This window comes from Phodopus roborovskii, unplaced genomic scaffold (genome assembly GCF_943737965.1).
Source record: "Phodopus roborovskii unplaced genomic scaffold, PHOROB, whole genome shotgun sequence".
NCBI lineage: Eukaryota > Metazoa > Chordata > Mammalia > Rodentia > Cricetidae > Phodopus > Phodopus roborovskii.
In genome coordinates, this window is record NW_026126549.1 from 15,000,761 (window position 1) to 15,289,118 (window position 288,358).

General features: G+C 41.8%; 2 protein-coding genes across 8 annotated transcripts; both read right to left on the reverse strand.

The window, feature by feature from the left end:
- Positions 1 to 105,552: 105,552 nt before the first annotated feature.
- Positions 105,553 to 242,987, reverse strand: Znf608 (zinc finger protein 608). Of its 7 annotated transcripts, none has more exons than XM_051201066.1 (10): positions 242,921 to 242,987; positions 205,829 to 206,927; positions 166,872 to 167,127; positions 116,964 to 117,051; positions 114,016 to 116,470; positions 112,101 to 112,518; positions 111,356 to 111,528; positions 108,647 to 108,800; positions 106,327 to 106,408; positions 105,553 to 105,621 (listed from the first exon to the last, which is right to left on the reverse strand). In XM_051201066.1, exons 2-10 carry the CDS (start codon positions 206,738 to 206,740, stop codon positions 105,615 to 105,617), a joined length of 4,545 nt encoding a protein of 1,514 aa, XP_051057023.1. In that variant the 5' UTR covers positions 206,741 to 206,927; positions 242,921 to 242,987; the 3' UTR covers positions 105,553 to 105,614. The 7 variants fall into 7 exon arrangements, with proteins under 7 accessions (XP_051057023.1, XP_051057022.1, XP_051057024.1 ...); XM_051201065.1 differs by lacking the exon at positions 242,921 to 242,987 and adding an exon at positions 210,376 to 210,676; XM_051201067.1 differs by lacking the exon at positions 242,921 to 242,987 and adding an exon at positions 207,998 to 208,324 and having other exon boundaries at positions 205,829 to 206,826.
- LOC127234223 (activator of 90 kDa heat shock protein ATPase homolog 1-like) lies at positions 232,660 to 233,964 on the reverse strand. The gene is given in 3 exon segments (XM_051201071.1): positions 232,660 to 233,436; positions 233,438 to 233,797; positions 233,799 to 233,964. Coding segments are annotated over 3 exon segments (981 nt in total). The 5' UTR covers positions 233,876 to 233,964; the 3' UTR covers positions 232,660 to 232,892.
- Positions 242,988 to 288,358: the final 45,371 nt, after the last annotated feature.

Sequence of the window (288,358 nt, forward strand, 5' to 3'; positions counted from 1 at the left end):
GGGTGCCTTATTGTACGTTGTTTCCACACAGTCGACTTGGCCTCATTTCCAAGGATACGGTTTGCCCGTTTTTATTTTTTTATTTTGTTTTTTGTTTTGTTTTGGTTTGGTTTGGTTTGGTTTTTGGTTTTTTTTTTTTTTTCCCCCTTCCAAAAATGAGCTGTGCACATTCCCAGAGTCATTTCAGCTATCTATCCTAAGATGGTCTTCATAACCAATCAGACACAAGGGGATCGTCACGTATTCATCGGGGCCCATAGAAATGGCTCCGCTTCAACTGGACTTAGGGTCAGGGAGTTCAAACCCACTATTGCTCTCTCAAGGTAAAACAACAGGTTGTCTGGCCTAGGGGGTGGTCACTGTGTGTCCTACCTAAACAGCAAAATACTTAACTGGGGAGGTAGTTACTTGATGTTCTGGATATTGAGGTTTTTACACTTCCTCGTTCTTTGTTCTTTGGGAAGAAATTCTTTTGCCTTCTCTCCCAATTTTGATGGGTGAATAAGACTATACACAATAAAAATGGGTGGTTCAGTATTCACTGGATGCTCTCCTAGCTCTATCACTTGTTTCCTGTCCTATGCCTTCCCTCAATTCACACTCCCCCTGTCAGGTACAGACCTGGCAAGTCTGCTGGACCTGACAGAAGCCCCCAACATGGGCTACAACAGGTACTCAATTTTCTTGGTGGTGAAGTACCTCCTGGTCAGGAACATAGTGCAGTTTAACCAGGAAACCCATCCTCTCCAGATGGGTTTACACCTGTATTTCTCTCTATTGTATCCTGAGGGTGTGACCTTGGGATATCAGTACTTTCATTTGAGACACGTGGCTCCTAGTTTTGCAACAACTGAAACCACTGTGTGTTGTGGTCAATTGAAGAAGGCGGCTCTTTGAAGGCTGTATTTTAAGGAAAAAAAACCTTTGTTTGGCTTATTTACTGTGATTAAAGGACTGTTACATTTTCCTCATAAACCAGGCCATTTTGAGAAGTGGTGGTTTCTTTACAGCTTCAGAAAGTGGCCCACCGTTGTATCAACATAGTTTCCGTATTGGTTCGGTAATAAAATAATGTTCAGTAAATGAAAGCCCTTGGCATTGGTTTGGATTGCTCTTCTGAACTTTTCATACAAAACACTTCTGTTCTATTAGTATAATCCTATTTGGCTTGCTTCTCTTGGTCAAAGAAAGAGGGGAGGAACTGTTATGAGAGAGCCAGGAACAAAGGATTTCCCACCACTCCTTGGGCCTTTGATCCCTGCCTGGTCATAACAGGCCTCAGACAACAGCCAATAACTTCCGGCTTCAAAGGAGGAGAAATAGGCTTAAAGTGAATGTGCCTCCCAGTGATGGCAAGAGGCTTGTGGCTGCTAGTCTGAACCCCCTGCAAAACCACCTCCTGCCCTCTGTGATGGCTACAATTACCATTTTACCTACGGAGACATCCCCACTACTGTTTTATAGCCAGTGAATTTGCCTGCTGGAGTCTAACACAGGCATGGTGTTGAACTTTACCACTTCACACTGTGTGTGTGTTAAGATAAAGAATGTGTGACACTGAGAACCTTTTGTTCCCTTGAGGAGGGGAGGGAATGCCAATAGATTTTCAAACAATGCACCATAGCAAGGTTTTCATACATGAGTCTTATTGCTGATGGAGTAATTGTTTCACTCAGAAAACTAAGAATCTGATGCTGGCAATGATCTTCACAAACAAGGAAAATAGTCATAATTTGGGGGAAACTTTCTAGCTCAGCAACTCTATCAATGTTCAACTAAGCTCAGGAGCGGGAACTATCAGTGCTGTCAAGATTAGCTTTGGAACCTCCGGAAACCCTAAATTTTTGTTTTGTTTTCTAGATTTTTTTTAAAAAAAACTTTTGATTTAAATTTGAAATAATCTTGGTTTACATGTCAATCCCAGTTCCCTCTCTCTCCTATCCTCCCCTGTTCCCCCCACCAACCCCCTATCCCATCCCCTTCCTGCTCCTCAGGAAGGGTGAGGTCTTCCATGGGGAATCTTCAAAGTCTGTCACATCATTTGGAGCAGGGCCTAGACCCTCCCCCATGTGTCTAGGCTGAGAGAGTATCCCTCTATGTGGAATGGGCTCCCAAAATCCATGTGTAAACTAGGAATAAATACTGATCCATTACCAGAGGCCCCATAGACTGCCCAGTCCTCCCAACTAACACCACATTCAGGGAATCTGGGTCAGTCCTATGCTGGATTCTCAGCTATCATACTGGGGTGCATGAGCTCCCCCTTGTACAGGTCAGCAGCTTCTGTGGAAACCCTAAATTTTTTTAAACCAGACTTTTCCCAGGTTTTGTAGGTATCCCTTCTCTCCTTTCCATAGCCTTCCTGGACTCTGCTTCCTCTCTCTTTGGCTCTTTCTCCACCCACTCCATCTACTGCATCTCAACTGTGAGGACTGAAGCAAGACACAGCGTGCCAGGGTACCAGCAGGAAGAAAACACTTGCTTGAGAAGTTAGACAGAGCGGTACAATCTCCACTGAACATGAAAGGTGAGTTGCTTCTCACAGGCAGTGCTCTGTCTTCCCCAGCATCCTTTTTCCTTTTTCATGAGTCCTTTCCACTCACACCCTGTCTTTCCTCAACCTCTGACCAATGTAGTCAGAACCATCCTTGTTGGAAAGTGCATGGCCTGAATCTACTTAGAAAGATCTGTCCTTCATCTCAGAACGCTGCTAAGTTCTCGCACATATTTTAGACATCAAATAACTGAGACAGCAGACCATGAACTGCCTGCCCTGCCTTGATTTCATGTAGCATTCACTGTCCAGGGCAAGAATATATTCATGTAAGGGAGTTTCTTTGAGTACCTGCTCTATCCTCAACATAATGCTAAGCCCTGCACTGTAGCAAATCTTTTTTAATGAATAAAATTTACTCAAGCAAGAAAAGATGACACATGACACAAGTATCTGTATGACAATGCAGAGTGTGATGAGTGTCGTGAAAGATATATAAACTAATTTTGTAATTCAAAAGAAGAGACAGATGACTTTTCTCCCAGGGAATTGCTTCAAGGATTCGCTTATTGTGCCAGCCTAGAGGAGATGCCAATCTCCATCACATTAGCATCTGTGGTCCTGGAGTCGTCTGTCTGCTTTTCCCACTTGTTGCCTCTGTATTGTTCATTCACATTTGCAGATGCTTGCATCTTGACATTCGAACTAGATTATAGGCTCAAAGTGGCCTGGATCTTGTCATTTGCATTCCATCGCTCCATGGCTTCCTACATAATACTCACACAATCAATAGTTGATGTTATCCAACAAATGTTATTTAAGCCCTCTCAATTTCCACACTCTGTGGTGTACTCAGGACAGTTACAAAATTAAATATAATAGTAATAGCTAGTGTCCTCATAAGTGAAGTTCACAGTTCAGTACTTTCCTCAACACAATGTGTGACACACTAATACACCACACCTTGAGAGTCAAAACAGTGGCAACCAACTTCTGTAGAGCAGGTATTTGCAGAGTAATGTCCCTATGTAAAGATGGAAGTCCAAGGAGAGTTTATAGAGCAGTGGCCATTTGCCAGATGGACAGACAGAAGTATACCTGATGCAAGAAGACACGTCCACAGACCTAACAGAGCAAGGAGTAAGAAAGAGAAGTTGGGGTAGGAAATGTCTTTATTGGTCACACTAATATCTTGTCATAATGTATATCCATGTAAGAATGATATGTATTTGATTCATAAACCATCATTGCAGTATCTCCAGGAACATCTATATTTTAACATATAACATTTATTAAATCAGTTGGCTTCAAAATAGTAACAACTGACCCACCAGGAGGTGGCAGCATACACTTTTAATCTCAGCACTCGAGAGGCAGAGACAGGCAGATCTCTGAATTCAAGGCCAGCCTGGTCTATTGAGCAAACTCCAGGGTACCCTCCAAAGCTACAGAGAAACTTTGTCCCAAAAGACTGAGAGAGAGAGAGAGAGAAAGAGAGAGGGGAGGAGGGATGGATGGGAGGAGAGAGGGAGAGAGAGAAAGAGAGAGAACAGTAGTTTCTTGGTCCTTTCGGCTGGGTACTGTAGTTTTTCGGTTTTTGTTTGCTTTTTGCTTTTACTCTTTGCTCTCTGGGGGGCCTGCCACCCAGCTCCCAAATAGATACATGCAAACTTATTCTTATGTATGAGTACCTGGCTTGTTTCTAGCCAGCTTCACTAACTTAAATTATCCCATCTACCTTTTAGCTCTGGCTTTCACCTTTATTCTTACCTCTTTCTTTACTTCTTCCGCCATGGCTAGCTGTGGTGCTGGGTGGTCCATCCCTGATGTCCTCCTCTCCTCCTTTTCTTATTCCTCTTTCTTTTCTCTATTTATTCTCTCTGCCTGGCAGCCCACCTATCCCTCTCCCATCTAGCTATTTGCCATTCAGCTCTTTATTAAACCAATCAGGTGTTTTAGGCAGGCAAAGTAACACAGCTTCACAGAATTAAACAAATGCAACATAAAAGAATGCAACACATCTTTGTATCATTAAACAAATATTCCACAGCATAAAAGAATGTAACACATCTGAAAATAATATTCCATAGCAGGGTACCTCAACATGAGGAATAGTCCCACAGTGTCTGTCTCATATTAGAGAGGTAAAGAATCTAGCAGTTACTTAGGCAAGAAGGTTAGATGCCTCAATACACAAAGCCTGGCCATAAAGAACTAGAGGGTTCCTGGAAAGCCACTGGTCCTCAATCACTGACAACAGCTGGAAAGGTTGGTTCTGTGCAGCAAAATATTCCACAGCATCCACAGCAGGGTGTATTTACTTGGTGGTGAGTGGGTAAGCAAAGGGCAAATAACCTTCCTTCTGTCATGCCTTTTTTTTTTTTTTAATCTGGGGTATACTGGAAGCTGCCACCCACGTTTGGGATGGGTCTTACTCCATCTATTAAGACAGTAAAGACAACTCCTCAATTGAGACTTCTTATTTTGTGGACATTGACACAACCAGCCATCACAATCCTTAAGCATATCGATAACTTCCTCTTTGGCATATGATTGTGAACTGGAACTAAACTTTCTTTATATTATGGTTTGGGATAATGGCTTTCCCTTTCCTTCTGCCTCATAGGACCTCTTGTATTTGTGTCTCCCTCAACAAGCATCTTAATAAGTTACTCGATCCTGGGGCTATGACTGCTTCAGACTGTAAAGAAGAAAGAACGTTGGCACATACACAGGTCATTGCTCATCAGACACGCAAAGACTGCTTATTAGGGAAACATTCCAAGAATGGTTCCTTTAAAGCAACCTTGACAATTAGCACTAGAACTTGAAACTGGTAAGTCAGAGATCTTTCCAGCAAGAGCTCTAGCCAATGGCCACTTCCATGGAGCTTCTCTGAGATTTTCCAGAATTCCAAGAGGAAGCAAGCAAACGGAAGAGATTTGAACCTTGTCCAGAGTTAGACTTCATTGTCACTCACCACTGCTGCCCTATGGCTACCTTCCCTACAAAATTGATGGTAACTTTTCCATCTTTATCCATCTACATACTTTTCTTCAGGGTGACAGAAAACTGTATGCCATTGGGCTGATGAACCTCCCTCTTTTATTAGGAGTTCTAAAGGAACAACTTGGCCAGCAATTTTGATTTCCGGTTGAGTGTGATCCTGTTGAGTATCCAATTGAAACATTAAGAGACAAGAAATAAAAGTGGACCTCCCAGCTCATAAAATTAAGAAACAAATTATGTAGGAGTCCAGTCAAGGGGAGGAACAGCAACTCATTTCCAAGGACTCCCTTAGGTACTCAAAGGATATTGATGATGTTAGCAGGAAGTAAAAATAAATAAATGAATGAATGAATGAATGAATGAATGCAGTATGTGTCAGGGCAGGGCAGGGGTCAGATGTTCATAGCATAGATTTCTATTTGTCTTTTATCCCAGTAATGGTGCTTCCCAAGTTCCTACAAAGCAAAGGGTTTTCTCTGGAGTAGTAGTAACTATGTTTTTACAAGTTTTAGAATAATCCAACTTGATTCTATCCTGCAAGTTAGGAACTCGATTCTAACATGCAAGCTAGGAAGTATGTGGTCCTAATTACCGTTCTGTCCTCTTTACCTCTCTTGGAATCTGTGCCGGGCTGTGGGCACAAGACACAGTGCAGGCTGTCTTTGCTAGCTAAATCTGACTTCTTTGTGCTATCATGACTTCAAAGGCAGTCAGTGTTATCACTAAAACCTACAAAAGCCTCCACTATTCCACACTTCTGCCCTTTCCTGAAGGGGCCCTCTGCATGACAACCGACCCCCATTCTACCTAGCACTCCTCACAGCAACTCAACACCTTTCTCAACAACTGTGAATATTAATTTCCTACCTTCTTCTCTCCCTCTTCCTCTGCCTCCCCCACCCCCTTCCTCCTCATATGCCTTGATCTGGATCTTGGTCTTGATCTCTCTAAAACGTGAACAGGGAAACTTTAAGGGGAAAAAAATATTAGCCAGTAAATTAAAATTATATTCAAAAGAGCCAAATCGAACACTATGTAACACCTGAGAAAATGTTGGTGTTGAGGACAATAATTATAATGGCTTCCAGATCTTTGGAAAACCCTCAGAAGTGTGGCCATCTGGCATTTCACAGTGTTTAGGCATTTATTGCTCTGCCCTAAGAGATTATACTTTGCTATGGTTGAACCAAGAAAAAAGCATACACAGATTTCTAAAGAAATAAAGATGCATGTCTGTGGTATATCCTGCCTCCTGCATCCTTACTGATGTCCTTGGTCCTGCTGATCACGGCAAAGAGACATGTGGGGTCCATGGTCCTGTCGCCTCCAGCAATTGTGATGATGTCTGTGGTCCATGTTACCACTGAAGGCCAGACAGATGACCTTGGTCTGTGCTGCTGCCTGAAGCCATATTGATGTCTGAGGGCTGTGCTGCCATGGTGAGAGGGTGTCACATTGATGTTGGTGACCTATGCTACTGGCAAGAACCATAATGGTGTTTATGGTCTTACTGCAGCCATGGACCGTGTTGATGTCCGTGGTCTGTGCTGCTGCTAGAGGCCATGTGGATGTCGGTGGTCCATCCTGCAGCCAGAGGCCACATGGATGTCTGTGGTCTGTGCTACCACCTCAAACCATGTTGAGGCCTCTGGGCTTTGCTACCACCTGGTGCCACGTTGGTGTCCATGGCTAGTGTTGCCTCTAGAGGTAATGTTGATGCTTGTGGCCTGTGCTGCCACCAAGGTTATGATGGTACCCATGGGTCATGCAGCAGATGTCCGAGGTCTGTACTGTCACCAGAGACAATGCTGAGGTTCATGGCACTTGCTGATGCAGGATGCCACGTGGATGTCCACAGTCTGTGCTTTTGACAGAAGCCATGTGGAAGTCCATGATCTATGCTTCCACTGACTGTAAAAGGCTAGGGAGCTAGTTTTGCAGTGGTATTGATGACTGTACACTCACAGTATGAAACAGAGACATAGAAGGCTTCTGTGACAAACCTGACCCCCCCACCTCACCCCACTGCACTCCCAAAAAAGTAGCAGCCTTGACAGAAGGCTATTGAAGAGAACTCTTGAAAAATGTGATAAGAATGCTAACGTTTAGCTCTCCACATCTGATGATTTCTGACAGTGATGAGGGTGGAGAAGGACTCAGTTTTCTCTAAGGGGCTGACTACTGGGAATCTGACCATGTTCCAGTAAGTAATGGGCAAGAAAAATTGCACTTGGTTCTTTGTTATTGCTTGTTTGTTTTATTTTGGGGGTTTGTTTGTATTTTTGTTTTTTCTTCTTTTTCTTTGTGGAAGGGGAGAATCCCAGTGGGGATTCTGGGAGGACTGGGAAGTGAGTATGATCAGGGTGCATTATGTAAAATTCCCAAATAATAACTAAAAAATACTATGTTAAATGAGAAATGAAGATTGTATGAAGACATCTTTTAAAGTGTGTGTGTGTGTGTGTGTGTGTGTGTGTAAATACAGAGGTGCCTGTGAGGCCAAAGGAAGGCAGCAGAGCCAAGAGCTGGGGTTACAGACATTTGTCGTTTGTAGACTGCTTGGCATGGATGCTGAGAACCAAATTCCAGTCCTTTGCAAGGGCAGCAGACATGCTAACCACTGAGAAATCTCTGCAGTTCATTCAAGAAAACCCACCATAAGAGGTAGAAAGGGAATTTCAAGGGGGGTGTCCTTAGGCTCCTTTGGCCACACCCTTTGAGTCTGGGGAAAACATCCTTTTAGAAGCCTATGCAGCCTTGGGTTTTAACTGATGGCTTCTCAGTGTTCCCTCCTCCTCTTCCTCACAGCTCAGTTAATGCCACCAACATCCCTGCCACCTAATCCTGTAAATTCAAGTCATACTTGTCCCCTTGACTCCATAACTGTTATCATCTCAATTCAACCAATCACAAATTTATATCCAATCACCTCTAAAATATTCCTTGACTCTTCATCTCCCTTTGCCTTATACATATCTTAGACCATAGTCATCCCAACTCTAAAACCTGATTTTTTTTTTTTTTAAACATATGCTTCTGTTACCTGCTCCCAGACTGACACCCATTGATGTCATCTCATCAGGCACCATTAGGATATGTCTTCTATATTTCAGATAACTTCTTTTTTTGTGTCAACTATAACTCTGGTCAATGGTTGGCTTCCCAACCTTGCTTTCTTGTCTTTGCTATTCATTCCTGCATACCTCAGACTACTCCCTCTACAAATAGACACTGATTCTACTATATTGAACACTCAGGTCTTTATATAAGCCACATTCTTCCTAGTCCCTACCACTGGAATACCCTTCCCTTTCTTTCTGTCAAGGTACTTCCTCTAGGAAGCTTTGGGCTCTCACATTTGGGGTTGCTATAAATACTCACTGCCTACCAGTTGGAACATTTACTTGTAATAGATGTGGGGCTGGGACCAGACGACAAAGGGAAACTTGGGGCTATTCCATGGCTTCGTTCTCTTTTCTCCCATCACAGGTCAATCATGGACTGACATGGGTCTAGCATTTATGAGAACACCCAAGCTCTGTCCACGGTCTTTCTTTTAAACTTCTGTATCTAGCCAATCCACAGCATTAATGTTACATGCTCTGGAAAGCTATATCTACAATAAAGCCAATTCATGTCTAAGAGACTTCTGAAACTGTGAATGCAGGATATTCTGTGATGAACATGTGGAGACGGCTGGAAGCAGTGTGCTTTAGACAGGAGTTACCCTGCTAGTCTCAAGACTTCTTACATAATGACCAGATGGTCTCTCTAGTACATTTCTAGCTGGAGGCAGCTGGCCTGACTCAGGGGGAAGTACCACCCTTGCCATGATTTTAATCTCCAAATGAAATGTGCCTGTCACATAGCTCTTAGCACAGCATGTAGTAGCTATTCAATAAATATTGGCTAAATAAATTAAATGCATTACAAATTTAGGCAGACAAAGCAGGGATTCTAGTAGGACTGATGAAAATATGTTAAGTTCAGAAAACATTTATTGATCCCTCATGAGGGAGGCACTAATAGAAGACTCAAATGAGTTGTGACCCTGCTCTTAACTGGTTACAACAACAAACATGATAGTCTTTACATCTACAACTATAGAAGCTCACGGTGAGAGATGATTATGGACATCCATTCCTTTTTTGAAAGAATATTTAAGCTCTTTAAAAGTATTATGCATACAAGTGTATATTACATATATTAATGTAGGTGCCCTCAGAGGAAGAAATAAAAAAGGATGTCAAATACCCTAGGACTGGAGTTTTAGGTAGTCATGAGCCCTGTGTGGGCACTGAACATTGAACTTGGGTTCTCTAAGAGGATAGTATGTGCTCTTAACTGCTCAGTCATCTCCCCAGTTCTTGACATCTATATGTTAAAGGAAAACATTTGCACAGAGATCAGGAGAGAGTTAAAATATCTTCATAGGTGAGGATGTTTGGTACATAATTTAACCATGGTAGTTTATTTATCCACATCGGACTTTCTATAGATTCAGAAGCATTTGTTTTAGTAGCTCTTCCTGTCTCTCTCTGTGCCTGGTCAGTGTGCAATGTAAAGACTTTGTTTCTTTATCCTGTTCATCATCAGCATGAAAAGCCTTCTGAAATAATTCTACCTTCCTGGGCAAAGCAGTGTCCAGTAAATGGTAATTGTGTAAACTGAAGTACTGCAGGGAGAGGCTAGCAACTGATTGTGTATTGTGTTCCAACACAATGCTTATTGCTATTCTTTGTACAAAACATTTGATTGGCACAGACTGCAGAACACAAAGCATGTGGGCTTGCTGGCAACTGTTTACAGAGGAGTGATGCATTTGTTCCTGCAGTCACAATTGCACATCCCTAGAATTGCAGTTTCACCATGTTTTTTAATCTTCTTTGGTAAGCATGTCCCTTGGCCTTGAGGTCCTCCCTAGCTGGCTCCATTTGATTACAATTGTTTGTCTTTGTTAGGGACTTCACCTGTAGTTGAGTTTATTCAAGAGAAAGTGAGGTGAGTGTTTTAATCCAGCATGCTCTTGTTTCGATTCAGAGGTCACATCTATACCAGTCTTTTTCTTTTAGGCTACCAACCAGCTCCCAAATCATGACGCAGAGACTTATTATTAGTTATGAATGCTCTGCCTTATCTTGGCTCTTGTTTTAATCTGTTTCTCTTCATCTGTTTTGCCTTGGGGCTTTTTACCTTTCTGTATATCTTGCTTTCTTGCTGTCTTTATGATTGGCTGGCTGGCAATTGCCTGGCTTCTGGTCCTAGATGAGTCTCCCTCTTTCTCTTCTGCTTCTTCTCTTCCCTTTTCTCTTTTGAGCTTAGATTTCTCCTCCTAGTTATTCTCTCAACCTGCCAGCCCCGCTTATCCTTGTTCTGCCGAGTTACTGGCAATTCGCCTTTTTATTAGGCCAATCAGGTGCCTTACACCGGCAAGGTGAAACAGCAGCACATCTTTTCATAATTAAACAAATGAAGCATAAACAAATGTAGCATACATTAAAATAATATTCCACAGTACAAACAAAGGTAACACATCTTTACACAGGCAAGTACTCTAGAACATACATCCTGTCGATTGAGTGCATGTCTAAAGCTTTGATTTTGTGATTTGAGTAAACGGTTAGACTTGGATTCTTTAATGCAAGCCCATATTAAAGATATTACTAGGCTAGCAGCCAAAAACATAAGTCTTCCTTTATCTTCCCCCATTTCTAGTTTAGCAGACATCAGAAACCTTCCAAATGACTTAAATTAGTGGTTCTTAACCTTCCTGATGCTGTGAACCTTTAATAAAGTTCCTCATGGTGTGGTGACCCCCCCAACCATAAAATTTTTTTGTTACTACTTCATAACTGTAATTTTGATACAATTTATAATGTAAGTATCAGATATGCAGGATATGCTATCCCCCCCACAAAGGGATTACAACCCACAGGTTGAGAAGCAGTGGTTTAATTTGTCATATTACTAAAAATAAATGAACAACTCTATGAGGTTTGTAAATCTTTTACTCTATAGAGACTTGAACAGTTATCAGGAAACTTCCAAAAGGTCATGGGATTTGCTGCTCATGTTTTTTTGTTTGTTTGTTTGTTTGTTTGTTTTGTTTTGTTTTTTAACTAGAGTTTTTGTTTGTTTGTTTGTTTGTTTTAATCTTTTCTTTGTTGGGACGTCAAAGTCCCATCCTCCTTACTCTTCTAGCTTTCCATTGTTTCTTTCAAGAAGCTAGGCTCACTGCATTTGTTGACCCAAGGGAGCAGTTGCTGAAGCAAAAGGCAAAGCTAAGGAAGTCTCTGAGACAGGACAGTCTGCTGACTGATTTTAAAGATGATGTGTTCATTCACATATCTGGAAGCTTGAGAGCAAAATCCAGTGACCCTACTAGTCAGGGCTTTTGATAAGGGCAACCCATCCTGGCAGGAATGTGTACACATCTTCAGCTAAGGAGCCTAGATAGCACCTTGCTGATGTTCTAAATCTTTTCTTGCTAGACCCCACCTCCTAAAACCCTTACAACACCTTCCCAAAACACAACCATGGATACCTAAGCATTACTCATGCCCATTGGCCTCAGGCCTGTGACCTCTAGAAAAGGGTCAGCTCTGGAGACAGTCCAGTTACCATCTGTGAGCAAAATACCTGCTTGTTCCAAGAAGTAATGACATTTTCTTCTTATGTTCCCACAAAGGCAATGTGTCCCATGGAGGAGTATGGAAGAGCACATTGCTGGGACAATGACATCATTGTGGCCCCAAATTCAACCAATCCTGATAATCTAACAATATTTTCAATAAATTCCAATGCTCTTGAAACTTCAAATGACTCAGACATAAATTCCTCATAGGAAGCATCAATTAACTTGATACACTGGGGAAGAAGAAACCTCATACGAGATTCCATTATATTGGCCTGTGGTTATGTCTGTGGAAATTTTCTTGATTGCTAATTGATATAGGTGGACCCATTACACTGATACCATCCTGAGGCAGGAAGGCCTGGCCTGTGTAAAAAAGCTAGCTGAATGGAAGCATGGAAGCAAGTCTGTAAGCAGCCCCTCCTCCATGGTTCTGTTTCAGTTCTTGCCTCAGGGTTCCTGCCCTGAGCTCCTGCCCTGCTTCTCTTGATAATGGACTATAACCTATTAGCCAAATAACTGTTTCCTCTGCAGAGTTGGTTTTGGTCAGTGCTCTATCAAGCAACAGAGAAACCAGCTAGGATATCTGGCAATATGAAAGATTAAGTAAGGTCTTACAACTTTATGGGGATCCAACTGGGTTCAAATCTCCTCAAGCCCTACCACCTCCATCATTAGCCCATGAGCCTGAGTTTAGTAAAACACACTTTTAGAAAAGAAATAACAAGGAAGACAGAAATACAGGTGATGATTTCAATTCAGTTCAACCAAGTTTCAGAAACTAGCAAATGTTCAAGGAGTTATCAAGACCAACTAGTAAGCCATCTTGTCTTCTTGGTAGCCAACCTCTGCTGTCCCATTTTGGGACTCTATATGTGTGGCTATACATCCCTGTGGGTAGGTCTCTGAATGGTTTTCTCATATGGCCAACAACTAACTTTGACTGTCTGGATTTGGAGACGCTCAAGTGGCAGTCCTGAGTCAGCTAATTTTGAGGTACTGAATTGAGCTCAGAAACCACATTCCTCCAAGGCCACAAATCAGCCTATTGGAGAGCTCAGCAGTAACAGGACAGGTTCAGTGCTTCTGACATCACTGTGCGCCTTATGTTTATTCTGAGACTTAATAGAGAGTGACAGGGTATCATTCTAGATGCTATACAGACATTTCTGTCATAACTTCATGGATATACACTTGTATTCTGATGAAGTTCTTGCCAGTAATAAAAGAACTTTGGAACTGTAAACTCACCCCCGCCCCCCCCAAAAAAAACAAGCAAAAACAAAAAACAAAACCAAAAATCAAAACAAAGAACCCTTTCTTTTCTTAAGTAGACTTTGTCATATATTTTCACATAATAAATAAGTAACTAAAATATCACCTCTTCTTAACACTGAAGAAGTCATTGCAATAGTAGCCTCTGTTTTCCTCTTGGGTTCTTTGTGTATAACTAAATATTTCGCCTTAATTGTGATAAAACTTGCTCTTAATTACTTCAAAGCATACTGACAGCTCCCCATTAATGAATGGTAAGGCTGGTATAGTCACGTTAAATAAAGCATTCATTCTAGCAGGAGGGGCTGCAAGGCTGCAGTTGCTCTGGTCTATGACAGAGGAGGCCATTAGAATGCCACTTTTCTCCTGGCATAATGGATTTCTACTACTGGCTAGAAATAGAACCCTGCACATTAAGCACAGTAAGAAATAGCAAAAGGAATATTTAAGAACATTAACATCCGGCCAGGCTTTCTGTGAGCTGAGTCTGGCACCACTGAACTGACTGATTACACTGAAGCAAATGCCCTGCTGAACAAGACAATAGGGTGTGTTATCTCTCTGTGGGTCCTGTTAGGATGTATGTCAAGACGCTTTAATGAGAACTAGAATGAGAGGTTTACTAAGTGAACAACCAGAGATGCAGCTCAAACCCATCAAAACAAGATGAAAAATGAACATACCTAGAGGGTTCTTTTCTCATAAAAAAGAAAGAAAACATGGAGAAGACAGAGAATCATCTGGATTCTAACAGTGCACCTAAAACACTAATGGTAAGGTACGATGAGGACATTCACATTCACATTATGTAATGCTGTCCCTTTCTCTCACAAACCCATGTTCAGGACCCCCACAGTATACAACCCACAATCCTAATTACTATTCTCAGCCCACAGGTGAACTCACCCCCTTAGAATTGTTGGTGTAGGTCCTAGCTCAGCACCAAGGAGAGCTCCTAGCCATCTGTGGCCTTGTCCTTTCTGAGGACTGGAGGAAATCAAGTTCACAAGCTTCTTCTCTCCGCTCTTGGAAGTGTGTGCTGCAGGTGGAATTCAACCATCCATGTTGCTCCGGTTTCTGGTAAACCTGGTCTACCTTACTAAGCCAGGCCCTGCTCCAGAATTTGTTCCAGAGTCAAAGGTGGAGAATTTAGTGTCTCGCTAAAAATGGGGTTAATAGTGTCCCACCGATGTCCTCTTTATAATTCTGTGGGGTGTGTGTGTGTTTGTAAAATATGTATGTATGAAATCAATTCTCCATTCAAGAATACCATGTTGTAGAGACAAAAACTATTAAATCTCCAAAAATTCTAAAATTGAGATATTACTAAATATTCATCAAGTGGAGTTTTCCTCAGTTGAACCATGAACACTGAATTTCAAACAAAAGCCAGTTCACCTTAGCCTTGATCTTAATTGTATTTGTTTTTGTCCATTTTCACTCTCCCTCCCTGACATCTGACTTCCCGAAAAGAAAGGGGGGACTAGAAATAACAAAATAACAATAAGAGCATAAGGGGGGGGGGAATGAGCTATGACTCGTGAAGCCTTTTTTTTTTTTTTTTTTTTTTTTTTTTTTGTTCTTTCTTCTTTTATTACAAAAGAATAATCTGGAACAGGGAATACTTTTGTGCGGTGTGCGGTAAACCAGATGATCCTCTAAGACGTCTGCACATTGTGTATTATTGATTTTTTTTCCTAAGTCATTTCAGAGATACAATCTTGAGCCGAGTGACCATCGATAGTAAATGATTTCCAGCCAGACACTCAATCGTCATGCCTGCTTCTCTTAAAGGTTTAGCACTTCTGCTGAAAATACATACAGAGATTTGGAAGCAGTAGTGGGGTGATAGAAAACCTAAACTCCAGGGGACTTTTACTTATTATAATAAATGCTATACCTTATATTATAGAGGTAAGAAAGGAAAGGAAACTATATTTCCTACTATGTCTTTTATGTTTTTTATTCTATTCTTCAAAAATTACATTAAGTAACTAAATCTGTTTCTTCCTCAGCCCTAAACCTAGAGGGACAATATTAAATCATTTAGGATCAGATTTCTCATATCAAGGAGTACATAAGACAAATGGCAATGTCTCACATAGTAGCAATGCCACCTCCAAAGAGCAGTAACATCATGTTAGATGGACAATAGGATCAATGGAACAGTTCTTTCTGTTCCTAGTGAGTTCCCCTGAAGCTCCAACTCAGCCCGTACTCAACATTATAGACCTCTTGAGCTTTACAAAACACCTAGAATTTGACTACCAAATTCAAAGTCTCTGATGAGTGTGTATGTGTTCAACTGTGTGCATGTTTGTGGCTGTGCCTGTATATGAATGGTGTGTGTGTGTGTGTGTGTGTGTGTGTGTGTGTGTGTGTGTGTAGACCAGAGGTTGAAGACAAGATCTCTCACTGAATTAGGTAGGAGCTTACTGATCATCGAGGCTGGTGCCCAGTGAGCTCCAGCAATCCTCTCATCTCTGTCTCCCTGGTGCTGAGATTACAGATGCACACAACTACACCTGGCTTTTTTTTTTTTTTTTTTTTCACGTGAGTTCTGGGGATGGGACCCAAGGTCAGCATGCTGCTGCAGCAAGTGCTTTACTTATTGAATCATTCCCTGTCCCCTCCCCCAAATCCAAGATTCTACACAGCTCTTAGGAACACAGCACTAAGAGTTCAAACTAATTGAGATTCAATTCATAATTTCCCAGCCACACATATTGTCTTTGGAATGCCTGAGGGCCAGAATGACTCTGGTTGGGCTAATACAAGCTCTTGGAAAATTAGAGTGCCAATGAACTATGCTGGTATAGCTAATGAAAGTGAGCAGTTAACTGAGATAAAAAGAGAGATGCCATGTGGGGATAACTTCAGGCTCTCCCAAGATTGTTTGTGCAAAGAGTAGCATTTGAGTGCTTTATTGATGCTGCAAAAGTTTGGCAGGAAAGGGAAGGAGCTGAGCAAGACACACCTTCAGTGTTTGAGAAGCCCACAGTGTTTAGCTTTATCACCTGTGTAGAGAGAATTTCCACAGGTTCACGGCTCATAAATTTGGCCAGCCAGGTGGCAGGGTTTTATCTTTGTTTACGGAAAGACAAGTCTTCTCACCAAGTAGATATTCATTAGATTTGCGTGTTCCAAACAACCCCATCGCCTGATATCCAGCTGATCAGTTTAAATTACCACTAACTTCACTATAATTGCGCCTCTAATTATAATGAGGCTGAAAGACTTGGGAAATTATCATGGCTTTATCAGCTGATGAGAGTTTTAACCTCCCAAGTCTTAATGATGGGAATCTGCCCACCCACCCCACCCCAAAAAAGACTTCTTGAAAATAAGAGGAGGTAGAGACAATGAAATGAGGTAAGTTTCTAAACCCAAACATGGGTTTGTTTGGAAGGACTATTTCTTATCTCAAATATAAGAGAGTCAAGAAGAGGCTGGACAATTTATTGTAAGATAGGTGGCTTACAGACTGACAAAGTACTTGCCTGTGATAACAGGTATGTAGAGGGCTGCTCGGAGATGAATCAATACACTACCTTCTGCTCAGACTGGTGGCAATTGTCATATAATAGCCTGTCATGGGCCTCCATTCCATACTGTTTTCTCACCTTTGGACTATAGTCCCCAAGTTTTAGTTGTAAACAGTAAAATCTTTTTCCAGTGTTCTCACTCCTGTCTCCAGCTTCTTCTTAAAACTGAATCTGCTTCCAGTAGTCCTGGAGCAAAGAACTCAGAATCCAAAGAGAGAAAACTCAGAATACAGCCTGGAAGGCGCCTTTGAGCTGAACTTCAATCAACAAGGGCCACAGGTGGTAAACCACCTACCTAGGAAGCAGCATCTACTCACAGCCCCATAACTCCCTTTGGTCTCCATCACCCTACCCAGACTGCATCGATTCCTCATCTCTGCTTAGGTCAACACCTAAGGCTGAAGGCGGGCTCTGGTCATCAAACAGTATGTTTCCCAGAGTTTAGGCTAGATGTTTCTTTTAAATTGCCCAAGGGACCCCAGGAAAAAAAAAAAAAAAAAAAAAAAAAGCTACACCACTGAGGTCCTTCATCTTGTTCAATGTGAACCAGGATCAGAACTTTCAATCCACTGGGTAACACCCCTGTTTATTCCTTTGTATGTCATTTGGAACCATTAATCACTCAAACAGCTATTGCTTCTCATAGGAGATGTGAGGGAAATGATAGTGTTTTATGTGAGTAATTAATCCTGTGGCAGATGTGGAGTTTCCAAGACTACGACCATTAGTGAATTGACAGTCTTCCCAACACACACTCCAATACTGGTTAGTAATGATTTTAATATGCTAATACTATGTGCTTCATAAACAAGAGACATTTCGGCCTTAAATTTTATGTAAGTGCTATTATTTGCTTGTTTTTTTTTTTATTTTTATTTTTGTAGAGAAAACTGATGGTAGGTTCTGTATATTCTTATGCTGCTGTAAACAGTGCCTGGTTAACGTACTGGCTGGAAGGACACCATTCCTCAGTTCTGCTTCTTCTTATAGTAGTCAATATTTTGTAACGTGAATGCAATATTCAGATGAAACAAATTGCCATTTAAGGAAGAGGTTCCCCCACCAATAATGTGGGTTTTAGTCTTAAAAAATACAAAAGAAAAGAAAAAGAAATAGAGGTACAGAAAGAAATGAAAAAATATTGACTGCAATTACTTAAAAGATTTCCCCAAACATGCAAAGCTGCTCTATGACCCACACTGGCTGGTATTTGTTAGCGCTATTCCAGAGTGACCTGCCATTCTTAGCTTAGCTGTTTATAAAGCATTGACACCTTCTAGTCAAAAACTTGCTCTTTCTTTTCTCTGTTTTAGTTTTCTCTCCTTTCTCCCTGGCCTAGCTTATGTTGGGTAATAATCCCCAGATAGTCCAAGTACCTTCTGTCTGCCTTTCTTCTTGTCACATTTTCTCTTTAAATATGTTTTAGTATAATAATAAATTGCCATCCACGGTAAGCATGCTTCATCATAATTTCGCTTCATCCTGAATTTGTAAGACAGCCCCAGCACTGACAGGCAGTCTGTAAAGCTAATAGCAACATCAGCCTTGCAGCAGGAGCTGTTCAAGGTCAAACTCTCAGCTGCAGAGGATAAAAAGCTGCCTCTTGGAGAGTATTGTTTCTTATTTGTTACTTATTGTTTGGTGTTTAACTTGTTAAGAAGAAGGGGTTGTATCTACTAGAAAGGCAGTGTAATAAACATTTTTTTTTAATTCCTTAACACAACAAATTGGGTGATATTTTCTTGTGAGTGCTTGTTGGGGCAAGGTTAGGGGAGAGAACTACCAAAACCCAAGGGACTTTAGCAAGAGTGGGCTTCTGTTTACTATCCCTACAAATGGCCTCTCCTTTACTCCCATTTATCCCTAAAGGAGGATGTGTGCTTAGCTTGTTTTATTCGGGTAGCTTTTCTACATTTCATGAGCAAAATGGTCTTTCAGGAATACCACCGAGGCCAGCCACATAGACTCGATGACCAGAGTTCAGGCACAACACAGACCTGATGGTAAAGAGATGTCAAGGGCCAAACATTTTTCCAGAAGGTGTGTTTTCTGCAGGTACCTAGAAGCCAACCCCACCCTAGCATTTCCTTTGTCTTCTGGCTCAGGAGAAGGGTATTAACATTTGATCAGTGTCCATGAGAACAGCCATGTCCCCAGTACTCTCTTTATTTAATGCTCAGAGCAACCTTAAGAGACCAGAGCTGTTTTCTCCATTACAAATGAGCCACAGCGTGGGTAATTAAGTTACGGCAGACCCAGAGATTCAAATCCAGTTTTGTCTGGCTCCAAATTCAGCTTTCATTATTTCCTCTTCTCATCTTCCCAATACCAATCATATTCCCTGGAAATTATTACTGAAAGGAAAGTAGGGTACAATTACCTCTGCTTTGGAGAAAGCCAAAATTTAGCTAACAATTTTTAAATGTATTCCTTATATTATCTGAAGACATTTTCCCCTTACAGGATGTTTGCTAAAATGAAACAACAAAAATCTAGATTTTTCACAATAACTCTCACTGAAATTGAAAAATACAAGAATAAATAAAACCTGCAGCTGACTTGAACACAGCAAGATGGCTCAGCCAGTAAAGGCACTTACCATGAAATCTAGAGACATGAGTTTTAGTCCCATCTGCTTAGCGGATGGAGGAAACTGATTCCAGCAAGTTGTCTTTTGACCTTTACACATGTAGCATGGTATGAGTACAACCACACCCACGATAAATAAATGAATAAAAGCAATAAAAAGTTAAAAAGAAAACTGCAGCTGATGAAAAAGTTTGGATACCTAGTCTCTTCTTTTTAATAAAACTTCTTTTGAACAAAGTCAGACATCAGTTTCATGACACAGTGGAATGCCTTACCCATACAGTTTTAATATTACGTTCAATTCACCAATTTTAGTGCCCATTAACTCTACCTCAAAGATTAACTAGAGGTATGCTTCAAAGACTGAATATTGCTACGTGTCACACATCTAAAGAAATAAGCTACCAATTGGTGAGTGGGAATTAACTTAGATCAGTGGTTCTCAGCCTCACTAATACTGGAGTCCTTTAATATAGTTCCTCATGTTGTGGTGACCTCAGACCATTACTTCATAACTATAATTTTGCTACTATTATGAATCATACTGTAAACATCTAGTATGCAGGATATCTGATGTGCAACTCCTGTAAAAGGGTCTTTCAACAGACACTCAAAGTGGTCAAGACCCACAGGTTGAGATACACTGCCTTAGACACTACACAATTAGTATATGCCTTCATAGCTTTCCCCCATCTCACTGTTCTTCTGAGCACTGCATGACAATTAGTGAGGCCTGTAACAGGCATAATCACCCCCCTAGACTGTGTCTGTGGAGTCTTATGTCCATTCTCTGTTTCCAAAACTCATATCTCATGCCAGCTGTGGTGGTGCACTCCTTTAATCCCAGCACTTGGAAGGCTGAGGCAGGTGGATCCCTGTGAGTTCAAGGCCAACCATGTCTACAGGGCAAGTTTCAGGACAACTAGGACTGTTACACAGAGAAAATCTGTCTCAATGACCCAAAAAACAAAACAAAACAAACAAATAAGAGAAGAAAACTCATATTTTTTCAGTCTATTGCTTCACTTATTCAACAAACCATTATCTCACTCCTGCAATGTGCCAGAGCCATACGCAAAGGACAGGGATGAAGAAGGTGAGAAGGGTGGGCAGATGGCTGAGCAAGTGCAGGGACTGCCCTTGATGCACCAGGACCTGTGAGGTAGGTTCCAAAATTGCATGTCAAAAACAAAACAAAAACTGCCAAGCTTAGTGCCTGGCATGTGCCTGTACTCAGTGATGGGGAGGCTGAGACAGGACGGTTACAGCCAAAGCAGCCTACTTACCAAAGTTCAGACCAAGGAGAGACACTGTCTCCAAAACAATAAGGTGGATGTCACATGCACATCCTCCACACATCCCACACACAGGCATCACAACACACACACACACACACACACACACACACACACACACACACACCATGGCTCACACCTCTAATTCCAGAATTCTAAAGTCTAAGACAGAAAGGTGGATTATTAGTCCGAGCTCAGAGTCAGTCTGGACAGAGTGAGACCCCGTCTCACAAAATAAAACGAACAGAAAGAAGTTGACAGTGTACTTACTTTTTGCAGCTTACATTCAATATCAGCAAGACATAGAATCATTTTCCTTTAGGCTTTGGTGGCTCATATAGTCTCCAATGCAACTGCCTGATGACTTTTCACATGGTAAATCAAAAGCAGCCACAGAAAGTAAGTTAATGAGCAAGCTGCTTTATAATAAACACTTTTATTACAGAAACATACAGTGGAACACACTTGGCTGCAGCCCATAGTTTTCAGATCCTGTCTCTACTAGATGTTGTTATAGGTCTTGCTTTTTATTATGTACATTGTCCAAGGAAACCATATATATATATGCATATATGTAGTGTGTATACATATACATATGTTTTGAGGGAAAGGATTTCTCTGTATTGCCCTGGCTATTCTTGAACTAGCTCTGTAGACCAGGCTGGCCTTGAACTCATAGAGACCTACCTGCCTCTGCCTCCCAAGTGCTGCAATTAAGGCACACATCATTACTTCCTGGCTGAAACCTAATATATTTTTGGTTAAACTATCTCTTTTAATGCAATTGTAGACTCACAGGAAGTTAGTAGAAATAATAGAGGAAAAATCTGTGCATCTTCCTATGAAATGATAATATGTTCAAAACTAGAGCGAAGTGTCACAAGTGACATGTACCCAACCTGTCAGCACAGGAGTCCTGCACACTGCCCTTGTGTTGACACACCCACTTCTCTCACAACCTCCACACCCCTCTCAGCCTCTGGGAACTGTTAGTGTCCATGAGAAGTCCCCCAAAAGACCACCGATCACAAAGCAATCAGTAAAAGAATTTTTTATACCACATGCATGTGGGGTTACACAGCCTTACAAAATGGTGACAAACTCGAGAGGGGTGTATAAGCTCCTTTTAAGCGCAGCTCCAGGAATTTTTTAAAGCAGTGTGACTATTCTACTTAAAATTGGCTTAAGCAAGTAGCAATCATATTAATACATTTCTAATTGGTCAGGGATAGCAGGGGTAGGCTAAGGCTATAATTTTTCCATTCTTGGACAAGTCTAGGCATGTCCCAGGCTTTGTTCTTATTTGGTTATGGGGGGGGGTGGCATTAGCTCAAACCTCATACCTGCAAGAACTGAGGCCTTCTTCTTAACTGAGTTATTAGGGGCCTGTCATGATATTTGGCCTGCCTGGCCTTCTCAGTAACCTGTTCTCCATTCCAATTATTTCTTCCTCACCTTAGTAGCTTCAAGAGCAAGTATAACATTCTTTTTTGGATTATAATTGCTATTAAGACAGCACAGAAAGTCACATCTTACTCTGCAGTTAGATTTTTTTTAATCTAGAAAGGTTAAAAAATTGTAACATACTTCAAACTGCTTTGGAGATGCACACACTAAGTCACCGTGAATAAGCTGAGCCAGCAGTGCCTTCCATGGTAGACCAGATGGCTTTGTCTCTGCCCCAGCATTCACAGCAGGCACCAACTGATATTTAAGTTACATATCTTGAATAACCACTGTAACTGAATCCAATACTTAGAGAAAATAAGCATATGAAACCTGGCACAGTGGTGCATGACCCAGGTCTTGGGAGCTGAGAGAAGAGGAGCCGAAGTTTAAGGCATGTCTGGGATGCAGAGCAGGTCTTACACAAAGATCCTGTCTTTAAAAAGTGTGTTGCTGGGGTAGTGGGTAGGGGGTGGGGGTGGAGGTGGGGGATGGGAGCAGAGCAACAGCATCAACAACAAAGCTACCAAAACAAAAAGCAAAACAAAACAAAACAAACAAACAAACAAAAAACAGTAGTTTCATCTTCCTGTTCCCAGGAACTGCCACATTTGATCACCCATTGAAATGAATGTGCTTTTCTGTCCCCCGGTGTCTTTTTTTCATGGTTTAATGCAAACTGCATATTGCTTACTAGTACATATGGAATTCCTTTGCTCGTCATTGGAGCATTTACAGCACACTTCACGGTTTGGGTTGAGCTCAGCTAACTCACTAAAAATAACCAAGCTGCTGCCTGCTTCTGGGTGGGTTCTCTCTATCCAGTTTGCCTTCAGCCAGCTGGCATCTGACAACTATATCTGTTATCAGAAAAAAATAAAAATAAAAATACTCTTCCTTTCTTTCTTCCTTTCAGCTGACATTATCCCACATTGGTATTGTAAGTTTTGGCACAGTGCATGAAGAATCTTATCTAAAACGGGCTTTTCTGTGTACATGAAGAAGACAAATAGGCTTGATGTTTTTCTCCCCTTTTAATCTGTCCCACAGTATAGAATGCAAACATATATATAGAAAGAACTGATTCCAATCCTAAGAATTTTGTTTTCTTTTGATTTGATTTGATTAATGTCAAACAAATCTATAAAGAGAGGAGACAAGAGAAAAAGGCACACACGTACACCTATAATAGGAAATGTCCCACACAAAGGGTAGTGACTTCAGAACCTCGCTTTACCATTGCTTCCTAGGAAATATTAGAAATACCCAGGTGTCTCCTACCTTTTTTCATCTGCATGCTTTATAAATAATTTCCTAGTACGAGTAGAGGTATGTGACAGAAAAGCAGTGTGAGCTGTCCAGAATGTTCCCTCAGATTTCTGCAGTAAGCTGTGCCCTTCATATCAGTCCCTTAACTTCAGTCACTTCTACCCAGCTCCACACCCTTGGACTATTAAGAAATTGAAGCTTATATTCCATTCAGGAGCCTGATCTCCAGAGTCCAGCTATGGGGGTGAGTAGCCTGCCCTGCTCCCTGTCTTCCTCCCTCTGCCCCTCTGTCCCTCTGTCCCTCTGTCCCTTCTTCCCTCCTTTCCTCCCTCCCTGGATCCTAGCTTTTATATACTGTATGGTCTTAGCTCCATTTTAACACATATACCTGTTTGACTTTTAAGATAATTTCTATGATATCTCCTTCAATTCTCCCAGCAGATCCCAAGCTCTCATGAGCATCATTCTGGAATAGCATGTGTCACAGACCCTGGTGCATAGAAGGCGCTCAAAAAGTCCATGTGAGAATAAAGGTCTTGAGAAATATACTTATGGCTGGGAGTGAAGAAAGTCTGAGATGTCGACTTTTGGCAATACACAGGACTAGATGCTTACCAATCAGGGTGAGCAGCCACAGCAACTTTTTAATACCGGGTGAGGAATGTAGGAAAGGGGAATTCTGGTAAGGGAGAGAAATAATAGGAAAGAAGCCAAGCTGAAGCCAAATTGAGAGAACAATAGCAATGTTGAATCTGAGGGTATAAGAGTGGAGTGTGCCTCAATGGTACAGCCCTTATCTGGTATGTATAAATCCAAATCCCAGGATCCCATCCATGGCATCCCTAAAACTACTCCCAGGGGTAAATTCCAGCTTTGGTGCAGGGCTCTGGTGGCTAAATCTTGTGACTGATGCTGCAATATGGAGAACCCAGTCTGGAAAATGCACACTAGCTAGCCTGGATCCTAAGAGCTAACTCTTGAGTCTTGAGTCAGTAGCCATTGTCCCCAATATCAGAGAGAAGCAAGTTCAAGGAATGGCCACTCAGTATCACCAAGTTCCTGGAGATTCAGCTGAACCCAGGTGGCAGTTACAACATTGAGAAGCCACCAAGCATGCAAGAAACATTCTCGCATTCCACAGAAACATAAACCTGTACATTCAGGAGCATGATGATTTCAATATGGGGCCCTAAAACCTGTGGTTGCACTCAGGTGTGGTGCAAATCTGTAATCCCAGGATGTGGGAGGTGGAGCTCAGTGCCCCGGTGTTGGGTTTCCAGAAATAGGTGAGAACAGAAAAGCAAAACAAAAAAATCAGAATTCTTCTATTTTATTACTTCATCATTCTTAACACAATCTACATGGTAGACCAGGCCATGTCCCATCACAGCCCACTCCAGCCAACATGAAGGAAAAAGGGACAGAGAAAGAGCCACGTTCCATGGCATTGTACAGATGACTCCAGTCTTGACTTCATTTGTCAGAACATTGTCATAAGGCAACCCAGTGTCTGTCACTAGCAAACCATTCCAATTGGGCTGGGAAAGTGGCTCTGAGAGCAACCCTCACCAGCAAGCCTGACAGCCTGACAGCCTGACAGTGGAAGATTGACCCCTGGGACCCATACATGGAAGTTGTTTTCTGACCTCTACACCTGCATGCACACATGCTGGTACAGACACACACACAAATAAGAAATTAATTAAATAAAGGTATATCAATTAAAAATCAAAGATTACTTCTGAGCATGTGTCTCTGTGTGTGCACACTCACCGGTGCACGTTGTGTGTATCTGTATGTGTGTGTGTAGTATAATATATGTGTGCATATATTATAGTTAGGATACATCATAGTTAGGATTTCTGTTGCTGTGAAGAGACACCACAATCACGGCAACTCTTATAAAGGAAAACACTTAATTGAGGTGGCTCACTTACAGCTTCAGATATTTAGTCCATTATCATCATGGAGGAGAGCATGATGGAGTACAAGCAGATTTGGTACTGGCTACATCTTGATCAGAAGGCAACAGGAAGTCAACTGTGACACTGGGAGTAGCTTGAGCATAGGAGACCTCAGAACCTACCCCCAGAGTCACATACTTCCTCCAACAAGGCCATACCTACTCCAGCAAAGCCACACCTCCTAATACTGCCACTCCCTATAAGCTTATAGGGACAGTTACATTCAAACTACCACTATACATGAAGACCAGAAGTTGACATCTGGCAACCTCCCCCCATTATCTTTTTTCTCAAAGGTTTTCTCACTGAACCTGATACTCATTGACTGGGCAGCTTGACTGGGCAGTGAGCTCTAAGACCTATCTGTCTCTATTGATCCACCTGTCTTTGCCCCTAACTCTGTCACCAGAGTTACAGATGAGCACAGCCATACCTGATGTTTTAAAAGTGGGTGGTGGGGACCTGAGCTCAGGTCCTCGGGTTTGTGCAGCAGGGATTTACCAACCAAGTCATCTTCCCAGCCCCAGGGATTGCTTCTTAAAAGGAAAGAGACAGAAGTGGGTCAAAGGTTTCCCTGTAAGTTTGGCTTCCTGCTACATTTTAAGGAGAGATTCAAAGCAAACATGGCAAAATCTAGCACCAGTTTAGTCTTTGTGGTGATCAAAAAAAATATATATATATTTTTAAAGAACTATATGCCCATTAAGCATGACCTTCCCTTCTATTTCCCTTACTAGCCTCTGACAAACACTAATGGACTTATCTCTCTTTAAGTTTGCCTGTCCTGGGCATTTGCTATAGGTGTAATCATACATCACATTTTATTTTTAGCATGGACAATACAGAGAAGCAATATGGAAGAAAAAACACCAGCCATCGTTCACCTTCAGCTTCGTACATACATTTGAAAATATCAGCACTGGAAAAAAAAACATGTATTTCATTTATTTTCTTTTGGCCCTTCTTGAGACAGAATCTTGTTGTACAGGCCAGGGAGGTCTTGAATTATCTATATTCTTTCTGCCTCAATTTCCCAAATGCATATGCATGGCATCACATTCAGCTCATAGCTGAACATTTAATATTTATGCATTTTTTATTTTCTTTTCAATTTACTACACCATAAGTATTTCCCGTAAGTTTTTACAATTCTTCTGAAAGAATATTTAATAATATTTTAAAATGTAATGCTGGCAGGTAATCTACTACAGAGATAAATTGCAGTTTAGCCCTCTATTGTTCAACATAACAACTTGGAGATACTTTAAGTGAGTTTCATATTGTGGGCTCTAATTGTACATGACTTACATTCTATTACTTTGTCTCAAGATAGTCAAGACAGAAGGAATCACTTGCTATTCCACAGTTTCAGTCATGATTCTTCAAGAAAGCAATTTCTGCTGTGCTAAAATAATCTCCCATGAAACTGATTTCATATGAGTCTTAGATTACAAGAGGAGCCTTCAGACAGAGAGGCACAAGCAGAGACTCTGGCCCTTGAAAATACACACACACACACACACACACACACACACACACACTGCTCCTGTTCCCAGCTCTATGGGTCAGAGTGTTTATATTTCAGTTACCTATCCCATGTGTTGGGGTCCATAAAGATGGCTCTACTCCATCTTGAGTAAAGGCTATAGAGTTCAAAACTGTCCTTAGTAAATCATAAGACCTAAAGGTCAAAGGTGTGGCTCAGTAGGATGTTTATCTTGGCCTTGTGTCTTATCTAAATAACAACAGACTTGGTCTGAGATATGGTTACTCTTGACCCTCAAGACCAAATAATGAGAAATTGCAAGTAAGGTGTGGTTACGGAATCCGTGGAGAATTGAGGAAGAAATTCGGTTAGCTCCTTATACATGATACCATGTCCCCCTTTTCAGTTAAGGTATTTTAGAGTGATGAAAAATAAATTCTCGGAATTCAGTATTGACTGAATTGCCCTCCTGATTGTATCCTGTGTCCCTGTTTTTTCCTTTAATGTCTTTAGCTAGCCTTTTCTTTAGCCACACTTCCCCTCTCGGAGGGAGAGTCAGCTGACTCCAAAGGCAGCCCCCAAAAAGACAGTTTCCCACACCTACGACACCACTGCCACATGTGAGAGTGACTGGAAAAGACTGTGTTGCACATTTGATAGATCTCACCATACTGTCTAGCTTTTGTCAAATTGGGACAGGCTAGGGTCTTCTAAGAAGAAGGAGCTTCAGTTGAGGAAAATGCCTCTGTCAGATTGAAAGGTAGGAAAGACTGTGGGTCATTTTCTTGATTATCGATTACCATTGGGAAGGTGGTTCTGAGCTAAATAGAAACCGCAAGCTGAACAAACCATGGGGAGCAAGAAAGTAGAAGCATTCCTTCCAGTCTCTGTTTCAGTTCATACCTCTAGCTTCCTGCCCTGACTGCCCTCAGTGATAAACTAGAAGCTGTGAGGTTAAATAAACCCTCTTCTTCTTAAGTTGCTTTTAGCAGGGTCTATCACAGCAACAAAAAGCAAACTAAGATTGTTACCAAGATGCTAATTTCTTTCAGGTGCTATGTTCATCTTATGGATGAAAAGAATTTTTATATTTGTTATGGTTCCCTCCTATCTCATACACTTAACGACTTTCTATTTAAAGGGGGAAAATCAAATTTTACCTTCCTTTGGCCCTTTCGTGAGTCATATTTTGTCACACATGTATCCAAACATATTAGAAACTTGTTTCATACTACCACCATGTATTGAAAGACAGTTCAACCTTATGAAAAAGGTAGCCATCTCCCTTCATGCTAGCTAGCTGTGAACACGGCTAACTACAGCCAGCTATAATACCAACCTACCAAGCAAGATGCATTCACTGATGCAATAGTGGCATGGCTATTATAGGGGTATCCAACCTCTCTCTGCATTAAAGGCCCATTCCACAAGAGGGGATTCATGTCTAATACTATAAACCTGTTTTTTTTTTTTTTTTAAAAAAAGGGGGGGGGGGCTAAAAGGGCTAAGGAGGGTTTAAGTACCAGGACAAAGTTACTACTGTTTTTGTAAGTTTGAGAGGTTATTAAATTGCCTTCTAAATACTTATGTCAGCCTTATTTGGAGAAGCCTCTTTGAAGTGAACAGCAGCCAGTGCAGAAACTAATGGATGATCAAGGTGCTAAGAATAAGTGACTATCAAGTGCCCTAAATAGGACATTTATACCCACTCTTCTAAGGCTCAGGAAGCCCAGTGGAAGAGGGGACAAAAGAGCCTCATAATAGGGACAAAGGCCAGACACACCGCTATATATTAGTCAGGCTGCTCTAGAAGCACAGAAGCAATGGAATGGACATATATACTAATGTATACACACACATATATACATATATGTGATATATATATACATGTATATATATATATATGAATTTATCAAGTCAGCTTATGTGAAAACAGCAACAACACCTGAGATGCCACAAACCAGTATTTTCTCAGTGGTGCTTGAAGTTCAATGTCTCAGTAGTAGGAGTGGTCCCACAGTAACTAAGAGCCTGACAACCTGATAGTTACTCAGTCTCCAAGGCTGGGTACCTCAACAGTTCCTCAAATCTGGAACATTCTTAGATAACACTGGTCTTTAGTTTACAACTGAAGCCTGCTTCTGCTGTGGGTGATTGAATCAGCTTCAACAGCAGCCACAGTGATTCGGGTCACCTAGAGTCTGAATAGGTCATCCCTCATCATTTAACACTAACAGCACACTTCTTCATGTGAGGTTCCCTACTCAGGTGATTCTAATTTGTGACAAGTTGCTATTAAAGCCAGCCATAATGCCCTTCGATCACGCACTTGCAGCAGCACCAGGTGCTTACACTGGGCCTGCACCAAGACTTTCAACAGTCAGTCATCCATAGGGAAAGGGCTCCTGAGAACCATCCTTCTCTGTGGAGTTGTTGGCAAAGGATGGATGCTGGTGGGGACAGAAGAAGTCATTGTCCTTAATGTGTGGCTGTTAGTGAGCCCATCAGCATCTAGTGAATTTCACACCTACGGTCATGTGAAATGCCCCTGCTAATAAACCTAGTGGATGGCAAAACAAATCCACATGAATGTGGAAATGGACTTCATAAGGAGGTGTTGTGATTGGTGGGGTAGGAGAGAGATAAGAGAATAATCAGAGTGAATTAAATGTATTTCTGGATTTGCCAAATAATAAATTTTACTACTTTTGGAAAAAAGAAAAGATAAGGGTCATTTAACACAGCTTCTCAAAGAACTTATTTGAGGAAAAGCTTTCCAAAGAACTCCAAATTGATTGGGTCATTCGTTCAACAAATATTCACTAAATACACATAGGCTCCATTTCCGATGCTCTAGAAACTGAGACTAAGCATGGATGGATAACTAAGTGGACAACTGAGACATTATGACTGTTGCAATTTAGAAAAGTGAGAGAAAGTTGCCAGGCGTCTGAGGTTGGGTGGAGGGTTTTTTATTGGGGAAAAGTGAATGGGAAAGTAGGAAGGGGAGAGGGGAGCAGCAGAAGAGAAAAGAGAGAGACAGGGATAGAGGAGGAGAGACAGAGACAAGCAGAGAGAGGGAGGTGGGCAGGGTCCTTTTAAAAGACAACATAGTGAATGTGCAGCTGAGGGCATATCCTGTCAGAACCTCAAGGTCAGACCAATGCAGATGCATGAATACTAACAATGACAGCTATGGAATGTGACAAAATGAGCTTGCAACTGTGTGTGATATGTATAGCATAAAGATCTCTTTCCTTTGATCTATGGATGCAAGGTTGTTCAGATCCACTTAGATAAGCACTCAAGGCTTAAAGGTGCTGCAAGATTGCGGGGGGGGGGGGTACCCTTTTCAGAGCCTCCTCCTTGAAGCTCTTGACTCAGCTCTTCACCATTCTTTTGCATCTCATCCTTACCTTTGCTCAGGTGGGCTGTAAGTACATGTTTCTCATCTCATTCTTATTTTTGGTTGTGAGCCTAGCCTTTAATGGCTGAGCCATCTCTCCAGCCCTTATCTCATTCTTAGATGAAGCACCTTCATTCAGCAAGCCAGACTTTCAGACTTGTGTCTGCCTGGATCTCCACAATGCTGTCATCACTATACCACAGTGCAGTGGCTCCTAGGCAGATTCTATACGGAAAAGCACACAGAACAAATTGGATAAACTCCAATAGCGCTTGAATTATCGTTAGCCAGCTTTTCAAAAATGGACATGGTAAATGAAACCCACAGTAAAGAACCAATAAATATTTGTTCAGTGGAAGAAAGAATAAATCAATTATGGAGCTTCTAGCGTCCGCTTAGCAGACTGCTGAGCACAGAGCCTTCAATACATTTATTTCCCTAGTGGTGTGAAATTATGAATGTGGCAATACAATTTTTTAAAACTAGATACTCCTTTTCTAGCGATGTAGGTTGATGATCTGTATAAAATATAAATTCACTTAGCCCGGCAGCACCTTTCCAGAATGTGTAGTTAGGTCTAGCCCTCAATTCTGAGGTAGTAGTTATGACACTTTGTTTAACAGGTTTCCCACTCCAGTCCAACTGTCTCTGTAGGCTCACATAGGCTAGAACCCACCCAGTGATGACCAGTCTCTGAAAAATAAAGGCCCTTCCATGTGTCATCTGATGATGTTTCTCTTTAGGGGGAGGTGCAGCACATAAGAGGGTACCCAGAAGGTCAGATAATATTTCCCACGTGGCTTCCATACAAGAATTTACAGTGACATGTTTTGTTTCTCTTCACACAGCCTGGAGAGAGTTCTCCAAAAATCTCCTATGCTAAGGTCCTAACCCACTGCTTCAAAATGAAACTATCAGAGGATAAGATCATAAAGAAGATATTTACAATAAGGTGAAGTCGGTAGGATAGGCTCTGATCCAGTAAGGCTGATGCCTTGATAAGAAATGAAAATCTGAACACAAACATATACACACTAAGAAAAACTGTAAAGACACAGGAACACACAGATGGACATCAAGGAACTAAGAAGGGAGCCCTCACCAGAAACCAGCCCTGCTACTAACAGGATGTCATACTCCCCACCCACCCACCCACCCACCAGCCTCCAGAACTTCGAGAAAATAAGGAAGACAGTCAGTGGCACTTTGTAATGGTAGCTCTTCATTTCTAGGGACAATTCCATAGGCACATTGTGTAACTTGCTTTATCACCACTATTATAATAAGGAACAATTGGAGTCCTGCCCGTGGGCTGAAAAGATAAACTAGTAACCTGGAATTCTATCTGACAAATCACCCCTTCTCTGTGTGGCACAGTATGGAAGACCATCTCTCCCCTACCAACTCTTATTCTATAACACCGTGTTACTGTCTTTGTCAATCCTAGCATAAGTTATGACCTATAATTAGGTTGTTCACTGTCTGTGAACAACTAACAGGGATATGAGCTGCATGAGGGCAGAGGTCATCTCTAACTTGTCCATGTCTTTATCCCAAATGGCCAACACTATGCTGTTCCCAGAGTACCCCATGGTCAGTCAACCAATTCACTTTCTTCTTTTCATTTCCTTGAGTAAGGTTTAAAAAAAAACTCTATATTTTTATACAACAATGTAAAAATAGGTTATTTTCTCTTTGTTTATAAGTCACTGTGTGTTCTTAACACTCCAGTGACATCCCAGGACTTTGCCTCTTAGAAGAACCATGAAGTAAAAGCAGATATCTGGGGCTCCCTGTGCACTGGCCTGCCTGCGGGCCTTAGCTCACAGTATTTATGATGCAGGAGACTGGGTAGGGGAGGGGAGTAGGGCATGAGACTCAGCAGAATGATCCAGCATTTAAAGGACTGTTCCAATGAAGCATGGGTTATAAATAATAGCACATTGCTGGGGTGGTGGTGCATACCTTTAATTCCAGCACTTGGGAGGCAGAGGCAGGTGGATCTCTGAGAGTTTGAAGCCAGCCTGGTCTACAGAGCATGTACCAGGACAGGCTCCAAAGCTACACAGAGAAACCCTGTTTCAAAAACAAAAATAACATAGCAACTGTGCAGGTTAATTTATAACTTGCTCTCTGGCTTCTGTGCTAATAAACCATCCAAAGCCTCCTTCTCTTGATTTTGATGCCACGAGTAACTAACCTTGGAGAGTAATGACTATCCTCATTGTCAACTCAAAGAGAATTAGAGTCAGCTTAAAGACAATACTATGAGCATGGCCAGAAGAACCTCTTCAGAGATATTGAAGGGGGAAGAAGACCCACTCTGAAGGTAGGTGGTACTAACCCATGAAATTGGATTATAGACCAAATAAAAAGATGAAAACATGGTGGCAGAAGCAATGGGCCCAGATGACTCTCAGTCCTGGCACCATGGCATTCTGCTATGATAGACCACACCCTTGTGAAGAAGAGCCCTTCCCTTCTTCACATCACTTTTTATGTGGTATTTGTTTGCAGCAGCAAGAAAAGTGGCTAACACAGAAGACTTGTGTGAGAGATGGGCTGCTGCTGTGGTAATCTGACAGGGTACTTTCCAGGCATTTGGAACTAGATGGCAGAACAGATGTGGATTTCATAATGCACATGTGGAAAACTAGAATGCTAAGAGAAATGCAGGCAGGAGGTTTCAGAGGGGAACAAGAACTCTATCAGCGATGGAACTGGAGATGATTCTTGTTACATTCTGAGAATCTGTTTGCATTCAACATGCGTTCTCACTCTTTGAGTGAGACTAAATTCAAAAGTACACACCAATCCTTTGGGTGAGGAAATTTCAAGATAGGACAGCACTGGGGCTGTGTCATGGTTACTACTCACTGCTCTTACCCAGATCTACTGTAAGAAAGGACAGCAGAGGGAACAAACAGGAAGCCATGTACAGTTTGGACCGCTGACATGGGTCGGTAAATAAGGGCACTTAGCACCAAACCTGATGACTTGAGCTCAGTATCTGGGACCAGCATGGTAGAAGGAGAGAACTGACTTCCATAAGTTGTTTTCTGACTTCCACACATGTGTCAAGGCACTACCCCACAACACACACAAATAAATAAGTGAATAAATAAATGCAAAAAATGCTATGAGTTTGTGGTAGAAACAAGCATGAAAAAGTCTGAAGCATGGCAAGGCCGGTGTGGAGAAAAATGGTGCAATAATTAAAGAGATTATTATGGCCAATCTTAGTTGTCAATGTGGCCATATCTGTAATCAACTAAAAGTCATGCAGATGGGCATATCTGTGAGAGATATTTCTTGGATCATTGAGGTGGGAAGACATCATAAGTCTGGCTCACACTTTCTGTTGGCAGCCCCCATCAAAGGACATGGAAGAAGGAAGCTTTTGCTTTTTGCCTGCTTGCCCTCACTCTCACTGGCAACATCATCGTCCTATTACTAGGGTGTTCATTCACTGGCACATAACCTACTTCTTCGGGATTAATATATACACTGAAGACAGCAGCTCTCTATTACTTGGTGGGGTTGAGAAACACCTCCAAGAGCCTCTAAGAAGTTTAGTTGACAGAATACCCATCTGGAGTGGGTGATACCATTCTATGGGCTGGGATGATGAAATAACTAAGCAAGCCAGGAACCAACATTCCCTTCTCTTCTCTTCCTGACTGAGATGCAATGTGACAAGGTGCTTGCCACTCTGGCTGTTGTGATTCATGCCCCTACTCCAATGAACTCTACCAATACACCATGGACCAAAGTAAACACCTCCTGCCTCCTAAGTTGCTTTGCTCAAATATTTTACCACAACAAGAAAAGGAGCTAGCAACCCTCCCAATGGAATTTTTACCTTTGTAGTGTGAAGATTGCTCCTACATTTTGTTTGTTTGTTTGTTTTTAGCTTACCAAACAACAGGAACTCTACTGAATGAACTGGACAGCATGGATAGATAAATAAGTAGATGAACAACACTGACCTTTGTCCCCTTTCTATGCTTCTTGTCTCTCCCCCTCATCACCAATAGCCTTCCCTACAGACAATGTTCCACTGACATCAAGATGATCAGAGAAAAAACTGGCCAGGAGCCAGACCAGGGATGGAGACTGGAGTGTGAGGTAGGGATTGGTGGGAACAGTGAATGTGTTGCTGTCAGTTTTTTGTAAAACTTTGACCCCAGCTTTCACGATAAAGCCTCAATATCAAAACAAAACAAAACAAAACAAAACAAAAAAAAAAAAACAAAAACAAAAACAAAAAACCCTACTACATATTGTTTTAATTATGGGAATTATGGGAGGGGCTTATTATTTATTATAGTGCATCCATAGACTTGAGAGGGCAACTTTAGAGTTGGTTCTCTCCTTTCACCACATAGGTTCCAGAGGTGAAACTCAGGCCATCACACTTGGCACCAAGTACCCTAGTTCTCTGGATCATGGAGTTAGCCCATGGGCAGCAGAATGTCTTTACTGACAGACAGCCATGAGATCTGTTCTGGGACCCTGAACAATCACAGAAGTCACATATGATGTGGCCAGTGAGCATGGTCCAGGAGAAAGGCTTAAATGAAGGAAGGTTCATAAGGATAAATGTAAGGGAGACTTTGCTTCGGTGCACAGTTGTTCATGAAGAGAAATAACACACAAAAAAGAAGCTCAAATGTCCTTTAAATCAAAATAATTCCAGGGTCTGAGGAGATGCCTGCTTCTCAGGCATAAGGATATGAGTTCAATCCCCACCAGGCAAGTGAAAAGTCAGGTATGTATAGCAGTGTAAGTTTGTGAACCCAGTCCTGGTGAAATGAAGAAGATGTATATCCCCCCCGAGGTTTCCTGGCCAGCCAGCCTAGCCTAATGGCCAAGCCCCCAGTCCCAGTGAGACCCTATCTCAAAACTCAAGGCAGACAGATCATAAGGAACACTAGTTTGAGGTTGACCTCTGGCCTTGCAGGTGTGCATACGCACACAGGCACGCACGCACACGCGTACACACACACACCTGCACATGTACACACATAAAGAAGAAGAGGTAAAGCCTAACTTGACTAGTATTTCATTGTCCTTTGGGACATCTCATTGTCCTTCAATATTTTCATTTTAAACAGCATAATTGACGGCTGATCACTTAAACCTCAGCTCTCTCAGCCATACTATAATCTAAATGATGCTCTGCATAGTGTTGTTTGGGTCTGGAACTAGTTTCAATGTGTGTGGGGGAGGTGCTGACTCTAACACCAGACAGGACACGAACTCCAATGTAGGGATCTACTGCCTGTGGAGAGGGGCCAGTGTCTACATCCTGGGAATCAACACTGCCCAGTAAGGTTGTGAAGCTGCCTCATTGACCCCTAACCCTTTGTACAGTATTGGACAGTTGACAAAGCACCTTGTGTACTTAAGTCTACAGCATCTTCACAATTCAATAAGAAACAAACATTAGCCCTATTTTTCAGCAGAAGAAACTGGAGACTCAGCAAATTGAAGCGATTTCTCGAGGCCATACGGCTGGAAAGACATGACTTCTACTCTCCGAACCCTTCGCATCACACCTCAAATTCAGTTTATGCCTCCAATTCCAAAAAGGACCAAGTTGTCCTTTTTTCTGCTCTCCGCATCCTGGCGCCACCACCAACCCAACCCTGCTTGCCCCTTCCAAGCCAGTGAAAGCTCAGGTAACAAACAGCTAGCGACAGCAAAAATCACCCGATGCTCACTGGAGCCCTGACAACATCGACAAAGTCCTTGGCAAGGCCCTTCTACTTTTGTGATCAATGGTACTGCAGCCAGGAACAAGCCACCCTGGCTTGGGGCTGCTTTCTGCCATGAAAATGTACACACAGAGTACATGTTCGTTTATATTCTGAGCACACAAGATGAAATCACTCTGCATCGTGTCCATTTTTGTGCTGTTAAGGCAGACAGTTGCTTTGCAAGCAAAACAGTAGACTTTTATTTGCCAGTGACATTCCACCAAGTGCTTATAATTCAGCGTTAGCTTATCAGCCATCCGATCTCCCACTCTGGGGAATGTGTCAGCCATCAAATGCAGCAGTGGGGGAGGCACCCTGCATCTTAATGGCATTCATTTCATCAGCCTTACTTTCTTAAGGGCATCTAATCAATGAGGACAAGTCGTAGGCAGATTTTTAAATAAATGTGTCACTTTAGGTTAATCCACAGCACAGTTGAACGTATTTGTTTATGCAACTCCCAAATATGTCTGTCTGTTGCTCAGCAAAATTGAAAAAAAAAATCTGTATATCAAAACATATTACAAGTAGTTTTAAACAGCTTTATTTGATGTGCTTGAGTAGAGCTGGCCAGGAGCTTCAGGTACAAGGGTGTTGAATGTCAAAGCTACGCTCCAGTGAAATGCCAGCCTCCCTTAATGACAAAGCCTTCTATTCATCCTTTCTTCTTTGCTTTCTCTAACCAGGTGAACAATGTGCTTTTAAAAATGTGTCTGAGGTGACAATGAGGCGTGCCAAAGATGGTAAGCTCAGAGCTACAGGAATCTTCTGCCCTTTGGTTACAGGGCGATGTAGAAAAAGAAAATTAAAAATGAACAGGGACAGTACTGCTGGGGGCCTGTATCACTTTGCATTGATAATACCACAAATACTGGCTTCTGTTTGCTCTCTCTGCTTTTTACATCCTTAATGTGGCCCAGGCAAACAGCAAAGCTGTAATTGTGTAAACACAGGGCCCATGGCAAATAGAATCTCCACCCACCCATCCGTTATCAGCTATCGGAACTGTCAAAATATGATTGTCACATCTACTGGAAGTGTATTTGCCAGGTTGGGATGTGAAGGTGGGGGTGTTATTTTAGATTGATTCTCTTAATGCTTTCCCTAAGTGTACCCCTGTGTGGGCTGCTGGAGCCTTTCAGTTCTTTGAACAAAGCTTGAACTGTGCTGACGTTTGTCCCCAGGCAGTTGTGTCCATTTGGAGAAGGACCTCTGCTGAGGCTTTTGTGGAAAACACTTAAATAATCTCTTTCTTCCTTTTCTCTTCTGAAGCAGAGAATGTTTACCAAATAAGACTGAGACTGTATGATCCTTTCAAGACTGCAGCTAACGAAAGTTATTAATATTCTGTGGGCTTCAGTGCATGGATCTATTTAATGGTTCAAAAAAATCATTCAGATCCAAGGCACAGCCTTCACTGTAGCTTTTTATAGATAGAAAAGGATACCCAGATTCACCCCCCCATCGTGCCTGCGTGTGTGTGTGTGTGTGTGTGTGTGTGTGTGTGTGTGTGTGTGTATGTATTACAGGACAGACTGAGGCTTGATAAGAGCTTAACATATTATGTTCCTTTTCCCTCTGTCCCTTTCTGGACAGCCATAGAAGAAGCCAGCTCTCCTGGCCTTGGGAGAGGGCTGTGCTATGCTGGTATGCATGAATGAGCTCTATAAAGTAGCCATGCTTTCTATTTTGATTCATTTGACTAGAACATTTAAACAATGTCTAATTTCTCTTAAGGTATAGGAAGTACTATGCAGATTCTCAGAATGTCACCTCTGGTTCCTCAGGGTTCCAGGGAGATAGTTTTTCTAAGACAATGCCACTCCCAGACACACCTTTGAACATACACAATAGTCACCCTACAAAAGAGATGAGTCAGGGTGGTGTTCATTCACCAGCTTGCAACCCAGTGCAGGTTTCTTCCAATGAATGGTGAGACAAATTAAACCCCCCCTATGCACTCTGGTGGGCATGTATAATTAGCTTTCAGATGCTGTGCTGTATTTGCTTATCACATGGAGCCTTTGAATATTCAAGGTCAACCCCTCCAGTCCCCTGTAACAGTCATCTGAAGTGTGTCACTCTCACGTTACATAAATCAAACCATTTGGTAAACCATGTTGTAACCTTTTCCAACGTCTCTATGTGTTAGCTTTAACGTCATTATAAGCCATTGTGATGGAAATGGACTCTCTGTAGCCGGTGATAATGAAAATAGCCACTTTCCACAGGTTCTGCATGCAATTATCCAGGCTTTCCTCAGACTCCAGAGAAATCTACACTAATTGCTTTGGGACTTTTCCTACATTTCCATAAATTCTTTGTTAATTTTTCATGAGTAACTGTTATTGCAGTTGCCCTTAAAACTCCCATTGTATTCAATAATGTAAAGAAGTCATTACAGAAACAGAAGTGATTTGCTAGTGTCCAGGCCAGAACGCAATTCCCTTTGATTCTTGTATATTCCCAAGTAAGGTGGTTCTCTCTCTCTCTCTCTCTCTCTCTCTCTCTCTCTCTCTCTCTCTCTCTCTCTATCTCTCTCTCTCTGTGTGTGTGTGTGTGTGTGTGTGTGTGTTTCTTTCTCTCTGATACAAAGCTCTTCATCTGTGTTTACTCAAAGCCAATCTAAAAGCAGTTCTGTGTGGTGCCTACCTCGTCATTACAGGATAGGAATTAAGTTTGCTTTATCTGACTGCCTGCCCTGGAATTGCTTTCATAGCTACTCAGCAACCCAAAGACAAAGCACTCTGTTTTAAGTGATAGAGGAGCTGCTGAATGAGCCCTGTTTCTCGGGGAATGCTCTGAAATTACCTTAGATGTTGCATTTGATTTATTGATTGCTTCAAGCCAGACTCACAATTTCTGTAGCTTCAATAAAGCACAACCCTCGGACATACTGAAGGACCCCCCCCCCAACCCCGGCTGCCCCGGATTTGTACCTTTTTTTCTCTGTGTTTTGGTCTGGCTTTCTCCTGTGAAGACTCTTGGATAAAAGAACATGCCACTCAGAGGACACAGCCTTTCTCCTCCTCTCCAGCAGCACTGAATGCAGACCTATCCTGGTGCTTAGGGTGTTCAAAAGTGCACACAGGGGAAGGGAACACAGGTGTTAGCCTTACTTTGTCCAGAATCAGCAAGTGGGGCTAGAGCCACATCACTTTGAGTGTGTCTGGGGTCAGAAGCTAATTAGGGTCAGGCCCTGTACGTGGCAGAAAGCCCCACAATTAACAAGCTGAACACCTACTAAGGAAACTTTTGTAATTTAAAGGTATAATGCTTGTGTTTTATTGCTTGGAGTTCAAGATATAGTTCAAGTAACGTGGGAGATGGGTATAAATTCATCACCTGCACTGAAGATCTGGGATCTTCAGTGGGAGAGGATACCGTCATCAAAAGACATGCAGAAGGGATAAAAAAACAAACAAACAAACAAAAAAAAAAAAAACCAGCTACCTTATCTTACCATTTTCTGGGGCTTCTAAAGGCCTTGCTACAGCTTATGGGAAGAAAGTGAACATAGGTGGGGCGGGGCGGTGTGTGTGTGTGTGTATGTGTGTGTATGTGTATGTGTGTGTGTGGTTAACAGGCCAAACATGGCATGCTGACTTCTGATTTGACAGGTTTGACTTTGGCTGGTATTAAAAAAAAAATGCATAGGCATTCCCTGCTGTTTGTACTCTGTTTGGGGGACATTATAAGAAGTAGCTTTATTGTAATTAGGGGAAAGTACAGAGTAGCTAGACTCCACCCTTCATGTGGGCACATAAATGGTTGGTGGTCAGTGAGACACAGGCCTTCCCACAGGAAACATGGAAGGAACTCACTTTCCATGATGGGACAGAAAGGAACTCTGCTTCATGAGCTCTGTGTTCTCCAGGGAAACTTTTAGCATGCCCAGTGGGAAAACTGCTCATCTGCAAACAGACTCATGTAACAGAGAAACTGAAATTGTCTAAAGTCATTCAAGCTCTCTTAAGGGAATCAGAATAATCCAACAATTTTTTTTTTTTCAAACAAGAATTAAATCCACCACCTTCCAAAGTCATAAAAGCAAAGTTCTTGAAGATAACATCTTCAGAGTGTTTTCCTAAGGTACAACAACCAGTAGGCAGTTTTCCCAGGGGCAACTGGCAGGCAACTTAGCAAACATGCTCTAAGTGAAATGAAAACAAAACAAAGTTGGGCAGTTTGAGTTCTCTTGGTTTAGGGTCTGAGTAGTTGCCTTGTTCTTTGTGTTTGACAGAGACTATCAAGTCACTACTGGAGCTAAAGGTATTCCAGCTTCTTCCATGTGCAAACCACCTGTGGCTTTACCCACACCCTTCCTCCAAAGTGACAGTGCAGGCTATAGTCCTTTCAGTCACTGTCCAAGCTCGTTTTCCTCCTTTCTTCCGGAGATGACTGTTCTTGACTGGGAACAAGTCCACCAGTCATACTGTGTGCAACAATGACAATAGTTACACCATTTAGAAAGGTGAAATGAAGGAGCTCTGAAGGCCCTGTTCTTTGTACTTGAAAAAGTCAAAGCTGAATGAACTTGAAAAGCTGGGTGTTGAATTGCAAGAAGGTTCTTTTCTTATTTTTCTTACCAATGAAACCCACACAGAACAATTTCTTACCTACCTAACCCTGCCACCAGTGTGATTCAGGAAGCATCACTCTCATACAAGCAAAGAGACAGTTCTGGCGTCTGGGATAAACCTGACAAGCAGCCGATCTGAGAACCCAGCCTTCATCTCCACGGAGTGTCATTTCTTCTGTGTAGCATCCAAGAGGCAGTCCCTCTCTGGCAGTAGTTCTCAACTTTCCTATAGCTGGGTCCTCATGTTGTGGTGACCCCAATCATAAAATTATCCCATTGCCACTTCACATCTGCAAGCTTGCTACTGTTTGAATTGTAATGTAAATATCTGATATGTGACCTCTGTGAAAGAGTTGGTTGTTCAGCAGTCCAAGGGGGTCTCCACCCACAGGTTGGGAACTGCTGTTCGGTGTGCTTGTCACCTAATTGTTAAAACTGAAGATAGAGACTGGATCCCAAGGTGGCAGTTCACAGACTCTTTGCTGGTGTCTGGGAGCTGGTGTCTGGTTCCTTGTTATCTTTTACTTTGCCTGACAGCTGTATGTGAGGATGTGACTGAACTGAGATGGATGACCTGGACACTTAGACCAACGAGTCTGACCAGTTCATCCAGCCCCCTCCCCCCATGTCTTACACCAGTCTCTGCCATAGGTCTTTTTTAAAGGCCCCAGTGTAGCATCTTGAAGCTATTGCATTCATAGGGACCCTTCCTGCCGCACTGGAACACTGCCTTCCACGGCCCTCCTCTCTCTCCTTAAGCTCCTTAACCTCCCTAAAATTACCCTCCATGTTCCTTGAATTTCCCTCTCTGCATTGGCAAGACAAAGCACCCTACAACCAGTGGCTACAACCAGTGGCTTGGGGAAGTCCTGGTGACCTTTAAATTTTCCAAGACCCCTAGCTCCAGAGCTAAGACCAACTAGAGTAAGAGATATGACCAGTTGAAACACACTCCAATTTTTCTTTTATCACTATAGACTTGAACCAGCATTTTCCCCTGGGTTCTGGTCTCCTGCAGAATTAGGTATAAAGTTCTTCCACAGTATAGCACAAGATCGCTGATTTTCATTGTGTGTTCTGTACACTCGAGTACTTTGATAAACACTGACTTAGCCTATTGGACTTGGGCCTAGGCATTCGTGTGCTAAGAGAATGCCAAATAAATGTATACCAAGATAGAAGAATAGAAGAAAATTCAAAAACATGAAATCCTAATCTTTCACTAGCAGACTGGCCAGTATTAGAACATTTTCTAAAACTAGGTTGTTTCCCAACACAATAATGCAGTGAGGACTCAAACACTTGGTTGATTTACATCAACATTAGAACAATTTTATATCAGAGTGTGTATCATAATATACACTCCTTCCACAGCTAAAAATCCTGCAAGTACACAGAAATAATTACAGAAGTATTATTTGAAGTAGAAACAAAATGGGAGTTTCCTTAGGTGGGCTGTGTTTGAATCCAGAGTGTCTTCCAAAAACACAGTTGTGGAAGGCTTCAGTTTGAAGGTATTGGAGGGGGGGCAGTGGGAAGCTTTAGGTAATTGAGGGCAAGTCTTGGAAGGAGATTGTAGGATGTTGTGTTCTCTTTTCTGTCTCTGTCTCTCTTTTTCCCTCTTCCTTTCCTTCTCTCTCTCCTCTCAACATAGCCACGAGGCTAATAGCTCCTCTATGTATTTCTCCCAGCGTGCATTGCCTTGCCCATGCCAAGTGATCATAGTCTGAAACCTGGGCCAACATAAACCTCTTTGTTATAGGTTAGTTGGCTAGAGGATTTTATTACAGTAACACAAAGCCAATACAATCTCTTTACTGTTTGAATGGTTTGATATCAGCGCTGGAATACCATCTTATGAATAAGATATAGCTCAACTGTTTAAGAACAATAATAGCTGGGTGTATTGGAGGTAGGGGGACCATGAGATCAAGACCCTCCTCAGCTACCATAGAAAGTTTTAGGTAAGCATGGGTACAAGAGACACTGTCTCTTGGGAGGTGGAAGCAGGTGGATCTTTATGAGTTTCAGACCATCCTTGTCTACAGAGTGAGTTCCAGGACAGCCAGTGTTACACAGAGAAATCCTGTCTTAAAAAACTAGAAAAAGAAAGAATCATCTAAACCTCTCAATTCTTTATTTCACCTTTTGCAAGGCATGCAAAATATGACTTATTTCCTAAGACTACTGGTGGGGGTCAGGGCATTAATAAATGTGAAATATGCAATGTATCACCTGGCATCAAGTAGGTCTCTAATAATTATGATAGATACCCCATCCTCTGACTCCTGCTGATGCTGGCTTTAATTATTCGCCATCTTTGAGTGCACAGAGCCTAGAGACTGAAAACAGAGAGGAAACCTAACCTAGTGGGATGACAGCACTTAGAGAAAAGATTGGGAGATCAATGCAACATTGAGAACCGGACGACCCTGGAGTCTCAGGTTAGCTATGCATTTCATGCTTGCCACAGTGGACAGTGACTCAGGTTTACTTGGTACAGTGAATTACCCCCCATCTTGGGCAGGTATGGGGTGGGAGATGGGGAAGTGGGTGTGGGTAGGGGGTGGGGTGGGTGGGTGGGTGGGTGTGTGGCCCCACTCTGGAAAATCGAGATAGCTGTTCACCCTATAATTGATCATTGGCAGGATATTCACCTCTCCACTCTCGGGGGCGGGGTGTTGGTGGTGGACTCGACCATCTTCACCTGAGCTAACCCGGCCCTTTTCTTTTTTCAAACCCTGGTACTTTCCCAAAGCAGGCAGTAGCCAGAGAAGGCAGCCTTTCCCAGCAAGGCCTACTGGGGGAAGCTTTTCAGAAACCAGCACATAATTTGCACGTCAAAGCCATTTGAAAGAGCGGTCCTGCCCCGACTGGTCCCTCCCAGGGACAAATGGAAAGGTCTGTGTGTGCTTGTGAATGCACGTCATTCTCTTTGCTTTGCTGTGCTATCTGTCACCTCGGATGGTGAGGGTTAGACAAACAGTTCCTTGATCTGTTTAAAGGAACACTGGCCCTGCCCAAACAAGGCCGGCTTGGATTTTCTCAACCCAGGGATAACGATAAAGAGATTGGACTTCGGCCTGTGCGTCCCAATCCGGGGCCTATTGAGGGATTGAAAGAGAATGCACTTTTCCTTAAAAGTGGCCACCAAATGAAAGGGGGGAAAGGCTTTGTTTAGGTCTGGGCTTGTTTTCCAGCTCCTCACAAGCCTGGCTTTCATGGACTCCAACTGTGCAGGTCAGTCGCAGCAAAGTACCTCCCTCAGTGACTCCCTCCACAGCTGCCCTTCCAGCCAGCTTTGCGGGCTAATGTGGGCCCAGCATTCTCCCTTCTCAAACATCAGTCCTTTTTCAGAACAAACAATCGGGTTTTTGAAATCCTCCGAGAAGCCAGCATCCCATGCTCCAGGGTGGGGGAGAGTGAAGAGATTCGGCCGCATAAATTTTAAGCAGTAACCCCCACCATCCCCACCTACCCCCCACTCCACCCCACCCCCAGCCCAGCCCTCGCTATCAAGAGTACTTCCCAGGGAAGCGGTGTCCCAATACCGCTTGTAGGTTTCTAAAGCAGTCCTAAAACCTGGGTGGCCCTGCACACCAAGCCCCAGCAGGATGGCAGCGAAGTGTCCCTTGCCTCCCCCGAGATCTTTATGGCTCTATTCTTTTCTGTGTTCACCAGGAATTTTCAGAGCTGCTGTGTAAAGACAAGGACGGTTCTTTACTTAGAGATACTGTGTTCCGATAAGCAGCTAGCCTGTCATTATTTAGCAGCCCAGGCGCTATAGTGAGGACAGGGGCCTGTTGTTTTTATTAAAGGGGTTGTCAGGATAGATAATTCACACATCATTAGCTGCTTCATTAGGAAGACAGTAGCCCCGAGGATCCTAAACTTGTGGACATTTAAAGACAAAGCAAGAGAAGCATCTCCCCACACTACCTCCATCAGTGGGAGTGTCTCAAAACTGCTATCTTTTGGGGGGTGGGGGGCAGCATTGGAAAGCTTTTCCCTGACTCTGGAGCCTAAATGTGTAAAACATATTCACTTAAAACTGATTTGATTTAAGTTAAAAGCATTACTTTGCAATGAGCTGCGCAATCCCACATCATCCATCAAAACCAAGCCATCAGGAGGGGCAATGTGGAGTCATTTAAGCATTTCATATGCCTGAGTCTTGTGTGTGTGTGTGTGTGTGTGTGTGTGTGTGTGTGTGTGTGTGTGTAATAAAAAAAAAAAGAAAGAAAGAAAAAGAAAGACCATGAAATACACAGAAGGGAAAACATTAAAAAAACAAAATGTGTTCATGGATCATGACATTGGAATTGCTCTGGTGTGGATTTGACTAAGCATCCTTTATACAAACAGGAGAGTCAAATCCTGTTTTCCTTCATAATGCGTGTCTTCTCAGTAATTCTGCAGATCTTGAAATGCAATATGGGGGCTCTAGTTTCCTAATGGAATCATATGGTTGATCCATTTTTCTCAAACTATATGTGCCATATGGAGCTGGCCCCAGGCATGCTGGCCTCAAGCTGAGAAAAGCTGAAGATTCGGCACCTCTTTTAGATCAACCTGCCTATGTACAGGCCACAGTTTTCAAGTTCAACTCTGATGATTTTTTCACACGCTTTCCAACTGGGTTTATGAGTACAGTACTGCCTGTGAAGGTTTTAGTTTAGGTTATAGACTCTGGATTCTGAAATCAAGATGAGGTGCAAGTGCTTGAGAGAGACTGTTCCTTTGTTTTGCTTGTTCATTGTATTTACCTGAGCAAGACTTTACCTTTTTGTTAATTTCCAAAAGATCCTTATGTTGGCAACGTAATCCCCAAATTCATGTTAACAATTTGGAGGTGAACTGGATTAAATGATGGGGCCCCAATGATGATGTTAGCGGCTTTGTAGGAAGAAAGGTAGCACTAGCAAGTACTGACTAGTACAAGCTAGTATACTCAGTCTTGCCATGGAATCCCCTTTGATGTGTTAGGATTCAGTAAGAAGCCCTTAGCTGTAGATGGGCTTTCTTGTCAGACTTTCTTTGGGTCGCCAGCTCCCCAAACATGACAATGACATGGAGACTTCTTATTAATTATGAAAGCTGGGCCTTAGCTTAGGCTTGTTCCCAACTAGCTCTTATAATCTAAATTAAATTACTTCTACTAATTCATGTTTTGTCCACATGGCCTTTTACCTCTCCTCCACTCTTATGTCGTACTCCTTTCATGGCTCACTGTCTCCTCACATGCCCCATATTCCTCCAGAGTTCCTCTCGCTCCCTGGAAACTGTGCCTAGCTACTGGCCATTCAGCTCTTTTATTATACCAATCAGGACCCTTTGGCAGGCAAGCTAAAACAGTGATACCCCTTTACCCAAGTTGCTCAAATACCCTGCAACACTCAGCAGATGCCAGCAACGTGTCCTTGAACTTTCCAGCCTCCACAGCCATGAGCAGAATAAACTTCAGGTTGTCACAAGTCCCCCAATCCATGGTTATCATTTAAAGCAACAGAAAGCAGACGTCTGAACCCACTGTCTTCTTTTTCAGAGGTACACTAGAGAACTGGAGAAATAAGCCACGCTACAATGGAGGTGGTTGGTCAGGAGAAAGACCCCTTGCTTTTGCATTCTAGATAACATTTGAACGTACAGCCTCCTAATGAAAAAGTCAAGTACAAATTATAGGTCCTGGGGGAGGCAGGGATACCACAGCTTGATTTGGAGGAAACCTCCCAGCACTTGAAATCACACATATTAGCAATTGTCAGAACAATGATTCTCTGCGTGTGGTGCCCAGACCTGGCTACACCAGTCTCAGCAGATAATTTGTTAGAATTTGGCCAGGAGCATCCCCAATCTGCTACTTTAGGAATTCTGAGATTGGAGCCCAGAGTCATGATTTTAGAAAGCTCTCCAAGTCACTTACATTACACATCAAAATTTGAGAGTCCCAGACCTAGTCTGGTCACCTAGAAACAGAGTCTGAGGTCAGACTCTCTTATGAAAGTGTTCTGAGGTCTGGAAAGATGCCTCCGTGCTTAAGAACACTTACTGCTCTTGCAGAGAACCTAGATTAGGTTCCCAGCACCCATGTGCCAGGCTCCCAACCATCTGTAACCAGTTCCAGAGGAACCCGATATCTCTTCTGATCTCAGGTTTGTGCATGCACATACCCAGGCACACACCTACACATAAAACTAAATAAATAGGTAGTTTAATAATATAATGATAATATAATAATAAGCACATGCTGTATTCTCAGCACACAGAAGGCTAACAGGACAGGGAGTTCAAGGTCAGCCTGGGCTATAAAGCAAGATCTTGTCAAAGAAAAGAAGGGGGCTATGGAAGAAAGGAGAAAGAGAGAGACAGAAGCAGGCAGGAAAGAAAAGGAAAAAGAGAGTGATCAACTAAAGACATGTTCTCCTTAGAAACCTGTGAGGTGCAAAGTCTCAGAGAAAAGGGAGTGGCCTAAGATTGGCTGTGGCCTTCCTCAAAGGCAGAGGGCTCTCATGGGTACAACAGAGAGCTGTCACCCCTTGGGCAAAGGAGACCAACTGGAAGGTTTCGGGCCTTAAAGGACGTAAAGGGGGATACCAAGATAGAATTATTAGAAGAGTTATTAACACCACAGACAGACAGACTGACTGACAGACAGCAGCACAGCAGTGGCTCTGAGGAGAGTTCAGGCCCCCTCGGCAGAGTGAGGAGGAGTGTCCTGTTTTTATAGATTTTAGAGGAGGTTCCATGCTAAGGTTGGCCCATGGTTCATAGTATACGCTCATAATCAGGCTGTAGCTGTTGTCTAGGCTGCACAGCTGGGTGGGGAGTCTCTCAACTTGAGATGGGCAGGGGTTCATTTAGTTCATGTGTATTTGTCATAGGATGTGTGTCCTTGACAGTCCCTGCTAGTTTGTTTGGAGTCTGTTAGCCTGTGGATCTCATGTATAATCAGTTAGCACAGCTGCAGGTGGGCCAGGCATGAGCAGCATCTAGTTTGGGACCTAACACCAATCTTTTGACTGTAAGTTATGGCTCTTAGTCACCAACAGTGGGGAGGAAGGAAACCTCTCTTTAGCTGAGAGCAGGTCTCTGGAGAAGAGGAAGCTGTTTGTCATTAACAGCTCCTCGTGTCCCAGTAGCTTGGGGGTGGGCATGTTGCTGTGGCTTGACTGTGTGCTCCAAAATTCATGTGATGGAACCTTAATCCTCATTGCAATAGTCTTGGAGGCATGTGGGACTAAGGGAAGAGTTTCGGCTCAAGAGGGCTCTGCCCTCAGGAATGAACAGAAACCAGTTATAAATGGACTTGAGGGTAGGAGTGTGAACTCTTATACCCTACCCCTGCCCTTTCTTAACATTCCATTTTCCACAAATGGTCCTTGATTGATGCTGACACATTAATGTTGGCCTCCTCAGCTCCAAGAACTATAAAAACTCAACTCCTTGTCTTGATACATTATCTATTGTGTAGTATGTTCTTGAACCCAAACCAGATAGGTTAAGTCAGGAAATATTAAGAAAAGGTGAATATTGATGTTACCAAAATATTCAGTAAGCCTGAGAAACATCCATGCCCTGTTGCTGTCACAGCAGATCAAGGGGGAGAATCCCTATGCATTCTGAGAACCTGAGACTGACAGATCATGGGCCTGCCCCTTTAAGCTGCTGGTCAGATCTCACAGCCTGGAGAAACCAGACTTGCATACCCTACTCTGCAGCTCTCACTGAGACAGAGTCAATAAGCCATACTCTGATAATGACTGCACAACCCTTAATTTAGGGTCTTGCCCAATACCTGGCTCCTCCATAGATGTTGGCTCCTACACTGTCCCAGACTAAATCACATGGAATGGAATGCCCCACTTCCCCCTCAAAGGCTATGCAAGCCAGGTGTCCCCTGCATCCTGTTCTCATGATAGTTCTGTTTCTTACTCTTACTATAAGCTATAATTTGTTTTTTTGAGACAGGCTTCTCCATGTACCCCTGGCTGTCCTGGAACACCCCACACACCCCCACCTGCCCAACTTCCCCACCCCTACCCCCTAGACCCCCACCCTCCAACCCACCCCTGCCATGTTGACCAGGCTGACCTCGAATTCAGAGATCCACTTACCTCTGCCACCCAAGTTCTGGAATTAAAGGTGTATACCACCACATCTGGCTTCAGCTATCCTTTTAAAAATTCTGTTCTGGATTTTAAAGGGAAGCTTAATTTTTCCCATTGAGGTCCCACCATATGGTCTCGGATATGAGGTACTGTCCCTTTTTAATGTTTTCCTTTGCCAAGCCCAAAGTAGTCACTAAAACCCTACCCTACCTCGATCATCTTCTGATAATATTAACTATAGAATAAAGTTAGTTTGAGAGCATGAGATCACCAATGTCCGCAGGGAACTGGAGAAGAGACCTGTCCCATCTCACATGGGCTTTAATTGCCCTGTACCTGTTTCTCCTTTCTTAAACAGGGTATCCTGTTTTCCTTGGGGGTGCTTATCCCTTCCTGTTTTACATGGGTGTTAGTCAAGATGGCAATTACCAAGTCTGTATTCAGGTAGATAAGGGTGGGGCACACTCTTCTTCCTGGAGTTGATGGGCTGGTTGCATTGAAATTAAGATCTTTATCTGAGTGGTATAATTGTGGCCAGAGGACCTTTAAGAAGTGAATGAGTCTTGAGTTTTATCAGTCTCTTCTACCAAGGAATCCAAAGGCCTCTAGACAAGACCAGGAAGAAATACTCCTTTATGGCCTTTCAACCTCATATTCATCCAATAAATTCTTAAAACAAACAATAACAACAACAACAACAAAAAAGCAAAACAATGACACCCCCCTCCTTTTTTTTTTTTGGTATTGCTGCTTTCAACAAATGAATCCTGCCTGCCTGACAGACAGGTCCTATGTTTCTTGATATGGTAACCCATGTTTTTAAATCTGGCATGAAATCCTGTTTGCATTATTAGCAGCACAAGCCATTTTAAAACCTGGTGCTGTGAAGCAGGTATTTTACTGTGCTCTGGGTCAGAGTGTGGCAAGGTGATGTCTCTCTTCTCCAAAATGTTCGACACCAAAACTCAGAAGACTGAGGTACCTGAGGATAGAGGGAAGAGTGTCACTCAACAGCTAGGCCTGGATCATCTTGAGATAGCTTTTCTTTTGCATATGGTGACAAGTCTTGGGTGATCCACCTATGGCCTTTCCGAGTGACCTGGGTTTCCTATAAATGGTAGCCCTATAATATTTAAACGTCTGTAATGGCTCAGGGCTCCCAATAAAAAACTGTCCCAGCCAATCAAACAGAAAGTGATTGCCACTTATAACTTTGTCTCTGAAGTCACAAAACTTAATTATCAGTTCACCCTGTTGTATGAAAATCTAGTCCAGATTCAAGAAAGGGTAAAGATGTTGCCTCTTTAGAGCAAGAAAGGCGGCTTGGTGGGTAAAGCCAAGCATGTTGCATAAGCATGAGGACTGAGTTTAAATACCCAGTACCCACCCAAAAAGCTGGAAGTAGGAGCTTGTTCCTGAAATCTCAATATCAGGGGCAAGGAAAGGAGGATTGCAGAGATCCAGCCAATGAGTGAGCTCCAGGTTCGTGAGAGATGCTGTCTCAAACAATGAGGTAGAGAGCAATAGTTGAAAGAGTTGCATCACAGAATTTGTTGACATGTTTTAAAATAAAAATAATAAAGCCCACGAAGTAAGTACACATAAATCACTAAGTATCTGGTTGAAAAAAAAGTGTATATGTGAACTCTTTCACACGCTTTTGCCCTTGGGACCCTAGAAGTTTTGCTTATAGTCCTGTTCAATATGGTCTGGACATGACTCCTCCCTTATGTAACTTTTGTTTCCACTCTGTTATACTATCCTCATAATTATCACTTATAAGCTTTTTCAGGTGTCAGATTACAATGTGTTCAGAGAGACCTTGTTTAACTTAATAACGGTCTCAAAGTGCAAGGCAATGAAGTGCCAAAGAGCAAACCAAGAAGTGCTTCCTTCAAGCATTGCCTCATATCATCACAAAGGGAAGAGCACACTGCAATAAGACCTTCAGGGAGAGGCCACACCCACATCACTTTGATTATAATAGCATTTTATAATTTCTGTTTTTGTTGTTTGAGACAGGATCTCTCTGTGTAGCTCTGCTGTCCTGAAACTTGCTCTGTAGACCAAGCTGACCTTGAGCTAACAGAGATTCATCTACCTCTGCCTCTCTAGTGCTGAGATTGAAGGCTTGCTTGCACCACCACCTTCCAGTATGATTTTTGTATTTCATTGTTAATGTGTTTTTAAAAGTGTAAACCCATCTCATTTGTTGCTGTTTTACTTTATACGAATGAATGTTTTGTCCGTATATATTCCTGTGCATCATATGCATGTGTGATACCTGAGAAAGCTAGAATAGGGTATTAGGTCCTCTAGAACTAGAGTTCCAGAGGGTTGTGAACCACCATATGGGTGCTAGGAACTAAACCCTGGCACTCTGAAAGACCAGTCAGTGCTCTTAACCACTGAGCCATCGGTGCAGCCCCAGTGTTAGGATATATACGTATGTACATAAGTGTATACACATACACACACACACACACACAAACACACATACACACACACACACAGTCATCCAGTGGGTCTAGGAAATATCCACACATACACAGACACAAGTGGAGAATCATTTCAGAAGCTTCCAGACTCCAGTCTGAGTCCTCAAGGCCACTTACATGTTTCTCATTATTACTGTATGGAGTCAACTTCCCCTGCATACATAACTCACATACAGTTTGAGTTTTCTAGACTGTCTACCCATCTTTTTAACATGCCCAGCTCTTGCTTTTTGCTGCCTTCCCTGTCTTTACACTTGGACTTAGTTGTTTTAAGGAAAAAGAAAGCTACAAGAACAAGCTTTGGTCACATTTCCTTAGCTTTTGCTTTACTGTTGTTAGACATTCAAGTCTAGATGTGGAGGAATCAGGAAAACTGCATAGGACGCTTTACAGGACCGCACACCGTGTTAAACAAAGTGCATGCTGTCTTATTGTACACTTTGATATTAACCTAAGAGTGCCAGGCAGAATTTAATTGATTGATGCTATGCCAAAGATCCATTTGAAATGTGCTAAGCTCATTTGTTTTACTTCTGCTGACCATGGGAACAGCATGTTTGTTAGCATTAAGTCAGTCTCTGGATAAATCCGCTGTCAGCCATGATGCTGCACAGGTCTTTTGACATGAGATAGGAAAATTCCTATCAACAATTTTTAATGGAAATAAATCTCAATTTAAATTTTAAGCCTACCCTGTCAGCCCTTACAAGCATTTGTAAGTATCTGAAGTAGCTCTCTCTCACTACTTAATCATTTTGTTGGTCAATGTAATCATAATCTTCAGGGGAACTATTGCTGAGAGACAGATTAGTAGGGGGTCTCTGGTGTGGGAGAAAACCTTTTATTGACAATGAAATACAGATAACTACTTCACTTTGATGTCTTTGTGTATAGGTCACAAATTATAATAGAGCCTTGGAGTAATTCATCAGGATATGCAAGCTACAAAAATCACAACTCATGAAAAATTATCATTAGGCATCATTTACAAACAATCACTGTGTTTCTTCTGAATCACCTCAGGACTCTATTTTATTTTACTGAATTGGCCCTTCATCTTTCACTGATCCGTTTATGTTCTGCAAGGCCTGATGAGAGGGGTTTACTCAAATCTCCACATTTTCTTCTACAGGATGATTGCAACAGTTGCTCATCAGAAGTACCAGGGTATTCTTTTATTTGCCACTCAGAGAGACTTATAGGAAGAGATTAGCCTTTTCCTTGACTTTCTATGCTTCCTTCCCCAGTCACCATCCCTAAACACACACACACACACACACACACACACACACACACACACACACACACACCCATGCACAAACACACACACGCACACACTGAATCCAGGCCTCTGCACTCAGTCTTGACTCAGAAGCAACATTCCTGACGAGATTTAAGTCTCATGCCATCAATTATGTTGCTCTTCACTCTTGGGGGCGGGGGGGGGGGGGGCGGCAGCAGGAAGCAAACAAAGCCTGGACCATCTCTCATATGACAGGAAAAGGGCCTTTCTTACTCTATGTAGCAGCTAGCAGCTCTCAGCTTAATTGCTGTGCTTTGATGCTTGCATTGGATAGATAGGCTGATTTTGAAGTGCCTTGAAGATACTCAGCAACTGCACAAAAACAGTTGGTTATAAAAAAAAAAATCAAGAATGCTATTTGAAACCATAAATAATAATAGCATGCCTCTACCTGAGACATATTGGTACATTTCAATATTGATGTGTAGATTCTGATGCTTCAAAGATATTTTCTTTTCAGTGGGTTTTTTTTTTTTTTTTTTTTTAGAATACTTTAACTATATGACTTTATTAGCCTTTGAATGGGACTGTGGGAACCATTTAGTAGAAACTAGGAGTGCCTCTGTCTTTGCCCATGCATTAGTAGTACTTTTTTACTAGAGAACCCTTGGCATATTGGAATTGGAGCAGTACTCTGTACTTGTATGCCACTCAGATTATTTATCCCAGTGCTATACACAATGTAGCTGTTGCAAAGGTCTCAGATAATAGAAGTGAGTTCTGATTCTGCTCAGGCTATATGCTTTTGAGCCTTGTCCTGATGCTTGGCCTGTCTTCCTTATGGAGATATTTTCCAACGTTTTAAAACTTTGTGGTTACTTTAGTGGTAGAACATTTTCAGTGCTTTACAAACAGAATAATTTTAATGATTTGGGGAAATGACCACCAAGTAATGTTCAATGATGTAATGGTTTTTTGTTTGGTTTGGGTTTTTGTTTGTTTGCTTGTTTTGGTTTTGATTTTTCAAGACAGAGTTTCTCTGTATAACCTTGGCTGTCCTGGAAGTCACTCTGTAGACCAGGCTGGCTCGAACTCACAGAAATCCTCCTGCCTCTGCATCCAGAGTGCTGGGATTAAAGGTGTGAGCCACCACTGCCCCGTTCAATGATGTGATGTTATAGACTGATTTCATGGATAAGGTTTTTGATTTGTAAGCCATCTGGCTTTCCAGCCCATTGTTACTTCCCAAGTCAAAACCCAGAGAAGGGGATAGGGAAATTGCTGAAAGTGCTTTCCACAGAAGTGTGAGGACCTGAGTTCAAACCCTCAGAAAGCACATGAAGTTGAGCACAGTAATGTGCATCTGCAATCCCAGTGTTTCTGTTGTGAGATGAGGCCAGGGGAAGCTAACTGACCAGCTAACCTAGTATAACAACAAGAGACTTTGTCTCAAATAAGGCTCAAGACAAGGGCCATGACCAGATGTTGTCCTCTGGCCTTTTTTTAAGTATATATGGTGCAGGTATTTCAATGTGTGTATTTTCATTTTCTTAATAGTGTATTTTACAGAGAGGAAATAACATTTATGAAGTCCCAGTTTATCACTTTTTCTTTACATGTTATGTTTGTGGTGTCCATATCCAAGAATTCTTTGCCTCATACAAAGTTACAAAACTATCTTTGTTTGCTCTAGAAATTGTATGGTTTCATGTTTTACCTTTGGATCTATTATCCTTTTTTACTGAGGTTTTGTAATTTGAATGTAAAATAATAATAATTAAAAAACTAGAACAAAGTTGCTAACTGATGGAAGACTTGACAGCTCTGTGTCTTATGGCTTCACAAGGAAAGAGACCTGGGTGTGACAGAGAACCTGTGACCACAGAAAAGCTGGAAATGTAAATTTGGGTTCCTAATTTTCCATTCTGCTTCCCTTGAGCCTATCACTTCTTTCCCAAAGTTTATGTATATCCATGAGATTGCCTTGCCTTTTGGGATCCTTAATAATTCCTTACCCTGGGTTAGCCTTGGGGAATTTCTGAACTTTGCCAACAAGAGAATTTTGACATAAACAACTACACCACATAAGTAAGAACTCTGTCTCTGTCTCTGTCTCTGTCTCTGTCTCTCTCTCTCTGTGTGTGTGTGTGTGTGTGTGTGTGTGTATGTATGTGTGTGTAGATAAGACAATGCATCATATAGAGAAAAACCTGATTTTTTATGCTGTGTCTTTGAATGGTGTGCCTGTCACCTCTTGAGTGTTCTGCCGGATACGGCATTAAATCTGGTCCTATCAATGATGCTGATTCTCTGAGACTGGCTGGAGGCACATCTGTCAGACAACTTTACTCCACTTCTCTGTGGAACACGCAGCTGGTTGAAGGCATGGGGAAGAAGGAAGATGGAGCCAGACCCTTAGGCACTTGACCCAAGTGCAAAAGAGCCTCACCATTTAAGTGCTGCCTGGCCACAGTGACATTTATGTGCAGCTGGTGACACTGGCCACTTGGCCTCTAGCTTAGACAAACCTAATGTCCTAGGCCTCTTTTAGGTACTACACACATCCTAGTGAGTCCCAGCTTAAGCCATAAGGTCTACCTACCTATTTTAGCACAGAGGCACCCTGATTCTACTCCAGCACCACAAGTTAAGCTACCTGTGAGAAGACTAAAATTTCAAGACCAAAAATAAATAAATAAATAAATAAATAAATAAATAAATAAAATAAAAACCTATGTATAATAATATATTACTGTATTAAGTCCTGTAAGAACCAAAAAAAGCTTGGACCTTCATTTAAAAATACAAAATCCCAAATGTTAAAGTACCAGAAAATCAAAATACCAAAGTTTAAACCAAAAAAAAAGTAAATAGTAATAATAATAACACTATGCTGAAAAAGCATTTTAAATTCTTTTCAAATTTTATTTTAAATTTTATAATAAATTACTGTAAACTAAATAACACATTCTTTAATTTTTATCTTTTCTTCAAGTAATCTACATAAAATGTGGCAATATGCTTTATAAAATAATTTCTGAAATAAAATAAGCAATGAGAACAAACATACATATTTTCTCAAGCACAAACCCTCAAATATTCAAGTCATACTTGTATCCATGGTTATAAGAAGGTAATGGACGTTTATAAAGAAACAAGTCAAAAAACTAAAAGCATGAAGGAAATAAAGCTCTATGGCCAGTGTGCTTATTAGCTTTCTGTTGATGAGGAAAAATAACTGAAATAATCAAAAACAAGGAAGAAGCCCTGCTTTTGAGGGCTTCTCCAGCTGCCCAGATTTGCTCCGAGGCCTCAGGCCAAAACCAATTTTGGCTCCTTCCAGCTGCCATCATGATTATCTACCCAGCCTTCAGCAGCTGCATTCTCAGTGAGTTGTCCCCCCATATCTCCAAGATCCAGACCACAGACTGACTGTGCCTGGAGGTAGAGGGTAAGATGGTCATCGGGATAGAGGGTAACACTGATGACTCAGTCACTGATGGAAATGCTTGGGCTGAAGGCCAAAGGAGTCAGAGCCAAACGCACAGTGAGCACCCATGTTGATACTGTTGGTTGTTATCACTTACAGAAAACCAGTTTCATTAAAAAGGCATATAGAAGGTACTTCAATGATTACATTAAAACACTCAGAGGAAATTCAAAGAACCAAGGCCAGAAAGAGCAAAGCCCTTTGTGACAGGGGCCGTCGAACAAGTAAAGCACATTCTTGCTGATTTCAGTAACTGCCAGGGAGAATGTGAATCCAGATGGCCTGGTCTCTCTCCTGGACCACTGTGATGATTGTGTGACTCAAAACATGATTTTCGTTAAAGTATGGTTGAGAAGTGGAGACGTGTTAACAAACTGAGCAATTACTTTGCATCTGTCACCTGCCACCATAACTGGCTGCTGCTTGTCATTCATAGAACATTCATAGAACATAAGTGATATTGATGTCCCCAAAAGCTCTTTTATTTATCTATTCTTCATTTGGATCAGAGGCCTCCTTGCTGTCTTAGTTTGTGTGTGTGTGTGTGTGTGTGTGTGTGTGTGTGTGTGTGTGTGAGTTGGAGTATGGTGTATGTGTGCGTGGCTGTGTGCCTGGTCACTGAAAGGTCAAAGGCTGGCCTACTCTATCACTTATTCCTTTGATACAGGGTCTCTCCATGAAATTGGAGTTAGGTTGGCAGGCAGCCATTTTACAGCCATAACAACTGGGCTTCCAGGTAGAGCTTTTTACATGGGATCTGGGGATTCTAACTCAGATCCTTATGCTTGCAACATCAAACAGTCTAACCATTTAACTGCCCCCACCCCCTAGCTCCTGTACAGTGTTTGGGGGGGGAAACATGTCATTTGTATTGTCTAAAATTAAAGTGAATTTAAACTCAGAGGAAGAAGGAAGAAGAAGGGAGGTGGGTAAAGAAGAAGGAATTGCGAGGAGGAAAGAGGGGAGAAGAGGAGGGAGGTGGCAGAGAAAGAGGAAGTTGAGAGTTTGGTTTCCAATTTCAGTTTGTGATAGTGTGTCTCTCCAGCTCTGGGCCTATGGCAACTCCACACATCACAGCAAAGGCATGTGATGGAGCAACACACCCTAGTAAATGACAGCCAGGAAGCAAAATAGAGGAACAAGAAGGGCCCACTGTCCCTCCTTCAAATGCATGCTTCCAACGGTGTAACCTACCACTACCCCCACTTTCACCACATCTCAATAGTATCAAAATCTAGGGCTCACACCACCAACACATACACTTTCAAGGACTCTCCCAGCTGGATATTGCGTGTTTCAGCTTGGGGACTGCAGCCATCTGTAGGCGTGCCTTTCAGTGAGTGACCAGTGAGAACTGGAATAACTCCTCTTCATGCAGTTGTCTGAAGAGCTAAGACCTGGAGTGATTTTGCCTTTCATCACCTCAGCTGTCCAAAAAGGAATGTAATCTCTTCACTTAGTAAGGCACATTTGACTAAGAATGTCATACTCACACATAATCACCCAACACTTAAACACAGAATCAACGGTGCTAATGCACTTTTAAAGAGAAACCTTCCCAAGAAAATGCATAAATGAGTCACGGAGCTAAGAAAGTCCATACTACTGGGAATAGTGGCCCAATGAAGTTACATTCAGCGTCTAGGGTGTTTCTGCACATCTTGTCTACATGTCAGTGTAAGGAGGGTGCCAAGTATCTAGAACAAGAAGACTGACCTGACAAAGCCATTTCTCATTACAATGTGAAACTTCAAAAGATGTTAGTCAGGTTTATAGAGACCACCTCTGGAAGATACAGGTCAATATCAGTGTCTTCTTCAACTGCCCTCCATCTTGTTTTGTGTAGGGCAGAATTTCTCACCTAACTCGGGGCTTAGTCAGCTAAACTGGATGTCCAGGGAGCCCCAGGATCCTCTTGTCTCTGCCTCCTTAGTACTAGGAGAGCGAGTACCCAGTTCTAATGTGAGCAACTAGAGTCTGAAGATGCATACCTATGTATGTACAGCAAGTAGTTTACATCTTTCAGTATTAGGATCTGCAGTAGAAAGAAGGAAAACTCTGTAGAGACAGGCTGCGGGACTTCGTGTGAATATATTAGACTACGTGCTCACCTTCTTGGTTCCTGTCTGATGGCTAGAGGCAGCCACTCTCACAGACTTCCCGCAGCCCCCAGATAAACATCAGAAGGGACAGGTAAACCAGACCTCTGCGTCCTTACCCTCACTTTACTCACTCAGGTCAAGCATGGTATGCTTCTTCGTAATTCCCCTCCTCTCTTCTTCCTCCAAACCTCTGCAGTTAGAAGACAGTCATCATCCTCCTGTCTGACCCTTTCATTAGAAAGTGTTTATGGCTGAGTTCTTAGAAAAACAAATCACATTAAACAATCATGGACTATTACCCTATCTGTACCACTATAGGACACTTTTAACTCCATCTATTATAGTCTTGATTTCTAAGGTTTATTTTATTTATTTATTTTTATTTTATCTGTGTGTGGGGAGCAGGGTGGGGCCCCCAAGAGGCCAGAAAAGAACACTGGATTTCCTGGAGCTGGTTTTAGAGGCAGGTATGAGACCCAGGTGCTGGGAACGGAACTCCAGTACTGGGGAAGAATGTCACACCCTCTTGCTCTTAACCACTGAGCCATCTCTCTAGCTCATTGTGATTCTTATCACAAGCTTGAGTAACTGTTAATATACTCCTGCCTGTCTTCTGCCAGGCGGGATTGCAAACTTCCTAAGGGGACTGAGTGTGTGTCTGGGTGTGTATGTGTGTGTGTGTGTGTGTGTGTGTGTGTGTGTGTATGTGTGTGTGTAAGTCTGCCTCGGTACACAGTCACACACATGCAAGATGTTCATTGAATATATGAATGAAGTTTGGATTTTGACCCCTGCCCCCAGACCTGAAAAGGGCAATCATTCTTACCTATGAGAAATTACTAAATGAATTCTGGATAAACAACATTTGCTGAAACAAGGGAACCTATTAGGTAGAAATGCTCCTATGGGCTAACACATGGGAGATAGCAGCAGAAGGGGGAAGGCCGGAAGGAACATGTGAGAGGAAAACTAGAGTTGGGCATTGTAAGCACAGAACAACCATTTCATTTTAAAGTCACGGCTAAGATCCAAACGCAAGACACTCTATGCCTGAGCACCCACCTATCCCAAAGGTGACATAATAAGGATGTCAAGAGGTACTAAGCGCGCAGAGTAGAGGCAGAGCTGAATAGAAGGTTCTGATGGATTAAGTGAGGCCCCCTTGTTTTCTAAGACAGGTGATGGACAGATGCACCCGGAGGAAGACTGCTGTCCCGCACTCCAGGCTGAGAAGAACAGCACTATGTCCTCTTGACTTGCTTCACATGGCTCCCAAATGACCTGCACAGTTTGATCTTCGGGGCAGATGAAAGGTGTGTGTGTGTGTGTGTGTGTGTGTGTGTGTGTGTGTGTGTCTTGCCTCCCAAATCTGAAAGGGGGAGAATACTCCTTAAGATGACTGAAAATGAAGGCCACATTCCACGGTGTAGCCGTTCTTTCTGAGGGGTTGAATCAGCAATCCATATTTTACAGTCCAGTGTTTTGATTTCTATTTTGAGATTTTTGTTCCATCTGGAAGGCAAACATCATGGTCCAGCTTGGAGAGCAGCTTCGTACAGACAAGTAGAACCAAGCAATGAGCCACTATAGGTGTGCCACCTGGTTCCATTCACAAAGGGTCTTCACTCAGCTGGTGTTAGTCTCAAGCCAAAGATGAAGTTTAACTCATGAGGTACACCTCATTTTGTTAGCCAATATAATATCTAACTTCCAAAAACTATCTGTGGGAAAAAGAGAAAAAACCAAAAACCAAAAAAAAACCCCACTGTGTATGAATGAAATTACCAAACACAAGATAAAAATGATCTTTAGACCCCTGGCATCCCTCTGCTGATCCGTCCTGCCCTCATTCTGGATTCTGTCTTTTATTCTCCTGTATCACAACATTTCCAAAGAATTCTTAGTCTTGGTTTTGTTATTTGTAAAATGGCCTCTGGGTTAGATAGTTTTATGTCAACATGATACAAGCTAGAGTTATCTGAAAGGGACCCTCAATTGAGAAAATGCCTACATTATATCCAGCTGTAAGGCATTTTCTAAATTAGTGATTGATGGGGAAAGGCTCAGTCCATTGTGGGTAGTCCTATCCCTAGGCTGATGGTCCTGGGTTCTTTAAGAAGGTATGTTGAACAAGCCATCCAGAGCACTCCTCCGTGGATTCTGCATCAGTTCCTGCCCTGCTTGAGTTCCTGTCCTGACTTTGCCACAGCCTGGATTTGGGGTCATTCAGAGATGCAATAGTCTGACCATGAGTAAATTTTAATAAATAAAAGGCTTTATTAAATACTGGCCAGGTCCATGGAGACTGGCCAAATTACATTGCTCAGGGGCTTATAAAGGCAAAACCCACAAGTTTCGTACTTCCTGCCTCCAACCAATCAAGGGCAAGCATACATGCTAAAGTACCTCCCTTCTGTGCCCCTCCTGCCTACATGTGATCAAGCACACAAGAACAACCAAGCTTGTTCTAACTACACATGGCTTTTTATCTTCCATTAACAACCGTCCCCAGCATTCCAAGAAGTTATCTGTCCGTGGGCTTACAGGTTAAAGGCATTTTTTGTTTATAGATCTCTAAGCACAGTAATTTAACCTGAAAACATAACTTTAGCCACCACAGACCTGGCTTTCCCAAACCTGACTCAGCATACTCAGGCTTATTACTGCTATTTATCTTTGAGTTATGTATAAAATAGAGATCACAGCCCCAATTTGGCAATCTTAAATGTTAGCAGAAACTCATCTAAATTCCTTTCGTTAGGTATTCACAGGGACAGCCAACCAGGGAAATTACATGACGTTTTGCCAAGAATGTGTGCAAGAAATAACTATGCAGACATTCCTTTGTTATCTATTAATATCAGTTGCCTGGCACTCTATCAGCAAAGGGAAAATAAGTGACCCTGATCTTTCAATTTATACATTCTGAAAGAGATAAGACGAAACAATAGATCCTATTTGGGAAGAAGCAGGCTGTTATTTTTGTGGTAAATAAAACAGGCTTTGAGTAAAGTCCTGTTATCATCAGATAAATACCAGGAAAGATTGGCGGCTGAGATTAGCATTCTACTTGAGTTGGTAGGAAACAAGAACAGCAGATGGAACCTGGGAAGCTGTTGTGAATGTCAGAGAGCAGGAGCCAGGGGCTGGGCTTGCAACACAGAAGTGAATGAAGAGGATTGGAGCTATCCAGGCTGCTGGTCTTCAAGACAAATCAAGGATGTAGGAGCCTCATCTCTGCCACAAGTCATCCCAATGACTACACAATAAATTACAAGATGTATTTTATGTAATTAATATGTACAGATGGATCACAATTGGTAAACACATGGCTTTTAAAGCCAATTATTCTCACTTCATGTTAGTGAGGAACTCTGCTGAGTTTCAATAAAGGAGAGGAATAGCATCCATGGAATACAATCCTGTTCAGTTTTCCAAAGATCTGGGAACCAACCCCAGCAACACTGAGAGAGCAGACAGGAAAGGCAGATGTCACTAGCTACTATGACATTTTGAATCTTTTATTTTCAATAAAAACTGCATTATTGAGTTTCAGAAAGAACATTCACATCGGCTGCTAATAGGTTAGGAAGAAAGGGTTAGATATGTTCAAAGTATGACAAGACAAGTCTTTCTTTGTTAGCAATAAACTGCAATAGATTTTTTTTTTAATTTTTATTACTTATTTATTTATTTATTGCAATAGTCTCACTCTGAGTAGCCCTGGCTGGCATGGAACTGGCTATGTAGACCAGGTTGGCCTACAACTCAGAGATTCTCTTGCCTCTGCCTTCAAAGTGCTGGGATTAGAGGCTTGGGCCAACACTAACAGCAAAGAATATTATAAAATTCAGCTTGATCACACTCCACCCTCATGCACATTATGAAATAAAGTATAGGTTGACAGTAGTCAATACAAAAGAGAGGGAAACAGCAGGGCAGTGGTGATACACACCTTCAATCCCAGCACTAGGGAGGCAGAGACAGGCAGATCTCAGTGAGTCTGACACCAGCCTGGTCTACAGAGATATTTCCAGGACAGCTAGGGCTATTACACAGAAAAATTCTGTCTTAAAAAAAAAAAATCTGAAGATATAACAAGAATTCCAGGGTACTTAGTTTAATATTGTATATTGACGCTCTTTCTCTATAAAATACAATAGTTTCACATGCCAGAATCTCAGACTGCCAAGATGTGAAGAAACAAACACCACTTCCTGAAGACATTATTTATTTTCATAAAGGTAACAATAAAATAATAGTATATTAATATTCATAACAAGTATGCAACTGGGTGGCAGATACAGACATCTGTGCATGGCCACAACTACAGCTAAGTAAACAGCTGTTGTTCTTTGTTTGTAGACGCATATGAAGTGATGTTGATGGGTTCACATGTCATAACTGGAAATTACCTTGAATACCATGTTGCCATGTGGTCTGAGATGAAGATTTGTGAATGCTCATGAGGGGAAAAGGAGATGGCTCCATGGATAAGAGTGAGTATTGCTCTTCCCGAGGACCTAGATTCAGTTCCCAGCACCCATCTCAGGTGGCACAGAACTGCCTGTAACCCAGCTTCAGAGAATCTGATGGCTACCCTCTGCAGGCACCTGCACTCAGGTACCATACATTTACATACACATAAATAGATAAGAATTAATTAACTAAAAAACACTGTTGGGCAGTGGTGACAGATACCTTTAATCCCAGCACTCAGGAGGCAGAAGCAGGCAGATCTCTGAGTTCTAGGCCAGCATGTCTACACAGAGAAACTATGTCTCAAAAATAAAACAAAACAAAAAATGTCAAATAGACATGGGACCAAACATTTAGCTAGCATTATGTGTTGTCAAAATTGTACACATGTATAAGGTTTTTTCAGGGCAAAATAGGGACAAGCTGATAAACATTTCCTGGTACAAAGTATAGACTGGATAAAGGACAGCAATTGTGCCATTGTCCTGAACAACAATTTCAGTACCCTAGAGTGGTCATGAGAGGGTTGGCCAATGCTAAACAGCAAGCAGGGAGTTGGGGTTTGGGTGAAGGCTTCCTGAATGTTCCCCCAGAGCTATTTCCACTAAGCCACAACGATCACTTCTGTTTGGCGCAGTTTGTAAGATGACATTTCACAAAATTGATGAATGTGGCCTGTCCTGCTCAGCTTCACCTCAACTGTGAAGTAACGCTGTGGGCCCTGCGTGCAATGTGAGAGGAAATTCCATTGGAATGGGGTCTTTGGGGCAGTTGGGGAAATTCCTCTTGTGCTCCATTAGTTTAATTATGACATAGTTCATGACTCTGAGAAATGGCCAACCTGGGAATACTTGTCCGTAGAGGCATGTGGGCCATTGGCTGCGGCTCTCCATCCCATTTCTCAGTCAGGTGTCAGAGAGAGCAAAGACATAAGCACGCAAGCAAGTTCTGTTTAGAATACCTCCAAAAGCCAGCCAAGTGGCAAATGCGGACATCTGTGCTAGACTGTGGCTGTCCTGTTCCTGTTTTTTCAGTCTAATCTGTCGAGATAACCATTTCCCCATTCTCTTAAACAAACACAGACTTCCTTGTTTAAACACTCTAACAGTTCCAACCGAACACACAGCTTTTAATCATTCGGTGTTAAGTACACTCGCGAGAGCCGGAGAAAAGAATCAAAACATCTTAAATATAAACTAGCTGATTATGTTCCTTTGCGAATCTCAGGAAAGAGAGAAACCTGCAATTCCAGATAAAAGGAATGCAGGAGTATAGGAAACTATTTTAAAATAACAAAGGAATCAGAAACTTGGAAACACAAATGCAAGCTCAATTCACCTATGAGCGAGAAAGACGCAGAGCGAAAGAGAGAGATCATGTTTTAGTTTCTTATTCAGTAAAAGCGTCAAGTTTCGAAAATGTAAGTCCCTGTGTTCAGGCTGTTTTGCATAAGCTTCTAGAAGCTGTAGTGAGCTCAAGAGCTCCCCTGTTCTTAGGAAAGCTATTTAAAATCAGGACAAGGTTTGTTCCCAGTCAACGCCCTCCTGAAAGCCCTTTAGCAGAAACCTGTCACCATCTTGCACAGTCTTTCTCACTCATGAGGTGTTCTGGGTCATTTCCTAATATTTGAGAATGGAAGTGTGAAGAGTTGGGGAGGGGACCTTCCCAGTGGAATAAGCAAGAACATTGACAGTACTGACAGGCCCCACACCTTCCTTCTTGCTACTCTCAAGTTCACTGGCAAAATAGCTAAACACAGCCTCAGATGGGAAGTTAAAACCTACAGAATGATAAATAATTCAACTCCACGTTGTCCATGCTTGACTTTGAGACTTAACCAGCTTTGAGTCACATCCAGGATTCTTCCTGAGGTTTTTGTTTTGTTTTATTTTGAGACAACGTTTCTCTGCGTAGCCCTGGCTGTCTTGGAACTCAAGCTCTAGACAACACTGACCTTGAACTCACAGAGATCCACTTGCCTCTGCCTCCCAGGTGCGGGGATAAAAAGTGGGCACCAACACTGCCGAGCTGAGACTTAGTTTCTTCATCTGTGACATAAGATAAAAAGTCTCTTCCCAAATTCTTTGGAAGATGGAAGGACATTGTATTTACACTGGTGAGTGCTTTACAAAATAAGCACTTACCGAATAGGCTGTCATTAACGCCTGTCATAATGGAATGCATTCCAGCTGATACAAAATTTAGGTTAATAGAGTTTATATATAACATGAATTACCAGCTTCATGCAATTAGAGATTAATTTAATGTTGCAATACAAAACCTGTTTCAGAGATATGACACCCAAAGTGTCAGTCACATGTAAAAGTGCCTATGGAAGAAAAAAAAAAGTAGCTAAAATGTTCAGTTTCTCAGTCATCTGAACACAGGTGGTTTACACTTGGGCTCAGGTGGGACCAGGACTCTGAGCTTTGGCACCTGTCCACTTTGTGGGAGATTGTGTGACAAGACAGTCTACCTGGCTAGAGAACAGTCATAGATTGGAACTGGCTGTCCCTATCAGGAAAAAAAAAAAAGTCAAGGTTGAGAGTCAGCAAGGATCAAGAAGAACTACACTAGTGGCCAAGTCCCAGCACTGGGAACACCAGAGGCCTGTGATGAAAGGACATGGGAACCTGTCCAAGAGCACTGAATTCGGACAGACCAGAAGCCAGTCATGGACAGTAAATAAGATTATTTATTGCTTTATGGCCACCTACACCACATACCCGAATTGAAGCAGACCACATGGATCTTCATTGTTTTGTGAGTTGAATTTTCAGTCCTGATTGCATCTTCTGTGGATCTAAAGGCACGTGAATGTCCCAAAGTGCACATCAGGTCTCCTGCTACTGCAGACCTCTCATGGCTTTCGCTTGAGATTTTATTTCTGGATTCTGACAGCTACTACCAAAGAGTAAATGATGAAACTATTCTCAAGCTCAAACCATGTGCTTTAGGTAAATATTTATTAAAAAGCTACTGTACAGAAGACACATTGCTAGGCAGAGGGAAAAACTACAATTAAGTTTTCTTTGGCTCTTTTTCTTGTGTGGTTGTTTTGTCTTATTCTGACTTGCTTAGTTTTTTGTTTGTTTTGTTTTGTTGTGGTTTGGTTTGCTTTTTTTGGTCTTATCATATTTTACTTTATTTTGTTATTGTTCCTTAAATGCCTGTTCCGTTTTCTAAGAAGAAACAGAAAAAGTGTGAAACCAAATGGGATGCAGTTGTGGAGATACTGGGAAGGGTAGGGGAGAGGGGAAACTGTAATCAGAATATGTTGGTTAAAAAAAAAAATCTATTGTCAATAAAAGGTTAAAAAATGCATCCTATATTTTGACCTAAATGCAAAACTGTAAAACAATGAATGGATTTGAAATTCTTTCTCCTCAACGCTCAGAAGAAGGGATCCCAGGGAGCATGTATGTGCCTATTGTTTCCCACCCAACCAGTTAGGGTTTGTCCTTCTGCTCTGCACTCATGCACACTTCTGAGCTGTTAGGATGCTTTCAACTGTCATTTCTGGCTTATGGGCAAGTCTATGGGGGGACTTCCTTGATTGTGTTAATTTGTGTAGGAAGGACTGATGGCAAGGGTGTAATAATTTCACTAGACCCAAGATAGATGACAAATAGGTGTTTACTGGGGAACCACAGAAGGGTTTCTCGGTTGTTCCTACCAGATCGGCTGACCCAAGAGCAAAGACCCCAGCATGCAAGCAAGTGAGACCAGCTTCCTTCTTTGCGATTCAGTCCTTGAAGTCACCTCCAAAGGGGTATGACCACCGTTACAGGCAAGACTGCAACAAAGGACCAATCTAACAATGGATGGAGGGCATCATCTCTTGGACTTTGTAAGTAGAGAAAGCTAGCTGAACACTAAGCACACATGTGCATGCAGGCATCTTCTGCTCTACAGTGTGGCTGTACCTTGACCAATGGCTTCAACTTCCTGTCACTTCAACTTCCCTGTAGAATAGACTACAACCTGGACTTGTAAACTAAAATAAACCTTTTCTTTTCCAAAACATAATGATAATAATAATAATAATGTTAATAAATGCAACCCCTGCCTCTCCCCCTAAATAAGGGTTTCCTGGCCAGCAATATGAGTCCATGGTTAAAGGCAATTGCCATTAAGCTGACAACTTGAGTTGCATTGCCACGACCCCTGTGGCCAAAGAAGAGACCCAGATGACCCAAACATAACATATGCATGATGACACTTATATACACATGCACGTGTGTTTACCTGGGCACACACACACAATCAAACAGGCCTACACTTAGGCATAGGAAATAAACAAATGTAATTTCTTTTTAAATTCCAACTTTATGGAGTTGATGGGCTCACAGGTATTGTCAGTTAGAAGACAAGGAATGCTTAAAAGGGAGCAAAACATCTGCCTCCTGGTGTGGATAACTGTAAACACCTTGAAATACAAGTGAGATTTTCACAAAACAAGGCGGGTAGCTGGGGTTGGGGGAAGGGGAGGCTGGGTAAGAACAGTGGGTGTTATTTAGAGAACAGCCAGTATCGTTGCTTGGCTGGTGTACAGGCAGCTTGCTGAGAGAGATAAAGATGAAAGGAAGTTTGGAGCCTGGGAAGGAAGGACTTGTAATGTCACAATAGAGAATTCAGTTGATTTAGTAGGTAATGGGGTCTAGTGAGGTTTTTGAGCAGGGGATGATATAATCAGTCAAGTTGAAGTCTGACACTTGCTTCCACACTTGAGTAACTTTTCTATAAAAATATGACTTTATCAAAATATCTTTATGAATAAAATAATGCACACTATAAAATATGAATAAGCAGTAGGGACACAATAGAGACTAAGAGAGTAAATGGGGTAATGTTTAGGCACAATATGTCATCCATTTTGCCTCGGCAGAGAAAGGTGTTGCTGTTCTCTCCAAATAATCATTCCAGACTGCTTGCTGCTGCCAAACTTCTCTTTCCAGAGCATGGAACAGATGCTTGTTATTCATCTGCTTCTTGCTTAGGCTGCAACATGGTGTTGATTTGATGGATATGACCTGCCCTGCTCCAAGAAGAAACTTTAATGTCCCTTCATAATTTCTATGTATAGATTGGCATGACCTACTTTATAGTAAGCAAATTAGCGAGTGTAATAAGAAATAAATATTCACAGGCAAGACATTTAAAAAAAAAACAGAAGTAGGAGGTGTGTGAAGACAGCTCAGAGCATTGTTCAATACCCAGCACCCACATGGTGGCTCACAAACTCTCTGTAGCTCCAGTTCCAGGGAAACTGACACCCACTTCCGGCCTCCAAAGGTGCCAGGCACAAAAGTGGTGTAAGACATATACTCAAGCAAAACAGCCATACACATTTTTAAAAAAATTAATTAAAAACAAAGCAGAAGGAAGTGATGTGAATTAATAAAAGTCAAATATTATGTACGGATATTCACATACTATATAATAATTATAGAAGCAATTACAATAATGATAGAATTGCATTATACTTACGAAAAAAAGGAATCAGAAACTTGAAACTTTTTAAACAGAAGGAGTCTTAGATATTGAATATTTCATGAACCATTATACGCCTTGTTTTAAAACTCTGAAGACTGGGTAGGAAATATAGCAAGTGGTCTATGTGGTGAATATATCATTGTTTGTAAATGATCAAGCCATTGGAAAAGGCTGAAGGGCAGTAGATTTAAAACAAGCAAACATACAACAACACCAGCTGTCTCACGAGCAGGGCTTCCCTCTATTTTATTTCCAAAAGCTATTATGTCATTATTAAAGAGTAAAGAGAAGAAAAAAAGGGGGGGGGGACAAATCTCTAATAATACAGCATGGAAGAAAGACTCAAATAGCCCTGAGTGGTTTTTTTCTAAACAGATGCCACAGGAGTTCAGAGCGCTGTGGAGTTCCCCAGAAGCCCTTAAGCTGCCAAAGTGTCTAGTGAAACATGAATATCACAATTTTGTCCTCTTTGGTTCTGAAGAGGAGAGTGAAATGGAAGCTGGATGTATGTACGACATGTGGTTGAGTTGTAGAATTAGCATGAGACTCAGCCTCATGCCTATTCTCCAAAACTACATGGAGTATGCATGGCTCCCTCCTTCCTCTGAGAATGAGAAACAAGAAATAAGCAATGAAATGCTGGCAATAAAGCCAGCTGCCAGTTGATGTCAGCTCCACTGATTTAGACACAGTGCTATCTCTCTCTCTCTCTTTAAGTAAGCCAGTGAAAATAAAATGCTGTCCTCACAATGAGGCCATTAGCTGAAACAATGATAAAGACCTTAAATGTCTTATCATTAGGGAGTTCTTGGCTTCAGACGGATATAGCATTATCTCTAGATTTCTAAGAGTAATCTTTTCTACACAATTCCTAATAAGTCTGCAGCATGTACTGAGACTAAAAGAAAAAGAAAATAAATCACTACTACATACAATCTAGAAATTAAATTATTAGTTCACGATTATTTAAATATTGCTCAATAATTAATGTCGAGCTTAGGCTAAAAGAGTTTTAAAGTGAAGGTCTGATACCAAGGCAATTGTGCCACTAAATGAAAAATTCTGCTTTGGGGACTTAATTATTTACGTGAGACTTTTATCATTAATTTAAACTTGACCTTTGGAGAGGATACCATTCATATCGTATAAGACAGAAACAAATATTCTTCTCTGAACCCATTTTGTGTGTAATGTCTTTCACCATTGTTGGAGGGGCAGACCTGGATCTATAGCCAGGAGTTCTTTTCTGTGTGTGGTACAAACATCTTTCACACAGCCTCTCAGGACTATTGTGAGGAAGATGTAGGGAAAGTGGACGAAGTCTTGGCAGAATTTCACACTTCACTCCAAGAAGAGGCAAAGGTTAAGAATGAGGAAAATTAAGCAGACAAGCATGTGTGGCTGGGAGAAAGGCTTTCTATTCTGCAGAGGCTGAGTCCCTCGACACCAGCACAAGAAAGGCCAGTGAATGAGATCACGTCAGCTTCCTCTGCTTGCACAGTAATGCTGGCCATCTTCCCTTCGGAAAGACAAGTCATCCGTGCAGCAGAGTTCAGAGCCGCATTGTCAAATGTTTCCGAACTCCTGGTGACAACATACTGACACAGGTCCAAGGGACAGGCCCTCGAAGGCTTTTCCAGGCCTGGCCTCAGAGTCCTGTGAGAATTCTTCAGAGCTAGTTCTGCATGCCAATGAAATCCAAGCCTCTGATTATGCAACAGACCACAAAGTTCTGAAAACAAGTGCTAAAGGAGTGAGCCAGCATTCTGAAGAGGAAGCCTGTCTTCTAGAATCTGGGAATGGTGTTGAGTGAGTCTGAGACTTACTGATGAAGTTTTTTACTTTTGAAAATGCTCAGGGGATGATTCTGGGTGTCTTTGCTCCTTATACACATACAGGTAAAATCATCTCAGAAATGAACTCTAAGTCAGAAGGAAGGGTTTTGTGGTTGTTTTAATGTTAATCCATTGCTTCGTACCCTCAATTCCCTTTATAATTCTAGATATATTATTTCTGTTCTCCCAAAATGACTCTTGTCAGTTATGACATCAGTTCCCAGGGTGGGATGAAAGACTCGATATCACATTTCATATCTTATACAAGAATGAAATTCCCGTAGCTCACCCTGCATGTTACCCAACTGTTTATAGGCCAACTGACCTCTATTTTGCTGAACAATTTAGCAGTAAATCAGATATTGCTATGGAAATTGCACATTAAAATAAGATGTGTACAAATGTCTTCATTTAAGTTTTTGGCATATATGAATTTTTAAAGTTTTTGTTAAAAAAAAAAAAGAAGTCGAAAACCCTGTGGCTTCCTTCCTTCTTTCCCTCCTTCCTTCCTTCCTTCCTTCCTTCCTTTCTTCCTCTTCTTTAGTGACAGCTGACCAGTAGCTATGCTGCCAAGATATGAGTGGCTGCAGAGTGACTAGTATTGTTCCAACATCATTCCCTCCCCTACTTCAATGGAGGGTTCCAGGAAGTCAATTATCTTAACCGTCTGAGGTATTCCTGAAGGCTTCCAGAAACAAAGATATTTGTCCCAGCTCATTTGACAGCACAGCAGATACTGTTAAATAACCCCCAAGTAACCAAACCTGTAGATTAGGTGCTGTTTTCCCAAATCCTGGCTCTCAGCCACCACACACAGATGGCTCATCTCTTCACTAACTAACTCCTTTCTAAACAGAATAACTCAATGGTTTTGGGGCATCATGATTCTACTTCATACTTACTAAGTTACATTTGCTCCTAAACTTACATATATATATATATATATATATATATATGTATATATGTATATGTATATGTATATGTATATGTATATGTATATGTATATATATATATGACGTCTTTATTATGGTTAATTGCACCATACATTTAGTGTTTAAAATAGACAAGAGTGACAAAAGAAACAGAATTGTATTTTCTTTGAGTTTTTTTTTTTTTGATATCATAGATAGGTGTAGGTGAGGAAATTTATAAATGATTGCTAGGATAGCATACACTTTCTTTTTCTCAAGCAGATTAATAAATTTTTGAGTACTTGCTCCATCTCCTCTTTCCACCCCCATCACCACTGACCCGTTTAGAAGAAATCCAAACCAAAGAAACCATGCACTTGAGAAACTCAAGCCAAAGTGATGATGCAAAAACAAACAACAACAACAAAAACAATCAATGAACCAAAGGAGTGAGATTAATGTATATTTCTGTGCTTTCAAGTTAAAAGAAATTATTTAGGCAACCCTAGTGGGTCTTTTTTTCTTTCTTCTTATTTTTCCTCCAGATTACCATCATTGTACCTAGTCCTGGGTTATATAATGCCATTAACACACACTTCACTCCCCTCCTCCATGTTGTTAGTCTTCCTTTACCCCCTAACTGGTTTCCTTTCTACTGCCTGTTGTGCCTACATTTTTTTATTTTGTTTATCTCTATAAAATGTAGGAACCGTGCGATATTGGTTTTCTGAGACTGACATAATGGGATTGATATGAACATCTCCCGTTGCATCACTTTTGTTGCAATTACTGCATTCTTCTTCATATCTAATAAAAGACATTCCCTCGCATCATGTCTGCACTTTCCTTATCTATTCCTCTGTCATTTGGGCCAGGTTGGGCCCATAATCTAGCTGTTGTGAATAGTGCTACAGTGAACATTGATATACAAGTGTCTCTGTGATATGTTCATTCCAGGGCCTTTGATAGATACCGAGGAGTGGCTTAGCTGGGTCACATGGTAGATCTATTTTTATTTATTTATTTTTGACACATTTCCATAGTGTTTGCATTAGTTCTCACCTACCACTATCAGGTGCAGCCTTCTGTTTTCTTCATACTCTCAGCAGCATTCACTGTTACTTATCGTCTTATAACATCTGCCCTTTAATTTGCGTTTCTCTGGTAGCTGGTGGGACTGATTTTTTTTTTTCATATGTTTATTGGTCAGTTGTATTTCATTTGTGGAGAACTGTCAGTTCATTTCATCAGCCCACATACTGATTGCAGTTTTTGACTTCTTGTGCTTTAGTATCCTGAGTTCTTTATATATCCTAGATATGAATCCTCTAACAGATATATTACTGTTATATTATTTTCCTACATTTTATAGGTTGCCTCTTCAAATAATTAATTACTGACTATGCTGTACAGAGCCTCATAATTTCATAAATTCCCATTCGTCAGTTTTGGCATCATTTCCTGAGCAACTGGAATCTCATTCAGAAAGTGCCTGCTTATGTCTATGTCTTGCAGTATTTTCCCTCTAGTGGATTTAAAGTCTTATGTCTTGTGTTAAGGAACTTTGATGTGTTTGGAGTTGACTTTTCTACAGGAGAGACAGATATCCAATCTTGTTTCTGCATGTTGACATCCAGCTTCCCCAGTGTCATTTGTTAAAGATGCTGTCTTTTCTCCAAAGTATGCTTTTGGTATCTTTGTTAAAAGCCAAATGATCAACACTTCCCATTCATATCTGACTCATTTGTTCATGTTAGAACGTTTCTCCTCCAACATGTAGAGTGTTGGAGAATGAAAGAAATTGGTATCACACATAATTGTGAGAAGCCATTCAGTGAAAACCGGAAAGAATGTGGAGAATTGGGGCTGGGATGAAGGTCAGTTGGAATAGTGTTTACCTACCCTGTATGAAGCTCCAGTTTGATCCCCAACACCACATTACTATTGCATCCACATCATCCCAGCACTGAAGAGCAGAAATGACAAATTCCTGCGGGTTCAAAAGGAGTTAAGAACACTCGGAGGAGCCGGAGGATATGTTGGAGGTAGCAACTTGAAAGAACATACAAAATCCAGGAGACAAAAGCTGGTGGTGCCAGGTAGTGGTGGCATGTGCCTTTAATCCCAGTACTCAGGAGGCAGATGCAGGCAGATCTCTCAGTTTGAGGCCATCCTGGTCTACAGAGTGAATCCCAGGACAGCCAGGTCTACACAGTGAAACCTTGTCTTAAACAAACAAACAAATAAAGAAAAAAAAAATGACATCTCCTAGTTGTAATCCAGATCATGACAGAATGAAGGAGGAGGATCACCATGAGCTGAAGGCCAGCATGGACCACAGTGTATCTCAAAATACAAGCAAGATGTTTAGATAGAAATATTCTAATGTTGTAAAAACAAATAAACAAAACAGACATATAAGTCTGACATGTGGGAGGGAGTTCAATGAAAATACAGGTTGCAAATACCACAGATGATAGCAGTCCAGAGGTGTGAAGAAATGTAAAGGAAACCAAGACAGAAGTGGCTTAGGGGACAGATCTGTGATAGAGAGGGAAAGTTTGTGAAGAGTCACTAAGGAGATAAGGTTCAAAAAGCAAAGAGGAGAATTAAAATTCAACTTGATTTTAGAAACCAAGGGAGCAGAGAATTGAGAAAGTGACAGATGGTCAGGGACATGGTCTTCAGGTAAGTATCATTTAATCTGTCAGTCACCAGGGTCTCAGTGGAAGGATGAGAGAACACAACAGAGTTCCAAAAGCAGAAGATTTAGTGTGGAGTAAGGAACAAAAGGCAAGGACAATAGAAAGTTCATTAACTTTAATGATAAACAGTAGGGAAGACAACATTACATAGTTGGAGGTAAAGGAGTAAACATCTAAGATTGTTGAGGATAATGAATGGGGGGGAAAACCATTTCAGACGGAGTTGACAATGGAACTCAAAAGGAGTGGCTGGGGACCAGTGAAGCACTGGTTGCTCTTTCACAGGACCTTGTCCCAATCCTCAGCACACACATAATGGTGCACAGCTACCTGTGATTATTGTCCCAGGGAAGCATATGCCTTTTTTTGGCCTTTGTGAGCATCAATCATGCAAATGGTACACAGATATACATGTAGACAAAACACCCATACACCTATTTTTGCCCAGGTGGTCTGTTATTAGAGAAAGTGGAGATTATAATTACCTACTAATAGTTTGATATTAATCTCTGTCTTTAATTACAGTAGTACATTTCTTAGGAAATTAGGTGTGCCAGAGTTTGGTGCATATATGTTTAGAATGGTAATGTCTTCTTGGTTAACTGTTCGTTTGATTAGAAGGAAGTGTCCTTCTTTATCTCTTCTGAGTATCTTCAGTTTGAAGTCTATTTCCCCCCCCCCCAGATACCATGATAGAGACATCTGCTTGCTTCCCAGTCATATTTGACTTTTGTGCTTCCTTTTAGTCTAAGCTGTTGCCTGTCTTTAAAGCTGTGCTTCTTATAGACAACAGATAGATGGGTTTTGTTTCTTTATCCATTCAGCCATCTTGTGTCTTTTGACTGGAAAATTAAGGCCATTAATATCTAAAGTTATTATTGAAAGTTATTGATTAATCATTGTGTTCTGTATCCTTGGTGGTGATGGTGGTCTCTGTGGGACTTTTTGTTTTAGTAATAATAGCTTCATATTTCTTTCTCCAGTCTCTTGGTGATTTTCTTTCCTCTCTTCAGCCTCAAATACTACTTCCTATATTTTCTTTAGCTGTGGTTTGTTGAATATAATTTTTTTAGATAGTTGATATCATGGAAAGCTTTTCTTTCTTCACCTTGTTGTGTGTTCTAGATTATATTAACCATCATAGTATTTTAGGAGTTGGAATGCATTGCTCCAGGCTCCTTTGGCTTTCAAAGTTTCCATTTTGAAGTCAGCTGTTATTCTGATGGGTTCCTTTTGTATGTGATTCTTTTTTTTCTCTTGCAGCTTTCAATACCCTTTCTTTGTTCTGTATACTTAGTGTTTTAACTATGATGTGTGTGCTGTGGGAATTTTCTTTTCTGGTCTTGTCCATTTAATATGCTGTGTGCTTTGTGCACCTGTATGAACATATTTTTCCTTAGTGTGAGGAATTTTCTTCTATGATCATGTTGAAGGTCTGGCTATGCCATTGATCTGGGATTCATCTCTCTTATCTATTTTTACATTTTGAAGGTTTGTTCTTTTCATGGTGTTGCACATTTCCTCTATGTTCCTTTTCTGTGTTTTAAACCTTTTTTCATGATCTTTTATTTCATCTAAATGCTCTACTCTATTTTTGAGTCCTGGTAGTTTGTCTTCTGCTCGGTTTATTCTACTTGTGAAACTTTCTTTTAAGCTTTCTAGTTGGGCCTTTTTTTTTTTTTCCTTTATTTAATTTTCATTTCTGTTTGAGTCTTCTCCAATGTTTTTTTCTCTTTAGTGAATTTCATTTTCAAGCCTGATTTTCTTTATCATATCCATAGGCCTTGTGTTTCTGTGTTCTTGGCATCACTTGGGTAGAATCTATTATGTTCTCTCTTTAGCTTCACTGAGCTGTTCCTTTAAATTCCTTGAATTATTTGATGAAGTTTGTGATTTTCTGTCAAATTCTGTGTTCCAGGGTCCAAATAGGTAATTCTCATCAGTAGACATTTCTATAGGACAGGTGGTTTGGGATGAGATATTGTCTGGATCTTTCATATTGTCTGTATTTTTGTGATAAGATCTAGGCATGTGAACTCCTTTTTTCAGTTCTATGTCTGACAGAGCAAGTTGGGGCAGAAGAGTGGATGTATGGGTCTGGTTGGGCCTACAGGTTGAATAAACCTTAAGTGGAATGAAGTCAAGTAGACACAGAGACTGGGCAGGTATATACAATGTTCCAAGCTTAGAGTTTGTGGGGGTGGGGGTGGTGGAAGAAGAAAAGAACCTTAGCTATACCCTAAGGAAGAATGTGTAGGATTTGGCTGAGTGAAAAGATTGGATGTGGCTTGTGAGAGGCCTGTAGGTTGGGAGCAGGTATAGAGGATCCCAGAAGAAACCTAGAGATTGATGACAGCACAAGCAGGGGTGATCAGACTAAACCAGGGTACTGAATATGGGATCTAGTCTAGGTCAATGGAGCTGGGGAGGGTAATTGGAGGAGAGGATCCCATGGATGCACACAGCTAGCTCCTAGGGAAGGAATGTGTATGATATGGACAAAAAAGCACACACACGCGCGCGCACACACACACACACACACACATGAGAGAGACAGAGAGAGACAGAGAGACAGAGACAGAGAGACAGAGACAGAGAGAGCACTTAAAAGAGGGCAAGGATCTCAAGTTCAGCCTTGGCTGTTAAATAACAAATTTAAAGCTAGCCTGAGGTGCATGAGACAGTCTCAAAGGAATCAAAACCACAAAACCAAGTAAACAAAATGAAAAAGCAAAAAAGCTTTCTATCACTGTTACAAAATACATAAACTCAATCAGCTTCAAAAACTGAAGAGCTCATTTTGTTCCACAGTTTCTATCCATCACCATGACTCTCCAATTTTGAGCCTGTGGTGAGCCATGTATTATGGATCAGGAAAGGGCTCCTCTTATAACATCTTGGAAACAAAGACAGGAAGAACCTATGTTCTGATAGTTGCTTCAAGAACACATCACCAATGACATAACTTCCTCCTATAAGATTCTGACTCTTGAAGTGTCTGCCCTTCCTCAATAGCACAATGTGCTGGAGAACACATGAGTCTTTGTGGGACATTCCAGATATAAATTATAGCGTCCCTCCCTTTATTGAAAACAAGAGAAAGGAAAGAAAGAGGGAAGAGAAAAGAGATGATTAAAGTTTCCTTGTCTGCTAGTTCCATTTTGTCAGTTATATCTTACAGAAGGTCAAGTTGGTGTTTAGTGAATAAACATCATGGTGTGATATTAGTTGAGGTAAGGGTTGAGGTTTCCACCAACACAGGGTATATACAAAAAGTATTTATCAAATGGGCAAGCCATTATTAAGTCATGCAATGATATTACAAACACTCCATACCTTTCAAACACAAGAAAAATACCTTTTGTTATTTGTTTTTCAATTTAGATAAACATTAAACAATCGTGTTACAGGTGGGCCCAGAAAAAGATTATGTTCGAGTTGGGGGGGGGGGGTTGGCCTCTGGAAGTTTGGTCAGGTAGCATAGTCATCTGGAGTCCCACTTTTCATGAGACAAACACATTGCTGAGTAGCATACATAGTAGCATAATTGTTTTGCCAAATAATTTGTTCCACGTTTTTACATGAGCCTGAGTTCAACACACACATTTTCTGTAGGTGTGGTTGGTGTTTCTCAATGAAATTTTGCCAATGAAGTTTTGTGTTTTCTTTTGAAAAGTAAGGCCTTGTATTAACAATAATAATTTCTTCTCTCCCTGCAATAGAAGTTCCCCTGATGTGTCTCTTGAACCAGGTGCAGCCAGATAAAAGGGTGCTAGGTTTGACCGCTAGCCAGGTAGACTCACATGTGCTCTGTAGAAAGCCTGCAAAGCCAAGGCATTTGGAGATAAACATGGATAGACTAGAGATTGCTAGTTTATTTCTGTCTTAGGTAGAAACAAGGACTGAATTTCCAGGAGCTTGGAAACAGATAAACACCACATCCAGTGCTCATGAACAAGGCCCTCACTAACGTTTTGGGGAGAGGGAAAGAGAGTATGTTGTGAGTTTGAAGCATGCTGGGCAGAGGGTTCTCCCAAGGTCTTGCTTTCCCAAGAAATCTCTCCCATGAGGCTGCCCAAGTCCCACATAGGCTTATTTTCCTCTTGCTGATGAGGACACTATAGTGAGTCACCTCCCTTTATGAGTCACCTTTAAGGAGAGGAAAGCTCCAGAGAAGAAATTATCATTAGAACATTATAAATTAGTGGCTCAAATTAGCCTGTTGGCTAGAGCTTTAGATTGAGAACAATTAAGGACAGAAAACAAGAGGACCAAAACATCTCCACCCTCAATGAACCAAGAGCCATCCTGGGTGGCAAGCTCCCCAAGGTGGAGGATCCCTGAGTCATCAACAGGTCTAGAAGTACTCACATGGGACTTACCTGTCAAGAGACTCAGTGGCTCATAGATTGGACCCATTCCTGAAGAAACATTTACCAAGGTCATCCGACTAGAGTTTACCAGACTGCTCCACAAATAAAACTCTAGTCTAAGGACCCCACCCACACACCACACATTCACCACAGTGGTTGGCTCTCCTCAAAGTAAGAGGAGACTGCCAGGTGGGCATTTACAATGGATTGCTTAGACCTTTTCTGACATCCAGTCTGGGATGCTGAAATAATACTGCTATAAACACACAAGGCCGAGCTTAGGATTTCCAGGGTTGTGATTAGCTAAGAATGAGAGTAAACATTTTGATATATTTTTTAATTAATGGTATTATTTCAGTTCAATTTCCATTTGTTTCTTGACTGAATGCAAGTGCAAAGAAATCAGAAGCTTGCAGATATATTCATTTATCCAGGTGAGGGAACCTATCCCTTTCATGATCTGCTTAATATTTTTGTTTTTTTTTATTAATTGAAGAGTATATTAAAAGACAAACAAACAAACAGAAAGTGAAATACAGGGAATGGCTATTGCATTCTTCAAACTTTATTTTCTTACTTAATTTTCTTCAACACCAGTTGATTTCATTATTCACATTTTTAGATGAGATAATGGATGTCATTGAGGTTAACTAACTCATCCAGTGACACAGAATTCAGAATCAAACAAGATTTGTTTTATATAGAGAATATATTGTCTCATCCTTTGAGGTACAAAATAGACACCACATATCACCTTGCATTTGATGCTGAAAGTTAAATGTAGCTCTATAATCCAAGAATAGTTCCAGCCCAAGTAGGATTCTTACTAAATATCTCTTATCAAATAAAGAAGTTTGGGGGCCAGTTTCATTCACAAAATAAAGGTCAACAGATTAAAATTTGGTAAACTGTTCTAGAAGTTTAAGTGCTAGATTGTAAAATTAAGTTTTGCTTGTTTTGTAAGTTAAAACAAAGACTCAAAGGTAAAATTGGGACAAAGTCCTTATTAAACACTTACTCCCATGTGTTTCTAGAATGGCCATCCATGAGCACCTGACTAGGATATTTAAAATGAAAATGACCTGGAATAGAAACTATTATTGTTTCTATCACCATTGCAAATTTTTTTATACTCTGGTGTTTAATTTAAATGTTTACTAAACTGATAATTAGATTCCCTTGAAATATAGTGTCAGACTTGCTAGCAGTTATATGATCGTTATTTTTTTTTTTAATCTATTCTCTGGTACAGAACAAACTAGCAAGTAGGTCATGGGTTTCCTTAAATTAGAGTGAAAGAGAAAAAAAAAAATAAGTAGGTTGCATCCCATATTACTTGAAAATAGTTTTAAGTGACATTGGAAAAAATAGATATCAAGAACAACTTAATTATTTTATTTCCTCTGTTTTGTTTTATTTTGCTTGTTTACATCCACTTTATGAGAGGCATCTCGTCATTTAAAAAAAAAATGGAGGGAGTATTGCAGTGATAGACTGAGTCCTCAGATATATATAGGTGTGATCTGAACCACACTTCTGAGCCAGAGGAAAAGAGACCTTCAGTCAGTGCCCAGAGGAAGCTATAGTAGAGGTTGTGACACTCCAGACTATAGGGGTTAAGGACAAGGGACCTCTCGCTGATGGCAGTAATGTGGATGGAGTTTGCAATTTTGTATTGGAATCCTTGTGGGAGGGGCATTGTCATTTTTAACCACTAGAGAAAAGGAGATGAGATCACAGTTAACACAGACTAAGGTCTGAAAGCCAAGTCCAGGGACCCCAGACATGTGTCTCTTCCCATAAGAAGCAAAGGAAGATAAATCAGGAAGTATACGACCTTTGACCACTTCTCAAGCAGATATTACAAACCAGTTCATGGGTCAAAGTACCCCAGGACTTTGGAGAACCCTGCAAGAATTCCTAATAATAGCCATGGCTCCTTCTGACTCTCTACTCATCTATGAATAAGCTAATATACCCTCCATTTTTAGAATCATAAAACGACAAAGCTCAGAATCTAACCATTTCCCATGAACTTGGTAAATAACTGGCCCAGAAGAGAAAGTAGGTTTTATCCACCAGCTGTTGATCCTTCTTGGACATTAACTATTCTTTTCTGCAAAGATGGTTTCCAGGTATAACCCAGGATGGAGAGACTCATGCCAGATACTTCCAAATTCTGAACACACTTCAAAGTGACTGCTGTTGTTCTCTAACCATTTTTGAGTTAGTATCTTGGGAAATTCTTTTCCACGCTTACATATCTGATTTTATAATAGACATCAATAGGGAAATGGGATTTGTTTTTGCAGATATTCACTTTATAGCCAAATTTACTAGTGTGCATTTCATAAAGTGAGAAATGAATTTATGTATGTTGATATCTATCATCTCTACATGTGCCTACATCTCTGGGGCTTTCTTCCTGCAGCATCTGACATGAGCAAATTGACTGAGAGGAGAAAGTGGTTAATTCAGCAAATTCACTAGACTGTGTAAGGGAAAGCACACTGTAACTGCATGGCCATCTTGTAGACCCTAACACATAGAGTGTATGGTGCCATCCCTTCCCTACTCCCTATGTAAGATGTAAAGCAAATTAATGGAGTAAATATTATTCTCAGTATGCTGCTGTCATCCTTACTTTATAAAACCCAAGACAAAGCTTTAGGAAGGTTATTTGATTTTCCTGTGGTCTCAAAGTTAGGACGTATACTAGGAATACCAAGTCAAATATTTATACCCCTTACCCCAACCTCCTGTATTTCCTTTATCCATGAGATAGTATTGCCAGACTTGTTCCACCTAACAACGTACTGAGCATTCTTCTTTTTCTTGCCTACATGCAGTCCTACTTTCCTCTCTGCCTATTTAATTTCAGTATTGCCTTCTCCCCCCACCTGAACCAAAGAAGATTCATCAGTTCCAATTTCTCAGAGGCTGGCTTTTCACAAATTGTTCCTAAAGTTTGTGATTGGAAATAAAAGTTCTTACCAAGCTTGCTTTCAGGTTAGAGCAAATCTTTAAGCCAAACTACAGACTTAAAAATCACATGCTTGGTGTGTGGGGTGGGGTGGGGGGTGGGGTAGGGGGTAGAAATGAGGCAGTCTAGATGCCCAGATGGGCTCTCTAAGTAGAATTGGCACCACCATCACTTAAGAGTCAGGAAGGAGACCCAAAATACAGGAGTCTCTCTGAGCTTCAGATTATTCACTTTCCTAACTAATCAATAATTGTTATAATTAAAATTGATAGCTGCAAATAACATGACAGAAGGGTGCTGCCAGAATACTGATTGTGTCTTTGGCTTGGAAAGATAGGCAGCAGAGTGGAACACTTATTTTCCAATTTGCTTTTAGCTGTGTGCAAATTGCTTTCGCTGTATCCAGCTGATTTAGACCTTGCCTGGAGGTGCACTAGATTAATTGGGAGCCACACATTCATTGCTTACAGAATGGACTCTGTAATTGGTGAAATTTGTTAGTGCCAGTTATAAAATAACCATATAGTTCTACTTTTAGCTGTCCTTTCATTACTCTTTCCATAAGAGAGGCCACAGGAGGCAATTAGAAGGACTCTGATGATTAAGATGGGCTTTTCCACAAGGACTCAGAGGAACGTGTCTACAGTCGATATTTTATCCAAGCGAGCAGTGGTGTGAATATGATATTGATTTTGTTCAAATGTTGAAAAAGTACTCGAGTACATACAGGAATTTTTCTGTCTTTGCTGTGACTGAGAGTTACATAAAGAGAATCCACTTTGTTAGAATGGTGACCAAGTTTTTAAAAAATGATTTTGTTCTTTCTCAGCCTCATATAGAACAAGTACTCTTTCTTACTGTGAATGGAAGCAATAAGAACAATCCTGAGGCTACAGTTGGGTGCCTGCAGTTTGTAGTTTTTCTTCTGCTCTCTTCTGTACAGCCTACTGAGGACATCGGGTGAAACTAAATGGACATTTAAGTTATTTTTGCCAGGAAGGATCCCCCATACCCACCCAAAGCAATAACTGGAAGGCCAACAATAAAACATAACTTATAATGGCAAGTGAGCAAAATAAAGGCTCTCTCTCTTTTCTGATAAGAGTCTCAAAAGGTGTTTTATAGCAAGGCATGGTGGCTCACACTGGAAATCCCACCACCCGAGAGAGACTGAGGCAGAAGTCTAGACCACAGAGTGAAATTTTTTCTCAAAAACAAACAAGAAATAAAATGATGACAAAACAGCAAGTATCCTGTAAGACACACAAGCATGCAAAGAAATAATTGCATCCTTGTATCCTCTTGGTGTGATGCAGCGCACGCCAGAATGTGCCTCCGCTGATCTCTGTTCCACAATCAACACACATGTACACAGAACAAAGACCTGGAGAGATCCCACCACTCAAATGCTTAAGCAACATTTAAGCAAACAAAAGGTGTAGGGAAGGGACTGTTGTTCCAGTCACTGGAAAACAACAGGAAGAACCTGTGTTTGTTAGATAACATGGTGGCTCAAGCATAGGTCTTGCCTGGACTCCTCTATTTCTTTCTTCTGCTTATTCTTCTCATATCCCCCAATAAAACCTTCACTTATGGAAGTGCTAATTAACCCACGTTCCTATTAGGTCTGTCCAACAACTGTCTGAGAAGACAGAGCTTCTTTCCCAATGTTCCAGCAAATTCTAGACTTAACTATCAGAGACCGTCTGTGAGTAACTTACATACTCCTGAGCCAGCCTCTGAGGTCAGGAGTGCAGTGTATTTCCTAGCCACATCTGTGTCTGTGCCCCTTCAGGAACACATATAGAGCCCTTCTCTATCTGATCTGTGCCCCTTCCCCCATAGGAAGACTGTGAAGGAGGGAAGTCTTCATAGAAATACTGGGGTAGATACCAAATGGAGAAATAGGTGCTGGGCAGAGACAACAGCAAATGACTGTCACATGAAAGCTATGTAGTAAAAAATTAGTCAATCTTTTAAAACTTTTATATGGTAACTTTGGGATCCAATTAAACCTAAAGATCATTTCTTCTAGAAAAGTGCCCATGTGATTACAGCATGGAAAAGGCTGCCTACTGCTTCAGAAGGGTCCACACATCCCTAGAGTTCAATCACTATCATGGAGAACAGACCATCATGTGGGACTGTGGAAATGACTCAGTAGGCAAAAGTGCTGAGTGCAAGCAAGAGGACAAGTGTTCAAATCTCAGGCACCCCAGAACTGAGGGGCTCAATATAGGCAGATCCCAGAGGCTCCCTGGCTAGTTGAAACAGCAAGCTCCAGGTTCAATAACAGATCCTGGCTTAAAATATGAAATGGAGAAATACAGGAAGAGATCTGAAGTTGCTCTATGGGGCATGCACACGCTCACCCAAACCTACTCTAAAAGCAAAAATTATAGGTTTAATTTTCATTCCATCTTTCCCCCCTTCTCAATAATTTGTTTTTTCTCGAATGGGGTCAAGTTGAGGTTTAGTAGATATATTTTAATATAAACTTTAGCATGAGGATTTAGAGAGAGGTATCCAGAAGAAAGTAAGACACGCCCACCTGAGAGCATGGGATGCTTCTCAAAGAAGCATCATCTCTGCAAGTAATTCTGAGGATGGGACCATCTTCTCATGTGGTTCTTTTTCATCACTGAGCTTTACAAGTGCAAACTGTGCCAGTTCCTATTTTGCTCAAATGATAGATGGTCCAGAACCAACTTTCCTAGCAGAGAACTAAACAAAGGCCACACAAGTGATGCCCATTCTTTATTTGGCAGGAGAAAATGAGTATTCTGAACCACAGCTTTGTGCAGAGTGTAATTTAAGTGCTCAGATTGACGATAGAGTCAGCAAATATCAAATTTGCTTTGATCTTCTAACTTTATATAGGAACATATGTGATCGCCAAGGAGGAAAATTGATGCATCCTAAAGCAACCTCTTTTATGGTTAGGATCAGAGGGCATGCTTACACATTAAAGGGACTGCTTGAGAATAAGTATTTCAGAACATTTACCTTGGAAATGTTCATTTGAATGTATTTAAATTAAAATTATTCTTGTGATTTGAAAAAAAAAAAGTTAGCTGTGTAAAAAGATAAAAATACTTTTAAAACTCAGCTAGCAAGATATCTCTGAGGGTGAGGTATTTCTGCATGTGAGGGTGCTTGCCACCAACCTTGGTTACCTAAGTTTGAGCCCTAGAATACACAGTGGTGTGTGTGTGTGTGTGTGTGTGTGTGTGTGTGTGTGTGTGTGTGTGTAAATAAGTAAATGCTAACACTTTCATAAGAGATATCAAGGGCAGTCAGTGGTGGCACACACCTTTAATCCCAGCCCTTGGGAGGCAGAGGCAGCTAGATCTCTGTGAGTCTGTGAGTTCAAAGCCAGGACAGCCAGAGCTACACACAGAGAAACCCTATCTTCAGAAACTGAGAGAGAGAGAGAAAGAGAGAGAGAGAGAGAGAAAGAAATAGAGAGAGAGAAGGAAGGAAGAAGGGAGAGGGAAAAAAGCCTGGATATTAACAAAAGATAAGATCAAAGTCATGAATTTATGCATAATACAACTTCTCATGCACATATAGAGAAATATTTTGCTGTGAACCATATATTTTCAATAAAAGTCAGAAAAAGAAGGAGGGAGACATTTCTTCTATTTCAGTTCAGTCATACATGACTTCTGCAATGAAAACTAGCTGTATAATTGAACAAGGATTTATGGAACAGACAAAAGGACAATCTGGTTTGAAGCATCACTTGTCTTTTTATCACCAGCCAGGAGATAAAATATCAACAACCAGCCTGTACTATGAAAAAAATTCATAAACTTATATATTGAGTTATATAATAATATCACTAAAATATCACCAATAGCAGGACTATGAAAACATTCATAAAATTTATATATTAAGAATTGCTGAGCACCAGTGTCTACTCCGGAAGGAGGCTCAGCATGGACCCAGATCCGATCGGTGCTATTCCTGTGTCTGGGGAAAATATGTCTGTCCCCTACCACAGAAGCAGTTTTCAGAAAACTGAGGCAAACATTTAAGAAAATCGGAGGAGGCTGGGCAGTGTGGCTACAGCCACGTCTACAGTGGGGGTATCGCGGAATCATCAATGGCAGGGCTGCAGAGTCAAGCAGCCTGGCAGGTTTCCAAAGACATTGCCATGTCTGATTATATACCATGCCCTGATGAAAGCAACCTGAGAGATCGGAGTAGCAAAGCTAAGCAGGTTAAAAACTGCAACGATACAATGGGAACTGGGAGCCACGGAAACAATTCCGAAGACTCTGTTCCTGTGATGACTTCAACTTTGACCTGTTGTAGCTGTACCTCGGATGCTGAGGAAGACACGCTGCCCGATGGTCCTGTGGACCACCACCCAGGTACTCGGAAATGCCTCCTAGGCAGCACTGGAAGGATCTTTGTGTGACTTACTAAGCCTAGGATTTTACCTTGCCTACTTTCCGTTCCCAGTCAAAGGTGGTGATGACTCTCAGTCCTAAATTCTTTCAGGTGAATTACTGTTTATCTTAAAAATGATGGAAATTAGGTGTGTATGCAGGAGAATAGAAATGTTTGAGTCAGATAGCTTGAGGCAGATAAACATTCTTGGACTAATTGAACCACTCACTTTGCCCTAATTACATAATAGTGTAATAAGCAAATATGGAACAAAATAGAACATGATAAAGAATGACCTGTGAACTGGGGTCAGTCTCTGAGCCCCGCAAAGTCTGGATGGTTTGTTTGCTCTACCCGGAGCAGGCCTGGCCAGCACCCAGTGGTGCTCCAGGCATATACCCTTTAAGTTCTCTGTCCTGGGCTTTACAGTCACAACAACCCTGTCCACATCTGCCCTCAGCTTCGTCCAAGATGACTCTTAGCTCAGGCACACTCAGGGTATATGTTTGCATATTTAAAAGATAGGAGAGGCAGGATGTGGTAGTGCATACCTTCAGTCCAAGCACTGGAGAGGGAGAGACAGGAGGATTAGAGTCCCAGAAGAGCCTGGGCTACTTAGGAAGAATCTACCTTAAAAAAAAAAATAAAAAATCAAGCCAGGTGTTGGTGGCACACACCTTTAATCCCAGCAGAGGCAGGTGGATCTCTGTGAGTTTGAGGCCAGACTGGTCTACAGAGCTAGTTCCAGGACAGGTTCCAAAGCAACACAGAGAAACCCTGCCTCGAAAAAAAAAAACCAAAACAAAACAAACAACAAAAAACCAAACCAAACAAACAAAAATAAAATGTAGGAGTAAAAGGGAGGAACAACCAATTGAAGAAAATACTTTTGCTCTTCATTTTTTTCCCCTCCAATTTTGTCAGTTTATTTACAGTTTAGATACATCAACTCTAAAAATGTTGATTTCTAGATAGGATACTTGCTTGTAGTCTATCTGTGATTAGTAGAGGAATGTTTGCTTGCATGTCCATGCAGCACAATTGTAATAATTGGCTTTGGAGCAAAAACTAAGTAGAGCCACACAATGGAATGCTGGCTTGCTCCCCACTTTCTGATATACTCGAGGCCCATGTTCCCAGGGATGTCACTGCCCTCGGTAAGATGAGCCTTCCCACATCCATCATTAATCAAGAAAACACCCAGCAGACATGCTCACAGGTCAGTCTGTTTGAAGGAGGCAGTTCCCAGCTGAGGTTCTCCCTTTAAGCCAGGTGACTTTAGTTTGTATCAAGCAGACAAAAACCAAACCAGCACAGAACAAGGTGCTTCAAATGATCAGTAATCAAGTTTTCTGAGGTGAGACGTTATGAGCATGTTTTCCCCCCAGACTGGTCCCTCAGTAGTGCCAGCCCCAAATAACACACAGAGATATAAAGCTGTTGTCCTGTTACTAGCATTTCTTATTGGCTAGCTCTGTCTTAAATATTAACCCATTTCTATCAATCTAACTATTTCTGTGTGGTCTTATCTTACCAGAGGGAGGGTCTGGAGTTCTGCTTTCTCAGTCCTACATCTTGAATCTCCTCCTACCTCTCCCTGAATCCTCCTTGTCTCCTAGTCCCACCTATCTTGGTTTCCTATTGGCCAACAGGGCTTTATTCATTAACTAATAAGAGAAACATCTCCCATCAGTGAGATGTGTCAGCATATGCTGGGCTGGGCTGGATCATGACTCAGTCATACAGGTCTTGCCTAGCCTGTGGGAGAGTGGGACATTCCTGAGCTACATTCTCCCCCAACACATATACCCAGATGTATCAAGTTGCCAGGGAAAATTAAGTCGAACAATCTACACTAAAGTGTATTCTAACATTTTTTGGAGATTAAAGAATAAATAATAATCTGCATTGTAAGAAAAAAAACAATCAAGTCATTTAAAATAAGATTATTTTTAGAGTATGGAAGATGTTTTTATTGTACTTTAAATGTAATTAAGTAAAATCAAAGAGCTATAAGAAAGCATGAGTGCTGTATTTGTTTTTTAATTTATTCTGTTTGGTTTAGCTTTGTGAAACTATAGCTCTGGCTGGACGTGAGCTCGATATATAAAGCAGGCTGGATTCAAACTCACATAAATTCACTTGCCTCTACCTCCTGAATGCTAGAAATGAATGCATGTGAGCCACTACACCTGGGAGGGCCTGAATTTGGATTCCAGCAATGGTGTAAAAAACTAGGTATGTCAGGCATGGTGTTGCATACCTAGGCACATCCCTATCAGTTTGAGGCCACCCTAGTCTACATAATAAGTTTCAAGAGAGCCAAGGCTACATAGAGAGACTGTCTCAATTAGACAAGACAGAAAAAGCTAGGTATGACCACATATTTGTAATCCACAGTGCCCAAGGAGTCAGTGACAGGAGAGTCACTGGAACTTGCTGGCCACCAGCCTACCAAAAAAACATTTTGATTTCCAGGTTCAATGGGGGAGCCTGTCCTATGGTAATAAGGCACTGATGGATGGAAAAAGACACCTGATCACCTCATTCTTCCTAAGTGGGCACATAGGAATGGGAACATGCAACACACACAGACACACATACACAGACAGACAGACAGACACACACACACTATACCTACACACACACACACACACACACATATATATATGTATATGTATATATATTGCAAAATTAAACAAAATTTGTAATAAGATAGAAAATAGAAGAATATAAAAAGTTCTTTACACTGACAAAGCAAGTAGGTAGTAAAAGTGTAATTGGCACACTATAAAGATGACAAAGAAAATATGACATTAAACTTGGAGGAAGGAACATACACAGGGAAGGAAGATCATATACAGTAATTTATCACTGAAAACAGCATGGGACAGAGAAGACCAGCAGCCTTTCTGTTAAGTGACCTTTGTTTGAAACAGACTTTGTTTGAGCAATTCTCTGTTTTTCTTTTGTAGTGCTGGGTGTTGAGCCAGGGCCTTGTATGTGCTAATCATTCATTCTACCAATTAATTGAAGCCCCTCTTGAGGTAGTATATCTTTAACACATGTGCTAATCATTCATTCTACCAATTAATTGAAGCCCCTCTTGAGGTAGTATATCTTTAACACAAGCAAAAGAATCATGTAAAGTGTGTATATAAAAATACAAAGTGTTTGTACACTTTGCATTTGTAGACTTTGCAGCTACCAGAGGAACTGTGTTTATGAAAACAAGTAAAAATCACAACAAAAGAATAAACAGAATAGAAACAAACTGTCTTCCAGAGCCACCAACAAAAATGAATTAAGTTTTATTCATGGAAGCAATTTTCAGATTGGAGTTCTAAGAAACTTATCTCTCTAACCTTCATAAAAGCAACGTTCAGGCAGAAATGGACAAAGATACTCCAGGCCAATGCAAAATATCAAAAATACCACCTAGCTTCCATTACCATGAAAAAAAAAAAAAATGGATGAGTGTCTAAGATGGGAAATGGAGTGTTTTCTGCAAGAGCTTTTTGGAGGGTGCTTCTGGGTCTTGTTCTAGTCACTTCCTGTAGGCCTGAGGAAACAAGGCAGGGAGAAGAAACAAAGCCTGTGTACCACTGTGGACACTATCAAACTCTTCCATGTCTTGCTAAACAACTGAGTCTTGTATCTTTTCTGCCCTAAGAGCATCTGAATTACCCTTTCCCATCATACCTCATGATGCTGATGAGCACACTGGGTCCTCATCCTCAATTTAAGCAAGGCTTGCTCTCCAACATTTCAAAGTTATATAAGACATATCTTAAAAGAACTGGACTTAGATGTCTCCACTGCACTGTTTTTTTTTTTTTTTTTTTTTTTTTTTTTTTTTAATTGTGAGATATGAAGTACCATATGAAGGTACTTACTCTGTTATCAATGAGGGTATTTGTTCCTTTGTGTCTCCTCCAATACTTGATTAGTTTTGTTTTGAGTCATTTACTCATAAAGTTTGTAAAATAATGCACATCATGTTATCCCCAAAATAAAACATCATCCATTAATGGGAAGGAACAAACTGTGTAAAGTGTATTTTAAATTAATATCACTGTTAAAAGTTCTTGAGCTGATAAACATTCTTCCTTTCATTGAAGTCATGCTAAATTAATTAAGTGAAGATTAATTAGGCAGAGAGTGATTTCAAGAGAAAGAGGATGAAATTTACAACATGCCATATACTATTGGTGGAGAAAAAAAATGTGAGTTTATTTTTAAAATGATTCATGTCTATCAAATTAAAAGAACCAACTGGTTCACAGATATATTCAGTAACAACTAAAGTTTCTTCCTTCTCTGGGCACTTTCTCTGCTTTTCTACTCATCATAAATAGTTATTATGCATAATTCAAGACAGTAACCTTCTAGGTTTTTCTATCAATACAAATGTACTGCACCCACACATTTGTTTATAAATTCAAATATGTATACCTATACCCTATACCAGAAGAATCAATTATTAGCAATATTTGTGAATTCATGGAGACTCCTTTTTTGTTTTCAATATAACTTACTATGGTTGTGCATGGATAGGTCCCACTGATAAATATTTGAGTAGCTTTCTACTGTTTAAAATGAGTATTTTTGTACAATGTCTTTATGCAGTGAGAATGGTTGTTCAAAAAGAAATTACTATGTAAAGTTATATATTTTCTAAAGATGTGTTTGTTTTTATGTATGTATGTTTATCTGTCTGTGTGTGGGTATGTGCATATGAGTGCAGGTGCCCAAAGAAGCCAGAAGAGGGCATTAGGGTTCCTGGACCTGGAGTTATAAGCACTTGTGAGCCATCTGACATGGCTGAACTCAGTACTCTGCAAAAGCAGTGCATGCTATTGACAGATGAGATATTTTTCTAGCCACACTTACATTTTGTGACATGGCACAAAAACGTGCCTCTAAAATACTTCTCACTAACAATGTAAGGATTTTTCTCCCACATGGTCGCCAACACTCAGCCTTTGTCATATTGCTGTATGAGCAATAACCTATTGTCCTTTCTGTCTACTCTCTGACTACCACTGTCATTCATATTTTCTTCAGTTATTATAGTTTCTTTTCTCATTGTTAATTTTCATACTTTCAGCCTGTGGGCTACTTGGTTTAGTGCCTTTATTCTTTTTAGACAGTCCTATAGCCTTGGCTAGCCTAGAACTTGTTATGCAGTCTAGGCTGGTCTGGAACTCACAGAGATCCATCTGCCTCTGCTTCCAGAGTGCTGGGATTAAAGCCATGAGCTAGTTTAAAACTTTTAACAAATAACTTGAGTAAGAATTTGGTTCTTTGCCTAAGAAATATTTACCTTACAAATATTTCCTGAATTTATTTTTGTTTGTTTGTTTACTATTTGACTTTCTTTATATTATTTCCCAAATGCAACTTAAATTTCTTTTAACAATGTGATTAAATCATCCATTTTTTAAAAATGGCCATTGAACCTTATGTCCTGCATGAAAGTACCACTCCAATGGAAATATAAATAAGCACACCAATGTTTGCTTCTATTACTTTGATATTTCACTTAAAGCTTGGTCCATCTGGAATTCATTTTGTTGTAGAAAATTAAATGGGATTCTAGACTAGTTTACTTTGGTATAGCTCCCCAGTGTGTGAAGATATGCTTAAAGGAAAAACATAACAAATTTGCTGGTCCAAAGTTTTTTTTAATGATTATAAAAACATTGTGTTTATTCTCTCTCTCTCTCTTTCTCTGTGTGTGTGTGTATGTGTGTGTGTTTATAGTGTGTGCCATGTCACATATGTGGAGGCAGAGGACAACTTGGGGATTCACTCCTTGTGCTATGTGCTTCCCAGGGATCAAGCTCAGCAAGAGCTGTAACCCAGTGAGCCATTTTGATGGCCCCACAAAAGCATTTTGAAATGACTTCAGAGGAGTGGAAACAAGCTTCCAGACCTGTTCCGTTTCATAAATGAAACTGTAATACTTTTGCAAAGTAGAAAATATTTCAGTATATGTGCTAGCTCACTGGTATTGAGGGTACATATAGTTAAAGAATTTGTTTGCATGCTATTCAAAAATCTACCACAATGGGCCCAAAGACACCTACAAAGAATAACAAGACATAGGGATGGTCAAGTTAAATGCAAAGACTCTTGATCTTTATCCCTTGATCTTAAAGGTATTAATTTATCTCCTATACTTCCCATTTCCCCATTAAAATTTCCAGGCTGGGTGTCTCTGAGATTGATGGATTGATGGATGTCTTTGTCCACACAGTGCCTAGCCCTGTCCTTCCCATTCTGGGAAGGCTGCCTTATCTCACAGTTGTTTGTTGTTGTTTCTTTTACCAGCATGGCAAAATCACAGTGGCCGGTAGGGTATCCATGCTCCCAGGCCAGGCCAGGCCACATTCTAGTCACCTCCCACATGACACAACTCTAAAGCCGGTGGCCCTGTCCTGGATCCTACTTCCTGCCTCTCCTCAGCTCTTTCACAGGTGTAAAGACTCATCTACAGCAGGCAGGGCATGCAGAGCAAACATGAAGTCCTTCTAAGAAATTTTGAGGTCCTAGTTAATACATGGCTCTCCCATCCACCTCTCCACCCAATTCTTGGAATCAGACAATGGATGTTTCTGTGAAAGGCAACAAAAACAAGTGAGATTGATGGATGTATATTAAGTGTGCTAATTAAATTATTCACCTGAGAAATATGTCAGAGGAACTGAGTAGGTAGAGCATAGGTGTATAAACTTAAATAGAAAAGGAATAGAAAAAGAAGTCCAAGTCAACACTAAATATTTATGATACACTAAATATACATGAAATGCTTGAAAGACTGAATATTCATTATAACCTAAATATATATGAGTGCATAAAATACTCAATATTTTCAAGGTTTTACTTTAACCACTCAATGGTGACAGGTACACACACACACACACACACACACACACACACACACACACACACGCCTGCCTTCTACCCTGGAGATGTAAATAAACTCAAACTGCTCATTGGTCCTACCCTCCAGCCCTTGGCCAGAGAGCTCAGTAGAGTAAGGGGATGCTGACTGAAGGCTCTTGAACCATCCTCACCCTCCACTCTGGCCCTAGTAACTACACCATCAGTAAGAATGACTGCACTGCACAAAAGTGCACCGTGTATTACCCTGGTGTTCTGCCGAACTGGTGAAGCGAGTTAATCCTCTCCATTTCTCTGCACTATGTGTTGGCCAAAATCACTTCAGCATACTGGGTAACCCCTGCATTTGATCTATGAGTTCTCTGATTACGGGATGGCTTGCCTGGCTGGATGCATGAGAGGCATCAGCAAGTGAGCTCTGTACCACACAGCATCCCATCCATCTCTATCTTCTGCCTGGAGCCCAGCCACTCCGATCTCCTTGCTTTCTTTGAAACACTTCAAACACATTCTTCCCTCAGGGTCTCTGTACTTACTCTTTCCTCCACTAGAGATGTTTTCTCCTGGAATCTTCATGTGTTTTCTCCTCTTCCCTTCCTCCCTAAAGTGCTCTGTAAAATTACATGGTGTTGTGAAGATTATTTATTTATGACTTATATGTGCCTGTGTGTATGCACCTGTGTGAATTTATGTACCCCACATATGGGCAACAGCCCATAAAGGCCAGAAGAGAGCATGGTCCCCTGCAAATCGAGTTACAAGCAGATGTGGGCTGCCATGTAGATGATTGGAAAATGAGCCTGTATCTTCTGCAAGAGCAATAAGAATTCTTAATTGATGAACATCCCAGGAACAACAGCTTCCAGGCCAATGGTATGGAAACAACCTTGAAGTTCTTTGAACTTTTCCACTGAAGTTTATATTGGAACCCCATTCTTTAGACATGACTGGTAACTCAACTCAATACCCAGTCTTCCTCCTCTAATTACTAACTTACTACTGGTCATGTGATTGATTACTCTGTTGACTAATCTCTAATCTGAGGTTCAATTCCTTAGCATGAATCTAGGTATGGTTAGAAGTATGGTTCTTTACAAATGACAAATGGAGTCAGGATGTTGAGAGGGCTTATTCTCAAAGCTAGAGTTGAGAGGGTTTACTTATCCTCACTCATCTGACTGCACTCGTGGTGTGTGTACCCAACAAAGAAAAGGAGAAAAACCATAAAAACTCTATGAACAGTTATAGACTGTATCAGATCATGGGAAATGACAGACCAGTAAAGTAGGGCAAAGAGGGCTGGAAGTGCTTAAGGGGAACAGAGACATTTCTAGTTTGGATCTGTAATTTCCAAAACTACATAGTTGGCTCTTTTCCCTACACCACTCCCCTTCCTGTCACAGGGCTCGTAAAGCCCTTGGAATGTCCTAAATCACAGGCATGCCGAATGTGCTGGGTTACATAATGCTGCCAACATTTCCCATGCCTGTTCCAGCCACGTTTGGTTATTTCAATGACAGAAACCCATTACACCTGGCAGGGGATTTTGGAGTGAGCACAGAAAGCTGGGCCAGTGAGATGATAGCCCGAGTGAGCCAAAGTGAGCTTCAGTGCTACCCCAGGGCTCTTCCAACTGCAGAAGCAGAGAAACTGAAAGCAGTAGGAAGGACAATGCCTCCAGAGAATTGGAAGTGTGTGAACGAGCCACACTCCAAGATTTAAGGGTTTTGAAACACCATAACTGGCCTGCCAGTTTTCTTCTTGCCCTTCAATACTGTGAGATACTCTCACAGCCTTTTAGTAACTCTAATTTGTAAATAAGCCAGTTTGAATGGGGTTCTGCTTCTGGCTATAAATGCTGTTTGGCCAAAGGACTTAGATTGTAGTGCTATAGGTTTGATCCAAAGAAGCCCAAACTAGGAACTATCTAGCAGCCTAGTGCTGATTCTTGTCCTTCACTGTGTCCCTTCACCAGGCAGGCTCATCCCATCCTGTGGGACTCATCAGACCCCAGCAGGCTCTGGTCCTGCCCTCTTTGAACTTCAGCACACGTTCTGCACCTGATCACATGAGAACCCCTCAGCCTTTGGGATTGATCTATTTTGCTTGTGTCCCTAAGGATCTGCTACTTACCTGCAGACTTGACTAAGGTGTGGAGGCACTGGTGAGCCAAAAATAAGCAAGAAGCCCTGCCAAGCATGCAGAAGGAACAGCAGAGCCCATGCAACTGTTCCCATTGAGTCGAGTGATATTTCCTACTCTGCCTTCCAGGAGAATGCCATATTCATATTTGCTATTGATGCATCCATGCCCATCCCTGCAAGATACAAAGTCAACCTTCTAATGTAGCTTCCCATTTTCCAAAACGCCCTGCTCACCAGAGTTAGAAGACTGTCCCTGGCTCCGTAGGTTACCAACATATTGCTGCAGTGGGAAGACTGGAGCTGAAACCATCCTGGTTCCTGGGGGAAGTGTGACTGTGTGGCATGTACTTATCTTTGAGCCTAAGCCTCATTGAGAAGGAAACAAGAATGTCCAGCAGACTTCATCTGAGGTGTAAGAATCAGCCTCCATGACTTTCTATTTCTGGACACATCTGGCACTCCCCAGTGGCCAGTACCAACTGATTGCACCGTTACCTAGTAATACTCCAACAAAGCTATTGCCCAAATTCATCTTTTAGTTACACACCCTATTTCATTGTCTCCCTCTTCTCCCAGGATCTCCTGTAACCCACACTGACCTTGAACTATTTTGTGTCATAGGAGGATGACTCTGATCCCCTGTGTCTACCTCTTCAGGGCTATGGCTAGAGGCATGCACTGCCACACTCAGTTTATATGGTGCTAGGGACCAAACTTAGGGTCTTATGCACACTAGGTAAGCCCTCTACCCACTAAGCTGCATCTCCAGATACTTAGCTGACAGCTGTGTGTTTTATCAAAGAAAGAGTTGTACGGGTTTGAGAATATCCAGTGTACAGGTATTTGGCAATTTCTGAAGCTCCAGAGTTAAGTTTCCACCAGAGTTCCAGTAGATACTTGTTCACACAATAGGTCTTCAGGTTTGGCTTTGCCTGACTCTCTAGAAGTATTCAGATTCTGCCAGAGGAGAGGGTTGTGTATTGCTGTGTATGAAAGTCAATAGGGTAATGTCTAGACTTTCTGTGTTCCATGGAAGACAGGAAACATGTCCTGGATGGAATCTGTCTCATGACGTCATCCATTTCCAAAGTTCCAATTAGGTCTTTGTCAACTTGACACAAGCTAAGAGTAATTTAAGAAGAGGAAACCTCAGTTGAGGAAATGCCTCCATCTGATTGGCCTGTGGGAAAACCTATGGGGCATTTCTTTGATTACTGCTTGCTGTGGGAAGGCCCAGCACACAGTGGATAGTACAGGACCGTCCCTGGGCAGGTGATCCTAGGGTATACACACAAAAGCAAACTGAGCAAGCAGAGCAAGCCAGTGAGCAGTGTTCCTCCATGCCCTCTGCTTCAGATCCAGTCTCCAGGTTCTTACCTTGAGTTCTTGCCTTGGCTTCCCTCAATGAACTGTACATATAAGCCAAATAAACTCTTCCCTCTCCTGTTACTTTTGATTGGGGTCATCATCATAGCACAGAAAGCAAGCTAGGCCATCCTTCTTAAAAAAAAAAAAATGTTTCTCTCACCCAAAGATTCTGAGTTCTAGGTGTGGTAGGTGAGCCCTAGACTATCTGCCCAGGCTAGAGAAACTCAACAAGTGATTGCTTAGTCCTCCTTCCTATTGTAAGAGTGTTAGTCCATTGTGTAGGAAGTCCAGACAAAATTAGGGAAGGGCAGGAAACTGGCTACTCCTTAGTCTTCTTTTCTACCTGAGAGACTTCATTCTGTGGCCACTCGTGGCCACAGTGTGAAGGTAGAGATGACAGATCCCCTTTGTAACTAGATCCCCCTAGGACTTCCTCCTGATAGTTCCTCCATCAACAGTGTCATTGCTTTCTGAGATCCAGGCAAGGATCTTCCTTGACCTAAGGCCTGAAGTTGCTCCAAGCCTATAGAAGACTCCAAGTCTAAAACTCTTCCTCTCCAGGAATCTTCCTTGTTCCTGATACAGTAAGGTTCTCTTCCTGCCAGTGACTAATCTGTCCTCACTCTGCCCATTTTTGGTGTGCTAAAACACATGTGTTCCCTAACATCCATCCAAACTCCTCCCCTCCTGTCTTTATTTCTGTAGGTTCCTTTTTACTCTCTGGAGAAGGAATGACCCTCTTCCTTCCTATAGACTATAGTTCTGAGGCAACTTTATATGCAGAAGTTAGGGCTATGTGTAGATTCATGTGTGTGTATGTGTGTGTGTGTGTGTGTGTGTTTATATGTGTGTGTGTTTGAGAGAGAGACAGACAGACAGACAGGTGTTAGGAAGTGGTGGTGGGGACTAGGCTAGCATCTATGTTCTCACAAATAGAGTCCTAAGTGTCATGAAATAAAATGAAATATAAATGTGACAGGTCTGTGAATTACCCCTTCCTTTTCATTAGGGAACTCAGCTCCTGCATCTTGAAGGAAGATCTGCCACAACTGTGGCTCTCTGTGAGTCCCACTTGAGCTCTCTCAACTAACTGCTACCTGCCCCATTCCCCAAAGAGTCATAGCTGTGAGAGCAAGTCTTTAGGGAAATCAACTAATCCCTTTGGCCTCCAAGTAAGATGTAGGTAAAGCAATAAAGCAATGGCTACTATCTTCTCTCATCCTAATGCATCCTTAGTTATGGGTTACAGTTCAACCATCCACAAAGTATCCAGGATAGAGTCACATCATACTTAGCCTGCAGAGATCTTAGCAATCATTCTCATCAGTGATAGTCTAGGGAGTGATCAAGAAAGGTTTATTCTTCCTTTCTAAGAGACAGAAAGACAGACAGGAAGATAGAACATTCTCCCTAGAATGTTATCTCTGAGTATGTGCTCCAAAACTACCTTAAGCATAGATTAAGCAGGGTATTTCAGAGGAGTAGATATTGAAATTTATAAAAAGGTGGTGGGAGAGAAAAAGATACCATGGGACAGACCTCCCTTGGAGGGTATTTTTATTAGGGCAAAGGTAATGGTAAAAGGAAGGGAGAGCAGGCCTCTGGAGATAGGAGCAGTGGAAAAGAGAGAGGCAGAGAATGGGGGAGTGGAGAGACAGGCAGAGAAGCAGGGAGAGAGACAGAGGGAGAGAGAGAGAGAGAGAGAGAGAGAGAGAGAGAGAGAGAGAGAGAGAGGAGACAGATGCTAGTTGAGCAGGACCTTTTTAAAAGGGAACATAGTAAATGTGCAGAGGTGGTGCTCTTAGTGGCTGCAGCTGAGGAGGTATCCTGTCAGAACCCCAAGGGCAGGCCAGTACAGATGCCTGAATACTAGCAGTAGAGCCAGTTGTATGAAGAACATGTTGGAGCTCCTCAAGTTTTGGCCTCATACTTGGGGATAGAAAAGCTCTCCTTATAGGAGAAGAAATGTTGTTACAGTGTCAGTTACATGAAAGAATCCAACCATCTAGTCAACTTGTTAGAACAAAGCTCCATTTCCATGATCATGCTGAATGTCATCCCTGTCACACGAGTGGCCTCAGCTATTCTCTCTGTGAAGAGTTGTGGGAGAACTTTTTGTTTCTGACCTACTGTCTGTAGTGATTGAATAGGGACAGGATGACTCTAGTCCCTGACCCTATTAATAGGAAGAATTTAAAAAAGAAATCAATTAGCACATTGTGGCTCCAGAAAATTGCATTTAAAACAGAGACTTTCCATTGACTGAGAAAGGAGCTATAGAGACTTAGTTGTTCAAGGGGTAGTGAACAAGAGGGCCGGAACTTAGATGTCCAGGACCCATGGAAATGGCATGGTGACTTGCTTTACAAGTCCAGCCTTTGGGATAGGGGAGGATTTCTAGAACCAGTCATCCAGACAGCTAATCTGTGAGCTCTGATGTTGATTGCAAGAACTCAGAGAGTACATGCACATCAGCTGTCACATGTATATAGACCCACATGCTTGCAGACATGCAGGAAGAGAGAGAGAGAGAAGGGGGAAGAGGAGGAGAAAAGTCTTAGGTCGGTTTTTGTTGATTTTTTTTTTTTTTTGAGGCTTTTGTCCTAATAAAGCAGTTCTTATTCAAGGTTAGGAAATTTCAGTTTAAACATTTACATTGTACAAATCAATGCTTCACGTTGCTTACTTCCCTTGGTGCATACTGAATGTACTGGAGGAAAGATCTAGTTACAGGAAATAAGTTTAAAGTTGTGGTTTAAACATCCTCCTTTCCTAACTTACTCACAAGTCCTCTGGGACCCGAAGAATGTCATCATTTGGAAATAATTAAGTACAAAGCTGAACTCTTTTGTCAGCACATAGCAATGACCTGTGATGGACCCTGTGGCAGCCTACTAGAATCAAACCTTTCAGCTTTTTCCTCTTGGTCAGAATTGGCATTCTAGCCTTTTAGTTATCTGTTGGACATCATGGAGCACCAGACATCACGAAAATGATGGGGACAAGCACTCATCTCCCAATAGCAACTACAGCAATGCTCTGAGCACTCCCCTGTCCCCAAACTCCTGAGGAGGCCTGGGCCTGAGCTTAGAGTTTAACAGGGGTCAAGGCTTGGCTCTGATATAGGCTTTGCCACGTTTTCTCATGACTGGAGGAACAGACTGAGCTTCATTCACCAGACTCTCTGAAAGAAAAGCATTAGCAAAGGCGAGCTGATTTGACCGTAATTCTCCAGGGGTTTATGACATGTTTTCTGAAGCAGTAGATTGAAGATGTTAGGAACTCCAGCAAGAACCTGGGCAAGTGATCGTTGTGTTGTGGTTTGCATGTATCCAGAAGTTTAGTCCCCAACAAAGTAGTGCTAGGAGGTGAACCTTAAGTGGGCTGTGCCCTAGATGATGTGGTTAATGGCCATGGGGTGGGATTCTTCAAGTATGGATTAGGGACATGAAGATGAGTCTGTTCTCTTTCCTCTCCCTCACCATGTAACAATTTACCACCATGTAACAATGCAGTAAGAAGGTTCCCACCATGGAGGACTTCTCCAGACTCAGTAAGTATAGGCTGAGTAATCTTGTTTAGAAACTAGTTATGGCATTATATCAGCAACATAAAACAGATTAAGGCACTTTGCTGAGTTTCACTTTAATCTAAAATGGAAACATTTCACAATATAAAATGCTTATGAGGTTTAAACAAGCAGTTGTATCTGCAACGCTTAGAATAGTATTCTGTGCATACATACTAAACACTGTAGGTATTATAATGTCACCTACCAGTTATGACATTCTATAAGACATAGCAGTATCTAGCCAAAGGCAGAAGAGAGGGCCCAGACCCTACTCCAAATGACTTGACAGATTTTGATGATCCCTCCTAGAAGGCATCACCCCTTCCTGCGTAGTGGGGGTGGGGTGGGAGAGGGAGTCAGGGGGCTTGGGAGGGAGGAAGAGGAGGAAGAAGAAACTGGGATCAATGTGTAAAATAAGGAAAAATTATATATATATATAATGTATATTATATATATATATATATATATATTTTTTTTTTTTTAAAAAGACATAGCAGTATTACCTAGGCAAAAGGAAAATTTTGCATGGCATTGTGATAGACACAGTAATGGTGCATCAGTGTCTGAGCCCTGGAATATCTGGGCATGCTAGATAACATGGTAAAGGGGAATTGAACTTGAAGATAGGAGCCAGAAAGATGACTCAATCAGTAACGGCACTTGCTGTCAAGACAGACAACTTGAGTCTGATCCTGGAGATCCATGATGGAAGGAGAAAACTGACTCCCAAAAGTTGTCCTCAAGCCTCTACACATGCACTGTGACATAATTCTGATTCCTTCGCTTTTCTGACTAAACGATTAACCAGGGGCAGTAGTGGCAGGGTTGAGAGTGGGGTGGGGGTGTTCTTGAAAGCTATAGGGTAGAGAGACCATCTGTTCTTCTGGAGCAGTCTCTTGCAGAGGTGGTATGACAGGCTCCATGCTGTGTGTCAAGTTTGGTCTGTTCCCAGGGCCTGGCTACAGGGCTACACCTCAGTTAGGTGGACAGTGTTGCTGGGACCATGTCCACTCAGGTGACAATTAATGCACCACCTTACATACTATCCCATGTGAAAAAGACTTGATCCATAGTCAGAGCGGACCCTCCTCCTGGGCCTGGAATCTGTGTAAGCATGGGTGGTATCCATGCCTCTTGTGTTCAGAAAAATCTGGAAGACCTCTGCTTCCCAGATTTCTCAGTGTGTGTCTAAGAGGTTGGGGGGAGCAATTAACAAAGCATATACTGTGTCTGAAAATCTCTCAAAGATTATTTTTGTAGATGGAATGAATGTCTCCACGGGTAGGAAATTCAAGTTCAAATCGAGCAAAAACACTTAATTGCCCATTTTCCCAACTTAGCAAACTTCATGCTAAGAGACAATATAATGGAAGGCCAATACAAATAATACTGCAGATTGATGGGTTGCAAACTGAATTTAGCCTCAGGCATGTTTTTAAAATCACACTGATTTTCCACCTGTGAAAAGCAATACTAATGGTTGTGCAAAAGTTTAGACCAGGGTCTTCCAGATGGCTCAGTGAGTATAACTACTAGCCACCAAGCCTGACAACCAGAGTTCAGACCCTGGGATCCACATAGCGAAGGAGAAAACCAACTCTCATGCAAGTTATTCTCTGATCTGCACACATGTATTGTGCTCTGTGTGCTCGTGTATCTGAAAGCAATAAATACATAATCTCCACACATGTACTATAGGGGTATGTAATATGTGCACATAATGAACAAATAAAATGCCACATGCTTTAAACAATAATCAGAACCATCCAGTTCTGTTAAACACAATCTGTATCAAACCTGTACAATCTGGGCTGCACAGCAAACTTCTCTCACAAAAACAAGTATGGTAGATTTGACCCAACTTCGTCCACTAGTGAATCGACAATATTATGTTTGTATGGTGTTATCTGGAGCCATTGAGTTTTATTTTTTGTGTGCACGCACATTCCTACATACTGGTGTGTGTGTGTGGGTGTGCATGTGCCACAGTACATGTGAGTTATTGAGAGAACCGCCTCAGGTGTTGGTCCACACCTGGACTTGGAAAGGTTTTTTTCTTATTTGAAGCAGCTGTGTATATGAGGCTAGCTGGCCTGTGAACTTCTGTGCGTTCTCCTATCTGTTTCTGACCTTGCAGTTAAGAGTTCTAGGAGTACAAGTGCCACCAAGTGCTTGGCTTTTTGTGGGCTTCAAACTCAGGCCCTCACAGTTGTGAGCCAAACACATTACTCACTGGGCCATCCCCCCCCCCCCCCCCCCCCCAGTTTTCTTCTTTTCTAAAGTAACAAAGGACAAAGAACTTGGGAATCTACTGTGCAGCTGGGACTGGACAGGAATTCTAGACTCCCTGTGCCAGGTGGTGATGACAGCTTGGTGGGGAGGTTGTTTGCATATCATCCTGGGTAGGTGTGGTACATCCCAGAGCACCCAGGCCAGTTTCCCAAAGAAAGCACTACCTAGTCCAAAAAATATCAGCAGTGCTGGGGCTAAGAACCATTCCAGGGTTCACATATAAGATTTGTTTACAGAAATAAAAGAGAATTCATGGTGGGGGCCTGGCTAATGGTCAGCTTTCGGGGCTTTGCTTCATTTTCTCTCTCCCAAGTTAACTGAAAGAAACCAGCATTTATGACTCAGAGGGCTGCAGGAAGAGGGAATAAAATGACTGCGGTGAGTGACAAAAACAATCATAAATGGCTCTGCCTGTCTTGTTTCTTTTTCAGAGTCAGAGAGAGACTGGACTGACCAGTAATTATCATTAAACGGCTGTTTCATCCTGTCTCAATCAGCTCTATTCATTCAGGTCATTCATGGAGCCTTGGGCTGCAACCATGTGAAGTCAGGGTCAGAGCCAGTGTGAATGGAAAAGGCCAGCCTTTTCACTCTGCATGTGTTAATGACCTGGGCTGAACATCAATGGCAAGCTTCCATGAAAAAGCCATCTGAGAATCTAACCTAGAAATAAATGCTTCTATATAGAGCCTATTGCCTTGTTTTTAATATTCAGTATTCAATGGGACCGCAGCTGTAAACAGCTCTTCTTTCCCATTTCTCCATGAAGTTAATTTGCACTCTGCCAGCACTGCGGGCTTTTTGCATATGTTCAGGACAAGCTGATATGAGCTGGCCTGGAATGAATAATGTTTAGTAAAATCAATAAACCCTATTATTAGTCACTAAGGGGACTGATTTTATGTCTATAAAAGTAAAACAATTAGAAGCATATTAATGGCAGATTCATCATAGTAATATAATGGAGCCAACTATGCTTGTCTTTGGGGAATCTTTAATTTACCATTCGGTGTTAAATACAGACTCGGGCAGAGAAATGGCACACACAGTGTCAAGGAGCTCTGGCCTTTGGCAATTCATGACTTGAGTAAAGACACCAATGGTAACTATAAGTGGGGGGGCAAACAAAAATTTCATTTTGTGATCACTGTAAACCAGTCATGAATAACATTCCAGTAAAAGCAGAGGAAGGCTATTGAAATGGCCTTGTGCTTTGGGTCATGCATCTCTCCATATTTATCAGCATCTCTTCATATTTCCATTCACTGCAAAAGCAGACTTAAGCATAGTCTAATGTACTTATTCATAATCTATTTAGCCACCTAAGTAGGAGTGATCAGAAGCCTGATAAGTGTACGTGCAGGATGATACAGCTGGAAGAAGACTGGCTACTTGCATATGATTTGAAAAATGCACGGCACTGAGAACTGTGAAATCTTCAGAAACACACATTATCTCCCAGCCCTCAACAGGAACATGTTGCTATAGTTGGGAAGGTGAAAGCCGACCTGAATTTTGTTCTGATGTTTTGGCAGTTACAAGGTTGGTCAGGAACTGGAGTCACAGGAAAGCCACCAACAGACTAGAAAGCAACTGTTTGAACAGAGGAAACATGCATGCTTTTAACTACAGAAGACAGCACCAAGTCTTTAAGGAATAAAAAGATCTGGTGGCTTGATGACAAGACAAGAACTAGGTAAATTAGACCCGGGAGCAAATGACACACCAGGTACCTTTGCCATAGCAGAGGAAGTATTGCTCTGCAGTGACAAAGATCATTTTGTGAAGGTCAGGCTAAATAAACACACCCAGATAAGGTCTGTCCATTCAAACACGTCTCAGTGAACCAACTGGTAAAACTATTATTAGCAATCAGAGGCAAGTCAGACACTAATGACCGCAAATGAGCCAAGCCAAACTCAACGGCTGGGGTATGTACCTCAGTAACAGGGAGCTTGCCTAGTGTGCATGGTGTCCTGGGTTTGAGCCCCAGCACCAGAAAAAAAAAAAAAAATATCCAACCAGTCTGAGACAAAGTAAACTAGCAATGGCAGACTTCTGCAGTAGTCCTTCCATTTCCCTGTAGGCCTTTTCCCCCACGGGTTTCCATGAACCTCCTGACCATCAATTTAGTGACATCTTCCCAGACTAATCAGCCTTACAAACTTCCACACATACACAGCATCCTTCACTTTTTTTCATAGCATTTATCAGACAACCTACTGTGTGCATATAATTTACCGTATGTTTGCACTGTTCACTGTTTTGTTCATTGTAATCTATCCTAGCTTAGGATGGTGTACCCGGCTCAATGGCTGGAAAGGAGAGGTGCAGACCTTTTCCTCAAACCCTCATAGTCACTCTAGTGACAACTGGTTGATCTTTTATATGTTTGATCTACGGTTCACATGTTACAAGACTTACATGTTTAAGCTGAGCATGGGTGGTAGATGTCTTTAATAGGAGCATTTGGGAGGAAGCAGAGATAAGACATGCCTTTAATCCCAGTACTCAGAAGGCAGAGGCAAGTAGATGGATCTCTGGACAGCCAGGGCCTCACAGGCAAACCCTGTCTCCAAAAAAAAAAAAAAAAAAAAAAAAAAAAAAAAAAAAAAAAAAGGGGGGGAGGGGGAGAACAAAAACAAAAAACCAAGAAAGTTTTATATGGTTAGCACACTACTCCACCAGTGTCTACCAATTAGGGGTGCTTTGTGACTATGTCTAGACTACATGCCCTGTATTTAGGCACATATTTATAGAACTGAATGAAGTGTTTGGTTGTTATATGTATGAAGAGTTGGTGTCTGTGTGTTGTTGCCTTATGAATTCATAGTATGAAGAGCTTCTCTAAATGACTCACTCCCAGCCAAGGAGAAGTAACATCAGACACACAAGAAACCATTGTTTTTAAAAAAAACAAAACAAAACCTTTTAATTCTGATTGCCAAATTATTTAAGGCAGGTATAAAAAGGAAAGCATTCAATATACATTTTACATAAAATAAACTAGATTACAGCATAAAACAAGTAACCAGGCAATGGCGTTAAAGTCCTTCTCCTCTAAAACTGGATAATTGTAAACATTAAAGAAAAGAAAATGAAAAAAAAAAAAAAAAAAAAAAAAAAAAGACTGCAGGGCTATTCAAGTAATAGAGCGGTCACAGATGTCTCTGGTATGCAGGCTATTGGGTTATCTGCCATTCAAGATTATCAAAAAATGACACCTCATTATTCACAGATGCTCATTATTTCCCCATCTTAATTTTTTACATTATATATACAACACAGCTTTTGTGGTTCTGGCAACCCCATGCCTTCCAAAAGTATTTATTTCCACAATAAACAAGTACAAACAGTGACTACAGGAACATTTTACACTGATGAGTCTTTAACAGGAGCCACCAATTCGACATCTAAATTGTACCAAGTGTCATCATCACAGTTCGCCTTTCTGAGGGACTTCATGGGAGAGAGATGAAGGATATGCAAGGTTCAGGCACACTGATACAGAACATTATTTATTTACAATTTAAAAGGAAGGGAAAGTAAGCAGCCTATTGCGGCTAACACTTTCAACATGACAAATACTTTTTTTTTTTTTTTTTTTTTTTTAAATTTCCTTTACTGAGTGGTTTGCAACTTGGCAGCAGACCCTGTGTGTGCGAGCCTGGTTACTGTTACAAAAAAGTAAAGAATATATATATATATATATATGTATATATATATATGTATATATACAGATATGTATACGTGTATATATATATATATATATAAAACAGAAGTTTAATTACAGCAACATTTGTTACTCTGTGATAAAATCTGTAATTTACAAAATGAAATGACTGGTTTTTGCCTGCCATTAAGGCATTTCAAATTAACACCATGGAACTGATGTCTGATAAAGCGCTTCCCCATGTGATCCAGTCACATGACACCGGACACTTCCGATCCTGTCATTCTCTGCAAAAGAAGAGAGTATCTTAGCATCGCATTCTCTCAACATTCGACAGGAGGAACCTAAAGACACTGAAAGGCTCTGTTAGTTCTGCTTCATTTGTGGACTTCCCAGGGAAATAAAGGCATACAACGTATGGAACTACATTTTGAGGGAGTGTTAATCTTAATATTGACAATCCTCTTTTAAATTTATTTTTCCTCCTTAGGACAGCTTGTAGGGTAACTTAAAACATCAGGGCACAAAAGTCAGCATTATAATAACTCATTTCTCCACTTGCAACTTTTTTTTTTTTTTTTAAGTATAGTAAAAATGAAAGAATTTGGGTCCTGGTATTTTATTGTATAATGCTGAGACTAGGACCGAGGGCCTTGGGCGTGCTAGTCAAGAACTAAGCCACTGAGCTACACTAGCCTGTGAATACTGTTAAAAAAGTTGAAGGGATGACATTTTCTTAACCTAAGGACATTACCCTCATTTTAAGATTAAAAAATCAGTCATTTCCTTACTGATGTACATCATATTTGTAGAATGAGGCTCATGGAATCTAAGTCCCATGTGAAGCATACTGCCATAATATGTTCATTCATTAACAATAAAATCAAACACAAGGCATCAAAATTTTCATTTTCAAACCCTATCTTTGTCTTCCTTGCAACCATCAGCCCACATCTGCTGGAAGGCTAATTTCAGGTGTTGAGAATATTTACCTTCTCTGTGCAGGAAACATTCCTGATGCAGATGCCTGTGCAGCCACCTGCTGAGAGGCAACGAGGGCAGCAGAGGTCAAGCCTAATGGGAAAAAAAAACACAGGGTTTCCATGGGAAAAGGCAGGTGTAGACACAGGCCCAGTGGTAAAGGGCACAAAACCAGTAGCAGTGATTTGTCCTTTCCTAAACATTCATGTAAAATGTTTCACATGCCTAGGGCAGATTACAAACTGCTCAATGTAGCCAGCATCTATTCCTTTACTGAATAATTGGTGGTTTTCTTAATAGGTATTCAAAGAACACAGCCTTCCATCTTACTGGCTCTGCATGGCGCTAAGCAATTTGCATGTATTCCTGAATAGGAAGCTCACCAACTAACAATAGGAAGCAGAAGCCAGAGAATTATAGAAACAACATGCTATTTTGTTTAGAAAACTTTTATAATGACTTCTTTCGCTGTAATATTTTCCCCAGTGACTTAAACATGATGTAACCCATAAAGTACATGGGATAAATTCAGATAATGAAATCAGAAAAACCACACTTTCTGAGTCTATAGCAGCTTAAATAAATAGTCCTAATCTATTAAGACAAAGGAAGCAGAGACCCGGACAACTTCAAATAAAGAAGTATGTGAGTCCCATAGAAAATGGTCCAAGGGAAATAGACATGGCAGTGCATGCCAGTAATTCCCAAGGCAGAGTTCAAGGCCAGCCTCAGATCTTTCTGGACTAATGCCATACAAGAAGGAAAAGGGGCAGGGCAGAGGCTGGAAAGATGGCTCAGCTGTTAAGAGGCCCTCTTCCAGAGGACCCAGGGTTCAATTCCCAACACCCACATGGCGGCTCACAACTGTCTATAACTCCAAAATCTGACACTCTATCCCAGACCCACATGCAGACAAAACACCAATAATAACGTATAATTAAAAAGAAAAGAAAGGGGGAAATGCTATACAAGAAACAAACAAAAAAATCCAGAGGAAAACACAATAAAGCAAACAAGAAGATTTTTTTTTTCTCCTTCCATGGTTTTTATTTGGATATGTTTTGTTTTTCCAGGGATAATTTGAGACATTAAAGCAACATACAAAAATGACAAGATTCTTATTCTTCTCACATAGACCCCTCTACATCTGTGATATGTTAGAGATAGAATTCTTTTCCCTCTCACACTTGGTGATGTAGGAAATTGCTTTATCTGTCAGTCAGTCATATGCTCTATCTGTGCACTTTCTTTTTGTTTTTTAAGTGGGATGTTTTATTGGGGGTGGAAGTGGAGAAAGGGAGGGGAGAGGGGAGAGAGAAGAGAGAGAGAAACAGAGGGCACTTTCTTTTAACACCAAGTAACAAACGAATACTGAAGCTCAATTCCTGTACGTTCTCTGCATTTGGAAGCATTTTTCCAACGTCATCTTGCTAAGCACCTTGGCCTTTGCCATTGCTAAATTGTCCCCTACCCAGCAAAGATCCCATGTTGAGACCCAGGTTCCCAATTTGATTGCATTTGGACTCAAGAGCTTAGGCAGAAGTAATTAAAATTAAGTCCTAGGGGCAACATACTGATTTGATAGGCTTAAATGTTCTTGTAGAGGCGGATCCCAGAAGCCTTGCTCCCCTGCCTTGCGCCATGAAGAAAGAGTGGGAAGTCCCTCCCCCACTCTAAGAAAGGCCTCACCAGAAATGGTACCAGACACAACTGGCACCAGGCTCTCCAGGTACAAGTTCCAGAACTGTGACAAAATAGCGAGAGCTACCAATGCCTTATGAGGTGACAGAGATAGAACTGGTAAGACTTGATCACCTCATGTGTCCCTGAATGTGCTATCTCTCTCTCATGTTTAGCAAAACATGTCCCATCAGTGAAAGGCTTTAAAGTGCTCTTCAATGGGGTTATGGAATGTTAGTCCTGGCCATGCTGGTTACTTGTGTGGGGGAAAAGGCAATTTAAAAGAACTGGAGATATCAGAATAAATGATTTCACCAAAGCCACCTACCATGGCTCTGTTTTCTCTACACTTTCCCAGAAATAGCTATTTGATTCTCTGATTGTTTTATTTGTTGCACCAGATGTTGGCTGCCACCCTCAGTTGGTGAGATAACATCTCCCAGTGACAATTATTAAGTGGGAGCCACTTCAAGTCTCAGTAGAATACAGCCTTAGGTGTGTCTCTCAGGAATACTGAGAAATAAGTGCTAGGAATAGTCCCCACTGGCTAGTGTTATTCAAAATTCAATTATTTTCATTTTGAATTAGAGACGGGAAGACATAGCAACTGTCAACCAAAGCACAATGGCACCGATGAGATGAGCTGCTGACCTTGAAAAGGGTCGTATTGACCAGGGATGAGAGGGTAGCCCATGCCAACGTGGGTGTGGTGATGAGTGTGCAGGTGGCGCTGGCTGAAGGGGGAATGGCGATCCCGGTCCCGCTCGGTCTCCCGATCCCGCTCCGTGGAAGCTTTCTCCACAGGCTAGAAAGAGAAATGCCTTCCTTTAATTCAAGGACAAACATCAGAAGTACCAAATCCCCTTTCCCCAACAGCCTTGAGAAGATACAGGGACTGGAAACCCTGTACCAGTGGAAGATAACGTCAAAGGATGTGCATTTGTCTTAATAGAACTAAGCTCACAGGAGAGAACCTACCAAAGTGAGCTAAACGGCACCAAGGTTTTCTGCAAATACTTCCTAAAAATGATTTCAAGATTCACTATTCAAAATTGTCATTTAGAATCCATTTGGTGGATGAGTTTTTGATATTTATTTTTAAAGGTTACATTTTCTAATTTTACTTGTATTTGTACTTTGTGGAGGGAATTTATCTGATAATTTTGAAAAGATTTTTTTTTTAAAAAAAAAGCTATAATGCCGTACACCTTTAGTTCCACAACTCTTAGAGGCAGAGGCAGGTGGATAGCTGTGAGTTTGAGGCCAGCCCGGTCTACAAAGTGGGTTTTCAGGACTACACAGAGGAAACGTGTGAACTTGTGTGGAAAGAAAAAAAAAGTATCCATTGTGTTCCTACAAAAATGCACACCCAAACTCAAATTCACACAATACTTGTTCACACAGCACACATATTTTAATCACTTCATACTTCTTTCTGACTGTATTCATGAGCTCCACCTGCATGATTTAGCTGGCCTGGATCAAAAATATTATGAAGGAAATTGGAATACTAAAAATATTAAGACTTGTTTAGTCACCATGATTCCCTAAACAGCGCAATATAAAAACTCTTATATATAGTGCTTTCCTTTTATTAGATACTTGGAGGTGATTGGGGAATAACGGAAAATACAAGAATGGATGTAGGTTTATGTCAAATACTGTGTCATTGTTTTACAAAGAGGAATGGGGTATCTTTAGATTTGATACTTTCCAAGAGGCTCAGGAACGAATTCCCTGCACATTTGGGGGTGGGCAGACTTGACAGGAAACCACTGTCCTACCCACAGATTCTGAGATGTCATCAGAAATTGCAGGTCTTCCCCTTCAGAAAAGGTTAAGGGTTGTGTGTCAAATGCATTTCTCCCTTTAGACTCTAGCAACCCTTTCCTGTTCTGGGCTCTCTCACTAGAACAAACTCTGTGTATGTACTGAACAGAGGAATTACAAAAAAGGGATCATGCATGGATCATCTTTTTTTTAATTTCTCTGTAATGCTTGTGTGTTTAACTTGTAAACACTCTATTTAATCATTTCACCTTTCTTTTTTTCCTAACTGGGAACCATCACTTTTCTTTGCTCTCTTTAAAGGACCAGCAGTTGGCATTTTGCTGGGAGAGCCTCTCACACAAAGACATTTTTTTGTATTACTTCTGTGGAATGACAGGGACAGGATAATGCCATCAAGGCCAACAGGCAGCAGATGTAGCCTTATTCCCCAGCCAAGTGACTAAGGCTTGCATATGAGCCCCACTTTGCACAAGGCTCAAATGAATGTCTGTAGACAATTAATTGTCATTGTGTGTCACGTACCCTCTGTATTGTTCCACAGGAACAGAATTCTGACTGTGAATATGGACCATGGGAATACCCAGGTTGACAGAAGGATCTGAAACTTCAGTTCTACTGTGGTTAGGTTACCACAGGGGACAAGGGTGATGTCTGTCTGGCCACCTTTATTTATGTACATACTTATATACACGAGGAGCTAGACTGCCTAGATTAGGTTTCTTTTCCCATCAACCACTGTCACATAATTGTGGGCTACATTTGCTACTGTCTGAATAGGAAACAAGTCTTTGAATTTGTAGAAGAAAACTTTGATTTTTGAAAGTTGTTTCTGAGGAAAATATTTGTTTGTTTTTAATTTGTATCTTTGTTATTGTTTGTTTTTCAGGCTAGAGATGTCACCTCGGTGCATGATAGGTAAGTGCTCTACCATTGATCTACAATCCCAATCTTTTTGCGGGGCCAGGGGTGGGGGCGGGGGTGGGATTCAAGACAGGGTCTCTCTGTGTTACAGCCCTAGCTGTCCTGGAACTAGCTGCGTAGATCCACCTGCCTCTGCCTCCTGAGTGCTGGGATTAAAGACATGTGTTACCACCACCTGGCTGCAACCCCCATCCTTAAGAAAACATTTTGCAAAAGCTCATTTTGTCTAATAGGTCAACAGTGACCTCTGAACCATTTCGTAACAAGAACAGTATAAAATAGTCCTCTGGCACTTCCTTTGCTAATGTTTTAACAACAAACATTTTCCACAAGAAGTCACTATAAACTTAAATACCCCCCCCCACACACACACACACTCACACACTTCCTCCTGGGTAAGCAAAGAACACCATACTTTTGCAACAGAAAAGCTCTCTACTCCCACAAAGGCTCCAATGACATTTTCCCCCTCGTGTGTGACCACATCTTATATTTCAACATTCCAATTCTTTATGTATCGGAATAGCACAGCATTCTGAAATCCCAGCTGGGTTCCTAGACCATTTCTTTTTCAAGACTCTTCCGTTGCTTGTCCTCCCTTCCCCCTTCCAAACATGGCCTTTTAACTACCAACAAAAGGAGGCTTACAGCAGGGGACTTGCTGCAGTACTGGTTGGCATGATGTTGGAGCAGGTCCAGGGCTTTGGCTTCACTGGCTGTTTTTGTGTTGATGCTGGGGCTGGTATTGACTTTCTCTGCCTCCTCTCTCCCAGACATCTTCCCATAAACAGGATAATGAAATCCCGGAGAGAGGTAGGCCCCTGCAGATAAACAACAAATGTCACATCATGTTACAGGCTACATCTTAAAAACAAAACTCAGCTGGATTTCGCGAATTTTTGGTTACTGAGTCAGACATCTTAAAATAAGGGGTTACATTAAGAACGGGCTACATCATTGTTTATCTGTGTCTAGGTTCCCCGATTTTCTTCACTGGTTAATTCATCCTGATGAACGGAGGATATAAACAGAATTGAGCTTACAGCTACTTCATCCATTTATGTGTCCGCTTAAGTGAAAGAAACAGTAACTATAATGATTATGACAGTAAGTGCTTAGAATATTTCCACAGGCAATAAAGTATCTGTCTGTCTAAACGTCTACAGTAAGCCATCAGGAACTATGGAAGCTAGAGCCTGAGGACGCTTGACATTTCATTACAAAATATAAAAATCTCACATTAAATCAGTTTCATCTTTGGGACTTTAAGTAGCATTAAAAACAAGCAAAACAAATGTCATTCCCGAAGCTTCTAATTTATCTTCAGTTGTTAATAGCTATCATTTGAACACAGCCTCTTCCCTCCAGTGTAGTTAGAACCCACAACACGTACCAGGGTAACTGTGCATTAAGACAGGAGAAACAGCCCGGTATGCAGGGTGGCTGGGGTCATACATCTGTGGGTAAGGATAAGCATGCAAGTACTGTATGTACGACTGATGCTGACTCATGGGTGAGGACACAGCCACTCTTGTCCCCCGAGAGTCCTTCCAGTTCACCGGTGTCTTCCGGTCATCATTCTTCAGCTTGCTTTCCTCCACTGACTGAGAATCAGGGCGCTTGGCCTCTTTGGGCTCCTCTTTGATATTTGTTAATGACACAGGAAGGCTGGGCACACCACTCTCTTTGTTAGGTGTCTTCCTTGGACTGTCCTCTTTTAATTTCTTTTCTCTGTCAAGTTCTTCTGGCTTTTGCTGATCTAGATACTTGGGCTGGTATACATAATGATGCCATGTCCTTGAATCTGGATCCTGGTTTTAAAATAAAGATCTAACTTAAGATTTCATTGTCTACAAAGTAAAACCATTAATTTATATCACAGCACTGCTTACTGTTATTTCATACTGGGTTAACATGTCCTTTTCCTCCTACTCTGATACAGTAATAATGCCTGGGGTAGGCTTTATCATCAATCCTTGTACCACAGGCTAAACCCAATGCTTTTAAAGTTCAGCCCACATTAAGGTCACATGACAGCTAGGTTGAAGAACTGGGACTTTAAATAATACCCTCAGATATATTTAATTCAATCTTCACTTTCCTTTTACTATCTCACATAGGTAAAGGGGATTTCAAAAACTCTACCTCAAGCTGATAGTAGAAAATTTAGTAAGTACTACAGCTCCAAACATCAATTAGAAGGAAAAACGGAAAACTCTTGGTATCTTAGCACATTTTCTTCATTGACTACAGCTGATGCTTGCTACGCTGGCTGGCTTCTCCTTAATATGCTAACATTTTAAAACCAAAAATATCAAATCAGTGGCATATATTATGGTTTATTTATTAGAAGACAAACCCAATGATAAGCCCTCCCAAATTGCCGTATTCTATTGCAACCCTGGGAAATAAGAACCTGATTTAGCTATGGAGGGCAGGGAACTAAAGATCTAAACTGCCTTGATGACTCTGCACATTCATGGTGTAAACCACCTCGGGGTTCAAGTATTGAATGAGAATATGAAGTTGGTCCTGGGTCCCAACTTTGGCCGGAAATGTACATAGCAGTAAGAACTCTTGCTCTGACTCACTAGGGGACAAGCACAGGGAGCTAAGTTGAGGCATTGGTGCTGGGGAATACCAGAATTAGTGCTCACAGGACAGCAGTGAGTCAGGGAGACAAAACTGCATGTCTACAGTTTCATGCTGACTGTACTTCACGTAGTCTCAGGCTGGCTCAAGGGACTGCTGAGAACCCACAGCACAAGAGTTCTACTTTGGGTTCTAAACGGAACATAAAATAGAAATCTCAGCATCAGAGACACCTTGTGGGAGATATCTGGCGCACAAACTTCACTAAACAATGTATGAAACGTGGGAACTCAGTGACCTGGGTTTAAAAATCTTAGACAACATTGGCAGGAATTTGGTAAATAAAAAAGAACGAGGATTTTAGAGGGGGTGTATGAAATCTCAGGGTTCTAGAGACTTCTGAGGCCCTCCAGTGAAGTGCCTTCACCTTAAGCTCATGAAGAAACCAAGAATCCCCATCAGTTAGACTTAGGAAACCTACTCAGGGCACATGCCCAGAGCCCCTTTACACACTAGACAGATAAAACAGTAGGTAAGGTGCATATTAGAGTTGTACAGGAACTCCCAAGGATCTTTAAGTATATTTTGCAAGAGAAGAGGAAAAATCCCTATTGATGGTTTCCTCCCAAGGTAAGAAGTCTAGCAAGATCAAGCCCAGGACATGTGCACAACTCCGACTGCTCCCTGTCTGTTGGGGCCACACTCCACAATCTTACTTGTTTAAATCTCGAGGTTGGGTCTACACCTGTCTGCTTCATAGAGTCCATGACAGACTTCATTTCTACAGCCTCCTTAATAAGCTGGTGGTTTTCCATCTGCTTAGTTTTGAAGCTGTCGGCCTGAAGCTGCTGCTGGTGACTGGACAGAAGCTGTGATTTACCTGTGTCCTCAGTTTTATTAGGCACTGATGGCCCTAGTTTAGAATGGTTTTTGTTAGGCTCAGGAGTAGAGGGAGCTTTTGAGATAGTGGCCGATGGCACATTTTTCTGTTTATTGTCTTCCTTGCCCAGGTCTTTCAAGGGGAGCTCAGCCTTTCTTTCACAGTCTCCTCTCCCGCTCTGGGCCATTTTCTGCTCTGCCAGCCTCTGATCCTCATAGTACTTCTCATACTGCTGTCTGTAGGCAGGGCTGGTGGCCATCAGCGATTTCTGGTCCATATAGAGTCCATAGGCATACTGGCCATAATAAAGTGACTGAGCCAGGGCAGGGTGTCTTTGTGTGATGACTGACTGGTGCTGAGGCTGTAGGGATGGAGAATTGTGGTCTACTTTCTTAGAATCTAACTGCTCTGCCTTGTCTTTCTTCTCTGCATCTTCCTCCGACTCCTTCTTGATCTTCATGCCCTGCGTGCTCCCACCATTCCCAGCTGTGGGGGCACCAACCTGTCCAGGGTGCATGTAGCTTGGAGAATAATAAGGCTCGTAGCCATGGTAATAGGGAGAATGGGACTCTTTCAGCTGAGATGACTGTGCTGAAGTTGAAGAATGACCTTTCACGACACCGTCTTTATTAGAAATGATATCTGATGGGGAACTGGCCTTTGACCTCATGCCCTCTGACCTGCTGTCCGAACCACCATCATCAGCAGCATCCGATATGTCTGAATAGGCTGGGCTGTTGGTCTTGGCCGCTGAGCTCTCAGCCCCATTCTGTGTCAACACATGCAGGGGGACCACAGGCGCCTGCCCGTTCACCAGGGTGCTGCATTCCATCCGAGAGGCGCTCCCAATGGAAGGGCTGGGGGCATTGTCTGTGAATGTGTAAACCTTATCGGCCTCGGCTTTGATGCTGGCCATGCGGCTCTCCTGAGACTCTGACAATCCATTTGCCAGCCCTTCACTCTTACTGAGATGGTCCTTTAAAAAATGCCCCGACAAATCTTTGCCAGCCACCTTGGCATCCTCCAGCTTCCCCAGTTTAGCATCCATTTTGGGACCCGCAGTCTCTTTCCCTTCTTTGTCCTTTAGCTTCCGCTTCTCCTTTTTCTTTTTGTCTTTGAGTGACACCAGAGCTGGGTTCACGGTGATGGGCTCCCCCATAATTGTGGGCTTTGGTTGGATAGGTTTCAATGGAGGGCTCTTTGGTGTAGCCTGGACCACAGTGGTCGTGAGGGAGGGCAGTCCAGGTATGGTCCCAGTGGTGGTGGATGTGAAGGCTGCAGTCGGTATAGCAATCAGCTGTGGGGGCGTAGGGGCTGGGGCAGGAGCGATGGGCCGGGCACTTTTCAGTTTAGAGAGGTTTTTGTCCATTTTGCAATTGTTTGTTTTTTTGCCCTTTTCTTTATCCCCCAGACTTTTCTTGTCGATCAGTCCCTCGGCTTCCAGCTTGGGCATTTCGGCAGCTAAACTGCTATCTGCCGCTGAACAACTGTCTAAGGTGGCTGTCATGTTGGAGATGACTGGAAGGTTGTTGAGTTCATTGTTAAGGCCTTTCTTTTTGCCAGAATTCTTCCCAGTTTTCGAACCTATAATAGAACCGGGGCCATTGCTCATGAGCTCTCTCTTTCCCTTGGGTGTCCCAGGGGGGTTCCCAGCTCCGGGGGATGAAGGCGCCTTCACCTGGTCATATGCTGACACACTTGTGCTTGGTTCACTGCATTCGAGGGCCACATTACTCAAAGCTTCCTCGCAGTCCGAGATCTTGTCCTCACTATCAGGCTCGAACTCTAGCTTGTTTTCTGGGTCTAAGTGTGCGTGTGCCTGGTGGTACCTCAGGCCATTTATGTGCTTGTATTTTTTGTTGCAGTTTGGGTGGGGGCAATCGATTAACACTGGAGAGGAGCAGCCTTGGTCCAAAAATGTAGTCTCTGGTTTCCCTTGAGGGGTGGTGGGGGTGCTTCTGGAATTGGTGCGGACCCGTTTCCCGGGTTTACTGTCCTCAGAGCTGGAGTTCAGATCCAGCTCCATCGGGGGCTTGTTCTTCCTTTTGTTGGTTGAAGAAGGGCTGGCTTTGATGTCCTCTGCAGCACAGTTTGGGGGTGTCCTTCGTCCACTGGCGTTGAGGCTGCCACGCCTCCCTTTCCCATTGGCCCCTCCTCTGTTCTTGCTCTGTAGTCCTCTGGACTCTGTGAAGCTGACCTCGGAGCCGGGGGCTGCTGCAGCAGACCTTGCTCTCTTCCCTCTACCCCGGCCCCCTCGCATCTCCAGGTCACTCGTGGGTGATTCACAAAACCTAGGGAAGCAAGTAATGGGGGTCATAACGAGATTTTCCAAAAGAGCCAGGTGAGATCACAGGGACACAAGGGAGTACAGAGCAACCGCCACCTTGGGGGCTGGAGGGCAGGGTGCAGCCAAGGGAAGGCCGTTCTATTTTAGCATGGGTACATCGGCTCAAGGGCGGGCTACCAAATGGTTTCCACTCACCCACAGAGAATCACAGGAGAGCAGCTCAAAGAGCCAGCTTTTCAATCAGTTCAAATTCCCGTTTTGAAAAAGAGAAGAAGAAAACAAAGGAGGCGAGGGGGAGGGAGAGGACAAGAGAGATCTGATAGGAAAGAAAGCTGGCATCTGCACGGTACTGGCTAAGGCCTAAATGGCTCACTTCTCCTTTGCCTGGTTTCAATTACAGGAAGAGTTTTATATCTTATTCATTTCCTTCTTTAGTTTCTTTGCAGAAATGGGAAAGGGGAAAGCAGAGGAAGGAGCAAGAAAGAAAAGGTACCCACCTGGGAGGGGCCCAGTCATGCTTGGTGCAGTCTAGTAGGGTCCCCACATATGTTTTGTTTCTCCACGTGACATTGACCACTAGGACACCTGTAGGGGAGAGGGGGTCAGAGGGGAGCACATTTAACACCTATTACTTTATTTCCACTTCATTTATTGCTATTACATTTACCAGCAAAGCTCTATTCTCACACGGCTTTCAAAAGCTGTGGTTTGCATTCTTCCCCTTTCTGGTTTCAGTGACCTCAAGTTAAAACCCACAGGAAGAGTGAGTGTGTGTGTGTGTGTGTGTGTGTGTGTTGGCGCACACGTGTGCATGCATTCACGAATGTGGTGCAAAAGGGTGAGAGTGTGTGAGAGTGTGATCAAGATATTGCTGACAGAAGGAAATGGTTTTTGCCATGTCCTGCTGTAAAACAGTAACATTCACCTCTTAATTTTTCTATTATTACACATAATTGCTTTCGTTTGGCAGGCAGCCAATGTAAACCAAGCCCGAGTTACCAGTGCTTAAGCCAAAGGATGACTGAAAGGAATCTGGTTTCCAATTCAACACTATAAAACAATGGTAGCTTTTTTTTTTTTTTAAAGAAAAGGGAGGGGGGACATTTGCAGATATGTAAAAATAGGCAGGGTGGAAAAGGCAGGGCCTTAGGGCAGCTGTGATTTTTTTTCCCCCTTCTTGACCTTCCCCTTGTTGACTGTGAGACAGCAGCAATCGAGCTCAGAATGGGCTCTGTTTCGCTGTTCAGTCGTGTCTCAGAGGCTCTTAAAATAGCTCTCTTAAGAAAATAAGTGTGCACAACACATTTGCTCTTGGGGTTATCGTCAGTCAACCTGTAAGCTTTGCTACAGAGGATTAGAAGAGAACACTCAAAACCAGCACACGTGTTTCCTTCTAGCCATCCTGCTTTGCCTCCACAGCTCTGTAGACATGTTAAATTCAGCACTGCATCTGTGAATTACTGAGCTTAAGTGCGCTTGGGATGCCTGATATCACCCAGGAACAACACAAAGCACCCTGCTTGTTTCTCTGGGGGGACAAGTGGTACTTTAAAAAAGAAAAGAAAAAAAAAATCACATCCTTAAAGCATATTGGAAAAGATGTACCCAAGAGGAAGGCAAGTAAATGCAACACTTAAACGGGTCTTTGTTTCTTTTAGTGCCTGCTTCCCCACCCTCAGGGACCATTCCTCCAAGTCTTAACTGGGTGACTTGCTCACTCCTACTAGCTACCATTTTGGGAACCTCACAAAGCAAAACTCTTTTTTACTAGGGAACCCTTAAATAGCATCCGAATGCTTGGGATTGGAGAACTGGGTAAGGGAGATTTTTCTCTCAAAAGTCCCAAAAGGAGATTTTAAATTTGTTTCCCATATGGTCGGGGCTGCTATTAGTTACGTGACAGCTGAATTTACTCACTAGAAATTCCGCCTACTATTGTAGCAGCCATCCAGCTGGGGAAGAAAAGCTAAAAAAGAATCGCAAGCATTGCATCAAATCATGCTTGATTCCTTTTGATTCTCCCGTTTGGGGCAGGGGTAGTTCTTAAGCATTGAGTATGAAAAATCCCATTGTGATGAGAATCAATAGTAATTAGGCATTCGGTCAAAAATTGCACAAGACAGAACAATCCGAAAGGATTCTTTCTGAGCACACATCCCTTCAGGAAAGAGGGGTGGGGCGTGGAGGAGAGGGGCAAACTGAGCTGGCTTTCTCATCATCTGCTCTCTGGGGCACTGTGTGTGGTGTCACAGACCTCTGCAGCTGCTTAAAATTCTTTAGCATGTCAGCTATATTTACAGTGCAGGAATGTATCTGTATTGCCAGAAGGTTACTGCATTTTAGCTTCAGAGGCAATAGGCTGAAATCACTGCGTTCCAGAGTCCCTGATGTAGCACAAATGTATAATTAAAATTGCTTGAAAGGAAACATGAAAGAAACAACAAACCCTCCATTCTTGCAGTAATAAAATTAAAAACAGGAAAAGTCTGCACAGACACTTAACATTTGTCTGCAGTGAAAGGCTTTTGTTACTGCTTCTCCCCTAAGGGTTTCGCATTTCCAGCGAACGCAGGACGCCCATTGGCCAGTGCCTGCTGAGAACGCTCGCGTCTGATTGGCTGGCCCGATGCAGCTGGCCCGAGCACAAGCAGACAAGGAGAATGGCCGGGCCTTAGGAAGGATGCTCTCTGCCGCGGAGAGCTGAAGCGTCGCTAGGGCCCCTACCAAGGCTCTGATAGTTGGAAGCAGCCCCCCACCCCAGCTCACTACCACCGTCATTACTACCACAGGGGTGCATACAGCCAACAGGCCAGCCTGCCCTGTACCCTGTGGCCTCAAGCCAGGCGAGGGTAATGCTCAAAAAAAAAAAAAAAAAAAAAAAAAAAAAAGGAAGGGACCCAACACAAGCCATCAATCAGTGGTTATCTTGGGCCACAGGTTGAAACGGTCACAAAGACCGAACTGCAGTTGCAACTTCCACACGGGGGGGGGGGAAGCAGTTCACAACTGCTACTGCTTAGAAGCCACGTGGATGGACTATGTTGTTGTCTGCACTGGGAGGAGTAAAATTCTGTGAAGAAAAGCCCACTTTCAACTCCAGAGAAGCTAAATAAGTCACCCTAATTTTTCTAGAAGCCCTCTGAACTTAAAGTGCTCAAAACAAATGCTCCACTTCCAGGGAGATTTTTTTTGTTTTGTTTTATTTTATTTTAATTCTTTTTTTTTTTTCAGTCTCCACGAGCAGTGCTAATTAGATTCATGGGCCTGTGGCGGTCTGTCTTTACTTGTGCAGTTCCTTAGTAGTTAAATCTGCTTGGAATTCACAGTGAATACAGATACTCAGTTGAGGTTCTGGGTTGGAGGAGAGGATAAGGAATCTTCCCCTGGGAACTGCAATGTGCTGGTTTTTGGTGTGTGTGTGTGTGTGTGTGTGTGTGTGTGTGTGTGTGTGTGTGTGGTCCACACTTAGAAAACATGCCATTGTAAAGAGCTCTGAAATGTGAAAATTGCTGTGAATGGCACAGGCATTTCTTTCCAGCAGAGGCAGGTGAATCTCTGTGAGCTGGAGGACAGCCTGGACTACAGAGTGAATGTCTCAATCAACAAGTCAACTCTACAATTTATTTCATTATTTTGATGAAATTATAATTTCAAGCATTTTATAACCCAAGGCCACATTAAGTGAGTGATGTAAATCAGATGGCAGTTAGTCCTCAGAAAGTACATATTTGAATTTTGTTAACTCCAGGCATAAAGTTAAGTTTCTCTCTAAATAAATTAGACATATACATACATTAGTTCCCTGAAGGTTTGTCTTTGCTAGCACACTTATTCTCCTGAATGCCTTGCCTGTGGGTTTGGAGCTAGGGCTCTCTCTCAAGCCCTTTTTATGTTTATAAGAACAAGGATCTCACTGGGTTTATTGGCCTTCCCTTTCCACTAAGGCTATCTGAAAAATATCTGGGTATATTACTGTTAATCCTAAGCAAATAGAAAAAAAAAAATGTACAAGGATGGATCAGGATGCTCACCCATATGATTTCCTTCTTCACATTGTTGACAGTTTGTCCCAGACACTGGAATACACACACACACACACACACACACACACACACACACACACACACACACCAGGGCAGGAGGGGCTTCATGAAGATTCATGCTCTCTTTTCTACTCTGGCTCATCAAGCAATGGCTATGTCCATTATGCCTTTTAAGGACCTCTTTGGTGCTATTGGATCATACTTTGGAAGAAATTCTGTTCAACACAGGCTCTACAGTCTTACAATCAGGACAGACATGCATCACAATCTGGGAGTAGAAGCATAGTTTTGCATATTACCTGTGCTTAGTGGGCTCTTTGTTAGTCTAGATCATTCTCATTAGATTAGAACCTGGGAGTGATGCTCTTGGTTCCTGCTCTGTTCTTACAACCTGCTCAGAAAGACGTCTTAGACCAGCAAGCTCTCATACCAGTAATACTAAACCTGACCTCCTATCACTGGATGAGTGATTACAGTCTACTAAAGGAGAACATGAAAGGGCATAGTCTGTATGAGCTGCTAGGACATTCTTCCAGCCTGCTCACCTTTCTGTTGCCTGCAATAGAAAAGACTGAAGTGACCTTGAAGGCTACAAGCTCAAGGTGGCAAAGTCTCCCTCATGTGGGAACTCAAGGCACAGGAAGCTTTCCACTCACTAGGAATGCTCAGTCCTTCGGTGAGAAACTCATGTTGTGTTTTAACATGGCTGAGGATGTGTGCCGTACCCTGATAGCACAGTTCTTTGCCTCCACACATGTTCACACTGAGCTGGTCTCTTCCAGCACCCTTGTCTGCACACAGCCCTAAGAAGCACTGCACCTCAAGTGCAAGTTCACCAAACACTTTGTTACCTGCAGGACTCTTAACAGAGCCGGCACCTTTTGTGGAGGTCTCCATGTTGTCATATTTTTTTTTTCAGTAAGTATAATCTCCCACCTACTAGTTTATAGGAGACAGACTTTCTCCGTGGAGAGATTCTACTCCAAAGAGGTTAGACACATGGCTTATGAGTTACTATTTCTTGTATCTGTGCAGCTGCTTCCTCAGGAACTGGGCAAATGCTGATTGCCCAGTGGCTCTGCATAAATTTGTTTATATTACAGTTTAACGACTGTCTGAGTCTTAAAAGAGCCTCTTCCTTGGGACCAAGGGCATTGCCAAGCATTGCAAGTGCTGGATTTGGAATCACATGGTTTTTCTGAACTCTTCTTGGGGCTGCCACATCTGGACAAACTTGGCGTGCACTCGGGCAGAAAACACAAACCTCATTCTAACAACACCAAATCATAACCCGCTTCTGCTGCAACCTCCCCTCTGCTATGGTTACACATCCTTTCCTTTATTATTACTATTATTTTCTAGAGAAACAACAATGATAAGAGAAATGTCACTATTTCAGATGCCTTGTTACCCTACCTTGTCCCAGCTTATCAGCATTCTTTTGTACAGAATCCCTCTCCAAACAGTTCCTTGGTTTTCTGATGAGTGCCATCCTGGTGGTGGTTTGTTGTTGTTGTCACCCCACCCCACCCCCGCCGCCAAAGCAGAAGCTGATAGAGTGGGTTCTGGCTTTAGACCGCTTTTCTTAGGACAATGTTTATGATTATTCGAGAAATCTTAAAATTTACAACTAAGTTTGTCCATAAAATACCTGCTAGCCAAAGAGCAAAATGGGCTTTTCTATTATCTACACCAAGGATGCATGGTGCAACAAAGTCAATGTTGTCACATGACCATGAAACATTTTTTTTTTTTTTAAAGGGAGCCCTACTGCTGGGCTGAATGTTTGAAGAGTCATTTTAACCACATCCTGTAATCAAACCATCTGGAACACAGTTCTGCGATTAGTCACCCTGAACATTGGGCTTTATCTGAGCAAATAATGTATGGCAAAGGAGCTCATGAGATAGGGCAGGGCTGACAAAAGGAAGTATAATGAAATACTTTATGCCCTAGTGTACTGCCACCCCAGTCGTAAACCCAGAGACACCCTATTCAGGCGTTAATGTACTACCTTGGGAAAGCAGAGGGTGTTCAAGGATTAAAGGACAAAAGGGCTAGAGTCCGCTGGTCTAGGCGGATCTCTGTTGGTGGCTGGAATACGTTGGCATCACTGTACCTTTGTTAATTATAACCTCTATATGACAGTCCAGCATTCCATTTTGATGCTATTTCCAGGGCATTTGAAGCAGGGTTCATTGATGGCAGAGTAGTTAAGGCTGTTTGCCAGGAGTTATGTGGACATCTAGACATTTGTTTGAGCTCCTATAAACACCACCATATGTAAGAAAAAAAGAAACCTCAATCAATACCGAAAAGCAAAGCCTCAGACTCACTCTAATCTACTTTTAAAAGACCAAGTAGCCCCCACCTTCTACTCCCTGTTGTAAAAATATTTGAGTATCTATATACAATCTGTGTAGTTCTTTTTCTTTTAATCTGGAAGGATTTCCCTCTTGCAAATATACATAATAAGTCTTTAACACACACACACACACACACACACACACACACACACACACACACACACACACGGTGCCAGAGAAACCTTGTTTCCCCATGGGCCTTATGGTTTAATACACAAAAGAACACAGCACCCACTTCCATCTCTGTCACCTCCCCGGCAGCCTTTGTTCTGGGGCCTGATGAGCTGTATTGATTTGGGAAAATCATTGAGCTTCTTGGAAAACTCGACTCTCACTTATTCACTGCCATCTATTTCTTTCCCAGGAAGACAGGTGGTCAATATCCAGCTGGCTGGCCAGCTAAAGGAAGCCCTTGCTAGTTTTCTTTGCCTTGCTTCCCTAGTAACGATATCCTCTCTCATGTCCACCAATTACAATGGCCTGTTTAAGAAGTCTACTGGTGAAGACCAAGGAGCAGAAATGAGGCTTCTGTCAGGGTCACCAGAAACACTGAAAAGCGGCATTGGCTGCCTGTGAAGACAGGGACAGAATGTCCTCTGGCTGAAAATCACCCACGTAGAAGTATAAATGAACATCACAACGGCTCAAGAACACACCATCTGAGAAACAGCAGGCCAACGGTAGGTGTGATGGCACATGACTGCAATCCCAGTACCCAGGATGACATAGTAGCAAGAAAGTCAAGCGTTCAAGATCAGCCTAAAATACATACTGTGTTCAAGGCCGGCCTGTGACACAAGGGAGGTTCTGAAATTGAAATTGTTTCCTAACAGGTCATTACAGATAAATTCCTGCTGATTGCAGAAAGAGATGCTCTACTTCTTTTCAGTAGCCAGGACCTATGTTATCCAGGCATGTTTCCTTCTTACAAAGTGCCATAGGTTTTCTAATATGCCTCAAATGTAATGGAAAGTGCCATGGAGGAAAATGACACATGGAGATCTTCAAAAAGCAGTTTGAAGCATGATCAGCACCAAAAGCATTTGCTTTTATGGTAGAGAGATGGATAACCTAAAGCAGTATGGATGGCTTTAGAGTATACTTTCTCTCCACTCGCAACACTCACATCACCACATTCACTCTTACTGCTAACAAGTTTCTCTGTTTCTGCTAAACTGCCCAGAGCCCCTACTTGGGGGACAAACTGGAAGTCTGAGATGATACTGCTAGAAGAGGACATCTCTTGGGGTAGCATCTACAGGGTGGCAAGCCAGAGACATTTCACTGGCACATGCCAATCCCTGCAGGCCACAGCCCACCAAGGCTCAGTCACCACACAGTGGGAATGAAAGGACAAAGAGACACTGGGGACATGGGGATTCTGAGACAAACATTCGTAGTGATATAAAAGCATAAACAGAACAAGCAAATGCCAGTTTGCTTGTGTACATGTGTACAGTGTATATTGTATAAAGAGGCTTCATATCTGGTGTTTTGAGTGAGCTTTCCAATAAGTAGCCCAATGCCACTCTGACTTCCGGTGCCTAAGTCTGTACTCTGCGGTTTATGTGAAAGCTGAGCTTCCATGATGATTTCCAATGCAGCCTGGTCTTTGAAGCCTCATTGAAGAATGAGAATGGCTTCTCGCCTTCTCACCCCTCCCCCACGGGAAGGCATGAATCCACTCCCCCTCCCACAGACTTTTATTAGTTCATTAGGAGATACTTTTCTTCCTTTAAATAAAGGCATTGAAGAGTGTGGGAAGGGCATTTTATAAATGTTTGTTGAATCAGGTTTACTAAGAGCTCTAGTATTATTACCTCCTAAGAGCCACTCCTTCGCAAGAGTGTTATCATGGGACACAGCTATGTACAAGCGGCCCTGGGAATACAGCCCATGGCCAAGGTGAGACGGACAGAGCCTCCCCTCTATCACTGTCAAGGCCACTGAAGATGGGCAACTGAAAGGATGCAGCCTATCAAACCACAACTCCCAAAGTTCCCTCCACATCATTTGACCCTATTGCATCAACAACTCCTCCTTACCCAAGCTCTCCATGTTGTCATGACTGCAGCTGGGAAGCAGGCAAAGCCAACAGCCAAGGAAGATGGAAATAGATACTCAAGGCCAAAAGGCCCCCTCCAGGTCATTCCCTATTAAAGGAGAGTCCTCGACACTCAAAACTGGGGAGTGCACAGTGACTAAGGGGTCTTGTGACAGACAACTTGCCCATTTTTCTGGATCAAGCACTGGGGACGGTGTGGGGGAAGGGGCTGTGAAGAAAGGTACAGTGATTCTAAAGAATGGACACAGGAAAGGAGAGGTTAGAATGAAAACCTGGGGGGGGCCTCAGGGGAAGATGGAGATGGGGAGGGGAGAAGGAAGAGATCCTTTAGACACCCATCCTTTCTCCTAAATCAGGACCAGGTAATTTGCAGAGTTTTGTGTTTAGACGTTATTGAATTGCTTGTCAAAGTATGCATATCAAAATTCTACGTTATGGGACTGTGTTTTAAAGAAAAAATTTTACCAGCCACGGTCCTAAGTTATAAGGAAACAGTGGGAACCAATTGACAATTATGCTCCACATCAAAAGGCTGCTACTGATCCGTATATCTCGCTGGGACTGAAGAGCTAGGCTTCCTATAAATTAGGATGCTTTATTTAAAGTCAGAGCGCTTATTTGCTTTTGTGCCAGCTCGGGCCCTTTTCATCTGTAGCTCACCAGGCCCAGGAGAGCACAGATTCCTACAGCTCTGCTGCCCACCAGCTGTGTCCTCGGTAAATCATAAGGCCTCTGAAGGAGCCATTCTTTACAAAGGCCAACAACATTTGCTGGAGATGATCACTCAGCTATTATTCCACTCGCCGAAATTTAAAATAGCAATTTACAACAGCAGCTCAACCTAGGAAGCTGCCTCTCTGAACTGCAGGTGTGTGTGTGTGTGTGTGTGTGTGTGAGAGAGAGAGAGAGAGAGAGAGAGAGAGAGAGAGAGTCTGCAAGCATAAGCATACAAAGAGGTTAACTGTTACACAACAAAAAAAGCCACCATCTTGGCCAATCTAGAATGGAAGCAAAGAACAGGATATAGAAAAACTAGACTCCTAGACTCGGTACCCTCTTGTTGAAGGAATGCCACTTGATGGAGGGTTTTGCCCATTCCCATTCCTAGCTGCAGTAGCCATATTCCACAGGCAACACCAGAGTTGCTCACTGTGGTAATGGTGTCACACACTATGGCTCATATTCAGAAAGTAGTGTGGGAAGCTGAAGGAGTGTCTTCCAAGGGTGGCGTGGGATGATGTGCAGTCCATTCTGAAGACTAGGCAGGAAGAAGGGATGTTAACCAGAAGTACCCTGCCCCATTCCCAGCAAATGCAGCAATACAGAACCCCCCCCTCTCAGTCCCCTCCAGAGCTCGCCTGTACTTTCCTGAGCCCCAGTTTCATACTCTATTAATAAGACTCCGCACAACCACTGTCATGTCACCACTGCATCTTTTAAGCTCTCCCTTCACTCAGCCCACAGGCGATAGAATGGGAGGCAATGTTAAAACAGAAGGGTTCCCCACTAAGAAAGCAGGTCCTCCTGCATTCCTTCCAGTTGAAGCAACTTTAGAGGCAGGCTTCTGTGCCCATTAGCCTATATATATATACTCCTAGTGTCAGAGTAGGCCACAGATGTGACTTATCTATGTTTCAGAATCATAAGGCTGCAAATTCCAACCTTGAGACCCTTTTATTGCTTCTAGATACACACTGCTAATCTCAGCCAATAGGGATTTATCGCTCCTCACAAACACAGTCATTGTTTAAAGCTAATGTTTCCTCATCTGGCTCTCAACTACAACTTGAAATCCCAGAAGCCACTCCTCTCGACTATTTTTAAGGTAAAGAAAGTTCATTGCAAGGTCTCAGGAGCACCTCACTTTTTCAAGGTCACAAAAAGGCCAAATTCCCAGTTCAGTGAAGACAGCAAAGAGACCCCAGGACCTGGTTCAGAGGGTGCAGCCCCTTAAAAGCCAACTTTCCAATTCCCATCTGAACAAACCCGTTTTCTCCACAATGGTCTGAGGTCCCTTTGCACCCTCCCCCACCCCACATTCCAACGTTCTTATCTTTCAGGGAGGAAAGTTTTTGTTGTTGTTGTTGTTTTTTCCCAAGGCCCTATGGAGTTACAAGGGTTTCAATTGCCTGCTTAGAGACCAGCTCATTTCTGTAAACAAACCTAATGAAGTGTGACTAACAGTGCTCTCTCCTAGTGTGGGACGAAGGTAAAGGAGCCTTTGTTGGCACTTAATGGAGCAAACTGTCATTTTGCTGGAGGAGGACTGAACTTGGCTGGTTATTGACCGGACAGCCCTGCTCCATGTCGTTCAACGCCTTACTGCCAGTTTCTAGGGGCTGTGTGAATACCATTTTGTATGTACATCGTGATGCACCCTACGCATGTGTGGTCACGCACAACCATCGAGGCTAACTCTAGGTTCTGTTTCTCTGCTAACCAGACAGGACTTTCAGGCATCTGGCCAAAACCAGTTCCCCTCTGATACAAAGCTCTGTCCCAGTCCTGGGTCCTTGGTATTGCCTGACATTTCTCTGTGTGGCCACTACCCTGAGCCTTCAGAACCTGTACCATGAAGACTGCCCAGTGTCACTCAGAACTGTTTCAAAGTCACTCTGATTTTAACTGTGTGGCCATTATTACACTCTAGAAGTGGGGGGGAGGGGGGCTGGTCTATAATACCTGTAAAACTGCTGCCTCTCCCGTCTCCCATTCCACTGATGGATTCTGAAACTCCCAACATCAGACCTCCTTGCCAACTGCTGACTAAAAACTCCACGATGATTTTTTAAATATCTCCTTTCTAATTCCTTTTTGTCTTAAGTGTTATCAAACACACCCAAAGAAGCTGTTGGCAGGAAGATGAGGTTCTTTCTCACTTCTTCAGATGGAGGAAGGGATTCAAGTCAAAACCCACTTTCCTGGCAAATGTAAGCACAAGCACACATTTCTGTGTAAATTATTGACTGCACTTTGGCCTCATCAGAAACATTAGCCCCACAGGCTGATAAGTTGTGACCCCAGGTGGCACATCAAGCCCTCTGAGAAGAGGCAGAGACATTAGTCCTTTGTGCAGAGGACTAGGGCATGGGAGCCAATCAATCAAGCTCTCTGACAGTTTTTACAGCCTTTGGGCATTAGGCTCAAGTCAATCCCCAAGACTCCTATGGCTGGCATTACTCTCCTCCTCTCTGGCCTGATGAAGTTAGGGTTAAGTCCAAGGCATCATCGGCAAGAGAGAAAGGCTATTGTTAGTAACTCAGTCTTTATTGACTCTGACCTGCAGGGCAGCCAACTTGAAGTCTTTTCCAGAAAGTAATGCACTGTTAATTGGTGCTCGTCACTGGGATGTGTTTTATACACCTCTTCACACTGAAAGACCTGACTAAACATTTCAAATGTCTTCCCAGGTTGTCTTGTACTTCTGTCAAGACTGAACACACACACAGACATACTACAGATACACAGACAGACACATGCATGCATACAGACAAGAGGCACAGAGGGGGAGGGGAGAGGGAGGGAGGGAGATCTTATTTCTACCCCACATTGCATACAAACTGTCTGTCTAGGCAGATCTAAGGCTGGAAGCTGGCACAGGAAGCAATAGATAGGGTTTTTTTGTTTTGTTTTGTTTTGTTTTCATAACAAATAGCTGGGGGGGGGGGGGTTAGTACACAGGACAGGAAAATGCCTGGTGGAAGAATGAGGTGCAGGCCTATTATTTCCTTCTGATGTCTTTTGCTTACAATAACTAAAGATGTTTTCAGTAGAAACTGGGGGCTGTATTTATGAGCAGCTAGCAGCAGAGAGATGGCCTTGGGGTGAAGAGAACAAGATGCCACTCGGCTTTGTTTGAAGAATCTCAGCCCTCTAAAGCTGCTGCAGAATTATTGGGCCAAAGGCTTCCTGGCTTTCTTTGAAAGAAAAGGCAAGCAAGCTATTATCTCTTCTGCTCTGGGAGAGGGTGTGAAAGCAAGTGGCTGATGGAAGGTAATCACCAGAGGGCCCTGCCTGGCTGATTTTCTTACTGCACCCTGGCCAGGCCAGGCCTACTTCCTTCTGCATCCTGGCCTGGCCCATCAGACCTGCTAACCACTAAGGCCCTGCCAGGCCCTTTACAGCCCTACCAAACACCTTTTGTTGTTGAAAATGGTAAATGACAGGGCAGAATCCGAGGGGTAAAAAAAAAACATATGTTGGCATTTTGGTAATATATTTGCAAGGGGGTGGCTAACACATTTGAATGGCTAAATCAAGTCTTTGAGAATTTCTTTTGGAGGGGGGCACAAAAGCTGTTGACATTTAGCCAAAGGATTATTATGTTTCTGGTAGTGTATTCCAGGGTATGGGTCAGTACACATGAATTTCCATAGATTTGTTTATTTTTTCCAGCAAGGAAAGGTTTTCCCAGGAATCCACTATGCCCCTCCCATGTTAAAGTCTGTTCTGTGTGTGCACACACTGGTAACCCACATATGCAAAACAGTTAGGAAAAAAAACGTCTGGAGAACAGTGGGTGCTGCTGTTTTTTCTGCTTTCCTGTGGGGCACTCAACTTGACTAAACACTAGAGAAAAATGAGATCAACGAAAACTCCAATTGGTAACAAACCCTTGGCTTTACATAGTAGGTAGCACCTGTAGCTTCACCATGTTTTATAAATCCTTTGTGTGTTTACCCATCATCATAGCAATTGAACTCACAAATACAATGGAACTCCTCCCCCCAACCAGCCCCCGCCAAGGTCAAAACATATTTTGGGAAGAGTTCAAACTGAGAATGGCTGTGTGGCCTGTCTTCACATAAGAAGCTTCCTCAAAAAGTCCTTTTCGGGGCTGTTTGGTTTGGTTTTGTTGTTGTAGGCTAGAAGTAAGTTGCGGGGGGGGGGGGGGGTAAGGCAGATACCAAGTAGCTGCCTTAATAAAGTCAGACAAGTCATCCCTTGGGATCTGGTGACTGCTTTTAGGACAGGCCCCTCCTCCACTGCAGACACTAAAAGCTTTACATACAGGGACACGGTACTTGTATAAAACCATTGTACATCCCCTCACAGGCTTATAATGCCTAAACAAAAGTTATGTAAAGAGTTGTGTTATTTTAGATGATGTGATAGCTAGTATCTTGGTTGTCAACTTGATACACAGCTAAGAAGAGGAAACCTTGGAGAATTACCTCCATCGGTCTGGCCTGTGAACATGTCTGTGGGGGCATTTTCTTGGGACAGCCCACTGTGGGCAGTACCATTTCTAGGCAGGTGGGCCTGAGCTGTGTAAGGCTGGAAGCAAGCCAGTAAGAAATACTCCTTCATTGTCTCTGCTTCAGTTGCTGCCTCCAGGCTCCTGTTTGTGTCACTCTCTGCCCTGTCGTCCCTTGATAATGTAGAAGTATAAGTCAAATAAACCCATTGTACTCTCACGCTGCTTTGGATCTCAGTGTTTATCACAGCAACGGAAGCAAATTCGAACGGGGCTAGTATTTTTTTATGTGTGGTTGGTTGGATCTGATGATTGACAATTCACCAATTGGGCCATCTCCACAGCCTCAAGGCCAGAGTCTTGATTTTTAGACTTCTTTGGGTCTGAGACTGTTAGAAAATAATTCCCTACACATTATAAATTACCAACTCCCAGGCATTCTGTTGTAGCTGCACAAAGTATCCTAAGGCAGACCTAAACATGTCACTAAAGATGGAAACCCAAAGGAAAACGAATGGGAGGTTTTGTTCCTGACATTTGATATAGTTGAACCTGGGGTTCAACTTAAAATTAATAAAGTGACATTATCTTACATATCAGGTGGTTAACATTTGTATCATTGTTGCCAGAAGGAAAGACGGGAAACAAATACAAGGAATGTTGACAGAGAACTTGGCGTGCATGAGTCACAAGAATCAGTATTTTACACAGATCATCTCATTTGCTTTCCGAGAGCTTGTGTGTCAGGTTCCATAATTATTATCTTGCTAATGAGCAAATTAACTCTAAGGATGCTTAACTGATGTCCCCTAGTTAGAAAGTCAGAGACGTGAACAACATCTGATTTCTGTTGTCCTGTTCCCACTGGTATTAGGTCATAGAAACATGGTTTTATAAATAGCACAGTTTCACACAGGAGCTACACAGCATGGATGGAGATCCCCCTCGGGTAAACAGGGATGTCTTTATGATGGCCAGAGGTGTGCCAGAAACACATGTTGCAGGTGCACAAATCATCTTAGAAGCTGTGATGACATGTGCACAGCCCTGAAATCAACAAATACATCAGAGCAGGGCTTTCCTCTGCATCATCCATGCTAGGACCATAGGGTCGATGCTTACAGTGGCATTCCAGGTTCATTTCTTTCCTCATAATGTTGTCTGGAAAATGCATAGAATTTCAACCCCCTTTTAAGCCTATGTTTAACCACCTGGGAGATAATTTAAAACCTAGGTATGTGATTCCACAACTCAAAGTGGACTGGAACTCTAACATCTTACAATGTGGGTTGCCTTTCAAAGGAATCAAAACTCACAGTCCAGAGACCTCTTTCTAAGGACACTCTCACATCTCATTGGTCATTAGGATGTGCCTACCCTGTCCTATTCGTAACTCCTGATGCCACTATTTTATCTGCACCATGGACAGCTTCCAGGTGTGATACCTTCTACTGCCTCACATTTCAAGGTGCCTATTCTGGGACCCAGCTTCCCCCCCCCCCAAAAAAAAAATGAACCCTTTGTTTTTATCTTGGGCCTGGAGCGCTATGGCCCACCTTGTCTGGCCTGATCTTTGGAATTCAAGTTCAAGAGAACTGAATTTCAGAAAGCCTTTGCCCAACCCTCTCAACATCGCTGGGGTATTCCTACCAAAGCTGTTTCCTATGAGACCCAGGATCCAGCAACTCACCAGCCAGCTCCTGCTGGTATTGACTAAGAGTGAGCACTCACTAAACAGATAAAGGGGGGAGGTAGATATTAAAAGGAATGAAGTCATAAAGGATGGAAGCTGCATACCCACAAAGCTCTCAGATGCTGCCCTGGAATGGTATATGTCTCTTCTCAGAGCAGGATCCCACCCCAGGCAACACTTCCCACTTGTCAAACAATCTTATAATTCAGACAGAAATCACTTGGATTTCCATATGCCCCCCCCCAGCAGCTTCTTTTTAATAAAAACTTGTGTGGAATGAACAATCTTGCAAGTTAAAGAAGCCAGAAACTTTCCTCTGGAATTTCAAAAGGCATTAGCTTTTTTCTTTTTTCTTTTCTTTTCTCTCCTTTTTAAATATTCCAAAAGCAATTGAAGAGGTACATTTGTTGTTCCTGTGACGTAGGGGCTCTAAACACAGACCATAACCCGCCCAGGCATGGAAGATCCAGACTGTTGGCCTCTCAGACTACTTGCAATTTAATGAACAGTCATATCTAACAAATCGCATCCCAATAGCCCGCCAGTGGCTATTCTCCCAGACTCGGAGCCCCAAAGAGAGATCTGTCATTGCTTAAATAAATTTTACAGATGTAATAGATAAAGGCAATAAAGAAACCAGAGCTTTACCTAAAACAAAGTTGACAGAGCAGAAAGCTCCCGTCTCCATAATGGGCAAGTGCATTTGTGCCTACTAGGCTGCTTGTGTGGTGTACCAAAGGGAAAGACACAATGAAGGTTAGGAAGCATGAAATGGCAGCCTTCTTTGCCTTTCAGGGAACGTAAATTTTATTTGCTGGATGTAAATATTCAAAAGCCGTGGTTTCCACCTCCATGTGTGATCAGCAGAAATTGATTTCAAGGAGACACAAAATTATTCAGCTTGTTGCTTGGCAATGTGAAGCTCGGAGATCACATGTTCACAAGCATCCATGTCAAACAACTTGGGGGGGGGGTGCTTTCCTATTGTGACCAGCATTGGCACAGATGGCTTTGTGAGCCCGTGGCGAGTGTACCCCTGCCAGACAGAAGTGAACACAGTCATAGCTTGTCTTCAACAAGTGCCTGTGACCTGTACTAGGTACTTCCTTAAGAGTTTCCTTCCGGGGAAACTTAAACCTTATGCTCCAAATAATTCAAACATTATAGTTTCATTTTAAATGCCAGGTGGCCAACTTTTTAGGAATCCTGTCCTGTACCTGGCTCCTGATATAGGGGACAGATATGGGTAAGAATTCTTGTCCACTATAGTAAAGGAACATTAAGTTAGGTTTACTTGTGTGTGTGTGTGTGTGTTTGTGTGTGTGTTTACCAAATCATGCCCTCTGATACTTAATCAGCAAATTAACTGAATTAATCTAATTTTATATGGGCACATATTGAAAAAAATAGAAACAGTATGTAGATAGAAACCTTGACATCCAGGCATGTGTTACACAGGATGGGGCAGAAAACACATAAAATAAGCATTTTTGAAGTGAATCCTGTCCTTCTAAGTCATAAGATCCCAGTGCAGATGCTGATGTAAGTCTGATCTGTGCTGCCCTGTCCTCCTTCTAGAAGATTACAGAAATGCAAATTCCATTTACTTAATAATTCAAACTCAAAACAATGGTGGATTTCAGCTCAACCTTATAAAATCACCTCTTCTTGGATTGTGTTTGGAACCCCAGTCCTCTCATGAAAATGAAGAAATTCATACCTGTGCATTTGGAAGTTATGATAACAGGATAAATTTGAGGATCTTATGTGATTTTTACAAAGCACTTAGCTGTCAACTGTGCCAGCAATCACGGTTTCTTGCAATTTACATTTCACCTTGATCCAGAGAATAGCTACATGGGTACAATCAGAAGAACTAGATCCCAGGCACAAGCACTGTTTCCTGCGTGTCTGCTACTGTGTCTCCCAAACACAGCTTCTTCTTCATCACCTCAGCCAGACACAAACACACATTAGAAACCATTGTTAGTTAGTCACTGTAATGACCTTCAAATTGAGGGAAATCTGAACACAGGGTGTGCTGGCTGGCTAGTGAAATGTGATGGGAATGCCATTCTGAGTATATGTTTCTCTTAACTGGTTGATGAATAAAACACTGCATGGCTGATTGGCCAGGCAGGAAGTATAGGCAGGGCTAGGAGATGAGGAGAATTCTGGGAAATGTAGGCAGACAGAGTTGCCATGTAAGAGCCCAGGAATAGAGGACTCATCAGGAATTCTCCAGTAAGATAGGACTATGTGGAAATACTTAGATTAACAGAAACTGAATAATTATGACAGAGCTAAGCCAGTAAGATTTATTATTAATATATAAGTCTTTGTGTATTTATTTGGGACTGAGAAGGGCTGTGGGACCTGGCGGGACAGAAATGTGTCTAGAATAAACACTATTGTGTACAACATTGGTGTGCACTTTTGTTTGTTTAATTTAATGGAGGACATAAAGTGCTAACTATGTGTCAAGCAATTTTCAAAGAATCTCATAAATATTAATATACTCAATCCTACTAATAATGTAAAAGGGAGCGCCCTCCCAAAATAAATTAACAAACAAACAAAGACCCAAGTAACTTTCAGGCACAAAGCATCTTAGGGATTTTTATTGAGAAGAAAACAAATACCTTAAGAGCCCAGAGAGATGAAATAAATGGTTGATTTTGAATTCCCAAAACTAATAAGAACAGAGCTGAAACCGGGGCACTGAGACAACCAGGGCATCTCCCAAGTTCTTCCCTTCCAGTAGTCCTTTGTCTTGACATGGTTGCATGGGTGTAGACACCCATCTAGAACTCCAAGTGTTTCCTTCTGAACTTGAAGTTTGCTTAGAGTCCAACACACTGAAGAGGCCTGGCCCACAGCTAGAACCCTCGGGAATTGAGCTCTAATGAGGCTAGCACACAGTGACAGGAAATTGCTTTGAAGAACAGGAGACCCAAGAAGGGTTTTCTTGGACAGGGGACATAAATCAGCTGGGAGAGTGCTTTGTCTGGCACACATGAGACCCTAGACTCCATCTCCAGTGGCACATAGGCAGGCAGAGTGGCACACACCTACAGTCTCATTACTTGGGTGGTGGAAGCAGGAAAATCAGGAGTTCAAAGTCATCCTCAGCTATATATCAAGTTTAGAGTCAGACAGGCTATATGAGAAACTCTGTCTCAAAAAAAAAATCTTTTTGGAAAGAAAGGAAGAAAAAGATGGAACAAAGAAATGCACTGGGTAGGACTGAAGTCCTATGGTAAGTGACACAGGAGCCTTCACTTAATAAATCCTTAATTTCTTGACTCAGTTAGGAAGCTAAAACTAAAGGGGGTTATGTCAAATTTATGGCATGTAATATTTAGAAAGGTGAGCCCAGACACTATTCATTGCAGTGGACACACAACAAAATTCAACTTGCTTAAAGTCATGTTTAGAACTCCAAGAAACAAGCAAACAAAAGCAGAGAAAGCAACTCTGGGAGACAGGACTTCATGACCTCAACCACGACAACTCTGAAGTAGACATCTGTGAAACTGTCCTGTCCTTAAAATTTGCATGAGGAAGCAGGGTTTGTCTTACACCAGGAGAGTCTCTCACTCTTGCTTTATTTCATCACAACATCCAGAAAATGGTTACTGGTGGCTGAAAGGTAGGGGTCGCATCCTCTGGGAATGCACTTTTCAAGTGTTCTAAAAATGGAAACACAGATGTTCTTATGGTGACGAGCCAGTATCAGCCTGCAACTACTCTGAAGGCCTGGAAGGGCAGTGTGAAGCTCACCATGGCCAAGCCAAATGGGAGTGTCAGTGCATGTGCACACGATAGGTGTCAAGGCTCTAGCTTTCTCCACATGGTGAGAATCAAGGTTCTAGTTCTATCCTGGGTGGACTACAAGGAATGTGAATCCCTTCTCTTTGATGGTGTATCTGTATTCTAGCTCTATGCATATTGCATAATTTCCTCTAGCTCTCTAGGTTCTAAACAATCCCTTTGGCTGCTTATTGAAGATACAAATGGCTAGCTATACTCTAAAGGATCTAAGGTGGCTGTTAGATTCACCAGGCCAATGGTCTTTAAAGAAAAAATTATATAATAAGATTACCATACCAGACCCAAACATTTTCAGGGGAAAAAAAGGGGGGGGGAGAGCCATGATTTTGATGAGTTTCGTTCCCATACTCTCAGGTTGAGGATGGGAACAGCATTTTGCTATTCCCTTGGGGAAAGTCACTAAGATGTTTTTACAGAAGCGAGAATGTTTAGCTGCCTGAGCCTTTTGGCAGGAGTGGCTGCATGGCAGCTTCACCTGATTTATGGAGAGAATTATTCCATTGTCCACACTGATCTCTTCCGGGAAGAGGCAGAATTCCAATAATGGCTCCTCAAGGAGGAAGACAGAGCACTGCCTACCCTTTCCTTCATGGATAGGGATTTGGAAGTTTTCAAAATATTAATACAACCTCACTTATGAAAACAAAGTTGCAGAAAATCTTACACCGTAGAAGCTCCCCATTCTACTCCCAAACAATTTTGAATGGAATGTATCTATAGCATGCCTGTTTTCTTCAGACCTATTACACAAACACACATGTTCATGTCAGTGCTTGTAGTGTGTGCATGCACACCAGCATATGCACAGACCATAGAAGGGTGTCAAATGTCCTGCTCTGTCACTCTGACCCTATTCCTACAAGGAAGGGTCTCTCACTGAACGTGGAGCTAGGCTGGTAGCCAAGCAAGTCCCAGGGGGCTTCCATTTCAGCCTCACACAGTGCCCGGGTTTCAGATGAACAAGCCCAATGGAAACAGATTTTCCTTTTTCCTATTTAGTGATTGATTGGCTTAGTGTGTGTGTGTGTGTGTGTGTGTGTGTGTGTGTGTGTGTGTGTGTGTGTGTACTCCTGCCCCAGCATATATGTAAAGGTCAGAGGACAACTTGTGGGAGCAGTTTCTCTCCATCTACCATGTTAGTTGTAAGGACTGAACTCAGGTCCTCAGGTTTCATGGCAAAGACCTTTACCTAACTTGAGAGATCTTCCTGGCCTTATGCCCAACTTTCTTAATGTAGTTGTTAAGAATATGACCTCTTTGTACTTGTACAGTAAACATGCTTAGCGACCAAGCCATTACCCAAGACCCAATGTCTAAATACTAACATCTTATTGTACTGTTGCAATTGCATGCTCATTTGACAAAAATCATACAACTGGATGGGTCATGGAGCATGATAAACCAGCCCTGAGATAAAACAAACAGCGCTGCTTGCTTTCCACACTCACACTGGGCACCAGACCTCTGCCGAATGCCAGTGTGGGAAGTGAGTTCACACTGGCCACACCAACTCAGCCTCCTGGGAAATCTGTGAACCAGAGCCCTTTCCAATACATTTGCCAAAGACCATTCCTTTGAAAAGGGTGGAAGAGAATAGAAACTCGCCTTTTCTACTCAGTTCCACCACAAAAATCTCTTGTAAGTGCTACAGAAATAACAACTCAGAAAAGATGCACCATTGGTGCAGCCACATCAGGCGTCCAAGGCCTTTCCAAACCCCTGCTTTCAGTGAACGCTTGCCCAATGCTTTCATAGCTGCTCTTAAACAGAAAACGTTCCAGCCCTCCCCAGCTCCTCTGGAAATTTGGTAACCATAGATTGTGCATCCCGCTGAGGCTTGATATGTAGAGCTGTATTCTACCTGCTATTAAGCTGCTGATAGCAGTGTTTCTGTGGCAATTTATGAGCAATGTCAGCTGAAGGCAGAGAGTATTGTACACACTATATTTTCCCAGCTGGAGATCTCCGTGAATGGAAAGCAAAAACATGAATACACATGCACTGTGGGCTGGAGGGAATAAAAAGGCAAGGGAAAAGTCTGCAGGCTAAAATCAGGTGGGTGGTCTTGATTATAAACCAAGTAGATAATAAAATATTCAAAGGAAGTGCCAGCTAAATAGGCAGGAAATAGATAAATAAAGGGAGGGAAGGCCCACAAAAGGATTTCTCTATTTGTACCTTGCCAACCTAATTCCTAGATGTGCCAAAACTCACCTTCCTGCTTGAGGTTTTAAATATCTTACCATAGCCAAAGGTCACTTGAAACCACAAAAACAAACCCCACTCTCCATCAAATTTCCAAGAGCTACCTCAGCAGGCAGCAATGGCGGCACAGCCAATCCCTACACCTCCGCCCACACTCGTCCTCAAAAGGCAAATTGTTCTTAACCAGAAATATTTTACATGGAGTTTCTTTTGTGGTTAGGAAATGGATGCCTCATATTATCCAAATGCCCACAGGCTTTAGAAAGGAAAAAAAAAAAAAAAAAAAAAAAAAAAAAACAATGAAATACATACAGAAACCATCAGTTCTCAGAACCCAATTCTACAGAGAAAGGCTCAAATCATGAGTCAAGAAACTGACAGGCAAAAGCCCTAGAAAACTATGCTTTCCCTAAAAACTCAACTAAGAAACAGAACAGAAAATATTCCCAGAGATCTGGTTAAATGAGCTTCATTTAGCCTCCAGCTGAACAAAATGTAGAACTGCGTCCGGTAGCTGGTTTCCACTTGTGCTGTGTGTCATACTTATGGGGCTTTGTTTTTTTTTTTAATCATCATCACATGGCCTGATCCCTAAGTAGTAGGACTCTGTGGGCCTGAGTTCCAGGTCAGCTGTAACAAGACATGAGTCTAATGGGTGGGCAGGGCTGAAACCCACCTGCCTCCATTCTTTCTGTGGGAACCACACAAGCAATTAATAATAAATAAATTATTAAAAATCATAAAGAAACAAACAAACAAACAAAAAAAAAAACCACCGGATCTCTGTGTGTTCAAGTCCAGGTGGTCTATAAAGCTAACCAGAGAAACCCTGTCTCAAAAACAAACAAACAAACCACATAAGTGAACCTGTGTTCTCCGTTACTGCAGTAGGCTACATTGACTATGAAAACTATCTTCCAACATGTAAATGAAAAACTCAACACAATGAGTAATAATAAAAAGCAAAAGGTTATTCGCTTTTTTCCATTAGAACATAAACAAACACTTTTAATGAGTAACACTGGAGCAGATCTTCAACCCAAGTATTCATCTGTCTTAAGGAGGTTTCCATTCAGAAAAATTCATCTCACAGTACTAACAAAATAATATGAAAAAAATAAATAAATGAATAAAATAAAAATACCAAGCTAAGGCAATTTATCAAGCTCAGAAACAAACTGGGAGAAAGTAATTACCACTTGAATATAGCAATATGGAATTCTTTGAAGGAATATCCTTTCATGTGAAGTCTTAAATGCCAAGAGGCAAAAATCTCAGAACTTAACATCATCCAGAGGAAGTCCAGCAAAAACAAATGTGTCTCCTGAAACTCTTCTATCTACAAAGAAGCATGAACCCATTTGTAGTCAGTATATGGTCTTAACAGTAAGATTTTTACTAAGTAATTGCAGATTCTCTGAGAACTATCTGGAAGAAAGGGAGACTACACTCATCCTAGAAGAAGTACATAGTCGGAGAGACTGAGCATATGCAATTATGTTTCTGAAGATCACCATCTACTAAAGAATTTTAATATAATGAATCCCAGCATCCCCCAGTTCCCCAGTATCAGATTGTTCATCCGTTCAGATTTAGCATAAAGCTAAGAATGCTTGTTATCGAACTTGTATTCTTCTCTCTCTTTTCCTATCCCTCTCTCCTTCCCTTTTTTGATTTTCAGGACAGAGTTGCTCTGTGTAGTGCTGGCTTGGCTGTCCTGCTATAAACCAGGTTGGCTTTGAACTCTCAGAGATCTGCCTGCCTCTGCCTTCCCAGTGCTGGGATAAAAGGTGTGCACAACCACCTTCTAATCTTGATTTCTTAACACACACCAAGGGAACTAAATATCTTCATAAGTGATTAGAGATTTCCTATAAATGATCAGAAACACAGGACAGCTCCATACACAATAACTTAAGTTGGTGAGTTAAAAATGGATTATATATTATTGTACAGGCACTTTTATAATTAGCCTTCACCAACAAGATATTAACATACTTTTAATTTCTTAGTTGCTTACACAATGTCACATATAAAATAATTCAATAAATGCTATTGAATACTCTTGGGTTTTCACAACTGCTTTTTGTTTGCTTGTTTTGTTCTCTCTCTCTCTCTCACACACTGTGTATCCCCACACAACAGAAGTCATAAAAATGAAATAGAGTAAAACACAAACCAGATAGCTCCAAACTAAGAAGAAAAAAAGACAACAGGAAGAGGAAGGAAGGAGGTGGGAGGAAGGAGAACCCTCAAATATAATGAGTCTTTTCATAGTTCTGACTTTAATTACTTGTGATAGCTGCACTACTTAGAATACAACTAAGAATTTGTCATTCCTATGATCAAATACTTATCTCAAAATAGGCTGTTTATTTCAAGAATTTATGTCGCATGTAGTTTATGATCATTTAACTACAGAAAAAAAAGCAATCAGAATAGTTCCCTGAAATGGCATAATTGACACCTTCTGTTGCTTTTCTGTATTTTCCCCCCTAAATATCAAAGTCTTTAATCTTAACTATTCAAAAGGTAGCACGTGTCTGCAAAGCAGGATTCCAAGTTCAGAAGCAAAGTGAGTAAATTATGCAAGAATTTGCTCATAATCACAATATAGTGAGGTCTTCAGATTTGCATTACAAGCAGAGAGAGAGAGAGAGAGAGAGAGAGAGAGAGAGAGCACTCACCTGGAATTCCTAGTATTTCTCTGGATAGAGAGGAATGTCCAGGAATATGGCTGAAAGCATTATAAATAAATTATAGTGACAGGTGACACCAGGAAAGGGGTCATATCTATGTTTGGCTCTGAAACCTGCATCTGAGTGTTAATGACTCAGAAACTGCTGTTCATTAGGACCACCTTGGGCTCTTTAAAATATTATGATACCCACCCAGTTTCAACCAGTGTGTGAGGAGGAACTCTAAACAACTGCATGTTTTAATCTCTAGGCGATTTGAGAAAACAGACACATCTAAGAAGTGACATCCTAGTCTAGATGAATAGTAGTCAGCTCTGACAGTTCAGCTTCGTAACAAGCAGGAAGTTACAGGGTGACTGTAATAATTTGAAGGAAGAAGGAAGGGAGGGAGGAAGGGAAGGAGGGAGGAAGGAAAGATGGGAGGGAAGGAGGGAGGGAGGAAGGAAGGAAGAGAAAAGATCACTCCATCTTAAACCAAGTGAACAAAAATATCTGGCCCAGAAGTCTGAACCAAACAGAACAGCATACTTACGTTCATAAAATAAGCTGAATGTGAAACCCAGATTGAAAGGAACATAGTAGATTTTAAGGTTTATAGAATACACTTAACAATTTATTAGTTACCCAAACTATTTTCTTTGCAAAGCAGAAGACTGTGCCTTGCCAAATACAATGCATTAAAAAAAAAAAAAAAAAAAAAAAAAATAGTTTCTCCTGTGGTGGAAACTGAGCCCATCTGATCAGGTAAATAACATACCAAGGTCAAAGAACAAGAGAATAGTACAAATACTCCATCAAAAAGTTCGACATGCTATAGAGCTTGGAATACCTTAAGTGTTGGAAAGAACATACAAGTGTTTCTGTCTCTTAGCTAAGGGCATAGAGCATCTAAAAGTGTCCAGGTTCTACATGAAAATGTCTGAGACTCACTTAGAGTGAAGGGTTTGGAAGAAAGCGCCCTCCAAAGCCTCCAAAGGTGCCCTTTTCTTTCTCTTTGAAGAATCCCCTTTTCCCGAAAATGAGGTCTGCAACACTTTCTACCTAAAAGCCTTCAGTGACCTGAAGAGTTAGCGTGCTGTTTGTACACCTTACACATCAGTTTTTCCACTGTTCTCAAAGTTTTACTTTTCATATATTACCATTTAGTGCTTCCTAAATCCTTAACCCATTTTGTAGATAAAACAAGACAGAGGTAGTTTAATGGCTTAGTTACACACCTCTTGTCCCTACCAAGATTCATATCTATGAGACTATAGCCATCATTTATTTAGAAATATCTTCAGTCTATGTGTTACTTAGGTGCCAGTAATTTCCTAAGCTTGTTTGTACACCTTGCTCTCTTGAAGGCTTAGGCAGTATAGTGAAGATGAACTACAGTCATATGCAACAAGACAGTTTCTCACATTAAGGGAACAGTGGCACTTCTAGGCATGATGGCCCAGAAGAAAATTAGTCAACCAGAGGTCTGGGAAGGGATTTGGGGGATGGCAGTCAAGGAATGCTTCAGTGGGGAAATAATATCAGAGCCAAGAGCTGAAAGCTATAAGACAGACAGTCATGAAATGCTAAGGTCCACAGGCAGCAGAACAGAGGGTGCTAAATCCAAGAGATGCCATCAAAATGCCTCTGGTGAAAGCCCACAAAGTCATGAGCAGAATTCTAAAGGGACGCATGAACAAATGCTCTGTGGACCCTTGTAGAGATGAAAGCATTTCTTTTCTTTCCCCCTATTTATCTTTTTCATCTTAAAATTCCACTTGAATCTCCAAGCAAACATTAATGCAACACGTTTTACAGAAACAATGGCTTTTATCTAGATGGTTGCAAAGAGGAGGGAAGCCAAACTCTGGTGCCCTTCCACTGCTGTGTAAATGCACGCCTCTCTTTGAAGTATGTAATAAGCGACTGTTTCATAATTGGTAATACCTGAAATACCTGGTGACGTACCCTCTTAGCCAAACAAACCTTAAGGAAAAACAGCGGCATACTGTTTAAAGGAGATTGGTTTGTTTAAACACGAGCTTGGAAACCAAGCGACAGCATTTGAACCAGCAAAGAACTGGCCACAATCCAAAAGTCCACGGGCACAAGAATAAAGAAATAATAAGGATGTATTCAGGCAGTGATGGGCTCCAGCTTAGCGCTAAGTGAAAAGAGCAAGCCAAGAAAAGACCCTGGTGTAATTCTGAGGAAGAAAAGCTATGCAGTATCTTGTGTAGAGTTTAGAGGTCTGTGGTAAGATATAGGGGAAAACCCACAAATTTTAGAACAGAGATTACATGATTACACAGGGAAAGAGGAAGACAACGTCTGAAGAAGGCTCATCCAGAAGTTTCAGAAATTGGAAAATTCCATTCTTATTCCTATGTGGAAGATAGATATTTGTTTTCATGCTGTTCCTTATACATGATGCATATTTTAAACAATATTTTGCATATATTTGGCAATAATAAAACAAGATTTTAGATTCTTCCCTTAGCAGGAATCCAGATTATGACACAAATGACACGCCTGCTTATTCCATGCATTGAAATCCCTCTATTAAAGCTTATAGATGCCTTTCTTGTATTTATTCTATGTTTTATTGAGCACAGTGTCAAGAAAAGGAAAAGCATTCCCATTCTGTGGAATGAAAAGAAAATGCAGAATCAAATGTGAATGAAAAGATTCAGCTAGGAGAAATTCAAGTGTGTATATCTTTCTTGTTGTTGCTTGTTTTACTTGTTTTTGCTTGTTTTGTTTTATTTGTTTCTTTTTGAGACAGGATCTCACTATGTAGCTCTGGCTGTTCTAGAATTCACTCTGTAGACCAAGCTGGCCTTTAATTCCCAGAGATCCTCCTGCCTCTGCCTCCTAAGTGCTGTAACTAAAGGCATGAACCACTACATCTTTGACAGAGCATTCTGTGGTGTCCTCAGCTAACTGACATATGACACAGAACAGAGTATTCGAGGAACACTGAAACTGCATTCTCTTAGAATGGTGTGTTTACAGAAAACTGAAGATTAATTTTCTCAAGGCTCATAGGCAAAGTACTTCCAAAAAATAATAAGAGAACAATAAAAGCATAATATATCCATGCAAATCAAAATTCACAGAAGAGTGGCAGGCAGCCAACCCAACTATTTCAGGTCTGCTGTCCCATCTGCTTGGCCTGTTAACTGTCGGAAAATACAAGCAAATCGCTTCTTCTGCAACTAATTCACAACAGGGTTCCTAAAAACCAGACTCCATGATACAACATTAATAAGACCAAACAGCTTATTATGATCAATAAAGCAGAGCCTTCCAGCAGTTCAGAGGCAGAAGTTGGCTTAAATGCCTCTTTGGTGGACATGGGGCCCAAGTACTAGCATCCTTGCCTGGCACTGTGGAAGGACCACAGCCAGGAAATCCTGAGACATCAGGAAACAGCTCTCAGCCTTGGTTACTCTCTGCATATGAACCCAAAGGCATTCTCTTCTTGCTAGACTTTATTAGCCCCAATATGTGGTAATTAATTTACTGCAGGCTCTTAATTCATAAATGGATCAAATAAAGCTTCCCAGGACTTTTGGCAGCCATCGCTTACTAAATTATGGTGACAAGAAGTTGGTTCAAATGCTGCTTCTAAGTCAGCCCCTTTAGCCTGTAAAGTTCAATTAAGGAGTTCTTAGCTTATTGTGCATGTTAAACCTTCAAAGAAGGAATTATTCATGCATTTTTCATTGCCAAAAAAAGGAAAGCTAGCAATGAAGCAATTCCTAGAATGTTGATCCAGGCATTACCAAGAAGTTAAAAACCTTTCTCCTCAGTACCTAAAGGCCTGTACGCAATGGAGGAGAAAGCAGAGTAAAGTATAATACAGTAGAACTAATAATGGGAATCTAACTACCAAGGAAGATTCTGGACAAGCAAACACAAACTGTTAAATTTTGTGCTCTGTGTTCCCCTGCTCAATGCCACCAGCAGGTAAATATAGTCGAAGATGGACTTGGGACTTAACTGGCAACCAGGAAAGGCAGATTAACAACATCACAACATCACAAGAGGACCTGCCACTTGAACCTCTAAAAACAAACAAACAAAGTAAAAAAGCAAACCAAAACAGACCAAGGTCTGGCATATTCCAGATTTTCCCTGATCTCATTATGAAGCTGAGGATGACTCTGAAAGCCTGCTACTCTTGCATCTACCTCCCAAGACTGAGATTACCACTATGAACCACCATGCCCAGTTCATGGGTACTCTACCAGTATGTACAGTCATGCCCAGTTCATGTGTGGATTACCATTATGAACCACCATGCCCAGTACAGGGTATTGGGGATTGAACTCAGGGCCTTGAGCATGCTACTCAAGTACCACCAGTTTTAGTCCTTGAACAGCTGGCTGGCCAAGCCTAGCTAAACTCAGCTACCACTCAAGGGCTGTACCTAACTAGCAAGTCAGCTGGAATGTCTATGTTCTGTTTGTTGTCCACTTCTACCAGGCTGGTGACAGCTCTGCTCAGAGCTGGGACCCAAATCTTTCCCCTTAGGTTCTCCCCATCCCAGCAGGTTGGGGCTTGGCTTCCAGTTCTTCCTGTGACCAAGTTGTGGTTGCCCCAAGATATGAAAAAGATGAGTGCACTTCTCCCCCCAAACTCCATTATTCAGAAATGTTCTCTGCAACAAATCCCCATGTCTATCAGTGAAATAAGCATTCGGTCCTGCCATTCTGGAAACACACAGCCTTCCCAGAGCCTGGCAGCACACTTAAATGAAGGAAGAGGAAAAGAATTCCACTGTACACCTGCCTGCCAGGGAGGCCAAGGCTCTAAATCTCCTTGAAGCTGAAAACAAATTAGCAGCTTTGCCTGCGCTGACTTGGCCATGTTAAAAGTGCCTTCTCTTCATTCCAGCATTCCACGCCATGCTTCTCCAAGATAACACTTTTAAGGATATAAAAGCTTTTCCTGCAGCTTACTGACTGTTGACTGACTGAACAGCAAGAATCTGAGCCTGCCATTCTACCCGCCACTCCCCAAATCCAATCACCCATTCCGTGCCAACACAGACTTGAACAGGGTGGAAGAGAGGTATGGGAAGGAAGAACAGATTTCAGCACCACCATCTAGGTTGGTGAATAAAGTCTTGGGATACTATTCATCCATGCAGACAGTATTGGGACGGAGAGCTTCCCATATGTTCTCTGCATTGGTAAAGACGACAGATATCTCTGCCTCAGAGACATCAATGGGATATTCATATCATCATTCATAGTTACTCTGCAGTGGGAAGACTAAACCAAACAGGACTTTTCTAGATAAGTAACAATACTTGAAAATGTAAATAGTTGCATGAGCTGTGGTTAAGAGGGCAACATTGCCCAGAGACGCTCTAAACACATCCCACCCAAGTGTGGTTTTACTAATGAATACAACACGGGAACCTGGTTTTCTTCAGCCTGTCTTTCCCTTGGAGCAAGAAAGTATTTATGAAACCCATCTCAACCACAACCTCTTAGAAGTTCAACAAAGAAGAAAGTAAGACTTTTACAACATATATTGAAGAGAGTTTTGAGGAAATACAAAAAGTATCTATGGCATGAGCAACTCTTCTTGTTCAGTAAAAATAAAAGAGCAGAGCCCTGGCCGAAATAATGACTGGCAAGGATCCATAAGCAGGAAGTCGGGGTAAGGGCTGCAGAAAGCTCATTCCAAAAGCCACCAGACTTGCTTCAGATAACTAATAAACAAACAACAACAAAGCAGTTTGGTAACATTAGAAGTTTCATTTCCTTTTTTAAGTTTCCAAACTCAGAGTCTGTATGAAAATGGAACACAATAAGAAGCCACATGTGTGGGGATAAATCCATAATAACACACCAACTGCAATGCCAGCCCATTGAAGCCTGAGATACCTGGACCCCAAGCTCCAGACCACTCTAGGGTACACAGAAAGGCTTCAGCTTAAAACAAAACCAAACACTGAATAACAATAATCTTGAAAAACTTGATGGATGTATGTAAGGGATAATTGTGGTGGCATATTCCATATCAACTAAAATGATCTCATGGTGGCTATTCTCAGCTAAGGACCTCCAATGTGAAAATAACATTACAGTCAAAATAAATAAATAAACAAAAGTCAAGAGGATTAAGCTGGGGCTGGAGAGATGGCTCAGAGGTTAAGAACACTGGCTTCTTCCAGAGGACCTGAGTTTAATTCCCAGCATCCACCTGGTGGCTTATAACTACACATGGTCTGGTGCCCTCATCTGGCCTGCAGGCATACACAATGGCAGAAGATTGTATAGATAATAAATAAATAAATCTTTAAAAAAAAAGAAGAAGAAGATTAAGCTAAATTTGCATAATGAAGAGAAAGTCTTAGGTTCCCTGAAGTTGATAGCAAGAAAGATGACAGGAGCGTAGATAAAAGCAGTCTAAAATTAAAAGATGATCCACAGCCCAGGGGCACTCTGGAAATGACCCTTCTAGATCCTTTTATCCCATCATCCAGTCCCACCAAGGACAGCGAAAAACCCACAGACATTTAAGGAACACCACCACAATGAAATGAAAAGCCCAAATTAGACACAATCAAAAGGGAAAGGAATTAAAAAGGATGCTGAGAGAAAAATAAGAAAAGAAAGAAAAGTATTTTAGAAGAAGCAAAAAGAGATTTATTCATGAAACTAGAATGAAAGGCTTAAAGGGACAATACTGTGTTGTTGGTTTTTTTTTGTTTGTTTGTTTTGTTTTGTTTTTTTAAGCTTTTAGAAATGAAAGATACATGAGACCAGGTTTGTCAGTGAAAAAACAATGATAAATCTGGGGGAAAGTGCTATAATTAGAAAATACATAAAGACCTATAAAGCAGAGTTTTAAGAAAGAAGGGGAAAAGAGGATCTAGCAGGAGGTTCTAAACGAAAGGTTTAAAAAGAGAGTGGGATGCAAATCATAGTTACCCCATGGCAGTCTGTCTTCACAGTCTCTGAAAGCACCCAATTCCAGGCAAAGGACCAAGCTTAGCACTACAGATTTTAAAAGGACTCAGTGACAAAGGACGTCACAATGCTCTAGAAAAAGGGAAGATGAAGGCTTAGGGGACAAGGCAGGGATCAGATACAAGACCTCAAGTTGGGGTGACGTTACATATCCCCAATACAGCACAGGGGAACTCAGAGCAGTGAGGGCCCCCCTTCAAAGGACTGAGGTCAAGCAACTCCCTGTCAGCTCTTCAGCTGTCATAGCATTAGCTGAGTGTGAGGATGGAAGGAACACATTTGGAGGCCTTCAGGATTTCATAGCTTTCATTTCCCATGAACACTACCAGGAGACAGATTCTCCCACCCCCCACCAGATTAAGGCAGACCAAGAGAAGAGGGCATGCAAAGTAACTGGCGATGGTATCTTTAGCATGCTGTAAAATAGCAACCTGAGATTTGAATAGGCATGAATAATGCTCTTGTAATCAGTCCAGACTGAGCAGGTCAGAAGACTGGGGGAAACTAGTCCAATATGTAAACGGTGTGGGATGCTTGATGCCTTTCAGTGTAATGAGAGGCAATTTAATTCCAGCAGGATAATGCATGGTGAATTAGTGATGGGCTCAGAGAATACTGAGCAAACAACATAAAAGTCAAACATTAACTCTAGGAGAAAGGTAGATGAGAAAGAAAGGTAATCACAGTACACTGCTATGCCATGGATAGTATATTCATAACCACAATAATGTAAACATTTTCAGCAGAAAACTTGTGGTGGCCAGCCTCTGTAATGGCCCCTAAATTTGCTTGACGTGTGTACATCTATCAGGTCTAACAAAAGGATGGATTCCATTTGGAACTTAATATCTATCTATCTACTATTGATCATCTATCTATCTATCTATCTATCTATCTATCTATCTACTATATATCATCTTTCTTTTTCCATCTCCTTCCTTTCTTTCTTCCTTCCTTCCTTCCTTCCTTCCTTTCTCTCTTGATAGAAAAGCAAGCTGCCATGCTGTGAGGGGCTAGGTGGCCTAGTAGCCCACAACAGATAAAAGCTTGCCAATAACCATCTAAGTGAGTTCAAAAGGGAGTCATTCAGGTTCAGCCAAGTCTTCAGCCGTCAGGAGCACTGGCTACAGCTTGACAGAAACCTCAGGAGACACTTTGGTCAGAAGCAACCAGCTAACTTGCTTCCACATTCCTGAACCAGGGAAACTGTGACATAATATATGTTTGTTATTCTAAGGCTCGATGTTTTAGAATAATTTGTCAAACAGCAATAGAGAACTCATAACTCATAATTATATTGGGAGTGTGGGTGGGGTATACAATATATTTGTGTTGGAGGGGAAAAAGAGCTTAGTCATTATGTTTCCAAATAAGAAGTACTGTAAAACATCCAAATCAGAGCAAAATCCAAAAAATATTTATAAAGGAAGGAAGGAAGGAAGGAAGGAAGGAAGGAAGGAAGGAAAATGTCATCTAAGAGTTCAGAGTAAATTAGTTGCTTCTGAAGAACAGAAATTGGGTGAAAGGAAAGCATGGATATGAAACTACTGCTTTTTTCTTTTTAATCGGCTTAAGCAATCTATGGCTAGCCGGGTGGTGGTGGCGCACATCTTTAATCCCAGCACTCAGGAAGCAGATGACTGTGAGTTCAAGACCAGCTTGGTCTACAGAGCTAGTTCTGGGACAGCCTCCAAAGCCACAGAGAAACCTGTCTCAAAACCACCCACGCCAAAAGAAATCAATGGCCTTTGAACTGTGTGTGTGTGTGTGTGTGTATGTGTGTGTGTGTGTGTGTAACTTGGATAGCCGATAGAAAGTAAATGAAGCTGCACTCATGTGTTCACTGTCCTGTTAAGGTAACATATCTCTGCTTCACAGCAGTGCTTGCACAGGTCCCTTAGGCCAGTGAAGCTGTCATGGCCCAGGATGTAGCTTGTTAGGTAAGACCTTCAATGAGCTCTTCCTCAAAGAAAGAGAGCTACAGAATTTACTTCTCCTGCAGGAGACCTAACAGTTTGGCATGTGGTTTGAGTAAATAAGGAGTCCTAGAAATACCAGTTTCTGAAGACACAAATCAAGCCTCCCCATCCAACAGGTCATGGCACTAGGCCAGAGGGCATTTGAGAGTAATGCCATCAGATTCCCTGTAGAACCCTTCAAGTCTGTGATTACTCTGGCATGAGCAGTTAAGATCATTATACTCCTTTGCTACCAGAACAGACGATCGCGCACTCTGGCTCACTCCATTTCACACCGGAGGGAAAACAGGCCCAAGAGAACACAGGTAATGATGAAAATTGAGGCTGTAGCCTAGTGCACGCATTTTCTCTCCCAGTGTTTCTCTCTGTGTATCTCTATCTCTATCTCTGTCCTTTTTCTCTTTTCTGAGTACCTCAGGCAGGCCTTAAACTCAAAATCTTCCTGTCTCAACCTTCCACGTGTTGGGCTTTTACAAGCATGTGCCACCAAACCGAGCACTGGGTTCTTGACACCTAAGCCAGTGCTGTTTTCCAGAGTGCCTTTCATTCGTTATGCCTTATTCATCTTCCCAAGTCTCAAGGCATGTCTGACCCACATCCTGTCATTTGAGTTATAAAAAATGCAGTAGCTGTCAAAGTGAACAGGGGCTCATGTCTACAAAAGCGGGGGGGGGGGGGTGTGCACAACAGTATACATTCAAAGTATTTCACCAGGTTATTATACACACGGGACTAATGTAACAAATGGGGACAGAAGAATGAGACCGGCCCCCAACCTCATCTTCCAATACCACCACCTCTCCCCCATTTTTTTTGGAAGCAGGCTATCATGCTGTAGCTGCCCCCAAAACTCACTACGCAGCCAGGCTGGTGTCAAACTTGTGTCAATCCTCTGCCCTCAGCCACCCAAATGCTGAGGTTATAGATGTGAACCCCCACAACTTGTCTGTGTTCTCCTTTAAAACCAACCTATTATGCTTGCCCTAGGGCTGTGGCAATTCCACCACCTTAGTTTTGGTTTATTGTGGTGGTTCGTTTGTCACTTTAATTTGTTTTCCCTTGGTCTAGCTACCCATGTTTTCTGAAAAGGCATGCATCTAGGAGTAGTCAGGACTGCATTCCTAAGGACTTTTGAGAATTTTACCATAATATCTTGTTTTTCCTAAAAAATGTGCTGGGTGGGGAAACAGTAGAATACTACAGATATTGAAAACAAACATTTCTAAATCAAGCCCGGTAGTGGTGGTGCACACCTTTGATCCCAGCACTCAGGAGGGTAGATGCAGGCAAGTCTGTGAGTTTGAGGCCAGCCTGTTCTACAGAGCTAGTTCCAGGACAGACTTCAAAGCTACAGAGAAACCCTGTCTCGAAAAAAGCAAAACAAACAAACAACAAAGATTTCTAAATCAAAACTGTTATAGATGCTTCCTGAGCTATGGAATCATGCCTCTTTGGGTCTTAACAGGAAAAAAAAAAAAAAACATTTTATATGAAGCATAAAATACTCCTGCTTCGTAGTTTTCACAGAAGATGAAGACCCAGGATGTGCCGCCAGCTTATGGCCACCTTCTAAAGAGCCATATGGCCACATGCAGTGGGAGAATGGCTCTGGCTCCCTGGGAGGGATTTCCATGTGTCCATTTTGCACTCTAATCAATGTGACTGTGCCTACCAATAGGCCAGGCATGCCCGTTACACTTTCATCACTTTTCATTAATGACCAGAAGAAAATACAAGAGAATGACATCCAACACTGAACCATAACAAGTTGGAATGCCAGAATTCATCGTCCAAGAACACAAAATCAGACTCCCTGACAATCTCTTCTGCAAAGTACACCCACAATTTCCTCCCAGTTAGTGGAGAAGACCACCTCCACCTTGCTGGAATATCTACATCCCCCACAGATCAAGTACAACATAAAGAGTGTGGTCAGGAGAGGCAGCCCTAGAGGGGGGCAGTAACTCCTCATCAGCAAACCTGAAACTGAGCTCCCGAGGACCAGGCTCAGCTGCCAGGCTGACTCTTCACAGGAGTGCAGCGTGGTACAGCCCACCTTCACCTGGAACTCTGAAGTAGGTTTAGAGCAGGATACAGAGATCCCGCCCAAGCTATCACTGAAGCCTTGGAACTTTGTGCCTCGCAATTCCCTTTTAGATCCCGTCTTGACTGCACAACAGGGCATAAATTCCCCATACCGATTTATTTTCTTCAGTGTGAGAAAATAAAGATGGTGACTTTAAATCAGCCTCGAAGACTTAACAATTACATCTGATACGTGATATGCTTCATTGAAATTCCATATTTAGAAAACGTGTTGCTTGCAAGAAACTGCAGGCTCAGGAGGACTGGCCCAGCTCATGATATTTATTTCCAGAAGATATTTAATCCACAAGCTAAGCATAAAATGAGATCTCCTGGAAGGTATACCCTTTGGGAATCCTTGAGTAACTGACTTGGGTTTTAAAGCAACCCTCTCCTCCTAAGTCACTAAAGGTTCATGTCAGTCAATATAATTCTTTTTGTTGTTGTTTTTTGTTTTGTTTCTAGAGGCAGGGTTTCTGTGAAACAGTCCTAGTTGTCCTGGAACTCACTCTGTAGACCAGGCTGTCCTCTAACTCATAGAGATCCACCTGCCTCTGTTGGGATTAAAGGTGTGTGGTACCACCACCCAGTCAATATGATTTTAAGTAGCTCATAACATTCTCTTTCTTTGAACATGGATCCTTTATTCTCCAAGTCCCATTAGGTTTATGTGTCCCATCATCAATTCAAAAGTAAATAAAAACAAAAACAAAACAAAACCTTCCCTAGCAGAATGCATTGACTTCCAGTCTTCCTACCAAGCAGGAAGGCTACAAAGAGTTCAGTGTGGCTCTGGTGCCTTGCAGAACAGAAAATTCCAAGTCTGTACTTGAGTACTCAAGCATTTATTGAAAACAAGACACCTCACAGACAGCCATATTGTTGCAGCCACCTTGGTGACAGGTTCACAGTGCTCCAAGCCAACATGACTGATCCTGACTCTGGTTCCACCCAGCTTGTGTATCTACTCCCACACACCTGTTAGGACAAGAAGTCATTTTGTACCTTTACAAGAGAAGTGCTGGTAAGACATGACTAACTCCCCATGCTGTCTGGAGCAGGTCTGCTTTCATATTCTGAAAAATGACCATGTCTCTTCAGGAAGCTAAGGAACATGGAGGAGAGCTGCCTTGGTTGAATTTCGTTTAAAAGTTGTTCTCAAAACTGCTGCTCCAGTAAAACAAGATGTGTTAAATGTTCTCAACGAGCTCTTTTGACCTGAGTGACTTCAAAGGTTGTCTGTCAATGTAGATGCCAAGGGGACATCTACGTGGCAAAACACAGACTTCGATGTCCATGGGTGTCTCTGAGAAGTTGGCAGGGTCCAAGCTTCCTGCCAGCTCAAGAGACCATGTGGTGTCCCCTCTCTGAGGAAAGGAAAAATGAATGGTTGTTTTGATTTTTCTTGTTATGAAGCACATAGCTGAAAACTACATTTGGGGTATTTTGTAAAAATATTTAGTGAATATTAAATTTAAAAAACATTTCTCTCTATAAGCCAAACTGAGTTTCCCAAGTATCAGCCAAAACCTTAACAGACAGGAAAGTGTTTATTTGCTTTTTTGGCAGTTCTTAAAAACTAGTTGCATTCATCCACATGCTCATAACCAGAGAAGACTAATTACTTTAGTTAGGAACTAGAGAGTCTGAAAAAGATGCTGCCAATAGTCACTTTGTGTGGATGTTCTGCTACTCTATAGAACAATTCTTAGAACAACGGTCTTCCCTCCAAGGCTTGGGGACCATCACTGGGGGCTGGAAAAACTTAAGAGCCACAGGTTAGGGAGGATTTGGGCAAAACACAGTCTTCTGGAAATGACAGGGCTACTGTTCTCATGAAATCCAGCAGCTGTGATTTCCTGACCCAGACCTCCAGAAGATCAAGCCAGTCAACAGTCTAGCTAGGAGTGGGGAAGGACACATGAACATCCATGCCTACCTGAAGGGCTATTGACAGGTGAGGGAGAGAAGAATCAACTTTCTTTTAAAGGTATGGCCCCTGGTGAATGATCGAGCTCCAAGGGGTGGCCCATACCCATGAATCTACAGGCAGTACAAGATGGACTCAGTGGGTTTTAAGAAAAAAAAGAGGGCCTGGAGAGATGAAGAGGGAGGAGAAGACATGAAATTGGAAGGGGTGAATCTGGGAGTCGTGAGGGTGGTGGTAAATATGATCAAATGACATTATATGCCTATATGAAATTGGCCAAGAATTAACTAAAACAGTATATATAAAAAGAATGCGCTTTGTTATGGGAACCTTCCACATAAAGGACATGAGGCCAATTAGTTGGCCAGAGCTTTGCACATGTGTGCTAGTTTCCTTGTTGCTGTAACAAAACACCCCAAGGAAGCCACATAAACGAGGATTTGTTTTGACTCAAGGATTCGGGGGGTTTCATTCCATCACAGCAGTGAGAACATGTGGCCCCTGGCAGGAAGCAGGAGGGTAAACCAAAGCTATGGGCAGGCACAGCCTTCAAAGTCCCATGACTAGTGGCTAATATCTACCAGCTATGTCCCCAAGTTTCTGGAAATTACCCAAATGGCAACACCATCTGGGAGCCAGGTACTCAGAGAATGTGCTTGACAGAGGGGCATGGCAGATTCAAACTCAACAGTAAGGACTCCCCAGACCAAAGTGTTTAAGGGTGCAAGCATTGACACCAAGTGTGTCCTGTGTCACTTAGGCTCAGGTGCCACCTTCCTAACAGTCAGAGACTGAAATGCCACAAAAGTGCCTCAGATACTTATTGAGTCAGGAGGCTTAATTATGGAAAGAATAAATATGAACATGCATATGACTGCTCGATTTAGTATTCAGTTATAAAAAAATTACCAAATGAGCAATCAGGGTTTTGCTTACCTCGCTGCACTTTTCATCTGCCCCTCTCTTGAGTCTCCTGAATGGGTGATGTCAGACCCTGCTAGACACTCTGCAATTGTGCCCACGAGTCTAATTCATGCAATTTTCTTTGCTGAGAACAGCTATCTGCTCTATGATATGCCTCCTCCCACATTACAGTTTATTTTCCCTTTGCCGAGAAAATATCAGCCAAGCTTCTTTCTGAACAGGAAGGCTGGAAGGAGGGCATGAGGGTGTGTCCTTTGGTTGACATCACTGTTAAAAGGTGTCCTGATAGTTCCACCTGTCAAGGGAGAAAGCATAGGAGGCAGGCAGAGGCACATGGCAGGGCTTGGATGTGTCAGAGAGAAAGCTATACACTGCTTGAATATGCCAAGTGACAAGCTGTGTATTATAAACAGGTTATGACACTCAAAAGGGGTTTTCTATGAATATCCTGGCCTCACTTCTTCCCGTCTCTGAGGAGACAAAGCTGAACAGAGAGACATTGTGAAGACAAGCCTAAATGGCTGTGACTCAGAGGGACTGGGGATTGGACTAGTATTTCCCTGTTGTGTGTGGGTTGGGGTCTCTTTTAACTTCCTTCGCTTTTCTTGGAGAATAAGACACTACAAATAAGGAGGAAAGTACTCACATCCTTCCATCTAGGATGTGCACCTGGGTTCAGTCTGTTCCAAGAAGACGATAAACTATGTGTACATTACAAATGCTTGCTTTCATAGACTTAGCAATGAGCTTCTTGAAAATGATACCAGCACTGAAATTCCAAATGTACAAAACAAGCAAGCAATCCCCCTTTCACAAAGAAAACCATCCTACGAACTTATGCTCAGTCAAAAAAGCAATGTGAATAAATGCTGAAGAAATGTTAATTAAGCCAATTATATCTGTTCCATAGAATATCCTGCACCCACAAAAAATGCTTCTTAGGGAGGTAGAAAGTGCCTTCCTTTCTGAACTGTAGTCTCACAGTGTAGCATACCCTCCAATACATGATTCTCTTGCTCCAGCCTCTCAAATGCTGAGTTGGTATAGTCATGCTCCAACACACTCAGCTTCCAAGGGGCTCCAATAACAGCAGAAAATCTCACATACTCAAGAGAGTATAAGAGCCAGAGGATTAGGAAGTCTACTGTAAGAGTGTGTTTCCTAGAAAAGGCAAATCTATACCCAAGATACCACAACAATAAGGCTGCCTAAACAAGACCCGAGTAAGGACAACACCTGGCCCTACACCTAAACAATGAACAGGGAGAATTAGTCTTTCATTTTACTTTATTCTACTTTATATTTTAACAGGGTTTCTCTATGTAGCCCTGGTTGTCCTGGAACTCACTCTGTAGACAAGGTTGTCCTCAAACTCAGAGATCCACCTGCCTCTGCATCCTAACTGCTGGGATTAATAACATCATGTGCCACCACCCAGCTAAAAATTAGTCTTTAAAAAAAAAAGTTTAGTTTTTAAAAGAAAATAATAAAGACAATTGATGGGAGATGTCATTCTGTATATGTTTCTCATACTGGTTAATAATAAAGCACTGTTGGCCAATAGGAAAGGAAGATAGGAGGGACTAGGAGACAAGGAGGAAATAGGAAGTAGGAAGGAGGAGTCAAGATGGAGAGTCTGGAGAGAGCTGGACGCCAGCCGCCTCCCCGGTAAGAGAAGGCCATGTGAAAATACATAGATCAACAGAAATGGGTTAATAATTAAGGCAGAGCTAGCCGATAAGAAACTAGTAACTGGCCAACAGGATAATATCAAATACAGAGTCTCTATGTTATTTGGGGCTGGCGCAACAGCAGGACAAGACCAAGCGGCAGGCAGAAAAACCGTACTCGTTACAGACAATGATTAAAGAAACAATTTTATAAACACACACATATATGCATTCATTTTTTGTTTTTGAAGACAGGATTTCTCTTCTCTGTGTTAGCTCTAGCTGTTCTGGAGCTCACTCTGTAGATCAGGCTGGCCTTAAACTCAGAAATCTGCCTGCCTCTGCCTCCTAAGTGCCTAATTGTATGTATTGAGAAGAGAAAAAAAAAGTAGAGAAAGTAGCATTCAACATAACTATGTAGAACTAATGAGTGATGGTGTCAAGATAGAGGACACAAAAGACAGTCATACTACAGATTTCAACAATAAGCAAGTGGAATTTAACACTTGAAACATACGGTTGTCAAGATGGCTCATCGGGTAAAGGTATTTCCACCAAGCCTGGCAACCTGCATTTCATCCCTGAGTGCACACTGGGAAAGAAGAGAACTGACTCCTTACATGTTGTCTTCTGAACTCCACATGCACACCATGTTATGCCTGTGAGCTCACCGAATGTGAGTGCATACACATGCTCACAAAATAAATGTAAGGGACGTTTTAAAGAAGATTAAATTTAAAACACATGCCATTTTCATCGGGGTCACAAAAACATAAAATAATTCTAACTAAACATGCACAATGCCTGCATAAGAGAAACTATGAAATTTGAGCAATCCAATAATTAGATAATGGAAGATATTACAATTATGGAATGACTTTATACTCAAAATGTTAATTCTTCCCATTTCATACATAGATTCAGTGCAATATTAATCCAGACCCCAGGAAGTTATTTAATGGACCCTGACAAACTGATTCCATGTTAACATGGAGAGGCAAAGAGCCCACACCCCCCCCAAAAAAAAATTAGACAATACAAAGCTGAAGGAGAACAAAAACTGGGGGACCACAACTGCATGACCTCAAAGATAACTTAAGAGTACATAAAGTATACACTCTAGACCAGTGCTTCTCAACCTTCGTAATGCTGTCACCCTTTAATACAGCACCTCATGTGTGGTGATTCCAAACCATAAAATTACGTTTGTTGCTACTTCATAGCTATAATTTTGCTAATGTTATGAATTGTAATATCTGTGTTTTCCAATGGTCTTAGGTGACCACTGTGAAAGGATCATTCAACCCCTAAAGGGGTGGCAAACCACCTCCCTATAGCATAGCTATAGTAATCAGGATGATGGTTTTGCCAGAAATGAATAAAGGTATTCTAACATAACAGCACCCAGGCATAAACAAATGTTAACATAGTGAACTGAACTTTGACAAAGGCGCAAAAGCAACAGATTTTGAAAAGTCCTACAACAGATGCATCCAAAATCCATGTAGGCACAAACCTCATACCCTTCACAACAGTTATTTGATATAGACTACAGACCTCAACATAAATGCAAAACTATAAAACTGAAAGATAGCAAGAAGAAAATCTAAATGAACTTAATAAAAAGGAGGAGGGAGGAGAGGGGGGAAAACCCATTGTAATAAGAATAAAGATAAGCGAAGAACTGGGAGAAAGTATTTGCTATCTAAAATGGGCAAAAGAGCTCTTCAAATTCAGTAGCAAGAAAATGAGCCATGTTTCAAATGCCCTAACCATTTTAATAGACACAAACCATCTCAGAAAATATACAAGTGGCAAATAAGCCCAGGGAGTACTGCCTCAACCTCCTCAGAGAAATTCACCTACAACCAGGGACTCGTTCCATTGGTCAAAATTCACAATTTGAGAACAGTAAGTGCTACCGAGTGTAGAGCAACAGGAGCTTTTAGTCACTGCTGGTGAGAATGCAAAAATGTTTCAAACACTTTGCAAAGGCGGTTTTTAAAGAACATATTAAACATTTGGCCAAATCCATAGAAAGTGTATTTAGTATATGAGCTCAACTATTCTTTTGAATGCACAGAAAAATGCTAGCCCTGTGGGAAGCAAAAAGCAAAACAGTTATGTAAAACTAAAAGCTTCCTCATAACAGGGGAGACATTCGTGGGGAGAGCAGGCAGCGGGAGGGGTGGGAGGCAGCAGCTGTGAACCCTACATTGGACCAGCAAAGAAAGAACACTAGCAAAAACCTCAGATGCATCAACTTTCCACAAAATCAAAAGCCTTGAGCGTACAGTCCTCCGAAAATCATGAACAAAAGGCCAACAAGCACGTGAAAAGCTGCTCAAACACTAACCATCCAGAAAATGTAAATCTACCCACTATGAGATGCCACCTGATGCCTGCCGGCATGGCAACCTTATATAGAAATCAAAAGATCATAGTCACACTTTTGGATACTTACCCCCCCACAAGCATTGCAATCAGGACACCGTGGTGGGATTTGCCTTCCCCCTTATTTAACCCCCTTAATGTATCAAGTTGTAGAAATAATGGCCCTTGGGAAGAGTGAATAAAGAAAATGAGGTGTGTGTGTGTGTGTGTGTGTGTGTGTGTGTGTGTGTGTGTGTGTGTGTGTCTGTGAACTATCACTCTGAGAAAGAAGTGAATCCTGCTGTGTGTGACTGCATGGATGAACCCTGAGAACTGATGAGAGCTGAGAAATGATTCTATTCTAAAAACTCTTCTGCCTATAGCTAACAATCTTAAAATGCTAAGAAAGATACGTGACACACTAAGGGTCAAAAAACCTTTTTTGAGGATAATAATGAATGTATAAACTATTGTACTCATTTGCTTGTTTGTGTGTGCATCACATGTGTATAGGGGGATGGGCATTCCATGACTTGAATGTGGAGGTCAGAGAACAACTTTTGGGAGTTTGTTCTGACCTTTCACTATGTGAGTCCTGTGGATGGAACTCTGGTCTTCAAGAGGCAAGTGCCCCCACCCTCTGAATTATGTCACCATCACTGAGTGAATAATGTTGATTATGCTTTCTTTTTGTTCTGATTAGTTAAATAATAGCAAAGTTAGAAGCAGAATTATGTTCTTTAAATCTGATTTTTCAATAGCTTTTTTAAAAAAAATCAACAATAATTTATTTCTAGAGATATTTTTTTTCATTGTCTAAACCAAATACAATTAGAAAAAAATCACATATTGCTGACTGGGAAACTCCACTACTCCAACTTATACAGGTATTTAGCCTGTATCACTTTGTTCCATGAATTTATCCAACAGTCAACAAATATGCATGTTTGGGCTTGTTCTATGCCAAACATGGAGGATCTGACACTGACAGAACAGTGACTCACATCTAAGCAGCTCTCTCAGGATAGTGGGGCTGGAAAGGAACGTGTGTACATATCAGTCCAGCTGAAGTCTGAGAACAACTGCCAAACCAGACTGGAGAACAGCAAAGGAACTCTTCCTTCCCACGTCAAATGAAACACCAGTTACCACACCACATTCCCTCCTTCTTTCCACCCAGCATCTTGGGAAATACACAAGAATGCTAAGGGAAGGAAAGCAGAAATTCAGAAGGCATGGGTGTTGTGACAAATACAGTATCAGAGTCCAGCTGCAGTGAATTCAAACTCAGATTCCCACTCAACAGGCGTGCTACCTGGCACAGCTGACCTGAGTCCCAGGTCTCTATTATAGAGCAGAGATGCAAATGGCAAGCTTGCTTTGCTCTAAATGAAGTAAGTACCCGACAAAGGCCAAAAACACAAAGAAAGTACTTATCATCAACCCTTTGTCTTATCCCAAACCCCACGTTTACCCATGAACCAGCAAAGAATCAAGAACAAAGATAAGAACATCACAGGGGAGGAGTAAAGGCCCAGGTTTCATTTTCAGGTGATGAAAAACCTTTGGAAATTAATTGTAATGATGACTGCCTAACTCTAAATGCAGTGACAAACCAATGGATTATACAGTTTCAGAGGACAGATTGCATGTTATGAGAGTTACATTTCAATAAAGCTATGAAAATTGTTAAAAAAAAAAAATCAATGAAATGCTTCAATCGATGTGTCTAGATGGGTCAGTAGCTAGCTATTCTTTGCAAATAGTGAGATAGTTTCCATCTTGTAATTATTAATGTATCTTCATTTCAAAGTCACTGTTAAGACTCTTGAAATTTCTTTATAAATTCATTCTTGGGGGGGGAGTTTGTCAGTTACAAACACACACACACACACACACACACACACACACACACACACACACTTCTCATCTTTTCTCACATCTAAATCCTAGGAAAAATTTACTTCTGAATGCCTAGAGTGCTATATTCAAATAGAGAAGTTTGTCTTTGACATAAAGCAACAAAAAAGGTTTTTTTAATGTCTCTATAAAGTGAGTTCAAAGCTTCTGCTTCATTACCTTCAACACCTGATGTCATCACCAAAGGACAGATACAGATACAGATAACCAAAAATTAAACACTGGTCTAAAACCATGAAGCTGTTATTCGCATTGGTAAGAGGAAAAGTGACTGTGCAGGCTTTCCAACAAAACACACAGTCCCAGCCCTCATTGAACCCACAGTTCGCACACGTGACTTCATGGAAAAGTGTGCGTGCACCACCTCGCAGGCTTCTATTATCACAAAGCCTTTTGTTTGTTGTTTTTGTTTTTCGAGACAGGATTTCTCTTTGTAGCCCTGGCTGTTCTGGAACTCACTCTGTAGACCAGGCTGGACTTGAATTCACAGAGATCCACCTGCCTCTGCCTCTGGATTAAAGGCATGCACAACCACAAATCTTTTCATAATTTACAGATGTTGGATCCAACACAGTGATTCACACCTGAAAGAAACTTCAGCCACTTCGTAAGCTGAAGCAGGAGGATGCCTTGTTCCTAGGACAACTTAGAAAATCTACCTTAAAAGCAAAACAAGACAACCACCCTGCTCTCAAAATGAGAAGAGTAAGCAAAAATGGTTTGTGTTTTTGACTTGGGTTTCCCTTCCATGTGAATGTGCACTCTGGAAGAGACAACTTCTGCTCTGCTCTCCTTTGCCAACAGCGATGGTGGCTTTCAAGCGACCATCTGCACACTCATTGGCAGCCTCCTTGTAAGTTGGGCAAGAAAAACTATGGGAGAGTTCATGGCCAGGGCATGCAGTGGTATTAATTATAATTAGTAGTTCTTGCAGCCCCTCAAAACCTCTGTGGGGTTCTGTAGAGGGTCAAAGCTAGACCCTTTTTCTCACTAACATAGTAACCATAGTAACTAAATGACTATTTATTTATTTCTGACAAACATATGAACTGATAAACCTCAGCTGGGCACTGGCTCCAGCCGCTGTCCATCTCAACATTTGCTGTGACTGCGTAGTTATCAGTGATAGGAGAGAAATAATGAAGCATGAGAGTCCACAATGTCATTTCCCACCACTATGGATCACAGTCAAATTCATAACAACACAGCTAGGTACCTCAATAAACAGTTTCTCACTCAGCAAAGCACTGCACAGACTCCAGGCTCAAGTCACAGAAAACACGACGTAAGCCTGGATTAGTGTGTAATCACTTCTCAAATTAATCAGAAATGTGGGGGAAAAAAACTATTCTCTTTGAAGTAGTGGGATCAGGAAGTAAACATGGCAGACTGGGAATCATAATGCTATATTTTGGGCTATCCTCAATTATGCAGATCATTTGCTTTTAATGAGTTATCTTGAAATTCTACACTGCACATTTATGACTTTAGAGAGCCAAAGAAGCAGAATTTAGGAAAATCTCCAGTGGTTTTAAAAATGAGTCATTTATTTCTCCAGTTAATTACCTTTTAAAGCAATCATTTCCTAAGTCTTTGTCTTATTTTTCCCCTTCATTTTTTTTAAACTTGGAAACTAAAGGCACTGGTAAAGAAGTCCCTATATGGCATTCTTCCCGAGACTGTGTCATTACAATCACATTTACTGGGCCACTGTCTCCCAGGAAATCCCCCACTGATGATCTAAGCAAGGTTTTTCTGCTTGGTTGTTGGGAGATAGGGTCTCTCTCCCTGGAACCCAAGCTGGCCGCAAGCTCACATTCATTTTGTCTCCTTAGTGCTGGGGCTGCAAGTGAGACCCATCTTGTCCAGGATACATTATCATTATCATTGGTTTCTGGACTATTTCAAGATTAATTCAGCAGAGACTACTACAAAGAAATAAGCCTACTGTGCCTGGCTCATTTGGAACTCAACAGTAAGTGCCTCCCACTGAATTAGGAAGAGTGGTATCAGTGGGTTGTTCCTGATGACTGTCCCTCAGATCCTCCGTGGTTCTTCTGGACGGATGTTCAAGACCCCCACCTGCCCTCACTAGTAGCTGAACAAGTATGTTCCCCTGACATATTTCAGCATCTTGGTAGGTCTTAGCAACCTTCAGCTAAAGGCAAGTGTCCCTGTCCATTGTATGCTTAGGGACTCGAGACTATAAATATATGTAATTCCTTCAAACTTGCAAAGGACCTAGTGTTCTCTCTTCTGCTCTCTCCTCCCCCCCCCCCCATCTACAATCACTTTTGGAATATTAAACCACCAGGGGCAGGTCATCAACCAAACCAGACCAATGCCTACAGGCATGCCAACTCAGACTAACTCAGTACTTAGAGTGGTACCTGGGTATTTGATGGTTCTAAAAGCCATCCTTCTTGAGTGAGTCAATAGCACAGTGCTGAGAACTCGTGCTCTGTTTTTGTGTGGGTGTTCAAGAGGCCATCATTGTCAAATGGCAGTTTTCCTTTCTCTGAGGAGCTTTACTCATTAACCATTAGGACACTAAAGGGAAGGAGAATGACAGTTCTAAGAATGGGCAGAGGGCACATATGAACCAAGTCTTTTCTCTCACATGTGGCCACCCACCCAAAAAAAGGCTCATAAGAAACACAATTGAGGGGATGGGATGGAGAGCTGGTTCATCAGTCAAGAATTCAGTTCCCACCACAGCCTGTGCTCTGTTGCTCACAGCCACCTAAAACTCCAGCACTCGCACTCCAAACCCTCTTCTGGCTTCCTCTGACACCTGCACTCATGTGCATATATTCAGAGATGCACTCGTGTACATATAACTAAAAGTATACAATAAGCGTTGAACCCACCCACTTCAAAAAAATGTAAAGGAAAATACATTCAAGACTCCTAACGCCAAGCTCAACCCGTGTATTTACACACAGTATTGAATTCACCATTTTCCCCCCATTCCTTTTGAAGAGCAAATTTTCAAACAAGCTCTTATACTTTAGGCATGTGTGTGCCAAATGTTATGGGTGAAATGCTATGGAAATTCTTCTGACATCTGTGAGTAATTTCGCACAATTCATCATTGCTGCTAAACACTCACCTTAAAAAAAGAAAGATCAGAGTAGAATAAGCAAACATCCACACATAGTAATAGTAGTAATAGTTTTCCTCTCCTATTAAGCATCTCTGAAGCCGGCTAATTTTTTCCAGAAACAACTATACTATTAAAACTTTATTCCTGAGCACAACTAGGTTTATGAACAACTAGAAATTCACTACGGACAGTAACAAGGAGCAAAGACCACCTAAAGAAAGCCAACTCTAATGAGGGCTTCCTAGAACAAGAGGTAACTAAGTATTTAACCCAATGTCAAATTCCAGTCTCACCCATTCCTCCCCAACCTCCAAGAGGTTGCAAGAGAATTCAATATCCCCAGGAGACTGTAACTATGAATTCTTGAAATTCTAAGGCCTGAAAAGACAGGCATACACAACCTCCCCACATGTGAATGAACTATCAAATTAAATTTGGGAATAACACTACCCGTTATAGTAGCAATAGAGGGATTTGACTCAACTCAGTTATACAGGTTTCTGACAATTTTATAAGTGTAGAGACAAGCAGTTCTTTCTTTAGTGAAACCACATAGAAAAAATTATTGTATCTTTCTTTGCCCTCACCTTTCCTTAAAATTGTCCTTTAAAAAAAAAAAAAAAACTCTGCAAAATAATTGGCTCCAAATGTCTTTGTTTTGTGTCTCTCTTTGTTTTTCTTGAAAAGAAGAAATTAATAGTCAACTGAGTTTAATTTTTAAACTGGTGCCAAGACCTTAAGCACCAAGAAAGAAAGAAAAAAGTAAATACCCCCTTCTTGAAAATGGGCTTTGTATGGAATACATGTCTCGGGACCCAGTCCTTCTTAAAGATTAGTTCTTTAATAACAATAGACATCAGAAATTTAGCTTGCTTAGCAAAAATAATCCTGTGAATGGCTCTGGTTCCTTAAGTCACCATAGTGAACATCCACACATGCCATGTCCTGGCACATGTGAGGTAGCAAGGAGATTGGCCCCGCCCATAGTTGACTATTATGCCTTGCTTCTATGGCTATGAGTTGGTGCAGAGACACCCATCCATGTGGCTGGCTGGAGGCATAGAAAAGCAGTTGATCTGGAGATCACCAGGCATGATGGCACATGTTTCAAATCCCGCAGTCAGAAGGCAGAGTCAGGTGGATCATGAGTTCAGGGCCAACATCCAGCACAGAGTGAAACTTTGCCCCAGAAAAGATTGTTTGTTTGTTTCAAATCAAAAGCTATCTTTCAGAGGCTAGGATGGAAGTAGTATGGCTTTAATTATGTATTCTCAAAGCAATATCGTCAAGCTCTTTAAACACAGGACCAAAGTATCAGAATTCTACCTCAGTTCATGCACTCCTTAGCTTTTAATCACAACCTCTCAACCCCTGTGTTCTAAATAATCCACTTTTATAAGAGGCCAAGGTTAAAAGTCAAAACTAAACAGACATCTAGGCAAAGTGAAAAATAACCCAAACTGTCCCAGAAAGCTTGTGGCTAATTTTATAACAGCTACCACCCAGTGAGATGATACCGCAGGAAGCCTGTCCTGCTCCACACTTACATAAATAAAATCAGGACAAGCAATAAACCCATTAGGAAACAGGAAGACAGCACCTCACTTTAATGAGTGGATTTTCCAGGAAATCTCCATTTCGAGTTTATGGAAGTCAACCCCTTTTTTCTCCAAATCCAGATCTTTCTTTTCTTGTTACTGAAAATCTGTATGTAACTAATGAACTGTGATGCTGTTAATGTCTTGAGGGGTCAATCCAAACCCCTTGTCCACCACTTCTGCTCACTAGGGAGAACCCTAAGGAGGAAACCTGTACTACATACAACATGGGGGGTGGGGGTGTCAGAGACTGGCCCTTGGCCTTGGAAATGGATCCTGAACAAACAGGCAGGATAAGAAAAGTTTCTATCTATCTGCTCTCACATCACTCTCTATGTCCCATATTCTCATAGTATGGTGTTAATCAGCTTTCCAGGGTGGAAAGAAACCCAGACTAAAACTTCAAAGATGGAGGAGATGGGGGTGGGAGTCAAACTGTAGGTATCACTTCTCCTTAAACAAGAACTAAACCTGTAGCTGCTATTTTCATTCCCTTTTACTGTACAATCGCTTATTTTTCTTCATTATTGGCATCAGCTACGATCTGTTTTTTAATTAGTAGGTAAGAAACAGACCATACAAGAATACGAGTAATGTTATAGTGGAATCCAAAGATTCCCCCAATAATCTTTGTTTTTCTCTTGAGACAGCCAGAAATAAAATAGTTCTTTCTCTGCCCGGCAGTAAAGCCCTCCCAGGGGCACACTGAAGCCTCCCTGGCATGTCATCTACCTTCTTCCTTTGATTGTGCATAGTCGTCTTCCCCCTTAACAAGTCCGACTAATGATTCGGTCTCCGCCCGCTCTTGTCACTTTCAGCCTTGTCCCTACTCTCCTGGCAGATGCTCAGACATTTGCAGCTTGCCTCCCTTGAGCAACCTACCTCAAAGGGACAGAGAGGTTGCACACTCTTTGTCTACCCCTCCTCTTGAAACTAGTGTGTTCCCTCCTCCATCTCCCTTGCTCTTCTCACTGTACTTGGAGCAGGCTGCTCTCAGGCTCTGGGAGTTGCTTTCCACTATCTTCTGGCTTGTTAATGATGCATGCCACTTGAAGCACTCCACACACCATGTGCTACGAGACATGGCAACCTGATCTGGACCCGCTATCTGCATGGCTGGTACTCTTGACTTATACTCCCAACGGCGGTGATAGATGGATCCAGTTTCCCCGGGCAGTGTTTCCCCGGTAACTAATGGACTGTACTTGCCAAACGGCTTGCTGAGTTAAGGGGCAGGAAACGTTCTGTCTGAGGACGTAGAAGAGATGACTGGCTCAACCGGGCCTTAAACCTTTGACATTAGCTTCATTAGCTGTGAGTGCCAACCAGCCTCAGCTTGATCATGATGGCCCTGGCTGTGCCCAAGGGCCACGGCTAGATTCAGAAGGTAGGTAGTAGATACATAGAAGACACCACAGAAACAGACAAACTGACTGGCACACCACAAATAAAATGAACTTGAGCTCTGTCTCCTCGATTCCTTTTAGGAGAAAAGTCGCTCCTACCCAGCTTCTCACAGCTCCTCTGCATTAGCCCTCAGTATGGAGAAGCATTTTACTGCTCTTTAAGGTAAAGGCAGCCAGGAACCCAACGATTAAGCATCGCCTTTTAAACCCAGTCAGAGGGCCTACAACCACCTTTCTGGGCTCTCAAACCACAAAACAAATAAATCCCCCTGACAGATGGACAGAGAGAACATCATGGAGAAGAGGGCAGAGGGAGATAAATAAAAATAAATGATATTTACCTTCTTCTGTTTCATGCCACACGATCCCTTCCAAATTGACACTGGTCCCAGGTTCACAGGGCCCAAGACACTCTGGCTCTGTCACTACTCCAACTTCACACGTATTGACACCCACGGACCGAGTCCGCACCAAGAGCTGTTCGACTGGTGCTGCAATATTGGATGAAGATGGGGGAAAGTAGGAGGGCAGAATCTGAGGTGCGAGACTGCTGGCAATCGGCGGCGGTGGTGCCGGCACTGTAAACAGGGGGTCAACCTGAAAGACAGACAGGCTTACTGCAGGGGTGATGCATTCTGGGAGTTCTCTGTAATGCAATCTTCTTACATGGCTTCTAGAACAGATCATCATTCTACATTCCATTTGCAATTACCATAGGCTTTGAGTACTCTTGTGGGTGTCAAACTAGCAGCAGACCAGAAATGAGCATTTTGTGTTTTCAAATCCAAGAAGGTGAAGAGGGGGGTTGCTAGCTTCCCCAGCAAGAAGCAGGCCTTCTAAATTCACCAATGGACCACCTTTCAGCCTCCGGAGATGTGAATGAAAATGCTTTGTAAAATTACCACTATTTCCCACTCAGACAGGAACCTCATTTTCAAAATTATAAATTATCTAAAGGAGAAACTGATAAATACTAATAAAGAACAATATCTGTGTTATTGGACATTTAAATGAAGGAGATGGACTACAATTGTTCCCAGAGAACTTTATAAACCATAATGAATTAAATCACTACTAAAATATATTAACTTACTCTGCTGAATCTATAAAATTTATAACTTGATTATACACAGTGAAGCACGTAAGCTGAATATTAGCCTGTGTTAAGAACCAATTCCTAATTAAGTGTTCTAGTGTGAAGTTTAGCAGAAATTCGTAAGAGGATAAATAAGTGTTCCACACAACCTGAGCCTCCCCACCCACAAAGCCTTCAGCGATGCACTTTACCAAGACGACCCAGGAGCTCACCCGACTGAGCCTTGGTAGTCCCCCACCCTTCAACCCAAAGAAATGGATATTGCAGCCAAGTACAAAGCCTTGAGGTACAAGAATGTTCCCTAACCCCAGAAGGACAGCAAAGGTGTTCTTCCCAAGTTTAGACACCAGACTGTGTTGAAATCAAAGCCTACATGTGTCCTAGACAGATTGCCAGTCATTCATTTGCTTCACTTAACAATACTAGGAGTGCTGTTGAACAGCTTTGATTTGATCTTGGAAACAGGTCATTGGTTGTGGGAAAGATTCAGAGGGACACATCTGTGCACTAGGACTCCAGATTACCTGCGCACTGTGTTGCAGACAGGGCCTCAATTCAAGGGAGAGCATCTTGCGTTCATTATCGGTCGGGCAAACAAACAGTGAATGTTAAGAAGGATTCACAGATGGTTGACCCAGTGAAACTTGATCTTATCTGCTGTGCATATGTCCCTTGCTTCATAAAGTCTCCCTGCAGCCTTTTGGCAACAGATTTAATATTATATGTAAGTCTTTGTTGCTTTAAGGAAAAGAACTAATAAAATAAGTATTTCAATAGAGTCAGATGAGGACCTGGGCTCCTTGAACGGTGGAGGCAGCCTGTCTGTGTGGGCTCCAGGATGAAATGACCAGAAGAGCGGCTACAATTTGCATTCCACCTAAAGTGATGAACTGACATCCTCTTGCATGAGTGATTCTAGATACCAGTGAACAGCCCTTTGCCCCTCTGCATGCTAAAGAAACTTAATTTCCTGCTCACAAAGCTGCCATAAAACTTGTTTTGCACCATACTTTTTATTGTCCTGCCTTCCTGGTCCTGATGGCAGAGACTCAGAAAGAAAAGCCCCCAGCAGAAGCAAGTTCCCAATAAGGTGATGATTTAGACCTGCAGGGAACCGTTGCAGAGTGTGAAGCAAAGTTCCCACTGAATGCTCCTATTTTAAAATGGGGGCTCACAAATGAGAAAGGGGGTGCTGAGGAAGGAAATTAGGTGTGGGGGAGGGAAAAAGAGCTCATCCTAACTTCAGTCTTTATTGCAGCTAAAAACCTGTGGGAGATTAGAATTACCTTCCAAACTTTTAAAAAAAAAAAAAAAAAACTGTGAGATGATGTTAGGTGATATGAAGTTCATGGGACAAATGTAACTGCTTTCTGCAAAGAGCCTCGGGTGGCCTGAGCTCCAGCCCACATTCATGCTGAGAACAAAGACAGCTTGAGTTGACAGCTTATAAGAAACTGGACCAAAATAAAAGAAGTGAGGAGTCAAGAGAGCAAGGATTCAGGTTGGGGAGTTGAGGGCTGAGTGGACAGTGGAAGGGACCTGTCTGGGTGTAGCAAGTGTTCACACTGGGCTTCTGGCTCAAGGCCTGACACAATCTGTGACTTTCCCTCGTCCTTTCACCTCTCTGAGGCCTTTGTTCCTCAACTGGAGAATAGAGTCTTCAGCCCTGTAATACTGCTAACAAATTTTACTACGCCAGTGTCAGCTCAGAATCCCAACTCAACACAACTCCGCTTATACCCAGAGCTATCTGTGACACGCCCTACGGTATTTATGATACTTTTGCAAATTCCAAAGATCAACTGTCCTTCTAAAATTTTAGTTGTAGGGATGCTGCTTCTACTGCTGCTGTTGCTGGGACCAGACCCAGAGCCTGGAGCAGGCTCAATCCATGCTCTAGCACTGAGAGACACTCCCAGCCCAAAGTCCAAATTTCTGAAGAATTTCGGTGTTTTGAAAGCAAAGGCCTCCAAATAAGCTAGTCATGGTTATCCACAAACACAATCCAAATGTAATGACCAAAGCTGAGTTGGTGGTGACCACATGGAAACCCCATCCAACACCTTCTCAAATGAGGAAGTGAGGTCCAGAGACTTTGGCGATAAATACTAACTTGCTCGTAAAATGAGAATAATCTCTGTGAGTTCGAGACCAGCCTGGTCTACAATGTGAGTTCCAACTCAGCCAGGGCTGTTACACAAAGAAACACTGTCTCAAAAAACAAAACCAAAAAAGAAAACTAATAGTAATAATAGTCTAAAACCCTTAACACTTGGTATCTCAAATATTCATATCTTTGACTGGCAAAGTGAAGTATTCTCTCACTTCTCCTATTATCCTCATTTTCCTCCTGGAACTCGAAACTCCTATTTTCAGCAGAACTACATCTTGCCCTACCATGCATTCTCCCCCACTGCCCTATGAGTCCTGCAGAGGTGGGGCACAGAGACCACCCATGTGGCCTACAGCAGACCCTCCTCCCTAGAGGTCACCAAAGAGAAAGAGGGCTTTTGGGGTGGGAATTACAGCCACTCCTGAGTGTTTTACTTGGCAGATGCGCTATTTTTAAAAGCATTCCTCTTATTTACTAATACTTATGAGCTCAGAAAATAACCTGAATGGCCATTGGCTCAAATAATGATTGGAGACCCAGCTTCACGAAGTCCACATTCCTCATCTCTGCCACAGGCAGCCCTGTGTGTCTGAGACTGTCACCGAATGTTCCAGCAAGGAGGCCACCTGGACCAACCCATTCAATGCTAGGGGAACGTGTGTCTCCCCCCATTTTTTTTGGTAGAAGAACAACAAACTAGCAGTTGTGTTTGCCAGCGGAGCAGAGAACATGCTGTAGTGGGGAATTCACAAGCGAATCAGCTATCCCAGGAGACTAAATCAGACTGCAATATTCAGACTATGGCCAGTATTTTCTAATGCTTGGGTGGAAATGTTCCTCTGAAAAGGTTTCAGTTCTCTTGTGTGTATCATGGTGTTATACACAGAGCACATGTACTGTACAGAAAGCAGGGCCTTAAAAGATATTCCAGAGTCAATTTCATATTTGTTGATGCAAGGGCTCCTTAAACAGCCTAGTCTTGGCTTCAATCTGGGGACTCTCCTGCTTCCATCTCCCAAGTGCTGGGATTTCAAGACTTCGCTGCCACACCCAACCTCAGTAGTTATACCCCCCCAAAAAAATCAACTCCAATGTGCCCTGATTTCTCGGGTCACTGATCCACACTGAGGCCATAATTTCTTCAGCCAATGAAGCTGGTTAATGCTGAAGTTGGCAACCATTTCCACAGACCTGCCTGCTAGGAGGCAGCAGCTTCTTTCTGAGCAGGCCAACTGAGGCCAGCAGGATCTAGGGTTTTATTAGCAGGAAGTCGGGGTTCAAGTCCTGGTTCCACCAGTTCATGACCTGTGAGGACCCTGAGCCAATGATCAGAATCTAAGAAATGGGGCTGGTAACGACCATCACTCCCAACGGGTTGCAGGGAATAGTTCATGCAAAGGGAGTGCTCAATGCAAGGTACAGCTCACTGAACACGGACTTAAAGGGTGGGGGAGCCCCCGGTCTGATATTCCAGCTCTCTAAACCGTGCACACAACCTTACACAGCTGCTTTTTATATGCTACTATATTTAACAGAAATCTGTAATCCCCTCCAAATGCATGGCTAAGTGTGGTTAAAGTGTGCTAAAGGCGTAAGAAAAGGGTGCTTAACCCAGAGAAGCTCAGCCTGGGGAAATACAGCCTCTTTCAAACACTGAGACCTGGCAGCAGTCTACTGGCATAATCCACCCCCATTATATAGCTTCATAGCAAAGATGAGGGCACCCCAGAGGTCCTGATGTGCCCTGAATTACTCCAAGATCTCTCTTCTTCTAATCTCCAATTACCCCTCTTTTTTTCACATGGCCTCCCTCCTTCCGCTCACCCCCAAACCCCTCCACACCCACTGAAGAGCTCCTTCTGTCTGCTAACCTCTGGGCAACCTGCTACAAAAAGAATGGCCCCAAGTTCCTGTACCCCAAGGCACCAAGGGAGTCAATCAACACTAATTAAACAATCAGAAATTGATTGGAAAGGCAACTTCAGCTGGAGAGATGCATTCCAGGGAGAAGTGGAAAAGGTTGAACGTTTGTGAGGTGCAGACAAATGGTCTTTAGAGCTGGAATCCTAGCTTGGCCATTCACTACAGAACCTCAGGCGAAGCACTTGATCTCTGTGTAACTCTGTCTTCCTCTGTCTTCACCTAGCTAAGGTGACATAGAGCCGTACAAGCAACCTTAGTTCAGGGCATAGGACAGAGTGACACTCACTAGGCACAAGCTAGTCTTTACCATCAATATTATGGTAACTGCAAATACATCTGAGACCTGAATGAAAGGAAATTGATGGGTCGTTTGGTTCTATGAACCCAAAGGTTAGGCTTCACTACATTCAAAAGCAATTCAAGTGAGGTTATTCTGCATAGCTTCCTAGAGGAAGAAACATACTCCTAATCAGATGGTCCTCATTTAAAACTCACTGGGGGTTATATAGGACTAATAACGAGAATTAAAGATCAGAACAAAAGCACTGGCAGTTTTAGCAAGGGTTCCTTTGTCAACACTCTTGTCTGTCATCTTGATGGGATACTGATGCAACCTAATAGAGGCCAAAATAGGAAAGCAGCCATCTCCAGTTGGGGAAAGGAAAAAGAAAAAAAGAAAGAAAGAAAGAAAGACTCGTAAGTCTAACAGCTGGTGGTGGCAGCCTGTCAAACTGAGGAAAGTTAATGTCAAGAACAGACGCGCCGCAGTCTCTCACTGTTATTTTTGCATGATTATTCCCAGGTGTTGGTGCACGCTGTGCAGTAGCCTGGCTATTTATCACGCCAGAGAGCCTAAGAGTAAAGGGGTGGAGGGGGGGTTGGAGGGGGGAACTGAGAGGGTGGAGGGAGGTGAGGAAGAGAAGGTTATTTACACAGATAGCGGCACTTAGTGTGTGTAATCAGAGGTAGGGGGAGGGAAGGGGATGACGACTCTGCAGAGGTCCTGGCAGTATTTTCTCAGTTCACCTTATTTCAAGGGCTTCCTGAATGCTGAGCCAGGAAGGCTCCAAAGCTGGAGTGATGGTGGTGGCTGCTTCTCATCACCAAGCATATTTGACTGTGTCAGCCAGGGAAGGTACCAGGAAGCCTAAATCTAATACAGAGGGGTCTCCCGGGCACAGCTGAGGGGCACTGCAGCACACACTGTACACCAACAAAGACACATCCACGTGGCTTTGCTGCAGGAGATGGCTAGTGCTGCCAGGAGTAGTAAGAAAGGAAAACCCAGGACGGCAGACAGGGGAGCCTCCTCACAGCAGAGACCACCCCCACCCCCACCTCCATTGGTCCGCATCAGGGCTGAACCCTGACAAGGCAACGTGTCCTGGGTTTCTTCCATCTGCTCTCACAAATCTTCACACGGGTTTTGTCGTTAACCCCTCAATCCTGGGATTCTCAGACTGCCAACCGCCAGAGGCAGGAGGAGTGGTGTTTCATTTTGCACAGAGTCAATGTTTTGATTCTCTGTGCATGCTGGGACATGGGTACTTAGGGCTCACATTTTCTTCATATCTTGGTATTTGGCTCTTTTATTGGATGCTCCAGTCACCTCTTAATTTTAAGAGCATTAGGCAGACGACTGCTCTGCTATAAGTGGAAATCCCAGCTTTTTGAAGGTGATCACTGCTGGCTGATGGCAGCAAATCTGTGCTATGCGTCTGCTTGACGTCACTGATTCATTAGCAGAGTGGGGGCGGCTTAAAAACTCGTTCCTTTGACACTGAACCACCAGCCAAAATTAATCACGCTTCAATGTCCATCCCCGGTGGACAAACCATAAGAGCTCCAGCTTCCGCCATTATTGTTAGTTCGGCCTCTCCTAAACGTGGTACATGTTTCTGAGAGCCAGGACCAAAACAATTTGTGCTTTAGAACATGCAGTGCAAAAAAATAAAAAGGAACAGGGAGAGCAAACTCATGCTATGAGGGACCAGCTCTCTTCTAACCCAGAATCTCCATCACTACCACTTTAAAGGGGCAGAAACAGATCCCAAAGCAGGGGCACCTTATCCAAAGCCCTGCCTGCCTGCATGGTGCTTTGGGCTTGTTTGTATGGCGTTCACACTCTGAGCTACTGTTTAACACACACAGCATAAAGAGATTGGAATTGTTTTCAAACAGACATCATAGGCAGGATTATACTGTGCACTCCCCCTACCCCCCACCCACCCATTTGATCTTCACAACATTGTGAGGAGATGAGAGTAGCCTTGAAGGGTCTCTTAGAATTTGAACCAACCTAGGTCAACCAAAAGTACCCTCTTCTAAATGTAAAACAAAGCATAAGATGGAGAGAAAGGCTCCTTCAAAGGGGGTTTCTGAGCCCTTCGTGTACACAGGAAGCTACACACCTGAAGGACTTTAAAAGCCAGTCTGAAGCTCTTCCCACAAAGACTGTGCTCACTTCAAAAACGCCTCCTCCTTCCCCAGAGAGGAAGAGGACATGACTCAGCAGTTAAGAGCACTTTGTACTTGAGCACCTGACTTCAAATTCCCCAAACCCATGAAAAACTGTTGGGCATGGTTGAGCACACACCTGTAAATCCAGTGGTGGTGGAGTGAGTGGATGCAGAGAAAGACAGCTGGGGCTTTCTGGATATTAATCAAACACAGGTTCTGTAAGACACCTTGTGTCAAGGGAGTGATACAGAGAGTCCCTCAGAGGGTATGCAGAAACACACCTGTATACATACAGGGGCACATAACACACACACACACACACACACACACACACACACACACACACGGTAGGGGATTAGTTCCATGACAGTTGACTTGGTATAGCATATATGAAACCCTGGGCTCGATTCCCAGCATCTAGAGAAATAGCCACCTGAAACCAAAGCCTAACCATGACCATGGCTCTGGTCCCCTGGGGCCAAGAAGACTGTTCCCATTTCCAGCCAAGACAAACAGAATGCTGGACACACAGAATGCCAAACAATCTAGGCTCTCCATGATGCTGCTTGGGGGGAAGGGTGTCATTGTCCATGAGGGATCACCTCAGAAGTGGCCCCGTGTGCAAGTACAAGTAGAAAATATGCCGAAACAACAGCATGACTTTAAACTTCCTCGTCTAGCCTTGGCTGTTTTCTAGGCACCATCCAAGGTATAAGTGTGTACAGACAGTGTAAATTACACCACTCCGCCCAATGCTTTAAATTTTGTTTTGATGCTAAACTAAATCTACTCGCAAAGATGCGCAAGGTATAATTTCACAGGGATCTGGGCCTCAAGAACCATTCCACCACACCATATCAGTTGTCACATCCTTAGCCTCATTTGTGTTCTCTGAAAGACTCCTGCCCTGCTGCTGAGCCACAGACACTTAATCTAGTCTGAAACTGCCACTGACATTTTTCACTGCTCAGAGTGCTTTAAATAGCCGCAGTAAATGGTTGGTGTTGTCATATCTGGTTCAAAGGGCTTCTCTGGTTTCCTCTCATCATATTTCCAAAGATGCTTAAAACACAAAAACAAAACACAGGGAAAGATAGTGGCGATTATAGAAGCTACTAGGAAAGCCTTCCTGGGAAGAATCCTTTTACTATCTACTTGGTATAAAGTCAATTTCTGAGAAAAGTTCCACCCAAATTCCATTTCTAACAATTAAGTTTCATTCCCTTTCCTTTACAAAGGCAGCTCAGAGGTGAAGTCAAACGCTATTCAGCAGGCAGTGAGTGCCTGTGAGAGCCAACACTTTCAACTCAGGTGAACAAGGCAAGTGGTTTTGGTTTTGTTTTTTTTGTTTGTTTGTTTGTTTGTTTGTTTTTGTTTTTTTTTTGTTTTGTTTTTTTTAGTGGCTAGAAGTCACGGATATACATACTGCCTGTAGTTCCAGGGTTCCCAAATTCCTATGAAGTCAGGTTGCAAAAGGGAGAATAAATGGCCAGGTCTCACCTCACCTTGCCAGATGTGAACACAACTTCTCGAAGGCTGAAAAGATGGGGAAGAAAGGACAAGAAAGTCTACTTGGAGAAAATCCTTTTTTTCCTATTCACCACTAAATTCCTTTCTTTCTCTACCCAGGTTAGGTGACCTCTTCCAACTACCCAAGCAGGTTCCTGTAAAAATGTAGGCATTTGCATTATGCAATATGTGCTTTGGTGACAAATGACAAGGGACTGTCTATTGAGTCACATCAGGCCCTCAGGCAGTTTTACCAAAGCATCATGGGCCAAGCACAGAGGGTAACAATTTTGACTTTGTCTGTCTTGGTATCAATACCTACCTATTTTTAAGGACACATTGCAACACATTCATTCCTACCATGCCTCCACCAAAAGGCAGATGTGAGTCTCCTCATTTGATTTTGAGAAATAAGGAAGCAAGAACAAAAAAAGAAGAAGCTACCTGTCCAGGTCAGAAACCAACAGAAAAGGAAAAAAGAAAGGAAGAAAAACAACAACAAACAAACCAGCAGCCATGAATTTCCCAGTAATGTCTGTAAACACCCTCTACCAAGTTCACTATAACATAAATCCTATTATGTATTTGTTATTGGGGATCAGACTCACCAAGGGCTTCAAGCCCCAAAATACAACCCCAAAAAAAAAAAAAAAAAAAAAACCCTTATTCTCACAAAGTAAATTGCAGTTCCCAAGTTCAGAATTATTTTCCCTTCTGAGACCAGGACAGATTTGAAAACCCAATAGGTCTCTCTCTAGAGAGAACATTTTTTTCTAACATTTTTCAAGTGTCCTCCGAGGAACTTTATCCATATGATAATTCATAGAGCAGAGGGAGATTCATCAACTATAGTCCTCAATGTTAATGGCACTTGTGTCACGTTAAAAAAAAAATTCTCTCATTTGTTGTTCAGAACGTCTCACACTATATCCTTACACTGCCCCAGAACTCGCTATGTAGCCTGGGTTAGCTTCAATTTTTCAGCTTCCAAAGGACTGGGATTACAGGCGTGAGCTAATATACTCAGTTTAATAAATAAATAAATGGAAAGTTTGAAAAATCCTTTTCATAAAAATGATACTAAGTCATTTCGCTTCAAATAAAAGCCAACACCTGGGTGTAGGGGCATAGGTCTGTCTTTCCAGGACTTGGGAGGTAGAGGGAGGTGTATCAGGAGATCAAGATCATCCTTAGTTCCATGAAGCCTGAGCTATATGTGAGAACCTGTCTCAGAAAAAAAAAAAGAGAAGGGAGGAATGGAAGAGCTAATGAAATCCAGTGCTAAGGGAAAAGGCTTGTAACAAGAGGTTATTATTTAGCTACCTATGCAAGAGTGAGTTGAAATGTAAGGGCCTAATTTTGTGACAGGAGCACCATGTATTGACCCCTGCCCTCCCCTTTGAAAGAGTTGCTAATGAAAGCTGCCTCACTGTTAGGGAAGTCATCTTCTTATCCAGTATCTTTCTGTCAGGTGCCACTACGTGGCAAGCATTGTTCCAGGAGAGATGAATGTCACTGAAGAGGAGAGATTATGGTCAGGATTCAGATGGTCAGTTAAGCCCAAGGCATTATGGGAGCATCGAGGGGGTGGGGCAGGGAGTGTGCTGAGGTGTATTTATAAGATTATGTAGGACTTGGCCTGGAGAAGAGGCTAAGGTAGATGGAAGTTACCCTGAATGAAGCAGAAGTTAATGGACTAGCAGTTTAGAGAATCAAGCACAGCTAGAAGGAATTCAAGAGTCCAGGCATGAATGAGAACCTAGAAGTTTCTGAGCCTAAAAAATAGCATGGGTGTCTCTCCAGTAGGAGAATGGGAACCTCAATTGGCTCATCTGGTAAAACTTACATTGGATGGGACAGGGCAAGGGTGGGCAGAGAGTAAAAGAAAAATAGAGAGTAGGAATGTGCCTTATGAGGCTATGGCAGAAGGTCGAGGAAGAGACTCAGCCAAGACTTGAGAAGGTGGGAATGAGAAAAGCTCAAATGGACTCTCAAGTGTCCATTTCCGTTAGGAGAGTCAGTCAGTCTCTGGGAAAGGGAACCTGGGCAGAGGGCTATGTGTGGGGAAATATTTGCTGGGCAGGCACAGGGCCCAAAGGCAAATGAGCTAGACTTCAGTAATTAACTGCACGCAGGAAATATGAAGCCAGCTGAAGGGTGAGATGCTCTCAGTGAGACAGGAATGTAAGGAAAGGAAAGAATCAAGGAATCCAGTAAACCCCAAGAGAGTGGAGGAAGAAAGGCAGAAAGCTCAGAATGGTGGTGTGGTCCCAGCCATCAGGAGGTGGAGACTAGATTTAAGAGGAAGCTGGTCTCAGGGTCTGATGTATAATGACACCAGGGACTGGCAGAAAACCTCCCTCTGTCCCTCACCTACCAGAAGAGTGGTGATGCTAGCCTTCTAAAGCATTTTCCATAATTTCACCATAACAGCCACAGGCCACCCTGGTGTGTGGTCCCTTCACCAACTGGGAGCCTTCTGTTTCAATCCAGGCTAAAAAGCATGACTCAGTGTCAGCACCCTTTGTACCATCGGTGACTCACCGTCTTTGAGAAACCCTTAAATGCTCAACATTTTATGTATCACTGGCAGCCAGGAGGGAAGATAATGTGGCCTTCACCTTAAGGAGTCACAGAACCCGTGGGTATCAAGTTATTTCAAGCCCCCCTAGTAGCCCCCCACCCAAGATCCCTAAGGGCACCAAGCTCACAGAGTCTAATTTGTCACAAGACTAACTAACACAGTGAGAGTAGCATGTGACAGACTTCCTGCTCTGGCCTCTGAAAACCAGAAGTTGTTTTCCAACAATGATGTAAAGTGAAAAGCTTTAAAATACCTAAAATGGATCTATAACTAAATATTTCCAGTTACTTTGAATTTGATATATGATAAGATTTTGACAGAGGGTGTTTTTTTTGGGTTTTTTTTTGGGGGGGGTTGTTGTTGTTTTGTTTTGTTTTTCATCCTCTAGAACCTGTAGCTGAACCCTAGCAAGACTAGCCTGATTCTTCTGATGTCATATATAAAATAGCACTTAGAATAGCACCTCCACAACTTTTTCTTTCCTTTTTCAAAAAACCTTATGAATCACAAATGCAAATGAAAACCAGATAGTGTTTACTTTCACACTTAGTATACCTTTTGTTTATAGAGACCTCTCACCCAAAAAAAAAAAAAAAAGGATGAAAGAGATGTTAAACAATGTCACATTCTCCAGACATTCATATTTCAAGAATACTTTTAGATATGTTTTATTTCAGAAGAGAATTTAGATTGTCATGAAAAGTTACAGAGACTCATTGCCAACTAGACAGATAACTCAGTGGTTAAGAGAGCTTGCTGCTTTTATGGAGAACCCTGGTTCAGTTCCTCGGACCCAATGGAGCAGCTCAGAACTGCTTGTAACCCCAGTTCCAGTTCTGGCCTCTACGGCCACTACTTACACAGAGTATACATAAACTCATGCAGAGCTGGGTGTGATGGCGTATGCCTTTAATTCCTGCAATGGGGAAGCAGAGGCAGGCAGATCTCTGTAAATACTAAACCAGCCTTGTTTACATTGAGAGTTTCAGGCCAGCCAGAGCAATATAGTAAGACCAACAACAAAAACATACACATATTTTCGAGCACACACATAAAAGAGAAAAGTAAATCTCAACAGGGGGAAAAAAAAATGAAATTAGGACATTCCAGGGGCTGGGAAGGAAGCTCAGTCAGGAAGTACTACATAAGGACTTGAGTTCATGTCTCTTGTTCTACTTGTTCTATGGAGGTAAAAAGCCCATAATCCTACTGCGGGGAGGCAAACACAGGTGGATACCTGAGACTTGTTAGCCAGCCAGTCTAGCCAAGTAGTTAAGCTCCACATTTAGTTAGAGACCTGTATCTAACTATGAAGTAGAGAATGACTGAGAAAGATACTTGAAATTGACAGCACACACACACTTGAACACTCTTGAGCACACACACACACACACAAATACAGCAGGGGTGGGGTATTAATTCAGGGTCAATTCACCTGACCTCATTCATACCTAACAAATAGTATCTGTTCTAAAATCTAAAATCACATGCAAGCAGGAGAGACAAGGCTACACCTTTCAGAGGGTTATTCCAAATGTCCAGGAATTCTTAACATGTCATATTTTATAGACGTGCCCCTTCAAAGACGACAAGGACTTATTCCATACTCTATTATCAAACTCTTAGCACTCTTGTGGCCACCAAAGTTGCTCTTATCTGCCTTAAAATACATATTTCTATTCACTCTTCCAGTTAGACAAGAAACACCTGCAGTTTTAGCAGTAGACTCAGCTAAATATAAATCAAGCTGACTTGAGTCATTTAAATCATCAGCCAAGAAAAACTGCTATCTTTTAAAATTAAAGAATCCATGCTTATTTTTGCCACAGTGGCAATACACATCATAAAATTCATAGGTTAGATGGAAGGGAAATCTCTTCAAATATTCTCATTTTATTTTTACTATCCTAACTCAGTCTTTCTACATACACATTTTTATAATGAAAACTGCATTCCACACCTCTTAATGCCATTAGAAACCCTACATAGCTGATTTTATATCAAAATTAAATGGAGCATCTATTTAAATAGCCAAAGAACTATCTTCTCAAAGTTAATCATGGATATTCTTTCCAGTGTATTAAAATCTAATAACCTTTACCCAAACAACTTACATTTAAATTGTTTTTGTTTAAATAAAAAATGGAATGACTCTGATCCGTTGATCATGTTGAGATAAGTAGCTGCGATAAGTACCTTTGTTAATCAGCATTAACACTTACCAATAAACATTCTGTCCTTGATGGTAGTGCTAATTTTAATTACAGCATTAAAATTTACTAGAAAAAAAGGAATGCTCATGGCAAGCCATTGTCAGCAGATAAGGAATACATGGCACCCAGGCTTAAAATATTAAAACTGGGCTGGTGAGATGGCTCAGCTATTAAGAATTTGTACTTTCAGGGGATTTGAGTTCAGTTTCCAGAACCACCTGTAATCCCGGGTTTAGAGGATCTAACTCCCTCCTTTAGCACCCATGTGCATAGAGACACAGTCACATAATTCTTATTAAATCTCAAAAAAAAAAAAAAAAAAAAAAAAAAAAAACCCTTAGCACTCTGAGATATGCATAGTTTTGGTTTGGTTTGATCTGGAGTTGTATTTTGAGTGGTGGGGTAGACTGATATTAAGTACAATCTCATGCTTTGAAATAGTTTGGGGTTTTTTGGGTTTTTTTTTTTTTTTTAACATCTCTTAGAACTAATCGAAATGAGCAAATCCTTTTCCCAATATTTGTCACATGATTTTACCTTGAATACACCTACACATTAAAAAACAAAAACAAAAAAAAAAACAAAACACTATTTATTTGGATTGCGGGAGGGGAGTATAAGCCATCGATACGTGTACAATGTGGAGGTCAAAGAAAAACTTTCGAGAGTTCTCCTCTCCTCTCCTGGGGATCAAACTCAGATCTGCAGGCTTGGTGGCAACTGCCTTTACTCAAACAGGCCAACTCACTGGCCCAAAAGCTATGCATTCTGGTAAAGCAATCAACTTCTAATACACCTCAAAACTAGGAAGTTTCTCTTGAAAGTAATATGTTTCAATTCTTTTCAGCAAGGCGTTAGTAGCACACACCTCTAATCCCAACACCAAAAACGCAGACAGACTGAAAATTCAGGGCCAACCAGTTTTCAGGGTAAGTTCCAAGCCAACCAGGGCCATATAAGAAGACATTGTCTCAAAAAACAAGCAAACAAAACTCGGTTCCTTACCCAGATACAGTGCCTCATATTTGTAATCCCAGTGCTCAGGAAACCGAGGCAGAAGAATCACCAATCTGTACCATAAAGTGAGTTCCAGACAGGTCTAAGGTACAGAATTAAACCCTATCTCAAAATCACAATACATCAATTTGAAAATATCAAAATTTTGATTTAACCATTTCTTTGAAAGCTAAAAATGTAGGGTGTTAATTTATGGGTACAAGCCAGGCATGTTAGTACAGGTGTGAGGCAGAAGAGGGGTCTTGATGAGTTTCAGGTCAGCGTGGTCTACATAGGGAGCACCAGGAAAGCTAGGGCTACATAGAGATACATTCTCTCTCTCTCTCTCTCTCTCTCTCTCTCTCTCTCTCTCTCTCTCTCTTTCTCTGTGTGTGTGTGTGTGTGTGTGTGTGTGTGTGTGTGTGTGTGTGATGTTTTAGCAAAAAGGACCTCGATGCTTTGTAACAACTCAGGATGATATGCAAAACTTACAGAAGAGCAACAAGATGACCTATGGTGGAAGTAAGCCCAGCACCACAGGAGTTTGCAGCCAAGTAAACACCCATGACTTAGCAGAAGTTCCCAGACATAGCACACTGTGAAGATTCATCCTGCAACCAGGTTCCCATCTCCAGAGCAGATGGGGAACTTTGGGTGTGTCTATGGCCTTGAGTGGCCCCAGGGAATGGTGAAGGGCAGTAGACAGAAGTTCTGTGACTATTACCTCATCTTGTAAAACCTTGTGGCTTCTTCCTCTTGACCTTCCATAGAAGGAAATCATACCTGACACACCAGCTCTGCACACACTGTGACTGAATGGTTACAGTAACCTCACAGTTCTGGTTGCCCTGCTCAGGTCACATGTCACAATCTGAGCACAGGCCCACATTCTCAGAATTTCCCCTGCTCTTTGTCCTTCACTGTGCCATGAGCCTCTCTCTACTCACCTTGAAGGATGGCAACACTAGTGAAAATTCCATCTGGCACCCAATCTGTACATCCTTCAGGAGAGAACTGGTCATCTTTCACTGCTTAGCGTCCTCCAACTGCCTTGTTAGAGAAACAAAACAAATTCTCTCTCACTTTCGTGAGGGAGTCTAATATTTTGTCAAACAGAAATGAAAAATAAACCTAATCTAAGCTGTCAGAGAATCATGAAATGCCCCCTGGCAGTTCAGGGCGGACTCTTTGAAGAAATGAAACTCCAGTTTATAAGTGTGATTTATAAGCAACACTGATTTAGCTGGTAGATAACATGACTGTCTAATCATTAGTCAGACAACAGCCATGTGAACACATCAATTATGGGCCACTGCCAAAAGCCCTTGAGATCTTGGAGATTAACAGCCAATCCTCTGTTTTACAAGCTCACATCAAAAAGAATATTAATAAGAGGAGGGGCGATGCGAAAGCTTGTCAGAGTAATTCAGCCACTAACAGAGGATTTTTTTTTTCCTTTGCCTTCTCTCTTCTCTGTTGAATTGGGCCCAAGAAGAAGCTGGCATCAGCTACAAAGTGTAATCCTGCCAATTTCTTGGAAAATGTTTTTCACTAACATATGGGAGCTTGTAAGGGTCTGCAAACTGCTATTTGGTGAATAAAGACAAGCAAGACTTCTTCATGTCCCCTTGCAAATGCCAGGATGACACAAATTGAATCGTTATTGAATTATTTTTAAATTAGCATGCACAGTAGAAATAGCCACTGGCTTACCTCAATCAGAATTTCTGTAAAATCTCCTATGTATTCTGTTCCTAATATTTCTTCCATCCACTGAAATTTAATTAAGAGACACTACTAGCACTAACCTACACATTAATGAGTTTCTCCAAATTAACACAGTGCTTTCCATTGTCAAAGAAATCACAATGTGTGCTGAGACTTCAATGTCTTCTCAACAGCTCTCTCAGGGAAACAGGTATAATAAATACACTGATTTTCTGGAATTACAATTAAACCCGTTTTCACTACCCACATAGGTAGGCATTTACAAAAGTGTGTATCAGAGACATAGCATCCATTTTAGTTCTATCAGTGTTTAACTTGCGACCAGTGAGGACGGCGTATTTTTGTAAATGATCAGATTAAAGCAAACAGCTGGCAACTAATTGTTTAGTGGGGTTCCAGCAGACACCCTAATATAGGAACAGAAGCCTAGGCAAAATGTGTGGCCTGGGCTTCCCCACCACTTGCAGATTTGTTTGTGCTTGCATTTGTAAAAGACTCTGTATTTACGAAGTGTTTTCCTATTATTTCATTTGTTGTTCTTCATTTGAAAGTCAGCAGGGGGTGGTGAGGAAACCTTTAGGAAAGGGAAACGAAGCAGGGGGTTCCTGTTACTTCTGCATAGTCGGGCTGTTTGGTCCCCAGTAAGTCACTTAATTCAAGGGCTTGTTGACTAGCAATTTTAAATCAAGGAGTCTGCATTTGAGTTCAAACACTTTGTGGAGGGAAAGCAGCCTGGCAGTCACAGGAGCTCGGGTTTGCACTTCCTCCTTCCTCCTAATCCCCAGAGACAAGACCCAGAGATGCTCAGTTAAAACCCTAACTTGTTAACCTAGAGGCAACTGAGCAGTGGGGAGGTAATTCAGGCAAGGTCTGTGCCACTTTTTCATTACAGCGAACATTCCAAGAAATGTTTACAGTCAGGTATGAGAATTCTCTTCTCCGTCAGTTTTGCTCAAATTATCTTTTTTTTGTTGTTGTTGTGCCTGTAATTTGTATTTTGTTTTTCAAAACAGGGTCCCACTATGTAGTCCAGCCTGGCCTCTGACTTGCAAAGGCTGCTCCTATCTTAGCCTCCCCATAGGTGGGATTACAGGAGTGGGCCACTTCATACAACTAAACACATTAGATGTTAAGAAAGACAAGCAAGCAGTAGAGGCTTTGTAAGAGCCACAACCATTTCTACGCAACAGAGAAGCAGCAGAATTCATTCAGCTACAACAGACATTTAATCATAAACATGCATAAATTTGATCGACTAAATTTATACTAGAAAGTATATTTTTTAAAAAAAATTGTTAAACCAGGTGTAGTGGCATGAGCCTTTAATCCCAGCACTCAGAAGGCAGAAGCTGGAGGTCTACCCTGCATGACCAACCAAAACCACTGTTCTTTCAACAACCATTATGGCTAATGATTGCATAGGAGCAAAAACAATAATGACATATAGAAACAAACTGGGTAATGTTCCAAGTTCTTCCATGAATTTTAGCATAGACAGAAAAGGCTAAATTGATGCTTGATTTCTTAAGATTTCATCACACTTCAAACACAAGGGCTGACTATTTTTATGTGTAAATGTATATACACAGATTTGGTGTAGATTTGGTGTACATATGTGTTCGGATGTGCACACATATAGGGAGGCCTGAAATGGACTTTGGGTGTCTTCGTTAACCACTCTCCACCTTAGTTGAGATATTGTCTCTCACTGGACCCAGAGCCCTTCATTTCTTCTCGACTGGCTGGCCAGTACCACAGAGAATACTGTCTGTACCACCCCAGGCCGGAATTATAGGTGAGTGCTGTCATGGCTGGCTTCTTAAGCAGGTGCTGACATTCTGAATTCAGGTCCTCATTCATACATATCACACTTTTTACCCCCTGAACCATCTCCCCAATCTCCTATCTCCTCCTTTTTATTTCCTTTGCAGATCAGGTTTGCTTTGGTGTAAATTTTTCTACTGACATCTCTTTCTTTTCTTTGAATATTGAGGGTATTTTCTTTTGACTTTTGAAAGAGTGGCTGTCCACTTTAGCCTGGGGCGCTTTGTGGCTAACAAAGAAACCATCAGACATAAAACTTCCAACACACAGGACATCACTGCAATCTGTTATTCTGACACAGTATAAACTTTGCGTACATCATCTTTATTTTTGTTCTTTCAGATCCAACAGACAGGCCTTATTAGACTTGGGAAGCAGATGCAATCCAACCAATTACACAAATAATGGCACTTTTAAAAGAATTGAAAATGCACATACATGCAAGACGGACAAAAACCTAGATCATTTCTAACAGTATCTTTGCCTATGATCTCATAAGAGCAAAAAAAAAAAAAAAAAAACCAGAAAGATCTCATCGGGGGAAGCCACCTTGAAGATCCTCTTCTTCTACCCCATGACTTAGATAAAGGAGCACACAGCTCAACGAGTACGGACAGGGGTGAAAATAAGTAAGAATGTCTTCAGGGGTCCCCAGCTCACAGGGGAAATATGCATGCACAGATCACAGAACAAGATGGAAAACGTATACATAAAAGACTTTCTCATCTGCAGTGCTGAAAACAGAAACTGGGCAGGGGGTTACAGCTCTTGGGGAAATGGAAGGGCACCAGAAATAAGGAAAAGCAGAAACAGAAAACAGGATGCCCAAACAGTGGCTTTTGCCCATCATCATAAAAGATGTCAAAGCACAGCAGACCAGAAGAGGTGACCTGTGCAGGGAAGACTGCAGAGGACACCCACACAACTGAGTGTTTGGACACTCTCTGAACTTCTTTCTCCTCTTGCCACAGTCCAGTGTCTGCACTACACAACCAATGGGGCTGGCAAAGCACAGTGTGGCTCATCTACCTAAGCAGTTCATTTGCGCAGGGAAGTTAATGACCCAGAATTCTAGGAAGCGGGAACAAGTGTGTCCTAGCCTTAAATCTACCTGGGGTAGACCTGCAGGTCAGTGCTTTCAGCTCCAGCTCCTGTTTGGCCATACCTGCAAAACACCTCAATAAAGTTAAGAGACACGCTCTTTTGTTTTAAGTCTGTTTGTTTGTGACAAGGCCTCTCTGTGCTGTCCAGGCTGGTCTCTGACTTGTGATGCTCCTGCCTCAGCTTTCTGAGTGCTGGGATTAACAAGCTGTGTGATAACACCCAACAGGTAGATAGGTGAGACTCCAAGGGAGTGAAGGTATAGGGATGTAAAACAAGTGATCATCACCCATCATTTTTAATTCTGTTGCTTGTGAATGTAATAATCAATTTTAATGTAGTTGTATGTGAGAAAGTGTGTGTTTATGAAGTGTGTGCGCATCTATGTGTTTATAAAATCTGTGTGCATGTGCTGCTGCGTATGAGAGCATATGTGTTTATAAAGTGTATTATATACACACACACACACACACACACATTCTAGGAAACACTTGGGAAAGGATCCTTTCTTCATATTGTCTTAAGGAAGGTTCTAGCTTGCCCTTCCCCATATCCCTCAGGATTGGCAGTGTTCTGAATGGAATCAGTGGGCATAATTCACACAAGATAATGCCTCCGTCCCCTTTTACCACTTAGAAATGAAAAATCAAAAGAACTAGGATAGCTAAGATCACTGAGATCATGACCTGCTAACCCCCTCACACCCCCACCACACCCCTGCCACACACTCACACACATACACCACCCCCACCTCCACCATGGCACCTTGTACTCTCCTCTCCATCATCCAGTTCGAGGCACCCTGGAGACTGTATCTCCTCAGGCACACAACCACTCCCCCCCTCAGGAACTAGTATACCCTGAGATCTTCATTCCATCCACAGGTCAAATAGGTCTTGACAGTACTCAGGTCCTACTCAAGCATAAATACATATAAACTGTCCCTTCTATCAGTTCACTCTTCCCCCCTCCCCCTCTGGGTGTTCCCTTACAACACACACCACCATAAAACAAAAGGGTTTGTCCATAGATTTTTTTTTTTTTTGGCCTCACAGGGCGCAGAATCCTCTTGCTCATCACTACCGTGCTTTGGAGACCCAGACCCAGGCATTCAAAAACTACTTGCTCAGTGGAGACATGGAGAAAAGCATAGATGAAAAAGTAAATTGAGACACGGATATGCATGTACATCTTGAACACAAAATAGTCAAAGATCCATAAACCACAGGAGGAATGAAAAAAATAATTGAATACACAACTGTTGTCTACAACATCTCTATTAAATAAATGTCTAAGTCCCTTAACACTGTAACAACTGGCACAGATGGTAAAAAAATAAAATCTTCCTGGCCAGGGGCGTAGTTCCCCAGCATGCTTAGCATGTACAAGGCCTATGCAGTCACCAGCAAAACTCTGTACATGTTGCTGTTGCTTTAATCGGAAGGGGTTGTTTTGTTTTTTAGCCACAAATTCTATCAACCCTCTGTGTGTGTGAACATACTCCATCTTTCATGCTACAATAGAGGACTTGTTCAACTACAAACATTCAAGGCAGTCCCTAGGTACCCAAGCTCCCTACCCTGACCTTCATGCCTATTAAAGAACATTTATTGCCTTTGCTCTAGTATAATTATATCTCCACCCCACCCCACCCAAATCCACAGGAGCACACAAACACACTATTAAAAGTTTCTTACGTTTTGAAAATGATATATGTTTATTTTTTCTGCCCCTGTTTAAGACAGGGTCTCATGTATCCTAGGCTGTCCTTGAACTTGCTTTACAGCTAAGGAAGGCACTGTGGATCACTCTCGGGGCTTTGTACAAACTGAACTACATCCACAGCTGTAGCCCCTCCTTGGTAAATAACAAATATTTAGATTAATATTTCTGTCCTTATGTTAATCCATTTAAAAAGTATTGATATAATCTGGCTTTTCCCTCCACCATCTATAACATAACCTGTCTGTAGGCAGTGGTGGTGCATGACTTTAAATCCCAGCACTCAGGAGGCAGAGGCAGGTAGATCTGAGTTCGAGGCCAACCTGGTCTGCAGAGTGAGTGACAGGACAGGCTCCAATGCTACACAGAGAAACCCTGTCTTGAAAAGAACCAAATAATAATAATAACCTAAGTCTGTCAATGACGTTTCATGTTTCCCTGCTCCTGTGTTTCAGTAAAGACTACAATTGTTGAGTTTAGCAGCTAGGTTCTGCATCTCATCTTAACCTGAGTTCTTGGCAGCATTTGGCACAGATGATCAGAGCCACCTGGATGGAATTTCTAAACTTGCTTTCCAGAAACACCAGATTGCATGGGGTTTCCTCTTCCACAGCACATGTGCCCCTGGCTCCTCTTAATACTCCATGGCTCAGCTCTGGTCTCTGTCTTTCCTAAGGACACTCAACTCACTCCCTGGGTGATGTCTCACAGCTCACCAACTTCCAAGTCAACTTGTTCAAATTCATCCTAGTCTGTGCCAACCCTAACCATCTAATTGAACAAATGAACGTCACAGGCATAGTTGAGTTCACTGTTGTATGCCCATACTGACAATTCTCAGAGGGTAGAGGCAGGATGTTCAGAGGTTCAAAATCATCCTCAGCTGTTTATTGAAGCCAGTCAGGAATACATGATATCCTGTTTCAAAAACTGAAACAGCGTTTTAAAAGCTACTCTTAACTCTTGATTCCACTGACTCTATTCTCACCCCCAACCAGTTGTTGTCCTTAACTTTCACTATGTCACAACTCCTTACCTTTGGACAACATGATTGCTTTCGACCAAACTCTATAACTAACAAAGACATCTACTGTATCTCATGGAGGCTTCTGAAAAAGTCCTGTAACCAATTTCACTGCACCTCTGGCGATCAGTTCCCCACACTGAACAGCAATCTGAAGGAAGTTTAAAAAAAATACTAAGTAATGTTATTCCCTTGCTTAAAATTTGGAATCTCATTTTATTCTAACTAGAATGGGAACTCCTTAACCATGGCCTACATGGCCCTGCATGACCGGGCTAGGCTCAGGTCCCAATCCAATCTGGACACGGTCTGTGTTGAACACATGCCTTGTGTGTTATCTGAGGGGATTTAACAGCATGTGCAGTCAGCCAAGACAAAGGCTGGGAAGTACATCCAAAAAAACAGTGCTTGCATCCAGTCCAATCAATCCATATTCCAAGCTCAAGCCCCCTCAAGTCAGCATCACTTGCTGAATCTGCTGGTGCAGCTCTTTAGACTCCAACTGCTCTTCTCCCATTCCAAGCGTAGACTTGACAGGGCTCTTTATCCTGCAATACGACTTCAACTTCTAAGGGTGGCTACCTCGGCCTCTGAGATTCAACCTCTCCCATTAGAGCAACTCCCTGCCACTGAAAGCCTTAAAGAAACATTCAGTAGTTCACCAGCGGGACGAATCAACATTTTCCCAGAAACCCTCTTTTCCACTGTGCTGTGGTTGGTTGTTATGTTTTACTCTTTTGGCTCTTTTTTTTTTTTTTTTTTTTTTTTTTTTGGCAGGGGGGGGCCCACCCAACTCCCAAATAATCAATCACATGGAGGCTTATTTTTTCTCATGAATGCCCAGCCTTGGCTTATTTCTTGCCAACTTTTCTTAGCTTAAAATATCCCATCTATCTTTTGCCTCTGGGCTTTTATCTTTATCTACTCTGTATACCTCTCTTTCCTTCTTACTCCATAGCTTGCTGTGTAGCTGGGTGGCTAACCCCTGGAGTTCTCATCTCCTTCTTCTCTAGATCCTCCATCTTCTCTTCCCAGACCTCTCCTCCTGTTTATTCTCTTTGCCTGCCATTTCTGCCTATCCTTTCTCCTGCCTTTTAAATTAAACCAATCAGGTATTTTAGACAGGCACAGTAACATGGCTTCACAGAGTTAAACAAATGCAACACAAAAGAATGCAACACATCCTGGCATCATTAAACAAGTGTTCCACAATTAAACAAATGTAACACATCTTCAACTAATATTCCACAACAATGTGTCTTATAATAGTCCAGAACTTCTAACAGAAAAAAAAAATGCAGCCGTGTGCTCTATCAACCCTAACTCCCATTGCCCAAATCAAGACTTGGGATGAAATAAAATGTACCACTACTTGCAGAAATCCTGTTTCCTTACAACCCACTGTGTCCTTGGGACTCCTGAAGCCTGAACTGTATAAGGTAATCCTCACCCCATCAGTAATGTACACTATTCTTATTTCCATTCCTGGAATTAACGTACCAGGTTCATAAGAAAACTGCAATAATTACTAGAAACCACAGCACCCGCGCACGCGCGCGCACACACACACACACACACACACACACACACACACACACACGAAATTCAAAACATATAAATAAACAGCATAAATACCACTCTCAAGTTGTCTCATAATACACATGAATGAAAGTGTCCATCCTCAGGACAGTACATGCTTACTGGATCTCTTTTTAAATCATACTCTCTACATTAAGTTATAAAAGGTTTTAAAGTTCAGGAGGGGGAAATGTCACATTCTTCTTCAATCTTATCACTTTCATATGTAATGCTATATAAAAATAAATCTCTACCAAAAAGGATAAGGGATGTGGCTCAGTGACAAAGCATTTCCTAGTATGAATGAGGCCCTAGGTTGGGGGGAAGGAAAAAGTAATAAGAAAGAGAGGGGGCCAGAAAAACAAAACAAAACAAAAAAACCCAGAGCTGATTGTAAAATCAGCCTGACTCATAGGAAGAAAAGAGGACTCCTCAAAGGGTGTTACAGAAGACAGCGACCACACCCTCCAGCCTGTCTTCCTACCAGATCATCCCCACATTTGAGCCTCATTATATCCTGGCCTTTATCAGTCTATTCACCATGGAGAGAGAACTAGCTCAAAATCACTATTAGGAGCCATCCAAGGGATTGCTAACAGAGGTCAAAACTCTTGATAAACAGAGGGAGAAAAATCAGACTATGCACAGATAGGAGCCTATCAGAAGATGGAGAAAGATATTTGTGCAGAAATTTAGCCAAGGAGAGCAAAACAAAGATCACTTCCAAGTTGAGGCAGAGAACCTTCAGCTAACCCTGCTCTTCAATGTCATGGGTGTAACAGCCTGGCAGACTTCAACTTACTCCCACACAGGAAGCACTTGCCTGACTCCTCCTATACATACATGTCTTTTCATAACCTGAAAATCACCATGCCAGCATGACCAGCCTCTTTCTTGTCTTCTTTTGTTTTAATCTTCCTTTCATGCAAAACAACACGGGTCTCATTCCTTGGGCTGTTGTAAAGATGCTATCATCAGCTATGAAAGCAATTGGTATATGGTAGGTATAACACATTGATTTAGCTCTCTGAGCACACTCCTTTACACTTCCTGATGTCTGGTACATTTTTATTCCTGTGCAAGAAATGTACCTGTGTTGCTTCCTGACAGACAATTTTCCACAGCCCATGTCCACTTTACTCAAACAAAACAAACATAGTCAATTGCCACACAGACTCCCCTTCTGTCTGGCTATTTCCTGAAGCCATTGGTGCATCATTTCTTTCTCTCCCTATAAATCTAGGTAATACAAAAAGAGTTTGGTATAGAGTCTATTAGCCTACCAACTTCAAACAAAATTTACTGGGGAAAAGAAAGATAATTTGTGAAGTCAAGAATTAGGTCATCCGTACCCTGGCTACAAAGCATGAGAGAGCCAATGTCTATAAAGTCAGTGCCCATCGGTATTAAGAAGTGATGGGACAGAGGAGGTCATGAGTAGCTTTGAAAGTATCCTCACAGACTATTTTACTCATGCTGGCATGACTGTCATATGCAAGAATTGTGAAGAAGAAATGGATGCTCAGGTCAAACTTCCTACATCTCTGGGCTACACAGTGGCAGTGTCTGTGGAACATGCAGACCCAGGCTTCTATGCCAAGTCCTGGGTAAGAGTACAATCAACATTAATGTCTAATGACTTAAAAACCAATGACCTTAACTAAGAGTCCCTAGTGATAAGGAAGTGGGACCTTGTCACCCTTGTGAGGAAACTTGCTCTGAGCTTAGGGAAGGATAAACTAATACTAGGATCAGACTATACTGGAATCACTACTCTTCTACATCCTGACCCTTTGTGCTGCTGTAATCTCTCCTTTAAGCTTTACCCTGCCTGCGTCTACATATATGTGTGTGTTTAAGTCTATATGAGTGTGTGTTTATAAATACAAAGTGTACATATACACTATATTTAGTGATTTATGGTTACTCCCAATTCTTTTTTGTTGTTTACTCGTTTCCCACACTCCCCCAAAGGGTACTCTGAAATCTTTCCAGTTTTTACAATTAAACCTAACCATCTGGATAAAAATCTTCACATTCACTAAATGAGTCACAGATTTTGTGGGTAAGCTGAGAAACTAAATGCTATGCTCAGCGCTAGGATTTAAACCACATCTACCACAGCAAAACACTCTCTCTCCAATAATCTCTCCAATTATGCACGCACATTCAGGCTCAAACAACATGGAGGCAACCATACCTCACTGCACAGAATTATTTATCCAGTTAGTTTCATTCTTTACACCCTAAAACAAGCAACAACAAACTCCAACTGAGGAAGACTCCAGAAACCTTTTAGAATTCACAGAGACAAAAGAGAAATCATCACCTAGTTCTTTACCACCACTTGACTCTCACCTTCTACTGGTGTGTAGTGCCAAGCCACTCACCAGACTAAAAGGCAACTTCAGAGGCTGGGGAAATGGCTTGACAGTTAAAAAAAAAAAAAAAAACCCTATACCTAGAGGATTTATGTTCAGCTTCCAGCACCCATGCCAAGTTGCTCACAACTGCTGTAATTCCAGCTCCAGGGGAGAAGATCCAATGCCTCTGGCCTCCACGGGAAAACACACACACACACACACACACACACACACACCACAATTTTAATAAATAAATCCTTTTATAAAATCTACTTCAAGGAATCTGTATGTTCAATGCTGTGCCATAGAAAGGATGTGGACTAAATGAACAGTTCAAGTATAAAAGCCTGCTGTTTTTAGTGTTTACCACAACTGTCAGACACTCAAGGTGTTTAGACAAATGATCTCGTGTTGTCATCCGATCACTGGTACATAACTGCAGTTAGTAAGAATTCCTGTCACTCTAAGACCAGGCAGGATTAGCCTCTGGAACTAACTGTGGCTACACTAGCTCCGGGCCATGGAAAAGATTGGTTGGTAGCAGGAAATAATGTACGCAATCTTGCAGCAAGCTGACGGATTCACGTGGTAGTCTTTCAGAGCTCACCTTAAGCCTTTAATATAAGCTAAGATAGAAAGTATTAGACTTGGTGTAAGCAGATTTATAAAAATCATTTTCAGAGCATCTCAGAATAACTTCCTCCCCCATACACATTTTATACTGGGAACGAAAAGGATCCATCAAAATAGCGTGTGAAACAGGCTAAATGGGACCAGTAAGGCCAGAAAGGAACTCTCATATTAAGTTATGGGGGCAAAAAGCTCAGCACCCACCTTTGCCCATTCTTTATCCAATCTGTGAATGCAAACTGAATACTTGAGTAGATAGAAGCCCTGAATACTTGAATAGAAGGCCTGGCAAACTGAATACTTAAGTAGAAGGTGGCAACTTGCTGGGAGGTGGTGGCTCATGTCTTAATCCCAGCACTTGGAAGGCAGAGGCAGGTGGATCTCTGTGTGTTCCAGGCCAGCCTGGTCTACAGAGTGAGTTCCAGGACAGTCAGGGCTACACAGATAAGCCCTGTCTCTAAATAAATAAATAAATAAATAAATAAATCACAAGCATCCCTAACTCCCGTTCCGGGTCATTGAATGTCCTCTTCTGGTGCCTCTGGGCACTATGTCTGCATGTGGTGCACAGACGCAATTGCAGCCCAAACCCCCATGCATATAAACGATTAAAGAACTCATGGAGTAGGGAACAAATGGTTTTAATGTTCCAATGGGATGGCTTTGATTGTGGTCAGACAGATCAGAGGCTGTAAAAATATTTGGATCTGGAGTTATCAGAAAGTGTGACAGTTTGTAGACAAAAGAGCAGTTTGAAATAAAGGGTTGCACTCACAAGATTGATGTAAAAACGTAAGTAGTGAATGAGGAAGTGTTTAGACGGACACTTCCGGAAAATAGTAGTTTACTGGAGACATCCCCAAAGCTTTTTATCCAAAAGATTAGAAGGCTGAACCCCAGCTACTAAGAGAACAAAGGCCATTGTTTCTGGTATTCTACTGTACCAAGAAAAGTTCATCTGTCATTTTCTAAAAGAGAATCACTCTAGCATCAGATTCCAGACAACAGCTCTTTGGCCCCTTGATTGCTAAGCCACTTCACTGCCTTCCTGGAGAGTCCCTTTCTATTCAGAACCATGCTGCTACTCAATGAAATAGGGGATATTTCTAACAAATGTCCCAGCAATTCTGGAGAATGTGTTGAGAAAGACCAAGGGCCCTTCATTACCCATCTTCTTGCACAAACCTTTCTTGACTTTCCACCACATCCATCTCCCTGCTTGGACCTCTCCACCACCATCTCAACAAAATAGAAAATGAAACTCAGCAGGGGTCCTCAAACCCTCCTCTCAGCTACAAGAATCTTTGGGTTTTAACATCTTGACCAGGCAAGGAAGCAATAACCACCTACCTGCCTTCCCAGCTCCTACCTCATTTCTTAATAGTTTTAGACATGTTCCTGGCCAACAGTCTTCCCAGTAAATAATTAAATAATTCCTTCTTTTGCCTCCTTTACATTCAAAGAAGGGACCTGGGAAGAACACTTCAGCATGATCACAAAACACAACCCAGTGCGTTCAACCTCTAGTTTACAGCCTTATTTTGTCACCTACTAAGTCCATAGTGAGGAGTAGGTCTTAGTGTGTAAACAAATGGTTTGCTCTGCAATTCAAGCCTTCATCAGTCCTTTTTTGTTGTTGTTGTTCAACAGCTTGGCTGATGCCCAGCCCCAGAAACTTCTAGGTTGGTCCATTATTTTGCTCTCCCAACGGTTAAAAGGGAATAAGCTCATTCCGAGTTTAGAAAACTATGCACCATCAACAAAAGCATGTAATGTTTCCAAGATGCACAGTGGCTTCCAAACACACAATGAGTAGCTGTGTGCAGCAGCACCCCACCCGCAATACAAATGCCAGGCCCCAATTAAGCACCCTGGGGGCCTTCAAAGAAGTTATGCTAAGTTGCAAATACAGCAAGATCCACTTGAAATCCAACTGTCCTGTGTGCTTTTCCTCCCAAGATAGGGAGAAAGACTGGGGCAGATTGACCTCATTAAGGGGTAATTAGTGAATCCCTTAGTGGAAGGGCTACCACAGCCATGCCTATTGTGAGGTTTCGAAGTGCTTTTTACAATAGGAGGTCTCCACAATCTAAGCAGCCCATGTTTTACAATTTTAGGGATTTCAACCTGCCTGTTTTCCTTTTTTTGCTACCAGACATTAAGGGAGAAGAAAAGAAGCCATACAAAAGACTTGCCTATTGCTTTTATGGAGTTTGCATATAATTTAAATAAAGGACTTTTGTAGAAATCATTTGAGTAATTTATATTTCATAGATAATAATTAATTTTTATAAAATCATCTAAGTAATTTATTCCATATATAACTAATAATGTAAAGTAAGACCTGTGTAAAGGCAGTGAAGTAAACATTCCTCCTTCTTGATTACAGAGACTGAAAATTGCACATAGAAAGGAAAGTGGAAAAAAAAATCATTCAACCTGGGGCTTTTACTATTTTATGACAATGACCTTGAAAAGACAATGGGTGCATCCATTTACACGTGAAAGTGTTACTTAGAGACTGAATGCCGGGATCAACATAACCACTTTACCATCAATAAAAACCTTCACACCTCTTTAAAGCCCATTACTGTTGTTGGTATCAATCTGCCAAGATGCTTGAGGACGGAACTCTCCTATAAAATGTGCCAATAAATTATGCTGTTTACATCCTTTAATGGCAGGTGTACCACCTCTCCACCACAGATAAGACACAGGTCCATTGCCATGTGTACTAAAATCCTCCAGTACAGTATTTGGAAACCTCCAAGGGATGTAATGAAATAGCATTCTTAACTTTTCTTTCTTGGCCAAGATTTAAACACTTCCAATATTCACACCAATCAGGTGGACCAACAACTCCAGGTGGACCAACAACTCTGTGAAAACTCATTGAAAAGGAGGAACTAGAGTAATGAACATTGTTGTGTAAAAACTTCTCCCATGGTAGAACCAACCTAAAAGCCAGAACCCAGTCCTTTCTCATAGATGTGCATTTCTTCTGTATGAGGGTTGGGGACACTCCAGCAATGGCAATACAAGGGCACCAACAGCCCCAAGAGGTTGTGCTCGAAGGACTTGAACACAATTTAGGGTACTTCTTAGCAACTACAATGACATCATTAATGCAGTCCTATTTATCAAACCAAGTGATGATCCAATTCTTCTATCTGGGGTTACAGCTTTTGGCCCTAAAATGAAAGAATTTTAAAATGTAGCCTGTAACTGTGTCTGGGCCAAATATAGCTGTGCTATATTTAGTAGTAAATTTGTATTTGTGCTCTATTAAAACACTCCACAAGGGCCCCCTCCTTAGCCAAATATCCTGTTTTGTTTATTTTAGAAATTCTACAATTTTTTTTTGTAACACTTAAACATATGCAATACATTCTGGGAAATCTTAAAAGATGGTTGCAGGAGTAGGAACCCTATCCAAAGGTCTTCTCTTGGTTTACTATATTCCATGAGAGTGGAGAAGTGGGAGATGTGACACCTGGAAGTCATTCCTAATAGTCAGGAACACTTCCTCTTCGAGTAAATCCAAGGGCTAAATAAATAAATAAATAAATAAATAAATGATATTGAAGGGCATTAATTTGTTTCTAGATGTGTGCGTGTAAGTAAAACAGCAATCATGATGTGGAAATTTCAGTCACATTTTACAACTAATTGGAAGCAGATTAGAATTCCGCCTCAGGGGAACGTTGTCAAACTAGAAGCTGGAGTAAATGAAGAAAGAGGTGAAGGCGTCCCGAAGAGCTGACAGATTTACTGCACTCAGGGCCATAAACGGGTCCCTGGCTGCAAGGAGGGCGCGTCCCCGCAGTCCAGGAGCGCGCAGAGCGACCTCTGAAAGCCCAGACCACGCCCCTAGGGAACCAGGCAAGTCAGTATCTGGTCCCCTCTCACACTCAAAATAAAGGGACCTTCACAATGACACCAGGGTGGATGCCCAAGGTCCAAGGGAGAGGGCCTTTCTTTGTGGGTGGGGGAAGGGAGGAAAAGGGGAAGCAGCTTGTGAAGGTTCATAGAGCCATGAAGTAATGGAAACAGCTGCTGGCTTTCGACTTCAGTATCTGGCGTCTGCGGCTCCCTCACGGGAAAGGCTGGGGGAGGATTTGGGCAAGGAATGTAAATGGAGACAATTGCCCAAATGGAACTGGATGCAGTGGGTGGAGGGAGACCAGTTGCTCCCTTCTGACATCATGTTCCTCCCTTTGGGCGGCGGCAGCACACATGGGGGACTTAACTGAGATTGCACCTTCCAGCAGTTGACAGATTTGGTAATGTCAGCGCTTCTCGATCAGTTACCAAGATGTCAGGCAATGCCGTCTGCCTTGTTGACCGGGTGTCCACCATTCATCAGTGCTCTGCCCAACTTCCACACAGCTTCACGCCGAGTTAAAATGGACTACTCTGTTTCTCTCACAAGGATTTTTTTTTTAATCACCACTTACTTTTGAACTAGGTCAAAGGTCAGGTTCTATTTGTTGTTGCCCATTTTTCCCTTTGCTTCCTAGATTCAGTCCTAATTTCATTTCCATCACAAAAGAACTGGAACCTGGGAACACAGAACCAAGTGCCATTCTGCTAATCATGAACCCATAATAAAGCCCAGATTTGATAGCATTATCCATGTACTGTGGTGAGCCACATGCAAATAAACAGTTCTCTGCGAAGAATGAAAAGCCAAGGTTTCAGTCCTTCCAAGTCAAACATTATTGTTTTTAATATGAGCTATTCATAAAGTCAGTGAAGGAGATGACAGGAAATTCAAAAGTAAGCTGGTCTGGCTAAGAACAGTCTGAGAAAGGAAAGGAGGGGGGAGGAGGAGGAATAGTCTCCAAGTTCCCCTCTTATTTTAAGTGAAGAATGAGCTAAACTGTAATACCCAGGAACATAAACGGTGATTTTTTTTCTTTGCTAGCGGAATTCAAAAGTGTGATGAGGCAGTAACTTACCCCTCCAACACAGGTTGCTAAGCTAACAAGGAACAACTTGGACCTGATGTTCAGCCAGCCAGAGGCAGGCAGACTTTCCTACCAAACCAGGATTTTTCTTTCATCAAAAGAGTGAACAGTAACTTCCTGGAGTTTACAAAAGTGTGACCAACTGGAACTTTGTCGTCTGTTGCTAAATGACGCGTATAAAAGAGTCCATTTCTTAAAACATATTACAAACACTTTACTTACACACACACACACACACACACACACACACACACACACAGCCATATGACAGAAACCAGAATCAAGCTCACTGGTAGAAGATCGGTATAACCAAAGACCAGGCTATTATTTCAAACTGTCAAGGGAAGGCAGTAAAATTGCTACCAGGTCTCCTTAAGTTACCCTTCAATAAAAAAGAAGCCATCAGGGAAATAAGAGGAAAAGAAAACACATCAAAACCTTGAAAGTCCCTTTAAGTAAAATTATACGTCTGTGGCACCATGCCATCTGCTCTCTGGTTAACATAATAAACCCATTCTCAACCATAAATATGTGCTTTCTAAAATCATTATAAACAGCACAAAACATGGCCAATATATTTTGTTTACTCCTAAACTGTGAAGCCTACAGTCATATGGCATTATTGGAATATGCCTAAACACACCTTCCCCTACCCCCACCCCAGTACATTTTTCTAAAGGTACTAACTGACACTGAAGAGTTCTAGGAGGAAGAAAGGCGAATAATAATCAGACTATGTTGGGGTGAGACGGGAAAGAAGGAGTGATTTCAAAAAAGTTCACAGTAATGTCCATTCACCACTTCAAATCTACTTGTCCTAACACACTAGCTTGTCAGAACACCCTAACGGCTGCATTCTCCATTACCGTTACATGTAGACTTTAAATGTTCCTTTAACTTGCCTGGGTTTGGGTAAAAACTCCTGAATATCAGATGAGATCCCGAAAGGTAGTTTAAGGCCCCTTGGCCTACCAAACACAAGTATTTGCTTTGTGATTGCTTCAGTTCTTGAAGCAAAATCCATAATCTCTTCTATACTATGTGTTTCTAAGTAAAAGTCAGCAGACCTGTAACATACAGCTTTCAGAACCTGCAGCGCAACAGTTACAAACAGCACAACTGCTGGTCAGCCAGCTAAAGGGGGTTTAACAACCTTTAGTTCCTTGCAATGGCTTTGTTCCAGTTGCCAAAACCTCTAGCTGGAATTAGGAAGTACTTGTAACAGGAAGCAAGCAGGCAGTGGTGAAATTTTAGTGGAGAGACAGAACTGGACACGGAAGGAAGGAGAGGCCTCCTTTCTCTGGAGCAGAATGAAATGCAAAATCAGTGGTGATGTTGTTTTTTAATTTCATTCATTCATTCATTCATTCATGGGTGCCCCTGGAGAGGTCACATGAAAAGGGTCAGAGGACAAATCACAAGAGTCAATTCCCTCCTTCCACAATGTGGATTCCAAGGGAAATACCCAAGTCGTTAGACTTTATGGCAAGTGCCTTCATCCTTTGAACCATCTCAAAATTTTGGGGGTTTTGATTTCTGATTGTTGTTTTTTTGTCTGTTTTGCATTTTAAGAATAAAGCTCACATCATCTTAGACTATCAAAGCAATCTCTATATATGCAATCACATCATTTAGACTCACAGACCTCTATGAAAGACCCCTTACAGGGCTCCAATGTGATCCTTACCTGGTGATCACCTAAAACATTACAGAAGCAAATGTTTCACCTGTTTCCTGTCCCTACCATAGTCAATGACTCAGGCATCAGGCATGTATTACTTGCTGGTAACAATCCTAATAAAGAAGTAATATTCTCACTGTGATGTTGCTGCCAAGGGTAATCCAATGTTTCCTTAGTTCTGGCTTCTACATGACAGGAGAATGCTATCCAGGTAACTTAGAAATAAACTGTTTAGTATTCAAGCAAAACCCTTGATGTTCAGATCACTGGCAAGTTGAGAGCTCCGTAATCAAAACTATGTTGTGCTACAGTAATTACTATGACAAACTTCCCAATGCTTAATATTAAAGAATAGAAGAGCATGATCCCTCCACCTCTTCTACACCTCTAGAGTGTGTTCAACATGGCAATTATCTTCGTTCAAGCTGCAGAGTTTAAATTGCATTGAAACTCAATTATACCCATGACTTTTTTAAACATACACTTCAAAAGGCAGGTTTCATCACACTCAAATCACTGAGCAAAATCTCTTTTCCAGCTTATAAAAAAGAGATTTTTATCCCCCTCCCACGAGATATCTTCAAATACAAAACTGAATTCCCAGAAGCTTTGGAAGCTTTGGATTTTGGATTACTTTTTTTTTTTTTTTTTTTTTTTTTTTTTGCCTGTAATGCAGAAGGAAAGCTGAACAATGTTGAAAGACAAAGGGGGTGCCCACCTGATTTTGAAAACAAATGATTCAACCTGCAGTTCTCCCAAAATTCTTCCATTTATTACAACAGCCCCAACCTTCAAAGAGCACAACAGACTTCTAAACAAAAACACTTTACTTTGCTACTCTTTAAAAAACTGAAAAGGAACTAAAAGTAGCAAATTTATGATTTAAGTGATTGTGGCTAAAATAGCTTTCCAATTATCAAGGGCCTCTTAGACTGAGCAAGTATGCATTATGTGCTAATGACCACAACCAGGGGTTCCTTCTCCACTCCTTTGTCAGAACCCAAGCAGATACTCCCCTGCAGCTTCACCATTAACATGTCTGTTTCCTGTCAGCCCACTCAGAGATAATGTCATTTATCTCAGGAAGGCACAAGCCCAGTCATTAGCTTCAATAAAAGACCTCAAACAAAGGCCGGATAATGTTTTACCCAGGGTTCCCACTAAGCCCAGAACCAAGAATCCTGGCGTCTAAGTCAAGGACTCAAAAGTTAGCCTTAAAGGAGAGGAGTATGTTGCTGCTTATCAAGGATGCTAGAGTATGGCCTATCTATAGTAAACACCAGTCCCTGGCACTATCACCCAAAATTAGATTAATGAAGAGTGATGACCAGGGTTAGCCCTGGGGAGCTCTTCCCCACCCCCACCCCCGTAGCCTCCAGAAAGAAAATTGACAGAATCATTTAGATCTTTGGAGAACTGGCCCCTCGTAGTGAGGGCCTGTAGAAAGTGGTCAATGGCTGAACTTCTGGAAATCCTCCAAATAAAAGTGGAACTGGTTAAAAGAAATGTGGGAACATGTGCTTTCACAATGGTGCTTGTATTACTGCAATTTCAACTCTCTATGAAGTACCAGGTGAACTTTCTTAAATTAAAAAAAAAAAAAAAAAAAAAAAAAAAAGTACAGACTGTCAAAATCGGGGCAAATCTCAGCCAATCATTCAATCCCCGTGTTTCACGCTGGAAACGAAGAACAGATGGTACTTTGCATGTTGTTTGAATCTGGTTATTGAACACCTCTGTGGCTAGGGAGGGTTCTGCTTAGCACTTTCGGCATTCATTTCATTTACTAACTATAAAATGCTGCTTGGAAAAAGAAATAAGTCTTTATAATATTCTAATTAAAGCCATCTTGCACCCAAGCAATTTCACTTGAAGAGCATATTCCCAACCTTAGGACATTTGGACAACCAGCCCTCCCTCTTGCCTTTCTTCCCGTTTATATTGCAGGCTATTTGGCAAGTGATTAAAGTAGCTGAACATCACCTTCTTTAGCTCAGCCTGTGCACACTTCTTCGACATTTTCTTTTTCCTCCAGCAAATCTAACAGATTTCAAATGCTAACCTCAGAATTCAATGATGGGCCTGACCACACAAATACTCCAAGACCCATGTGTTCTCAGATACAGCTGAACAGCCTCTCTGACACTCTCCCAGGGTGTCTATTGGAAAGGGGGGAGAAACAGTGATGACAGAAAGCCACCTTTAGCTAAATCCACGTGTGACTTTCAAAACAGCGCAGTGTCCAACTACAATGAACTCAGTTGTTTCATTAAAGCAAGTGACCTTCCTGCCCTTTCATTGCGCCTTACTTAGATCAAATGCACTCCCTAATTCACAGGACACTCTATTATGGGGGTGGGAGGAACATATCCACAAAAGTCATTAATCAAAATATGTTCTTAAACTGCTCACACTCACTTAGCGAATGTGTCAGGATTCCCTAGTGAAGTGTAAAAAGGCTTCTACAAGGAGAATAAAACAGAATGAGTGATGTCCTGTTATAGACCGGCCCATTTATAAACACCATCTTTAGAAAGATGAGGCCCATGAAAATGAAAAGGGTTTTTGATATTACAGAAGTAGTCCTCCTTGGAACATGTACTGCACAGAACCCTAAGACACAACTATCTGACCTGTGCCTTTCATTTATTTCTGTTTAAGTATTGGTTGTTTTTTAGGACTTTTCCCTGTGTGTTTCCCGATATTTTAGTGATTGAATAACCCCATTGAATGTAACAGTATTCAACAATAACTGTTTAATTCAGCCCAATGGCTCCTTCTCACTAAATCTAAACTGTAAGATGATGGAGGGAGATATGGAAACGTTTCAATGCAGGACCATTATACTTTGAAAAGAAGGTGAAAGACGTGGAGAGTCAGGTTTTAACAACCAAAAGCCAACCAACCCATCAAATCTACTTACTCAGATATGTCACTGGTGGCTTAACCACAAAATGGGCTATAGAAATATAGTGCAAGCATTTTGGAATTATAGCATGTTTTGATTTTTTTTTCATGTTAAGGGAGTGTCAACTTTTACAACATACTTGTGGTTTCCACATAAAGGAACCAGAACACTCACTGATTTAATTAGGTTTCATAAGGTCCAATTCATCATGTTTTACATGACTCTGTATAGTGAAGAAACAGAAGAAAAAGACCAAAAATAGACATTAAGCACACCGTGAAAGTTAACCAATGACAGCAAGTCTTATGAATCTTGTCTAACCTTCCAACCAGGGGGGAAAAAAAAATACTGACAACACACACATTGCCCTTAGGTTTTTAATGTGTTCCCCCTACACACACACAAGAGCCACACATAAGTTAATCATTTTTACCCTAGGGGCACTTGTTCTTCAATAACCTGGTTCTCCAAGCAATGCTGAACTTAAAGCATTTAGAATGTTACCAAAAAAACTTCAGATATGAAGTTTTTGTTTTTTCAAGTCAAGTGGGTCCTACTAAGTTTTTACTTCCTAAACAGGCATTTTTTTTCTGCCATGGAGAAGTATTTCCCAAAGCATTTGACAGAACCATTAGTTAGTGGGATTAGGTTTGCTTTCCTGTGTGGTATTGTCATCTCTGGGAGCCAAGGACGGACATATTACTAAGTCGTTTGGGAGGTAGAGAGGACAGTGCTTAAGGAATTATATTTGAGATCTCAAGTCAACACCTCATCTTGACAAGAGTGGTCAACACTGTGGGATACAGGCCCCTGGGAACCACCCTAAGAGGGTTTCTGAGCCAACTCTAGTGGCTGAGGTTGGTGCAGTTTCCTTTCTGCAAGGCAGTGTTGTCTGGCTTCCCTCCCCCACCTTGGCCCGTACCATGACTTGTTTGCTCTTCACTTATGGAATTCATATGATTCCATTTATATTGCTCTGCCTGAAGATGCATTGCTTGTGTGTGAATAATTTAGCCCTTCCACTCCTCACCCACTTCCCTCTGTGACTGGGAAGGGAAAAAGAACACAAAAACTGGAGATCGGACACCACGGACTAATCTCAGTTGCCATGACAGCAGCCTTTGAGATCCTGAAATGTTCCGATCGCCAGCTAAACAAAATTGTTGAATGTGAACATTTGGCTGGAAGATTAAAAGGCTAAGGGGAATGCAAAAGGGCAGAACCTCCCACATTCCCAGCAGCCAGTGGATCCAATCAAACAGCTCTGACTCCTTAACCACAGCATTGTGAGCACTGGATTAGGGCAATTCATCCAGACAGTTAAAGCAGATTAGAGCTGCAATTTGAAGACTATTGGCAACAAAAGTAAATGCCCCACTGTACTAAGTAATAAGAAGATTTCAAAACGTCTTTTAGCAGAAATCATGTGAAACCACACAGTTAAACTATAAGAAGCAAAACCTGAGCATAATTTTTTAAGTCATTTAAATTCATCAATGTAAAAGGCTATCTAAGAGGATTTAGACGCAAAAAGTAATCAGTGGTCTTTTGCAAGTTTGACTTTGTTGTCTACACCTTTCTCTACCTCCATCACTGTCTACAATCAGAAGTTTATTCCTATGTTATCATTTAAATCTTGAGCACATGAAGTTGAAAATGAAAAGGATCGGAGAACTGTGAACCATTCCATGCAGAAATAATTCCCAGGAGATTCCTAGCATCACTCACAAGTCTGATCAAGACAAAAAAAGGCAAAAAAAAAAAAAAAAAAAAAATTACATCACATCATATAATAAACACATTTAGAAGAAATCACATTGCTACAACCACTTGGTGGAAATACTACATCTGCATGCTACAACTTGTGGGATAAATCTAAAGATTAATTTCATAGAAACACCACTCTCACCTCCCAACCAATGTTCCTGGCAGACACAGACCCATCTGTTGCCAGACATTACCCCCAAAGCAACTGCATCCCAGACAAACAAGACCCAAGCCTCCATGCCTAACCAAGGTAACACTGGGGACTGTTTTTCCAGCAGTGTCTAACCATAGACTTTAAGACAATGACCAAGAGCAGTGCAGGGGTCCAAATGGCCTAAGGCAAGCATTGCTAAGTGCAGCACTCATTTCTAGTATCCCCCTTTGCTGCAGCCACCATGCCCCCTTTGGTTAGAGAGGTACATTTCAGGAACACAAGCCAAGTGTGCTTTCCAGTTCTTACTGAGCTTCCAGCTGCCCAGGCGCACTAAATAAACACCCAGGTGATAGCAGTCTCAACTCTAGCTGCAAATGGGTGAGAGAGCAAAGGGAGAGTCCTCACTGTCACCAAGACCATCATGCTTTGGCTGCACGGTTCTGAAATCAGTAACCAACACTCCAAGCCTGGAGTACACATCCTTTGACAGAACTATTCTGGGGAAAGTAACAGAACAATGAGTGTGCATAATCCTTCACACTCTTTTCCACAGAGGGAACTAGAACCCTGTTCCTAAACACGTTGTTAACAATAACACAGACGACAATTCTCCTTAGGGAAGAAACCAGGACGAAAGTCACGCTAGGACAGCCCCAGGTTTTCTAGTCAAAGCACATGGACAACTTGCTGGCTGCCCTGGGAGCCCTTACAAGGCAAAAGGCACTTAGGACACTCAGAGCCTCCCACCCTATGACCTTTCAAAGCTGGTACCACAAGCTGCAAAAGCAAGAGCCAAACACTACACTCAGGATAGCACTCTTAAAGGATGACAGTCATAGAAATCTCACAGAGAACCCAAAAGCACTAGGAAGTGTAAAGCACCCGGAGGCACATCCCATATCCCCAAACAGATGCACACAGAGTGGGACACACAAGAAGGCGACCTTATCCTACCTTCTCAGTTTTCAGTTTCTTGATTCGCCTGTGGCTCTCCTCCTCCTCCTCCTCCTTCTTGACCAACATAGAGTTTCCCATGAGTGCTGAATCCGCAGCACTTTTGCTAACTTCCCCTGCAGCCGTGACGCTGCCACTCCCAGCGCCCCCACAGTGGAAGGGGCTCGCACCACTTCCATTGCTCTTGGACCCAAAGCCATAGAGGTGACTACCAGAGGGGGCCTGGCCTCCGCTGCCATTCTGGTGGACCTGAAGCAGGTCATGCTTGTCTTTTCGGGACCTTGCAGCATCCTTATCCCGTTTGGCGCCACGGTTGCTGTGGCTTTTCCCTGGCTTCTCCTCCTTGCTTTTCCCACAAGAGCTTGCCCCCGCGGTGGCAGCCGAAGTCCCGGTGCTGGTACCGTTGCTGTTTGGGTTGCCGCCGCCGCCGCCGCCGCCGCTCACACTTTGACCCAGCGCTGAATTCATGCCAGTAGCCTCTCCAGGGCGCCCTTGGACTTCCTGCCTCTTGCCAGTGCTGCTGATCTCGGGAATTCCATACAAGGCAGCAGAAGGCAGAGATTTATTAGCATCCTTAGAAGTTTTAGCCCTTTTCACTTTTGATTTGCTGGTCTCTTTGTGTGAATTCCCCTGGGGAGCGGAGGGCTGAACAGAAGCAAATTTTAGGCCATCAGCTAAGGCTGAGGTAGCACCGGTCCCATTGGAGGCCGGACCTCCACAATCCTTAGTGTTGTTGTTGGTACTGGTGTTGGTGGGATTATTCATCTCAAATTTCTGTCTGTCCTTCTCCAAATCGGCGTCCAAATCAATGATTAAATTTCCAACCCCGATTTCCCAATCATCGCCACTGTCATAAGTATCAACTGTATTTGGATCCACACCTTTTCCTGCAGTCGAAACGTTCACGGACATCCTGAAGATGAGCTCTCTAGATTAAAAATCGGATGAACTTTCCTTGGAAGGTGAGGGGACATTCGTTTAGCTCCGCTGGGCTTTCTCTTAAAGAAAAAAAAAAAATCTTCCAGTCGTCCTCTGCTTTTTTCCTGCCCTGAAAATGTGTCCAGAGATCTCACACCCTTCACTCCAGGTCCACCATCTCCTGTGGAGGGAAAGAAAATCGAATATTTCTTGTCTGGGTGTTACCGGAATAAAAAAACAATACTGGGGAATCAGTAAAGAGTGCAGGGAAGGAAAAAGAGTAAGGGGCTCATTATTGTCTCTGCAGTCCATCACCAGATTTTAAGGAAAACAGCCAGACTTGAACAGTACCCCCTGACAATTAGCATCTTACAGAAGCTGAAACGAAAATCTCTCTCCCTCTCAACAACAGGGTTATAGCCAGTTCTTTAAAAGCATTAAAATATCTCCAAGGATCTGCTTCAAGCACAGAAAGACTTTTGTGGCATTTTTTTTTTTTCAAAAAGTTGAACATTTTTGCCTAGCACATGGGATATTTCAACCCCAGGAAAAGATCCAGGACACTCAGACAAGAAAAACACGGTGTTAAACGTCCCTAAACATGTCTTGGCTCTTGCAATGTAAATAGCCAGGCCTTGAAAGTTCTCTGAGACTCATGTTTAAAATGATGTCACTAAGTTTTCCTTCTTTCTCATTTTAATACTTCTTACAAATTGCCTGGGCAATCTAGGTTTTGTTTCCCATAAGAAACAGGGGAAAAAACAAAAAACAAAACAAAAACCCACTCAACAGTGTCGCCTCACACACACACACACACACACACACACACACACACACACACACATGCCTCCCCTTTCTCCCCCCAACCATACAATTTTTTCTGAAATATATATATATATATACAGACCTAAGAGAATTTCTCTCAGTATAAAGACAGTGTGAGAAGAAAGGTTACATATCTGCCTTTTGAGGAAAAAAGGAAAATTCATTTAGCCAATCCTGCCATACCCCTGGGTCACAGAACTGCTCAGCCTGTAAAATATGGTGCCACTGACTGTAGGGAAACTGATTAAGACATACACTTTAAGTGATCGTGGCCCCAGTGACCACAGATGAGTGTGTGTTTGACAAAGAGCAGTTAAAACAGCTTTTTTTTTTTAAAGGGATCAGCCCCCTTTAAACAGTTGATTGTCAAGAAAATAAATAATAAAAACACACAGAGAAAGACAGAGAGAGAGAGAGAATGCTTACCTTTTAATCCTTTATCATTTTTTTAATTAGGCCCGAAAATCAAAAGGTATTTCTCACTCCAGTCGGCACACAAGCCTGTGCCTCATTTTACTTAAACACCAAATGATCCAAAAAGAAAAAAACCAAGTAACACATCTCAGCCAAAATAATCACTCAGTAACATAATTCCACTTCCCCATCCCCCTTTTGGCAAAAAAGCTCTGGAGTCCTTTTCTCCTTAAAAAAAAAAAAAAAAAAAAAAACGTGTCACTGTGCAGCTGGGAGATGCTTCACATTCACAACCCAAGCACCGAAGGGTGTTTTTCCTCTTAACAAGCATTCAGAATAATAGGGTGTTGAGAGAGTGGGGGGGAGGGGAGGGAAAGGAGGGAGAGAGAGAGACAGAGACAGAGAGAGATTAGAGAAAAAACTTTTCCGAACTTCGGATTCCGCCTTCAGTTGCAGACTTCAGAGTCACCGTGATCAGTAACTAATGATCTCATGTAGCAAACCTACAGGCGTCCTCTAGTAACGAGACAGAATGTGCTAACATCGGGATAAATTAGTGAAAGGGAAGAAAGAATAAGAAGAAAGGACTGAAAATCTGGGCTGGATTCCGCCTGTTAGTCGGGAAGTGGCATTTTTCCGCTCCTCCTGACATTTGATTTCTCCAACTAACTTGCAGAGGGGGTGAAAGGATGAGGGGGAGGAGGAGGAAGGAGAAGGAGGAAGAAAGGGTGGGATGAGAAGCTGGGCTGGAGGAGAAAAAGAAAGGTGTGGAGGAGGAGGGAGCAGACGATGCAGGGAGCTGATAAACCAGTTAGAGCAGCTTTCGCCCAGGGCGGGGGGCGGTGGAGCGGGGAAAATAACGGCGTCTAAAAGGGGCTGTCTTGGAAACCTGAAGGATGTGATGTTTTCCTGTTTTATGTTGTTTTTGAGAAAAAAAGAACCGAGTTCTTAGAATAGTCCCCAAGGAGGGGTTAAAATCCTCCGCCGCGCAAGCCGATCTGTCATGTGGTAATTCGATAATTAGAGTCAAAAGATTTTTTTTTTAAGGCGACCTTTTTCCAGGACAATTTTTCCCTCTCTACACGCAGCAAACAGTGCGTCTCTATTTTTCCCCCCTCCTCTCTCCACCTCTCGCCCACCCCCTCCTGTGTTTAGTCAGATGGCCTCAGAGCTTGGCTTAGTATTTTTAATTAGCTGGCGTTTGGAAGCTAAAAGCAGTAATGAATTGTTGATGGATTGGAAGTGGAGAGTCGCTTTGCTGGAAATGTCGGGGCTGGGAGAGGGGGGATGGGCGCGTTAGCAACACCAACCATCTAAAAGGAGCGATTTTGTTACAGTGCAAGCCTTTCACATCACGTGAGGATCAAGGGCTCAATTGGTTGTCGTGAGAACAAAAATGGTGACAAGCGTATCAAGAAAATACTGATCTGGTCTTTAAAAAAAAAAAAGCTGAAGGTCTCTCCCTTCCCCCCAGCTGCCCCCCCTCCCCCAGCACGCCCTGCAGTGGGCGAAGCTACAAGTTATGAATGTGAAACATTTCTCAGCCATCTAGGATCTCGGAAGTTCGGAAAGAGGGAAATGTAATGGCCACAAGAGCAAAGCAGATGTTTTAAAGAAACACCTTATAAACCTATCCTCAACAGATCTCCAATTTGTCGGCTTTCCCAACAGGGCCAGGGCGCGGACGCATGGGGGAGGGGGCAGGGTACCTCGGAGCTTCTGGGATTTTAGGGACACCCCCCCTTCGTGTATTAAACAAAGAAAAACATTTTCTAGCCCCCAAACCCAGGCTTGTAATAAACACACCATTGTTACTATTTGTGGGTTTGTTTGGGTTGGGTGGGGCTCCCCCCTTCTCTTAATGATGTTTTTTTTTTCTCCCTGCTCTTTTTAAGAAGGTGGAAAATGGTAGTTATAGCCATTACATGTAATGGATGAATATTCCCTAGTTTACTATTAAATTACTGAGCAGGAGGATGTGACAGGAGAGAAATCGGCTTGTTCTACCCGGGTTCCCATTTGCCTGCCTCGGTCTGGGCGGGGGTCTGCTCAGCTCCGGGAGGAAAAAGGGAGGAGGGGGAAGGTGCGTTATAGAACTGACAAGGCGGACCAGGGTGTGTAACTGAATCACTCTTAGTCTCCTTTGGGTTAGAGCCCAAAAGGTAATTTACTCTAAGTTAGCCCAAGTGCCCGGTCAAGCTTAATTTGTCTAAAGAAGTTACAAATGCTTCACCCTCCACTGAATAAAATTCACCCTTCTTGGGTTGTTCTAAATGCAAAGCCAAACCCTGTAACTAGTTCCTCATTTCAATGCATAAAACTCGTACATTCCCCTGCATGAACACCCCACTAAAGTGCTATATAGCGACACACCACGCAACCGTACTTACGGTCTGTATGGGAGCGAGTTGACCTTTTCCTTCTAACTGCATTGAGTGTGTTTGGTTGCAGCCGCTTTATTTTGGAAATTATAATTTCTTCAATTTTTTTTATTATTAAAGATGGACCAGCAAATGTCACAGACCGTCCCGTGTATTTTTTATATAAAAATAAAAAACAGCAAAATAAAGCAAAAAGCAGAACACAGGGATCCCCCCGGTGCACACACACACACCAAGCTTGCTCTGGAACAGTGGAATCAGAGCCGAAACACAACACACGCACAGGGGGAGTGCAGCCAAAGGCGCTCTCAGCCTGTATACCTGAAAGGGACTTTTCTTTGTTCCCAATGCCCTTTCGCATAGAGCCAATCAGAGAGCAGCTTTTATGAAACTGGGCTCTCTCATTGGCTAGCTGCTTTCTCTTGGCTACTGTAGGGGGTTGAGATATACACACGTATAAAACACACACTGAGCGCGGGTGGGGGTGCGATGGGGGGGTGGCGGTGGAGACAAAGCGTTTTATTTTCGAAGCAGATTGGGGTTGCGGAACCTCCCGCAGGACGAAGGGAGGGGGGAAATGGGGAGCCTGTTTCAATTACTACATCATTCACATAAAACACTTATTTATTAAAACACATCTCAAGCAGGCTGCGAAGAGAGGATGTCGGTAAATGCAAGTTTGATTGTGTTATCTTGGGGGAAATAATGTATGTGCTCGCTCGGTGGCAGAGGGAAGCCAGCTGAGCCACCGGCGCAGAGCGGGGACGCCGCTCGGTGGAAACCCACCCGAGCGGTTTCCTGTTGTCCCTTCCATGTCCCAAGGACTCGGCGGCCCAGCTCTGCAGCTTCTGCTTCTTAGCCCTCCCCCGCCACCTTGCTCTTCCTGCAAAATCAATCTCTCTCTCTCTCTCTCTCTCTCTCTCTCTCTCTCTCTCTCTCTCTCTCTCTCTCTCTGTCTGTCTCTCTCTCAGAAAAATCAACGGGAGGGGGGAGCGGTAATGGGGGGGGGGGCAAGTAACTCTTTTGTTTCCAGGCTTCGGTTCTGCAAGCATTAACGTGTGGATCCCGACGACCATTGAGCCAACCTTATGAATGACTCTCCTCTTAAATTAGCAACAAATCTCTCCACCTGATCTTCGGCGACTTGACAAGACAAATAAATATAAAACAAGGCCTCAGCCCAGCCTTATTGAAAAATAAATCGATTTTTGGAAGATAACATATACTAGGCATATTAACCCCTTAAGCAGCCCCTTGTCCCCAGTTTTTAACCATCTGAATTATCTGTCAGAATCCTGTTTCCAAATCTCTGCCACCAGAAACTCTGGCGCGGGCAGAGATTCTGAATGCTCTGTCCACAACCCACAAACATACAAAATGTTCTCACTTTTATGGTGAGACAAATGCAGGCAAGTTAATGGGATTCATTTTCCAGGACAAGAGGCTAATGTGAAATAACAACTCGTTAATATATTTAAGCTAATGTAGTCTTACAAAGTAAGCCTTTAGAACACAGTTTATTTTTAATTTTGTGTTGTTATTCATTTTCAATTATTTTAGGAGCTACAATATGGAGATTTTAAAGTCAGTCTATGAATTCTAAGTAAACCTATTATAGCCCCAAGTTTGAGGGAGTGCTTACTATTCGGATTTTGCACTAGACAATTGGAGTTTTAGATGTACCTTAGCTTAGGCAAATGGGAACACAGAGGAAATTACCTCTGGCAGAAGACGGCTGTGATGTAAATGTTTGGTGGCGACTTTGCAGATCAATAAAAACATTTATGCTACATGTTATAAGTAATGGCTATTGACTAATGTTTGTGTTTTTAATATATTTAGTCCATTAAAAAATGCCAATTTGTTGTTTCACTGCCCTAGATGAACTAGACTAGATGTTGCAAACATTAACAAACAGCAGTCTCTGACCTTTATTGGAGGAAGACAGACAAAGTGATCTATAGGAGTATGTGGCTCGCCCTAACTCCTTTTCACTCGAATTGAAGCTGGACATTAACAAATAATCTGGGGCAAATTAGATGTCTAATGTCCACTCATCCTTCCATTTCAACACTGACATTTGTGTAGTATTTTTGATTGTTTTACATTGTGTTTGGATCCTTGGTAACAGCCTAGCACTATATGGAGAGTCTTAAGTTCTTTTGGAAGTGTGGTTCCTCGAAAGACCAGCTCAGGCTTTTGCACTTCCTGTGTCCCTGGGGGTGTTGTCTCCATTTCAGAGTATGGTTACCCCATATTATATTAGTTTGGAAAAATCAATGCTTATCTCTTAGAACAAAAATACTTCACGTATTTAAACATTACCATTTAGCAACACCAGGGGAGAGCAAGCTCTTTCAAAACATCCCCTTACTAACGAAATCACAGAGTTGGACCACAGGTTTATTAGTAAAACCAGGTCCAAAATTTAACCACCCAGATGTGTAATATAGCCTAGCCCTGACTTCAACATTCAGACCTAAATCTTAAACACCATTGGTCAAGATGAAGGTTTATGCCCAATTTGACTATAGTCTTAATTCAAATTATTTTGACAAATTAAAGCATTTTTCTTTCCATTTTAGCATTCCCACAGCCCTTTATTCTCCACCCCCATCTCTCCCAGCCCCCAAATTCGTCCAGGAAACTTTTGAATAGACTATTATTGTTATACTGGCTTTGTGTGTATTTGTTTTTGTTTGTTTGTTTTGTTTTGTTTTGTTTTGCTTGACAAGGGGTGGGGGACAATCAGAGGCCTCACAGTTAATAGAAAACTGAAAGAAAGATAATTTGCTACCAGCTCTGGGAATTGGAGTAACTCTCCTCCCTTATAAAAGTGGAAAGCTTGGTTCTGTTTACAGATCCGAAAGAAATGATTATTTTTATTTCATTTAATCGTTTTGTGCCTTTCATAAATGAGTACTGTGTTTCCATAATCTCCACCCTTACATTCTGCCCCTCCAACTCTTCCTGTGTTCTCTATTCCCTTCCAAATTCGTGACCTCTTCTTATTACCTACATGTCTTATCAAGTTCAGAGTGCTGCTGTCTTCCTATCACTATCTACTACTTTTACTTGATTACACCAGCAAACTCTTTCTACATGTATGTGCACTTAGTAATTTTACATTTCATTTGGTGTCTACCCAGAGATGTCTGGGGAAAAGAGCAGCCTGCCGAACTGAGGGGTGAGGGAGACATGAGGTTAGCTTGAAGGAGGTAATTAAAGTGGTCATCCTACCTGCAGTAGTAGTCACCATCACCCCTCCGTGGGGCCCCAAATCAGCTCAGCACTACAAGTAACACATAGTTATCAAGGAGGTGGAAAGATCCCGGCAGGAGACTGGGCTTGACTTTTTCCCTTTTACCTGCAAAGTACTCAAAAGGAGGCCAAGGCTTTTAAGTGGCACCACAGCAAATAAATGAGGTGGTTGTAACCCTTTCTTCTGATTGGGGGTATGTTATTAACAGCCAGAAATCAGTTTTACCTCCTTCCTTTTTTTTTTTTTTTTTCCTGAGACAGGGTTTCTCTGTGTAGCTTTGGAACCTATCCTGGCACCCACTCTGTAGCCCAGGCTGGCCTTGAACTCACAAAGATCTGCCTGCCTCTGCCTCCCAAGAGTTGGGATTAAAGGCATGTGCCACCACTGCCAGGCTCTCCTTCCTTTTTTTTTTTTTTTTTTTTTTAAATAAGCATTTCACTAGGAAGCCTAGGCTAGCTTCAAACTTGATATGCTCTGCCTTCCAAGTGGTAGGACCATAGGAATGTGCCATTATGCCCAGCAGACATAATTTCTTAGGTTTTGTTTACCTGGAAACAAGTTGAAGCTTTTCTAAATCTACACACACCACACACTTGAGGCTTCTTGGGAGTTCAGGAGACCAAGAGAATAACTAGAAAATGAAAGCTTAGATTATGAATTCAATGTAGAATGTAGAAATGAGCTCAATTTATAGAAAAGGGAATCTAATTTAGATGTAATGAGAAATGTATTGGCTACCCAACAAGACTACAGGGAAAGATTCTCGTCTGCCTGGAGCCCTTAAGCAGTGGTCTGTCTACCTGAAGGCAGTGGGTAGGCAGGCAACCTGTTCCCTTCTAAAGAATACAGGGTCGATTAATGAAACACCCACACAAACATTAGAAGTTATTCACTCTTTTCACCCACAGATAATTGTTCCTAGTTGTTAAAGAGCCACTAAGGGGGGAGAAAAAGCAGACAAAACAAAACAAAAACCACAACACAACAAAACACACAAACAAACGAAAACGGCTGCCCTTTTTTGAACCTGCATACTAAACTCTACTCAAGTTTCCTTAGACTAATTTCAGCAATGACTATCTCTGGATATTTGTCACCAAAGGAACAAGTGTTCTCTTGGTCAAACATTTGATGTTTTACATTATTCTGAAGTAAACTTGGACCAAAATAAAGTGTCAAGGGAACAAAAAGATCTTGTATACAGAACAATTTCAAATCCTGGGTAGAGAGAGGTGAGAGGTGAAGGTGATGGGTAGAGGGAGGTGAGGGCTTGAAGAGGTGAGGTCTAGAGGGAGGTGAGGGGTAGAGGGAGGTGACGGGTAGAAGAGGTGAGGTCTAGAGAAAGACTTGATGATAATCCCTGATGGAAAAAAACATTTCTAGTAGACATTCTACAAATACAGATATTCTTATGCACCGTCTAACATTTCTACATTAGCTGTTCAGGTGGGTTTATGTCCTGTTCACTCATTTTAGCCTAACATCTCACAAATCAACTCACAATATAGACGGAATCATGCAGTCTTGACAGCTCTTTGTAATATAGCTTAGCTTAAACAACTGGAGATGATAGAAGGCAAATGTTTCAATTGATTTAACATTGCAATGAATTTTAATAGTAGAGAAATAAAAAGCTAGGGGTACAGTTCCATGGTAGAGTGCTTGCCTAGCCTGCTTGAGGGCATGGGTTCAATACCAAGACAGAGAGAGAAAGATGGGGTAGCTTCTCCCTGTATGCTCAAATAACTCCTGTTTTCTTGTGCAGTTCCAATGTCTTAATAGAGAAGAAAAGGCAGAAACCTGAGCCAGCTATGTTTCACTTAGAGAGAAGCTAGCAAAACACCACATTTTTTTTTTTTTTTTTAAAGGAAAACACTCTTATATTGCTTGCATTGAGAGAACAGCAATGCAGGTCAGTGTTAAGTGTCTGAAATCATACCCCAGCTTGGCCCTAGGCACTTTAAGGATGGTGTGGGCTATGTCTGCAAGGGTGCCCTAGCAGGATCTGGGATCAGCTAGCAAAGTTAGGCAATTTCCATCGCATTCAATGAAACCATTTCTAGGATTCTCTTTTATGCCTGTGAAGACTGGGTACATAAAGATCAAAACACAAGCTGTGTTTTTAGAACTACTTATTGGAGATTGCTGTTGCTGGTTTTATTACAATATGTATTTTACAGATTTAGGTAATGGCCCTGATTTTTCAAATCGACCTCTGTTTAGACACGTTTCACTTTGGGCTGTTTCTTGTCTGCAAAATTACAGTCATTTGCACGTTATTACAGTGAGTAGGAGACAGATTGTATTTAGCGCTGGGTGGGGGAAGGGTTATTATGGGAAGTGATCTGCTACGGTCAGCACATAATTTCAGCCTGAAGAAAATTGCTTCTGAATGGCTGGTCTGTTAGCCAGCCAAGGAATGGTCACTGGGAAAGCCTGCAAAAACACTTCTGCTTAATCTGCATTGTGGTGTTAGTCTCATTGCCAGAAAAAGAGAGTCCATGGCGGGTAAATGTTTGTTAAGTAAAATTTAAAAACGTGTAGGTGAAATATTATCACTGCTCTGTGTGAATTTAAAACAACAGAGTAGAACACCAAGTTGAAAAAGGACAAAAGGCTATTGGGTACAGACCTTATATTCCTTGTCCCCTTGTCCCCATGATTTACTGAGACAAATAGTTGTAGGTATAAGCATTCGTGAGAGCATTATGAACCTCACTGTTTAATACAGCTCTAAAATTTTCGGGCATATGTGACTACAGCAGAGGAAAAACAAAACAAAACAGGGCAACTTTGTTATTGAGTGTGGTGTAACACCCTTAACTACAAAAATGTTCAGTATACTTAAAAGGGTTTTCACACTTTGTGAACGCTACCCTCTTCAGATTTCATTAAGTTGACACACATGTAATAAAATAATGGCATTCATCAAAACCAGCAAACCCTATTTATTGATGTAGAATTTTTATGCATCTCCTAAACAGTCTTCACAGTTTGATTAGAAGAAATAAGGAGCCTAACACTGATTTGAAAGAGGACTTCTTCCGTACTGCTCAGCGTTTTGGCCGTCGAAGGCCTCTGCTTGTTGAGAAAAACTGTGCCTCTTCTGTTTTCTAAACAAGCTTGCCTAAAGGACGAATCGCTACAATCATTTGGAGAATATGCAGTAAACAACAGAGAGTTGTTCTGTTATTTTCTCAGGAGAGCGTTTCCCCCCCCACCATCCTCTTGCAGCTCAGCCAGCCTCCAGAATACTAGCCAATCATCGTTATGGAAATGGAGCTCTCAGCCTCCTGATTGGCTGGTTCCTGGGCCTGGGCTGTGCAGCTTAGCTTTCTATAGCTCAACATTCGCTGGCAGGCTAGCCTGTTGGATGGGTCTTTTTCTTATAAAAATATTTTAATCATTCCTTCTTTTTCTTCCTCATCCCCCATTCTCTACCCACATTTTTACACACACACACACACACACACACACACACACACACACACACACACACACACACACACACCCTGTAAAACATAAAGCATCTTATTGGGAAGCTGTTTAAACATGAAATGTTTCTGTGTGAATGTATGCCACATGTGTGCAGGTACCAGAACAGACTTCAGATCTGGATCTGAAGTCACAGGCAATTGTGAGTTGGGAACTGAGAATCAAACTTGGGTCCTATAGAGAGCATCAGATACTCTTAACAACTGAGACATGCTCTCCCCAATAGATTTTAATGTACCTCTCATCTAATGTTTTCTGTTTGTTTAGGTTCTCATTATGTGGTCCTGGTTTCTTAGAGGACTCCCACAAAGGTTAGTAGAACAAATAAACATTTGCTTTAATTTTAAACATTATATATTAAGTTTTGAAATGTTTTAGCGTAAAAATCTTGAATTTAGCTATTCAGTGGTAGTGCATCCCTTTAATCCTAGCATTTGGGAGGCACAGACAGGCTGATCTCTGAGTTTGAGGCCAGCCTGGTCTACAAAGTAAATTACAAGACAGCCAGGGCTACCCAAAGAAACTCTGTCTTCAAAACAACGACAACAAAAACCTAATAACAACAACCAAACAAAAAATGGATTGTAACTCAAGAAAACAGCAACTGGAAACATGTCTGACTTTCATGTTCCAAAAACTCTCATTAATTCCTCATGCACACTAAGGTATTTACTCTTTATGAGGGACCAGCAAGCTAAATACAATTCGAAATTAGATGAAGAAACTGCGATTTAACTCAGGAATCCTGTGTATTTCACTGCTGTATTGGCCTACCAGAAAAGTGTGTACTGACATCATAACCCTTTTAAGTCACACATAGGAACATCAGACGGGTGAATTCTTTTCCTGCATGAAAGAATTTTAAACATTTTTACAGCAAAGATAACTGAAGTGGTAAAGCTTCCACTAAAGATCTACATTATGTCAGGTAGAAAGCATGACAGTGATCAGTAGCATAATGTTTTTGAGAAAATATATTATCTCTGGCCTGAAGACTCAGAAATGTGGACCTATGAATGTGTGTGTGTGTGTGCACGTACATGATTGTATTTCACAGAGAATAACGTAGAGAGATGGCTGTAATAGGTAAAAAGATGAGACTGAAGACCCAAGTTTGACCTTCAGACCCCTTGGAAAAAGCCAGCTAGGATGGCTCACATCTTTAATGGAAACATTGGTTTGTGGTAATAAAAGGCAGGGACTAGAGCATCTATTTGAAATTTCAGGCCTGGCTTATGCAGTATAGCAGCAACATTAACAACAAAAAGAGAGACAGGGGAAGGTGAGAACTGACTCCCCAAAGCTACCCTCTGCTCTTCCCAGGTATGCCTGGCTTGCACATGTCCCAGACCCCTGGCCCAACCCCTCCGCCCACATACACATATAAACACATGCCAAAGAATAAATCATAACCAGCATTTCTCACATAGTGGATGCATGACATTCTCCATATTAAAGTTTGCAGGAAAAAACTGCTACCAGGATTTGGAGGGGAAACACCATTCAAAACTACAATTTTTTTTGGAGGCGAGGCTCCAGACAGGATTTCTCTGTATTGCTTTGGAGCCTGTCCTGGAACTAGCTCTGTAGACCAGGCTAGCCTCAAACTCACAGAGATCTTCCTGCCTCTGTCTCCCTAGTGCTGGGATTAAAGGCATGCACCACCAAAATCTGGCTTCAAAACAACAACATTGCAAACTTTTTCATGTTACCCTGATCTTAAATCATCTCAAATGGCATTATAACACATGCAAGCAAGCAAAAGATTGCATCTGAACCCTAACCCTGTATTGATGCAGGTTTGTGTGTGTGTGTGTAGTTAGTAAAATATACATTTAAGCCCATAAATGGTGGAAATCTGTAATATTTCATGTGTACTTTCAGCATGCATCTCTGAACATTTTATAGCTTTCCTCCACAAAGTACATTTCAATCAAAAAGTAAAAATATCAGCTCCATAGGGGAAATAAAGTCAGTAGAAATTAAGAAATAAAGATTCAGTATTTCATTACAGGTATATTATACTTTAGGATAAGTGGGGGGGGGTTGTAATTTAGATTTCCTCAACATTGCCTTCTTATTCCCCTAAAACATAGCATTATGAGGCCTGCACAGTTCAGATGAAGAATTAAATTATTCAAATAAAATAGCAACACAAAAGACACTTATATATGCAACATTGAACAGAATTTGACTAAAGGAAGAGAAGAAAGAGGTTTAATCTTTTCACAAAGAGGACTAAGAGGCTAACACGAAAAGAGCATTGGAGATAAAATCATGGTAACAGTTACTGTTCTTAACAAATAGGATATCATTTTGTGAAATAATGAGATTATAATACAAGGAGTCGCTGATAAAACTGTTACAGCAGAAAATGGATAAATCATTAAATATAATGAGATTTAAGTACTACTGTGAGAGAAATGATATGTAATTAGAAAAGGGAACAGAATATAAAAAAAAAAAAAAAAAAAAAAAAAAAAGCCCAGTTTCCATCCGTAGTTCCACACTCCTAGGAGTCTGGTAATAAAGAGGAAATTATCTGGGTCTGTTAATAAATTATAGACACCATTTTCAGTAATTACAATAACAATAGTCCTTCTAAATCCAAGCTTATGTCCTATCAACCTTTCTCTTTATTTAACAAACACCTGTGTAACACTCTGTGCCCGGAATTACACTAAACATTCGATAAATATTACCTCATTTTCCATGATTAAGTTTGGGGTATTCAGAAGGTAATTCAGCCAACCTCTGCAGCTATTTATGAGGTCCATGGAAGACACGAAAAGACAGAGGGTGTTGTCTTTGTGTTAGATGATTCAGGTTTCTTGATGAGGGAAGGTGCTTGCTAAATTGAAAAGGAATTGACTTGTGGTAATAAGTACAAAAAGTATGACTTGGGGGGAGAAGAAAGGCATGCTTTATCTAAGGAATCTGTCCTGGCTCTGGGAAGAAGCAGATTAAATGACTGCCATGCTCAAATAGAGATGGAGGAAAGAAAGGCCTGACGAGCACATGAGCACTGCTGCAGAGGGAGGAACGAATTGGGCTTCGGAGTCTTGGACGTCTTGAAGGACAGCAACAGGGTATGGAGTGAAGTCGTATTTCAGATATGACTATTAGGAACTGATACTCAAGTCTCCTTTGGGAGCAATGGAAGCTGCCATCTACTTTCCCAGTGCTTGCTAGTGAGCCCTTGAAACTGTGCTATGTCAACTAAAGGTATGGTTGAATGATGTCACTAGTCCTGCAAAGACGTGTTTCAGTTAGTCCCAGGGTGGTAGCCTACCCTTAATAGTGACTACCAGAAACACCTCAATATCTTGTAATTTGCAGGCTTTTATTGACATATATAAGAAGTATTCTGAAAAGGTCTGAGAAGTTAGTAAATGCATCATATAATACATGCCTGGACAAGTTTCTTAGAAATCAAGTTATTAAAAGATGTTTGGTATAGATTCTTCAGAAGCGTAGCAGGAAAAAAATGAGCAGTGAGCAATCAGAATGCACTGAGATATTGTTTAAGCTGATGAGTGCATTCAACGGGAGAAGAGAATCAGGCTTCAGATGTACCTGGGTGGGTAGAGTATTTGCCCAGCATGCTGGATCTGATTCCCAGCACTGAATGAACTCAGCATGGTGGCATGTGGGCACGTGTCTATAATCCCAGCACTCAGGAGCTGGAGGGAGAAGGATCAGAAGCTTAAGTCATCCTCAGCTACAAAGCCACTTTGAGGTGAGCTTGAGCTACACCCTTCCCTGTCTCAAGACAAACACATAAACAAGTAAAAAAAGAAAAAAAGATAACACATTTTGGTTTTTTTTGGTTTTTTTTTTTTTTTTTTGGATTTAAATCCTACATTTAGAAACTTTAAAATCAGAAGATGCAAAATTCGATTAGACTATTCTACAGCCTAATTAAACTAACCAGAGCAAAAGAGGGGCTTTGTCAATGAAAACCTGAAGAGTGAGGACTCCCTGTAAATGAAAAAAAAAAAAAAATGTTATTAAAGTGTATGTTAAGTCATTAAACAGAACATAAGATCGAAAATGGATCATCAGAGAATACAAATATATAAGTTGGGGCAGAAAATATAAAGCTCTGAGCAGCCCAGTGTAGTGATATACACCAATAACCCTAATACTTGGGAGATAGAGGCAAGAGGACCACTAACATTACAAGGCCAACCTGGTCCATGTAGTATCTATACAGAGTTCCAGCCTAGCCAGGGTTGCATATAAGATATGTCTCAAAATAAAAGAAAAGAAAAAGAAAATATAAGGACTTGAAAAAATAAAAAGAAAAGTAAATTTAATGAAAATAAAAGGAAGGAATTGGGAGTATGTCTAAGGAGCTAACAATCACCAGTTGCACACAATTCGGGGTATGCAAGTGATCTGCAGTCTGAAAAGACTCCATTGGTTTTATTTCAGGGAAGTGTAAAATTAAATGAATTTTAACATTCAGCCTTGTAACCATCACCACAATGTAATTTTAGAACAGTACGATTACCCTAAAAAGAAACTGCACGGCTATTTATAGTGGCATGTGGGTTTCAAATAGTAAAATTAGAAACCACATTTACATGGTATTACATAGTAGTCACATAACAGTTATGATTAGAAAATAATGGGGCTGACAAGATTGCTGAGCAAGCCTGATGACCTGAGTTCAATCCCCAGACCCCACATAAAGGTAGATGAGAATCAACTCCACAGAGTTGTCCTCTGACCCTCATGTGAGTACAATGGGACGGACATAAGGAGTGTGCCACCACCGCCTGGCTGAACATTGCCTTTTTAAAAGGCATTATTCTGACTTAGTGAAAGAGAGCTCAGTTTGGACCACTAGATCCTATACAAAAATCTAGTGATAAACACCTGTAGCCCCAGCTCTGGGGTAGTGGTGAGGAGACCAGTGGATCCCTGCAGCTCATTGGCCAACCTGCTTAGTCAAATAGATGATCTTCACATTCATTGAGAGATGGATCTCAGGAAGGTAGAGGGGACAGTGATTGAGGGGAACAGCAGACACAGAGCTCTGGCCTCCATGCCAATGTGCACACATGTGCACATACACCACATTAACAGTACATACACCATTTATTACAGCACACAGATATTGGTTTTATTTGGTTTGGTTTTGAAAGAGGGTCTCACTTTGTACCTCCGGTTGTCCTGGAACTCCCTCTGCAGAACATACCAGCCTTGAACTCACAGAGATCCTCCTGCCTCTGCCTCCAGAGTGCTGGGAGTGAAGGTGTGCACCACCGTGACTGGCTTCGAAGATGTTCATCACAACTTTGAGCGTGTGTGCTGGTGTGTGTAGGGTGTAGGGTGAGAGCTTTACTCCTGTGCTTCATTATATTTTATAACTTCAGATGTTACATACTCTACTTGCTATTGTGGACATACATTTCTGTCCAACCAGTCCAGAAGCTGTTTAGTCCCAAATAAACATACAGAAACTAATTTTAATTATAAACTGTTTGGCCAATGGCTCAGACTTCTTATTGGCTAGCTCTCTCTTATTTATTAAGCCATTTCTATTACTCTATGTATGTCCATAGTTTTGGCCTCCTGGAGATGCCTGGGCCTCTTTCTTCCTTTGCAGCTACATGGTGTCTCTTCCCTTGACTCACTCTCTACAGTTCCTCTTCCCAGCATTCTCCCAGTCTGGTAGCCCTGCCTATACTTCCTGCCTGGCTACATCCTGCCTGTCTATTGGCCAAAACAGCTGTATTCATCCACCAATAAGAAAAACATATTCACAGTACAGAAGGACATCCCCCATCATGCTATCCCTATGTTCTTGGTTTTTGAACTGATAAATGAAATCCTGCAAATTGTGCAAATTAACTGACTATCATGTTCTATACATTCACACATAATGTGATGTTTTAATTGGGGGAAATGGGTAAATGCATTTGTCACCTGAAAGAGTTATGTCTTTATGATAAAACCTTTCCAAATCTTTTCTTCTAGCTTTTCAAATGTACAGTAGAGCTCCGGAGTTCTCTAATGTTTTTTGTTGTTTGTGGTCTTAGGGTTCAATCTCTCTTAGGCTAAAAAGTGCTTTCCAACTGTTTAGTATCTCTCTTTTTTTTTTTTTTTTTTTTTTCCTCTTTACTTTTTACTAGTCATTGCCTTAATTGCCTTTTATGGTTGGTTCTCCCTCTTTTTTTGTAATTTTTTTTTTTTTTTTTTGAGACAGGGTTTCTCTAAGTAACAGCCCTATCTGAACTGGAAGTCACTCTATAGACCAGGCTGGCTTTGAAGTCATAGGGATCCACCTGCTTCTGTCTCCCCAGTGCTGGGGTTAAAGACCTGTGCCTCCACTGTTCAGATTTCTTTTTTGTAATCTTAAGGATCAAATGAATGTTCTGTGCTCTGCGCTTGTCAGACAAGCACTCTGACCATGAGTTGTGTCCCCAGTCCTTATGGGTAATTGTTTTTGAGTGAATGCAGGCGACCAAAGCGTACAGAAGAACTTATTGAAATCAGTGGAGCTGGAGTTACAGGCAGGTGTAAGCCATCTCACTGGGATTCTGGGCACTGACCTCGGGTCCTCTGGAAGAGCAAAATGTACTTTTAACCCTGGAACCATCACGCCCTTCCACGGTCAATTCTTTTGTTATTGTTTTTGCTTTGCTTTATTTGTTTGTTTGTTTTGTTTTGAGACAGGTGTTGCTCTGGCTGTCCTGGAACCCTGTAGGTCAGGCTGGCCTTGAACTTGGAGATCCACTTGCCTCTGCTTCCTGAGTTCTGGGTTTAAAGGCATGAGCCACCACCACCAGGCTCCATGGTTAATTTACAGTTTCTCTGATGAGTTTCATAGTTTTGAATGTCAGTGGTAAGAGCATACCTCACTGGGAGATTTTCCTGTTCAACATGCTGCCAGTGGAGGTTATTTAGTAGCTGTGAGATAGAGCACCCTTGGAGGGTCCATGGCAACTTCCCTCACAATCTGGCACCTTGCAGAAATGGCACACGTGACCATTCACCATAGCAGCCTCAGGACTTTAGATGTCTGAGAGTGACTTTCATGGCCTTTACGAGCCAATCTTGGAAATTTCATACATCAGTCATTTCTGGTTATTCCTCTTCCTAATTTGTTGGTTCAGAGTGGACTGTTGGAAGATTCCCAGATAGTTGGTTATTAGAGCCAAATGTGTCACTTCAAAAGCTCAATTCAAAGGGAGAAAACAGATTTGTCTCTGTAAGGTTCTATGGGAACATGTCAAACAATTTTAAATGACAAAATTTTAAGCCACCTGGTATTTTTTGTTTTGGTTTTCAAGACAGGATTTCTCTGTAGCTTTGGGGGCTGTCCTGGAACTCACTCTGTAGACCTGCTGGCCTCAAATTCACAGAGATCCACCTGCCTTTGCTTCCTGAGTGCTGGGTGGTGGAGGCATATGCCATTAAGGTCATCTGCTAGTTAAGCAGCATCTCAGTTGCTTCATTTCAGTGAAAAGGTTTGGAGTAAATACAGTCTAAACTTGATTCATCTCTAACCATGAAGGTAGCAGTGGGAAACCAAAATGGAGGGCTCAAGAACTCTCTGTAAGACTCCATACAAGAAATTCATTGTGCACATAGGTGGAAAATAGTTATATTGATAGAGATCTTTTCCTGGTTTACTTATCATCCTAGTTTTGATGCATATGGCTGTGATAAAGACCATGAGCAAAAGCAACTTGAGGTTTGTTTGACTCACACATCCTTATCACATTCCCTCAATGAGGGAAGCCAAGGCAGAACTCAAACAGTACAGGAACCTCAAGACAGTAACTGAAGCGGATGCCATGGAACAAGGCTGTTCACTGACTTGCTCCCCATTTCCTAATTATATTCTTTCTTTCACTATCTTTATTTTACCTTCCTGGAAATCTTTATTTTCTTTTTAAAATTTATGTGTTTTGCCTACATATAAATCTGTATGAGGGTATAGAGTACTCTTGACCAGGAGTTACAGACAGTTTCTAGCTGCCATGTGAGTGCTGGGAATTGAACCTGGGTCCTGAGCCATCTGTCCAGTCTGCTTCCTGGAAATCTTAATTGAATTTTTGTTTTTTAATTGAGGTGCATTGTCTGTGCTTTGTAACCATTTTCTCATACCTCTCATGATTTGTTGTTTGGTTGTTTTTGCCTGTGTTATTTTATTAGGACTGAACGATCAAAATGCCATGGACTGGGTAGGTTATACAACAGAAACTGTCTCTTGGAAGCTGGGAGTGCCAGTCAGCCTGGTGTGTCTGGATGCCCCCTCTCTTGCTCTCCACATACATGCTTTCACTATGAACACACACATCTAGTATGCCTTTTCACATTTTCAGATTTCATCCCGTTTTAAGAGTGACGGAGAGACTGAACAAAGCACATTTTTAGGACCTCATTTAACCACAATGGCCCTGTTCCTGTACATTCACACATTGACATAAGAGGGCTTGTGCATCTGGGTTCAGGGTATGCACAGTCAGGACAGTACACTGCCCTTTCCTCCTGCACTCTAGCAGACCACTGCAATCGGTTTTCTCACTCATTTGATCATAAGCCTATCCATGATGCTGGTTTTTGATGGGGGATATCCTTCTGTCTGCTGTGAATATATGTTTCTCTAATTGGTGATGAACAAAGCTGTTTTGGCCAATGAGCAGGCAGGATTTAGCCAGGCAGGAAATCCAAACAAGGACAGAGACAGGTATGACGCCCAGGCATTCTCCATTGAGATAAGGCCATGTGGACGTACACAGATTACTAGTTATGGGCTAATAATTAAGAGAGAGCTAGACAGCAGAAAACCTGAACAATAGGTCAAATAGTTTATAATTTATATAAGACTCTGTATGTTTATTTGGGACTAACGGGCTGTGTGACTGGGCGGTGCAGAAACTTCCATCCACAGGTTTTCCTATTCACAAAGAACTTCTATTTCAATAATCTTAATATTTATTTTAAAGGCTCTTGCTTGTTTTCATAGCAACCAATCCTTTTGCCTATACAAAATTTCCTCAAATCTTTTGGAGTATTAATTTCTCTTTATTTAACTGCATCCTTTCTCCTTTGGGAGTTAATTCTGGTTCTGAATTCTGACTCTGTCTTCAAATTATTGGTGACATGTTAATCCAGGCTTGATGCCAAAAAAGGGTGTATCCCTAATTTATCCTCTGGCCAAGGTGTCACCTTGCTGTATTTATAGATGCGTGGGTAAGCCCTGTTATGACAACCTTATGAAATATCTCACTTCAGAGATGTCAGTTCAAGAGTTTATACTGGGCTATCTCCAAAACTCTTTGATGATTTGATTCAACATCTCAAAGCACAAGGCAGTGTATTAATTGAGAGCATCAAATAATAGCCTGGATTGCAATAGAAACTTTTATTAGATCACAACTCTATGTGGAAAATGGAGACTATTCCCGGAAAACCAATTTAGTTGTGTCCCTTATGCTTAAGATAAACATTATTAGGTAGGAAAAAAGCAAAACAACAACAAAAAACTACATAACAGTGGCCATGGCTGAGCATGAGAGCAAAGATCATATCAAATATTTGCTTTCTGTGGGTCCTGCAAAGTTTTGTCATCTCTGAACACATAGCTTTGAACTGTTGAAAAATCTAAACTGTGGTTCCTAACCTTCCTAACGTTGCTACCATTTAATGCAGTTCCTCATGCTGTGGTGACTCCCCAACCATAAAATTATCTCATTGCTACTTCATGACTGCAATTTTGCTACTGTCATAAATTGTAATGTAAAAATCTGGTATACAGGATGTTTGATTTTTGACTCCTAAAGGGATCATGACCTACAGGTTGAGAACCTATGATCTAAAAGGAGCTGTCTGCCCTTTCCCTTGTTCTTTATTAATTGATATTAGTTTACCATGAGAGTAGGTATTTCTTCTGATATTTATGTAAAAATGTTCTTTGTGTCAGGTATAAAACTCACCCTCTTGCTTTACACCAACTCAGAAAAGTATTCTTTTTATCTAAGTCGTTATGCCTTTAGATTGTAGCTCTATTTTATATTGGTGGTGGCATAGGCCATGTTGCCATTGCCAAGGAATATAACATTTCTGTCCCTCTATTTCCTTAGGGGCTGTACACTACTATTCACTCACTTAATTGATTTTATTAATTTGTTGTTGTTCTCTATTTGTTTTTGTTTTTGTTTTTTGAGACAGGGTTCTTTTGGGTATAGCCCTGGCTGTCCTGAAACTCGCTCTGCAGACCAGGCTGGCCTCAAACTCACAGAGCCTCTGCCTCCCGAGTGCTGGAATTAAAGGTGTGTGCCATCTCCACCTGGTGAAAATTTATTCTTAAAAATTCTTAATCTGTGTTGGGCATTAAATAGTAATGCTTCTTGAGAGAGTGGGGTTGGAAGGGAGTAAAAGCCTGAATGTGATATGGTTTGGGACACAAAAGACCATTCAGATGATACCAGTTATTATTATAGATATGGCAAGCTTGAATATGAACCTAAACCTCCTTGTTAAATTCATGAGTATGTGTTATCTTTCTAAAATCATGGCCATTCCCTTCAATAGCTTCTGCAATCCAAGTCATTGTAGTCTGAGTTGTTTATAGACTGACATTGTTTTTTTTTTTTCTATAAGTGTTTCATGAATAATATTAGGCTGCTAAGACAGAATAGAAGAAGTTGTTGTTATACTATTGTAATTGTATAGTTATGAAGACTTCAATTCCCAAATCGATGTCTCTGGCTCCTTCCATTCTTTTTCTTCCTCCCCTCATTCCTTTCTTCCTTTGTTACTTTCTTTTTGAAAGACTTAAAAACTTTTATTTTATGGGCAGGGTGGTGGCGGTACATGCCTTTAATTCCAGCACTCCTGAAGTAGAGGCAAGCTGATCTGTGTGATCAAGGCTAACCTAGTCTACAGAGTGAGTTCCAGGATAGCCTATTTCTCTCTCTCTCTCTCTCTCTCTCTCTCTCTCTCTCTCTCTCTCACACACACACACACACACACACACACACACACACACACACACGCACACACGCACACACGCACACACATATCCCTATTTTATGTCTTAGAGTGTTTGCCTACATGAAGTGAACCATGTGGATGCCTGGTTCCTGTGGAGTTCAGAAGACAGCTTCAGATCCCCTGGAACTGGAGTTACAGGCTAGTGTGAGCCATCACATGGGTACTGGGAACCAAAAGCAGGTCCACTGCAAAAAAAGCCGGCTTAACCTTAGAGCCATCTTCCCTGAGCATATGGTTCATTTCTATGAGGTCCTTTTCCTGTTTCTGCAAGTAGAGAAGGGAAAGAGAAGACCAGGGAGAGAAGGTCTCTGGCATCTCTTCATACAGGACACTGTTCTGATAGGACCAAGTTCCAGCCTTATGAATTTATTTAACTTACATTTTCCTCCTTAGGCCCCCTCTCCAGACATAACTAACCTGGGGACTTCAATATGTGAGTTTGGGGAGCTATAAACATTTAACACCAAGCATATTTTCATGTGTACTTGTTTTATTTGATTTTGTTTGTTTTTATGCTGGTCCTAGATCTACAATCCTCTTATAATACCCAGGATGCTAGTATTACAGGTGTGTACCACTATACCTGGGCAACAAGGGCAATAAGCCCTTTCTTGAATGTATGTGCCTTTCAAGACCTCAAGTGCACATTTACACTTTACCCATAACACTTAATGTTACTTTTTACAACATTTACGTTTCTTTCAAAAGAATTAAACTCTGGCTAGACATGTCGAAGACTGCTTGAGCAATCTATAAATAAAATTTGATTTTAGTATTTAGCATGTATTTAGTTTATTTATTGCTTATTGAGCTAGTGCTCAGACTTTCTTAGTGCATTCAAGGTAAGCGCTCTACCACTGGGTTACAGACTCAGCCCGGTTTTACAGATCCACAACTCAAAAGACCTGGAGATAAAACTGCTACAACACATGAGAGGGAAGGAGAGCAATAACACAAGACTGAAAAGGTGATGAAACATTGCAAATCTCTAGGCTTTTGTTGAAAGAGATTAATAGCAACTCCCCATGTTGTAACAGTAAGAAATTTGGCAACGTATGTGTTAGTCAGCAAGAGTGAACATCTGACCTCATGGCTCATTCAAGGTCACGGCTAGAATTCCACGGTTCATATGGTGATCATTTTCTCACCCTTTCCCATAAACAGCAATACTACCTGCTCCTTTACTAAATCCTTGTGCTTGGCTTTGCTCAGGGCTGCTTTTTGCATTGATTCCCACATTAGGGGACAAATCAGAGGAGACAAGCAGAGCATAGCCAAGGTCTTAATCTCTAGTAACATGTGGCATCTATAGCTGCAAACCATGTCTATATACCCCCACTAGCTTTTCATTTGTATGGAAGCATATGTTTGTATGTATTTTGACGTAACGGACTCAAAGACCAGTTCTGTATCAAGGAAGTCATGTAGCCAGTGGGTAGGAGAGTTCTCTTACCACTGTGAAGGTTTGGTGATGGGCATTTCCTGGGGTGAGTCAGCTGCTAAGAATGGGGGCAGGCAACAGGGAAATAACCCTCAACTGAGACTTACAGTTCTGGGTTCCTGTCCTACTTGTTACTAATCAACTGTAGTGCCTAGGGCAAGCCACTTTGGTTTTCTGCTATGCCCTAGTTTTTCTTGTATAAATTGGGACAACAAGCTTGTCCTACTTACCTCATTAGTTGGTTGTGAGGGTCATAGGAGCCAGTGTATCTAAATGTACTTTAAGTCATAAAGCTTTAGAGGTGACAATGCTTCCCCCATCCCCCTCCACAGGAGAGTTACAGCTGACACCTCTATAACCAGGTGCAAGCTAACAAGAAAAGCACACCAGATTTAGTCACTCAGAGCTCTATCTGACATAGAAGCCTTTAGGAGGAAGGCTCAGGGGAAATTGTCTATGCCATGCTTAGGTCTGTTGTGCAGAATGAGAATGGACAAAAAAGGATTGGTCAGGCTGAGTGGGCCAACCTGAAAGGCCTGTCTGTTCAGATTTTTTTGGACTCCTTTTGGTAGAATTTCTTCCTCCTCATTGTGGAGTAAGCTCTTTCCTGGAATGGGGTCTTATCACATACAGTCAAACAAGGGTGATCAAAGTATTTTTTTATGGCCAGCACTTATGGAAAGTTGGAAGTTAGAGTCATGATTTTATGGCTGCTTTGAGGAGAAGGTTCTAGTTTCTAGGAGGTGCTTCAGGGAAAGAGGAGTGGTTAGAAATCTGAAGACAGGAAGGGCTCACAAATACTTTGCTGCCAGGACCTTCACTTGGAGATATTTTTCTGAGTCCTAACAAACCTGCCCACAGAGGCAATGCATTGCCTTTGTTGTTGTTGTTGTTTTATGTTGCCTAGCAGAACTATCAAACCTACAATCAGATGGCATTCCATCTTAACTGCTGTGGACTAATACTGAAAACTGAAATTGCACTTCTGGTATGAATCATTAGAGGAGTCAAGTTATTCTGGATATATGTGTATACATATTCCAGACAGTTAGAAATCGACAGCCATAAAAAAAAATGCTGAGATATAGAACAGCACATATGACACATTGTTTAGATTGTCTAACATTGGAGAAAATAGGGAGATGTGATACCTTGCTACAGAAGAAATCTGACTATCTAACATGCAAGGTATGGAAGTCACACGCTTACTTGTATTACTAGGGTCAAACATTTTTAGTTGGAAATAACTTTAAAGAACTCTCTTTGATTTATTCACTATTCCTCCCTGTCCATTTCCTCCTCCCCCAGCTCTTCTGCTGAGAGCTGAACAAGAGGAATGCTAGAAAAATGCTTCAACACTAAGCCACCCTTTGAGGAGAGTCTAACTCAACTCTTTTCATTTTAAGAAAAGGTGGAACTCCGCTAGCATGTGCTTTGTCCACGACTACCCATTAAAGATAGTGACAAGATTATTCTGATGTTTAGGCAATTCATAATTTTCCAAGTCCAAAATAAGAGACTGAAGGAAGGTGGTAGCTAGATTTAGAATCTGATTCCGAGACTGAACAAGATGCATGATGCTGGTGCAGACATGACATGAAGCTCAGGCACAGCTGTGGTTGAGTGAATCATTCCAATGAAAGAACAGATGTAACATGAATAATAAAAACCCAGAGGCAGATATTGGGGTTCAAGATGAAGATCAGAGAAGCAAAGCAGCCAAGCTACCAGAGAGCTTTTACCTCTACCAAGGCTAGGGCAATCCTGACTTCAAAGTGGCTGGAGACTAATTGACAGTTTGTCCTGAATGCCCTGCTCTAGTGCTCGGGTTAAAGGCCTGAGCTCTGTTTCTCTTTTAGACTGATTCACTCTCCTATAGCCCTGGGTGATCTTGAACTCACAGAGATCCATCTGCCTGTGTCTCCTGAGTCCTGGGAGTAAAGATGTGTACCATGAGTGCCAAGCTTCCATGGCTGAGGCTAGCTTTGCATTTGATCTTCAGTGGCTTTATTAGCTCATAAACAAAGTATCACCATAACCAGGCTTCAACCAAGAAAATTTTGTACAACAAAGCCATCCATGCTAGTTGAAGGGAGACCTTGAGCCAGAGAAATGTAGACAGAACGAATAGATTTCAGAAGTTCAGTCTAGCTAGCTAAGATGGGTTTGTAAATAACAGAAACAACAATGCTTCCAGTAATCTTAGTTTTATTGAGTGATATCTACTAGTCATGTTACTAAGCATCTCACATAATTCTCAGCTTAAAATTTCAAAAAGAAGAAGAAGTAGGAATATTGATCCCATTTTTTGGTAAAGGAGCAAACCAAGGCATTATGCGAGAGCTGGACCTTGTTCTGCAGAAGTTCAAATTCCATCACTGAGGTATGGAGAGACAACTAGAAGATGGGTCTTTCTAACATCAACAGTTGAAGAGCCAAGACTCATTGGTAGGTATACAATGTGGGCTTCCTGAAAACTGTCAATGAGTTTGAATACAATGTTACCCAGAACCTACATGTAAAATTGCCTTTAAGTCATAACTTAGCTTATAGTTAACTTCTCCTGTTGATTTGAGGTTATTTATTTGCATTTTATGTTTCCATTTCATTGCAGACATTAAAAAAAATGGTGGTGGTTGGATCTTGTCAAACAATTACTTCTAGAGGGTTAATGTTTATAAAAAACAATAATTAAGTAATTTGAATAGTAGTTAAATATCTATGAAATTTAGAATAAAATTCTACCGTGTTAACATACATGTTTAAAATCTGCAATTAATTAACTGATTCTTTCAATAAATATTAATTGAGTGCTCATAGTATGTCAGGCTCCATTCTAGATGCCAGAGATATCCAAATCTCTATTTTTAACAGGACTTAAATTCTAATAAAACTGCTATTTAAAGATTAAACAGCTAACAAAATTTAGCAATTTCAGATGGCAACAAATGATATGGAAAAATAAGGAAAGGAGGTGGGGCAGAAGGAATTGATCTCTTTATCTGCTTCCCTTTCTTTAAAATATGTACGAGGGTCTTCTTTTTATAATATAAAATATTCCTCAGAATTAGCTTTCCAATTTTTTTTTTTGCTTTTAAAATTCTGTTTATTTAGTTAGCGTATGTACACATAAAAGAGAAATCACCCTCAGAGCCCACCCAGCAGAAAACATGCACAAACCCAAGGTATATGTGGAAAGGAGGGGCCCCAGCCCCAAGTTAGCAGTGGGATGGTGCAATCCTGTGAATCTCAAGCCCATCATGAGCAGGCTGGACTGAAGTGTCAAACAGGCTGGAACCCCTGCTGCTGGCCCTAAAACAAGCGAGCACCATAGCCAAAGGTCTGTTTGATGCCCTCAAAGTAGTACCGCTGCCAGCCTTGCCGCATCCACTCTTCCTCAGGAGCAGGGATGCCACGGCCTTCCATGCACACCTCTGTCTCTCCGTTCTTGTCAATGAAGGTCAAGGTGATGGCTGCAAAGTGCCCCTCTGGCCATGACTTAAACCTCCACTTCATAGCAATGTGTTTCTCAGGGACCAGATCAGTAAATTCTCCTGTGACGTTGCCATCGACCATGTGAAACTTCCCTCCTTTGTCTGCTTCTAAGGCCGCAGGAGCATGGGTAAAGGCCTGAACCAGCTCCTGGGTGGTAAACACTCTATAGAGCTCCTCTGGGGATGTCAGGAAGGTCTCTCTAAGGGAGATTTTACAAGTGGGGATTTTGACACCAACAGGTTTGGCCTGGCTTTTTGAAGGAGCAGACTTCGCCTTGCACACCTCAGCTTTTAGAGCTGGCTGACCCACTGGGTCTACAGACTCTCCATTCATTGTGGGCAAGATCATGTCCTGAGTGAACTGTCTTGAGGGTGCTGATGTAAATCCCCACTGCTTCTCTTAGAAGTTTCACCCCTTCGTCCTTCATTAAGGCCACGAGATTTGTGTCAGGCTCATTTTTGGCAAGGCTCACACTAATCTCCACTTCATCCACACTGTTTTCATCAGACAAATTGGGGATTTCCACATGTCCTTTGTATTGCACTCCTGACTTAGAGGTACCTGTCCAGTTTAGTTTGATGGTCCACTCATAAAAGAAGATCAGTTTGCCTTTCTGGTTGTTAATGGATGCTTCTCCATCAAGCTTGTTCACTTCCGTCACCTCACACTTTCCCTCCTCATTTTCTACTCGAACCGCCAGGAACAGAGTTTTCAGCTTTTCAGTGCCAGTTGTTGACGTTGGTGGCGTCTGCCTGCTCCTCCACGATCCAGCATGGGTCTCCCTCACCCCACTTGGCCATCAGCTCACTTATCGCACCGCTACCAGCTCCCAAGCAGCCGCAGCCACAGCCTCAGGACTGCTCGGTCCCAGCCGCCCGGCAGCGCCTGGAAACTACTAGAAGCCTCCAATTTTTTTTTTTTTTTTTTTTTATTTAAAAAACTTTATTACAGCCTAGCGGCAGTGGTGGTGCATGCCTTTGGTCGCAGCACTCAGGAAGCAGAGGCAAACAGATCTCTGCATTTAAGCCTGCCTGGTCTACAGAGCTAGTTCCAGGATAGCCAGGTCTATATAGAGAAACTCTGTCTCAAAAAACAAAACAAAACAATAACACTTTATTATAAAAATATAATAAAAATAACTCAAAACATCACATACCAACATCAACCAGACCCAGAGTCTATACAACTCAATGATCATCTACATAGGATGAGCATTTGACACAGAAGCTGTGGATTGTCATACTGAACCCTTTTCTTTCAGTATAGGGTACATTTCCTGCACCTACTCAATAGCAAAGCCAAAAGTCCTAATGACAGAATTAGAACTAGAAAAACACTTAGCTTCAGCTTCGTAGTCTCTTTTGTAATTGGTGTCTGTTACCTACATTCAGTTCTTCCTGTTCTCCTGATATGTAGCTTTTCTTGTTTTTTTTTTCCTTTATGTTATACTGTACTAAGTGTGCATATATATATATATATACATATACATATATATGTGTATATGCATATACACACATATATATGTATGTATTTGCCTAGATTCTCCATATGAGAGAAAACATGCATTTAAGATGCTTTTATTTTTCTTTTGGCACTGTGTAACCTTGTTTAATATTATCCATTCTAAGCCCATCCATTTTCCTGCAAATATTTTAAGTTCACTTTTCTCTAGAGCTGAGTATATGTGTATAAAGATATCAACACCGGGGGGTGGGGGTGGGGAGTGATGGTGGTAGTGCATGTCTTTTATCCGAGAACTCAAGAGGCAGAGGCAGGAGGATATCTGAGTTCAATCAAGTCCAACCTGCTCTACAAAGCAAGTTCCAGGACAGACAGAGCTGTTTTGCAGAGAAACCCTGTCTCGAAAAATCAAAACCAAATAAAGAGTTGTGTTTAAAACAAACTTCCAAATTATGCTTTAATTAAAGGGAATACTAACCTAGAATTTCCTGCTTCATGAGGGCCAACTCTGGAGAAAGCATACGTGGACTCTGTGTGCCTCATGGATGCACAGGGTTAAGGTTCCCTGCACTGTTTGAGGCATCTCCTTTCTGAGTAACTCAAAGCCTGGATCCCAATCCACTGTTAAAGATTGATGAAGTAGCTGACTACTATTGTCTGCTGAGTAAAAGTAAAGGACACATCCAGCCATACTATTAGGCCAAGTTCCTCCTACTGTATCTCCTTGCCCAGCCTAAATACCAGGAGAGGTGCTTAGTCTTAAGGCAACTTGATAGGCCATGCTTTGCTAATATCCATGACAGGCCTGCCCCTTTCTGAATAGAAACAGAAGAGTGGATGGAGGCAGGGACTGAAGCTGGGCTGGAAAATAAATTAATTAATAAGTAAAAATTAAAAGAAAATATTAGGCCAAGTTGAAAAGTCCATATTGGTGTCCTGAAGTTACTACCAGGAAACTCTCAATCTTGGTTGTATCATCTCCATAATGTTCTCATTTCATTTTTACCAGCAATCAATACTAATTATGTATAATACTATAAAATAAATAGAGTACCAGAGATACCCAAGTCTCTATTTTCATGGGACTTATATTCTAATGAAGTTGCAGTATAATGTTTGGGAATATATATATAATGTCAGCATGTGATTACAATAAGCCTTCACTGCAGTTCATACAAGCACTGCTCTGGAAGTGTGCAGACCTTATTTCTGTAACTTCCTACTGTGTCACTGCGGTTAATGCAGAACTCGGTTCAGGATGCTGCTATTGCCATGCACTACATAGGGTACTTGCCTATAACCCCAGCACCCAGGAAGCTGAGGCAGGCAGACATCAAGTCTGAGCCCAGCATGAGATGCATAACAAGACCTTGCCTCAAAGAACATAATGAATTAAAAACTTAAAAGATACTGTTTTATGAAAAAAATATGTAAAAAACACACAGTTTTGGGGTAAGCAATAGGGAACGGGAAAGATTGTGAGGTGGGAATGGAGAGGAAGGCTGACTATGTAGAAAGGTGTAGTGATTACCTCACTATGGGGTCTTCACCACAGATGCATCTTGCCTCTGACAAGGAAGTCCTGCTATCAGATTGACATAGAGATCTGGGTGGCTGTCACGCCCTCTATGGAAGCTATTTACCTCGAACAAAACCAGTAGCAGGAAAGATGGTGGACATTGAAAATCACACTTGGCTTGGTCCAAAATCCATAGGCTTTCATTAGAGAGCTGTCCCCAGTATTCCTCCTTGGAACCAGGGCAAGCAATGCATTTTCTTTCAGTTGATCCGGAATCCCTGTGGGATACTGACTCCATCAAATGCAGATTGACATCTATTTGCAGTGCGAGTAGAAATGGCAGTCTCACTCTGAATTATTTAACATGGCAACATTTTGCACATATAAATCATGTCCGGCTTTATTAGATTAGGCCAATTGAGGAAATATATACACCTGCCTGTCATGTAAAGCTCTGCATCTTGGGGAGCAGACTCCCCGGGGGGACATCCCAGGAAGTAAATTGAATACTGAGTGGCTTACCCAGTGATAGGCCTGAGCTGAAAATTGAAATTCTTGTATGGACATTGAAATTCCCATCAACAATAAAAAACCTAGGTATCTCTCCTGGTTACCAGGGTGCTAGTCACCAGAGAAGTTTAGACTGTCACGACTATGGAGGTTGGTTGGCTTTATGCCTTTATGTTGGAGGCAGGCCCTGTTAATGTGGTAGTATTCCTAAGGTCCTTTTGGGTCTTCAGAAGAAAGACACTGTACAAACAGCAGGCTATTGCTTGCATACATCAACCAAGTTGCTAGCTTACTATGATTCCTCTGCTTTGGAGGGGCATGTCAATAAGGGGTAGGAGATGATGAGGATTTTACAGCGAACTAAAGCACAGAGATTAGCAGGCAATGACTTTTTAATCAGACAAGGCGACCAAGGCGACATAGTGATGTTCAGCTGATAGGCTTAATTTCTAATACAAGAGGCAAGAGGGGGAGGGGGATTGGGGCGGGGCTACATCCAAGCCTGGTCTCACTGTACTCATGAAATCTCAGCGGAGAATCTCTGGGGGGGGGGGAGGGGATTCAGACTGCATCTCAAATAACAGCTCCGTGTTAAAGCCCTTCCCAATTTAAGATGGGGTGGGGCAGGGGAAATCACTTAGTGCCACATATAGGGACAGCGTTGGAAAATGGCATTGTGTCCCACTCTCCCCTACCCCACCCCCACCTCCCCGCCCTAGTTAAAGGGAGAAACTATTCCTCTGAAGGAAAAGGCGCTGTGAGGGGACTCAGCGCCATTACTCTGAGAGCTGAGAGGCACAGAAAGAAAAGGCCACTGGTCTCAGTTTACTGCCACAATGGCCTTTTATGAGAGGGATTAGACACGCCAGGAGCTGGCGCAGCGTTCAGCGGTGCCCCTGACGACAATCTGGAAAAAAGATGATAAAATCACGTTGTCGTAGGGTTAAATCACCAAAGACTTCCTAGATAGGTTTTTTGGAAAGAAGATGATGAAAAAAGAAAGAAATATGGGCCGAAAGCTGATTTTTTTTTTCTTCCTTCCTTCTTTTTTTTTTTTTTTTTCTCCTTGCCTTTCCTCCCCCCAACTCCCTGTGTGCAAGATGTAGCATCCAGAAAACACGTTGAGCGGGTTGAGGCATTAAAAAGATCAGTCTTTGGCTGCTGAATGAAAAGCTGCTGTGCGTGTGACTCACATACTAAACGGAACCTGCCTTCAAAGCCCATTTTACTGCCTAATTATATATACACAAAATGTAGCTGTCTGTTTCAATCAAATCATAGGAAAAGGAATAAAACTCCTCTAAAGATGCAATTTTCATGGTTTGTCATAACCTTAGAAACATTGCTAACGCCAAAGGAGCAGTGCAGCTGCCTGGTCCAGATAAGGCTCCTGTAATTGTTTTTCTTTTAATTATTACTTTATAAAGACATTATACCTCCTTGGAAGGAAAGTCAGGGTCCTCTATGGACCCTCCCCTCCCTTCCCATTTTCACAGGGGGCTTGTGGATATGCATTTCAGCTGGGGCTGGAAGCCATCATAGCTATGGAAATAATATTTAAGTAACCACATAACTACAGGCTTTCCAACAGTTCCAGGGAGGAAACCATTTTGAAATGTATGTTCTAAATTGAGTGGAGCTTTCCAGAACCTAGCTAGAGCAAGGGATTGTAGACAAAGTGCTCAGACCTAAACAGCATCGGCGTCTCAGGTTTCACCTGAGTCCTTTCTGCTAGTAATAACTAATATGCTTATTTTAAAATTATTAATAGCATGGACATTTTCATTCTTGTCAGCTTCACTGAAGAGTGATGTAATAAAACACACAAAAGGCTTTCCCCTCCCCCATCCCTAACATTTTCTATGTAGAATTCTTTTTTTTAACAATATCCCAAAACTGCAAAGTTTAATAAGCCAGTACTAATTTACATGTTTTCATAGATTCAAATCATTAAAATGGAATGATATTTTAATAGCTTAATATATATCTAATTGCAGATTAAAAGCTTCTAACAAGATGGTATTGAACACACCACCACGGGCCACCAAGTGTTAAATTCAGAACACATTGGCTCTATCTAACGTTTCTTAGAGAATCGGGATTCATTGCTGGATGAGTAAACTTATAACAGGCATATTCTTAAAAAGTCACAATGGTAGCTACCATCCCTCCTTTCCCCTTCTCAGTTTTTCTCCATCCACCCCTAGTTCTAGCGCCAGCCCTGGTAAGCTTAGGACCTGCTGACCAAATCCACAGAGAAAAGAACTTGATTTGCTATGTGGGTTAGGCAGATCCTTTTTGTAAAGCTACTCTCAACCACTCTGAGTGCTTCTGGAGAAGAGACACACCAGCAAATTAGGAAGAGGAAGAGTTAAAGGGCCTTAATGCTCTGGGAAGCATTGCTTGAGGCCCAGATTCCAAAATGACACCACCTTAGGAACAAGTGTGCAAGATGTTCCTGCATCGTTTTTCTTACCAGCTGAAAGTGGAGATGGTCCAAATGTCCATCAAATGAAGGGTTAAACAAATTATGCCATGCACATATAATGAAATATTATTCAGCTGTAATAAGGAACAAAGTACTCATAGACACTATAATGTAGATGAACCTTGACACTATTATACTAAATGAAAGAAGTCAGACATAAAGGGTCATATGCTAAATGATTTCGTTTATATGAAGTATGCAGAATAGTTAAACCCAGAGATACTGAAGTGGAATAGCAGTCATTAGTGACTAGGGGAGGAGGGAATTGGGTGTAAATGACTAGTAGGTGTAGGGTTTTATACACCAATGATGAAATGTTTCCAAATCTGGCCTGGTGGTTGGAAAACACTGGAACACGCTAAATACAAAAGAGCTGTTTTTCCTTTAAAACTGTTTTGTTAAGAATGTTTTGCTTCAATGAAACAAAGAGAATCTCAGTCCTCACACATTTACTCACCCCCTCACTCACTTATGCATTTTTTTTTTTTTTCTGTGTCAAAGGGCATCTATTTCCCATCAACTATGAGTCAAGCACCTTGGTAGGCACTGGAGATTTAAACTGAACAAACCTCAGGAAACTTGGATTTTGGCGGAAGAGGGAATGAAACAGATCAAGCGTGGCACTCACACTTACCATTTTTATTTGTTTTTAAAACATTCAGTGTGCAGTGCGAGACCGGCCACCTCCAAATGCGTAGCTCAGGCTGGCTTCCAGCTTTTGACCCTCTTGAGTGTTGTGTTTATGGACATGATTAGACAATACCTATCACAAATGACTTTCATGACTAAGTTGGTGGCAATGAAGTGTCTTACTTGGAGAGGCCAGTGAAGGTCTTTGTGACAAGGTGCTGTCTAAATTCAGTCATGAAAAATAAGAAACCATAATAGGAAGAAAATGACTGGGAGAGTTAACAAATGCAAAGATAAATGCTTACTGTGTTACATGGAAGAGACAGTCCACTGCAATAAACAAAATGCAGAGGCATCAGGGGCACCCGTGAAGGAGGCACAAAGCTCTATGTGGCTTGAGAAACATTGGTTATGACCATAGCCCAGGTCATTTCAAAATTCTCCTGCATAATGGTTACTATTCCCTTCACTCCAGTTTCTATAGCATAACCTGACATTTTGCAAACTGATGAAAGAAGAAAAGCATTTTGAGAAAAAGATTAATAGGATAAGAAAAACCGGGTAAGAGTAAGCCAGAGAAAGAAGTGAGCTTGAAACTTGGCAAGCAGAGGACCACGGAGGAATTTCCTAAGAGCTGATGGAGTGGTGTCAGGATGAACCCAAGAAAGTGGAAAAGGGGACAGTAGAAACTACTCAGAGGAAGTTGGGCCATGAAGGAGGAAAAGTCCAGAGACCAGTTTTTGTTATGGAATAATTTTTTTTGGTACACTTTTTGTGTGTCACACTGGTTTAGACACCATTTTGGGGAATGAGAGGAGGCAGGGAAGAAGAAAGGAGAAGCTAGCCAGATATGGAATGAGTCAGACACACAAAATGGGGTAGAGGTTAAAGCCACATGGTAGAACATAGATGAATAAAAATATGGGTTAATTTAAGCATTTGCCTTTAATTGTAGCCCTCAGGAAGCAGAGGCAGTCAGATCTCTGTGAGTTTCAGGTCAACCTGGTCTACAGATAGAATCCCAGGACAGCCAGAACTGTTACACAGAGAAACCCTGTCTTAAAATAATAATAATAATAATAAAATAAAAAATACAGAAAAACCAAAGTGCTCCTCATCTGTAGGGATCAAATCCAGAGATTGTGTAGTAGACATACACTTTCCCAGTGAGCTACATCCCTTCCTCTGTTTTTATTTGTCAGAATAGTGCTAATCAAGTTGAAAGAAAAGTTAATGTAGTAAATACAAATTCTGATAACATGCTAGGAAAGGGTGGGTGATGAAAGCTGAACAGTGATTTGAGTTGAGTTGTGAATGGTTAGTGCTCCAGAGAGATCTCTAGAGGTCTCTGAGTGGCAGACATTGGTACTAAGACCTCCTGGCCAATATTTTGTCATCTACTTTATAGAAGCCAGGGGGAAGGAAAGTAATTATTAAATTTGACACACTACTAGGAAGGCAAGAAGATATCTTTTTTGATAAAATGTGGATTTAGACAAACTAGGATGAGACTGATAGTATTGAGAAAAATGAACAAGGACAAAAATTATGTATGGTATTAGTGAGGGGACAAAATCAAGATTTGTATTGGGACAAGTTTAGGGGAGAAAATCATAAGCAATGGGACTTTTCAAAAGTTCCATATTAATTGGAAATCTGCTATCAGACCACACCAAGGAAAAGGAAGCAACTGGGGAATATGCTTGTCCTCTAACTGTCATCAAGTCCAGGAGGAGGATTATGCTAAGCCCTGAAGGACTTAGAAGACAACATGGCATGGTGCACCAAGCTGTAGATGCTGGAGTGATAGATCCTAAAACCCTGCATCAGGGGGATTTTGAAATGACTTGAACTGCATTTGATCAGGAGCTCCTCGGACTATCTCTAGCTCTAGATGCTGAAGACAAAATGGAAAGCCAAAGTTTGATAACTCTCTGTCTTGTGACAGAGTGGATGAAAATAGATCCTAAATATGAGAAAACGAGTGAAAGAGATAATTTTGAGTGTTAGTAAGTAAAGGAACAATAAAATAATAAAGAGCAGAGAGGGTTGGTTCAGGCAGCATTTGATAGAGGGCAGAAAACACCTTTTAAAGGGTGGAGCATGGAAATGCCATTGAATAGCAGGGGTGGCTAGAAGGCAACATTTGAAATGTAGGGCAAAGCTCTCTGTGCAGAGGAACAGTCCATGCAAAGGCCTCAAGGCAGGGATGGGCTTGGTGTCTTGAGGCAGAGAAAGAGGACAGAAGCCATGGAAATACAGAGGGTAAGAGAGCTCTGCTGTTAGAGATATGGATAGGAATGAGGTCAGTCAGGCTCTTCCAGCCACACGTAAGAGTCTAGCTTTCATTCTAAGTGAAAAGAGAAACCACTGGAAAATACTAAGAGGGAAATGATAGGATCTGACTTACATTCTTAAAATACTGGGTGGGCTCTTATCTACAGAGTGGATTATGGACCAGATAGAAGGCAAGAGATGGCATGAGGAAATAAGATGGGAGACAAGGTGGGACCAGTCACAATCCAAGGGTGGGTGGATGGTAGCATGGATGCTGGCAGTGCTGGTAAGAACCTTGAAAGACAACATTGTTCCCAACTGTGCTGGGCAGCTTGCAGCTGCTTGAAAATAGAACCTGAAATACCACGTACACTGTAACTGTGGCAAAAGTCATCAGATAAAAGGGAAAAAAGAAGACCAAATTCAGGTAAAAAAACCACAGGGGTTGGCAGGTGTGATAAACAGTTGTCAGTGTGACAAAGATCCTTAAATTTACACAAAAGAAAATGATCCGCTCACACACGTGAACTTGTCTAAACCATTCTTATATCCAATAAACAAAGAAACAAAATTGGAATTTGATCTCACAAAAAGATCTGTATAATAAAACATTTTCCTGGTAAGATGTTACTCTATACATTATGTGAATCTTGACATTTGCTACAGCTGTCTAAATTCCTTCCAGTGTCAACACTCTGGTCACTATCTTAGTCACTGTTCTCTTGCTATGAAAGGACACCACAGAACTCGTATAAAAGAAAGCATTTAAAATGGGTGTTGGTGGTGCATGCCTTTAATCACGACATTTGGGAGGCAGAGACAGGTGGCTCTCTAAATTCACAGCCAGCCTGGTGTACAGAGAGAATTCCAGGACAGCCAGAACTATCCAGAGAAACCTTGTCTCAAAAAAAAAAAAAAAAATAAAAAAGCAAGCAAGCATTTAATTAGGGGCTTACTTACAGTATTAGGTTTTCAGAGGTTAAATCCATTATCATCACAGTGGGGAGCATGTGGCTTGCATGGTACCTGGAACAGTGACTGAGAGCTAAGTTCTGATCCACTGGCAGTGAGTGAGGTTCTGACATTGCCTTTTAAAAACTTAAAGCCCATCCCCCAAGCCCCTGGTGACACACTTCCTCCAACAAGGCCATGCCTCCTAATCCTTCTAATCCTATCAAAGAATTCCACTCTCTGGTGACTAAGCATTCAAATCTATGAGCCTATGGGGAGTATTCTTATTTAAACAACAGTTTCTTTTCCACAAAGGAATCATTCTGAGATGTCAGAGACTTCCAGACAGACACCTCCACAAGATGCCTCATTTCTCTGCCAAATAAGCACCTCTTAAGCTGGTTTCTCTTCCGGCCTACAAAACCATTAAATCTCAGGGGCCAAGTGCTACCTCTAATCCCCCTTTTCTTCACCCACCTGTCAACTCAGTAGCCATGACTTTTGTTCTACTACCTTGGATATTTAATTTTCCCTGTTATCCTTCCCTTTTCTGTACTCTTCTTTATAGCCATATCTGTTACTTTTGATCAACCTATCCTGGCAGTTGGGAGCCAAGGAATACCACAAAGTCACTGTAAACATCTCAGCTTCCAGCCCTGAGCCAGGGAAAGGTTTGCCCAATGTAAGTGTAATAACTCTGCTCTAGCAAAGCAGGGCTTCCCCAGCAAAGTTGTTACAGCTCTGCTCTTATCTGCTCTGAAGAAGTGTTCCAGCCCTGCCCTGTTCCCCCAGAGAAAGTGTTACAGTTCTGCTCTCCCTAAAGTTGTTACAGCTGGGTTCCACTCTGGTGAAAATGTCACACCCCATAACAAACCCCATGCAAGAGATATATTAGGAAGGAAGAATCCAGAAGGGTAGCTGCCTCTAGGGTGAGAAACAGCACCAAACTTAACAGGGTACAGAGCTTCTCTATAGGGTTACTTTTCAGGGGGAGGGTGCTTTCCAGGGTGGGTTAGGACTGGTGAATTTTTCTGGCCCTATTCTGCAGCAAACTTAAGCGTTGGTGGGATTTCATGCTCAGGTGTTGGGTATTGGTGAATTTGGTGCTTGGGGAACTCAGGGATTGGTAGGATCCTGCAGCCCAGTCTGGGCAAGTTTAGAGATTGGTGAGATTTCAAGCCCTGGTCCTGGGGTGGGGATGGGGGGTCAAGTTCCTTGGCCAAGATTTCAGGTCTAGTCAGGGGCAGGGTATTTTTTTCCTTAGCCCTTTTCATCTCATCCTCCTCTTTCTCCTGTGTGCCCTCTTTCTTTCATTGGGGGCACAATTTCTTTGTCTTTTACATCTAGGCTTGACCACCAGAGGTTCTTTGGTCAATGGGACATTACTGAAAGTACAAACTTAAAGCGTTGCAACCTCAGCAAAGTCTTTGTATGGCTCTGACCTCATGCCTGACCTCAACATAACAAGATGCACCTGTGGAGTCAATTCTAAATTGTTGGCCCTCATCATCCCCAGCCATCAAATGGATATTGTTTTAAACTTGCTCAATTTGGGTCTGCTTCTTAATGTAGCAACAAATAAATAATTGTTTGGGTTGGGGAGCTGCTCACATTTCACAGGAACCAAAGGGCTGGAGCTAGGATCCCAACTGAGGTCTCCCGACTCAATCTGATGGTTTCGGCACTGTGATAAAATACTAGAGAAAAAAGCTTCAGAGAAGTTCTTTTGGCTCAGAGTTTTGGCCCATCAGGGTGGGAAGGCAGCCAAAACAGTAGCCCACATCACAGCAGTCTGGAAGTAGCTAGAGTTAACTGGCTCTCTTCATTTTACTGTTTAATCCATGAGGGCCTCTAACCTATGGAATGGTGATGCTACTACATTTAGAGTAGATTAATCCTTAGTGAAAGTCTGTCTTGAAACTCCCTCAAAAGACACACAGGTGTGCTTGACTAATCTCCTTGCTCCTTCTTAACCTCATTCAAGATTAAATATCTCACTGGGATCTACCCCAGTATATCTCACAAAAGACACCCCTGAGCTTAAATAGTGTGTAAGTGAAAAAAAGGTGCTCATACACATACTGAATATCCTAAATCACAAGATGGCTCAAGAGACATCAAAGTATGGTGAGACTGCTTTCTTCTTTAAAGGAGCAATCCCTCTAGGCAATGGCAGAGCACTCCTTTAATCCCAACATTTAGGGAGACAGAGGCAAGCAGATCTCTGTGGGTTTCAGGCCAGCTTGCTCTACAGAGCGAATTCCAGGGATACACAAAGAAGGAGGAGGAGAGCAGTGCCTTTTAAATTTCTTGTGGTGGTTTGAAAGAAAGTGGCCCCCATAGCTCATAGGGAGTAGCACTACTAGAAGGTGGTCTTGCTGAGAAGATGTGGCTTTGTTAGAGGAAGTACATCACTAGTAGGGTAGCCATTGAGATTTCAGAAGCTCAAGCAGGCCTAGTAGCTCAGTCTCTTCCTGCTGCCTGTGGATCAAGATATAGAACTCCCAGCTCCTTCTGCACCATGTCTGCCTGTGTGCTGCCATGCTTCCCACCATGATGATAATGGACTAAGCCTAAGCCAGCCCCAATTAAATGTTTTCATTTATAAGAGCTGCTTTGCTCATGGTGTTTCTTCACAGCAATAGAACCCCGTCTGAGGCAGTCTTCAATCAAACATATGATTTGTTCTATATTTGGAAAAAAGCCCTTGAACTCCTTCTTTTATGTATCTCTAGAAATCAAAACATATCTGTCAACAATCTTTTTTCTACTAAAAAATAGTGTTTTAAAAATGTTTGAAGGCTCCAAGCAAGTACACCAACTCTAATCTGAGGGGTGCCCCATCCCTTTACTGCTGGGGATAATGGACAGATTTTCTTATGGAACTCACATGGTCCTATGCCAGAATGATGAGAAGCCAATTGGCTGAAGTCAGGGTTTATATAACCTGTATGTTAATAGCATCTCAAGGAGTTATACAAAGCATAGCTTGCACAACAAATCATAAAATAAACCTGACTGTGGAGCCTGGAGATGAGGGATGCCTGTTGCCAAGTCAAAATTCAATGTCCAGGTCCCATATAATAGTTGAGAAGTGATTTGTATAGGTTGTCTTCCCATCTATACACATTCTATGGTTTACACAGGCTCGCACACATATGCACACATACACACACACACACACACACACACACACACACACACACACCTTAAAAGTATGTACTGAGTTTAGAATATCACAGTTCAATGAATGCCTGTTGAATAAATGAATTACCACATGAAAGAATGAATTACAATACAAGACAGTAACATACTCATTGGAATGAGTAGACTCCTCATCTGGATCTTACCATACATTTCAGTAGTTCGTTTCTTTCCACCGGACAATAACTAATTCTGAAATTTTTAATACTAATGAATGTCACTTCACCTTTCTACTTGGTCTTTTGAGGTCTGAAGAAAATCTAGCCATTGCAAAGATCCAAGAGCAAAAACAATCTCCTTCTCCTCAGCATCAATAAGAGACACACTTCTCAACACTGAATAATTTTGGGTGAGTTGTGGTTAAACTATAAACACTAACTTTGTGTATAGTTTTACAACTCAATTTTCCCTTTTTATGAGAGTATAAAACGTATTTTAAAAATAAATAAATATTTAATGGAAGTGTATGATGGTTGACACAGGAAGTGTCTGAATCTGTCATATACAATGTAAGCACATATTTAAATATGCATATTATGAACATTTAAAACAGCCATGGCTCAAGATAATGTTAAGACTCTTATTTGAAACATTACTTTCTAAATATGAACCTACTAGCATCTTAAATACAGATTGCTTCACATGTATAGGCAAACACTGTAAAATATTTTAATCTAATGTTTATACTTCAATTTTTCTGTCTTTCAGAATATATTGCCCTACATGCCCACTTTACTAAGATAAAAACATAAAAATTCCTCATCTATCCTTTTTGTAAAACTCTATCACACAAACAGAAAATAGTTTCTCTTCCATAATTCCTTTCCTGGGCTCAATTTGTTTCTCTCTTCATGGCATTAACATCCTCATCTTCTCTTATGAGATGTAAGTCAATGTATCTAGAACCATTGTCAGTCATCGGTGCCCTAATACCCAGTCCAACATCCTAATAGAAATCACTACTTAAACATTCTCCTGACCCTGTGTGTGCCTTGACCAACAGCATTGTCATCTGTACATTTAATTCAATAGACTATCTTGCCATCACCTAAGTATGGTTTCCCTTCACACCCCCTACTCTGGCTCCATCCAAGGAACTCAGGCAATTGGTCATTTCCCATGCAGTCAGTCCCCCTTCCTCTCTCCATTCTGTGGTCCCAGTGAAGCTGTTAAAACTACATCTCAGCATGATTGTCCCCTCTTCTTTGGAGACAGTGATTCTAGCCCCTCACTACCTGCTCTGCCATCACTCTACCCAGACCTCAAACTACAATCAGTGTCTAATACAACCAGGCTAACCCTAATTTTTCCACATAAAATTGTTCACCGACTTCTCATGGCTCTTAACTATGGTACATAGTTTGCAAATTGGCTTCGAACCTTCTCTATAATCCTATCTCAGGCCACTCTCCTCAAAGCATGTTTGTTTGTTTTTACATTTGCTTTTCAAACAGGGTTTCTCTGTGTAGTCCTTGCTGTCCCGGAACTCACTTTGTAGACCAGGCTGGCCTCAAACTCAGAGATCTGCCTGCCTCTGCCTCTCGAGTGCTGGGATTAAAGGCGTGTGCAACCACTGCCTAGCTCTCTTCTACTTTTTAAACAGGGACTTTGTGCCCTACCTGTCCTATGACAACAGGAGAGCACATAACACCATGTACCCTGCTAGCACTCCCTAGGTTTTTTTTTTTTTCAATCCCCTTTGCTTGATTGTTTTCTCCTTCCTCAGCTTCCAGTAAAATGTTTTCTGACTTCCCATCACATTGAATCAATCTTTTTCTGTTTTCCCACTGAAACCTGTTCCCATAGGACATGCCTGGCATCAGCCTACCTGGGTGGACCATATAATTCCTGGAGGAGGTGAGGAAGAGGTATGTGTCTCCATTTTTTTACATAGACAACAGCTAGGTGGTACCTGCTGTTGTGTATGTCCTGAAAAAAACTGGTGAGTGAATGTTCATTCAGATCTTTGGAAAGACCTGAGATTGACCTATAAACTTCCAGAAACAGGAAAAGGGGGATCCAAGAGTTCATAGGGTTATATGACCACACATAGTAAAAGCAGCCCACCTATGTCTAAGTGCAGCAAGTCAAACCCCCTTTGCCTGTCTCTCCTCTGTGTTTTAACAAACGTCTAATTTTAGATCGTTTTCACCTGCTCCATTTCCAAGGTTTAATGTTCGTGATTAATCTGTGTTTGCCTTAATTCAGCCAAGGCTGTGTCGATGACCTCAGCTGAATTGGCAAATATGTTATACGAACCGAATATGGAATTAAAACCAAGGCCAAAACAAAACAAAACCCCTCTAGATCCTAAGTACACACATTCATGCCAGATTCTGTTTTAGACCTTTGCTCATTGGAAAATGCACCATGATACCAAAGAGCAATGTTTGGGGTGTAGTAAACAACATTAAAGGAGAAACAGTCTTGTTAAAGAAAATGCTGTTTCAGGCTAAAGTCCCAGAGATCATAAAAGATACATGATGTGATAAACAAAACGAACCAGACAGGACTGTTCGGTGACTAACCACTGATTGAATTTCCAACACGCCTGGGCTGTCTGAGAGATAGAGCATTCACGAAAGGTCCATGTTAAATATTAGGCTGTCGGGGTTTTCTTTTCTTTTTATGTTTCTACTGAGGTCCAAGAACAGTTGAACATTTTCCTTCCTCTTTCAGTTTTCTTCCATTTCTTCCTCTTATTGGTTGTTTGTGTTTTTGAATTTTTTATGATGTGTGAAGACTGGCAAACAGTTGCTATGATTGTCAAATGCCTTAAATCAAGAAGAGAAAAATGCAATAAAACAGTTTCCATGGTAACCCACTGCAACTTAGTACCTCTGGATTATGAGCCAGCTCACATCCATGATCGTTACTTGTTGACAGACATAAATGGAGCCTAAAAGCATTAATTTTAGAGATAAAGCTGAGATGTAAGGCTAAGTTATAATAACGTTTCAATATTTCCAAGGCAGCAGCAGCAAATGGACACCGATTGTGTCACCATTTAGATGACGTTAATAAACTGAGCAGAGCATTTTGGAGAAATTGACAAGCTTTTCTCTCTAGGTGGCATAACAAATGTGTACTCCCCTCATGAGGCTGCAAGTAGTAGCAGACATGTGCTTGATGGAGTTAAAAGAAACCTAATGCCAGAAATTATGTGAAATGGTAGCTGGGCATGTTAATGAAGGAATAGCTCCAATGTGGAAAGAACTTTTTGAAATGTGGGTAGTAGAAACTCTCTTAGAACATAAATATGCATATTTTAGTAGGCAAATCCTTTCTTCTTTTTTTTTTTTCTTTTAGAGGTTTTTAAAATTGTATATATATTTCTGTGTGTGTGTGTGTGGGTAAAGAGGCCAGGAGAAGGTGTTGGATCCCTGACAGGTAGTTGTGAGCTATCCAACATGGATCTAACATCCAAACTCCCTCTCTCTGTAAGAGCCTTAACTGTTTAGCCATCTCTTCCGCCCCCGCTTTTTTTTGAAAAGAATAGATTCAATTACAATGTGAACAACCATGTGTTTTTCTACACATTCACACCCATATTGTCATCAATAGCACTCACGCTATCATCAGATATTTTAATGTTAAAAAAAAAAGATACACTGAATATAGCTGCTTCCAGCTGGCTTCCACAGTTCTCACTAACCAGCATAATCAACAATTGAGAGACAACGCTTTTCAAAGCTGCGATATTTCTAAATATATCTTTATGACAATCCATAAATCTAAAAGGATTAAATATAGTGTAATATAATAAAATTGGTCCGTTTTGTCACCATTTAGATTTCAGCTGAGAGATAATTTCATTTCTCTGAAGACTTCTGAGTTCCCTTTCCCTCCAAACATTTTTTCTTTTTTTATTATTATTATTTTTTTTTATTTTATTTTACATGTCGATCCCAGTTCCCTCTCCCTTGCTCCCTCCCTCCCCAAACATTTTTAAAGTAAGATGGGATTCTGGGCCAGCAAGAGAGCTCAGCAAGTGCAGGGGGTGCTTGCCACCAAGTCTGATGATCAGAGGGTTAGCGCAGGAATCTACATGGTAGAGGGTAAGAACTGATTCCCACAAGTGGTCCTCTGATGTCCACATTCACGACACAGCTTGTGCACACACACATGCACTAAATAAAATATAATAAATAGGAAAAAAAGAACCAAAAAGACAGGCTGTTACTGCAGGACATGGTGGCTCATGCACTTGAGAGGTGGATACAGGATGATCAAGAGTTCAAGACCATCTTTGGCTATTTTTCAACTTTGTAGACTGGGGTACATGAGACCCTGTCTTAGAACAGACTATGTCAGATAGCTAGGGTGGCAGCAGCACATGCCTTTAATCCTAGCATTTGGGAATCAGAGGAAGGTGGATTTCTGTGAGTTAAAGGCAAGCCTGGTCTACAAAGTGAGTTTCAGGACAGCCAGGGCTACACACAGAAACCCTGTCTCAGGAAACAAAACAAAACAAAACAAAACAAAAAACCCAATAACAACAAAAACCAGACTGTGTCAGATAAAAGAAAGGGGAGAAAGAGAAGGAGGCAGAGTGGAGGGATTGCTTTTCTTTAAAGTTTAGTTTTCATTATCTTATGTCTCATAGTCAGAGGGAGTAATCACATCTGTACTTGGGTTTAAAGATCCAAAGATGGGTGCTACAAGCACTTACTGAGATGGAGGCATATCAGGGGCTTTGTTCGATATGTGATGCCAATTAATCCGTTGACTTAATGTGTTAGCTGCTGTTACCAAACCAACACTACCACCACCACCATCATCACCACCACCAACCATCACCACCACAACCACCATTACCATCACCATCAACACTACCACCATTGCCGTCATTGTGCCTTGTATCCTCCATTGTGTTTTGGGTCTACACATGCCTAGAAATGTTTGCCAAATTGAGTGTCTATTTATTAACTGGATGCTAATAGTGTTTTAGTAACTAGCTTTGTTAGAGTATGTAAGATTTTTAAGAAATTTGCTTTTGTGGTCTTTCTTTACTTGCTCTGCACCTTCAGAGATTCATAAAGCTCTCATTAAGGGAGCTCAAGAGTTTTGTGCAGGAATGCTATCTTCTAGCATCACCAATTGGTAGAATTAAGCCCCTAGGAACACTGCAGGGCCTCTGAACCAATTCAGCACAGACTGTGTTTAACCCACTGACCTGAGCAGGCACATGTTTAAGAATTCTCTTTATTTTCAAGCGGTGATTTAGAAACTTGCTAGCTACTTCAAGGTTTTCAATTATTTTTCTTTGCTTAGCTTTTAAAGAATATAACCATTTTTCCAATAAAAGTAATTTTCTTCCAGACTAAGACTGTGGATTATCTCAACACAGAATTTAGTTTGTCTAAAAAAAAAAAAAATAATAATAAATAGACACTGACCTGCTCCTATTCTGTTTTATGGATTCCTTATTGTTAGGAATCCTTTCTATTTATTTCTAGTCTGTTCTCTTTGCCTTCCTCTGTGTATATATTCTCATATGTAATCAGTCCCTCTGTCTCTCTCTGTCTTTCTCTCTGTTTCTGAGGCAATGTCCTTGTTCTATGAACACAGAAAAAATAAAGGCTATTAGGTTCCAGCTTGTTTCCCCAGTCTCCTAACATGTGTGAACTTGCTGGTACTTGGTTGTTGCTGGCTTTTGAAGTAATTAAATGATGTTTGCCCCTTATCTGAAGGAATGGGCTTCCTAGCTTCAGAACAAAGGGTTTAAAAATGTTATTGTTTGTTTTCTCTCTATTGAGTTGTTGGGTCCCACTGTGCAGCTCAGGCTGACTTCAAACTGGTCATCCTCCTGTCTCATCTTCCCAAGTGCTATCTTCAGGGTCGTGTGCTGCCCCACGCCAGTAATACTGTCAGACCACGGCTTTTGTTTGTGGTCTGCATTTAGAACATTTTATGATGGTTTGCTTTTTAAAAAGAATACATTTAGAACATGTTTTGTGTGCTAGGTGCCCTTCCCTAATTGACTTGTCATGTTAAGAGTTATCATTGATGCACTTTCACCTACAAGCCACAGCCCTAAGAGGTTTTCTCATTGTAGACATTGCCTTTCTTTTGAATGATTTCCTCATAGTCACCAATGCTCCATGTCATACTTATATATATTTAAAACTTACTATTAATCTTTTGGAAGGGGAGGCAACTTCACACCACTATTTATTTTTAATTAGCATACAGGTTATTGGGCATCATTGGATGTTGTAGTTGACATGCTTTCCCCTTCATCACCTGCCTCAACCCCATTGTCCTTTCTGCCTTCATGTCACACAGGTACACTGCATTTCTTCAGCTTCTCTTTCGCATCCTTTTTTGGTTCCTGTTTTTTTTTTTTTTTTTTTTTTTTTGGCTTCACCCACAGCCATATTTTTTACATGACAAACTCTGATTCACATATGAGAGAGAACATAATTTTTCTTTTTTTCTTTGTCTTCCTGAGTTTGGGTCACCTCCCTTAATACAACCTTTCTGGATATTCTTCTACGTTTTTGCATGTCCCTTGGGTAAAGGTACCCTGTTTTCATTATCCGTTCATCTTCGGATGGAATCTTGGCCTCATCCTATCATTATAAAACTATTTCACAGTTACTTTGGCTGCCTGTGTAGGAAGAAGCTCAGGCTTAAGAGCCCTAGGGACTTCACTGTCAGACCCAGCATAACTGCGCTGCCATGGACAGCAGGAGCCTGGGAAGAGTCACCCCAGAGTGATCGTGTTTCTGGATGACTGAGAGTCGAGTGACCTTAGTTTTAGGGTGCTGCTGTTCTCTCCACTTTTCATCGCCCCTGGGAAGGGCGTGGCCTAGGGGTAGCAGGAAATTGAGATACTGAACCTTCCCTAGTTTGGACAGCCAAAGACGTGCTTCCTGCCCCGAGACCTTTACAAGGTTCCCTGGAGACAGCGTCATTCTTACTCTGCCTTCTCATATTCCTTTTCACTACATGAGAATGATAGTACTAACGACGGTATTCCCCTTGCCAGGGGATGTTGATTATACTAGCATTCGCTGCACTTTGGCCATGCTCACAGTTTCCGTGTTATGGAGACTTTGAAAGTTTGTAATGAAAGGGGGAGGAAAAAAGTGAATCGCCCAGTTTGCCTGGCAGAGACTCTGTTGAGGCTCAGAAAAATGATCTCTGAAAATTGACCTCTCTCAACTTCAAAAGAAGAGCACCAGAGGCAAGCAAGGAGTTCCTCTGAAGTTTCCTCCTGGACCTCAGAGGACAGATCTTCCTGGAGACAGTCAATTGCTGTGACTCTCTTCCCAAAGTGGCTCATTAGCAGGGGAGACTGGTGCGTATCTTAAGGACACAGTGGAGTTGATGCCACTCCCAGAACCCAGATAAATTTACCCGAGGTTATATCATCCTGCTTCAGGACTCCCCAAACTCACTTACTCTTTCTGTAGCATTGCCTACTTCTCCCTTATGGAGAAGGTAAGAAAATTTCTAAATCTCTTTCAATGGTTACTTTTCACACTGCCCAGTAACACATTTGCACCCTTTACTGCTGTTTGTCTACTCCTTACATTATTTCAGCAGATGCAATGATTGACAGACAGGGGGAGAAAAAGATGGTTCTTTCACATCTACATTCCTGAGCTCGTCATACCCCTGTCTCTGTGTTCCAGCTCCAACACCCACAACTGGCTCCTAGTCTTTGGCTTCTATTGGGACATGAAATGGTTGCCCCATGAGCACTCTTGCAGATCCCTTCTTTTCCCCAAAGACAACACAAGGCACAAAGTCACCTCCACTCTCTAACTTCAGCCTACAATTCTCTGTCCCGTTTTACCACTCTGCTACCAATCTCACTTCATTATTCTAATCGTTGAGCTGGTCTCTGAATTACAGTTTTATCACTATCTGTTATTGTTTGGTTGATTTTTAAAAACTTATTTTGTATGTATGTAAAAGTGTTTTCCTGCATGCATGTAAGCTCATTGAATGGGGCCCATGGAGGGGCCCAGAAGAAGGCATTGAATCTCCTAGAACTTGAGTTACTGATGGTTACAAACTACAATGTGGGTTCTGGGAACCAAATGTGGAGCTCTCAAGTACATTTTCTTATGAGCCATTTCTCCACCCCTGTTTGGTTGGTTTTTGAAGCAGAGTCTCCCTGAATTGCTCCTGTTGATCTTGAACTCTTGACCTCTCTTTCTCTTCCTGAACTGGCTGGCTCCAGGAAGCCTAGATTAACTTTCTGCCTTGCTATTTAGAATTTGTTTTTAAAATGACAGGGCATTTGTGTTGTTTACTATTTCCACACTATAGAGAAAATATCTAATACTTTGTGATCGTTTTACTTAGTGATAGTTGAATTAAACTGCCCTGGATTTTTCAAACAATAGGTAATATAGACTGGTCAGGCATCATTATGATGTCAAATTTTTTGTCTGAATGGAACTTTAGAAAAAGAATTGGTGGAATTCAATTTACAATGCCTTTATCCAACTTTGGAAACAGCTTCACCATCATTATGAGAAGAAGCAGAGAGAGGATTGAAATAAGGATTCGAGGACATTACTGGAGAGAAGGAAGAACTCCCTTGACTTCTTGCCCTAGAGATGTGTCATTAGCAATCCTACTTTTATCTACTCCTACAGGAAACCATGATCTCAATAGCATAGGAGCACATGATGGAAAACTCTCCAGCCACAAAGGAAATGAAAGGGGCATCCCCACCCCATGTCATGGATGTAGAAACCATGGACATTCTGAACTCATTCACCTCTCTACTTATCCCAGCTTTGTCAAGGTAAGCCCTTTATTGCACGGTTCCAAGGGCTTTATAGAGGAAGTAATTTACATGACAGTAATTATGTTGCTATATTTAGAAGTGTGCTCTTTACTGCTAACTTGCATTTACTTAAGCATTCAATGGGCTTTTGAAAACTCAGAAGGCCTGTATATGTTACAATTTAAAATATGACATTTTGGTGAAACACAATGTCGGTGCATGGTTTACCCCTAGGAGGTTCTGGGAAAGACCAGAAGAATACTAACTGCAAAGTTCCTTTGTAAATAATGCAGTGTAGAGAAAGAAAAATTGCCTGTGCTGACACAAGCTAGAGTTGATTGAAAGGAAGGAACCTCAATTGAGAAAATGCCTCCATAACATGTAAGGCATTTTCGTTAATTAGTGATTGATGGTGGAGAATGCAGCCCATGGTGGGTGGTGCAATCCCTGGGCTGGTGGTCCTGGGCTCTATAAGAAGACAGGCTGACTAAACCAGTAAGCAGCACTCCTCCATGGCCACAGTGCCATGTTCTGGGGTAGCACATCTTGAATCCTATTCATGTCTGATTAGAGGAAATCTTCTATGGGATCATTAGTTTTCTCTTCAACTATTTCTATTATTATTTTTAGGATGTGGTACCTTTAAGTTAACACAGTCTTTTGCTTGTTTTGTTTCTCCTTCCTTCCTTCCTTCCTTCCTTCCTTCCTTCCTACCTTTCTTTTTTTCTTTTAATAAGATTTCAAAGCCAGGCAGTGGTGGCACACGCCATTAATCCCAGTACTTGGGAGGCAGAGGCAGGCAGATCTCTATGACTTCGAGACCAGCCTGGTCTATAAGAGCCACAGACTCCAAAGCCACAGAGAAACCCTGTTTCAAAATAAATAAATAAATAAAGAAAGAAAGAAAATAAGGTTTTGAGACACAGTGGTTTATAGTTATAATCCCAAAAATGAAGAGCTTGAGGCAGGAAAATCACAAGTTTGAGGCCAGTTGAAACTACATAAAGAAAGCTCTTCTCAAAAAAACAAGCAACCAAACAAACAAACAAAAAAAAACCCAAAACAAACAAACAAAACACAAAAAACAAAAACAAAACCCAAAACCAACATTGAGACATTGATGCATTTTTCTTTATCCCAGAGGTTCAAACAATGAAAAGGAAAGCAACTATTTTGTGGGACAATTTATCTGAAACTTTGACTTAATGCAGGCCCTACTAACATTTATTTCATGGTGCTAGTTTGTTTAACCTTTGGACTTAGCAAACACAATGAGTGAGGCCCACCGGAAGTTGACTGGCCATCTGTCCTGTGTCATATAGACGAAGCAAGGGGCTTTTCTTCCTCCTCTGATGTTGTAGTTTCAAGGATTTAGCCAAGATAACAGCGCTGCTCTTTGGTGTTGATATATTTCAGTGTCAGAACCAGTTCTAGAGGAGATAACACACACAAACATACACATCCATTTTCTTGTCTTGTCTGTCATTTGTGTCATAGTCAAGGCTTGTATAAAAAAAAAAAAAAAAAAAGATCAAAAGCAAAACCCAAGCACACTGATTCACTGTACATTTTATGTGACACAAGTGCCTTCATAAGGAAATGAAAAAAAATGGGTTAACTTGTATTAGTCTTGTGCTTAGAGTTAAAGACAGGCATGCTGTGGTGGAGAAATGGGAATGGAGGACGAAAAGGTAATATTTACTGGTAACAAGAGGCCTGTCTTTTTGTTTTCAAGTGAAATGCTTGCAAAAGCTAGTGTTTTCAAACACTTGGTCACCAGCTGGTGGCTCTGTTTGGGGTGGCTGTGGAAACTTTAGGAGTTGAAGCCTCATTGGAGGAAGTGGGTCATAGGTCACTAGAGCAAGCCTTGGGGTCTTGCAGCTTAGCCCTACTTTCCTGCTGACTCTGTTTCCAGAGAGTGGATGCCATGTGTCATGTGCCTAGCCTGCCTCTTGCCCCTGCAATAATGCCTTTCCTTGTGTGCTGCTGTGTCTTCCCAGGCAATACAATAACAACAAACCAAAAAAACTGTGTCCTTCTACATCAGAAGTCAAAATATAACCTTTCCTCCCTTAAGGTGTTTTGGTTATTATATTTTATTGCAGCAAGAGACAAGTAGCCAAGACACTTGTTAGTTTGGATTTTTATAGGATCTTTATGTCTTTCACCCCTTTCATCAAGGTAGCAGGGCAGTTCTCATGTGGGAACCCTATGACCTTTAGAGAAATCCTTCCCAGGATAACCTGGTTCAGGAGAGAGATCTTTCTATTCTACTTTCTCAATTCCTTCAGTTTAAAATGTTTAGTATATCAAAAATGTTCCAAAGGTTTGTGTTCCATTGATCCCATAAGGCCTTTTCCATTCCAAAAGAAAGGAAATTGTGCTTCTCTGAGAAACTATGAATTCCTTGCTGTAGTGGAAAACTATGCACCTATGCATTCCATGCCTTGCTGTAGTGGGAAACTGTGCACCTATGCATTCCATGCCTTGCTGTAGTGGGAAACTCTGCACCAATGCATGCCTTGCCCATTCTGTCAGGTGAAGCTCATCTTTCACTTCCTTGGAGCTATGTTACATCTCTGTGGGTAATTTATAGACATGCAAATCTTCCCTGTCTGGTAAAAATTTAATTGACTTCACTCCTCTATCACTGGGGGAATAAAAAGAAAAGAAACCCGCTGTTTTGTTCTGTCCCATCCTCATTTCAATTCTATATTTCCGTGTATCACTTTCCCTTTGCTTGAAGAGGGAACAGTGTCTGCTGGCTCCTCGTTGATTAATGACTAGGATCAAATCTTGAACACGTGTTCATTTTTATATCCTCAGGAAGGTCATGATTTTACCCTTCTCTTGAAAATGATCTTATAACACTTTTATCCTTGGCCTTTAACTATCATGTTTACCACCCATGGTAATTCTTTATGTTTTTAAGTAGTGGAATTTTGATTTCTGAATTTGATAATTGGCAAGGATAACCATTTTTGTGTGCATGGTGGGCTACAACACTAAGGTTCAAATGTTCCAGAAAAATCTAGAATTTGTGGTTCTACAACAGTATTTTTTTTTTTATATATATAGAACTCTAAGGACAGAAAAATGCCTCAAGTTCATCAGATCTCCATTGCAGAACACCACCACAATGGAGGTGGAAGAGGTGGTGTGGCAAGGAGGTTCAGAAGTCCAAGGTTGTCTTCAGCTACATACAACAAGGCCAGTCTGGACATGACACTTTCATTGCATGCAAACTCTCACCCAAAATTTGGTTATCTACACAAGAATTTATAAGGTCAGGCACATCACTATTTCATGCAGGGGAAAGGAGCTCAAGAGACCCAGCAGCTTACTGAAGAAGAACAGGCAGGTAATGGGTGCTGGGAAAGGAGGTATCTTATCTTCTTCAGTGGTGTAACCACCAATAAATTTGTCCTATTTCTGTAAATAGCCTCCACTCATGCTCATGAGAGCAGTCATCACAAATTCAGTGGAAACAGACAAAGAAACATAAAAGCAGGAGGGACTTTGTGAGGAAGAAGGGTTACATTGGGAAAGAGGAATAGGAGATTGAAAACTGAAGGTGAAAATGTCCAAAATCTAGAATAGACACGTATAAAATTATCAAAGAATTAAAAAAAAAAAAACCCTAGGGACTGGAGAGAGATAACTCAGTGGTTAAGGTCATTTCTTGTTCTTCGGGGGACCCAAATTCAATTTTTAACAACCAAGTCACATAGTTCAAAACTGCCTGCAACTCCAGACCCACAGGGATCTACCTCTATCTTCTGGCCTCAGTGACCACCCACAGGCATGTGCACAAACAACTGCTCACACACACACACACACATATATATATAAATAAACACACAAAATAAATATATATTTTTATATCAAGTGAAAGTAAAACCAAAGCCAGACAAACAAACAAACAGGTTTGAGGAGTCACAGAGTTGAGAGTTCAAGTTGGACACAGCTTTTCTTTGCCAGAACCCATGTGAAACTTAATTGCCCATGTAACATTGTCAAGAGCTGATGGGATCTTTAAGAAGTATTAGTCATGGGGCTAGAGTCCTCATGGGTGGCTTAGTGCTTTTCTGGAGTGACTGAATGCCCTCCTGAAGAAGTTAATCCAGCCCTCTCTGGACCATGTGCATGCTTGGCCATGGCAGTAAGACTCACTACAGGACCTGAGTACAGGCAGATGCCCCGTTAAGGACTTTCAGCCCCTTGAATTGTGAGCAAAATACACGTTTCCTTCTATAGCATTCACTCTTGACTATTCTATTATAGCAATAGAGCACAGACTAAGGCGGATAAAACTCAAGCCAGACTAATTCAGATGGTAAAGTCTAGAGTGTCACAATAAATTTACCCCTTTGAAAGTGGGAATTACAAGACAAACCTAAACATTGTCAGACTTACCCAACACCGTGCAAGTCTCTGGTGCTCTCTTGGGTATAAAGTAGGAAGATAAAGAGAATGGTGCAATATGGACATCTGATTGGGCTCTTTTATCAGTAGGTATACTTTATACTTCACATATATTTCCCATAATGCCTAAATGCCTGATAACATCCCACTGAATAGACTTGATTGGAGCCAAATTAGTTATGCAAACCAACCTCAACTGATTTTACACAAAGGTTCCTTCCACTATAGCTCTTGAAGGCAGGGGCATGGTGCTTTTGTGACTAGTTCTAGCCTAACCTTGATTCCAACCACAAATTCTAAAAATAGTCCAAGCAGGTGAGTAGTGAATAATTTAGAATCTAGTGCATCTTTGTAACTGAATACCTGGACCTACTTTCTGTCAGGAAAAAAAAAAATCATGCTATGTTCTGATTTGCATAGGAATATTACCACAAGGGCTTCTGCAGGAGCAATTGTCTAAACCAGTGTTTTTCAACCCGGAGTCTCAACCCTTTCACAGGGGTTGCATGTCAGATATTCTGCATATCAAATAACTTTCGTTACAATTCATAACAGTAGCGAAATTAGAGTTATGACGTAGCCATGAAAATAATTTTATCGTTGGGAGTCACCACAACATGAGGAACGGTACTTATTAAAGGGTTACAGCATTAGGAAGGCTTCTCAGCAAATCCGTAACTGCACTTTACATTCAGTAGCCGTTCCTTCCCCAGCAAATGTTCTCAGGTCAGAATTCAGCTCAGCGGCCTGAGGCAGGGCAGTCTTAGCACACCGAGAGCCCTTTAGGTGTGTGCTAACAATATTTTGATATACTTGGCTTCTCCTCCCCCCCCTCCCCCGCGGGCTGTTTCCTTCACTGCCTGAGCTGTTTGGTAATGTCTGAACTGCAGCTGCGGAAGCCTTTTCTGGCAGGCTGCCCAGGGAGCAGCTCGCTCTAGATTCAGCCTCTCTCCAGGAGTTGCTTGCTCTCGGTATAATGGGCAACACTGAAAGCAGCAAGGCATTCGGTCGACAAGGTCAGAGTGCCTTTCATTCCTGCAATAATCAACCAGTGTAGCTCTTCCTCGGACCCGGAGAGAGAGAAGATAGGAGTCAAAAGAGCAATTACATTTCACATGGACTCCAGAAAAGCCTTGGATCACAAGACAGAAAAAGTGGATCCTAGCCTCATTCTTAGCTGGTCCTCTTCACTTCTGGTCATTTTTGTGATTGACACAGTTCCGAGGCCATAGTGAATTTCTGCTTGATGACAAGAGAAACGCATTTTCTGCCTGCAGATGAGACCCTTCTTAGACATTTAGCACTGTCAGCATATTGTAAAAGAATGCAAATGAGCTGCAGGATCTATAACCAGAGACAGTAAGCAAAGGCCATTAATTATGTTTTTAAAAAAATGTTAACCCTAGCAGACTGTATAACAAGCAATTGTGCTAATTTCAATCTGTAATCAGTCCCTACATTAGCATAACTTTATTTATTTATCATTAAGGCAACCATTTAGAGAATATAATTTGGTTGGAAATGTCAGTAATTTTGCAGTGGCAGATTGCTGTTACCCAGCTACCTCTGTTTGACCTTACAGCTGCCAGGACTAATTACTTTAATTGCATTAATTGCACTGACCATTCTGGTGGTTAATGTAGTTGCTGTTACTCTTTCACCATGGAGCAAATCAGCCTGGCTGCATTCTTAGCAAAATGGGCCAATACAGCCCTGTAAAGGGCTCTGAGGATCCTTTTTGTGTTTGAGAGCCCAGATGAGTCACTTGCTATTTCATCAATGCTTCTCTCTCATCGACAGCATGAGAAGAAAGCCTCTGAAAGCCGAAAAACAAACTGCCAAGCCTTCCCAAACCCAAATAACAGCAGCAATAACATACAAATTCAGAGCAGAGAAACTGCTATAGTTCTAACAGTCTTTTTGGAGGTTGAGTAAAATACAGTCAGGTCACTAATGACAAATGCTTAAGAAATGATTGGAGCAGTGTCCATAGTAAATTAAAAATGCTCTCACCAAATGTTTTGGAATGAAGATTTCTTGAAAGCTCAAGGCTCTTGTTTGGACCTTATAAATTGAACAGGTAGCTTCCCTGGGAACTAGACTCAACAGATATTTAAATGTTTGACTCTGATGTGACTGAAGGCTTATGGTCCTGAGACTCTATAAAACAGATACTTTCTCCTGCCAAGAGATGTTCCTCAGGACATTTGATAAATAATTTACTAGCAGGAGCATATTTGTTAGTCAAAATGAAGTCCATGGGAAGTTATTGAGTCTGCAAGTCGGAAAGCTGGATTATCTAATGCATTAGCTTATCCAAAGCAGCAAACAACTGCCTGCTTCTTCCAGGGAACCATCCAACCTCTGGCTAAATATCAGGAGCTTCATTCTTTATTTGAATATTATTTTATTTTTGCACTACTAGGGAGTCAAAGCCAGATCCCTGTGTATGCAAGGCAAACACTCTAGCATTGATCTGATTCAGGTATTTCTAAGTTGTATCATTCAATAACTTCAATTGCAAAAACATGGTTTGATATGCAATGACCTATGCTTATCTGTTTTATAGCAACTTATATAGTCATTGGCTAATAACAAAGTTGACATGTTTTGAATGAGTGCTATGTTCCAGGTACTGTTTAGACACTGCCACCCCTTCCTCGGACTCACTAAGAGGCCTAGAATTATCTTGAACTTTTCATTCTCCTGCCTTTGCCTCCTAAATGCTGGAATTTCAGGTTATGTGCGACCATTCCTGGTTTATGCAGTACTAGGGACTGTAGCCAGGGTTTTGCACATGCTAAGCAAGCTTTGCGCCAAGTAAGCTATACCTGCTCCCAGCCCCGTTTTTGACAGGAACATATTCGTTTAACACTCCCGACAATCTGTGCAAAACACACTATTCACAAATGCTACTATCCCTGGGAAGCTGTATAATTCACGGCAGGATCAAGCTTCCCCAACCCTTGAGAGAAATGTTTATTTTTAAAAAAAGAATATATATATATATATAGTGTGTGTGTTTGTTTGTGTGTGTGTGTGTGTGTGTGTGTGTGTGTGTGTGTGTGTGTGTGTAGGACCAAGGACATCTTGATGGGGTCATTTCTTTTCTTCCACCACTCTGCCTGTTGGATCAAATCCAGGTTATTAGACTTGCCTGCTGTGCTAGATTGCCTCACAATTGGATGAATTCTTCCTGTAAGGCTACAGAGAGCTGATGAAACAGCTCTTCTTATTTTGCCAGTAACTCCTAGCTAGCTGTCTCTGGTTTCTCATATCAGGGAACTCCAGTTTGGCAATATGTCTCCTTAAAGTGAGACAGCTGGATCTGAATGAATCTTAACTCGAAGAATGCCTGTACTGCTGCTCCAGGCTAAATTCTACTCATCTTCAAGTTTTCAGACCATCTGTCACTTCCTGGAGAGAGCCTTCCTTACCTCCAGTCTTTCTCTGGAAGCTTCATCATAAGCTCCAGTAGTAAGGTTCACAGCCAGCAATTGAATAATTAATAATTCCAATTTTTTGCCTTTAATAGGGAACAAGGGATAGCATTGCCCATTTGCAGCACTTTTACTGTTAACTAGTAGATCAACTAGCTAACTAAGCAGCTAATCACTGCACAAAGCTGAAAGAGATTCATACATTCTTCTGGGTGAATTCTGTATTGCTATCCTAGTTTGGTTTGTAATAATATGGTAAAGGCCATACCCAAAGGCAACTTGGGGAGGAAACAGTTTCTATGATTTACACATCCCAATCACAGTCCATCATTGTGGGAAATCAGGGCAGGAACTCAAGGTAGGAATCAGGAAGTGTGGGTTGAAGCAGAGACCTTGGAGGAATGCTAATTACTAGCTTGCTTTCCATTGCTTGCTCAGGACCACCGGCCTACGGGTGGCACTTCCTATAGTAAGCTGAATCCTTCCACATCAATCATTTGTCAAGAAAATGCCCCACAGGCTTGTCTACAAGTCTATCTGATGGAGACATTTTCTTAGTTGAGGTTCCCTCTTACCAGATGACCCCAGCTTGGGTCAAGTTGACAGATAAACTAACCATCACTCCTCTTCTGTAAGTATATTATAGCTTTTTTGATTCTTTGTTTCTGTTTTTGGTTTGAAATAGGGAATCACTATGTAGCCTTGTGTGGTGATATCTTGCTTGTACAAATAAAGCCTGTCTGAAGGTTAGAGAATAGAGCTTGCCACTAGTTGACCATAGAGGTCTGAAGTCTGTACAGATGGACAGGAAGTGAGATAGGCAGAAACAGGATATAAGCAGGAAGAAACAGGAACTGGCTCTCTTGTGGGCTGAGATGCTAAGGAGGTAAAGTATGGCCATTGCTTGCTCCTTCTCTCTGATCTCTAATAGGCTTTATTTGTACAAGCAAGATATTACCACAGCCTTGCCTGGCCCAGAGTTCACTATATAGACCAGGCTTGCCTGATAGTCTCAGAGATCCCCCCCACTCTGTCTCCTGAGTGGCTAAAGAGCTTCTGCTTACACATTTAGCTACATGATGAGAAGCTAGACGATGGAGGGATTTTTGGAGACACGGACTCATTTAGCTCAAGCTAGCCTGGAATTTGATCTGCTGCTGATGTTGGCCTTTAATTCCTTTTTGCTTCTACCTCTCAAGGGCTAGAAAGAAATACAGATGTGCTCCACCACACCTGCTTATGGGTTGCTAGAGGTGGAACCAAGGATTTCAAGCAAGTCAGACAAGTGCCCTGCCAATTGAGTTACGTCTTCATCCCACAAATGACTTTTACTTAAAAAAGCCACCTCATTGAACATAGTGATGGCTGCTTACAATTCCAGTACTTGGGGGTTGAAGAAAGATGATCTTGAGTACCAGATCAAACTGGGATATTGCAAAACCTTATTCAAAAACAGAACAAACAAAAACCTCAAAACCAATCCTGTCTAGATCTTGACCAGATATGGAGCTTACATTATAGACTTTCAGATAGGAGTTAAGTCCCTTAGACCTAGTCTTTCTAGTCTTTTGTCTATCACCCCTTTACACATGGCTAATTCTGTGATTACATCATGTGCTTCTGTCAGGTCTGAATTCAGGCCACCATACATGCCTTAAACATCCCTCAACACAGAACAGGGACAGAAGGCAAGAGAGTAGAAGCAAGGGCAAATCCTAAGAGAACAACACTGCATGTATAGAAATGCCACAATGAAACCCATTTATTTGAATAAATGATATGTCTTTTAAAAATAAAATCACAATACAAAACCAAAACCAAACCAAAGCGGGAAAAAAAAAAAAAAACAACCCAGCTTTCTGTCTCCATCATGGTTGGGTATAGTTCGTCCCAGCTTATTTTCCACATTCTTTCTGGCTTTCTCCTTCTGTAACCCTTTTCAAGACTCCCCTCAGAGAGCATAGCCTTCATTTCTCTAGTCAACTCTACATTCTTGAGTCTCACTTCTCTCGAGTCTTTCTGTCTTGTAGCATGGCCTCCCTCAGTCCTGCCTGGTCTATGTGCCATTGTGCTAATTGCTGTTTCTGGCTTTCAGTTTCCTACCTTTGCAAACCACACTGCACGCTCCCATGGAGAGCCACTGGAATGCCCTGAGAGACAGAAATCAGATTTGTCATCAGCTGCCAGGAACATCTCCCAGGTATCTACATTTGCAGTTCAAGGTCACTCTTTGCCAGGGGCAAGATCAGAGGGAAATCATTCTATTTTCTTTTTGTCTTAACGTTCCAGCTCGATTTCTTAGAAATGTTACTAACAATTTCTTATTCATAGTTTGAGCACAATGGTAAAATATACAAAGTCAACATTTTTATCTTGACTTTTGTTAGCAGACCTTTTTAAAAAGGTCTAGTTTGCTTATATTTTTATGCACATTTGTATATTTGCCACCAGAGTGTGGATGTCAATGGAGTTCAAAAGAGGGGATCAGATCTCTGGAGCTACCTGACTTGGATGCAGGAAACTGAACTCAGGACCACTAGAAGAACAGCAAACTCTCTTAACTGCTAAGCCATCATCTCTCCTGCCCCCAACTACCCCAACTACATTTTTTTTTAAACTTCATTATTTAGTTTTTGTGTTCATTTGTTGGTTTTCAGACTGGATCTCATGTAGCCCAGGCTGGATTTGAACTTACTATGTAGTCAACGATGACTTCTGAACCTCCTGGCTCTGTTTCCCATATGCTGAGATTATAGGCACTCACCATTGCATTTATCTTTAAAAAACAAACAGACAAACACATAAACAAAAAGAAATGAAACCAGAGCAAAAGAACTACATTTATTCTTTTTTGGGGTTAGGGAGGAAAGGGTTTATCTCAGCTTCCATGTTCCAGTCACAGGCCTTTATGAAATAAGTCAAGTCAGGAACCTGGGTGTAGGAAGAGAAGCAGAAGCCATGGAGGAGCCCTGCTTACCAGCTTGTCCTTGTTTAGCCTGTATCTTTTTCCCTTCCCATCCTTCAAACTCTCCCATGCTTTCTTCCAAATTCATGGCATCTTTTTCTTAATTATTTCATTTCTGTGCTCACAGGTGGGTATGCGTGTGTGTGTGTGTGTGTGTGTGTGTGTGTGTGTGTGTGTGTATGTGTGTGTATTCCTAAATATAAAACCTACCACCTGCTCAATCTGTATAAAGTTACTTATATGAGTATTGGCTGAGCATTGGCTATTGAATAGCCCATGGGTGTACTATTCCCTGGGGAAGACTTTCTCCTAATCACAGGACTCCTTAGTTACCTGAAGTTCTTTGTCTAGGGCTGCAGCCTCCGAGCTTTCTTTCTATGTTAGCATGTCTATTGGTGTCAGCCTTGTTCAGGTCATGTTTAGGCAGCAATGTTGGTGAGTAAAACTTTATTCTTATGTTACCATGCTTCTAGGGGTGTGCTACTGAAGTGCTTTTGTTCTTGGCTGCAGGTTCTCTCAGATCCTAGGCATGCTTTTAAAAGGCTGAGCTCAAAGAAGAGTTCCCTAAGCAACCGCATTGATTTCTTTAGTTTTCCTTCCATCTTTAATAATTTTTATTGTATCATTAGAATTTAATTTTCTCTTCCTTCTGGGCCTATTTGGATTCTTTACAAAAACAAAACAAAAACTCGCTGGACCTGGCACCAAACACGTTTCCTTTGAACTTTCAAAAAAATTATTTTTTTTTTCATGCTGTGGGATGCATGGACAATTTGAATTTTATTTCTTATTTGAATTTTTATTTTGCTCTTCCCTAGCCCAAGCTTAGCGCTTCTTTGTTCTACAGCTGTTCTCTCCTGAATGTCAGAATCAAGTCCAGAATAAATGTGTCCAAGCTGACAGGTTTCATTTCTTTATTTGTCTTTGTCATCTGATTTCAGAGATCAGGAGGAATCCCAAATCCCATATGCTTAGCAATGGCCACACAGGGCTTTGCTCTGATTGCACAGGCACTAGCCAGAAATGTCATCAGACCAAGTGACCTCAGGAGAGGTACCCACTCTCCTCACACTGAAGGCTACAGGTCACTCTCTTCCCAGTGACTGAAACCAACAGCACCTTCTGTGGTCTCCTTTCCCCAGAGACACACCTCTGATGGAACAGAGGAGACAAAGGACCCAGATAGGAGAACTTTCGAACAAGGAAGAACAAGGGGAGGAGATGGTAGTGTTATACATGGAGACCGTGCTGTGTACCAGGCCTGTGCTAAGCACGCATGCAATCTCACTATTTGTTATTGCTAATGCTGTGGAAATATGGAAGAAAACTGAGTGATACATTAATCGTTTTGTCACAGTGACTTTGCCACTTGAATCTTAGGGTAAAATAAAAACACAAAAAATACAAAATAGTTGAAGAAACAGCTTAGCAGTTAAGAGTTCTTGGTTCTCTTGAGAGGGCCTGGTTATATTCCTAGCACTCATATGATGGCTCACAACTGTTCACAACTCTAGTTCCAATGCCCTATTCTGGCCTCTGTGGTCACTAGGCATATGCATGTGGTGTGCATCCATTTGTCCTGGCAGAACACTTATACACATGAGATAAAAATGAATAAATATAAAAGCCAAAAAAGTGAAATAAAGGCATTTCATCTATGTGCATTACAAAAGTAATGACCTTATGTCATAATCTTGTCAATTTGGCACAAACCTAGACATACTTGGGAAGAGGAAACGTCAACTGAGGAATTATCTCTATCACATTGGCCTGTAAACATGTCTATGAGGCAAGGATTGATTGCTAATTGATAGAACATGTCCTAGCCCATTGGGATCAGTCCTGGGTTGGGTTAAGAGAAGTAGATAAAGGGAATGGAAGTCTGAAAGCAAGACAGACAACAGCATTCCTCCATTGTCTCTGCTTTAATGTCTGCTCCGGGTTCCTGCCTTTGTTACCCTTGATGAAGAAGTGTAAGGTACAAGATGAAATAAACCCTAACCTCCTTGTGTTGCTTTTGGTCAAGACATTTATCACAGCAACAGAAATGTAAACTGGAGCATCTTATAAATGAGGTGTTCAGCTGGGTGGTGGTGGCCCTTGCTTTTAATACCAGCACTGGTGTGTGTGTGTGTGTGTGTGTGTGTGTGTGTGTGTGTGTGTGTGTGCAGAGGAAGGCAGGCAGATTGATCTCTGTGAGTTTGAGGCCAGCCTGGCCTACAGAGTAAGTTCCAGGACAGCCAGGGATACACAGAGAAAACTGTCTTGAAAAACTATATGTATATATGATTTGTACAAATCATAATGTGTGTGTGTGTGTGTGTGTGTGTGTGTGTGTGTGTGTGTGTGTGTATGATGCTCAAATTTCTGTTACAGCAAATTTTGAGAGATCAGCTTCTTAGTTAGGGTATATTATTAATAATTTTGACATTTATCACTGGCCTTTTATACTATTTTCTTTCTTAGAAAATCTATCCTTTAGCCAGGTGTTGGTGGCACACACCTTTAATCCCAGCACTTGGGAGGCAAAGGCAGTTGAATCTCTGTGAGTTCGATACCAGCCTGGTCTACAAAGCTAGTTCCAAGACAGATAGGCTCCAAAGCAATACAGAGAACCCTGTTTCGAAACACCCCATCCCACCCCCCGCAAAAAAAGAAACCAACCAACCAACCAAACAAACAAACAAACAAGCAAAACAAAAACAGAAAATGTACCCTTTATGTGAGTATATTTCTGCTAGGCAGGTCTTTACTTGTTTGCTTGCTTGCTTGTTTTCAGCATTGAATTCTATTGATGAGATTTCTAAGCAAAATTGGAAAAGAAAGATGGGCACCACCATTGTGGTAGTCATGGATGTTGTGGTCTTTAAAGGACCTGGTTTTCTGGGTACATTACTGTCAGCTAAACAAATAAATGTTCTTTGAAAAGTCTGCTTTTAAATGCTAATGGAAATATTGATTTTCACATCTCTTTTTTTTTTCTTTTCAACCAGAAAATTCCTATTTACCTCCCAATCTCTGAGTTCTGCTCTCTTAAGTGTTAGTGTCTTGCAGGTAAGTGCCAAACCAAGGTGACTAAGAGGGTGTCAGGCCAGTTGCAGAAACAGAGGGAAGACTTAACTAATGGCACAGGTCTTCTGAGTCAATGGACCCCATCTCTTCTCATTTCTATCAGTTCACCACAGGGACCTGACAGAGGCAGATGTTAAGTCACATTTAAAAGCTGAAAAACTAAAGATGGGGGAGAGATCCAATTTTGGAGTCAGGTAAAAACACCATAATTCAGAATAAATCTTTATTATTGATTTATAACCACAGACTGTTGTCCAAAGGTTTCCTATTTAAATTAAGACTACTAATGATTTTGCATCCTGAAGTAACCCAAAAGCTGTAGATATTAGAAAAAGGGGACAGAATGTGTTATTCAGCCAGACAGTGTCAATAACTGGATCCTGGGTCTGTTTGCTCAGCAACTGGCCAGCAACTTGAGAATGCCTGCTTTCAGGGGCTGGGAGTTGTGATGGAATAGGCTGTTTGCTCAGGCTCCCATAACATCTGAACACAATGACTTTCTGATAAACAGATAGACTGAGAATAGAAGTTCTGCCTAAGCAGTTTGGAGACTGGAAGAGGCATGCTGGAAAGTCTGGGCCCAGGCAAAGTGATCCTTTCTAGAGAAAACCAGCAGTTTCCAGGAAACCAAGAAAAAGAAAGAACCATCATCACCCGAGGAATACTAAATGAATGTTGGTAGGAAATTGCTATGGAGTGGATTTTACTACTGAGTATTTTAAGTTACCTTATGGGGTTGTGTATGTGTGGATGCAGTTCACAAGTCACTTCTATGATGTCATAGAGTGGAAGCGTTTCTTTATACCATCAAGCAAGTAGTTTGTTTTGTTGACTGCAGACCCCTGCTGGGAGCCTCTAATGCAAAGAAGTCCAGGTATACCTGGAGACAGCCTCAGATCTCTATCCATCAAATTGCCTCTACCTTGAGGGACCATCCATTGTTTTTAATCTGGACTGACCATGCATGAGAGTTCCCAATTCCCTCAAAGAGCAGTTCAGAGAACGGAGCGCAGGGCATTTACTAGTTCACTATACAGAGGACAGGATGAGGAATGAGAGAGGGCCTACATAAAGTCCATCCTCCTTTAGGACTACTCTACCCTACCACAGTTTATCTCAGAGTTCGTCCTTACGGGTTCTCCAGTTCTGTGCTTTAGCTGTGACTGAAGCATGGATGACCAGGCTGAAATGAATGACAGAATGGTTAGGGTCTGGTGTAAACAGACCTAAATGAAAAGCTCAGAAGGGCCTGTCTGTCCAGATTCTTGTAGGACTTCTTTCTGTGTAACATTCCTTCCTTGTGGGCACGGGCCAAGGCCTGCTTCTGAGATAAAGGTCTTATCATTGAGGATTTGTGGCTCTCTCCTAGGCAGCCAGGCAGGATCTCCAAGATAGAAAGGTGAGGGAAAAGTTGAGCTTTGATAACCTACTCTGGAGATGAGAAGATTTAGCCAACATAGCCTGCCTTTCCAAGGGAGAATAAGCCAGGAATTGTGGTAAAAAAACAATAGCAAAATAATACACACAGTAATATCACAGTTCCTATGAGCTTTTAGGGGGAACTTTCCCTACATGTATGACTCATGGAGGGATTTGTTAGGTGAGTTTGTTCAGTTTAAAATGCATCCTACTTAAAGCATGGTTTCACTGCTCTGTGGATTCATGGTCCGGTTCATTCTTGTGAAATGACTGTTAGGCTGGACTGAGTTTCCTTTGTGGTTCCTTCAGACCACAGCCAGCTATGAAAGGCAGAGTCTGGGCTGTTCCCTTCTGCAAACAGTGTCTACCGTTTGAGTGATAGACACTTTCATCTTTCTCCATCGACTCTGTAATATCTTTAACTTGCTGTTCCTTAGAGTTATAAAGCCAAGGAGGAACAAGGTCTCTGATGACTTCAAAGAGGCTTTTGGAAGTGTTCTATCCCCTGCCCCCCACGCCACCACATCTCATCTCACTGAAGCATTAAGTTATGTAGCATAGTTCCCCTCTGGTCTCTGTCCTTGAGACCTCTTTACCAGATGATGACAAGCACAGTGCAGAGGCCTCCAGTTACAAAGGATTTTACTGACTCTTGTCTTCAAATGAAGCTGAGCATTTTCTGTGGAAGCCCTCACCCTTTTAGCAACAAGACACTGGTAGAGGCTTCAGGTGTAGCTCCCTGGCAGAGTGCCTGTTGAGCTGTGTAAGACAGAGTTCAATTCCAAGTACCAAACAATAAGAGGTAACTAAACAAAATACTACCTAAGGAAACCACTCTGCTCACGTACCTGCTTTCATTTTGGTAAGTTCAATGTATCAGAGACCATGGTCAACACAGAAACCAGAAGGAAGAGGCCCAGAATCTCAATCAGGAGTGCGAGCTGGTGTTCAGGTGCAGGCTTTCATTTAGGAGACAGCTTGCTTTCACACAACTAACTCTCAGTGACTCTAAACCCGTGGTTCCCAACTTTGCTAATGCTGTAACACTTTAATACAGTTCTTCATGTTGTGGTGAGCCCCCACCATAAAATTATTTAAGTTGCTACTTCTTAATAGTATGCTATTGCTGCGAATTGCAATGTAAACATCTAATATATATAGGGTATTTGATATGTGATGCCTGTGGATGTCAGTTGACCTCTCCAAGGGGTCATGGCCCACAGGTTGAGAACCACTAATCTGAACTCAGTTGGCCTCTAGAGTGTTCAGTTAGAGATGGAGATTTATAGATTAGTAGTTCTAGGCTTTGTCTGTGCTCCAGACACATTGGGCACATTAAAGGGATGGCTGGGGAGATGCTCAGTGGGCAGGTGTTTGAACCACAGGATCTGCCCTTGATCCCCAGGAACCACATAGTGAGAGGAGAGAGCTGGCCTCCTCCCCAGTTGTCTTCTGACCTCTCCATATGCACCATGGGGTGTCCATGTGTGAGCATGTTCTCTCTCTCTCTCTCTCTCTCTCTCTCTCTCTCACACACACACACACACACACACACACAGAGGTGGGGAGGGAGGGAGGAAAGGAAGAGCTGAGAATAACAAATACACATGATTTTTTAAAAAGCAAACTTGTGAACGATTGCTTCTTCCCATCTCTGTCTTCAATTACCCAGTTTCCAAATTCTGCTCTACAAAATTCCGCTGTACAAAAATTACATAGATACCAACTTTTTCCTCTGTGAATTTTTGGTGTGTTTAAATGAGTACCCGAGGTGATCCTATTGCCCTGGCAGATTATGAAAATGTGATAAAAAGTTCCAGGATGTCCCACTGCAGTGGATACACTTTGTGCCACGTGGGCTGGGACACTGGTTAAGCCCTACTTCAGAGTCAGAAGCCCCTTCCTGTGCTTGCAATGGGGAGGGAGGGGAGGTTTCCCTTTCCAGATGGTCTTTAACTTAACAAAGTCTGACTCACCATGGTCTGGCTCTACAAAGGTGCAAAATCAAGAGACAGTCAATAGACACTCAGCCCCCCTTTTATTTCTTTCAATGCTGGAGACCAAGTCTGATGAGCTCTTGCAAATGCTAGGCTAGCGTTCAACCACTACACTACAGGCCATACCCCATATGTCTAAATTTGAATTTTTATTGTTGCACAGGCTAGGATGTCCTTTGCAATACTCTTGGGATGTGTAAGTATTCCAGTCATTGAGCATTTGTGGTTAGTCTCAGCTCCTGCCCAGCTGTTCAGTCAGTAGGAGGAGGAACTAGCTAAACATCATACTCCACAGTATTCTGTCATCAGCAAATTTCATGGAGCATTCAATACTTGAAAAGAAGGTATGTATTAGATGATTTTGCACAACTGTAGGGTAATCTAAGGTTCTAGTGGTGAGGAGTTAAGTTGGCTGGAGCCATGATAGTAGATGTGTCAATACATTTTCAATGGATGGGATTTTCAGTTTACAATAGGTTTTTGGAGGTCCACACTTACAGTGTGAAGTGTAGCTAGGATAAAATAGTCCACCACCAACAAAATAAAGTTATAACCTTGAACTATCTGGATCTGATTTCATTATTCAGTTGCTCATTATGCACTTCTGCCCTACATTTGAGAAAGCAAGGACACGATGAAATCAGTAAAGCTTTCTGTTCTAATACTCTGGGGTGCAAAAAGATCAATAGCTTATTATGGATCCATTCATACTTCTTCCTAACAGATCCTGATTCCATTCAGATATGAGAAATATGCCACACCCTGAATACTTCAAGGGAACCAGGTTTCTACAAGTGTAGCGACTCTCCTTCCCATCAAACATGGACAAAAATCATGACGGTGATGAGAACCATTATGACCCTCCAGTGACTGAGGTGAAATAAACCTTTGTCCTGAGCAAAAGCTGACCCAGGAGTGAAAGAACTGAGACTTGTGTCCAACAATGGTGTTGCCCTCACTCTGATTGAGCTTCCTGACATATGAGCCGATAAATCTACTGCTTGAGCAATTTTGAACTGACTTCTCTGTTACTTGAAACTGAAGTCCACCTAGCTAATCCATCTTCTTTAAGTCTAAACCTCTCATTCAACATCTTAATCCATCCCTCAATTTTAGGGATCTTTTATTAGTTTCTTGACCATTTACCTTGTCTTTTTTTATTCTATTCTTTTAGCTTTATGGCCCTCAAATGACTTAGTACCTATTCATTTGCCATTTTTTAAAAAAATCATTTCTCTTTTCTACTCTTGGTCTACAGAAAACTGGCATTCAGAAGCACTGAAGTATGTGGATAACTTGTGTACTCCAGCTCCTGTTTATACTCTAGAAGTATGTCGCCAAATAACCAAAAGAGAGGAAGCGTCATATGGTTACTCATTTCCAAAATCCAGTTGTCTATTAAAGATACTGCCAACGTTCCATTTCCAGAGCCTCAAAGAACTTTTTGAATCTTGATGCTAATGGAATGAGAAAAAGTTCAAGCGGCTTAGAGAGCTTGCTTCTCTACCTTGGGAAGTCAACTTTATAGGAGCTTAAAGGAAGGAATCAATTTCTTCTTCTGTCCTAATGTCTCAAAGTTCTTATGTAACCACTTAGTTTTACAAAAAGCAGTAGTGGAGGTTATTGTTATTATTGTTATTTAATCTCCTTATTACAGTTGGTACACTCAAAACTTTTCCTTAAGGCCATTCAAGCCTATACAAGAGCCAAAGCCAACATAGCCATCCTTAACCATTTATCTGCTCTCCTGGTAACTTGCTAAGACTTTTGCAGTCCTGTTAGGTGGTGACCTTGGTGAGAAACTGGTGGCCTTCACAGGTTCTGGCTTTGTGGGTTTATGGCTTCAGTCTCTCCACAGTTCACCTTGGAAGGGCAATGATAAAGTCCAGCTGCCTCCCATCCCCAGACCTGTAGCAAACACAAAATCCCAGAACCAATGGTTGCTTCCTCCCACTATCTCCCTGGTTTGATCGCCCTGAAATATTTGGGTCGTCTTTGTGGACCCCATGTGTGGAATTATAGCCTCAGTGATAGCTGCCAACATTGTGATCTTTGAAATGTATTAGATTGTTCACAGTCACCTGTAGCCTTGTTTCATTGCTGAATATTTCCCTCCCCCCCCCCAGTTTTTTATTTCCATGCCCAAATAATTCATCTCTACTTTTACTGGAAAGTGACACCATGCCAAGGAAAAGGCATCAGAAATACTCTCTCACTTCAAGCTTGGGGTACAAGGAACTACCGTGCTTTGGATTCACATTGCCAACAGCTACATTTCTGAAAATTATGTTGGCAGGAAACTCCAGCTACGTAAATTCCAGATGATCCAGTCCTAAAATACAGCCCAATTCTTTAGAGTCGGCATGTGCAACAGGTCATTCATGTTATGAAGTCACTATGCTTGGGGGGGGGGTAGAGTTAACTTGGTAGAATGCTTGTGTAGCATGCATGAGAGACACCCTTGCTACTCTGACCAGTAATACATAAATTGGGAGTGGTGCCACCTCCCAGCATTCTGAGGGGAAAGGCAAAAGGGCAAACATTCATGGTCATCCTTGACTGCATAGTTTGAGGCTAGGCTGGACTACATGCGACCCTATCTCAAGGAAAATAGCGATCTCCATTATCATGGCTCTCCCATAAACTGAGGGAAAGGACGAGAAGAAGTAGATAAACTTATTTGATGTTGCTTACGTGCTGGAATTTTTATCCTTATGAATTTACGTGTTCATCACAAAAGCTCCCCAGTGAAGGGCACTGGAAACCATTTCCCTCGCTCTTCATGGTGACAAGTGACATAGCGATGAGAGGTTGATGGTGCTTTCTCTCAAGAGTAACTAAGTAGAGACTTGAGCATGGTCTTGTACTAACTAGTTCCTTCACATGCATTCCATCCACTATGAGTCTGTCATAGTTCTGAGGGAGGCCAAAAATCCAAACTCAAAATATCCAGAGGGCCAGGGTTCATGCAAGAATGCAGGAGAGAAATTAGCTTTCGTATTCTGGCTAGTGGATGTGCCTGGTGTTTCTGCCTTGGCTTGTAACAGCTTAACTCAAAACCCAATCTTTCTCTTCACAAGCTTTCCATGTGGTTCATTAGATCCACTTCCCTTTCTCCAAGGACATTCACTAGATCAATATCAAGTTTAATCTAGTAGGATCTCACAGTCAGGTTTTTTGTTTGTTTGTTTGTTTGTTTTCCAGACAGGGTTTCTCTGTGGCTTTGGAGCTTGTCCTGGATCTCGCCCTTGTGGATCAGGCTGATTTCAAACTCATGGTGCTGGGATTAAAAGCATGCGTCACCACAGCCCAGCTACCTGATTCCATTACAGATGGTTGTAAGCCACCACGTAGTTGCTGGGAATTGAACTCAGGACAGTCAAGTGCTTCTAACCACTGAGCCATCTCTCCAGCCCTCACAGTCAGGTCTTCCTCTAAATGAGATAACATTCTGAGGTTCAGGACAGACACTGATTTCTTTCTAGACAGTGGTACTACTCAAGCCTCTACAGAAGTCAGGAATATTCTGTGAATCTTGTGAATATGTAGGTTACAGGTCTAATTGGGAGTCATGGTTAATTGATACCAATGCCTCTTTATCACAGAAAAAGGAAATAGCAGAAACAGCCCTTGAGGATTCAAAATATCGAGTTTTGCACAGGGTTCTAGGACTTAAAATAGCTATGGGAAGGAGGGTGAGAGAAAAGGGTAATTAATGATGCTCCAGGTAGAGCAAGTTTAGCAAGTTTGTCAGTGCAGAAGAAAGAATATGAACACATGCATTTTCAATGGGAATGACAGAACAGGATAAATGTGTTGTCTGTAACTGGGGGGAAAAGGTTGATTTAGGAATGAGGCACTAGCAGGGATACGGATGAGGGAGTGTCACATGGGGCAATGAGGTGGGAGGCTTTCAAGAGTTCAGAGACAGGACAAGAAATCAGAGGGGAAGATTTGAAGTGAAGTAGTTCACTTGGGTGCTCAGAGGCATGTAAGATGGGGGAATACTGTTTGGGCTGTTTGCCTTTCCTTGAGATACTCCTGCAAATCAGGGTTACATATTACTTGTCAACTTGTAAATGTTAGACACATGTTATATAGAAGTCAGTGAAAATTTCTAGCTATTCTGTTGTTTTTGTTTTAAGTATTGCCCAGATCAGGGAAGAAAGCAATGATTCAAATATTAGAAGAAGTGATCCAGGGAAGGTCAGAGGTGGGAGGAGGGGCGGGACATCTACCCTCCAGCTAATGGTGAAATCAGATTCACAATGGTGAAATAAATTGAAATCTAAAAGTCGACCTTGGCTTCTCTGAGAGATGTTTTCTTTGGCCTCCTCACATGCTCCTCGTTCTTGGTAAACTGAAGCCTTTTGTGACAGAATGCCAGGACCCTCCAGTTGGGGCATCCATTGTTGAAATGGATGACATTTTTCAGTCTAAAATAATGAGCACATGGAAATGCTGCTTGCTGATGTCTGTTGTTCTTTTAGTTTAAATTTTAGGATAAGGTTGAGGGAGGGGAGGTGTCCCACATTGGGAACCATGGCAGGTTCCATAGCATGTGACTGAGGCAGAGGGACAAGCAGTCAGCCAGACAGAGCTTGAGTGAGAAGTTTATTAGAAAGGGGAGTGAGAGGGAACGGAAGAGGAAAGATGTAAAGAGACCTAGAGACACTAGGATCAGAAGAGGGGAATGGGGAAGGGGGAGGTGGAGAGGAAGAAGGAGAGGGAGAGGGAGAGGGAGAGGGAGAGGGAGAGGGAGAGGGAGAGGGAGAGAGAGAGAGAGAGAGAGAGAGAGAGAGAGAGAGAGAGAGAGAAGCGTTTGCTTAAAAAGGGGAATCTTGCACATGGGTACTGAATACTTTTTGCAGCCCCATAACCATGACGTGCCATGATGTGGCCATGCCTGCCCATCTTTAGGTCGCTCAGAGGCTCATCTCCCAGAAGTCTGGAGTAGAAGCATAATTATGGAGGATGGACAAGGAAGGGAGCGATAGGGTGTTGTTGACCTAAGGATGCAATGTTTCAGTTAGGTCAGTGAAGTCAGTTTGGGGGTCTTCCCTGAGACATGGCTAGAGTCCATAGCCATACACTGTGCATTTCCAAAGAAGACTAGATTTCAAATGTCTAAAGAAAAGAAAGGATAAGTCGTGGAGCTTATGGGTATGTTAATTGACTTGATTTAACCAAGCCATCTTTCATTCACATATCAACTTCTACATTATTCCCCATAGAACATATAATTGTGAACTGTCAATCCAAAGTAATACTATTAATGTATTTTAAAGTCTCCACTGTACGTATTCAGGCATTACGCTGGCCTGCCCCTGTCACCTGGAAGAATGCATTCAGGCAATACCCTGGTCAGACCAGGGTTCCATGACATTTGTCTGCACGAGGTGCGAAGGACCCCTTTAAAAACATACTCCACCCACATATACTCTTTTTTCCACAGCAGTCCCCTCTTTCCCACTGTGCCCTTGGGGCAGAGAGGACTGTTCCTGTCTCCTTCTTCTCTTCTATCCACTCTCCGTCTCTGTGTCTCTTTACCTCTTTTCTCTTTCCTTCTACCCCCCCCCCCTGTTTCTCTTTCTAATAAAACTTTTCAGTAAGTTCCGTGTGCCTGTCATGTTTGTCCTACACCTCGGTCAATCTCGACTACCAGGGAATCCGCCAAGTTTCCCCTTGCATTGTCATAACACTACTTATCTTTAAAGACCTTTCTAAAATAGCACACAAGGAAACACACACCGACACTCTCTCCTCCCTCCTTCCCTCCCCCCTCACACACACACACACACACACACACACATTTTCACAGACTTGGGAGCTGAAACGGAAAATGTATTTGTTTACTCTTCTTTACCGTTGCTTGCCGATAGAGAGAATAGAGTATCAAAAGTTTGATTTCATGATGAGAAATCTCCCCTGTCCACTGCTTTCACATTTATAATCCAGCTGTGATTCCCCCTATCAAGTTAGTGGGGGAATTTTCAGAGTCTTGAGAAGTCCTCAGTGTCTAGAGATTGGCACTGAGTCATGTCCCTTACAGTAGATTTAACAAATGAAAAATGAGGAAGGTTTTTTTTTCTCCCCATCTTACACATTTTTAAACATAATCTTGGCAGAATGTTTAAGAGAAAGATAAACAAAATGTCAGGGACATTTACAAAGGAATAGTACAACAGAGAAGCCAAGGTGTCAGGGCGGAAATGGATAGCCATTGACTGAGGGATGATGGCCTTGACCTGAGTGATGATGCAGTGGTACCGAGTGTCCTTCATGGATCTCACATCTGATAGCCTGAAGTGGGAAGGCAGCAGCCTTTCCCCTTCTCTTCTCAGATCCAGGAGGCAAGTCACGAAGCTGTTTTCCTTAGTTCATGGCTTTTTCCTCATGGAGAAGCTATAAGAGTAAGCGGAAGAGGTAATGCCTAGCTTCCCAAATCGCCTTCTTCCTTGGGAAGCTTCATGAAAACCTAATAAGAGTCTGTGTGAAGCTCCAGATCTGCATGTTCTAAGCATCCGCAGATGTTTTCTCTTGGCACGGATAATAAGGATCTAAGATTAAATGTTAATGTTTAATAATTGATACTGTTCAGGATCTCGGTCCCTTCTGTTGAAAGGGACTGTGGTATAACCACTGATGTGCTGGCATTCTGCAACACCCAGTGTGCACATTCCCAGGCTCTGGTAATGTCACATCCGGGAGAAATGTACTTTTAGCTTTTCAGGATGTCATAATTATATTTTTCAAAAACTGGACCAGATGTTAGAATCCGCTCATATAAATTTACTGTCATGTTGACACTTAAAGAGTTATTGCTATATTTCAGAGATTAATAATGTGCTCTCTTTAATATTCTTTGGAATATTATCGCTTTTTTCATTATGTGGAGTTGGGGGTTGAAGCCGGGGCTTTGCACATAGTAGGAGAGCTCTCTACCTCTGTTCTGTGGGCCTCTCGATCCTCCCAAGATAATTGTGTGAAATTCTCATCTATAAAATGTTAACGTTTGAGGAATTTGAGAAAGGGATATCCAAATAGTCTGCGTGTGAGTGTGACTTTTTTTGCTTCTCTGTGAATCTGAAGTTAGGCCATGAAAAACACCCTTAAAAAATTATTCTACATATACAAATTTGTTCTAAACATTCTTCTAAAATATGCCAAGGATTGAGCGTGTGGACTGGCTCCAGGTTAAATTCCTGGCATTGTAAAAAATGTGATAATAGAATTCGAGAACCTACGGAAGCATTGACTAAAGGAAATCTGAATTTCCACATGCAGAAGGAGAAAACAGGTAGATTTAAAGGTCTCCCCACCACCACCACCACAAGAGTTCTGTGTATTGTGTAGCTAACAAGGTCACAGGCTGTTCAGCTGCCAGAGCAAACCTGATTAAGACGGTGATAATCTTTTGAAAGACTGTAATTCATCTCCATTTGAGGGACATTATCGTTGCGTCTCAGCCATCTTAGGGAGTGAGGTTAGCAAATATTCAGTGATGAATTTTTGAAGGCTGGAGTCAAATCTTGTTCTCTTAAGTCCCTTCAAATTGCTGTCAAAAAGCAATGGGATAAAAAACAGTCAAATTTGTACACAGACTCACAAAGTGGCTGCTACTTGAGAAAGTGCTGTATGATTTACACAGTCACTACATTTACTTAAGTCATTTCCAGTTTGCTTTATATTGAAGACAAGCTGTTCCCATTGCTCACATGGGAGAATTACCACAAAAGCTTTTTTTTACTTGAAATAAGAAACCATGAGACAGAAGACCCAAGGAGAGGGGGATGGACTTATACAGTGTTCAGATACACTGGTGAAGGGTCATCCACCTGATCATCTCACCAAATTCATTTGAGGCAAATGTGGATGTTGAAAGCTACAAATGACTTTGAAACGTATTTCTAAGAAAAGGGGGATAGAAAGAATTGAAGCTATTGAACATCTTTGGGGTCTAGAGGACCTGCTTGTAAACAGGTTACTCACACTGAGTTCTCCAGCAACCCTCATGGAGTATGTTTGCTCTATATGCATGTATTATATATGACAGATATGTGATGTATATGCATGTGTACTCATCTCATAGATGAGTATATAATCATGGAAAATGAAGTGTGCAGCACCAAGTCACAGAGTTCACTGGGAACTGAACTGAGGAAATATTCTCTGAATGGATGTGTCTTCCACTACTATTACTGGTGAAAATCTTCACTGAATGCTTCTGTGGGACCCTGCCTGACCTTTCATTCCAGTGACTGATTTGTTCTCTCACGTTGGGATCAATTTATCTAATGTGGGCGATTGCTATAATGTAAACATCCAATGGGTTGGAGAAAGCTCAGTAACTATCATTTTCCAGCATTGTAAAGTGGGAATGGGGTCAAGGTCTAGAGCTACTAGCATACTACTTCATGAAATTTAACTTCTTGCAACAGTAATTTTGAGGCATATTGAAGAAAGAGTGCGATTAACATAATGTAAGAGAAATACAACTTAGTTTTTAATAAAGAAAATATAACATGCATACCCCCTTTATACTCCTTTGCCTTTCTTCTTCTTTTCTTTTTCTTATTTTTTCTTCTTTTCTTTTTCTTATTTTTTTTCTTAAATAAAGTTATATATGAAGCCTACTACTTAATTGTGATAAGGTCTCATAAATGAGAACCTGGAATGCTCTGGCTTGTTTGATGGGTATGATAAGGTTTTTGTAGACAAAGTATGGCTAAGTTAGGCATATAAACATTAACAAATATTTAGAGTCTACACTGAACAAATTTAAAGCTTTTATTTGCAGAATAGTGAATGGTTACATGATTAAAATGGCCATTCATAATGCAAGACAGTATGATCAGTAATACAAGGCAAGCTTAAAGTTCTGTGATGGTGACAATCATTTGTCAGAATCCAATAGATGTTACACTTTAGAAGGGTGATACAAATCATAGTTCAGTACACCAGACCTTCAGAGAAGATTGCAATCTTGTCAATACATTCCTGTGATTCTATTACCTTATTGGAAGTCATGACCAGAAACAAACATTTAAGACCCTTTTAGAATGTAACGTCCCAGCTGTTAGGAATATGTCGTGAAGGCGAAATAAGATGTGAGGTAGGACTGCAGCAGGTGAGAGACAGAGACCTGTTGACATGTGGAACGTTTATTATGAGGGAGGTAAGAAAATAAGGGGAGGAAAGAGAGAAGAGGTAAAGAGAGACAGAGACACAGAGACAGAGGGGGACAGAGAGAGCTGCTTCCTCAGAGATGAGAGGGAAATGGGTGGAGTTTCCTCTTAAAGGACCAGGTTATGCCTGCCATGTGCAGAGGGGTGATGCTCTGTGCCAGGATCCCAAGGAGAGGAGCCAGGTTTGCCCAGATTACACCACCAGCCAGGTCTAATTATGTTGCCAGTCTGCAGTGAGGACAAGGACATCATCTTGTTTACTTAAGTGCTTGCTTTGTTTTGTGGACTTGACATAAGCCAGAGTCATCAGAGAAGAGGTAAGTTCAAAGGAAACAATGTCACTGTCAGTCTGGCTTGCAGGGAAGCCTGTGGAGCATTTCCTTGATTGACGGTTACTTACTAGCTAATTGGGTGTTGCCTTCCTGGGAAGATGGATTTGAGGTGAATAAGGAAGCAAACTGAGAAAGCCAGGGAGAGAAAGCCAATAAGCAGCATTCTTTGGTAGCCTCAGCTTCAGTTCTTGTCTCAAAGTTCTTGCCTTGAGCTCTTGCCTTGACTTCTTCAATGATGGACTGTGATTGGGACAGTCCTCCCCAAGTTGCTTTGGTCTTGGTATTTTATAACAGCAATAAGACATGACTGCTCCTAGGTATGGTGGAAGATAACATTTATTGTAGATAAAAGGGAGTGTGTAGGTAGAGGCAGAGACATCTGGGAGAGGCCTGAGTGGACATGACCAGACTGAGCTGGGCTGTCTAGGAGATAGGGAGGGGAAGAGAGAGGGGAACCAGAAGCAGCATGCAGGAGACCAAAGGTACAAAAAAGCTGCAGGTAACCAAAATGTCTGGATTATATAGGGAAGTGCCTCTGGGGAGAGGGCAGCCCAGATCCTGGGCTAGAGTTCTGGGTAGGGATTGGGTATGCCAACCATGCCTCGTAACTTTAGGAACTGAGGAATGCTAGGAGAACCTAGAAGCCAGGTCCAATTTGATATAAATAGGCACCTCAGCCCTTTGTCCCATTTTGGAACTAAACATTGAACTCAATATCATTCTTCAGCCAAAGGTGTCCTTTAAGGCCAGCAGCTCCCTTTGTAGGGCCCTAAAAGTCTTCATGTTTGTGGTGTTGTCATTGGGCAGTCCCAGAGGATAGACCCTGGGTCTTCTGGACATTTTAGATCCTCTTTCATTTTGATAGTAGCAGAAAAGATTCCCTAGCAGCCCACATTCTTTTGCGTGAGAATTGACATAATGACCTTCACCAAGTACAAGGATACTTCTGCTTCGGCTGGGAAAAACAAGGAGCAAAGCCAGCCCTCCTGGAAAAGTAAGCTTGTTCAAGTATTCTTTTTGTTTTGAAGTGGATGATTGCTTTGGGGATTCCTTTCTGTTTCATTCAAACAGATAATTTTAGAGTCAATTATCTTGCAAAACAACAAACAAATCTGGTGTGGTGGCACACAACTGGAATTCCAGTGCTTGGAAGGTGAAGGCAGGACAATCAGAAGTTCAAGGTCCTATATTGGCATTCAAGGCTAGCCAGCTTGGACCTGGGCTCAAATATCAGCAAAACGGTACCAGTATCTTAACATTCTGGACAGCATGGTTTGACAAAGTGAGAGGCAGAGTTGTTGTCCCTCAGTATCTATGGGGCTCCGTTCAGGACTCCCCCCAATCTCCCTATCAATTCAGAGGCTGACAGTTGCTTAAGGCCCTAGTATTAGCATGTAACCTATACATAGCCTCCCACGTACTTTAAATCATCTCTAGATAACTAATAACATCTAATATAGTTTAAACCTTATATAAATAGTCAACCTCAGTTTTGTAATTTGCATGTTGTGATTTTGTGTGCAGTTGAAGATTGCACATAGACCTTGTGGATGCTGAGGGGCTGTCTGCACATGCAAAGAACTCATTTGAATAGGAGAATTCCATTTATAGTGTCACTTTCCTAATTACTCCTATTATTAATTTTGAATTCATCTTATTATATAAAATTCATTTAAGGAAGTACTTCAGCTAACAGAAGATCATAAACATAATGGATGTTTTCAGCTATTTATAGTTCAATATGCAAATTTAATAATATTAAAACGCAGTCCTTATACCATAACCACAAATAGGTTAAATTATGCCATCATGTTTCCAGGAAATTGGCTGGAGTCTGTTTTCATCTGTCAATTTAAATAAACATGTACAAGTTTGAGGGACACTATGGTCTTTTGTGATACTTTGCGAACTCAGAAATATTTTCATGAATGTTAATTGCCCACCAAATTTCTAAAATCATCCAATATGTCTTGAATGATTTTGGTATTTTTCCCTGAGAGATATGCCCTGATCTTTTGTATAGCAGAGGCAGATGTGTTTTGATCTCTCTCTTTTTCTCTAAATCTCTCTCTTTAAATGCTAAATATCAGAATGCTGATAGGGTTGTCCTAAGCCACATTGCTCATTACTAATTTCTCCAGTGGGACAAATCTGGAGGGCCATTAAACAAGCCAGGAAAATTCCAACAAGCAGAATGAATTGTTCCTAAGAACTAATTATTATTATTTTTAAGGTTGTTGCAAGTTGGTAGTTAAATAGTCATTTTCTGAGAAATTAAATTATGCAAGTTTATAATTAAATAAGTTTTATTAAAACAAAGAGAATACATCTAAAATCCCCACTTCCTATTTCCTGTTGCCTACACTCTTGAGATTATTTGCACACCTATTGCATGAGAAAAATATTAATATAAATGGTGCACTATATATTTTCCTACCTCCATGTTCAGAGATTTCACCTTAGTACCTTGGAATTGGTTCTTTTTAGGTCTCAGTTATCTTGAGATGTCAGCAACACTACAACTCAAAAATGCCTACACCCATTCCTCAGTCATTCATTACACTATCTCAACGGTTTGAAAGCATTTACTGGTATATGTAGTATATTTAACCACTTTTTAGTACTTAGATTTTTAAAATTCTGAAGTTATGTGTCTAACTCTTCTGCTACAGTCTCAATATGAAGTACCCTCCAAGAAGTAAAGCATGTGGAAGGTTTGACCATGTAATGCTAAACTATATAATAGAAGCTATGCTCAGAAGTGGGGTTTTGGAGAGTTATTAGATCATCTGACCTTATGAGTGGACAAACCCATTGAAGGACTCATAATTTAAGGACATTATTGAGAGATGGTGAAAATACTAGCAGGTGAGGCTTGACGGCAAGAATTAGGTCACCAACAAGTTTTCCTTTGAAGGATAGTATCACACTGTAAAGTTAGGAGCCAAAAATAAGACCTTGTCTCTTAAATTGTGTTCTCTTGTCATAGTGATGAAAACAAAACAAAACAGGAACATGCCTTCATTGAATCAGTAAGTAGTTACAGTGTGATATGCAAACACTGTACAGAGACATACAGACACTGCATAGTTAACAAAGAAATGATGAGTGCAAGCCTGCACACGATCTTTGGAGTCACAAGGATCTGCCACGTGGACCTGATGAGATGGGGATGCTGTTCCAGGAGTCACCATACAACTGTGAGTTTCCAGGCGTTAAAAACTTGAGCTCCTTATTTTGCATTTCTGAGCATCAGTTACCCCAAGTGTGGAATGAGGGGAAAGAAAGCCCATTTTCCAGAGTTTTTATGAGGATAGGACTATATAATCACTCCACATAGTCCAAATTTGGTTTTACTTTTCCATGAGGTAGGAAATTAATATAAGTTCCTTTAAAAATTAATCAGTTAATTAATTTAGTGTGTGTATGTGTGTGTGTTTGTGTGTGTGTGTATGAGTGAGTGTATGTGTGTGAGTGTGTATGAGTGTATGAAGGAGTATGTGTGTGTGTATGTGTGTGTGTATATGAGTGTATGTGTGTGTATGTGAGTGTATGTGTGTGAGTGTGTATGAGTTCTGTGCCACAGGAGGCATGTGGAAGTCAAAGGAACACTATGACAGTTGTCCTCGAGACACAGTTTTTCTAATATATTGTCTTTGTTTCTGGATTACATTCTGTAACTGAACTTTTGAGCCCTTGCTTCAGAAGTCACAGGGCATCACTGCACCCACTCTGCCAGGCTCTGAGTTGATAAGGGAGAAATGAGATGGGCTTATTTTGGCTCACAATTTGGACACGTGGGCTTCAGTCCCCTCATCTTGTGGGTACCTGGGGTTGAAGGCTGGCCATCAGCCTTGATACCAAGCACCTTCATCCCTTCAAGCTGTCTCACCAGCCTGCCAAAATGTACATTCTAATTAGAGGTTTAGAATAGCTTGACAAAGGCTGCAGCCTTTCCTTTTGACCCGTTACTCAATTGTCAAACAGCTAGGAAAATCAGTAATTGTTTCCCACCTCTGCTCTGACACCTCTTGCAACTGGACAAAATGACACAGGCATTTAAATCCCATTCTCTGAAATTCCTTTACCAAATGATGTCTTCCGGTTGCATACTGGTGGGATAAAGTTCAATGAGAAAGAGGCAGCCATGCTAAAATACCTACATGGCAGGTTTTCAATGAGACTCAAAAGAGATGAAAAGTTCCCAAACATCAATTAAAATTTCTATTTCTACTTCTTTTCTTTTGCTTTCCTAAGTCTAAACTATTGATAGAATTCTATGCGTCAAGCATATTATTGATATGGAAAAATGTTAAGTCGTCCATTTAATGATACTATTAGGGCAGAAGTTAATGGCTCATAATGGTTTGGGGGAGTTGAAGATGAAAGCAATGTACTGTTTTGTGATGGAAGATGAAAATATCCACATAGAAGGGGATTAAAATACCCACGCCAGTCATCAATAAAACCATAAAGGGGACAGAAGGGAAGGGATGCTGGTGCTGAAGGCCTTTCGTATTGCAGGCAAAGATGCAGTTTTGAACAAACATTCAGCCTGAGCCATCTACAAACGTTGATCTTGTTGATTGCTTAAAAAAGGCTTACAATGCTTTTCCTTTTGTTCTTTCCTTATGTTCTAATACTATAGTATTCTGAAAATTGCTATTTACATTAAGAGTTACTCCCCCTCTTGAGAAGGGTGGGAGAAATTAAAGGAATCCTCAGAAAGAGACTCGAATGGCAAGGTAGAGATGTGGTGTGGTAAATTCCAGTCTGCTTCTTGTCCTTCATGTATTTGGACTCATATGTGTCATATCTCCCTTCCTGAATCCGAGGGCAGCAGAGTGGATCACAGTGAAGTGATTGATGCCCTGTGGCTTCTGAAGCAAGAGCTCAAAGGTTGAGTTGCAGAATGTGATTCAGTCTGCCCAGTTAATTTAAACTTTTCAGAATTTAGTAAAACTGCCTCCTATATTGTATGCACCATATTTACACATATTATCTGCAATTTAGATTTAAGTGGAAATCCCGAACTTTCATTTGGAAATCTTAGAAGCCTGTGAAGTACATATGGCTTTGTCTACCTTCTCCCTTGGATTGTTTACCATTGTCTTAAGACTGGTCAGGAAGCCTGTGTGAAGAGAAGCCGAGATATCCTCCGCAGCGGCAGCATCATCCAGGTGTCTACACGAGGAAGCCACCTTGCAGCGTTCGGAGTGGTTGGAATTTGTCTTTCCATACTCGAATGCACCTCATCATCTTTTGTGGTTGTTCATTTGATAGTGTTCTTAGCAGTTCCTAGTCACAGGTTTCACTAGCAAGGCACCCACCATGATATCCCAGTGCCTGATACTGTAAATGCTGAACCGACTCGCTTCCCATCCTCACTTTCTAATTCATTTTTCCCCTTTGTTTTTGACACAGAATTTCACTGTATGTCTGGCTGAACTCACTCTGTAGACCAGGCTGGCCTTAAACTCAGAGATCCACCTGCCTCGGTCTCCCAAGTGCTGGAATTAAAGGTGTACACTACCACATCTGGCTCTTTTTCCTTAAAAAAAAAAAAAACCACCGAGTTATCTGGTGTGTGTGTGATATGTGTACATGTGCAGGAGTGCAAGCCATAGTGAGCATGTGGAGGCCAGAGGACAACTTTTAGAATTTGTTAACACCTTTTACCTAGTTGAGGCAGACTCTTGTCTTCAAAGCATAATTCAGGCTTGACCTTCTAGGCTGTAGTTCTAGCTCTGCCTCCGTGCTTTGGAAAGAGTGCTTGGATTAGTGTTCAGTGTCAAAATATCCAGCCCTTTATATGGATTCTTGGGGCCAATCCCAGGTCTTCGGGCTGGTGTGGCTGGTGCTTTTACTTGCTGAGCCATCATCTCCTCAGCCCCACCCCCAACCTTCCTTTGATAGTGTCTCAAAATATGAGCTAGCTTGGTCTCACTTCTTGATTCTCCTGCCTCCACCTCCCAAGTGCTGGGATTACAGACTGTGCCTCATGCCTGGCTTTGTTCAGGCCTTTATCTGTGAAACAGCTTCAACTGTTTCCTACCTTGCAGGGTTGGTGTGAAGATTAAATGCACTGAGAGGCAAAATGCGCCAGGTTCATGGGAGGGGCTCAATGCTCAAAGGAAGAGTCTTCATTAGCTCGGTGATTAGCTTGCATGAGAATCAGCTGGAGGCATGGCTAACACTCTGATTACTGGGCCCCATTGCCCCCTACGTTTCTGATTAAATAAGTCTGGATGTGGCCAAGTGCTGCTGCTGCTAATTCTGGGACTGAGTCCTGCCTTCACTAATGCTCTCAATGGTTGAGGCCTTGCTGGGAGACTGTGCTCTCATTTCTGTTTATAAATGATTGGTGTTGGCTGGGTGCAGCTCTCAGCCCAGGCAGAGCTGTCAGGAGTGGGAAGTCTGATTTCTCTTAACTCAAGCAGGCACAGAAGTTTCTGATTTATTTCTGGCTATAATCAATACCTCGAGGCAAGGGGCTGCTCTTAGCCAGCAGGAAGTCTAGAAGAGTAGAAAGACAGAGCTTCTGTTCTAAATTCGGAAGCAGGCATGCTCTGATATCCCCGGAGGTGGGGAGTGGGAGAGAACCACTTCCGGGAACCTCCCCTATTTCTCTTTGTGCCCACATCTGCTGATAT

Coding starts and splice junctions, on each gene's coding strand:
- Znf608 (XM_051201066.1), bottom strand. CDS start 206,740: ATGTCCGTGAACGTTTCGACTGCAGGAAAAGGTGTGGATCCAAATACA. Junction 167,128..205,828: donor AGAAACTGAAAACTGAGAAG/GTAGGATAAGGT, acceptor TCTGTCTTTCAG/GTTGACCCCCTGTTTACAGT. Junction 108,801..111,355: donor ACTGCAGCAAGTCCCCTGCT/GTAAGCCTCCTT, acceptor TTCTCTTTCTAG/CCTGTGGAGAAAGCTTCCAC.